This window comes from Giraffa tippelskirchi, chromosome 6, assembly GCF_054371585.1.
Source record: "Giraffa tippelskirchi isolate mGirTip1 chromosome 6, T2T-mGirTip1v1.2.pri, whole genome shotgun sequence".
NCBI classification, from domain to species: domain Eukaryota; kingdom Metazoa; phylum Chordata; class Mammalia; order Artiodactyla; family Giraffidae; genus Giraffa; species Giraffa tippelskirchi.
Window position 1 is genome coordinate 87,656,431 of NC_137280.1, and position 283,858 is coordinate 87,940,288.

The 283,858-nt window shown below is 40.6% G+C and overlaps 5 protein-coding genes, 1 long non-coding RNA gene, 1 other non-coding gene and 4 pseudogenes across 31 annotated transcripts; 8 read left to right on the forward strand and 3 right to left on the reverse strand.

Annotated features, from left to right (window-relative positions):
• Positions 1–4,331: 4,331 nt before the first annotated feature.
• On the reverse strand, positions 4,332–32,673 carry LOC145510836 (olfactory receptor 7A40-like; annotated as a pseudogene). Its single transcript, XR_014057279.1, has 4 exons — positions 32,629–32,673; positions 20,904–21,013; positions 7,681–9,700; positions 4,332–4,483 (listed from the first exon to the last, which is right to left on the reverse strand). The product of XR_014057279.1 is annotated as an olfactory receptor 7A40-like (transcript).
• A 769-nt stretch (positions 32,674–33,442) lies between these two features.
• On the forward strand, positions 33,443–60,018 carry LOC145510837 (adhesion G protein-coupled receptor E2-like). The gene is given in 14 exon segments (XM_081503024.1): positions 33,443–33,596; positions 36,015–36,061; positions 36,156–36,233; positions 36,648–36,825; positions 41,756–41,863; positions 42,051–42,271; positions 42,457–42,636; positions 44,148–44,345; positions 44,618–44,853; positions 53,358–53,424; positions 53,787–53,893; positions 54,866–55,034; positions 55,120–55,230; positions 60,013–60,018. Coding segments are annotated over 14 exon segments (1,860 nt in total).
• A 6,629-nt stretch (positions 60,019–66,647) lies between these two features.
• On the forward strand, positions 66,648–67,840 carry LOC145508627 (trafficking protein particle complex subunit 2-like). Its single transcript, XM_081495618.1, has 2 exons — positions 66,648–66,841; positions 67,594–67,840. The coding sequence occupies exons 1-2, from the start codon at positions 66,672–66,674 to the stop codon at positions 67,838–67,840; spliced, it is 417 nt and encodes a 138-aa protein (XP_081351744.1). The 5' UTR covers positions 66,648–66,671.
• Positions 67,841–85,835: 17,995 nt separating this feature from the next.
• LOC145510354 (adhesion G protein-coupled receptor E3-like) lies at positions 85,836–142,949 on the forward strand. The gene is made up of 8 exons (XM_081501271.1): positions 85,836–85,981; positions 92,931–93,064; positions 129,993–130,160; positions 133,940–134,086; positions 134,639–134,685; positions 136,902–137,099; positions 137,294–137,424; positions 142,797–142,949. Exons 5-8 carry the CDS (start codon positions 134,656–134,658, stop codon positions 142,897–142,899), a joined length of 462 nt encoding a protein of 153 aa, XP_081357397.1. The 5' UTR covers positions 85,836–85,981; positions 92,931–93,064; positions 129,993–130,160; positions 133,940–134,086; positions 134,639–134,655; the 3' UTR covers positions 142,900–142,949.
• LOC145511858 (U1 spliceosomal RNA) lies at positions 142,794–142,957 on the reverse strand. Its single transcript, XR_014058230.1, has one exon. It is a non-coding gene; the product is annotated as a U1 spliceosomal RNA (small nuclear RNA).
• Positions 142,958–154,605: 11,648 nt separating this feature from the next.
• Positions 154,606–155,466, forward strand: LOC145511526 (protein SET-like; annotated as a pseudogene).
• Positions 155,467–156,607: 1,141 nt separating this feature from the next.
• Positions 156,608–211,787, forward strand: LOC145510353 (adhesion G protein-coupled receptor E2-like). Of its 4 annotated transcripts, none has more exons than XM_081501268.1 (19): positions 156,892–156,953; positions 160,132–160,185; positions 160,505–160,624; positions 161,166–161,321; positions 165,544–165,690; positions 166,173–166,319; positions 166,406–166,452; positions 166,567–166,644; positions 167,062–167,239; positions 180,265–180,372; positions 180,556–180,776; positions 180,967–181,146; positions 182,759–182,956; positions 183,230–183,465; positions 197,427–197,493; positions 197,767–197,858; positions 198,734–198,902; positions 198,983–199,093; positions 210,277–211,787. In XM_081501268.1, exons 2-19 carry the CDS (start codon positions 160,158–160,160, stop codon positions 210,295–210,297), a joined length of 2,304 nt encoding a protein of 767 aa, XP_081357394.1. In that variant the 5' UTR covers positions 156,892–156,953; positions 160,132–160,157; the 3' UTR covers positions 210,298–211,787. The 4 variants fall into 4 exon arrangements, with proteins under 4 accessions (XP_081357396.1, XP_081357394.1, XP_081357393.1 ...); XM_081501267.1 differs by having other exon boundaries at positions 156,894–156,973; XM_081501269.1 differs by lacking the exon at positions 156,892–156,953 and adding an exon at positions 158,649–159,230.
• Positions 211,788–218,684: 6,897 nt separating this feature from the next.
• LOC145511551 (protein SET-like) lies at positions 218,685–219,550 on the forward strand (annotated as a pseudogene).
• Positions 219,551–237,633: 18,083 nt separating this feature from the next.
• ZNF333 (zinc finger protein 333) lies at positions 237,634–272,418 on the reverse strand. 21 transcript variants are annotated; one of them, XM_081501278.1, is made up of 14 exons: positions 272,351–272,418; positions 271,532–271,972; positions 267,390–267,564; positions 266,516–266,559; positions 265,335–265,458; positions 264,267–264,368; positions 254,707–254,789; positions 253,371–253,550; positions 251,869–251,956; positions 247,084–247,172; positions 246,202–246,328; positions 245,683–245,778; positions 243,355–243,434; positions 237,634–242,260 (listed from the first exon to the last, which is right to left on the reverse strand). In XM_081501278.1, the coding sequence occupies exons 4-14, from the start codon at positions 266,516–266,518 to the stop codon at positions 241,163–241,165; spliced, it is 2,070 nt and encodes a 689-aa protein (XP_081357404.1). In that variant the 5' UTR covers positions 266,519–266,559; positions 267,390–267,564; positions 271,532–271,972; positions 272,351–272,418; the 3' UTR covers positions 237,634–241,162. The 21 variants fall into 21 exon arrangements, with proteins under 21 accessions (XP_081357404.1, XP_081357407.1, XP_081357414.1 ...); XM_081501281.1 differs by having other exon boundaries at positions 267,390–267,596; XM_081501288.1 differs by lacking the exon at positions 271,532–271,972 and having other exon boundaries at positions 253,443–253,550.
• LOC145509323 (large ribosomal subunit protein uL15 pseudogene) lies at positions 247,472–250,900 on the forward strand (annotated as a pseudogene).
• Positions 272,253–274,230, forward strand: LOC145510356 (uncharacterized). The gene is made up of 2 exons (XR_014056977.1): positions 272,253–272,528; positions 272,853–274,230. It is a non-coding gene; the product is annotated as an uncharacterized LOC145510356 (long non-coding RNA).
• The last annotated feature ends 9,628 nt before the right edge of the window (positions 274,231–283,858 follow it).

The window sequence follows — 283,858 nt, forward strand, 5'->3', positions numbered from 1 at the left end:
TGGCTGACACCATTCTCCATCTTATCTGTCTTCTGAATTAGCACAGTACATACGAGAATCAACACCTCTGCATTACAAGCACATGATAGTAGAATTAATTTCTGAAATCCTTCCGGTAAGAGAATATAGCTTTAGGGGATTTTTAACTTTCTGTTTCCTTGCCCAGAACAGGGAATTAAAGCAGTTAAAGAACTGGGAATTAAAGTAGTTCAAGTCCTGAGTTCAATATTTCCTCCTCCAAGTTCTGTGCCCTTAGAATTAACCCACCAACCCTTTACACTTCTTTCACTAAAAAGCTGTAAGGCAGCAAATAGAAACTCAGTACAAGCATTTAGTTGGCAGTCGACAAGAGGTTGCATTCCAAACCTCACCCCCAACTTATTTCTATCAATTATATTTTATTTAAATAAAGCCGTTATTCTTTCTCTCTATGTTGTCTATTTCTGTACTTTGCCTGATTTCTGTTAAATGGCCAAGTTGTGTAGTTTTCTTAGACATTATGTGACCTTCAAAGCCAAAAATACTTACTCTCTCCATTCTTTACAGAAGAAGTAGGCAAATCTTTATCTAGATTACTAGACAAATAATATAAAGAGAAGTACTGAAAGAAAAAGTTGATACAATCAGATACTATTTTTGTTATCAATGGTAAAATTCTGAATGAAAAACAAGTTCAATCTCTTATTAAATCTACAGATTTTAGGAGTCATTACTAATCTGACAGTTAAAATGAAACAGCATCATCTATATAATGAATAGTTTAAATATAGGTTACTCAAAAAATAAATTCCTTAATTAAAAGGATTACTACCAAATTCCTTCATTTCTAAAATTGGGATGAACTTTAGGAAAAAGAAAACATGAAAAGGATAAAAACACATTGGAGATATCTAGATACATTATCAATTCAATTTTAAGGAATCAAATATTAGAAAATACATGAAATGATATTTCAAGATTTGTGAGTTTCAGAAATAAATAGAAACAGTCACAAAATGTCTGAATTTCTGAATCTCAATATGTATTTTTTTAATTTTGTGTTATTCATGAGCACCTCTCCAGTCCCAAGAAAAGTATCTCTGCTGGTCTTTGAAAATGATAGAAGTGACAAGACTTATCAAAACACATTTTATGTCCTTATTTCTCATACTATAGACAAAAGAGTTCAACAAAGGTTTCACCACCATATAGACAACTGAAGCTATTGTACTGACCTTTGTACTTGGGGTGATGGTAGAACACATGTATACCCAGTACTGTACCATAGAACAAAGAAAAAAGTAGAGAGTTGAGACACACAGTTGGAAAATGCCTTATAGTTGCCTCTAACTGATGAAATTCTCAGAATAGAGAAAACAAACTTGGAATAAGAGAAAAGGATACCAGTGAGTGAAATAAAACTTACATGACCAGCTGCAAAATACTGCACTAAATGATTAAAATGTTGTCAGAACAGGCATGTTGAAGTAACTGATTGATTTCACAGAAAAAGTGGGGAATTTCCATGTCAGCACAGGGCAGCTGCAACACAAGAAAGCCATTTAACAGAGTCCAGAAAACTTAGTAACCAGCATGCCAGAAGCAGGAGGCCACAGAGTTGGGGGTTCATGATGATTGTGTAATGCAGTGGGGGACAGATGGCTACAAAACAGTCATAGGCCATTACACTCAGGATAAAGCAGTCAAAAACTGCAAAGAGCATGAAAAAGTATATTTGACAGAGGCAGCCTTCATAGGTGTTAGCTTTGCTCTTTATCTGGTTGTTCCATAGCACCTTTGGGATGGTGGTGGAGATGTAACAGATGCCTGAAAAGGTCAGGTTGGAGAGGAAGAAGTACACAGGCATGTGGAGGTGGGAGTCAGTGACAATGGCCCAGATAGTGCAAAGGTTCCCAACGAAGATGATCAGATATATGGGCAGTTCAGTTCAGTTCAGTCTCTCAGTCGTGTCTGACTCTTTGCGACCCCATGAACCACAGCACACCAGGCCTCCCTGTCCATCACCAACTCCCAGAGTCCACTCAAACTCATGTCTGTTGAGTCGGTGATGCCATCCAACCATATCATCCTCTGTCGTCCCCTTCTCCTCCCACCCTCAATCTTTCCTAACATCAGGGTCTTTTCAAATGAGTCAGCTCTTCGCATCAGGTGGCCAAAGTATTGGAGATTCAGCTTCAACATCAGTCCTTCCAATGAACACCCAAGGGCTGATCTCCTTTAGAATGGACTGGTTGGATCTCCTTGCAGTCCAAAGGACTCTCAAGAGTCTTCTCCAACACCACAGTTTAAAAGCATCAATTCTTCTGCACTCAGCTTTCTTTAGAGTCCAACTCTCACATCCATACATGACTACTGGAAAAACCATAGCCTTGACTAAATGGACCTTTGTTGACAAAGTAATGTCTCTGCTCTTTAATATGCTGTCTAGTTTGGTCATAACTTTCCTTCCAAGGAGTAAGCATCTTTTAATTTCATGGCTGCAATCACCATCTGCAGTGATTTTGGAGCCCAAAAAATAAAGTCAGCCACTGTTTCCACTGTTTCCCAATCTATTTGCCATGAAGTGATGGGACCAGATGCCATGATCTTAGTTTTCTGAATGTTGAGCTTTAAGCCAACTTTTTCACTCTCCTCTTTCACTTTCATCAGGAACAGAACCAAAAGGAGAAGCTGCAGCTCTGCCTCTTTAGAGAATCCAACAGGAACAGAACCAAAAAGAGAAGCTTCAGCTCTGCCTCTTTTGAGAATCAAAGCAGCATAAATTCTGAAACCTGTGTATGGTTTCCTGGTTCCATGTTGCTTATGAGATTTCTAGTGGCTCAGATGGTAAAGAATATACCTGCAATTAGGAGACCCAAGTTCAATCCCTGGGTCAGGAAGATTCCTTGGAAGAGGGAATGGCTACCCACTCCAGTATTCTTGCCTGGAGAATTTCATGGACAGAGGAGCCTGGTGGGGTACAGTCCATGGGATCACAAAGAGTTGGACATGACTGAGCAATCAACCCACATGTTCAGAGGAATGTAATTGGTCCACTTTCTCCTGGGTACAGTCAACTGTGAGTCAATATTGTACCTAATCTCATCATTTCCCCAAATTGTCTTTCTCTCAGAAATTCTTTCTTCACAAAATCAAGAATCTGTTTTGGAATGTCTCTCGATTATCAAACTTTTCTTATCTTGTTTTCCCCATTGATTCATGTAAAAATTCACAAATGAAAAATGGCCCGTTGTGCTACTCCATATTTTCCAGCACCTATGAAGATGCTGTGGCTCACCCAGATATTGTCAGGGAAACATCCATGTCCTCCCATCCAGTTAATTCCTTGAATGGTGGACATAATTGGAAGGTTCTCCTAAAAGAGTGAGGAGATGGAGACATTCATGAAGATTCTGCAAGACAATTGTGTTTTCTCATACCCTGAGTTTGATGAGACAGACTTGAATATACTAAGGAAAAGCATTATGTAACTTTTTGGGACTTCTGAAAGTGAATTCCCATAGGGCCTCATTAAATGCAATATTCTTTGGTCTTTCTTCTCTAATGAATGTGATTCTTAATTGCTAAGGCATTAAGAGAAAGCAAATGCTTGTGTCAGGTTTTCCCCTTTAGGGTGTACATGGGAGCTTGGGTCATGTCTCCTATCTCACTGGACTTCTCAGAGTAGTTTCCAAGATGCAAGATATCATTAAAAGCTGATTTATGTGGTTATGGCATGCAATTTCTTCTTCCAAGAATTGAAGGACAGAGTTTAACACTTGAGCTGATGCTCTAGGAGTCTGACCCAAACATGTAAGAACATTCCTTGATCTCACCTGATCCAGGAGAAAGTTACTGTATATATTTACCATGAAGGCCCTTTCAACTAACTGATTGTGCACACCAATAAAAAGGAAAACCGTCACCACTGAGTAGGACAATGGAGTAACAATCATTGGATGCTTGCCATGGGAAGTCTCATGGGGTCACCACAGGTAAGTCTGATAATTTCAGGAAGTGGAGAGCAAGTGAACGTTAGCAATCTACTATGCATAGAGTCATCTATGAGGCTCAAAGTTAGTTGTGTGCTGTACTATATATGTCATATGACATTCAAGTGATTATAGTACTACTTTAATATTGATAACATGAAAGTCTAAGTCAATGACAAGGGCCAAGTTTGAAGTCAAGCAAAGGTGTTCATTTGGTGGAATACTGCCAACAAACCCCCCAAATCACTATGCTGTTTTTCTACACTATGCTACACTATGAGGGAAAATATGTGATCAGTGTGAAAACATATCACAGAGGGATGGAATTCAGTTGGGGATAATAAAACAGGAGGAAAAGTCTTTCTAAGGAGGGGCTATTTAGGATTGACTAGAGAACAAAAGTGGTAATATAGGGTGATAACTAGTTGAAAGGGAAGAGGGAAGATGTACACATTGGGAAGAAGCTCTGCTGGATCCTTTTTCTGTTTCTTCTCCTATTTTCTTCAGTACAGCTAAAAAAGACAAGGTAGAAACTTGTCAGTCTGACATGCTTGATTACAAAATTCCCTTGAAGCAAAAGGGGAGAATCCAAAATGTTTGGATAAAGATAAGTGACTCTGATTAGTCTATAGTATTCAATGCCATTCCATAACCCAGTCTGAGATTCACAGGTGGCTCAGTGGTAAAGAATCTATCTGCTAAAAATAAATAAATACAATAAAAAAAATAAAAAAAGAATCTATCTTCCAATGCTGGAGACACAGGTTTGATCCGTGGGTTGGGAAGATCCCCTGGAGAAGGAAATGGCAACCCATTCTAGTGTTCTAGAATACTAGAATACTAGAATACTCTAATCCCCAATGTGACATGTCTGTATTTGGAAACAGAGCTTCTAGGAGGTGATGCAGGTGTTGGAGAAATTAAAATAGAGGTTAATTTGTTCAGGCTTCAGAGGCAGGATAGCAGGCCTCTAACCTTCCTTTTGATCTTCCTGGACTCTGACAGATTCTATGCCTACCACAAGCACAGCTAATCTCGCAGCCCTTTAGACAAGAAATAGAGTGGATCATGGAATTTTTGAGCCCCTGGAGGTCTGATCAACCACTCAGCATTTCAGTCAGTTCATTCGTTCAGTCGTGTCCGACTCTTTGCGACCCCATGGACTGCAGCACACCAGACCTCCCTGCCCATCACCAGCTCCCGGAGCTTACGCAGACTTGTGTCTATCGAGTTGGTGATGCCATCCATCTCATCCTCTGTCATTCCCTTCTCCTCCTGCCTCCAATCTTTCCCAGCATTAGGATCTTTTCAAATAAGGTGGCCAAAATATTGAAGTTTCAGCTTCAGCATCAGTCCTTCCAATGAATGTTCAGGACTGAACTTCCCTTAGGGTTGACTGGTTGGATCTCCTTGCAGTCCAAGGGACTCTCAAGAGTCTTCTCCAACACCACAGTTCAAAAGCATCAATTCTTCGGCTCTCAGCTTTCTTTATAGTCCAACTCTCACATCCATACATGACAATTGGAAAAACCACAGCTTTAACTAGACAGACATTTGTTAGCAAAATAATGTCTCTGCTTTTTAATATGCTGTCTAGGTTTGTCATATCTTTTCTTCCAAGGAGTTTAATGAAATCCTATGACTCATAAGATAAAACAACATTGCAAAGTGTTTGAATTAAAACCAGGGCTCCCTTTTGTGCACAAACCAATTATGGTATCAGTTTGCAACCCAGAATTAAAAACAGGAACCCCCAAAATTGCAATTTTAAGTCTCACTCATGGAGTGGCCACACCGCCCAGGACCCTTTCCCAACTGGGACTCCAAGTTGATTTTTTTGAGGGAATTCCCAGTGCTGTTTAATTCTAATTGTTGATTGGCCAAATTTGGTGATATATGTGCTGTTATTTCTCTCTATTGTTTCTATGTCTTTTCTTTTAATGACTGCACATTGAAGTCAAATAATCTTATTTAAAAATTGAAGTTGTTTATTTGTGTGTAATGAGTGGTTTCTTTTGTTAACAAATCCTTTGAACCTAAAAAAAAAATGTAAAACCTCTGGTAAAACAACCATGGTGTCAATAATTTAATAGGATTGGCAGCCTTATAAGAAGAGAGAGAGTTTTCTCTCTCTCTCTCCCTCTCTCTCTCTGTGTCTCTATACTCATGAAAAGGCTATTTGAAGATGCAGCAAGAAAGCAACCATATGCAAGCCAGGAAGAGGGCTCTCATCAGAATCCAACCATTTTGGCACCTCATCTCAGACTTTCATCCTCCAGAAATGTGAGAAATTAATTCTGTTGTTTAAGCTGTCCAGTCTCTTGTGTTTGTTACAGCATCCCAAGCTGACTAATGCAATGTGTAGCAACCACTTGATGAATGACTGAGCAATGTCCCTTAGACAAATTCCCAAAGTGTTCTTCAATTTCTCAGCAATGTATATTTCCATATTAGTCCCTGTCCTTGGATGAGGAGGTCATTATCGTGTAAGGCAGTAAAGTCCTGTGTGTCCTGGTTCTGGTTCTGACTCCTGGGAGAAGCTTTCTTTCTTTTCTCAGAGTTCCACTTCAGGAAGTATTGTCTCCTATGGTAGAATGTCATCTATGTAAATAATCTCTCCCCTGCCAGTTAGTGGGTCTGAAGGCACAGGTACAGAGTTGGTTTTACATAGGGTCCAAGTTTAGGCTTCCTTCAGGCTTTAAGCCAATTCTTTAAGGATGTGATTTCTTCTATCATGTGCTACTGAAATAGGTAACAAGAGGAAACAAATCTACTCTAGTGAAAATGATTTAAGCCTGGCCGCTGCTCAGAGAAGACCTTTCAGGATACCTGTTGTTTTCAATTGTCACCCTTGAAACAAAGTCTTTCAAAAATATTTTTAAAGCAATGTCTTGACAAATATGTTCATAAACAATGTACAATGTTTCCATCGCCTCTGAAAAGTCCCTCATGGTTTTGTAGTTAGTATGTCCTAAGCCCCCACTTTGGCACAGGCACCACTGATCTGATTCCAATCACCTTAACATTGATTTTGATTATTGTACACCTTCATAGAAATTGCTTCTCTTATGGGAAGTTTCTGGCATTATTCATTCAAAATAGATTTTTTGAATCCATTTATTATTTTTTTAAGGTTTTTACTTTTTTTTGCATTTTATTTTTTTAAATTAGTTTATTTATCTATTTTTTAACTTTACAATATTGTATTTGTTTGGACATACATTGACATGAATCCACCATGGGTGTACATGATTTCCCCTTCCAGAACTCCCCTCCCACCTCCCTCCCCATCTCATCCCTCTGGGTCATCCCGGTGCACCAGCCCCCAGCACCCTGTATCATGCATCGAACCTGGACTGGCGATTCGTTTCACATATGATAATTTACATGCTTCAATGCCATTCTCCCATATCCTCCCGCCCTCGCCCTCTCCCATAGAGTCCATAATACTGTTCTATTTATCTGTCTCTTTTGATGTCTCGCAGGGTTATCTTTACCCATTAACTAAATACCATATATATGTAAATTGCTGTTTGTATCTATAGTTGGTTTATTTTTGTTGCTTAGTAGAGTTCATCATTTGAATATACAATTTTTTTATAATTATGTATCAATGGCTATTTCAGTTTTTCTTCCATTTTGTCTATTATGAATAAACTTGATATAAACATTTGTGACCAAGTCTTCGTGTGGACATATTTTCATTTACCTTAAATGAAAACCTAGGAGCAGAATTGCCGAGTCCTACATGTAAATATGTGTCCTTCCCAGGCAGTGCAGCAATAAAGAATTCACCTGCCAATGCAGGAGATGCAAGAGATGTGGGTTCAATCCCGGGGTCAAGAAGATTCCCTGGACAGAAAAATGGCAATCAACTCCAGTATTCTTGCCTGGAAAATTCCATGGAGAGAGGAGCCTGGATGACTAAAGTCCATTGGGTTGCAAAGAGTTAGGCATGACTGAATGACTAAGCAGGCACACATACCCTATAAATATGTATACTTTTACAAGAAATAACCAATTTTTTTCAAAGGTTTTGTTCATTTTGTCATCTTATGTAAATATATAAAAATTATACTAGTTTTCCACACCTCTGTATTATTTATCCATATTTTTGTGTAACAAATTCTCCCACAAGACTTAGAAAATGTACACACATCAATTATCTTAGTTTCTGTGAGTCAAGAATCTGGACATGACTTAACTGGGTTCTCTGAGCCCTGGTCTATCACAAGGCTGCAATCTACCTGTCATTCATTCTAGGAAAGTAGATGCAGATTATTGTAAACTTCATCAGATGGTGACTCCAATTGTTTCTCTTATTGTGGATGTGATATAGTCACAAATTGGATTAACTGAAACCCTGGCCATTAGTATACAGACTCTGATATGTCAAATGACTTGTCAACAGAAAATCATATGGAGTACAGTTACTTCACCTGGTAGAGAAAGAATTACACAATTTCTTCAGAAATCCTGTACTATTTTAAGCACTACACTTCCTGTATTACATATTATACTTCTGAAAACTTATGCAGTAGGTTCTATTTCCCACACTAACCCTAGAGAATATATTAAGAGATCAAAATTTTAAAGAAAATACAGGAAGAAACCATTGCTTATAATATATGAAAAATGAAAGAAACTGAACTCTGTAAATAACTTAAATTTCAGATTGTCTTTCTGGTCACTGATAATATTAATCACGATTTAGATCTTTTAGAGTTTTGAGAACTGTTACTCATGAAAAATCTCTATCTTCAGACAAATACTTCCCTTATGTCGAGAATGTTTCTCTGCTGAAGAGTGTTTTAAGGGCTTGCTATATGTCTCTGTTTATAAGACTGTAGATAAAAGGGTTCGGCATGGGTGTGACCACAGTATACATCACTGAGGCTATTGCAGTTGCCCTGGAGTTTTGTGTGCTAGCAGAGCTAACAAACACCCCATGGCTTGTACCATAGAACAAGGAGACAGTTGAGAGGTGAGACACACAAGTGGAAAATGCTTTATACTTGCCTCTCGTGGATGAAATTTTCAAAATGGAGGATACAATCTTAGAGTAAGAGAAAAGGATACCAGTGAGTGAAACAATAACGAGAAGTCCACTTGCAAAATACATCATCAGGTCATTAAGTAAAGTGTCAGAACAAGCAAGCTGAACCACCTCATAAAGTTCACGCAAAAAATGGTGAATTTCCAATTTTTTGCAAATAGAGAGTCAAAAAATCATTAAGCCATGTAACAGAGAGTCAAGAACACTCACTAACCAGAATGTCAGAAGCAGGAGGTCACAAAACTTAAGGTTCATGATGATCATGTACTGCAATGGGTGACAGATGGCTACAAACTGGTCATAAGCCATCACAGTCAAGAGGATGTCTTCTAATATCCCAAAAAGCATGAAAAAATACATCTGTACGATGCAGCCTTCATAGGTGATAACTTGATTCTGAGTCTGGATGTTCCACAGCATCTTTGGGATGGTGGTAGAGGTGAAACAGATATCTGGAAAAGATAGGTTGAAGAGAAAGAAGTACATGGGTGTGTGGAGGTGGGAGTCAGTGATAATGGCCAGGATGATGAGAAGGTTCCCAATGAAGGTGACCAGGTACATGAACAGGAAGAACCAAAAGAGGAGAGGCTGCAACAATACCTCTTCTGAGAGTCCCAGTAGGATAAACTCTGAAATATGGGTTTGATTTCCTTGTTTCAGGCAGCCAGTGAAACTGCATAAATAGAAACAGGAACAGTGCAAATTTAGCTAAAAGAAGCCATCAAGAAATTAACAGAGAAGGAAGCAAGATGTTTTTCAGTAGGTGAATGGATAAGTAAACTTAGGCACATTCAAACAATGCACTATGGTGTCACTGAGTCCTCCTGCATCTGAAGCAGAGTTGACAGGGCCAGCAGATAGGGCCAGCAGATAGGGCCTATCTTCTATAGGATAACTCTATTAGTTTGCTTTCCCCTGAGAATTCTGGCTTTTAGTTCAAGTATCCTAATGGGGTAGCTGTGTCTACTGGGATCTCAACAATGAGCCAGAGATGAAGCAAGTCTTCTTCTATGTGCATGAAAAGAGAGAGAAAATACAGAGAAGGAGAGAGAAATGAAATAGACAAAAAGGGAGGAAAAGAAACAAAAGACTGTATTCCACTGAAAGAAGTGATGGGGAATCACCTTCTTTGGGTGATAGCAGTATTATACATCTATCTTATAGCTCCCTGAATGTCTCCAATAATAATAATATGAATATCCAACTAGATAAATATTTTCAGTCTTTATGACCGAAAATGATTCATAGCCTCACACAACCATTTATCCTCACATTACTATTTATCTGTTTAAATAAAGATCAATAAATAATTTTAAATACATATAGTAAAACTGATAGAAATAAAACAAAACATTTTAAAGCTTTTTTTTCAAAACCCAGTGACCTGGGAAAATGTTTTGATAAGTGAAACAGTTATTTTTTAAATATTGCTGAAATGATAGTGAATTCTAGCAAAAACTTCAGAAAGAAATTATTTCCATTCCCCATAATATTTCCAGAAAGTAGAAGCAGTTAAAATACTTCTTAACTCATTCTGTAAAGCCAGCCTTAACTAACAGAAAACTAGTTAAGCATATTACAGGAAAAGAAAACTACAGAACAATATAACTCACAAATATAGGTACAGAAGTCCTCAACAAAATATTAGCAAATCAAAACAAGTAATAGAGAGAATTTTACACCAAGACCAAGAAGAATTTATTCCAGGTATGCAGGATACGTTCAAAATTTGAAAATAAATGTAATCTATTCCTTCCTTCAGTTAACAATTCAGTTAATTTTAAATTTTGTTAATAATCTCATGTTAACTTTTAAAATACTAAAAAGGAAAAAAAGAAAATCAATGTAATCAACCATGTCAAGAAGCTAATGAAGAAAAATCATATCAGTTGATGAAGAAAGAGCAGTTGACAAAATCCAACACACGTTCATTAAAAAAAAATTCAGTAGATTGAGAATAGGAACTTCATCAGTTTGGTAGAGAACATGTGACACAAAACCAATAACTAAGATCCTACTTGATGGTGAGAAAATGTCACAAAGACCATTCACAAAATTATCTCAAAATATATCATATACTTAAAACAAAAATCTTAAGTCTACTAGAAGAAATCACTGAGGGAAATCTAGAGTGTCTTAGGTTTGACAAGGAGCTTTTAGATACAGCACAAAAATAACAATTCATGAAAAAATGGGTTGTATTTCATTAAAATAAAAAACCTTCTGCTTTACAAAGGCATTGTTAAGAGAAACAATAGACAAACCACAGTTTGAAAAGTACATGAAAAACATGTATCTAATAAAGGACTTTTATCCCCCAATACATAGAACTCTTAAATTCAACAAAGAATCAAATAACTCAATTTAAAAATGGGCTAAAGGTCTGAAGGGCTTCCCAGGTGGCACTAGTGGTAAAGAACCCTCCTGCCAACACAGGAGACAGATGAGGGTTTGATCCCTGGGTCAGGAAGATCCCCTGGAGGAGGGCATGGCAAGCCTATTCTTGCCTGCAGAATCCCTTGGACAAAGGAGCCTGACAAGCTACAGTCCACGGGGTTGCAAAGAGTCAGACACGACTGAAGTGACTTCGCACCCATGAACGCAAAGACATCTCACCAGAAAAGAAACACTGATGGCAAGAAAGCTTCTGGAAAAATGCACAGCATCATTTATCATTTAGATAATTAGAATATACAGGAATGAGATACCAATATATACCAATTAGAATGGCTCAAAACAAAACAAAACAAAACAAAAAACTTGACATACAAATTGCTGACAAGTAGTTGGAGCAATACAAACTCTCATTCATTGCTAGTAGGATTAAAAAATAGCATAGCCATTTAGGAGGACAGTTTTGTAGATTCTTCTGAAGCTAAGTATAATCCTACCATACAATCCAGCAGTAGTACTACTAGGTATGTGGGTGCCTATGTAGTTATTCAGTCATGTTCAACTCTTTGCAACCCCATGGACTATAGCCCAGCAGGTTCCTCTCTCCATGGAATTTTTCAGTCAAGAATAATGGCGTGGGTTACCATTTTCTCCTCCAAGGTATCTTCCCAACCCAGGGATCAAAACCACGTCTCCTGCAGCTCCTGCATTGGCAGGCAAATTCTTTACTACTCTGCCACCTGGGAAGCACTACTACGTTATATACCCAAGTAATCCAAAACTTATGTCCACACAAAATCTTCATTCATGAAAGCAGCTTTATTCATGGTCTCTAAAATTGAAAACCACCAACATGCCCTTCAATTAAGTAAATGCATAAACACACTGTGGTATGCCTGTACAATGTAATATTTCTGTTACAAAAAGAAATTAACAGTCCCCAAAAATACATGAAAAAATCTTAAAAGCTTGTTTTTTAATGAAAGAAGCCAGACAGAAAGTTTAAGTTTCTGTGACTCCAAGGAAGAAAGGGTTGAAAAGGTAGAAGAAAGGGATTTTCCAGAGCAGTGAAACTATTCCATAAGATACTGTAATTGTGAACATGTGACATTATGTATTTGCTAAAATGCATTAAACTTTACAGCATAAAGGGTATAAACCTCAATGTATGCAAATAAAGACATCAGTTAGAAGGTTCAGCAAATTCCAGGATGGAATGTAGACTGTGGGCAAAAATATCTGCTGCTGCTGCTGCTAAGTCGCTTCAATTGTGTCCGACTCTGTGCGACCCCATAGATGGCAGCCCACCAGGCTCCCCCTTCCCTGGGATTCTCCAGGCAAGAACACTGGAGTGGGTTGCCATTTCCTTCTCCAATGCACGAAAGTGAAAAGTGAAAGTGAAGTCGCTCAGTCATGTCTGACTCTTCGCGACCCCATGGACTGCAGCCTACCAGGCTCCTCCGTCCATGGGATTTTCCAAGCAAGAGTACTGGAGTGGGGTGCCATTGCCTTCTCCGGCAAAAATATCTAACTGTATTCAAATGAGTGGAACACCTTCACTGAAGGAAGAGGGGGAAACAGTGGTGAGCTAAGTTATATTGGAAATGAGTTCAGTTCAGTTCAGTTCAGTTTAGTTCAGTTCAGTCGCTCAGTCGTGTCCGACTCTTTGCAACCCCATGCACTGCAGCACGCCAGACTTCCCTGTCTATCACCAACTCCCGGAGCTTACTCAAACTCATGTCCATCGAGTTGGTGATGCCATCCAACTATCTCATCCTCTGTCGTCCCTTTCTCCTCCCGCCTTCAATCTTTCCCAGCATCAGGGTCTTTTCCAATGAGTCAGTTCTTCACATCAGGTGGCCAAAGTATTGGAGTTTCAGCTTCAGCCTGTCTTTCCAATGAACATTCAGGACTGATTTCCTTTAGGATGGACTGATTGGATCTTCTTGCAGTCCAAGGGACTCTCAAGAGTCTTCTCCAACACCACAGTTCAAAAGCATCAATTCTTCAGTGCTCAGCTTTCTTTAGAGTCCAACTCTCACATCCATACATGACTACTGGAAAAACAATAACTTTGACTAGTCGGACCTTTGTTGGCAAAGTAATGTCTCTGCTTTTTTATAGTAGAGATTATAAAATTAAAGGCAACAGAATTGTACATAATTACTGTGCTCAAGTTGATAAATTTGTATTCCACCATAATATAGATTAACAATTATGATGCTTCTATATGTGTATACTGGAACAGAACAATTAAATGGATGACAGATGGGGAAACCCAGAATCTCACTATTGCAGTGGTGTTTACACATAAGAAAGGGGACTGGGTTGGAGTAAGCTCTATGATAATAAATTTGAGTTAGAGACATAAATACACAGGTTATACATATATAGGTACATACACAGATTAGTATATGCCTTTCCTGGTAGTTCAGTGGTAAAGAATCTGCTTGCCAATGCAGGAGACCTGGATTTAATCCCTGGGTCAGCAAGATCCCCTGGAGGAGAGCATGGCAACCCACCCCAGTGTTCTTGCCTGAAGAATCTCATGGACAGAGAAACCTGGCAGGCTACAGTCCATGGGAGCCCGAAGAGTTGGAACAACTGAGTGACAAAACATGTATGCATGCACACAGGTTAGTATACACACAAGTTGTTATTTAGGTGCTAAGTCATATCCAAATCTTTTGTGATGCTGTGGACTGTAACCCACCAGACTCCTCTGTCCATGGGATTTCCCAGGCAAGAATACTGGAATGGGTTGCCATTTCTTCCTCTAGGTGATCTTCTCTGCCCAGGGAATCAAACCTGTGTTTCCTACATTGCAAGCAGATTCTTTACCACTGAGCCATCATGGAAGCCAAACACACATACATATATACCCTTGTTTATCAACTAGAGGTCCTAAAGACTCCAGTAGAAACAGACAACTGGAGTCCAGATTTGTTTTTGTTTATTAGTTTGTTTTGGCTGTGTTGCACATATGTGGGATCTTAGTTCTCTGCCCAGAGTTCTTAGTTCCCCAACCAGGGATCAAACTCCCCTGCACCGGAAGCTTTCAGTCTTAACCACTGAACTACCAGGAAAAGTCCTAGATCTTGATTTCTAATACAATTCACGAATAGAATGAACCACGACTTCTTGGATGAATGACTATTTTTAGGCCTGGAGCTGGAAATATGCAAGATGAGCCTGGATCATCTTATAGTGCCATAAATAAGAGAGATTAAAAAAAATTTGCTATTATGGGGATATATTATATCAAAGGGACATAAGAGCCATCTGAAAGAACTCCTAATGGCCAAAATTATCTTTTTAAAAAGATATAACTACAGAAGAAATGTATCTAAAGTGGACTTGATGAAGATGGAGAATTTCTTCGGTTCATCAAAAGACACCATTGAGAGAGTAAGAATAAGGAGATAGTTTCAATGCCAGTATTTGACAAAAAAAAAACCTCTAGAATATACAAAGAACTCTTATAAACAGAAAATAAATACAACCAAATGGAGAGTTGAGTAAAGTCTTGAGTTTCACAGAAGATATGCAAATGATCAATATGTGTATGAAGGTGTGTGAAACATCGTTAGTCATCAGAAAAGGGGAAATGGAAATCACAAAAAAAAAAAGTCCCTAAGTGCAATGTTGTTGCTTGTATTTGATTATCAAATAGGAAAAGAATATTAGTGGAGGGAAATGGTGAAATCCAAATAAAGTCTATAGTTTAGCTAATAATAACATATTTCTCATCGTTTTCATCAATGTTAATTTCTAACTGTTGACAAAAGTATCGTTCTGTAACACTTTAACACAGGAAAAGCTGGGTGAAAGACATACAGGAATTTTCTCTACCAACTTTGCAGCTTTTCTAGAAATACAAAATAATTTTGAAATAATGTTTATTTTCAGAAATGTTTTAAAATCTACTACACACTACATACTCACAAGAATAACTAAAATTTAAATGATGGAAAACAGTAAGCATAACAGAACATGTGGACAACTGGAGCTCATACATTGATGATAGAAATAAAAACCAGCAACCCTCTTTAAAAAAATTATTCAGCAGTGTCTATGAAAATTATATCTACACTCTAATCCATCAATTTCATTCTTAAAAACCCCAAAGAACTGAATGCATAAGTGCACAAAAGATGTACAAGTGTGTTCATTGCAGCTTGATTTATAGTAACAACAGTAAAAAAAAAACTGAAAACAATCCAAATGACCATGAATCAAGTGAACAAATAAACTGTAGTGCTTTCACACAATGGAATGCTACCCAAGATTAGAAAAGGACAAAGTATGTTACACACTAATATGGGTGGTTATCACAAACGTAACACTGAGTGAAAGAAACCAGACACAGAAGACACATACTGTTTGTATTCAGTTATAAAAGATTTTTTAAAAAATATTAATAGATAAAGTTAATCTATGGGCTTAGAAATTAGAATGAAGTGAAAGAGGCTCAGTCATGTGTGATTCTTTGTGACCCCATGGACTATGTAGCCTGCCAGGCTCCTCTGTCCATGGAATCCTCCAAACAAGAATACTGGAGTTGGTTGCCATTCTCTTCTCCAGGGGATCTTCCCAACTCACGGATCAAACCCAGGTCTCCCGCATTGCAGGCAGATTCTTTATCATCTGAGCCACCAGGGAAGCCGGTGGTGACTTTTGTTAAAAATAAAAAAAAAAAAGAATAAAGTACAAGTTAAGAGGAGGAATGAGAAAGGGTAGTGTCCATGTTGTTTTCCTGATAATAGCATTGACTATGTATGTTCATTATATGATAACTCATTAACACATTTAAAAATGTAGGATATATTTTTCCTGGCCCTGAAATCTTAATTATAGTACAACTTAATACTCCAGTTAATATACCTTCTTATTAATTATACTGGAGTATACTTGATTTAGTTTCTGCTATACAGCAAAGTTAATCAGTTTTATATATATATATATATATATATATATATATGTTCTTTTTTAGACTTCCTTCCAGTTTAGGTCACTGCAAAGCATTGAGTAGACTTCCTGTGCTATACAGTAGGTTCTCATTAATTATCTATTTTATACATATTGTTGTTCAGTAGCTAAGTCGTGTCCAACTTTTTGAGACCCCAGAGACTACAAGCACACCAGACTCCTCTGTTCTCCACTATCTCCCTGAGTTTGCTCAGATTCATGTCCATTGAGTTGGTGATGCTATCTAACCATCTCATCCTGCAACATCTCTTTCTCCTTTTGCCTCAATCTTTCCCAGAATCAGAGTCTTTTCCAATGAGTCAGCTCTTTGTATTGGAACTTCAGAAACAGTCCTTTCAATGAACATCCAGGGTTTATTTCCTTTAGGATTGAGTGGCTTGATCTCCCTATAGGCCATGGGATTCTCAAGAGTCTTCAACACCACAATTCAAAAGCATCAGTTCTTCCAAGCCTAGCATCCTTTATGGACTAGCCCTCACATCTGCACATAATTAATTGACCAGCTTGTACATTTGGAAGTTCTTGATTAAAGTATTGCTGAAGCCTAGCTTTAAGGATTTTGAGCATAACCTTGCTAGCATATGAAATGAGTGCACTTGTACAGTAGTTGGAACATTCTTTGGCATTGCCCTTCTTTGGGATTGAAATGAAAACTGACCTTTTCCAGTCCTATGGCCACTGCTAACTTTTCCAAGTTTGCTGACATATTGAATGAAGCATTTTAACAGCATCATATTTTAGGATTTTAAATAGCTCCACTGGAACTTCTTCACCTACACTAGATTATTTTTTGTAGTAATTCTTCCCAAGGCCCACTTGACTTTACACTCCAGGATGTCCAGTTCTAGGGGAGTGACCCATCATTATCTGGGTCATTAAGACCTTTCTTGTATAGTTCTTTTGTGCAATCTTGCCATCTCTTCTTAATACATATTACACAGAACATAATACATAGTAGTGTTTATACATCAAAAGGACAAGACTAGTGCCATTAGCAGAGATGCAGATGGACCTAGAGATTGTCACACAGAGAGAAGTAACTCATAAAGAGAAAAACAAATGTTACATTAATATAAAATCACTTATATGTGGAATCTAGAAAAGTGGCACAGATGAACTTATTTGCAAATCAGAAATAGAGTCACAGATATAGCAAATAAACTTATAGCTACTGAGTGGAGAAGGGAGTGGGATGTATTAGGAAACTGGGATTGCCATGTAGAATTCATTTTAATCAAGACATTTTTATTGGTTTATAGCATTATATGTTTTATGTATTGATATGTTTCAACTTCTGAATACACTACATTTGACAACCACTGATGGTGTACTTTCCATTCAGCACCACCCTCTTGAACTCTCTTACCTATTTTTCCCTCCCCCTACTCCTCTTTCTGTTTGGAACAATTACACTGTTGTCTTATACATGTGTTTAAAATATTATACTTTATTCTAATAAATTTCTAAAATTTAGATAAATAGACAAATTTTTTAGAAACCATGATTCATCACAATCAATACTAAAAAAAAAGATACAGAAGGTTTGCAGCACTATAATTTTCTTTAGCTTTACTGAGGTATAATTGACAAATAAAAATTGTATATAGTTAAGTGTTACAATATGATCCTTTGATATATGGATACATTATGAAATGACTATCACAATCAAGATAATTAACATAGCCATCACCTCATATAGTTGTTTTTCATTTTTTTTCTTTTGTGAGAACAATTAAAATTTCCTCTCTGATATGCTCAGCATCACTCATTACTAGAGAAATATAAATCAAAACTATAGTGAGATATCACTTCATCCCAGACAGAATGGCCATAATCAAAAATTCCAAAAACAACAAGGGCTGGAGAGGGCATGGAGAAAAGGGAATCCTCCCACAATGCAGATCAGAATGTAAATTGATACAGCCACTGTAGAAGACAGTATAGAGATTCCTTAAATAATTAGGAATAAAACCACCATATGATCCAGCAATACCACTTCTAGGCATATGCCTGAAGAAACCAAAACTGAAAAGGACATATGTACCCCCAAAGTTCATTGCAGCACTATTTACAATAGCCAGGAGTTGGAAGCAACTAGATGTCCATTGACAGATGAATAGATAAAGACTCTGTGGCACATATATACAATGGAATACTACTCAGCCATAAAAAGTAACACATTTGAGTCAGTTCTAATGAGGTGGATGAACCTAGAGCCTATTATACAGAGTGAAACAAATATCTTATATTAATGCATATGTATGGAATCTAGAAGGATGGTACTGTCAAATCTGTTCACAGAACAGCAATGGAGACACAGACATAGAGAACAGACTCATGGACAAGGGTGGGGAAGAAGAGGGAGATGGTGAGTTAAATGGAGAGAGTAGTATGGATGCATATACACTAACATATGTACAGACATAGCCAATGGGAATTTCTCTATGACTCAGGGAACTCAAACTTGGGCTGTACAAAAACCAAGAGGTATGGGAATAGGTGGGAGATGGGAGGAAGACTCAAGGAGGGGATGTATGTACACCCATGGTTAATTCATGTTGAGGTATGACAGAAATCAAACCAATATTGTAAACCAATTATCAATCAATTAAAAATAAATAAATATTTTTAAAAATTCACTCTCTGAGCAAATTTCAAGTATATAATTATAATACAGTATAATTATTATCCATTATAAACATACTGTACATCACCAGAACTTACTTACCCTGCATAACTAAAATTTCATGACCTTTAAAAACCAAGATTTCTCTATTTCCCCAACTCCCAGCTCCTGACAACCAACAGAGACTTTAACACCTCACTAACACTGATCAGAGTGATCATCCAGACAGAAGGCCATTAAAGCAACAGAAGTCCTAAATGCCACAATAGAGCAGTTGAAGACCTAATTCATATTTACAATACATTATATCCAACAAGAACCAGAGTACACAATCCTCTTTAGGAATGTACACAAATCATTCTCCAGGATAGATCACATGAGTGTATATCTGTCTGCTCAGTTGCGTCCTGCTCTTTGTGACCCTATAGACTGTAGCCTAGCAGGGTCTTCTCTCCATGGGATTTTCCAGGCAAGAATACTATAGTGGGCTGCCATTTCCTTCTCGAATAGGCTACATGTCACAAAACAAGTCTCAATAAGTTTAAGAGGATAGAAAATGTATCAAACATCTTTTCCTATTACAATGATATAAAATTAGAAGTCAAGTACAGAAAAAAATCATGAGAAAAGAGCAAACATGTGATGACTTAACAACATGCTACTAAAAAACCAATGAGTCAAGGATTAAAATCTGAGAAGAAATAAGAAAATATCTTGACACACACAAAAAAAGAAAGAAAATACACCATTCCAAAATTTTAGGGATGCAGTAAAGGCATTTCTAAGGGAGAAGTTCATAATGACACAGGTCTATATCAGGAAGCAAACTCTCAAATTATCTGACATACACAAAAAAGAATTAGAAAAAGAAGAAAAAACAAACCCTGAAGTTAGCAAAAGGAAGAAACCACAAAAGAGTCTGAATTTTCAAAACAACCTTGAAAAAGTAATTACCTTCCAAGACTTCACTATACTACAAATCTATAGTAATCAAAACAGCATAGTCCTGGCACAAAAACAGACACATAGATCAGTGGAAAAGAATAGAAACCCCAGAAATAAAGTCACACACCTAGGGCTAATTAATCTATGATAAAGTGGACAAGAATATACAATGGAGAAAAAACAGTCTCTTCAACAAGTGTTGCTGGGAAAACTAAACAGTCACATATAAAACAATGAGATTAGAACGTTTCCTCACTCCATATACAAATATAAACTCAAAACGGTGTAAAGATCTAAATGCAAGACATGAAACAATCAAGCTCCTAGAAGAGGACATAGGCCAAACAGTCTTTAACATAAATTACAGTAATATTTTCTTGTTTCAGTCCCTGGAGGCAAAAACATAACAGCAAGAATAATGAAAATTGACTATAACTACAATAAACAGGTATTTCTAGTACTAAATAATATATTCCTCAATGTCTACTATTATTCTATATACATTGCTAAGTATTCAATCAATATTTATGCAACACAAGCAAAAGCACAAAAAAACAACTCATGAAGAGATCAACAGAACCATACTTAAACTAACAGTCAGGAAATTAAAAATAACAAGGGCAACCCACTCCAGTACTCTTGACTGGAAAACCCCATGGACGGAGGAACCTGGTAGGCTGCAGTCCATGGGGTAGCTAAGAGTCTGACACGACTGAGCAACTTCACTTTCACTTTTCACTTTCGTGCATTGGAGAAGGAAATGGCAACCCACTCCAGTGTTCTTGCCTGGAGAATCCCAGGGATGGTGGAGCCTGGTGGGCTGCCGTCTATGGGGTCACACAGGGTCGGACACGACTGAAGCGACTTAGCAGCAGCAGCAGCATGAATAATATATTAAAGGCTGTAGAGCAGTAGCGCTCACCTAAGGGACAACTTGGCCTCAGGAAATGTTTGGCAACTTCCGGAGACAACTTTGGCATCACAGACAACGTTGGTATTAGTGAACAAAAGCAAGGGATTCTGTTTAGCATTCTACAATGCAGAGGACACACTCCCAGTCACAAAGAATTATACAGCCACCCCCCAAATGTCAGTAATGCTGAGCTTGAGAAACTCTGACCTTATTTTCTACAAATACTAAACACGGCTATCTTCCTTTTGCCACTGGATGCAGAAAATTTTCTACAGAATCATGAGTGGTAAAGAGAAAGTAGCTTTTAATAGGAAATTCAATGTTCTCTTTCTTTCCCTAAGATTGAGAAACCCTGTTCTCCCGGCAAAAGTGGACAGCATATATGAACACATGAGAAATTTCAAAAGACAATGAAGGCCAACATTTTAAATTTTATATTACCATACTTTTAAAAAATATCTAGTCATAGAAAAAATTGACAAATTTTACTACTCAAATGTTTCAATAATTAAAGGCACCATTTACAAAGACTGAAGACAGGTTAAAGTATTTGCAATGTTAGTAAGATACCAATACACATAATGTATTAAGAAGTGTAAAATTCAATAATAAAAAGACTAGCAAAAAGAGATATTTATAAGTAATTAACAAAAATAAAAACAAATTGCTTTAAAAATACCTAGTAATCAAAGTATTAATTGGAATTAATACAAGGAGCAAATATGGCCATGCATTAGATTAGAAAAATCTACAGATCTGAGTAACATTCAGTATCAGTTACACCAGGGTAAAATGGATATTCGTTTATGGTACTAAGGTAAGTTTATATAGACACTTCACTCAGGAATTTGGTAGTAGCTATGGACATTTAAGATGCACAGACCCTAGGGTTCAGCAATCCTACTTTTAAAATCTTAATTCAAGAAACATTCCTATGATTGCAGAATATATTTACAAAAAGGTTTTTTGCATTACAGTCACAAGATAGAAATATTGAAAGGTAGGTGAGCAAAACAATGTACACCAAGAGTGAATCCTAATGTAAAATATGGACTTTGGTTGATCATGATGCATCAATACAGGTTCATAACTTGTAACAAATATGCCACTCTGGTGAGCAATACTGGTAACAGGAGAAGCTGTACATGTCTGGAGGCAAGGGAAATATGAGAAAACCTCTGTACCTTCCTTTATTTTGCTGTGACTGAAAACTTATCTAAATAATACTGCCCCAAAAATGAGCAATTTGGTTGACACCCAAATCTCTTGCAGTTTTCCACTTGGCCTTCTCAATTGCCCCTGAAACTACAACATTAATGTGGTCATTATCACCTCTTTGTTCTGAAATCACTGGTTGGCTGGGAGAATCTTTCTGATGGTAATCCAATGCAAAAACATAAGCTTTTTGTGTATGTTTGGGCTTTAAATGTGTATATCAGTAGCCATTAATTTTATATAAATATTAGTTAATTATAAGTATCTATATACTTAAGTAAAAATATATACTTCCAAATTAAAACCAATGTTTTTTGGAGTTTTCTGAGAACTCTAAATTTTAGCATTCTACAAAAAAAAAAAAAACCGCCTCAATGCTTGACAAGGTTGGAGAGTTCTTGCAGTCTAGAGTTTGTAGAAAAGGATGCTTCATCAAATGTAAAAAATCAAAATTGTTTACAGTTGGTTATATTTTCAAATTACTTAGATTCTTAGCTTTTAACTAAAATTGTTCTCTTAATTTGTTTTAAATATTCAAGCATCCATTCATTAAAAAATGTCAAAATAAATGTAGATATATCTCTATGAATAGAAAAGGATAAAATGCATGTATCTGTAGCATAGCTTCTATAAAGACAAGAAAAGATTTTCAATGTGTATATAGTTGAGTGTAAAAAAAGCAACTTGAAATACAATGGGCATACTATTATTGAGTTAATTCTTATAAAGAGTAAAATATTCTATTTTTACAGGTGCAAAGCAAAGAGCCTAAGTTTGGGGCAGTGATTAGAGGCATGATAACTTCTGTAATGTATGAGATGTTTCAGCAAGATATATTTTACTAATGTGATTAACAGGTTATGTGTTAAAAAGCAGAGACATTACTTTGCCGACAAATGTCTGTCTAGTCAAAGCTATGGTTTTTCCAGTAGTCATGTGAGAATTGGACCAAAAAAAAAGGCTGAGTGCCAAAGAACTGATGCTTTCCAACTGTGGTGCTGGAGAAGACTCTTGAGAATCCCTTGGACAGCAAGGAGATCAAACCAGTCAATCCTAAAGGAAATCAACCTTGAATATTCATTGGAAGATCTGATGCTGAAGCTAAAGCTTCAATACTTTTGCCACCTGATGCAAAGAGCCAAATCATTGGAAAAGACCCTGATACTGGGAAAGTTTGAAGGCAAATGGAGAAGAGTGCAGCAGAGGATAAGGTGCTTAGATAGCATCACTGACTCAATGGACATGAATCTGAACAAACTCCAGGAGATAGTGAAGGACAGGGAAGCCTGGCATGAAGCAGTCCATGGGGTTGCAAAGAGTCAGACACAACTTAGCAATTGAATGACAACAGCAAGTTTTGTCTTGAGTTTATAAGATAGAATACACATCCTAGTCATAAAAAATAAGAATTCTGCTGAGGCCACTGAGATAGGGACAGTGTTCAAGAAGCAATTTGACACAATTTCTCAGTTCTAGTAAGTTATTTAAAATTACAACATAAGCACTTAGTGCCTGTGTGAAGTGAAACTGTTAGTCACTCATCGTATCCAATTCTTTGAGACCTCATGTATGTAGCCCACCAGGCTCCTCTCTCCATGGAATTCTCCAGGCAAGAATACTGGAGTGGGTAGCCATTCCCTTCTCCAAGGATCTTCCAACCCAGGAATCGAACCTATGTCTCCTTAATTGCAGGCAGATTTCTTACTGTCTGAGCCACCAAGGCAGCCCCAGTGCATGTGTACTTCACAATAAATAGAATATAAAGAATAAGAGATAACTTCTGAGTGTTTGGATAAATAATTCAAGCGTTCTCAGTGACTGCTGGTGTTTTGACAGAAAGAGCAAAGAGAAATGCAAAAAAAGAAGAAGAAGAAGAAGAATACTAAAATTTATAAGAAAGAACAGTAGACTGGGAACACAGACATCTCTGGGGTACCAGGTCTTATCTGTCTGGCTGTAGGGAGCCACAATTCTCACCTAAGTGTGGGAGTCACGACGCTCAGAGTGGAGGGGGAACCATAAGATAATGTTACCGAAAGGAGGGTGTGGGATCCAGCTGCTCACCACTCAAAAGCCAATAAACAGGCCAGGATGGTAAAGGAAAATTCGCTTTATTTCAGATGCTGGCAAGTGTGTGGGGGGAGGGTGGAAGACACCTGTCCAAAGGCCGACACCCCTCCCTCGACAAACAGCGGGTAAGGCTTTTATAGACAGATTGTCGGGGCGGGGTGCTACATGCAGTCATCTCTAACAGTCATCTCCGGATTGGTTATCAGTGATCTGATCAGCATCATCTTGAATGTTTTAGGTACCGTCTCAGATTCTTTGGGACCCGATGGACTGTAATCCACCAGGCTTCTCTGTACATGGGATTTCCCAGATAAGAATACTAGAGCAAGTTGCTAATGTCTTCTCCAGGGGATCTTCCCAGCCCAGGGATTGAACCCGCATCTCCTGCTAGGCAGGCGGATTCTTTACCAATAAGTGACCTGGGAAGCCCTGATTTAAATGTTAATCTCATTTTAAAAAAGCAAAACAAAATTCCGCAGCAGCATCTAGACTAGTGTTTGACAAAATATCTGGGTACTATGGCTGAGACAAGCCTGATAAACTATTTTTTTTCAGAAGAGTGGAAAACCAACCTATTTGAAAACTCTAATGGCATAAGTAAAACACCATTACTTAGTCTATAGGCTTTATGTGGGACAGAATGATTTGAAGGAAACCACTCCAGTATTCTTGTCTGGAAAATTCCATGGACAGAGGAGCTTAGTGGGCTGCAGCCTATAGGGAGGCAAAGAATCGGACACAACTGAGCAACTAACACTTCCAGTAGTGAATTGGTGAAAAAAAGTATCAGAAAGGTCAGCTTAATTCTGATGAATCTTTATTTTCCTCACTGTTTAGAATAATACCTGTTACCTAGTAAGTCAAGTGCTCCTTATATGTTGTCCTCATTGCTTGTAAATTGTTTCCTGGTTTTTATGAGAATGGACACATCTCTTATCTTCTGATATAATGCTGGGCACATTTGGGGAAAATTCTGTGCAGACCCATAGATCATAAAAAATTTTCGTAGGGTTCACTGGCTCACATGGATAAGATGACAGACTCTAATACGTGGTCCACATATTGCCTATAAGAGTACATTTTATCTTTTCACCCATAGTTATTTTCTTTTTTATTTATTTTTTTAAAACTTTTACTTTGTATTGGAGTGTAGCCAATTAGGGGCTTCCCAGGTAGCACAGATGGTAAATAACCCACCTACCAATGCAGGAGACATAATGAGATATGGGTTCGATCCCTGGGTCAAGAAGATCCCGTGGAGAAGTGAACAGCAACCCACTCCAGTATCTTTGTCTGGAGAATTTCGCGGACAAAGGAGCCTGACGGGCTGCAGTCCATGGGGTTGCAAACAGTAAGACACGACCGAGCGATTAACACATACACACATATCCAATTAATAATGTTGTGATAGCTTCAGGTGGACAGTGAAGGGACTCGGCCATACATGTACATGTATCCATTCTCCCCTGAACTCCCTCCCATCCAGGTTGCCACATAACATTGAGCAGAATTCCCTGTGCTGTGCAGTAGGTCCCTGTTAGTTATACATTTTAAATATAGCAGTGTGTACGTGTACATCCCCAACTCCCTAACTATCCCTTCCCTCCATTCTTTCCCCCCAGGCAACCATAAGTTCATTCTCTATGTCTATGAGACTCTTTCTGCTTTGTAAGTAAGCTAATTTGTATTATTTCTGTTTAGATTCCACATATTAGGGTTCTTTTCATAACAGAAAACTTAATCAGTAACTCATTTTCTCAGACCAAACTGGGAGATCAAGAAAAAAGGCTGTGCTCTCGATACACTATAGCAGGACCAGGAGTTCACTTGGAAGGAACCATAGAAGTCATTTGACTTCCCTGGTGGCTCAGATGGTAAAGAATCTGCTGAAATGCAAGAGACCCAGATTTGATTCCTGGATGGGGAAGATACCCTGGAGAAAGGAATGGCTACCTACTCCAGTATTCTTGCCTGGAGAATTCCATGGACAGAGGAATTAACTGGTGGGCTACAGTCCTTGGGGTCACAAAGAGTCAGACATGACTGAGCCATTAACTCTTTCAGTTTCATAGAAGTTATTCATTTTATATGTGGAGAGGCCATTTAACAAGGTGATAGTGACTCTACCTTAGTTCTTCTACCTTAGAAGTTGCCTTAGTTCTTACTCTCACATACTCTAAACTCCCTGTCTCCTGATTCCAGGGCTCCATACCCTGCTGATGTAATTGTGAGCTAGGGTTTCAACTCAGGGCTGTTTCACTTCTACTACCCTACTCATCTGTGTCATGTATGTTAAACGTGAGGAGAGATCCTGAAAGAGAAATCTTCAGAGCAGACTTCTGCCATTGTCAGAGAACAAAGAACCTAGGTACACCAATCTAAAGAGCTTTGTCCTCCACAATTTAACACTTTCACTGGAAGAGGTTGGAATTTCAAAGATGTGTTGCTGACATCAGCTGTTGGTCTATGTATTACCTGTCCTTTACCTGTAGCACCTGATTTTCCATGAGGACTGTGTCCATTGCTGACTGACTCCTCAAGGAGATCCGAGGCTTGGAGGTGAAAGGCTGAGTTCTTGATTCTGAGTACAGTACAGGAGAATATGATATGCCACTGGAAAGCTGAAGGATACAGGGCCCAGAACCACATCCCCAGGAGGCAAAGGCTATGGGGACAGGAGCTGAAACTGAGTGTGACTCTACTCTGTCATCTTTCTGTTTTTCTGCCCCAGGATTCTTGATTCTGCTGTTTTTGCCATTGGAATCCACATCATTGAACAAGAAACGTAAGTTTGTTCAGCCAGCCCCATTAGTGACATAAGCTGTGGAGCATATGCTGGGGTCTGTGTCTTCTTACCAACAAAAGAAGAAGAAAGTAGGCTTATCCTGAATGTAAGGTTCAGACACAGTTTTATGAATGTAAGAGAAGCTATTCCTCCCCACCCCAACATGCCCAGAAGTTTTTGTCTCTTCCTATTCCAAGAGAGGGCTTTCCAGGTGACTCAGTGGTAAAGAATGTACCTGCCAATGCAAGAGACACAGGTTTAATTCCTGAATCAAGAAGATCCCCTGGAGGAGGAAAATGGTGACTCACTCTGTCATTCTTGCCAGGAGAATCCCATGGAGTCTGATGGGCTAAAGTCCATGGGGTCACAAAGAGTCAGACATGACTTAGTGACTAAACAACAATAACTTCCAATGGAAGTCACCCCATCCATTCCTTCCCTTCCTCTACTACTATATCACCAGCTTGAAGCAGATTTTGTTCATTCCTTGACCTTTTGACTAAGTCTCCATCCCCACTGCTTCTTCCCTCACAGCCTGCGCTTGGTGGTGCCCTCCAAACCCTCCATGTGTCAACACTGATGCCTGCCGCTGCATTCCAGGATTCAGTTCTGCATCTGAGGACAGCTTCACCAGCCCCTTGAAGAGTTGCCATGGTACAGAGCCTCAGGGTGGTGGAAATGCTCAGACAGATTTGGGGAGAGGCTGTGGTACATCTATAGCATTCAGCCCTGAGGGCAGCACAGTAGCACTTTGTTGAGAATAAGAAAGGAGACACTTTAAGAAAGTGCTGGAGTCCTGCTCCAGCTGGTCCAGGGGTACCCAAGGGATGAACAGCGTCGGCAAAAAGAAAGAAAGAAAGACACAGAGTCTTTTGAAGGTTCAGAGATGATCCTTCCTTTATTGCTCTAAGTTTCTGCTTATACAGCACATGTTTTAGGTCAGTAACCTTTGTAATGATTCTTTTGCAATATTTTCCTATTCAGATGATTTATCTCTTGATTCTAAGATGTAAAGGTTCTTTCCTGGTCTTTTGTTACATTTCAGTTACATTTTTACCCCGAAATCTATTCTTATTTTACTAAAAACATGATCCATGATGTCATAAATCATATTGTTCTATCTACTTCAGCAAACACAGAGTCTTGCTTCAGGGAATAAGCACTACAGCGGGGTCTAAGGTCAAGAATCTCTCACAGTACAGCCATTGTCTGTGGGGGTCTGTTTACCGTCTACCCACTATCACAAGACTATTTCTGGCAAAAACAAATCTTTTACAGTCTACCCTGAAACCACCTGCAATAGGACTCACATATTTCCTTTTGTCTGTGTTCAGGTTCTGGGGGGCACAAATATCTCTAGCGTCCCAATCTTTATGAGAAAAGACAATTGGCTTAGTTTCTGTAATTTTTCTTAATACATGATCCAAGTTTTCAGTCAACAATAATAATCTCCTCATGAGGCCAGGTCACAATAGGCTTAGGGCTTGTTTTTTAAATGAACATGGCCTTATTCCCTGGCTGAGTGTTAGAGACCCATCAGCCAGGGGCCTCAGTAGGTTTAATCATTTTGGGAATATTTCTTTGGGACAGAGCATCATTTTTCTTTTCCCTAAACTCTCGTGAAATCACTACAGAAGCCCCTTTAAATCATGCCAACAAAGAAAGAAACACAGCTAGCCACAACAAAGGCATAGAAACAGGAAGGAATGAAGGTTCCAATCCTGGAGAGAAACCGCTTTGCAATTTCTTCTTGAGTGGTGCCGTGACTTTGTCATCCGGCAGTAGATCCAGAATGGCTCCCAACAAGAAAGCATGAAGGAAGTGGGCAGTTCCAGAGGGACTGCAAATTTAATTGATACCAACAATGGGAAAAAGTCCTTTCCTCCACATCATCACTAACACTTGTTCTTTCTTGTCTTTTTGATAATAGTTATTCTAACAAGTGTGAGGTGATATCTGATTCTGGTTTTGATTTCCATTTCATTGATTGGTGATGTTGAACACCTTTTCATGTACTTGTTGGTCATTTGGTAGTCTTCTTTGGAAAAATGTCTATTCAGATCATCTACCCACTTTTTACTTAATCACTTTGGTTCATTTTTTGCTGTTGAGTTGTATGAGTTCTTTAGATATTTTGGATATTAATCCATTATGTATATGATTTGTAAATTATTATCTGATGTTGTAGATTTTCTTTTCATTTTTTTGATAGATTGCTTTGCTATACAGTCTTTCCTGGTAGCTCAGTTGGTAAAGAATCTGCCTGCAATGCAAGAGACCCCAGTTCAATTCCTGGGTCAGAAAGATCCTCTGGAGAAGGGATAGGCTACCCACTCCAAAACTCTTGGGCCTCCCTTGTGACTCAGCTGGTAAAGAATCTGCCTGCAATGTGGGAGACCTGGGTTCGATCCTTGGGTGGGGAAGATCCCCTGGAGAAGGGAACAGCTACCCACTCCAGTATTCTAGCCTGGAGAATTCCATGGACTGTATAGTCCAAGGAGGGGGACACAACTGAGTGATTTCACTTCATTTTGCTGTACAGAGCTGTGTAGTTTGATGGAGTCCCACCTCTCTAGTTTGCTTTTGTTGCTTTGCTTTTGCTGTCAAATCCAAAAAAAAAAGTTATTGCCAAGACCAATGTCAAGGAGCTTATACAGTATGGTTTTTTCTATGAATTTTATGATTTTAAGGTAGCCTGATTTTTGTAATTAGCAAATTCAGGCTCAAAGAGATTAAGTGACATCCAAAGTTTTAAAACTAATAAGGTAGTAGAAACAGACCATGCCTAAAACCAAGGAGTTTTAATTCTTCAACAAAATAGAACCACAAAAGGAAATTATTCAACATAAAGTTAAGATGAAAACTTTTGTTATGGGCATTTTACTGCAATTTTTTAAAAATGAGAGAAAAGAAAATTATATGATTTTGCATCAAAAAATACTCTTCATCTACTCAAAATAGTCTGAGTTATTGGTAATAAAATAAATTATTCCTAGCCTATTTGAAACAATGAGTAAAAAAAAAAATACCTACAATATTCTAGGATACTAGACTTCTGGGTGATTTCTCCCCCCCCTTTTTTTTTAACTTTTTCTCTGTTTTCTAAGTATCCATGTATTATTTAAAATTTGGGAGAAAGTAAATTTTATCAAAGAAAAAAAAAAGATGTTGTGATTACTGCACAGCCCTTACTTGACCCTGAAAGTATCTGAAAGATTCCTTTGTGCACTTACATGTGTGTGTCTCAGGAAGATATGCAGACTCTTGAACATGGAGATGAAATCTGGCTGCTGCTGTAACTGGATTCCTGGATGCACACTTGTCAGGTTAAGGGATTTCCTATCCTCATGTCTTCCCCTTCCAGTACTCATTCTCATATGTCTCCACTCCACACCTCCCTATCCCTCAGCCTTTAATATGGGTCTCCAGCCATTGCCATCATCTGAGAGGAGGAAGTCTCAGTGCTTAGATGGGGGTCGAACAGGAATTCCTCAGCTGTGCATCCCTCCCCCTTCCATTCATATCCTTATGTTAATACTACCCACAACCTGGACCTGGGGCCTTAGAAGGGAACGTCAAGAGTCTGGATAAGAAACTCTGACCTGGGGAAGACCAGTTGTCTTCCCTGGCTGATCATGACCCTGTGAGTCCTTCCAGGCTCTAAACGTCTTTGGCCCCCTGGCTGGAAAGAGCTCATACATGTACTAGGGCCAAATATCCTATTCCTGCATTTTTACTAAGTTGTTGTTGTTCTTAGCATTGGTGTCCAGCACTTGCTCTATGGTTCCCTGACCTATTCCAGGGGGACCTGGCTCATGGGCACCTTTCCTCCTAAGTTTAGGAACAGGGAGATGTAAAATGCCAGAGAACACCTGCAGTGACTCAGCTATGAGCTGCTTCCTCTTTCCCATGTATAACAGGCTCTGATAAAATGAGATTTCTACAGAAGTGGAGAGAACAAGTCTCCCTTAGAGACCTCCTGGGGCATCTCGAGAAGTCTTAACATTGAGAGCTGGGGGAGTGCCTGATGAAGATTGTGGGATGTACTAGGGCTGCTATGACTAAAGTGGAGGTGGAGGGGATCAATGGGTAGGAGCCTGATCACCTAGCCCTAACCTCAGCTGTAAATGATGAATATCACTCTGGACAATCCTCCAGCCATGACTGCCTCCATTTCCTCAGCATCGTGGGAAGCCTTCAGTGTCACTGTCACTCACAGTCAGGAATGATTGGAGCTCACATGCATGTCCCTGATGATGCAAACAGCAACCAAGAGGATGTTCTGGAACCAAGTCATTTTTTCTGTCTACCCCAAAAGGCCTGCAGCAGGGATGCAGACCTCCTCCCAGTCCCCATATGGCACAGCAGAGTGTTTGAATCAAGGTTCATGCAGATCCAGTCAGAGAGCAGGGATGAACAGAACAGTAAGCCAGCTTTCTGGAGCAACTGGTGCTAGTTCAGCCTAACCCTACAAGAGCTAATGAGGAGCTGAGTCAGTTCAGTCCTTGTGTAAAGATCAAGATGGAGGTGAGTGCCATGTGAATTCACAATGGAATTCCTACCTTTGAGAGATGACCTTTTGTCCTGTTGTGTTCCAGACATCAACAAGTGTGGACCATCATGGAAAGTGTCCTGTGGAATATATGTAGACTGCCAGAACTTTAACAACACACAGCATCAATGCAGAGGAAACAGAACTCTTTCTCAAAAAGAATTTGAGAATGAGTGTACTAAGAAAACTTTTGGTAAGAAAGAACCCATTTCTTTCATTTCCTCACTCATTAAGTTTGGCCACTTACTCCAGGCCACAGAGGTCTGTTCTCAGCACCTACTGGTATCCCCTCTCTCTCCAAACCCCAAGGATCAGAACCCCACACAGAGTGTCATTTCTGCAATATTGGATGCCCCCTTGACACTTGGCATCTTATTTTCTCAAAATAAACAGAGGAGTGACATTCAAGACATTTCAGGTGTTGACATCCAGTGTAATGAGTCCCAGGGCACTATCTGTATTCTTCATCATTAATTGCCAAGATTAGACTTTTCTCACCTGGTTCCCATACAGGTTTGGGCAAGCTAGGGGTCCTTTCAGACACTCCTGGGATGATGGACCTGAGAACTCTGTCTAGAAATGTTGGAAGGGGGATATTCAAGGGTGGTCCCATCTTCCCCAGCCAGCCCTGCCCCTGGATAACCTTACCCAGTTCCTTGGCCACTCAGCCTTTGTCTATTTCACTATGCAAGTATCCACCATGCCCCTGACCAATAATTTCAATTAAAAAGCCTATGGGAAACTCAAATGACCTGGGACCTGGGAGGATGTTATGTCAGAATGGGTAGGTGACATGAACCACACCACATATACTCAAAGTGGCTCCCATCAGGCACAGATGGAAAGAGAGAGTGTCACTGGGCTTCATTGTCTTAGCCCAACTCTCTACATAGGAGGTCAACAAAGGCCCCACATTGACTCAGACCACTTGAGCCTTGTGCAGAAGTAGCCCACAAGTTTGCATCCTTAGTTATATGCCCAGGGCTAAGAAGACAGAAGCACCAGCCACTCCTCATCCATCACCACCTGCTTCCTTCTTCAGCCACCCAGCCCTCAAAGCTGGCCTCACTCAGATGATGAGTCTTATCATTTCATTTCAGTTTGGAAAATACCTTCCACGGGTACAGGAAATGGATCGTCACAGCACCAAGCTGCATGGCTGGAAGTAGACCCCATTGTACTCCCAGCCTGGTCCCCGGTGTCCAGGAGCCTCTGGCCTCTCTGGCATCATCTTTATACTCCTCACCCCTTCCTGAAAGCTTATTGAGGGTCCTGGCTCAGGGATGGGTCTTGGATTAGCTTCATGGAGCTAGAGTCTGAGCTAGCATGGATGAGAGAGCACTATTCTTTCTACAAACGTGTAGCACATGAGGTTCCACAGAGGTTGTGTCTATCAGTGACTGATCCCTCAAGAGGCCTGAGAAATGGAGGGGAAGCGCTAATTCCTTGATTCCAAGTAAAGTACAGGACCCTTAGGAATGTTGCTGAGAGTGATGGGCTACAGAGCCAGAGCCATCCAGTAAGAAGGCAAAGGCCATGGGGATAGTGGTTGCAATTAGAGCTCAACTCTCCCCTCTTTGTCATCTCTGTCTTTTTGCCACAGAACTCAATCTACTACTGCTGAAGACAATGAACACTGCAGTCCAGAACCTTAAAAGTGAGTCTCTGCACCCTGCTCCATTGGTGACATAAGCTGGAGAGTGTATGCCATGGTCTGGGTCCTCTCACCAATAAAATGAGGCAAGGAGGTTTATTCTGCAAAAGTATCCTCTAAGGATACTAATAGCTGTTACTCTTCCCCATTATGTGCAGAGTTTTCTGAGGCTTTTCACTTCTAGTGGCAGCCATTCAACACTTTCCTCCCCTCCTCTACTATGGGGTCTCTAGCATGCAGCTGACTTCCTCAGTTTCTTGGGTCTTCTGACCATGATCTTCATCCGCACAGCCTCTATCATGACACGTTGTGCTCGGTGGTGCCCTCCAAACTCCAAATGTGCTGATGCCAACACCTGTCGCTGCATTCCAGGATTCACGTCTTCAACTGGGGAAATCATCACCAGCCGCTCAGAGACTTGTGATGGTACAGAGGCTTGGGGGTGGCATTAACTTGTGGGTGACATATGCTTGGGGGTGGTATATAGAGATTGTGGGAGGACACAGTGGGACCTCCAGAGCCCTCAGCCATAGGAGAAGCACAGAAGTATTTTAACAAGGGTAACATAAAAATGACAGCACAGGAAAGTATGAGGGGAGTGGGTAATCTTGTTTTCATGATCAGTTGGGAGAGGGACGAGAGCCGACACAGCAGAGCTGGGCTACCTGGCGCAAAATGTAGCTCGGACACAGGCTCTTTGACATTTAGGAAGTTGTTTTTCCTCTTTGTGCATTATTTGCTTGTCTGTAAACCAGAGGTAGTCATCATACCTACCCTATATGGATGAACTTAGATTTAATATTTACCTTAGTGAAAAAAAGCTAAAGTTTCAGTTCAATTCAGTTGCTCAGTCGTTTTCAACTCTTTGCAACCCCATGAACCGCAGCACGCCAGGCCTCCCTGTCCATCACCAACTGCCGGAGTCTACCCAAACCCATGTCCATTGAGTCAGTGATGCCATCCAACCATCTCATCCTCTGTCATCCCCTTCTTCTCCTGCCCTCAATCTTTCCCAGCATCAGGGTCTTTTCAAATGAGTCAACTCTTCGCATCAGGTGGCCAAAAAGTATTGGAGTTTCAGCTTTAGCCTCAGTCCTTCCAATGAATATTCAGGACCGATTTCCTTTAGGATGGACTGGTTGGATCTCCTTGCAGTCCAAGGGACTCTCAAGAGTCTTCTCCAACACCACAGTTCAAAAGTATCAATTCTTGTGCACTCAGCTTTCTTTATAGTCCAACTCTCACATCCACACATGACCACTGGAAAAACCATAACCTTGACTAGACAGACCTTAGTGCAGAGAAAATTGTCAACACATGAGAGCTATAGTTGTCATTCATACTGTTACATTATTATTATTTTTATGGCAAAAAGAAAGGGGGGAAATAAATGAACCAACAGAAGGAAAGAAACTCCCAGGAGGAAGCTCAGGCTCTCTCATTATCTCAAGCTCACCAGGAACTCCTCCTCACTGACCATTGTGGTTTCCCACATCAATCCTCACAGCAGATCCAGGATGCTAGCACACTTAGATTTTTTTCCCCACCTTCTCCCAGTTTGCCCAACTGTCATATTTTATTCTAGGAGTTTTACTTTTTCAGGGCAGAATCTTTTTTTCAATAATCATATTTGGGCCCAAAAAGCTTAAGTTATATATCCAAAGTCACACATTTAGTAGAGTCATAGAACCAAGATCCAGATCTAAAACTTAAAGACTTTATTTTCAACAATATAAGATCATAAGGGAAATTATATTGCTTAAAAAGTTAATAAGATGGTAAATTTTATGTTTTATGGATTTTACCACAATACTAAAAAGTAGGGGAGAATTATATGGTTTTTACAAGACATAATCCTTGTCTACTGATAAAAGTTTTTGATGGACATTTATTGCTACTAAAGAAAAATATTCCTAATATGTGAAATATGATGAGAAAAAAAATTGAAGAAATTTCCAGGGATCTGTGTAATGGACATAGGAGTGATTTTCTTTCTTTCTTTCTTCTTTTTTTTCATGTTTTAAATTATCTTTGTTTTCCAAGTATCCATGTGTTACTTAATATTTTTTATAAAAGTAGATTTTATCAGATTTTTGTCATCAAAAAAGGTCTTTGACTGATGGTAAGTCTTTCTGTCACTCTAGATGTATTCCCAGAGTTTCCTTTATGCATTTGTATGTGTGTTTCATGGAGATTTGTAAACTGCTGAACATGGAGAAGAGATCTGGCTGCTAGTCTCAGCTCCTTCCCAGGAGCACACTTGTCAGGTTGAGAAATTCCCAATCCTTATATCCTCCCCTCCTCACACTCCATTTCCACTATCCTGCACTCAATTCCATCTCATCTCATCAACCTTTAAGACAGGTCTCCAGCAACTGCCACCATCTAAGAAGACAGGAGGAAGTCTCAATACCCAGGTAGAGGTTGAACTTGAATCCCTCAGTTGTGCATTCCTCCTACATCTTGTTCTGTCTTACTGCAGACCCTCCACCTGGGTTTGGGGTCTTCGAAGGGAAACTCTTAGGTCCAGAGATGAGGACTCTGATCTGGGGGGACCAGATGGCTGCCCTGACTCATCATGATGTCTTGAGTCCTCTGAAGCCATAAAGTCTTTGGTTCCCTAATTGGAATACACAGGATCAAGCATTCTGTTCCTTCTTTTTGATTCATTCTTATGTTCATGGTTCTTCTTAAACTGTTACTCTGAGTAACCAAATATTCAGGGATTAATGTCTGGGATGGTACCTGGCCTGACCTGACCCCAGATCCCACTCACAACACACACACACACACACACACACAAATGCTCTCACCCTTAATGAGCCACTGTACTGTTCCTTGCAGAGATCTCCATCCACACCTGGACCGCACCCTCAAGTATCAACAGCTCGGTGAGTGGCCCAGCAGACAACATGCAGCAGGAAATCCCTCCATTTAGCCCACCTATTTCCCCCAAGTTCTAACCTCCTCATATTCTTCCCCAAGATGCTCTCCTGGTTCTTCAACAGAGTCCAGAATCTTAGTGAAAACATGGAGTCAGTCCCTGTCCAGGACACTATCCAGGTAAGGGTAGGGCCCAGGGAGGCAGGTGGGGGCTTCCCACAGGTGTTGTGGGAAAATCTGATCTGGGAGGAGATATCTCAACATAATGGTGCACTGCTCTGAGGTCCTGCCTCTCCCAGGGGGGTGGGAAGTGTGGACACGTGTAGTCACTGTTACATTCCCACGTTCACCTTCTGAAAACCTTTAATCTTGCAGCTCCTGAATATTGGGTTTATGTCATCCTTGGCATTCATGTACAAGATTGACCTCTGAATGGCTGGATTCCAGGGGCAAAGACTACCCAAAGAATCCCACCTGGCACTGCCTTTATCACTCAAACAGTTTCCAAGCTCTGTTCTCTGTGAGCGAGTGGTTAATGTCTTCATACAACCTCTCGGTGTGTGGTCTACTGGCTCTGTGTCCGTATCTCCGCAGAACCTCATACAGGGGGTGGATGAAATGCTGGAGGTCCCCCAGGACCTGGAAACCCTGCCCAACTCAGACCAGCACCTTGTGGCCTCTAACCTGCTTGTTGGCCTGGAAACTGTCTTGAGAGGACTGAGCAAGTCCCTGAACAATGAGTCACTGAACTTCAGTTCACCTTCAGGCACAGGTAATTACCTGGAACAGCCTCCAGGCTCCTGCTCTGCTCATTCCTGGTTCATTCCTTTCCCAACCTCACTAGAGTCCAGTGACCAGGGTTGTATTTCATGCTGATCTCGTAAATAAAAACAAATTTTAAAAAATAAATAAATAATTGTGCTAAGCAAAGCAAATAAGACAGAGGAAGACAAATACCCTGGTTTTTCTGATGGTTCGGATGGTAGAGTCAGCCTGCAATGCAGGAGATCTGGGCTCGATCGCTGAGTCAGGAAGATCCCCTGGAGAAGGGAATGGCAACCCACTCCAGTACTGTTGGCTGGAGAATCCCACGGACAGAGGAGCCTCGCAGTCTACAGTCCATTGGGTTGTAGAGTCAGATATGACTGAACCACTAACACTTTCAAAAAACATTACAAACACCAAGGTCATCAACATAGAGAACAGATTGGTGATTGCCAGGGACCAGGATAGCAGTACAGGAAATGGTGCAAAGAAGTCAAAAGGTACAAGCTTCCAGTTAAAAATAAGTTATGGAAATGTACAACATGGTAACTATAGTTAATAGTACTGTACTGTGTATTTTAAATTGCTATGAAAGTACATCTTAAAAGGACTTACCACAGAAAAATTTGGAAGAGAACTCTGTATGGTGACAGATTTTAGCTAGTTTTTGTGGTTATCATTTTGCAATATATTCAAGTATGGAGTCACTCTACCTGTCAATTATACCTCAATAAGAAAAACATAAATGAATAAAACTATATATAATATACACTTTCATTGTAAATAAATTATGAGCATAAAAATAATGATAATTAAAAGTTTAAGACAAAATAGAAATGGTTGCAAAAGAGACGATTTTTAATTTGGAATAACACAATTTTCTCATATTATTTGTCATGTGGGTATGATCTGTTTCAATTGAGTATTTGTTTTGCTTAGCACAATTATTTATTTATTTTTAAAAATTTATTTTTATTTGTAGTAGTTTCAGGAGTACAGCATAGTAATTTGGTATTCTTACAGAATACACTTCATTACAAGCTCTTACAGGACAATGGCTATACTCCTTATCCCAAATAATATATCCCTGTTGCTTATCTATTTTAAACATAGAAGTTTGCACTTATTAATTCCATAATCATAACTTGCCCTTCCACCCTACCATCTCCCTTTTGGTAACTACTAGTTTCTTTTCAATATCAATGAATCTGTTTCTGTTTTGCATATCTTGGTTTATATTATTTTTATATTTCACATAGAAATGATATACAGTATTTGTCTTTCTCTATCTGGCTTATTTCACTAAGTATAATACTCTCTAGGTCCATCTACAATGTTGCAAATGGCAGAATTTCATTCATTGCTGTGGTAGATTAATATTCTATTCTACATAATCACCACATCTTTTTATCCCATTCCTCCACTGATGGACACTAAAGTTCACAATTTTAATCAAAGTGTAAAATCTAGTGGCATTTAGTACATCATTATGTTGTAATCATCACCTCTATTTGTAAAATAACTTCACCTCTCCAAAAGTAAAAACTGTAGCCACTAAGCAAACACTCCTCAATCCTCTGTTCCTCTGGTCCCTGGCAACCACTGATTTGTTTTCTGTGTCTGTGAATTTGCCATGCTGGAAATTTTGTATAAATAGAATTAAAGATGTATGGTCTGAATGTCTAGCTTCTTTCACCTAGCATAATGTTTCCAAGGTTCATCCGTGTTGTAGCATGTATCAGTATTTCATTCTTTTATGGCTGAATGATAATGTATTGTACATGGATGTACCTCCTTTTGTTTATCCATTCATCCATTGACGGACATTTGGCTGGCCGCCACATATTGACTGTTGTGAAAATGCTACTATGAATGTGGTGTTTCTTTTTTGCCCGCACCTCACAGCATATAGGAAGTAGGATCTTAATTCCTTGACCAGACATCAAAACTGTGCCTCTTGAATTGGAAGCACGGAGTCTTGGAAGCACTGTAACACCAGGGAAGTCCCTGTAATATAGGTTTTGGTTTGAATAACTGTTGAATAAAGTTCTTTGGGGCACATAATAGGGTGTAAAATTGGTGATGTGGTAGTTCTATTTTCAGCTTTTTGAGGAACCACCAAACTAGCTTTCCAAAGTGGCTATTTCTTCATTTTGCATTATCAATAGCAATGTATGAGGGTTCCAATTTCCTCATCCTCAGCAACACATGTTACTTCCATTTTGCTTTCTTTTTCTTGTAGCCATTCTAGTGTGTGTATCTCATCATGTTTCTATCTGCATTTCCCTAGTGACTAAGATGTTGAACATCTCTGCATGTCATTGTTGAATTTGTCTATATTTTATTGGAGAAACATCTACTCGAGTATTTTTCTTTCTTTTCCATTTCAATTTTTTACATTTGGTTGTTAAGCTATAAGAGATCTTCATAGATTTTAATTTAGATCCTATCAGATATGTCTTTGCAAATATATTCTCCCATTCTGTAGATTACCTTTTCACTTTTTTTGTGGTCTTTTAACTTTAATGAATAGATATTTCCATTTTGATGAAGTCCATATCTATTGGCACTTTTGTTGCTTCTGCACATTTTTTCATATCTAATAATTCATTTCCAAATACAAGGTCATGAAGAGTTACTCATGTGTTTTTGTCCTACTTGTTCTAGTTTTAACTTTTAAACTTAGGTCTTTGACCCATTTCTTTATTAAAATTTATTGTGTGAACTAAGTCACTGAATTCCTTCATTTGCTTGTGGAAAGCCAGATGTCTCAGCATCATTGTTGAAGAGATTTTTCTTCACCCATTGATGGTCTTGACACCCCTTTGTGAAAATCAACTGACCATAGATGTATGGATTTATTCCTGGATCCTCAGTTCTGTTTTACTGCTCTGTATTCATAAAGCAATTTCCCACCATTTTGAATACTGTAGGTTGGCAGTAAGTTTTTAAATCAGAAATTGTAATGCCTCCAAATTTGTTTTTCATCTTTAAGATTGCTTTGTTTACCCAGGTCACTTGCAATCCATTATGGATTTTAGGATGAGCTTTCCATTTCTGCTGAAAATTAATTTAATGATGTCAGAATTTTGGTACAGATTGCATTGAATCCATAGATCATTTTGGGGACTGTTGAGATCTTAATATGGTGGTTCTGATCCATGAACACAGGATTTCTTATGATTTATTTAGAGTTTCTAATTTATTTCAACAGTCTTTTGTAGTGTTCAATATACAAGTCTTGAGTTTCCTTGGATAAAATTTTTCCTTGTATTTTGTTGACTATTTGTGTGTCTATGTTAAAACTGACATTGGTTTATCTTATTTTGTTCTTGGTATAATGATGGTCTCATAGAACTATTTAGGTAGAGCTATTTCTCTTCTCTTCTGCAGAAAAGTTTACAAAGGGTTAGTGTTAATTCTTCCAGAATGCCTGGGAGCATTCACTGCAGAAGCCATCTGTTCTGGTCTTTTCATTTTGGAAAGTTTTGGATACTGATTCAATCTACTTATCTGTTATTGGATTGCTCTGATTTTCCATTTTCTTAAGTCAATTTTTTGTGTCTCTAGGAATTTCTCCATTTTATTTAGGTTGCATTTCATGTTGTTGAATAATTGCTCATATGTTCTCTTACAATCCTTTGTAAATTTACCTCGATTTTTTTTTTTCTTATAAATTTATTTATTTTAGTTGGGGGCTAATTACTTTACAATATTGTAATAGTTTTTGCCATACATTGACATGAATCAGCCATGGGTTTACATGTGTTCCCCTTCCTGGACCCCCCACCCACCTCCCTCCCCATCCCATCCTTCTGGATCATCCCATTGCCCCGGCCCTGAGCCCTTGTCACATGCATCGAACATGGAATGGTGTTCTGTTTCACATATGATAATATACATGTTTCAATGCTATTCTCCCAGAACGTCCCACCCTCACCTTCTCCCTCAGAGTCCATCAAATTGTTCCATGCATCTGTGTCTCTTATTCTGTCTCGCATATAGGGTTATCGTTATCATCTTTCAAATTCCATATATATGCATTAGTATACTGTATTGTTGTTTTTCTTTCTGGCTTACTTCACTCTGTATAATGGGCTCCAGTTTCATCCATCTCAGTAGAACCGATTCAAATGTATATTTAAATGATATATGCATATACCATTATTATGTGTACCAAATGATATTGCTTATAACAATAATATAATTATTTATAATATACATTATTATAAATATCATATTTTTATATCATTGATAAAATGATATATAATCATTTATATGATTGCATAATCACATAAATGATTATAAATATAAATCATATGATATATCATATGATTTAGATATTTTTACATCATATTTAGATAGCATGTAAATCAATGATAAAAATATATCATTATTTCCTGAGCTACCATGGAAGCCTATATAATATACATTATGTAATATATGAAGTATCTACATATTTATATAATATATTAAGGAGCTTCCCTGGTAGCTCAGCTGGTAAAGAATCTTCCTGCAATACAGGAGACCCCGATTTGATTCCTGCATCAGGAAGATCCCTTGGAGGAGGGATAGGCTACCAAGACTAGTATTATTGAGCTTCCCTGGTGGGTCAACAGTAAAGGTTCCAATATTAATCCAAAGTTTACAATACAGGATACCTGGGCTTGATCCCTGGGTTAGGAAGATCTCTTAGAGAAGGGCATGGTATCCCACTGCAGTATTCTGCCTGGAGAATCCTCGTGGACAGAGGAGCTTGGCAGCCTACCGTCCATGGGGTTACAAAGATTTGGACACGATTGACCAAATAAGGGCAGCACACAGCACATAATATATTAAAATGTTTATTTTTATGTATGCAAATAATGGTAGTATGTGTACCATCATAGGCACAATTACTAATCTAACTCCCTTCTATAGCCCTCACAACTCTTAGAAATTATCACTGAAGACACTGGATAAAGAAGATAAGAATGTCACCTTGATTCAGAATAACATAAAGGTGATCCTGATCTGGGATACAGTGCATGAATCTAATGACTCAGGTAATGGTTGTGGCAGGGTACAGGTCCCTAGGGATTCAAAGTGAAACGTGATACTCAAAGAAGCAATAAGCAGAAATGTATACTTTAAAGGGAACTAGGAGTAATGGTGGGGCCACAAGGAAATAGTTCATTAAAGGAGGAGTCATGTTGGATACCCCAAGATATCAACCTTGCCCTTGTCCTGCAGGTCCCAGTGTGGTGGGCCTTGTCTCCATACCTGGGATTGAAAAGTTGCTGGATAAAGTTCCCCTAACCGTGGATGCTGAGGAACAGGCAGTTCCACATGAGAAACACAAGGAATTGCTGTAGGAAACCCCCCCTATCCTGCTGTCAGATGTCATATCCATTTTTATAAGCAACAGTAACACACAGAACCTCAGTTCTCCAGTCAAATTTGTCTTCAAGCATGTGAGTCCTGGGGGGATGAAGTTGTGGGTGTGGGAGAGACCAGAGTTCTGGGCACAGCCTTTGTGTTTCGGAGATGTCCATCAAGGGTGCATCATATCCCAAGGAAAGTCCATCATAATCTAGATTTGGGTCAGCATTTCTAAGCAACAGAACCACCAGCTCAAACCTACTTCCTGTTTCTACAGTCAAGGACCCCTGAAACAAAGGGGAAGGTGCACTGTGTCTTCTGGGAGCAGAGTCAGAACGGAAGTGGCCATTGGGCAACCAGAGGCTGCAGGACGATGGACAGCAGAGACAACAGCACCACCTGCCAATGCATCCACTTCAGCAGCTTTGCCGTCCTCATGGCCTACTACGATGTGCAAGTGACACCCCTCAGAGGGACTGCATTCAATATCTTGATGTGGAACAAATTCTCACACACGTAAAACCTGAAAAAATTACTGTCTCCCAGTTATCACAGGTCAGTGATCTGGCATAGTATAGCGGGGATGTCTGCTCAGGTTCTTCCAAGGCTGAAATCATTCTGTCAGCCTAGACTGCATTCTGATCCAAGGTTTGCCGTCCTCCTCTAATCCTCTAATTTTTGGCACAATTCAATTCCTTGTGGTGGTAGGACTGAGGTCTCCTTGTCTTCATATCTGTCAGCAGGTGTCCATGTTTAGCTCTTAGGGGCTACCTGCATTTCTTCTCATGTGGACCTCTCTTGGGAACGTTAATACAGTACAAAAATTAGTTTTATGCAATAAGCCAAACATTCTCAAAAGTTAAAGTGCTTCAGAATCATCTGGAGGGCTGGTTATTTATTTTTAAACATTTCATTCCTAAACAAAATCAAACATAGAGACATGCTGCAAAAATAAATTTTATGCTACCATACTCAATTGCTTTTTATCCAGAAGCACCTAATTTGCAGGTTTTAACATCCATTTTCTTCATCCTTTGTGCACCTCCCTCTGTCTTTCTCCCTCTCTCTCTTCACCCAGACTTATACTGAAAGGAAATTGGCAGATATTTTTCCCTTGTCCTCAGGTATTTAAGATGATTTCCAAAAAGAGGCGAGCTTCCCAGGTGGCTCAGTAGTAAAAAATCCACTTGCCAGTTCAGAAGATGCAGGAGACTCAGGTTCAGTGCCTGGGTTGGGAAGATCCCCTAAAGGAGGAAATGGCAACCCAGTCCTGTATTTTTGCCTGGAAAATTCCATGGACAGAGGAGCTTGGTGGGCTACAGTCCTTGAGGTCACAAAGAGTCAGACACACCTGAGTGACTGAAAACACATGCACACCAAAAAGAGGCAGGCATTATCAATTTTAAGCTACAGCCAACATCCAAGTATAGTAGTTTTTCTCTTTCACTCAAGAATTTAGTTCTAAATCTGTAAGGATTAGTGGCCAGTCATGAAGAAATATTACAGGGATAAACTGTGTTGAATTCAGAGTTGGAAGTTGATACCCGGACATCATGACAATGGGTAGAGACTTTGCCATAGATCATTACATTATGGGAATGGAGGATGGTGCTCAAAGTGTAGCTTCTTGCCTCTGTGAACCTTTCATGGTAACTGGGAAGCTTCGTGATGCTCAAAAGTCTAGAGGAAAATAAACCCTTGTGAGGTCCAGGGCTTGGTCTTCATTAGGACTCTCTTATCCCTCAATCCTTCCAGGCACAGATTTTATCATTCAGATCCCATAAATTTCTAAATTTCTGAACCTGGAGAAAGTTATCCATAAACATAAAATATCCATAAACACATCCATAACATAATCTACTCAGCACCTCCATTCCTGATTTTTCTATGTCTAAAAATAAAAATGGTGGAAGAGTCATTACCCCGCAGCAGGAAAGCATGACTGATCTTCTCTCTGCTGGATCCCAGGAGGAGGATCCCGCACTGACTGTGATCACCTACATGGGGCTGAGCCTCTCTCTGCTGTGCCTCCTCCTGGCGGCCCTCACCTTCCTGCTGTGCAAAACCATCCAGAACACCAGCACCTCGCTCCACCTGCAGCTCTCACTCTGCCTCTTCCTGGCCCACCTGCTCTTTCTGAGAGCCATCGACAGAACTGAGGTCAAGGTATGTATACTGTCCCAGAATATCCCTGTCGCAGGGGATGCTGAGTTCATGGGGCCATACTGCATTGGAATCTTTAATATAATGGGATTCCAGGTAATGTTAGATGGGTAAGTAGCCAATTCACATGGACTGACACAACTAGAAAGCAAACACACCATTGATAATTCATTCATTTACATAAGAGTTACCCCCAGTGGCAAGTCATAGAAGCAGCCCTGGGGCCATGCTCCATCCTGACAAACCATCCTGGTGACACCTTCCTCCTCCCCCAGGAGCTATGTGCCTTCATCACAGGTGTCTTACACTATCTATACCTGGCCTCCTTCACCTGGATGCTGCTGGAGGGTCTGCAGCTCTTCCTCACTGCACGCAACCTGATGGTGGTCAACTACTCCAGTGTCAACAGGTTCATGAAGAAGCTCACGTTCCCAGTGGGCTACGGAGTCCCAGCTGTGATTGTGGCCATTTCTTTTGCATCCAGGCCTCATCTTTATGGAACACCCAAATGGTAAAAGCAAATTCCTGCCATCCTAACTTCTCATGCATGACTATGGCCATCATAGAACCAACATAGCACTTTAATTTTATCTTTCTTAATTTATTCATTTTAATTTAAGGATAATTACTTTACAATATTGTGGTGGTTTTGCCATACATCAACATGAATCAGCCACAGGTGTACATGTGTTCCCCCATCCTTAAACCCCCTGCTTCATCCCTCCCCACCCTACCCCTCTGGGTTGTACCAGAGCATTGGCTTTGTGCACCTTGCTGCTTGCATCAAACTTGCACCGGTCATCTGTTTCACATGTGGTAATATACATGTTTCAATACTGTTCTTTCAAGTCATCCCACTGTCCCCTTCTCCCACAGAGTCCAAAAGTCTGTTCTTTACCTCTGTGTCTCTTTTGCTGCCCTGCGTATAGGATCTTCATTACCATCTTTCTAAATTCCATATATAGGCATTAATATACAGTATTTGTCTTTCTCTTTCTGACTTATTTCATTCTGTATAATAGGCTCCAGTTTCATCCACCTCACTAGAATTGACTCAAATGAGTTTCTTTTTACAGCTGAGTGATATTCCACTCTGTATATGTACCACATCTTCCTTATCTATTCATCTCCTGATGGACATCTAGGTTGCTTCCATGTCCTAACAATTGTAAATAATGCTACAATGAGCATTGGGGTATATAAGTCTCTTTCAATTCTGGTTTCCTTGGTGAATATACCCAGCAGTGGGATTGCTGGGTCATATGACAGGTCTATTCCCAGTTTTTAAAGGAATCTCCACACTGTTCTCCATAATGGTTGTACCAGTTTGCACTCCCACCAACAGTGTAAAAGTGTTCGCTTTTCTCTACACACTCTCCAGCATTAATTGTTTGTAGACTTTTTGATAACAGCCATTCTGACCAGGGTGAAATGATACTTCATTGTGGTTTGATTTGCATTTCTCTAATAATAAGTGATGTTGAACATCTTTTCATGTGTTTGTTACCCATCTGTCTGTCTTCTATGGAGAAATGTCTGTTTAGTTCTTTGGCTTACTTTTTTATTGAGTTGTTCATTTTTCTGGTACTGAGCTGCATGAACTGCTTATATATTTTGGAGATTAATTCTTTGTCAGTTGTTTTATTTGCTATTATTTTATCCGATTGTGAAAGCTGTCTTTTCACCTTGTTTATAGCTTCCTTCATAGGGCACAAGCTTTTAAGTTTATTAGGTGCCATTTTTTTTATTTCTGCTTTTATTTCCATTACTCTGGGAGGTGGGTCTTAGAGGATCATGCTGTTATTTATGTCAGAGACTGTTCTTCCTATGTTTTCCTCTAAGAGTTTTATAGTTTCTGGTCTTAACACTTAGATCTTTAGTCCATTTTGAGTTTATTTTTGTATATGGTGTTAGAAAGTGTTCTAGTTTCAATTTTTAACAGGTGGTTGACCAGTTTTCCCAGCACCACTTGTTCAAGAGACTGTCTTTTCTCTATTGTACATTGTTGCCTCCTTTGTCAAAGATAAGGAGTCTATATGTGCATGGATTTATCTCTAGGCTTTCTATTGTGTTCCATTGATCCATATTTCTGTCTTTGTGCCAGTACCATACTGTCTTGATGACTGTAACTTTGTAGTATTGTCTGAAGTCAGGAAAGTTGTTTCCTCCAGTTCCATTCTTCTTTCTCAAGATTCCTTTGGCTATTTGAGGTTTTTTGTGTTTCCATGCAGATTGTGAAGTTATTTGTTCTAGTTCTATGAAAACTAGCATTGGAGTTTCATAGGGATTGCATTGAATCTATAGGTTGCTTTGGGTAGTATACTCATTTTCACTATATTGATTATTTCAACCCATGAACATGATATATTTCTCCATCTATTTGTGTCATCTTTGATTTCTTTCATTAAGTGTTTTATAGTTTTCTATATACAGGTATTTTGTTTCTTTAGGTAAATTTATTCCTAAGTTTTTTATTCTTAATGTTGCAATGATATATAGGATTGTTTCCTTAATTTCTCTTTCTGATTTTTCATTGTTAGTATATAGGAATGCAAGGGATTTCTGTGTATTAATTTTATATCCTGCAACTTTGCTATATTCATTGATTAACTCTAGTAATTTTCCAGTGGCATCTTTATGGTTTTCTATGTAGAGGATCATGTCATCTGCAAACAGTGACAGTTTTACTTCTTTTCCAATCTGGATTCCTTTTATTTCTTTTTCTTTTCTGATTGCTGTGGCTAGGACTTCCAAAACTATGTTGAATAGTAGTGGTAAGAGTGGTCACCCTTGCCTTGTTCGTGATTTAAAAGAAGTGCTTTTAATTTTTTGCCATTGACAATAATGTTTGCTGTGGGTTTGTCATATATAGTTTTTTTTTAATTTTTATTTATTTTTATTTTTTTAATTAGTTTATTTATATACTTTTTAACTTTACAATATTGTATTTGTTTTGCCACACATTGACATGAATCCACCATGGGTGTACATGTTTTCCCCTTCCAGAACCCCCCTCCCACCTCTCCCCATCCCATCCCTCCAGGTCATCCCGGTGCACCAGCCCCAAGCACCCTATATCATGCATTGAACCTGGACTGGTGATTTGTTTCACATATGATAATTTACATGCTTCAATGCCATTCTCCCATATCATCATATACAGTTTTTGTTATGTTGAGGTATATTCCTTCTATGCCTACTTTCTTGAGTTTTTATCATAAATGGGTATTGAATTTTATCAAAGGCTTTATCTGCATCTATTGAGATAATCATACCATTTTTATCTTTCAATTTGTTAAAATGGTGTATCACATTGATTGATTTGAGAATACTGAAGAATTCTTGCATCCCTGGAATAAAGCCCACTTGGTCATGATGTATGATCTTTTTAATATGTTCTTGGATTCTGCTTGCTAGAATTCTGTTGAGTATTTTTACATCTATGTTCATCAGTGATATTGGCCTGTAGTTTTCTTTTTGTGGTTTTTGTCTGGTTTTGGTATCAGGATGATGGTGGCCTCCATAAGGCTCAGACCCACGTGTGCTGTGCATTTTGTGCCCCTCCCAGGTCCAAGAAACTCAGGCGACCAGGTGCTTGGTGAGCACACTGTCCTAGGTGGGCCATGCATCTAGCTCTTGAGCCTTCCTGCAGAAAAGGTCCTTTGGTTTTCTTTGTCTCTCTGGTGTTCACATGCTTTGGGTTGTTGTGTTACATTAGCCCCCTCCGATTGTCCACAGAGCATTCAAACCCAGCCCTTACCCTAAGAACCAGCCACGCAGCCCAAACCTCTGCACCCAGCCCCCACTAGCTGCTGGTGGACTTGAGCATCTGAGCTGCTTCTCCACTAGTAATTGAGGTTCAGCACATATTCTGTGGTGATTTTTTTTTTTTTTGGTTATGTTGCCCTGTGAGATTCCTCTATCTCCCAGAGTTTGCTTAAGTTTATATCAGTTGTGTCAGTGATGCTATCTAACCACTTCATCCTCTGCCACTCCCTCCTCCTTTTGCCTTTAATCTTTCCCAGCATCAGGATATTTTCCAATGAGTCAGCTTTTCACATCAGGTAGTCAAGGTATTGGAGCTTCAGCCTCAATCCTTCCAATTAATATTCAGAGTTGATTTCCTTTAGGATTAACCAGTTTGATCTCTTTCCAATTCAAGGGACTCTCAAGAGTCTTCTCTTGCACCACAGTTTGAAAGTATCAATTCTTTGGCGCTCAGCCTTCTTTATGATCCAACTCTCATACCCATACCTGACTACTGGAAAAACCATAGCTTTAGCTATATGAACCTTTGTCAACAAAATGCTGTTTCTGCTTTTCAATATGCTGTCTAGGTTTCCCATAACTTTCCTTCCAAGGAGCAAACATCTTTTAATTTCATGGCTGCAGTCACCATCCACAGTGATTTGGGAACCCAAGAAAATCCGTCACTGAAAATCTGTTTCTGTTTCTATTTGCCACAACATGATGGGACAGGATGCCATGGTGTTAGTATTTTTTAATGTTGAGTTTCAAGCCAGCTTTTTCACCCTCTTCTTTCACTATCATCAAGAGACTCTAGTTTCTCTTCACTTTCTGTCATTAGAGTGGTGTCATCTGCATACCTGAGGTTGTTAATATTTCTCCCTGCAGTCTTGATTCCAGCTTGTGATTCATCCAGCCTGGTATCTTGCATGATGTAATCTCAGCCTTGATGTACCCCTTCCCCAATTTTGAACCATTCAGTTGTTCCATGTTCAGTTCTGTTTCTTCTTACCTACATACACGTGTCTCAGGAGACAGGCATGGTGGTCTGGTACTCCCATCTCGTTAAGAATTTTCCACAATATGTTGTCATGTACACAGTCAAAGGCTTTAGTGTAGTCAATGAAGCAGGAGTAGATGTTATTCTGGAATTCCCTTGCTTTCCCATGATCCAGCAGGCATTGACAATTTGATCTCTGGTTCCTCTGCTTCTTTGAAACCCAGCTTGTACATCTGGAAGTTCTTGGTTCACATACTGCTGAAGCCTAGCTTGAAGGATTTTGAGCATAACATTGTTAGCTTGTGAAAAGAGCACAATTGTGCAGTAGTTTGAACATTCTTTGGCATTTACCTTCTTTAGGATTGGAATGAAATATATTATGATATTTGTCTTTCTCTGTCTGACCTACTTCACTCAGTATGACAATCTCTAGATCTATCCGTGTTGTCACAAATGGCACTGTTTCACTCTTTCTATAGCTGAGTAACATTCCATTGTATATATGTACCACTTCTTTATCCATTCCTCTATTGATGGACATTTACATTGCTTCCATGTTCTGGCTATTACAAATAGTACTGCAAAGAACTTTGGGGGGCAATTATATTTTTAAGCCATGTGTTTCTCCAGATATATGCCACAGAGTGGGATTCCTAGATTATATGGTAGCTCTATTTTTGGTTTTTTAAGGAGTGTTCATATTGTTCTCCATTAGTGACTGTACCAATGTACATTCCCAGCATTAGTGTGGGAGGATTGCCTTTTCTCTACTCCCTCTCCAACATTGATTTTCTGCAGACTTTTTGATGATGGCCATTCTAGCTGATGTGAGGTGGTACCTCATTGTGGTTTTGATATCAATTTCTCTAATAATTAGCGATGTTGAGCATCTTTTCATGTGTTTTTCCACTATGTATGTATTTTTTTAAGAAGTGTCTGTTTAGGTCTTTTTCCCATTTGTTAATGGTTTATATATATGTATGTATGTATGTATATGTATATATATATATACATGTATGTATGTATATGTATATATATATGTATGTATATGTATATATATATATATAGAGAGAGAGAGAGAGCTGTGTACATGAATTCTTTGTACATTTTGGAGATTAGTCCTTTGTCAGTTGTTTCATTTGTGTCATTTGCAAATATTTTCTCCCATTATGAGGGTTGTCTTTTCATCTTGTTTATGATTTCCTTTGCTGTGCAAAAGCTTTTAAGTTTAATTAGGTCCCATTTTTTATTTTAATTTTATTTTCATTACTCTAGGAGAAGAATGGGGGAAAAAAGATCTTGCTGTAATGTATGTGAAAGAGAGTTCTGCTTATGTTTTCCTCTAAGAGTTTTATAATGTCTGGTCTTACATTTAGGTCTTTAATGCATTTTGAGTTCATTTTTGTATATGATGTTAGGGAGTGTTTCATATCATTCCTTTACATGCAGCTGTCTAGTTTTCCCAGAACCGCTTACTGAAAAGATTGTCTTTTCTCCATTGATATATTCTTTTTATTGTGTCAATATTGTTCTGCAACACTCTATATGTTTTTTGTGTATGACATATTTCTATGTTTGTATACCTGACAACTTGTTTACCACTGATAATTGGGTTTCCATCCATCACCATACAGTTGAACCACTTTGCCCGTTTCACCTCTCCCCAAGCTCATCTTTTCTCCTGTCAGTACTCTATTATCTTCATCTATGGGGGGAGAGCATTTGTTTGGTTAGGTAGTTCATTTATTTTGTTTGTTTATTGGTTTGTTATATTCTACGTGTGAATGAAATCAGACTGTATTTGTCTTTCACCATCTGGCTTGTTTCACTTAGCATAATAAACCCAGCATTCATTCATGTTGTAACAAATAGCAAGATTTCCTCATTTTTATGGCTAGGTAGTACTGCATGGCTGGTGTGTATGTGTGTGTATCACATTTTCTTTATCCTTTGATAGGCACTTAGTATGCTTCCATATCTTTGCCATTGCAAATAATGCTGCAGTGAACATAAAAGTCTGCACATCATTTTGAGTTAGTGTTTTTGTAGTCTTTATAATTACCCAGGCATGGGATAGCTAGATCACATAGTAGTTCTATTCTTAATGTTTTTGAAGTTCTCAATACTGTCTTCTATAGTGATTGCATCAGTTTACATTCCTAGCAACAGTGTATAAGAGTTCCTTTCTCTCCACATTCTCACTGACAGTGATTATTACATGCGTGTTTGACAAGAACATTCTAACAAGTGTGCTGGAATATCTCACTGTGGTTTTGGTTTACATTTCCCTAACATTCGTGATGTTGAACATTTTTCATGTGCCTGGTGATCATCTCCATGACTTCTTTAGAAAATGTCTCTTTAGTCCTGTGCCATTTTTAAATTAGGCTGTTGGTGGCAGAGATGTGATCAAATGCACACTGGTACTCACAACAAATTCCTATGCTGGACCATAAAGAAATCTGAATGCCAAAAATTGATGCTTTCAAATTGTGGTGCTGTAGAAGACTCTTGAGACTGCCTTGGATAGCAAGGAGATCAAACCAGTCAACCTTAAAGGAAACCAACCCTGAATATTCCCTGGGAGGATGATGCTGAAGCTCAAGCCCCAATACTTTGGCCACCTGATGCAAAGAGCTGACTCATTGGAAAAGACTCTGTTTCTGGGAAAGATTGAGGGCAGGAGAAGCGGGTGACAAGGACGAAATGGTTGGATAGCATCACCAACTAGATGACATGAGTTTGAGCAAACTCAGGGAGATAGTGAAGGACTCGGAAACCTGGCGTGCTGCAGTTCATGGGGCCACAAATAGACGGACATGACTTAACAGCTGAACAACTCACAACAAATTCTTATGCTGGTAAAAATTGATGTCGACCTGCATCAGATGGTTTCTGGATCACTGGCCTTTCTAGATAGTTTAGCAAAAAAGTCAGAAAACTGTCCCTATAAAATGCGAGATAGTAGATATTTTGGTTTTGTGGGTCAAACAGTCTCAGTTACAATTTTTCACCTGTGTCCTTGTAGTTCAAAAGCAGCCACAGAAAACATATAAGAAAATGAGTGTAACTCTGACCCAGTAAAACACATTTCCAAAATTAGACAGCAGCCCAGTGTGGACCACAGGCTGCAGTATGCCAACCCCTCTCTGTGTAGCTCTCTCTTTGGTTCTTCCTGGTGGATCCAACTAACATGGTCCTAACACCTCCCAAATCACACACAATTTCTATTTGGGATCAAGCACCAATTCCAACATTTCTATCAGTGTGAACTTCAGTTACTGACTCTGTATCCTTATGCCTCAGATGCCTGATCTGTAATCATTTGATTATCTATGTTATCATGAGGAATAAATTGTATAATGCACATGAGCCCTGCCATAGCAGTGCCAGTCTTGTTGTTCTCTCTCTCTCTCAATCACTCTCTCTCTCTCTCTCTGTCTTCTTGGCTGTCCCCAGTTTTTTCATCCTATCTACACCTACTCATCCTTCACCTCTCATCATAAACACAACAGAATTCTCTCAGGGAACCCTTCCCAGTATCAGAACCTCCTACAGGTCTGACTAGGTTATAGATCCACCTACATGTTCCCACAGCTCCTCATATTTGATCGAAAGCTTCATCATTTTGATTGCTTCTATTGTCTGACTATCAACAAGCCTACAGAGCTAGGAATGCCTTGAAGAAAGAGATCACTCTCTTAATCGTAACTGGATCTTCAGAGCCAAGTACTGACCCTGATACAGAAAGAGAGACTCAATATTTGTCTCATAAACCATAAATTAATTTTTATTGATTTTTTTCTTTAAAACATGTACATTTTTTTTCTGCCAGTATATGAGGGCCAAGACTTAAAAGGGCTTTCTAAAATAAATTTATATTTATTTAAAACCACTTTTTTACGTTGTGATTTACATGGAAAAAAGTTGCACATGATTAATGTGTATAACCTGACAAATTGGGAATAAGTATACACCCATGGCCTTTACTAATATCAAGGACATATATAAGCTTTAAATTATGCAAAATAGTAAGTTCAGGAAGTCTACTATACAGCATAGTGCCTATAACTAATATTGTGTTGTGTACTGAAATTTGCTAAGGGTGATCTTATGTGAAATATTCTGATCAAAAAATCCCAATAATAATTATTAATAATAATAATAAAGGAGTCAGGAAAAATTTTGAGGAATGAGAGATATGTTCATCTATCAATTCTTTATCCACAAAGGCTAATATATTCTTGATTCTCAACCACCTCTCTTAGATGTTGGCTCAGCACAGAAAAAGGATTTGTATGGACATTTCTTGGCCCTGTCTCCACCATCTTCTCTGTGAGTAATGGATGACATCAGAGGATCTTTCTTCCCTGGCTGAGGGTGAATTAAAAGCACAAGCAAAAAGAGGGCTACAGACAGGGTGACAAATTATTCCAGTTAGCTCAGGAATGAGAGGGTCCCAGGGTGCAGAAATTTCCATTTTAAAACCAGGAAGGAGCATTTCCTTAGACATGGCACTCTCAGTGTTTAAACATGTAAATCCCCATGCAAAATGAGTTACTGGGTGTTCGGTCTGGTTTTCTATGACTGTTATGAAATACAAACCCTTCCTACCTGCTGATTTAGATGTTGGATGAGCCATAAGGAAGGATTAGCAGATGTGGATGCACTTAATATCCCTTGTGATATTTCTGCAGATTAATTTAGTTTTCTTCCTGATAACATTATGGATTGTGAAAAAGAAGCTCTCTTCACTCAACAGTGATGTGTCCACTCTCCAAAGACTAGGTGAGATGGATCAGAGGTACCTATCACCAGCCTACCCCACCGCACCCCCCAATCCCTCACCATAAAAAGCATGGTCCAGGAGCAAGGACATAGAGTTCCAAGCTGCTGATGTCCCTTTACAGGGTTTCAAGGAGACTTGAGAGGAGGAGTTCAGCCACCCTTCTTGGAAGCTCAAATACTGTTTTGTTGCTGATACCCAAGTCAAAAATATTCCATTCAACTCTAACCCAAGAATGGAACTATTTTAGCTACAGAGGAAATTGATTTTGTTCTGATAAACAGGGATTACCACCATGACCCTATGAGAAAAGTCCTGAGAATATGTATATCCTTATAAATCACTTACATACCTGACACTGGCCCCAGCATGCCCTTTCATGCCCATGTCTTTATTCATGTTCATCCCGCTACCCTCATCTGCCCTGCTCTACCTGGTGAAGTCAGGTTGATTATCCACATATCGTATCTTCTAAGAAGCCAAGGATATCCTTTGCTTTCTTTTCATTTACACAGAATGAATCATCTGACAAAGCATGCTCTGGGTCAATTCATGGAGATGGAAAAGATAGGGACATCATTGGAGGGACCAGGGCAAAGGGACCTTCAATTTCACAAGTATAGTTGACCATTTGTATTTGCCTTCCCACTAGATGGTAAGGTTTGTGAAATCAGAAATCTTGCCTTTGTTATTTTTAATGCTCAGGGCCAGCACAAAGCCATGTGCACAGAACATCCACAGTAATATTAGTTGATTTAAACTGGGGATATTCATCCTATTACTGAAAGCCACATTATGAAGTTTTACTACCAACTTCAGTCTAAGGTAATACACCATTCCGGAACCAAAAAACATTTCTTTTATATAATCATTCACAGTAAAGATCAGAGTGGCCACAACTGATTCAGAGACATTCTTTGAGTTGAAAAGAGATGGACTTGATTGTGTTGGTCAGGGTGCATCGTGAACCTTTTTTCTCCTCCTACTCAGGATGTTAACATTTAAAGCCACAGCTCAGCTCTTTATCTTGGGATGTACATGGTGTCTGGGAATCCTGCATGTGGGACCAGCTCCCCACGTCATGGCCTACCTCTTCACCATCATTAACAGCCTGCAGGGTTTCTTCATCTTCCTGGTGTACTGCCTCCTCAGCCAGCAGGTACCACTGTCTGACTCCTGCTCAGGACTCTTCTCATCCTCATTTCTCTCTGTGAGCTGATGCAGAGCATGCTTTGTTTCTACAGGTGCAAGAGCAATACAAGATATGGTTCAAAGGGATAAAGAAAAAGAAAACTGAGTCTGAGGAGTACACACTCTCCAGCAGGGCTGTGTCGGAACCCTCTAAACACAGTGAGGTAAGATCATGCATTGCCCCAGAGCACTTCACTGATTGATTCATCGAGCAGCACATGCCTATCATACTGGACAATTGGGTATAAAGCAGGTGATACTCTACGATGACTCACACCAGTTTACATCTAAACTCACTCAAGGCATTCCTCTGTCATGAAAGAATGTCTTCCTCTTACTTCTGCTCATTGCGTTTCTATGCTCATCTTGACTCTCGTACATAACTATCTTCTTATTCTCCAACTGGGTTGAGCACCCACTTTGTCCATGCAGCATGGACTTTTTCATGCACAAACACTTAAGGAAGAGAATAGTCCTGTGTTAAGCTCAATAAGCAGTAACTCTGGATCTGAAACAGAGATGCACAAGCTAACCAGAGTCAAGAACCATCATTTAACTCATGTCAACCCCAGTACCCCTCTATATGCATGTGTGTGTGCCAAATTGCTTCAGTCATGTTTGACTCTTTGTGACCCTATGAACCATAGCCTACCAGGTTTCTCTGTCCATGGGATTCTCCAGGCAAGAATACTGGAGTGGGTTGCTATGCCCTTCTCCAGGGGATCTTCCCAACCCAGGTGTTGAATGCTTGTCTCCCGAATCTTTCTGCATTGGCAGATGGGTTCTTTACCACTAGCGCCACCTGGGAAGCCACCCCTGTATATAGAAAACAGTAAATACATGGTTTATGTGGTCATAACAGTAAAGTGAAATAAGGATTACATTAGATTGGAGAATGTCCTTAAAAGTACGTAATCATTCCTGGGATTTGCAACACACACAAATAATGCAAACCATCAGAGAATCACAGGGGTCATAGAGAGATCCTGGCAGTGTGAGTCTTATCAAGAATTTGTATTTTTGAGTTTAGAAAAACAGTTCTCATGTTTTCTGTTCATATATTCTTCACATCACCACTTGAAGATAAGGTATTACTATATTTCCATTCGATAGATAAAAACACTGAGACCCATGGGGTCTATATGACTTGTGCAAGGACTTCAGCCCACACTTTCTCTCAATGTTTTCACTCTCTCATAGTGTCAATTGATGCACAGAAGTTTTAATTTTATAACTAATTTATTTATTTTAATTGGAGGCCAATTACTTTACAATATTGTGGTGGTTTTTGCTGTACATTGACATGAATCAGCCACAGGTGTACGTGTATCCACCCCCTCAAACTCCCTCCCACGTCCCTACCCATCCCATCCCTCTGGGTTGTCCCAGTGCAGCAGCTTTGAGTGCCCTGTTTCATGCATCAAACTCGGACAGGTGATCTGTTTCACATATGGTAATATACATGCTTTCATGCTGTTCTCTCAAATCATCCCATCCTCGCCTTCTCCCACAGAGTCCAAAAGTCTATTCTTTACATCTGTGTCTCTTTTGCTATCTAGCATATAGGGTCATCATTACCATCTTTCTAAATTAGATATATATACATTAATATACTGTATTGGTGTTTTTCTTTCTGACTTACTCCACTTTGTATAATAGGCTCCAGTTTCATCCACCTCATTAGAACTGATTGAAATGCATTCTTTCAATAGCTGAGTAATATTCCATTGTGTATATGTACCACAGCTTTCTTATCCATTTGTCTGCTGATGGACATCTAGGTTCCTTCCATGTCCTGGCTATTATAAACAGTGCTGCGATGAACATTGGGGTACACGCGTAGCTTTGAATTCTGGTTTCCTTGCTGTGTATGCCCAGCAGTGGGATTACCGGGTTGTATGGCCGCTCTATTTCCAGTTTTTTAAAGAATCTCCACACTGTTCTCCATAGTAGCTGTACTAGTATGCATTCCCACCAACAGTGTAAGAGGGTTCCCTTTTCTCTGCAACCTCTCCAGCATTTACTGTTTGTAGACTTTTGGATAGCAGCCATTCTGACTGGCGTGAGATGGTACCTCATTGTGGTTTTGATTTGCATTTCTCTGATAATGAGTGATGTTGAGCATCTTTTCATATGTTTGTTAGCCATCTGTATGTCTTCTTTAGAGAAATGTGTTTAGTTCTTTGGCGCATTTTTTTATTGGGTTGTTTATTTTTCTGGAATTGAGCTGCATGAGCTTCTTACATATTTCTGAGATTAATTCTTTCTCCGTTGTTTTGTTTGCTATTATTTTCTCCCACTATGAAGGCTGTCTTTTCACCTTGCTTATACTTTCCTTCGTTGTGCAAAAGCTTCTTAGTTAGGTCCCGTTTATTTTTGCTTTTATTTCCATTACCCTGTGAAGTAGGTCATAGAGGATCCTGCTGTGATTAATGTCAGAGAGTGTTTTGCCTATGTTTTCCTCTAGGAGTTTTATAGTTTCTGGTCTTACACTTAGGTCTTTAATCCATTTTGAGTTTATTTTTGTGTATTGTGTTAGAAAATGTTTTAGTTTCATTCTTTTACAGGTGGTTGACCAGTTTTCCCAACACCACTTGTTAAAGAGATTGTCTTTTCTCCATTGTATATTTTTGCCTCATTAGTCAAAGATGAGGTGTCCATAGGTGTATGGACTTATCTCTAGGCTTTCTATTTGTTCCAATAATCTATATTTCAGTTTTTGAGCCAGTACCATACTGTCTTGATGACTGTACCTTCATAGTATAGTCTGAACTCAGGCAGGTTGATTCCTCCAATTCGATTCTTCTTTCTCAAGATTGTTTTGGCTATTCAAGGATTTTGTATTTCCATACAAATTGTGAAATGATTTGTTCTAGTTCTGTGAAAAATACCATTGGTATCTTGATAGGGATTGCATTGAATCTATAGATTGCTTTGTGTAGTACACTCATTTTCACTATATTGATTCTTCTGATCCATGAACATAGTATATTTCTCCATCTATTTGTGTCCTCTTTGATTTCGTTCATCAGTGTTTTATAGTTTTCTATATATAGGTCTTTTGTTTCTTTAGGTAGATTTATTCCTAAGTATTTTGTTCGTTTCATCACAATGGTGAATGGAATTGTTTCCTTAATTTCTCCTTCTGTTTTCTCATTGTCAGTGTATAGGAATGTAAGGGATTTCTGTGTATTAACTCTATGTCCTGCAACTTTTCTATATTCATTGATTAACTTTAGTAATTTTCTGGTGGAGTCTTTAGGTTTTCTATGTAAAGGAACATGTCACCTGCAAACAGTGAGAGTTTTACTTCTTCTTTTTGAATCTAGATTCCTTTTATTTCTTTTTCTACTCTGATTGCTGTGGCTAAAACTTCCAAAACTATGTTGAATAGTAGTGGTGAGAGTGGTCACCCTTGTCTTGTTTCTGACTTTAAGGGAAATCCTTTTGATTTTTTGCCATTGAGGATAATGTTTGCTGTGGGTTTATCATATATGGCTTTTATTATGTTGAGGTATGTTCCTTCTGTGCCTGCTTTCTGGAGGGTTTTTATCATAAATGGATGTTGAATTTTGTTAAAGGCTTTCTCTGCATCTATTGAGATAATTATATGGTTTTTATCCTTCAATTTGTTCATATGGTGTATCACATTGATTGATTTGTGAATATTGAAGAATCCTTGCATCCTTGGGATAAAGCCCACTTGATCATGATGTATGATCTTTTTAATATGTTGCTGGATTCTGTTTGCTAGAATTCTGTTGAGGATTTTTGCATCTATGTTCATCAGTGATATTGGCCTCTGGTTTTCTTTCTTATGGCATCTTTGTCTTGTTTTGGTATTAGGGTGATGGTGGCACAATAGAATGAGTTTGGGAGTTTACCTTTCTCTACAATTTTCTGGATGAGTTTGAGTAGGATAGGGGTTAGTTCTTCTCTAAATTTTTGGTAGAATTCACCTGTGAAGCCATCTGGTCCTGGGCTTTTATTTGTTGGAAGGTTTTTTATTACAGTTTCGATATCATGCTTGTGATAGGTCTGTTAAGATTTTCTATTTCTTTCTGGATCAGTTTTGGAAGGTTATACTTTTCTAAGAATTCATTCATTTCTTCCAAGTTCCATATTATTGGCATATAGTTGCTGATAGTAGTCTCTTATGATTGTTTGGATTTCTGTGTTGTCTGTTATGATTTCTCCATTTTCATTTCTAATTTTGTTGATTTGATTCTTTTTTTTCTTAATGAGTCTGGCTAATGGTTTCTCTATCTTATTTATCTTCTCAAAGAACCAGCTTTAAGTTTTGTGGATTTTTGCTTTAGTCACTTTTGGTTTTTGTTTTTTGGTTTTGGGGGCTTTTTTTTTTTTTCTGCCCTAGTTTTTATGATTTCTTTCCTTCTACTAACCCTGGAGTTCTTCATTTTTTCTTTTTCTAGTTGCTTTAGGTGTAAAGTTAGGTTATTTATTTGATTTTCTCTTGTTTCTTGAAGTAAGCTTGTAATGCTATGAACCTTCCCCTTAGCACTGCTTTTACTGAATCCCATACGTTTTGGGTTGTCATGTTTTCATTTTCTTTTGTTTCTGTACCTATTTTGATTTCCTTTTTGATTTCTTCTATGATTTGTTGGTTATTCAGAAACGTGTTGTTTAGCCTCCATATGTTTGTATTTTTAAGTTTTTTTTCCTGTAGTTGATATCTAATCTTACTGCATTATGATCAGAAAAGAGGCTTGGAATGATTTCAATTTTTTTGAATTTACTAAGGCTAGACCTATGGCCCAGAATGTGATAAATCCTGGAGAATGTTCCGTGTGCACTTGAGAAAAAGGTGAAATTCATTGTTTTGGGGTGAAATGTCCTATAGATATCAAGTATGTCTAACTGGTCCATTGTATCATTTAAAGTTTGTGTTTCCTTGCTAATTTTCTGCTTGGTTTATCTATCCATAGGTGTGAGTTGGCTATTAAAGTCTCCCACTATTATTGCGTTACTGTTAATTTCCCCTTTCATACTTGTTAGCATTTGCTTTATGTATTGAGGTGCTCCTATGTTGGGTGCATGTATATTTATAATTGTTATATCTTCTTCTTGAATTGATCATTTGATCATTATGTAGAGTCCTTCTTTGTCTCTTTTCATGGCCTTTATTTCAAAGTCTATTTTATCTGATATGAATATTGCTACTCCTGCTTTCTTTTGGTCTCCATTTGGGTGAAATATCTTTTTCTAACCCTTCACTTTCAGTCTGTATGTGTCCCTTGGTTTGAAGTGGGTCTCTTGTAGACAGCATATAATAGGGGTCTTGTTTTTGTATCCATCAGCTAGTCTTTGCCTTTTGGTTGGGGCATTCAACCCATTTACATTTAAAGTAATTATTGATAAGTATGATCTTCTTGCCATTTACTTTGTTGTTTTGGGTTCGAGTTTATACACCTTTTCTGTGTTTCCTGTTTAGAGAAGATCATTTAGCACTTATTGAAGAGCTAGTTTGGTGGTGCTGTATTCTCTCATCTTTTGCTTGTCATTAAAGCTTTTAATTTCTCCTTCATATTTGAATGAGATCCTGGTTGGGTATAATAATCTGGGTTGTAGGTTTTTTTCTTTCATCACTTTAAGTATGTCCTGCCATTCCCTTCTGGACTGAAGAGTTTCTATTGAAAGATCAGCTGTTATCCTTATGGGGATCCCCTTGTGTGTTATTTGTTGCTTTTCCCTTGCTGCTTTTAATATTTGCTCTTTGTGTTTAATCTTCATTAGTTTGATTAGTATGTGTCTTCGTGTGTTTTGCCTTGGGTTTATTCTGTTTGGGACTCTCTGGGTTTCTTGGATTTGGATGGGTATTTCCTTCCCCATTTTAGAGAAGTTTTCAACTGTTCTCTCCTCAAGTATTTTCTCATGCCTTTTCTTTTTGTCTTCTTCTTCTGGGACTCCTATGATTCGAATGTTGGGGTATTTTAACATCATCCCAGAGGTCTCTGAAGCTGTCCTCGTTTCTTTGAATTCTTTTTTGTTTTTCCTTCTCTGCTTCATTTATTTCCACCATTCTATCTTCCACCACACTTATGCTATCTTCTGCTTCAGTTATTCTACTGTTGGTTCCCTCCAGAGTGCTTTTGATCTCAGTTATTGCATTATTAATAATTTATTGACTCTTCTTTATTTCTTCTAGATCCTTGTTAAATATTTCTTGCATCTTCTCAATCCTTGTCTCTAATTTATTTATCTGTAACTCCATTTTGTTTTCAAGATTTTGGATCATCTTTACTATCATTATTCTGAATTCTTTTTCAGGTATACTCCCTATCTCCTCCTCTTTTGTTTGGTCTGTTGGGCATTTATCATGTTCCTTTACCTGCTGAATATTTCTCTGCCTTTTAATTTTGTTTAGATTGCTCTGTTTGGGGTGGCCTTTCTTTATGCTGGAAGTTTGTGGTTCCTCTTTACTGTGGAGCCTGCTCCCTGTGGGTGGGGTTGGATGGGTGGCTTGTCAAGGTTTCCTGGTTAGGAGAGCTTGCACCTGTGTTCTGGTGGGTGGTGCTGGATCTCTTCTCTCTGGAGTACAATGAAGTGTACGGTGGTGAGTTTTGGGGTGTCCGTGGGCTTGGTATGGCTTTGAAGAGCCTGTCTTTTAATTCTCAGGGCTGTGTTTCTGCTTTGCTGGAGAATTAGCATGGTATGTCTTGCTCTGGAACTTGTTGGCTCTTGGGTGGAGCTTGTTTTCAGTGTAGGTATGGAGGCTTTTGGATGAGCTCTTGTCTATTAATGTTCCCTGGAATCAGGAGTTCTCTGATGTTCTCAAGTTTGGGAGTTAAGCCTCTGGATTTCAGTCTTATTCTTACAGTAGCCTCAAGACTTCTCCATCCATACAGCACAAGTGATAAAACATCTAGGTTAATGGTGAAACAATTCTCCACAGTGAGGGACACCCAGAGAGTTTCACAGAGTTACATGGAGAAGAGAAGAGAGAGGGGGGAGACAGAGGTGATCAGGAGGAGAACAGGGAGAATCAAAATGGGAGAGAGCAATCTAGCCAGTAATCAATTCCGTATGTGCTCTCCACAGTCTGGAACACTCAGAGACATTCAGAGTTACATAGAGAAGATAAGAGAGATGAGGAAGAGAGAGGTGACCAGGAGGAGAAAAGGGAAGAGTCAAAAGAGGAGAGACCAATCTAGCAAGTAATCATCTCCCTGAGTGTTCTCCACAGCCCAGAACACCCAGAGAGATTCACCGAGTTAAGTAGAGAAGAGAACGGGGAGGGAGGAGATGGAGGTGACCTGGAGATAAAAGGGAGAGTCCAAAGGGGAGAGAGCAATCAAGCCAGTAATCAACACCCCTAAGTGAAAATGGATACTGAAGATTAGGTTCTTAAAGGTACAAAATTGATAACAAATACCAAAAAGCAAAGATTAAACATCTAGAGTAGAGGTTAGACTCTCAAAATTACAATATTAAAAATACAAAAAATTCACAAAAATTATAAAATATATATTTATGAAATTTGCTTTAAAAATAGGGTCTTTTTTTGCAAGTTAACAGTAGTTGTAAAAATGAAAATTAAAGGAGTAATAAAGAACCTAATTTTTTTTAAAAAAATTAAAAAGTGATGATAGCAAAAGTATATCTAGGAATTTCTCTGGAGCTGTTGTGGGCAGTATGGAGTCAGTTCAGTTTCATGTAGTTCCTTGTTTCAGCTTGTACTTGTTCTCAAGTTCTACAGGCCCCCTCCAATGCTTTGTCAATGTTAACTACAGGGTTTTAATCTGTTGCACCTGTCACTTCCAGAGTGGTTCCCTCTTCTTTGTTCATTTGGCTTCTTCTGTTTGCAAGTCTGTTTGGTGTCTAATTTCTGCCCTGATGCAAGGGGGTGAAGGTGATCACTTATTTAGGCTCACTTGTTCAGTTTTGTTGTGGGGAGGGAGGAACACTGCAAACAAATATCGCTGGCGTGTGTGGGGAGTGCTCAGAGTGTGTGGACCACACTGGGTTTGTCCCAGGTCACAGTGGCATGTGCTTTCCTGGTCTACACTGCTCAGGCTCCAGGGTGCTCTGCAGGGCACTGTCCAAAGCGGGCCCTGCATTTCTTGCACTTCCCAGGTCTAAACTGCTCAGGTTCAGGTTCTCACGTACTCCACAAGGGCACAGACTCTATTGTGCATGAGTTTTGTGTCCTTCCCAGGTCCAAGCATCTCAAGCAACAAGGTGCTTTGCAAGCGCACTGTTCCAGATGTGCAATGCATCTTAATCACCTCCCAGTCCTTGCTTGGTTTCCTGGGTGCAGCACGAGAGCACTGTCTCACGTGTGCTGTGTGTCTCTTCTGGGGAGCTGATGTCAGGCTGCAACCTTCCTGGCAGATGTCAACCATCCAGGATCCCAGGAAGACGTGGTTAGCAACTGGGAGCCTACTCACAGTTTGGTGGAGGATGCTGGTCTCTGGGGCCGAGACTGGAGCAGCCCCTTGCCTTCCAGCTCTGGCTGTCACATGCCTGCCTCTCTGCCTCCAGCAGGGTGGCCTGTACACAGCCAGGGTGGCGGATCTGAGTTTCTGGGCTACTTCTCTGCTGACAGTTGCAGTTAGGCACCTACTCTGTGGGTTTTTTGTTTTTGTTTTTCCTCCTGGTTATGTTGCCCTCTGAGATTCCAAATCTCCCCACAGACCTGCCTGTGAGAGGGTTTCCTACAGTTTGGAAGCTTCTTCTCCTTCATGACTCCCTCCCCATGATGGGTCTCTGTCCCTAACTCTTTTGTCTCTCTTTTTGTCTTTTATATTTTGTCCTACTTCCTTTTGAAGAGAATGGGCTGCATTTCTGGGTGCCTGGTGTCCTCTGCCAGTATTTAGAAGTTGTTTTGTGGAAGTTACTCAGCATTCAAATGATCTTTAGATGAATTTGTGGGGGAGAAAGTGGTCTCCCTGTATTATTCCTCTGCCATCTTGGGACCATCCCCCAGAAGTTTTAATTTTTGAAGAAATCCAATTTCTCTATTTTTTATTCACTTGTCCTTTGGGAGTATTATCTTAAAACAATGGCCTACCACAAGGTCACAAAAATTTGCAAGCATGTTTCTTCCAAGACTTCAGTACTTTTAGTAATTTCATACAGGTATTGTCTATAGTAATTGTATATAGGTATTGCTTACAGTAATATAGTTTTACATATAGTAATTGTTTCCCAGGTGGCACTAGAGGTTAACAATCTACCTGCAATGCAGGAGACCCAGGTTCAATCCCTGGGTCAGGAATATCCCCCAGAGGAGGAAATGGCAACCAACTCCAGAAATCTTGCATGGGGAATATCATGGACAGTGGAGCCTGATGACCTACAGACAATGGAATCACAAAGAACTGGACACGACTGAGCAACTAACACTTTCACTTTCATAGGTATATCAATTTGTAATTAATATTTTAATGGTGTGAGTTTTATACTTTTTTTGTGAGGTCCACATTCTTCAGCATGTAGATATGTGGTTATTCTTTCCCCCGGTGAACTGTACTGAAAACCTTGTCAAAATAAGTTACCCTAAATGTCTATACCCTAGGTTCTTTCATTCATATATCTTGATTTCAGTATTTTGTAGTAAATTTCACTTTGGAGAATTGACTCTATCAATAAGTTTTTCTCAAGATTTTTTAACTATTTGAAACCCCCTATTCCCATGTAAATTGTAAGAGGTGCTTGTCAATTTCTGAGAAAAGTTAGCCAAGATGTTGATAAGGACTGTATTAAGTCTATAGATCAATTTGGGGGAATGCTGCCATATTAACCATATTGCTTTCTGACCCATGATCATGGAAAGTTTATTTATTTCTTTGGGTCTTCTTTGACTTCTTTTGACTATTTTTTATAGTTTTTGGTGTAAAATTCTAGCACTTTCTAACAAAGTATTATTTTTCACACCTTTATTCTCAGGATAATTGAATCAGTCAGTAAACCAGATGATCTGGTATCCTGGACAATGAGGAAAATTCCGAACTGTCATCTCTGTGAGGGGAAAAAAAGAAAACACTTTTTCGTGTTTGTTACAAGTAACTCTTCATGGAACCATTGTGGAAGAAAGCATTAAGGGAAAGTCTGATATTCAGATTGCTGGAGAATTTGGGTTTTCTGTTCTATATGGGATGCTTACTTCACTCACAGCGTAATCAAGGAGCTATGACCCAATTCCCCAGTTGCCTGGGATTAAATCACCTGCTTCAACCTTTTTTTCTACAAAGTTCCTCTAATTGAAGATATATGACAAGGAAAATGAGCTTCAGAAGTCAAACTTAAAATACAGTAAGAGAAGAAATAAGGTCAAACCCTACATAGAGGGTAAACAACCAATATGGTTTCCCAAGATTTTTCTGGATTATGTCCAAAAAACATATGAGTTACACGCAACCTAGGACAGATGGTCTCCATACATACATGCTTCAACTTCTTCACTCTGCATTCTAAAGGTTGCTCACTTATTCATTAGAAAAATATATATTAGTACTCACCATATGCTCCACTAAATTAAGAGATTTTCAGTTTCTAATTATACTTACATGATAAATAAAGTGCTTTATCAGAGTAAAATCAGAACCCTGTGAATAAAATCTCTTAATTCCTATATCTTGTAAACTGAGCCGGGCAAAAACAAGTGTATATTGTTACTGCACAGTTTTGTTTTGTTTACATATATAACAAATTATTTCTTTCTCAGAATGTGACCTATGCAAGATCTAAACCATAGGATTACATCTACAGTAAATGTCCAGCAAACACCCACTAATCTCTTTGTATCACTTTAAACAAAATGGAAAATGACTGTAAGTTATCATAATATATAAAATTTAAAATATATCCATGAGTTGTTGTTGTTGTTTAGTCACTGAGTAATGTCTGACTCTTTTGAAACCATATGGAATGTAGCCCACCAGGTTCCTCTCTCCATGGGATTTCACAGGCAAGAATACTGGAGTGGATTGCCATTTCCTTCTCCAGGGGATCCTCCCATCCCAGGGGTCAAACCTGCATCCCCTGCATTGGCAGGTGGATTCTTTTCCACTGAGCCACCTGGGAAGCCCCGTCAATGAGTACATGTTGTTCTTCAATCAGTAAGCCATGTCTGACTCTGCAACCCCATGGACTGCAGCACACCAGGCTTCCCTGTCCCTCATCATCTCCCAGAGTTTGCCCAACTTCTTGTCCATTGAATCAATGATGTCATCCAACCATCTCATCCTGTCTTCTTCTTCTCCTTCTGCCTTCAGTTTTCCCCGGCATCAGGGTCTTTTCCAATGAGTCAGCTATTTCTATCAGGTGGCCAAGTATTGGAGTTTCATTTTCATTATCAGTCCTTCCAAAGAGTATTCAGGGTTGATTTCATTTAAGATTGACTGGTTTGATCACCTTGCTTTCCAAGGGACTCATAAGAGTCTTCTCCAGCACCACAGTTCAAAAGCTTCAATTCTTCAATGCTCTGACGTCTTTATTGTCCAGGCTCACATCCTTAGATGACTACTGAAAAGACCATAGCCTTGGAGTCCCTACGGAAGCTGAGGAGCACGGTTCGGTGCCGCGGCAACTGACTGGGCGTTTTGGTTGTTGGCGTCTCACTGCAGGAGCTATATTGAAGACAATGTCTGGAAGCTTCTACTTTGTCATCGTTGGTCACCATGATAATCCAGTTTTTGAAATGGAGTTTTTGCTAGCTGGAAAAGCAGAATCCAAAGACGATCACCGCCATCTGAACCAGTTCATAGCTCACGCTGCCCTCGACCTCGTAGATGAGAACATGTGGCTGTCGAACAATATTGAAAGGTTGTTGCTGAGCCACAGAAAAACGGCCGCAATTCTTGGCCTCTGGAGGAGAAGAATTCAATCCTGGGCCAGAGATGAGGCTGGATCGCTCAGAGCTTTGGTGTGATAAAGTTTTATTAAAGTATAAACTAGATAGAGAAAGCTTCTGACATGGGCATCAGAAGGGGGCAGAAAGAGTACCCCCCTGCTAGTCTTCAGCTGGATGTTATATAGTCACTAGCAGTTTGTTAATGTAAGAAAGGAATGTCTTAAACTCAGAATGGCACCAGACCCCTCATCCATAAGATGTATTTTGGAATAACCTGGGAACCGGAAATTCTGGGTCATAAAACGATTGACTTAAATTTTGCAGAAAGGCAGATCATGCAAATAGTTTTATTTACATAGATTAGGGGAACAATGTCTGAGTATAACATACTGGTTTGCCAAGTAGGTTCTGAGCCATTAGGTGGAAGACAGCGTTTGGGGTAAATGCACAGTACATTAACATAGCTTAAGACAAACATTTCCATAAGAAAAATGCATTGGTTAACTCAAAGTTTGAGAATACTTAACTTCAGGTGAAACCAGGTGTCATGGCAACACAGTATTTTAAGAGAAACCTCTTTTAAATTTGTATAGAGAAGGGAAAAAATATCGCTAGTTTGTTTCCTCCTGCCACGTAAGAGAGAGAAAATGTCTGACACTTGCAGCCTATTTCCTCCATTTGGAGACCCTGGCCTTCCTGCCTGTTACCCTCTCAATATGTACTTGAAGATGGTGGACAAATTCAATGAATGGTTTGTCTCGGCATTCGTCACTGCAGGTCATATGAAATTTATTATGCTACATGATGTCAGGCAAGAAGACGGAATCAAGAACTTCTTCACTGATGTCTATGATTTATACATAAAGTTTGCAATGAATCCATTTTACGAACCCAATTCTCTTATTCAGACTAGCGCATTTGACAGAAAATTCAGTTTCTTGGGAAGAAACACCTTTTAAGCTGAATGCAAAAAATTTCAGAAGTACACAATGTCACTACAATGGGGTATACTCAGGAATGTGTACATTGTAAGTAACGATTAAACAGCACGGTAAAGTTTTACTTGTAGTCTGTTTATCTAAACCTAATGAAATTGCTTCTATATTTAAAAATAGTAATTCAGTTTCTTACAGCTATGAACAGATTGATATTTGCTTGTGAACACTGTTATTTATAAAGAGCTTTTTATTGGTAAATCTTAAAATATCTTTATTTTAAAAAAATTGAGAATAAGCTTTTGACTTTTCCTCATTCAGATAGGTTGATCTTGATGAAGCACTCCAGAACCAAATGTCATTGTCAAGATTTGGTAGGCAGATTTAAAACTAAAAGCTTCTTCGGTAGGGAATGAAGTTGATAGCACATACATGGGCTCATCTATAGATCCAGAGATGTTATGAAAACACATAGGCAGTATACATAGCTCCGCCCAAGAAGCCGGAGCAGACGTGTTGCAGTGCCAAATGCCACAGGCCTGCCCCTATCAGAGACTGGAAACAGTGATCCTGCTGTAATTCGAGACTCCTGAGCCCAGGTTTGTATAGTGGGAAGCCAGGACCGCAGTGACAGGTTATGTTCTTGTTTCCTTTCCCTCAGACAAGAAACTAAGGATTAAGTGAACCTGATGATAGCTGTACTAGTAGAAAGTCGTAAGGCAGTTTTAGAATTGTAAACAAAGAAACGCTTCTATCACATAAGCACTTGTACTCTAGGCTTCTCAGGCTGTATACCTGTATATCCAGGCAAGCGGGAGTGGTCTCTTTTTTTACTATAACAGAGTGGGATCTTAGTTGTAAACCAGTAAATGTCCATTGAAAAGTAAGTAAATGTTCATTGAAAACCAGGTATTTTCTGTGCTGTGAGCACTTGAAGAATTTTGTTCCATTCTGAATGACCTCGATAAAGGACAGAAATGGTATGGACCTAACAGAAGCAGAAGATATTAAGAAGCGGTGGCAAGAATACACAGAAGAACTGTACAAAAAAGATCTTCGTGACCCAGATAATCACGATGGTGTGATTACTCACCTAGAGCCAGACATCCTGGAATGTGAAGTCAAGTGGGCCTTAGAAAGCATCACTACGAACAAAGCTAGTGGAGGTGATGGAATTCCAGGTGAGCTATTTCAAATCCTCAAAGATGATGCTGTGAAAGTGCTGCACTCGATATGCCAGCAAATTTGGAAAACTCAGCAGTGGCCACAGGACTGGAAAAGGTCAGTTTTCGTTCCAATCCCAAAGAAAGGCAATGCCAAAGAATGCTCAAACTACCACACAATTGCACTCATCTCACATGCTAGTAAAGTGATGCTCAAAATTCTCCAAGCCAGGTTTCAGCAATGCGTGAACCATGAACTTCCAGATGTTCAAGCTGGATTTAGAAAAGGCAGAGGAACCAGAGATCAAATTGCCAATATCTGCTGTATCATTGAAAAAGCAAGAGAGTTCCAGAAAAACATCTATTTCTGCTTTATTTACTATTCCAAAGCTTTTGACTGTGTGGATCACAATAAACTGTGGAAAATTCTGAAAGAGATGGGAATACCAGACCATCTGACCTGTCTCTTGAGAAACCTGTATGCAGGTCAGGAAGCAACAGTTAGAACTGGACACAGAACAACAGACTGTTTCCAAATAGGAAAAGGAGTACGTCAAGGCTGTATATTGTCACCCTGCTTATTTAACTTATATGCCGAGTGCATCATGAGAAACGCTGGGCTGGAAGAAACACAAGCTGGAATCAAGATTGAAGGAGAAATATCAATAACCTCAGATATGCAGATGACACCACCCTTATGGCAGAAAGTGAAGAAGAACTAAAGAGCCTCTTGATGAAAGTGAAAGAGGAGAGTGAAAAGTTGGCTTAAAGCTCAACGTTGAGAAAACTAAGATCATGGCATCTGGTCCCATCACTTCCTGGGAAATAGATGGGGAAACAGTGGAAACAGTGTCAGACTTTATTTTTGGGGGCTCCAAAATCACTGCAGCTGGTGATTGCAGCCATGAAATTAAAAGACGCTTACTCCTTGGAAGGAAGGTTATGGCCAACCTAGATAGCATATTTAAAAGCAGAGACATTACTTCGCCAACAAAAGTCCGTCTAGTCAAGGCTATGGTTTTTCCAGTGGTCAAGTATGGATGTGAGAGTTGGACGGTGAAGAAAGCTGAGCACCGAAGAATTGATGCTTTTGAACTGTGGTGTTGGAGAAGACTCTTGAGAGTCCCTTGGACTGCAAGGAGATCCAATCAATCCATCCTAAAGGAGATCAATCCTGGGTGTTCATTGGAACGACTGATGTTGAAGCTGAAACTCCAATACTTTGGCCACCTCATGCGAAGAGTTGACTCATTGGAAAAGTCCCTAATGCTGGGTGGGATTGGGGGCAGGAGGAGAAGGGGACGACAGAGGATGAGATGGTTGGATGGCATCACCGACTCGATGGACATGGGTTTGGGTAGACTCCAGGAGTTGGTGATGGACGGAGAGGCCTGGCGTGCTGCAATTCATGGGGTCGCAAAGAGTCGGACACGACTGAGCAACTGAACTGAACTGAACTGAATGCAAAAACTTATGTCCACACAAAAATCTGCATTCAAATGATCATTGCAGCTTTATTCATGGTCTCTAAAATTGAAAGCTACCAAGGTGCCCTTCAGTTAAGTAAATGTATAAACACACTCTGGTACATCTGTACAAATGAATAAAAATAAATTAGTGATTAAAAACTAGTGATAAAAATAAATTAGCAAGCCATAAAATGGCATGGATAAATCATATATGCTTGTTTCTAAACAAATGAAGTCAGATTGAAAAATTAAGGTTGTATGACTCTGAGGAAGAAACTGTTGAAAAGTTAAAAGACAAGGGGTTTTTCACAGAAGTGAAACTATTCCATAAGATACTGTAACTGTGAACATGTGACAGTATGTATTTGTCAAAATGCATTAAACTTTACTCTCGAAAGTGTAAATATCAATGTATGCAAATAAAGACATCAGTTAGAAGGTTAAGGGAATTCCAGGATGGAACGCAGACTGTGGAGAAGAAAATCTAATTGTATTTAAATAAATTAAACACCTTCCCTGAAGGAAGAAGGGGAAACAGTGGTGAACTTAGTATTACTGGAAATGAGTAGAGACTATAAAATTAAAGGCAAAGAATTGTACATAATTACTGTACTCAAGTTGATAAAGTTGTATTCCACCATAATAAGAGTTAACAATTATGATGCTCCTAAAGGTATATACTGGAATGGAACAATTAAGTAAGTGGATGACAGATGTGGAAACCCAGAATCTCACTACTGCAGTGGTTTTTGCACATAAGAAAAGTAAAGGGAGTAAGCTATATGGTAATAAGTTCAAGTAAGCTATATGGTAATAAATTCAAGTTAGAGACATAAATACACAGGTTTTATGTATGTATATGTAAACAGGTATGTGTGTGTGTGTGTGTGTGTGTGTGTATATATATATATATATATATATACAGATATATACACAGATTGGTATAGGGCTTCCCTGGTGGTTCAGAGATAAAGAATCTGCCTGCCAATGCAGGAGACCTGGGTTTAATCCCTGTGTCAGGAAGGTACCCTGGAGGAGGGCATGGTAACCCGCTCCAGTATTCTTGCCTGAAGAATCCCATGGACAAGAAACCAGGCAAGCTACAGTCCATGGGGACCCAGAGTTGGACACAACTGAATGACTAACCATACATGCATGCACACAGATTAGTATACACACATATGTTGCTGTTGTTGCTTAGTCACTAAGTCATGTCCAAATCTTTTGTGACTCCATGGACTATAGCCCACTAGGCTCCTCTGTCCATAGGATTCTCCAAGAAAGAATACTTGAGTGGGTTGCCATTTCCTTTTCCAAGGGGTCTTCTCTGCATAGGGATCAAACTTGCATTACCTACATTGCAGGCTGATTCTTTACCACTGAGCCACCAGGGAAGCCAAACACACATATATTTATCTCCTTATCAACTGAGAAGGCTAATGACTCTCGTATAAACAGACAACTGGAATCCAGATCTTGTTTTGTTTGTGTTTTGCCCATGTTGTGTAAGATGTAGTCTTAGCTCCTCAACCAATGATCAAACCTGTGCCCCCTGCATAGGAAGCTTAGAGTCTCAACCACTAAACCACCAGGGATGTCCCAGATATTGATTTCTAATACCATTCTCCAATAGAAGGAACAAGGGCTCCTTGGAGGAGTAACTATTTCTAGGCCTGGAGCTGGAAAGACAAGATGAGCCAGGAGCATCTGATGGTTCCATAAAGTAAGGGAGTAATTTAAAAAAAAAAAACAAAACTCTACCATAATGGGGATATATTATATCAAAGGGACATAAGTGCCATCTGAAAGAACTCCCAATATCCAAAGCTAGAAAATTTTGAGCAACAAGCTAAATAAAGTGGTACTGGTTTATAATTAAGCATTTAAAATAAATATCCTTAAGTTCACACTGATAAAGTAAATGATAAATAATATTAATAGAGACAAATCCCTAATGCAAAAGAAATCCAACAAATTATGTAGACACTCGACTCTCAAAGAGGTGGAATGTAAATTGTCATTCTTGAAATGGAAGGTATATGCAATAACCCTCTTACAAACAATACAATTTTAGAGGAGGAAAAAGAGTAAATTTACAGCGAAGAAACATGACAGTCAACCAGGTAATCAATGTAACAGTGAGGAGTGATTACTTATGCTGATAGTATATGTACCCTTGATATGGTATGATGAATAAAGCATTTCACTTGTGTAGTCTTCCTGTCCAAAACCATAAACCACTCCAAACATGAGAAAAACATCAGACTACTTCCAATCAAGGAATGTTTTATAAAATATCTGATCAGTACTCCTCAAAATTTAAGTTCATTAAAAACAAGGGAAATCTGAGAAACTGTCACTACCAAGAGGAATCAAGAAGAAAGAAATGTCTAAATGTAATGTGGTATCCTAGACAGAGGCTATAAATAAGGGAAACTGGGTATGGAGTTTATGAAAACTCTGTGCGCTATCTTTACAAATTTTTGTTTAAGTCTAAAGCTGTTTAACAAATAATGTTTATTTAAAAATTCAAATTTTAGTGAAATGTAAACACCTTGGAAACAGCAGGCTCTGAATTCAACTCCAGAGTCTAATACTTGCCTTGGACAAGCAATATCACTGCAGTGAGTCTCACATTCTTTACCCATAAAATTGGAACAACGACATCCAATTGTATAATGCTATTGCAAGAAAAGGGCTTCCTGGATGGCTCAGTGGGTAAAGAATCTGCCTGCCAATGCAGGAGATTCAGGAGACATGGGTTCCATCCCTTGGTCAAGAAGACCCTCTAGAGGAGGGCATGGCAACCCACTCCAGTATGCTTGCCTGGAGAATACCATGAACAGAGGAACCTAGTAGGCTACAGTTCATAGAGTTGCAAAGAGTTGGACACGACTGAAGCAACTGAGCACTGCAAAATATAAATAAAACAACTAATATAAATGCCCTTGTATGCCTACTATTAATCACTGAATTTTCAGACATACTGTTTCAATCACTCACAGATCTGTTTCCCACCTCACAATCCTACCTCCATTTTTCTATTTCCACTCATCATCTATATATGGCTTTGACAGCTTCAATACTCTGTTGCTCACATTGACCTGAGTGATCTTTTCACAGAGTGAGCTGATCATGAGCACCATCCACTATAAATCTTGCCCTGACTCCCCTAACTTCAGAATTATCAGGACTGGCTTCCCAGGTGGCTCTAGTGGTAAAGAACCCACCTACCAATGTAGGAGACATAAGAGATGTAGGTTCAATCTCTGAGTCAGGAAGATTCCCTGGAGAAGGGCATTACAACCCACTCTGGTATTCTTGCTGAGAAATCCCATGGACAGAGGAGCCTGACCAAGTGTCAGACATGACTAAAGCAACTTAGCATGCCCTGGTGGTCCAGTGGTTAAGATTCTAGGCTTCCACTGCAGGGACATGGGGTTCCATCCCTGGCCAGGGACCTAAGATCTCACATGCCATCCAGCCAAAAAGTATTTTTTTAATTATAAAAAGAATTAAGTATCAATTCAATAATGAAAATATAAGGTCTCTATTATCAGCCTGCTACTCCGCTGGCCCAGCTCATGCTTTCAGCTTTCTTCCCCAGCCCTCATTATTGGTCCAATATTAAGAACTATTTGCAATTTCCTAAAACACTTTACAGTTTAATTAATCTCCACATTTTTCCCCTGCCACCTCACACCCTTTCCCCACTGGAAGAATTCAAGTCCTACTTTAAAGTTCAGTAAAAGTATGTGCTTGCTTGTGAAACCTTCACTAATCTCCTCAGAAAAAGTCAAACACTTTCACATCCACTTCACCAGGATCGCAGCACTGGCTTAGGGTATAACTTCTCTTTTCATGTCTCTTGCCCCTGTTTAAGCTGTAAGCTCCTTGAGAGAAGAAACAATGTTTTCATTATTTCCTTCAACTCTAGAATACAGCTTGGCACCTAATATACAGTAATTACTAAATAAAAAATTGTTGAACATCTGAAAGGACAAATAGTGGAATGAGATTAGATGTATATTTCCATCAGTGAGAGAGAAAAAGAAGCAGTGAAGCCAGAGGAAATGCTCTGAGGGAGAACCAGCAACCAGAGGAGACAGATTGAAGAAAAAAGTTATTTTAGTGCATATGGAATCTCTATCCAGAATCAGGGCCAGTAACTTCACAGGGCTTTGTATCATCAAGATTTTACTTGTCTCTGTGGATTACCCCCAAGGTTACTACCAAGAAAAGGAGTCTCTTGTGCTATGCCACACTCCCAACACCTGTGAAAATTCTGTACCTCACCCAGAAATTATCAGGTAACAGCCTGAATTCAGTGATCCAGTTTCTCTCTTGGATGATGGCTGGAGTTGGTGGCTCTACACTCAGCAAGGGCAGCAAAATGGACGCACTCATAAGCTCCTGGAAGACACTGTTGAGTTTTCTCACTAGCTGATATTAGTAGAGTAGTCCTAAGGGAATGTAGCAAAAACATTTACAGTTTCTGCAGCTGTAGGGGATGAATTCTCAAGAGTTTCAATAATGAGGTGTTATTTTTTATTTTTTTTTATCTTCTACTCTCGAGAGACCTGGTTCTCTGGAGGAAATAACTATAGAATACATACTTGTGACAGTTTTGAACCTCGGTATATATCTTTGGAACTCATGTATATTTCTTATCCTATTGGACTCTTCCCTCCCAAGAGGAAGTTACTTTTCTTTAGGTGTGATCTCTAATATGCAGAGTACTCCATGATTGCCCTATCCATCTCTGAGGTGCATTTCCTTCTCCAAAGATCTAAAGAATAACGTTGGACATCTGAATGTTGTGGAAAATATCCACTGACAAAATAATGTCCATCCAAATGTCTAACCATATATCTACCAGTTAATACGTCATTAAAGAAAATTTGGTATATCCATATGATGAAATATTATCAACAGTATAAAATAAAGTGCTGATAACACGCTGTTCTTCAGCTGCTAAATTGTGTCTTACTCTGTGACCTCATGGACTGCAGCATTTCAGGCTTCCCTGTCCTTCATTATCTCCTGGAGTTTTAGTCACATTCATGTCCATTAAATTAATGATGCTATCTAACCATCTCATCCTCTAACATCCCCTTCTGTTTTTCCCTTCAATCTTTCCCAGCATCAGGGTCTTTTCCAGTGAGTCAGCTCTTCACATCAGGTGGCCAAAGTATTGGAGCTTCAGCTTCAGCATCAGTCCTTCCAATGAATATTCAGGGTTTATTTCCTTTAGCATTCACTTGTTTGATCTCCTTGCTGTCCAAGGGACCCGTAAGAGTCTTCTCCAGCATCACAGTTCAAACGCATCAATTCTTCAGTGCTCAGGCTTCTTTATTGTCCAACTCTCACATCCATACGTGACTATTGGAAAAACCATATGTGCCACAACATGGGCAAATCTCAAGTATATCACGTTAAGTGAAAAAAAGCCAGAAACGAACATAATATTGTGTGATTATACTTATATGAAATACCCCAAAGAGGCAAATCCATAGTAACAAAAAGAAAATTAGTTATTTTCAGAGGCTGGGAGAATGTGAAATGAAAAGGGAAAGCTAGTGTGTACTGAGTTTTCTTGAGGGTGATAAAAATGTTTTGGAACTAGATAGACATGAGGTTGAACATTATGAGTGTACTGTCACTGGATTGTATACTTTTAAATGCTTAATTTTATGTTTTGTGAAATAAATGGCATCACTCTGTATATATGATTCAGAAAATTGTTTTGTTTTTCACTCATAGTTTCAAGATGTATCTATATCCTTATAGTTAACTGTAGATCATAGTTTGGAACCCTAGAGTCTATGGGTCAAATTGAGCCCACTGCCGTCCCCTCCCCCCACCTTTGGTAACATTCTCTAAAAGAACATTGATGGATTATTGGAATCAGACTCTCTAGGTGGGCTTTTTGTTGTTTAAAAATTAGAACAGAACATAGAGGTCAAGTGATTTAATGATTTACATCTTGTGTAGAAAACATTATTTAATTGCCACTAAAATAAGACGTCATTTTTAGCAGAATCAGAATTATTTAAATGTATCTCCAGTGGATTGAGGTTTTCACTTTCTTTTTAATCTGACGACACTGGACTACTAGAAGCAAAGAAGTGATGAAACTTGGCTGTCTTAACTTTATCTTTAGGGAAGTATTAAAGAAAAAATTCCACCATAATGGGGATATATCAAAGAGACATAGGAGCAGTCTTAACTTTAACTTAACTTTATCTTTAAAGTTAAAAGAGTGACTCACTGATAGAATAAAGTCCAGAAATATAGTTTAGCCAAACCTTGGGGTAATAATTTCATCAGAGTTAGAATAGCAGGATCTGCAGTTAGACTGTTGTTATTGTTGTTTAGTTGCTAAGTCCTCTCTGACTCTTTGTGAGCCCATGGACTATAATCCCTTAGGCTCCTCTGTCCATGAGATTTTCCAGGCAAGAATACTGGAGTGGGTTGCCACTTCCTCCTCCAGGAGATCTTTTCCACCCATGGATCAAACCCTAGTCTCCTGCGTCTCCTGCATTGGCAGACAGATTCTTTACCACTGAGCCACCAGGGAACTGTTTTCTCTGGAAAGGCCAAATTAACAAAGAACATAACTTCCCAAATGACATATTGGTAAAGAATCCACCCACAAAGCAGGGGATGCAGGAGACCTGGGTTCGAACCCTCAGTCAGTAAGATCCCCTGGAGGAGGAAATGACAACCCCCTCTAGTTTTCTTGCCTGAAAAATCCCACGGTCAGAGGAGCTGGCTTGGCTATAGTCCATAGGGTCGCAAAGAGTCAGGCACAACTGAGCAATTAATGGATAAAGTAAAGAAGTTGATGTTGCCTCAGAAACAGAATCATATTGGTATTCTTTCTGTTGCTCTTTTTTCCTTTTTGATGTTCCAGGATCCCTCCATTTCAAAATCAAAATGCTATTATTTTTATTCCTTCTTACTGAACAGCTTTCCCTTTCAAAAAATTCACTAACAATTCATTGAAATAGAAGTCATGATACATAAAGACACATACTTGAATGCCTGTGTTGGTGTGTGTGTGTGTGCACGTGTGTGTGTGTGTGTGTGTGTGTGTGTGTGCAAATGCTTGGAAGCATTTCAGCAATATCCTGAAACTTCAGTTAATGATATTCAATTATTTTCTCTAATTCTTTGCAAAAGAGGATATATCCCAGAGATGGATATGGCAGTTCATCACGGATACTTTGCACTCTAGAAATCATATCTAAAAAGAGATGGGCTCTTCCTGGGAGAAGAAAAGAGTCTAATGAGATAGACAAAATCTATGGAAATTCATAACTGCTTCCCAAGAGTCAAAATTGGCAAAATAATTTACACACTTTTTTTTCTCTCTTAGTCTCTACAGAACCAAATTTCTCATGATTTCGGGAAGCAATAAGATATTTAATTAGGCTCTGTGGGAATTCAGCTCTTGAAGATGAACACTAAAAATGTGAACTCTTTCCCTACATTTATATGAGAATACAACACCAAACTTAGGTGATGAAAAAACACAAATATGTCTTTCAGAACCACCATGAGAGGCTCCATCTCCCTATACTTTCAGGGTCAGGGGTTCTGACTTCATCTATTATCCAAGGAAGAAACTGGATCACTGAAATGAGGACTCCTCTCTGATAATTTCTAGGTGAGCCACATCTTCACAGGTGTACGTGGATATGATATGGCCTTTTAAATGTATCAACTTTAAGGATGTCAGCAGGGATAAGAAGAAAATTTGACCCACAATCCTGAAAAACAGTTCAGTTCAATTCAGTCACTCAGACATGTCTGCTCTGAGACCCCATGGACTGCAGCCTGCCAGGCCTCCCTGTCCATCACCAATTCTCGATGTTTACTCAAACTCATGTCCATTGAGTCGGTGATGCCATCCAACCATCTCATCCTCTGTCGTCCCCTTCTCCTCCTGCCCCAAACCTTCCCAGCATCAGGGTCTTTTCAAATGAGTCAGTTCGTCACATCAGGTGGCCAAAGTATTGGAGTTTCAGCTTCAACATCAGTCCTTCCAATGAACACCCAGGACTGATCTCTTTTAGGATGGACTGGTTGGATCTCCTTGCAGTCCAAGGGACTCTCAAGAGTCTTCTCCAACACCACAATTCAAAAGCATCAATTCTTCAGCGCTCAGCTGTCTTCACAGTCCAACTCTCACATCCCTACATGACTACTGGAAAAACCTTAGCTTTGACTAGACAGATCTTTGTTGGCAAAGTAGTGTCTCTGATATGCTGTCTAGGTTGGTCATAACTTTTCTTCCAAGGAGTAAGCATCTTTTAATTTTATGGCTGCAGTCACCATCTTCAGTGATTTTGGAACCTCAAAAAAATAAAATCTGTCACTGTTTCCACTGTTTGCCCATCTATTTCCCATGAAGTGATGGGACCAGGTGCCATGATCTTAGTTTTCTGAATATTGAGCTTTAGGCCAACTTTTTCACTCTCCTCTTTCACTTTCATCAAGAGGCTCTTCTTCTTCACTTTCTGCCATAAGGGTGGTGTCATCTGCATATCTGAGGTTATTGATATTTCTTCCAGCAATCTTGATTCCAGCTTGTGCTTCATCCAGTCCAGCGTTTCTCATGATGTACTCTGCATATAAGTTAAATATGCAGGGTGACAATATACAGCCTTGACATACTCCTTTCCCAATTTGGAACCAGTCTATTGTTCCATGTCCAGTTCTAACTGTTGCTTCCTGACCTGCATACAGATTTCTCAAGTGGCAGGTCAGGTGGTCCAGTATTCCCATCTCTTTCAGAATTTTCCACAGTTTATTGTAATCCACACAGTCAAAGCCTTTGGCATAGTCAATAAATCAGAAGTAGATCTTTTTTTGGAATTCTCTTGCTTTTTCAATGATCCAACGGATGTTGGCAATTTGATCTCTGGTTCCTCTGCCTTTTCTAAAACCAGCTTGAACATCTAGAAGTTCATGGTTCATGTACTGTTGAAGGCTGACTTGGAGAATTATGAACATAACTTTACTAGCATGTGAGATGAGTGCAATTGTGTGGTAGTTTGAGAATGCTTTGGCATTGCCTTTCTTTGGGATTGGAATGAAAACTGACCTTTTCAAGTCCCATGGCCACTGCTGAGTTTTCCATATTTGCTGGCATATTGAGTACAGCACTTTCACAGCATCATCTTTTAGGATTTGAAATAGCTCAACTGAAATTCCATCACCTCCACTAGCTTTGTTTATAGTGAGGCTTCCTAAGGCCCACTTGACTGCCCTTTCCAGGATGTCTGGTTCTAGGTTAGTGATCGTACCATCGTGATTCTCTGGGTCATGAAGATCTTTTTTGTACAGTTCCTCTGTGTATTCTTGCCACCTCTTCTTAATATCTTCCGCTTCTGTTAGGTCCATACCATTTCTGTCCTTTATTGAGCCCATCTTTGCATGAAGTGTTCTCTTGGTATCTCTAATTTTCTTGAAGAGATCTCTAGTCTTTCCCATTCTATTTTTTTCCCTCTATTTCTTTGCATTGATCGCTGAGGAAGGCTTTCTTATCTCTCCTTGCTATTCTTTGGAACTCTGCATTGAAATGGAAATATATTTCCTTTTCTCCTTTGCTTTTTGCTTCTCTTCTTTTCACAGCTATTTCTAAGGCCTCCTCAAAGAGCCATTTTGCTTTTTTGCATTTTCTTTTCTTGAGGATGGTCTTAATCCCTGTCTCCTATACAATGTCACGAACCTCCGTCCATAGTTCATCAGGCACTCTGTCTATCAGATCAACTTACCTAACAACTACCTTCTGTGATTCTAAAGGAAAATAATGGTTATTCTTTCCCCTTTTTTTAATTTATTTTTTTTAATTTATTCATTTTAGTTGGGGGCTAATTACTTTACAATATTATAGTGATTTTTGCCATACATTGACATGAATCAGCCATGGGTTTACATGTGTTCCCCATCCTGAAGCCCCCTCCCACCTCCCTCCACATCCCATCCCTCTGGTCATCCCATTGCCCCAGCCCTGAGCATTTGTCTCATGCATCAAACCTGGAATAGTGTTCTGTTTCACATATGATAGTATACATGTTTCAGTGCTATTCTCTCAGAACGTCCCACCCTCACCTTCTCCCTCCGAGTCCATAAGACTGTTCTATGCATCTGTGTCTCTTATTCTATCTTGCATATAGGGTTATCATTACCATCTTTCAAATTCCATATATATGCCTTAGTATACTGTATTGGTGTTTTTCTTTCTGGCTTACTTCACTCTGTATAATGGGCTCCATTTTCATCCACCTCATTAGAACTGATTCAAATGTATTCTTTTTAATGGCTGAGTAATATTCCGTTGTGTATATGTACCACAGCTTCCTTATCCATTCGTCTGCTGATGGACATCTAGGTTGCTTCCATGTCCTGGCTATTATAAACAGTGCTGTGATGAACATTGGGGTACACGTGTCTCTTTCAGTTCTGGTTTCCTTGGTGTGTATGCCCAGCAGTGGGATTGCTGGGTCATATGGCAGTTCTATTCCCAGTTTTTTAAGGAATCTCCACACTGTTCTCCATAGTGGCTGTACTAGTTTGCATTCCCACCAACAGTGTAAGAGGGTTCCCTCTTCTCCACACCCTCTCCAGCATTTATTGCTTGTAGGCTTTTGGATAGCAGCCATTCTGACTGGCGTGAAATGGTACCTCATTGTGGTTTTGATTTGCATTTCTCTGATAATGAATGATGTTGAGCATCTTTTCATGTGTTTGTTAGCCATCTGTATGTCTTCTTTGGAGAAGTGTCTGTTTAGTTCTTTGGCCCACTTTTTGATCAGGTCGTTTATTTTTCTGGAATTGAGCTGCAGGAGTTGCTTGTATATTTTTGAGATTAATTGTTTGTCCGTTGCTTCATTTGCTATTATTTTCTCCCATTGCAAGGGCTGTCTTTTCACCTTGCTTATAGTTTCCTTTGTTGTGCAAAAGCTTTTAAGTTTAATTAGGTCCCACTTGTTTATTTTTGCTTTTATTTCCAATATTCTGGGAGGTGGGTCATAGAGGGTCCTGCTGTGATTTATGTAGGAGAGTGTTTTGCCTATGTTTTCCTCTAGGAGTTTTATAGTTTCTGGTCTTACGTTTAGACCTTTAATCCATTTTGAGTTTATTTTTGTATATGGTGTTAGAAAGTGCTCTAGTTTCATTCTTTTACAAGTGGTTTACCAGTTTTCCCAGCACCACTTGTTAAAGAGATTGTCTTTTCTCCATTGTATATTCTTGCCTTTTTTGTCAAAGATAAGATGTCCATAGGTGTGTGGATTTATCTCTGGGCTTTCTGTTTTGTTCCATCGATCTATATTTTTGTCCTTGTACCAGTACCATACTGTCTTCATGACTGTGGCTTTGTAGTAGACACTGAGATCAGGCAGGTTGATTCCTCCAGTTCCATTCTTCTTTCTCAAGATTGCTTTGGCTATTCGAGGTTTTTTGTATTTCCATACAAATTGTGAAATTATTTGTTCTAGTTCTCTGAAGAATACTGCTGGAAGCTTGATAGGGATTTCTTTTTCTGCTCTGATTGCTGAATTGAAAAATAAAAACCATATGATTATTTCAATAGATGTAGAGAAAGCCTTTGACAAAATTCAACATCCATTTATGATAAATAAAAAAAAACCCTCCAAAAAGCAGGAATAGAAGGAACATATCTCAACATAATAAAAGCTATATATGACAAACCCACAGCAAACATTATCCTAAATGGGGAAAAACTGAAAGCATTTCCCCTAAAATCAGGAACAAGACAAGGGTGCCCACTCTCACTACTGCTATTCAACATAGTTTTGGAAGTTTTGGCCACAGCAATCAGAGCAGAAAAAGAAATAAAAGGAATCCAGAATTTAGTATTTGTAGATTTTTTTATGATGGCCATTCTGACTGACATGAGGTGATATCTCATTGTAGTTTTCATTTTCCATGGAGAAATGTCTATTTAGATCTTCTCATTTTTTATTTGGTTGTTTGTTTGTTTGCATATTAAGTCACATGGACTATAAATTTTGGAGACTAATCCTTTGTTTTTCACTTCATTTGCAAATATTATCTCCCATTCTGTGGGTTGTCTTTTAATTTATTTTGTGGTTTCATTTACTGTGTAAAACCTCTTCAATTTAATTTGGTACCTTTTGTTTATTTTTTTAGTTTTCATTGCTCAGGGATACAGAAGAAGTTATTGCTCTGATTTATGTCAGAGAGTGTTCTACCTGTGTTTTCCTCTAAAAGTTTTAGAGTATATGATCTTACATTTAGGTCTTTAATCCATTTTGAGTTTATTTTTGTGTATGGTGTAAAGGAGTGTTCTAAATTTCACTTTTTATATGTGGCTGTCCAGTTTTCACAGGAACGTTTTTTGAAGATACTGTCTTTACTCCATTGTACAATCTTGCCTTCTTTGTTGTAGATTAATTGGCTACAGGCGTGTAGGTTTATTTCTGGGCTTCTATCATGTTCTGTTGATCTTTATTTCTGTTTCTCTACCAGTACCATGCTGTTTTGATGACTATAACTTTGCAGTATAGTATGAAGTCAGGGAACCTGATTTCTCCAGCTCTATTTTTCTTTCTCAAGATTGCTTTAGCTATTCATGGTCTTTTGTGTCTCCATACAAGTTAAATTTTTTTGTTCTAGTCCTGTAGAAAATGCCATTGGCAATCTGACAGGTACTGCATTGAATCTGTTGATTGCCTTGGGTAGTATAGTCATTTTGACAATATTGATTCTCCAATCAAAGAGCATGGTATACCTTTCCACCTGTTTGCATCATCTTCAATTTCTTTCACCAGTGTCTTATAGTTTTTGGAGTTCAGGTCTTTTGTTTCCTTAGGTAGGTTTATTTTGAGATGTCTTAGTCTTTTTGATGTGATGGTAAATGAGGTTGTTTTTTTAATATCTCTTTCTGATCTTTCATTGTTAATGTATAGAAATGCAACAGATTTTTGTGTATTAATTTTGTATTCTACAACTTTTCCGAATTCGTTGATGAGATCTAGTAATCTTTTGGTAGCATCTTTAGGACTTTCTATGTATAGTGCAATGTCATCTACAAACAGTGAGTTTTACTTCTTTGTCAATTTGAAATTCTTTTATTTCTTTTTCTTTTCAGATTGCCATCTCTAGGACTTCCAAATCTTTAGAGCTATGGTGAAGTTTTAGAATGTCACATGACATAACTGAGAGTGCTTGTGTCCTCTGCAGTTCTTAAAATCAATCCATAGTTCTGTGGCTTTGCATTTTTTCCAATTTATCTGTATTGACTTTAGTTCAGTATTCTTCCAGCAGTCTTTCTGCTTTGGGAGAACCAGCAGTGCTCCAAAGTGCCTACTGTGTGCAGACAGTCCGTGGTTTTGGAAAAAGATATTAAAGTGTTGATGCACCTCTAGTTGATCCTAATTTGCATTTGTTATTTCTCTTGTGTTTTGTTGTTGTTGTCTGTGTGCCATTATCTTCATTACCTCCACCATACTTTGGTCTCAGGTCAAACAACAGGGAGGGAACACAGTCCTGCTCATCAGCAGAAAATTAGATTAAAGATTTACTGAGCATGGCCCCACCTATCAGAACAAGACCCAGTTTCCCCCACAGTCAGTCTCTCCCATCAGGAAACTTCCATAAGCCTCTTATCCTTATCCATCAGAGGGCAGACACAATGAAAACCACAATCACAGAAAGCTAATCAAACTGATCACATGGACCACAGCCTTGTCTAACTCAGTGAAACTATGAGCCATGCCATGTAGCGCCACCCAAGATGGACGGGTCATGGTAAAGAGTTCTGACAAAACCTGGTCCACTGGAGAAGGGAATGGCAAACCACTTTAGTATTCTTTCCTTGAGAACTTCATGAACAGTACAAACAGTACAACCATCACCAGTGTCTAATTCCAAAACATTTTCATTACCCCAAAAAGAAACACCACACTCATTACCAATCATTCCCCATTGCTCTCTCCCACTAGATGCTGGAAATCATTAACCTGCTTTCTATTTCTATATATTATCCTTTTCTTGATTTTTCACATAAATGAATTCATATCAAATGTAATCTTATGCGATTTGTTTCTTTCACTTAATGTAATGTGCTCAAAGATCCATCCATGTTGAAGTATGAATCTGTACTCATATCTTTTCATGGTTGAAAAATATTTCATTGTATGCATATTCTGCCTTTTGTTTACACAAGTTAATGGATATATGAGTTGTTTCCACATTTTGGCTATTATAAATAATGCCTGATAAGCCTATTCCTAAAGTTCTCTATTGCATTTTTTAATTTCATTCATTATATTCTTCAGTTCCAGAATCTCTAATGTTTTTTATGAATTCTCTTTGTTAAACTTCGTTTTGTTCATGTATTGTTTTTCTGATTTCACTGACTTGTCTGTCAGCATTCTCTTGTAGTTCACTGAGCCTCCTTTAAACAATTATTTTTAATTCTTTGTCAGGCAATTTATAGATGTCCATTTCTTATCATATGACTTCCCTTAATGTGGAATCTAAAAAGAGATTATACAAAGGAACTTACTTACAAAACAGAAAGACACTCACAGACTTAGAAAATGAACTTATGGTTGCCAGGGGAAAGGGATAGTCAGGGACTTGGGGAAGGTCATGTACACACTGCTATATTTAAAATGGATAATCAAGAAGGACCTACTGAATAGTACATGGAACTCTGCTTAGTGTTATCTACCAGCCTGGATAGGAGGGGGGTTTAGGGGAGAATGGATTCATATATATGTATGGCTGAGTCCCTTCACTGTTCATATAGATGTCCATTTCTTTGGTGTCTCTCACTGGAATATTGTTATCCTTTGATGGTGTCATATTTCCTTAACTTTTTTTTTATTAAATAAATTTATTTATTTTAGTTGGGGGCTAATTACGTTACAATATTGTAGTAGTTTTTGCCATACATTGACATGAATCAGCCATGGGTTTACATGTGTTCCCCTTTCTGGACCCCCCTCCCACCTCCCTCCCCACCCCATCCCTCTGGGTCATCCCATTGCCCCAGCCCTGAGCATTTGTCTATTTCCTTAACTTTTCTTGTTTCTTATAGCCTTTTCTTGATGACCACACATGTGATGGAGCAGTCATATCTTACAAATTTTATCAACTGGCCTCAGTGAGAAAAGATCTTCACAGTATGGCTGTGAAGACGTCATCTAGGTGAGATGTGACAGTTTTAACTCCAGGATTATGTTGAGTATAAGTGGTGAAATTGAGCATATTCCTTTGTTACACATCTTAGACAACTTTCATTTGTTTGCCATCAAGTATGATATCTATAGACTTGTCATGCTTGCATGCCTGCTAAGTCGCCTCAGTTGTGTCCAACCCTTTGTGACGCTATGGACTGAAGTCCTCCAGGCTCCTCTGCCCACGGGATTCTCCAGGCAAGAATACTGGAATGGGTTGCCATGCTCTCCTCCAGGGGATCTTCTCCACCCAGGAATCGAATCCACATCTCATGTCTCCAGCACTGGCAGGTGGGTTTTATACCTCTAGTGCCACCTGGAAAGCCCATGGGCTTGTCATACACAGCCTTTATTATGTTGAGTTATATTACTTATACTCCTTTCTAATTTCTTTTTTTTTTTTTACTTTTTTTTAAGTTTACCTTCATTTTTTAATTTTACTTATTTTTAATTGAAGGATAATTGCTTTAAAATATTGCGTTGGTTTCTCCAAACATCAACATGAATCAGTCATAGATATACATATGTCCCCTCCCTCTTGAATCTCCCTACCCATCCTATTCCTCTAAGCTGTAACAGACCCCCAATTTGAGTTCCCTGAGTCATACAGCAAATTCCCATTGGGTATGCATTTTATATATGGTAACGTGTGTTTCCAGGTTGCTCTCTCCATACATGCCACCCTCTCCCTCCCCCAACACCATGTCCATAAGTTTGTTTTCTATGTCTGTGTCTCCAATGCTGTCCTGAAAATAATTTCATCGGTGCATCTTTCAAGATTCTATATATATGTGTTGGTATACGTTTGTTTTTCTCTTTCTGACTTACATCATCAGTATAATAGGTTCTAGGTTCATCCACCTCATTAGAATACACTCAAAGGCATTCCTTTCTATGGCTATTATTTCATTGAATATATGTACCACAGCTTCTTTATCCAGTCATCTGTCAATGGGGGCATCCAGGTAGCTTCCATAATCTAGCTATTGTAAATAGTGCTGCAGTGAACATTGGAACACATGTGTCTTTTTCAATTTTGTTTTCCTCAGGGTATATGCCTAGAGTGGATTGCTAGGTCATATGGTGGTTTTATTCCTAGTTTTTCAAGGAATCTCCATACTGTCTTCCATAGTGGCTCTATCAATTTACATTCCCACCGACAAAGAAAAAGTGTTCCCTTTTCACCACATGCTCTCCAGCATTTATTGTTTATAGATTTTTTTGATGATGGCCATTCTGAAGACTGTGAGGAGATACCTCACTGTAGTTTTGATTTGCATTTCTCCAATCACGGGTGACACTGAGCATCTTTTCATGTGTTTATTAGCCATCTGTATGTCTTCACTGGAAAAATGTCTGAATCCTTTTTCCCATTTTTTTGATTGGGTTGTTTGTTTTTCTGGTATTGACTTGTATGAGCTGCTTGTATATTCTGGAAATTAATCCTTTGTCAGTTGTTTCATTTGTTATTACTTTTTTCCATTCTGAAGGTTGTCTTTTCACCTTGTTTGTAGTTTCTCTTGCTGTGCAAAGCTTTTAAGTTTAATTAGGTTCCACTTCTTTATTTTTTGTTTTTATCTCTACTACACAGGGAGGTGGGACATAGAGGATCTTGCTGTGATTTATGTAATTAATTGTTCTGCCTATGTTTTCCTCTAAGAGTTTTATAGTTTCTGGTCTTACATTTAGGTGTTTAATCCATTTTGAGTTTATCTTTGTGTTTGGTGTTAGGAAGTGTTCTAATTTCATTCTTTTACGTGAAGCTATCTAGTTTTTCCAGCACCACTTATTGAAGAGGCTATCTTTGCCCCCTTGTATACTCTTGCCTCCTTTCTCAAAAATAAGGTACACATAAGTGTGTGTGTTTTCCTCTGGACTTTCCATCTTGTTCCATTGATCTATATTTCTGTTTTTCTGCCAGTACCATACTCTTTTGATGACTGTAACTTTGTAGTATACTCTGAAGTCAGGAAGGTTCATTCCTTCAGCTCCATTCTTCTTTCCCAAGATTTCTTTGACTATTCAGGGTCTTTTGTGTTTCCATATGAATTGTGAAATTTTTTGTTCTAGTTCTGTGAAAAATGCCATTGGTAATTTGATAGGGATCACAATGAATCTGTAGACTGCATTTGGTAGTATAGTCTTTTTCACAATATTGATTCTTCCAACCCAGAAAAATGGAATATTTCTCCATCTATTTATGTCATCTTTGATTAATTTCATCAGTGTCTTATAATTACCTGTATACAGCTCTTTTGTCTCCTTAGGGAGGTTTATTCCTAGATATTTTATTCTTTTTGTTGCAGTGGTGAATGGGACTGATTCCTTAATTTCTCTTTTTGATTTTTCATTGTTAGTGTATAGTAATGTAAATGATTTCTCTGTATTGATTTTGTATCCTGTGGCTTTGTGAAATTCACTGATTACCTCTAATAATTTTCTGACAGTATCTTTAGATTTTCTATGTATAGTGTCATGTCATCTGAAAATAGAGTTTTACTTCTTCCTTTTGAACCTGAATTACTTTTATTTCTTTTTGTTCTCTGATAGCCAAAGAACAGATTTACAAACGTATGTTGAATAATAGTGGCGAGAGTGGGCACCCTTGTCTTGTTCCTGATTTTAGAGATAATGCTTTCACTTTTTCACCATTGAGAATAATGTTTGCTGTGGGTTTATCACATATGGCCTTTACTATGGGTTCCAGAGAACAGCAATAGGAGATAAGAAAATCTTCCTCAGTGATCAGTGCAAAGAAATAGAGGAAAACAATAGAATGGGAAAGACTAGAGATCTCTTCAAGAAAATTAGAGATACCAAGAGAATATTTCAAGCAAAGATGGGCACAATAAAAGACAGAAACAGTATGGACCTAATGGAAGCAGGAGTTATTAAGAAGTGGCAAGAATACACAGAAGAGCTATACAAAAAAGATCTTAATGACCCATATAACCATGAAGGTGTGATCACTCGCCTAGAGCCAGACATCCTGAGTGTGAATTCAAGTGGGTATTAGAAAGCATCATTACGAACAAAGTTAGTGGAGGTCATGGAATTCCAGCTGAGTTATGTCAAATCCTAAAAGATGATGCTGTGAAAGTGCTGCACTCAATATGCCAGCAAATTTGGAAAACTCAGCAGTGGCCACAGGACTGGAAAAAGTCAGTTTTTATTCCAATCCATGTCCTGGCTTTTGTAAATAGTGCTACAATGAGCATTGTATATGTTTGTACACATGGTATATTTGTGTCTTTTTGAATTATGGTTTTTCTCAGGGTGGAATTGCTTTGTCATAAGGTAGATTTCCTCTATTTCTTTCCAGTGATCACTGAGGAAGTCTTTCTTATCTCTCCTTGCTATTCTTTGAAACTCTGCATTTAGACAGGAATATCTTTCCTTTTCACCTTTGCTTTTCACTTCTGTTCTTTTCACAGCTATTTGTAAGGCCTCCTCAGACAGCCATTTTGCTTTTTTGCATTTCTTTTCCATGAGGATGGTCTTGATCCCTGTCTCCTGTACAATGTCACAAACCTCCGTCCATAGTTCATCAGACACTCTGTCTACCAGATCTAGTCCCTTAAAGCTATTTCTCACTTCAACTGTATAATCATAAGGGATTTGATTTAGGTCACACCTGAATGGTCTAGTGGTTTTCCCGACTTTCTTCAATTTCAGTCTGAATTTGGCAATAAGCAGTTCACGATCTGAGCCACAGTCAGCTCCAAGTCTTGTTTTTGCTGACTGTATAGAGCTTCTCCATCTTTGGCTGCAAAGAATATAATCAATCTGATTTCAGTGTTGACCATCTGGTAATGTCCACGTGTAGAGTCTTCTCTTGTGTCATTGGAAGACGGTGTTTGCTATGGCCATTGCGTTCTCTTGGCAAAACTCTATTAGCTTTGGCCCTGCTTCATTCTGTATTCCAAGGCCAAATTTGCCTGTTACTCCAGGTGTTTCTTGACTTCCTACTTTCTCGCATTCCAGTCCCCTATAATGAAAAGGACATCTTTTTTGGATGTTAGTTCTAAAAGGTCTTGTAGGTCTTCATAGAACTGTTCAACTTCAGCTTCTTCAGCGTTACTGGTAGGGGCATAGGTTTGGATTACCGTGATATTGAATGGTTTGCCTTGGAAACGAACAGAGATCATTCTGTCGTTTTTGAGATTGCATCCAAGTACTGCATTACAGACTTTTTTGTTGACCATGATGGCTACTCCATTTCTTCTAAGGGATTCCTGCCCGCAGTAGTAGATACAATGGTCATCTGAGTTAAATTCACCCATTCCAGTACATCTTAGTTTGCTGATTCCTAGAATGTCAACGTTCACTCTTGCCATCTCCTGTTTGACCACTTCCAGTTTGCCTTGATTCATGGACCTAACATTCCAGGTTCCTATGCAATATTGCTCTTTACAGCATCGGACCCTGCTTCTATCACCAGTCACATCCACAGTTGGGTATTGTTTTTGCTTTGGCTCCATCCCTTCATTCTTTCTGGAATTATTTCTCCACTGATCTCCATTAGCATACTGGGCACCTACTGACCTGGGGAGTTCATCTTTCAATGTCCTATCTTTTTGCCTTTTCATACTGCTCATGGGGTTCTCAAGGCAAGAATACTGAAGTGGTTTGCCATTCCTTTCTCCAATGGACCACATTCTGTCAGACCTCTCCACCATGACCCGTCCGTCTTGGGTGGCCCCACATGGCATGGCTTAGTTTCATTGAGTTAGACAAGGCTGTGGTCCGTGTGATCAGATTGTTTTCTGTGATTATGGTTTCAGTGTGTCTGCCCTCTGATGCCCTCTCGAAACACCTACCATCTTACTTGGATTTCTCTTACCTTGGACATGGGGTATCTCTTCATGGCTGCTCCAGCAAAGCGCAGCTGCTACTCCTTACGTTGGACGAGGGCTATCTCCTCACGGCCGCCCCTCCTGACCTTGAACGTGGAATAGCTCCTCTCGGCCCTCCTGCGCCCATGCAGCCTCCACTCCTTGGACGTGGGGTTGCTCCACTCAGCCTCCTCTCCTGACCTCAGATGTGGGGAACATTTCATGCAAAGATGGGCTTGATAAAGGACAGAAATGGTATGGACCTAACAGAAGCAGAAGATATTAAGAGGTGACAAGAATACACAGAAGAACTGTACAAAAAAGATCTTCCCGACTCAGATAATCACAATGGTGTGATCACTCACCTAGAGCCAGACATCCTGGAATGTGAAGTCAAGTGGGCCTTAGAAAGCATCACTATGAACAAAGCTAGTGGAGGTGATGGAATTCCAGGTGAGCTATTTCAAATCCTAAAAGATGATGTTGTGAAAGTGCTGCAATCAATATGCCAGAAAATTTGGAAAACTCAGCAGTGGCCACAGGACTGGAAAAGGTCAGTTTTCATTCCAATCCCAAAGAAAGGCAATGCCAAAGAATGTTCAAACTACCGCACAATTGCACTCATCTCACATGCTAGTAAAGTGATGCTCAAAATTCTCCAAGCCAGGCTTCAGCAATATGTGAACCGTGAACCTCCAGATGTTCAAGCTGGTTTTAGAAAAGGCAGAGGCACAAGAGACCAAATTGCCAACATCTGCTGTATCATTGAAAAAGCAAGAGAGTTCCAGAAAAACATCTATTTCTGCTTTATTGACTATGTCAAAGTCCTTGACCGTGTGGCTCACAATAAACTGTGGGAAATTCGGAAAGAGATGGGAATACTGGACCGCCTGACCTGCCTCTTGAGAAACCTGTATGCAGGTCAGGAAGCAACAGTTAGAACTGGACACGGCCAGGTTCAGTGCATGATACAGGGTGCTCAGGGCTGGCACACCCAGATGACCTGGAGGGATAGGATGGGGAGGGAGGTGGGAACGGGGTTCTGGAAGGGGAACACATGTACACCTATGGTGGTTTCATGTCAATGTATGGCAAAACCAATAGAATATTGTAAAGTTAAAAAATAGATAAATAAAAAGAAAGGAACTAGACATGGAACAACATACTGGTTCCAAAGAGGAAAAGGAGTACGTCAAGGTTGTATATTGTCACCCTGCTTATTTAACTTATATGCAGAGTACATCATGAGAAACGCTGGGCTGGAAGAAACACAAGCTGGAATCAAGATTGCCAGGAGAAATATCAATAACCTCAGATATGCAGATGACACCACCCTGATGGCAGAAAGTGAAGAGGAACTAAAGAGCCTCTTGATGAAAGTGAAAGAGGAGAGTGAAAAAGTTGGCTTAAAGCTCAACATTCAGAAAACTAAGATCATGGCGTCTGGTCCCATCACTTCCTGGGAAATAGATGGGGAAACAGTGGAAACAGTGTCAGACTTTATTTTGGGGGGCTCCAAAATCACTGCAAATGGTGATTGCAGCCATGAAATTAAAAGATGCTGACTCCTTGGAAGGAAAGTTATGACCAACTTAGATAGCATATTAAAAAAGCAAAGACATTACTTTGCCAGCAAACGTCTGTCTAGTCAAGGCTATGGTTTTTCCAGTAGTTATGTATAGATGTGAGAGTTGGACTGTGAAGAAAGCTGAGCACAGAAGAATTGATGCTTTTGAACTGTGGTGTTGGAGAAGACTCTTGAGAGTCCCTTGGACTGCAAGGAGATCCAACCAGTCCATCCTAAAGGAAATCAGTCTTGAGTGTTCATTGAAAAGACTGATGTTAAAGCTGAAACTCCAATACTTTGGCCACCTCATGCGAAGAGATGACTCGTTGGAAAAGACCCTGATGCTGGGAAGGATTTGGGGCAGTAGGAGAAGGGGATGACAGAGCATGAGATGGCTGGATGGCATCACCGATTCAATGGACATGAGTTTGGGTAACCTCCGGGAGTTGGTGATGGACAGGGAGGCCTGGCATGCTGCAATTCATGGGGTCGCAAAGAGTCGGACACGACTGAGCGACTGAACTGAACTGAAGGTAGATTTATTGCTAGTTTTTAAAGTAATCCCCATATTGTTCTCCATGGTGACTACATGCATCTACATTCCCACCAACAGTGCCAAAGCATTCCCTTTCTCCACATCCTCTCCAGCATTTGTTGTTTGTAGCTTTTTGATGATGGGAACATTGTTTTTTAAAGCAAGTACATTGTTTTTTAAAGCAAGTGTATTTTTTGATGGCTCATCACTCAGCAATCAATAACTGATACCCAATTCTTGGGAAATATCCTGGAATCTTTCCTCAACCATTTCACATGTCTCCCTTATGTTTCTCTGTTCTAGGACTCTGCTTTCTGCTATTTTGAACAAGCTCTGGGAGATGGTAAAGGACAGGGAAACCTGGTGTGCTGCAGTCCATGAGGTCACAAAGAGTCAGACATAACAGAGAGACTGAACTGAACTGAACTGATGTTGAGGTAGGTTCCTACTACACGCATTTTTGAAGAGTTTTTATCATAATTGTGTGCTGGTTTATCAAAGACTTCTTCTGCATCTATTGAGATTATCATTTTTTAATTATTAGTTTATTTTAATTGGAGAATGATTACCTTACAATATGCTGATGGGGGATGCCATACATCAACATGAATCAGCCACAGGCATACATGTGTCATATTATTTTTATCTTTTTATTTGTTAATATGAGTGATTGTAATTGGTATAATATATTGACTGATCTGCATATATTGAAGAATCCTTGCATCCCTGGGATAAACCGGACTTGATCATGGTGTGTGATCTTTTTAATGTGGTGTTCAATTCCGTTTGCTAAAATTTTGTTGTGGATTTTTCCATCTATGTTCATCAGTGATATTGGCTTGTAATTTTCTTTTTTGTGTGTTGTCTTTTTCTGATTTTGGTATCAAAGTGATGGTGGCCTTGTAGAATGAGTTTAGAAGTGTTCTTTCCTCTGCAATTTTTAGAAGAGTTTTAGAAGTATAGGCATTAGCTTTTCCCTAAATGTTTGATAGAATTCACCTTTGAAGTCATCTGACCTTGGGTTTTTGTTTTGGGAGAGATTTTTTTTTTTAATAAATTTATTTATTTTAGTTGGGGGCTAATTACTTTACAATATTGTAATAGTTTTTGCCATACATTGACATGAATCAGCCATGGGTTTACATGTGTTCCCCTTCCTGGACCCCCCACCCACCTCCCTCCCCATCCCATCCCTCTGGGTCATCCCATTGCCCCGGCCCTGAGCCCTTGTCACATGCATCGAACATGGAATGGTGTTCTGTTTCACATATGATAATATACATGTTTCAATGCTATTCTCCCAGAACGTCCCACCCTCACCTTCTCCCTCAGAGTCCATAAAATTGTTCCATGCATCTGTGTCTCTTATTCTGTCTCGCATATAGGGTTATCGTTACCATCTTTCAAATTCCATATATATGCATTAGTATACTGTATTGTTGTTTTTCTTTCTGGCTTACTTCACTCTGTATAATGGGCTCCAGTTTCATCCATCTCAGTAGAACCGATTCAAATGTATTTTTTTTAATGGCTGAGTAATATTCCATTGTGTATATGTACCACAGCTTCCTTATCCATTCGTCTGCTGATGGACATCTAGGTTGCTTCCATGCCCTGGCTATTGTAAACAGTGCTGCGATGAACATTGGGGTACACGCGTCTCTTTCAATTCTGGTTTCCTCGGTGTATATGCCCAGCAGTGGGATTGCTGGGTCATATGGCAGTTCTATTCCCAGTTTTTTAAGGAATCTCCACACTGTTCTCCATAGTGGCTGTACTAGTTTGCATTCCCACCAACAGTGTAAGAGGGTTCCCTTTTCTCCACACCCTCTCCAGCATTTATTGCTTGTAGACTTTTGGATAGCAGCCATTCTGACTGGTGTGAAATGATACCTCATTGTGGTTTTGATTTGCATTTCTCTAATAATGAGTGATGTTGAGCATCTTTTCATGTGTTTATTAGCCATCTGTATGTCTTCTTTGGAGAAATGTCTGTTTAGTTCTTTGGCCCATTTTTTGATTGGGTCGTTTATTTTTCGGGAATTCAGCTGCAGAAGTTGCTTGTATAGTTTTGAGATTAATTGTTTGTCTGTTGCTTCATTTGCTATTATTTTCTCCCATTCTGAAGGCTGTCTTTTCACCTTGTTTATAGTTTCCTTTGTTGTGCAAAAGCTTTTAATTTCAATTAGGTCCCATTTGTTTATTTTTGCTTTTATTTCCAATATTCTGGGAGGTGGGTCATGGAGGATCCTGCTGTGATTTATGTCGGAGAGTGTTTTGCCTATGTTTTCCTCTAGGAGTTTTATTGTTTCTGGTCTTACGTTTAGATCTTTAATCCATTTTGAGTTAATTTTTGTGTATGGTGTTAGGAAGTGTTCTAGTTTCATTCTTTTACAAGTGGTTTACCAGTTTTCCCAGCACCACTTGTTAAAGAGATTGTCTTTTCTCCATTGTATATTCTTGCCTCCTTTGTCGAAGATAAGGTGTCCATATGTGCGTTGGTTTATCCCTTGCATTCCTATACTCCAATATTGAGAAAACAGAAAGAGAAATTAAGGAAACAATACCATTCACCATTGCAACAAAAAGAATAAAATACTTAGGAATATATCTACCTAAAGAAACAAAAGACTTATATATAGAAAACTATGAAACACTGATGAAAGAAATCAAAGAGGACACAAACAGATGGAGAAATATACCGTGTTCATGGATTGGAAGAATTAATATAGTGAAAATGAGTATACTACCCAAAGCAATCTATAGATTCAATGCAATCCCTATCAAGCTACCAATGGTATTTTTCACAGAACTAGAACAAATCATCTCACAATTTGTATGGAAATATAAGAAACCTCGAATAGCCAAAGCAATCTTGAGGAAGAAGAATGGAACTGGGAGAGATTTTTGATCACAGTTTTCATTCCAGTGCTTGTAATTGGGTTGTTCATAATTTCTATTTCTTCCTGGTTCGGTTGAGAGATTGAACTTTTCTAAGACTCTGTCCATTTCTTCCAGGTTGTCAATTTTATTGGTTTATCAGTTCAATTCAGTCGCTCAGTTGTGTCCGACTCTTTCTGATCCCATGGACTGCAGCACTCCAGTCTTCCCTGTCCATCACCAACTCCTGAAGCTTGTTCAAATTCATAGCCATCGAGTCAGGGATGCCATCCAAGCATCTCATCCTCTGTTGTCCCCTTCTGCTCCTGCCTTCAATCTTTCCCATCATCAGGATCTTTTCCAATGAGTCAGTTCTTTGCATCAGGTGGCCAAAGTATTGGAGTTTCAGCTTCAACATCAGTCCTCCCAATGAATATTCAGGATTGATTTCCTTTAAGATTGACTGATTTGATCTTTTTGCAGTCCAAGGGACTCTCAAGAGTCTTCTCCAACACCACAGTTCAAAAGCATCAATTCTTCGGTGCTCATCTTTCTTTCTTTTTTTTTTTTTTTCACATCCATACTTGACTCCTGGAAAAACCATAGCTTTGACTAAATGGACCTTTGTTGGCAAAGTAATGTCTGCTTTTTAAAATGTTGTCTAGTTGGGTCATAGCTTTTCTTCCAAGGAGCAAACATCTTCAAATTTATCTAATTTAATATATTGGCATATAGTTGCTCATAACAGTCTCTTATGATCCTTTATATTTCTGCATTATCTGCTGTAGTTTCTCCTTTTTCATTTCTAATTTTGTTTATTTGATGCTTCTCTTTTTTTCTTGATGTGTCTGGCTAGAGATTTGTCGATTTTATCTTCAAAAAGAAAGAGATTTTATTTTTATTAATCCTTATTATTGTTTTTTTCATTTCTTTTACATTTATTTCTGCTCTGTCTGATCTTCATGATTTCTTTCTTTCTGCTAACTTTGGGGGGGTTTTGTTCTTTTTCCAGTTGTTTTGGGTGTAAAGTTAGGTTCTCTATTCGATATTTTTCTTGTTTCTTGAGGTAGGATTGTATTGCTATAAACTTGCCTTTTAGAACTGTTTTTGCTGCATCTCATAGGTTTTGAGTTGTCATGTTTTCACTGTCATTTGTTACTAGGAATTTTTTGATTTCCTTTGGATTTCTTCTGTAACCTGTTGATTATTTTGAAAAATATTGTTTAACCTCCGTGTGTTTGTGTTTTCTAGGGTGTTTCCTGTAATTGATATCTAGTCTCATAGCACTGTGGTCAGAAAAGATTCTTGATACGATTTCAATTTTCTTAAACTTACTGAGGTTTAATTTGTGACCCAAGATGTGATTTATCCTGGGCGATATTCCATGTGCATTTGAAAAGAAAGTATATTCTTCTGTATATTCTTCTGTACTTGCATGGAATGTCCTGAAGATATCAGTGATAGCCATATGGTATAATGTGTTATTTAAGGCTTGTTTTTTTATTAATTTTCTGTTTTGATGATCTGTCCGTTGGTGTAAGTGGGGTGATAAAGTGACCTGCTATTATTGTGTTATTGTCAATTTCTCCTTTTATGCCTGTTAGTGTTCGTCTTATGTGTGAAAATGCTCCTATGTTGGGTGTATAAATATTTACAATTGTTATGTCTTCCTCTTGGATTGATCCCTTGATCATTATGTAGTATCCTTCCTTATCTCTGTTAATATTCCTTATTTTAAGGTCTATTTTGCCTGATATGAGGACTGTTACTCTGGCTTTGTTTTGATTTCCATTTGCAAGGAATAGCTTTTCTCATCCCCTCACTTTCAGTCTCTATGTGTCTCTAGGTCTGAAGTGGGTCTCTCATAGACAGCATATAAATGGGTCTTATTTGTTTTTGTATTTTGTATCCATTCAGCTAGTGTGTGTCTTTTGGTTGGAGCATTTAATCCACTTACATTTAAAGTAATTATTGATATACATGTTCCTATTGTCATTTTCTTAATTGTTTGAGGTTTGGTTTTGTAGCTCTTTTTCTTCTCTTGTGTTTCCTGTATATGTAAGCCCATTTAACATTTGCTATAAAGCTGATTTTGTGGCACTAAATTCTCTTAACTTTTGCATGTCTATAAAGCTTTTGATTTCTCCATCAATTTTGAATGAGATCCTTGCCAGGTAGAGTAATCTTGGTTGTAAGATTTTCCCTTGCTGCTTTTAATATTCTTACTTTGTTTTTAATCTTTGTTAGTTTGATTAGGCCACATAGTGTGTCACAAAACAAGCTTCAATAAGTTTAAGAGGATAAGAAGTATATAAAACATCTTTTCCTATCACAATGATATAAAATTAGAAGTCAAGTACAGAAAAAAAATAATGAGAGAGGAATAAACATGTGGAGACTAAACAACATGCTACTAAAAAAACCAATGGGTCAAGGATGAAAGAGAAGAAATAAGAAAAACCTTGAAACAAACAAAACCAAAAAAAATGAATACACAACTTTCCAAAATCTATTGGATGCAGTAAAGACATTTCTAAGAGGGAAGCTCATAATGATACAAGTCTATCTCAAGAAAAAAAATTTCAAACAACCTGACATACACATAAAAGAATTAGGAAAAGAAGAAACATCAAAGCCTGAATTTAGCAGAAGGAAGAAACCACAAAAGATTCTGAATTTTCAAAGCAATCTTGAAAAAATAATAACCTTCCAAGATTCACTATACTACAATGCTGTACAAATCAAAACAGCATAGTTCTGGCACAAAAACAGACACATAGATCAGTGGAACAGAATGGAAGCCCCAGAAATAAACTCACACACCTATGGTCAATAATCTATGATAAAGTGGGCAAGAATATACAATGGAGAAAACAGTCTCTTCAACAAGTGGTGCTGGGGAAACTAAGCAGTCACATGTAAAACAATGAGATTAGAACATTTGCTTACACCATATACAAATATAAACTCAAAATGGTTTAAACACCTACATGTGTTTTGAACCATAAACACCTACATGTTTGTAGAACCATCTTGAACCATAAAGCTTCAAGAAGAGGACATAGGCAAAACAGTTTTTGACATAAGTTGTAGTAATATTTTCTTGGATCAGTCTCCCATGGCAGCAAAATAATAAGAAAAATAAGCAAAATTGACTATAACTACAATAAACAGGTATTTCTAGTACTAAATAATATATTCTTCTATTGTGTCTACTTGTCTACAGTGTCTACTGGTCTATACACATTGTTAAGCATTCAATCAAAACTTGTGAAACACAAGCAAAAACAAGAAAAAAAAAACCCATGAAGAGATCAATAGAACCAGACTTAAAGATAAACTAACAGGAAATTTTAAAAATAACTATGAATAATATATTAAAGGCTGTAGAGCAGTAGCGCTCACCTAAGGGACAGCTTGACCTCAGGAAACGTTTGGCAACTTCTGGAGACAACTTTGGCATTACAGACAACATTGGCATTAGTGAGCAAAATAAGGGATTCTCTTTAGCATTCTACAAGGCAGAGGAGACAGTTCCAGTCACAAAGAATTATACAGCCACCCCCAAATGTCAGTAATGCTGAGCTTGAGAAACTCTGCCCTTAATTTCTATAAACACTAAACTCAGCTGTCTTCCTTTTGCCATTAGAATTATACAGCCACCCCCAAATGTCAGTAATGCTGAGCTTGAGAAACTCTGCCCTTAATTTCTATAAACACTAAACTCAGCTGTCTTCCTTTTGCCATTAGATGCAGGAAATTTTCTACAGAATCATATGAGTGGTAAAGAAAAAGTAACTTGTAATAGGAAATTCATTGTTCTCTTTGTTTCCCCAAGATTGAGAAACCCTGTTCTCCTGGCGAAAGTGTACATCATGTATGAACACATGACACATTTCAAAAGACTTTGAGAGCCAGCAGTTTAAATTTTATAATACCATCCTGATAACAAAATTCCAGTCAGAAAAAAATCAACAAATTTTACTATTCAAATAAGTTTATAATAATTAAAGACATCATTGATAAAGCATGAAGACATGTTAAAATATTTGCAATGTTAGTGAGATATTAATATGTGTAATGTATTAATAAGTGTAAAATTCAATAATAAAAAGGCTAAAAAGAGAAGAGAGATTTATAAACAATTAACCAAAAAAAAATAAAAATAAATTGCTTAAAAATACCTTCGGAGAACAGTGTGAAGATTCGTTAAAAAACTGGAAATAGAACTGCCATATGACCCAGCAATCTCACTGCTGAGCATACACACTGAGGAAATCAGAACTGAAAGAGACACGTGTACCCCAATGTTCATTGCAGCACTGTTTATAATAGCGAAGACATTGAAGCAACCTAGATGTCCATCAGCAGACGAATGGATAAGAAAGCTGTGGTACATATACACAATGGAATATTACTCAGCCATTAAAAAAATACATTTGAATCAGTTCTGATGAGGTGGATGAAACTGGAGCCTATTATACATAGTGAATTAACCCAGAAAGAAAAACATCAATACAGTATACTAATGCATATATATGGAATTTAGAAAGATAGTAATAATAACCCTGTATGAGAGACAGCAAAAGAGACACAGATGCATAGAACAGTCTTTTGGACTCTGTGAGAGAGGACGAGGGTGGGATAATTTGGGAGAATGGCACTGAAACATGTATATTATCATATGTGAAATGGATCGCCTGTCCAGGTTCAATGCATGGGACTGGGTGCTCGGGGCTGGTACACTGGAATGACCCAGAGGGGAGGGAAGTGGGAGGGAGGTTCAGGATGGGGAATACATGTACACCCCTGGTGGATTCATGTCAATGTATGGCAAAACCACTACAATATTGTAAAGTAATTAGCCTTCAATTAAAATGAATAAATTTATTTTTTAAAAAAAGAAACCTAGAAAAAAAATACCTAGTAATCAAGGAAATTGAAATTAATACAAGGAGCTAATATTGCTATGCATTCAATTCAGTTCTGTTCAGTTGTTCAGTCGTGTCCGACTCTTTGCGACCCCATGAACCACAGCACGCCAGGCGTCCCTGTCCATCACCAACTCCCAGAGTCCACCCAAACCCATGTCCATTGAGTCAGTGATGCCATCCAACCATCTCATCCTCTGTCATCCCCTTCTCCTACTGCCCTCAATCTTTTCCAGCATCAGGGTCTTTTCAAATGAGTCAGCTCTTCGCATCAGGTGGCCAAAGTATTGGAGTTTCAGCTTCAACATCAGTCCTACCAATGAACACCCAGGACTGATCTCCTTTAGGATGGACTAGTTGGATCTCCCTGCAGTCCAAGGGACTCTCAAGAGTCTTCTCCAGCACCACAATTCAAAAGCATCAATTCTTCTGTGCTCAGCTTTCTTTATAGTCCAACTCTCACATCCATACATGACCACTGGAAAAACCATAGCCTTGACTAGATGGACATTTGTCGACAAAATAATGTCTCTGCTTTTCAATATGCTGTCTAGGTTGGTCATAACTTTCCTTCCAAGGAGTAAGCATCTTTTAATTTCATGGCTGCAATCACCATCTGCAGTGATTTTGGAGCTGAAAAATCAAAGTCAGCCACTGTTTCCACTGTTTGCCCATCCATTTGCCATGAAGTGATGGGACTGGGTGCCATGATCTTAGTTTTCTGAATGTTGAGCTTTAAGCCAACACTTTCACTCTACTCCCTCACTTTCATCAAGAGGCTCTTTAGTTCTTCACTTTCTGCCATAAGGGTGGTGTCATCTGCATATCTGAGGTTATTGATATTTCTCCCAGCAATCTTGATTTCAGCTTGTGCTTCATCCAGCCCAGTGTTTCTCATGATGTACTCTGCATATAAGTTAAATAAGCAGGGTGACAATATATAGCCTTGACGTACTCCTTTTCCTGTTTGGAACCAGTCTGTTGTTCCATGTCCAGTTCTAACTGTTGCTTCCTAATGTGCATTGCAAATAATCTATGTATTTAAGTAAATATATATATACATCCAAATTAAAAACAATGTGTTTTGGAGTTTTCTGAAAACTTAAAATTTTAGTAGTCTCCAAAAAAACCAAAAATCTGACCTCAATGCTTGATAAGATTGGAGAGTTCTTTCAGTGCAGCATGTTTGCTAATAATTGAAATCCCTACAGTTTGTAGAAAAGCATGCTCTATCAAATGTAAAAAATCAAAATTTTTTACAGTTCATTGTACTTTCCAATTACTTAGATTCTTACTTTTTTAACTAAAATAATTCTCAATTTGTTTTAAATATTCAATCATCCATTCATTAAAAAATGTCAAAATACATTGGGATATATCTATGAATAAAAAAGAATAAAATGCATATATCTGCAGCATAGCTTCTATAAAGACAAGAAAAGATCTTCAATATACCTAGCTGAGTTTAAAATAAAGCAACTTGAAATACGATGTGCACAGTTCTGATGCTGAAGCTGAAGCTCCAATACTTTTGCCACCTGATGTGAAGAACTGACTCGCTGGGAAAGACCCTGACGCTGGGAAAGATTGAAGGCAAAAGGAGAAGAAAGCTGTAGAGGAGGCTTAGTTAGATAGCATCACTGACTCAATGGACATGAATCTGAGCAAACTTCAGGAGACAGTGAAGGATAGGAAATCCTGGTGTTCATGGGGTCACAAAGAGTCAGACACAAGTTAGCAATTGAACAACAGAGCAACAAATTTTGTCTTGAGCTTATAAGATTGAATACACATCCTAGTTGTAAAAGATAAAAATTCTGCTGTAGGTACTGGGATTGGGACTGTGTTCAAGAATCAGTTTGGAACAATTTCTCAGTTCTAGTAAGTTATTTAAAATTACAACATAAGCACTTAGTGCCTGTGTGAAGTGAAACTGTTAGTCACTCAGTCATGTCCAACTCTTCATGACCTCATGAATGTAGCCTGCCAGTCTTCTCTATCCAAGGGATTCTCCAGGCAAGAATACTGGGGTGGGTATGGGAACTTCCCAACCGAGGAATTGAACCTGGGTTTCCTGAATTGCAGGAAGATTCTTTACAATCTGAGCCACAGGGAAGCCCTAGTGCTTGTGTAGTTTACAATAAACAGAGTGTAAAGAACAAGAGATATCTTCTGAGTGTTTGCGTAAATAATTCAAGTATTCTCTGTGACTACTGATGTTTTGACAAAAAGATTAAAGAGAAAAGCAATATATCTATATATATGCTAAAATATATAAGGAAGAGCAGTAGACTGGGAACACAGACATCTCTGGGGTACCAGGTTTTATCTGTGTGGTTGTAGACAGCCACAATTCTCACCTAAGTGTGGAAGTCGTGATGCTATGGGTAGGAGGAACCATAAGATAATGTTGTTGAAAGGAGTGTGTAGGGCAGCCCTGGCTGTTCGCCACTCGAAAGCCAATAAACAGGCCAGATTGGTGGAAAAGAAAGTTTGCTTTATTTCAGGTACAGCAACTGGGTGAGTGGAGGGTGGCAAACATCTGTTCAAAGGCTGACTCCTCCCCACCCCACGACTAGCATGGAATGAGAGCTTTTATAGACAGATTATGGGGGTACATGCAGAAAGAGCACAGTCATCTCTAACAGTCATCTTCAATTTGGTCATCAGTGGTCTTACCTGCATCATTTTGAATGTTTTATGTACAGTTCATCTTCAGTTCCAGGGTCCACTTGTTCCCATTTCTTTGTGGTCAGTTCCTGGAATTGTGGTAGCTCATGTCCTGGATAGAGTCTGGTCATCATGTAGTTAACTTTTCCACCTGAGGTTTTAGTATCTATAAGACAGCTCACAGGATATGGCTCAGAATATTATCTACAGCACTTGAGAAAGAACTAATTGTCTTGACAATACTTAATGACTACATTATTATAATTTAGTCTCCTTTGACTGTTTTCCTTTGTTTCAGAATCTCTCACTCCTCTGATTAAACTTATTCTTTGACTGAAGTCTTCCACAGGCAAAAGGAAGGCAGAGGACATGGTGAGGGGGAGGATGGGGCAAGGATCATATGGTCCTCTCCCTTCTCCCTATGGAGAATACTCTCCTGAGCCATTCAACTTTTCCTGCCTCCCAATACTGAAGCCCTATATTCTACAGTTGATCGTGGGCCTTATTTTTTTGCATATCTGGGTAATAGCTCAAAGATTTCACAGACAGATATGGGGTCTTTGCCCTCCTCCACTCTGATATCATGTCCGTGTACATATCAAGTTTGCATCTACTTCAAATGTGTAACTCTCCTTTAAAATTAAACATTTGTTGACAAGACAGAGTTCAATTATAATGTGCTTAGTTGCTTAGTCATGTCTGACTCTTTGTGACACCATGGACTGTAGCCCACCAGGCTCCTCTGTCCATGGGATTTTTCAGGCAAGAATACTGGAGTGGGTTGCCATGCCCTCCTCCAGGGGATCTTCCCAACCCAGGGATTAAACCCAGGTCTCCTACATTGCAGGTGGATTCTCTACTATCTGAGCCACCAGGGATGTAATAAGAAAATACATACAGCTAGGAATAAAAACCAAAGGCATATATACTTAAAAGGAATATTTTTATGTGAAAAATGCTAGTCACAGAATCCTACATATAGTTTGATTCAAAAGTTTAAAAATGTATAGGTACACAAATCCATGTAGATTAATATTTAGAAAAAGTAATGTGCTATTATGAAGTGTAAATCATAAGTACCTTCATAAGTGAGAAAGAAAATGCAAGTCCATTTGTGACTGTGTTTTGGACAGATTAGCAGTGTAAGGGAATTTCGTATCTTGCTGTCATCAGCTGTGTGTAAGATAATTTTTTTGTATTTTGCTGTATCAATACATATTTAACTTCTTTGAAAGAGAATATCCATATTTGTGGTATGACAAAATTTTTATTACTATCGAAGAAAAAGACACATATATCAATAACTTACCACTTCTCAGTTTAATATGTTCACATCTAAGATGAGATATCTTCTTTGGATTATGGTGGCAATTAATAATTTTTCTTGGTGTGTTTGTATTTTCATACCAGTTACTGCTTGCAATCTCTGTTCCTGGAATCCATTAATTCTCCACAAGACATACATTCTTTGGATGTGGGATAAGGAGAAAGTATATCAAACCCAGTAACCCCTAATATTTCTAGCTGCTATCTGAAGCAGACAGTACAAAGCACTTTTCTAAACAAGCAAACCCCATGGAAACAGGCTTTCCCCCACCCTTCCAGAAAAAAAAGTGCCTACAAAACAGTGCCTCCCAGCAGTGATCCCAGATTAACCTCCTTCCACATTCTTAGAGCTTTTCCTATATGGGAAATTCATTCTGTACTGAGTACAGTTTTAGCAATGGCTCAGCCGTTTGCTGTGTGTTTCCCCTTAAATTATATCATCATATGTTTTTGCTTCCTCACTTCAAATCTCTCTCATTATCATACCCCAATCTTCTCTGGTGCCCCTCCAGATTTTCCTATCTAACTCCTTCAGGACATGATCCTCTTTGCACCATCAACCTTTCATATTCTCTCATCAAAACTCCTCAACAACAGACTGTCATTCTGGCTAATCAATTCAGACCCATAACAGTCTCTAATTTTTTATATAAATTTATTTATTTTAATTGGAGGCTAATCACTTTACAATATTGTATTGACTTTGCCATATAGTGACATGAATCCGCCATGGGTGTACATGCGTCCCCCATTCTGAACCCCCCTCCCACCCCCATTCCCATCCCATCCCTCTGGGTCATCCCAGTGCACCAGCCCCGAGCACCCTGTCCCATGCATCGAACCTGGACTGGCGATATGTTTCACATATTATAATATACATGTTTCAATGCCATTCTCGCAAACCATCCCACCTTCGCCCTCTCCCACAGAGCCCAAAAGACTGTTCTATACATCTGTGTCTCTTTTGCAGTCTCACATACAGGGTTATCGTTACCATCTTTCTGAAGTCCATATAAATGCGTTAGTATACTGTATTGGTGTTTTTCTTTCTGGCCAGTCTCTCATTTTTTGACTCTCCAGTTTGCTTCCAGGCTCCACCACTCTTCCAATTTTCATATCCACCAGGATCAGAACTATTTCTTGGGTTCTCGGCATCCCCAAGGATCAAGCCTTAGATTCCTGAGTCAAGCTTCTGGATTCCTGGACGCCCAAGGCTGCAATTTCAATTCCCCTTAGTCTCAGGTTTCTGTTTACAGGAAGTTGCAGTATGTGGTTCCCAGTGTCTTCTACTCACAAACTTCTGGTTTCCAGATCCCTGAGAATACCAGCTTCTGGCAATGAGCAGAACAGGTGTGAAATCTTAGAAAAGATCATTTTTATCTATCAGACAATAGGAAGTCTCTACTCTCAACACTTCTAAACTAGGGAGCTCATGGAGAAGATTGGTTCATTGCAGCATTGCAAGAAGAAAACACAAACTACTCAAATGAACCATTAATAAACTATAGCACAATGAAAAGTCATCTCAGTTTTAAGGAATATTGGCCCATGGACCCAAAGACTGAATTATTTCTACCTATGTTGACATGAAACAATTTTCATGTACACTATAAAGAGAGGTTAAGTTGTTGGGTGATTTTTCAGTAAAATATTTCATAATTCTAAAAGTATATATTATTAATACTTGAATATTTACAGGAAATCTTATATAACTTTCAAGATTAAAATATAGATTTTGTTTACCAGAACAAATTATTATTTTGTGATAGTAGATGATAACTGTTTAAGAAAGCCTAGATCAAGGTAGGAAACAACCATATGTCTTTTGTGTTTTAGGTATTTTTTTTCAACCAGTATTTATTCATGTTGTCAGTATCAAAAATGATTTTTTTCAATTTTGATAAGGCAAGAATATAGTTGCTGAAAAGCACCATCTAAGGCATGACATATTCCAATTCTGTTTGTGCTCTGCCAACAAAACTTCTTGAAATTCCTTATGCATACAAAACATCTGATATATTTTCTTAAATTACAATTTCAAACTCAGTAGCAATTGAGCTTTTACCATTGTTAGGAAGCAGGATTTATTGTGGTGAAACCTCATGAACCATATGTTAAATGTTCATCTCAAAATATTTTGAACACTGACAACTGAATTGTCTCAAAATCTCCATTCCACCGTAAAATGCACACAAATGTGATGAAAAAAGAGAAGTACAAGTGCTTGAAAGAAATACACAAAATAGACACTATGTGCAGAAGGCATAGTTGTCTACCAAAGAAACTACAGAGAGTTTCCTGAAAAATATAGAGAGTTCTACGTCTATACCAAGATAAACATGGAAAGTCCACTGGTTTTTCTATCAAAGGAAAATCCAATTTTAATATAGGAAAATTGTTTGAAATTTAAGAATAAAACTAGGAACAATCCTCCATTGTTGAAATGTAGTAATTTCTCAAGGAGAAAACTATAAAGTGTAATTAAAAGAAATCATAAGCTACATAGAGAGCTATACTGGTGTGTTGGGAAATCTTAGTTTTATAAAGAATCAATTACCTCCAAATTAATCTACACAACCAGTTCAATCAAAATCAAAGTCCAAAAGACATTTTATGGAACTTATTAAACTTATTAAAGTTTATAGAATAAAAATATGAAAGGGGAAATAGCACAGTTGTAAAGAATGACATTGATTAATTGTTCATAACTGATATTTCTTACCCTCTACTTTGCCAGTGATCAAATTTGAAACAAGTGTTTCTCTTTCCTACAATTCCCTGAACTAAGTTTATCCACAAGCCTGTGTAAGCACCAAAATAAAGTGGAACATGTCTTCATTTTTAACTTCTCCTGGAAAATGGCTGACCACAGTAAGATACATTTCCTGTCACAAACCAGAGATAATTTCCCCTTATTTGTCCACCAGCCCCCTAAAATTAAGTTTATTTTTGCCTACTTCCCCCTTTACCCTATAAAAGAAAAACTTTTTTTCTGTATGATTTTGAGATGCTCACAGATTTCTGAGATCAGAGCATTCTCCCTATTGCAATAGACTTCTTGATGAAAGTCTCTTCTTATCCAACCAGATTTACAATAATTTAAAAGAAAATACACAAATTTGCCTCATAACATTTATAAAAACAAAACTAATGCATTTTAAGCACGATATTGCTCTGGAAATGGGAAAAGGGATTCATGAAACAGAATAACAAATACATCATGTATAGAAATTTAATGTTTGGTAGATATGGTATTTTAAATCTATGTATGAAAGACTACATGTGAAGTCCAGAAAGTCACAATAATTTCTTCAATAAATCACATCAAGACAGCAGGTTATTTATTCAGGAAAAATTATTGACTGAACAAATTCCAGGGTTACTAAAAACCTACCAAATAAACATTGGAAGATGAAGGACAATGTTCTAGGCAAGACTAAAGCAAAATCCATATAGTAAATAATTGAAAAACTAGACCAAAATAAAAGTTTGTAATGACATAACTGCCAATTTCATCTTATTACAATTGTAACGGGGATGATATTTACCCTGTTTGCTATCAACATAAGCAGGGACATGCATCATCATCAAGTGAGCCTGGTGTTCCCAGATACTTCTGTCCATTGAGGTCAGAAAATGTGCAGTAAACAGAGTGTGAAAGTCATCTTGGACCCATTGCACAGCATTCAAGTTTTGACTGGTTCATCCTCAGTATCTGTCTTTCCTGACAACATACTTACTGATTCCCATCTCTGGGAGCAGCTGTGAGCTAGACAGGCCATTAGTAATCATATCCCAGTTTAGAAGGGTTGACTTGATTGTATCTGGTTAATAATGCCTTTGTTCAAAAATTTCACAACTCGTATGGAAACAGAAAAGACCCCGAATAGCCAAGCAGTCTTGAGAAAGAAGAATGAAGCTGGAGGAATCAATGCTCCTGACTTCAAACTATACTCCAAAGCTACAGTCATCAAGACTGTATGGTACTGGCACAAAAACAGAAATATAGACCAATGGAATAAGATGGAGAGCCAAGAGATAAACCCATGCACCTACGGGTACCTTATTTTTGACACAGGAGGAAAGAATATACAATGGGGCAAAGAGAGCCTCTTCAATAAGTGGTGCTGGGAAAACTGGACATTTGTGTGCAAAAGAATGAAATTAGAACATTTCCTAACACCAGACACAAAGATTAACTCCAAATGGATTAACCACCTAAATGTAAGACCAGAAACTATAAAACTCATAGAGGAAAACATAGGCAGAACACTCAATGACATAAATCAGAGCAAGATCTTCTACTACCCACCTCCTAGTGTAATGGAAATAAAAACAAAAATAAAAAAACTGGGACCTAATTAAACTTAAAAGCTTTTGCACAGCAAAGGAAACTACAAACAAGGTGAAAAGACAACCCTCCTAATGGGAAAAAAATAATAGCAAATGAAACAACTGACAAAGAATTAATTTCCAAAATATACAAGCAGCTCATACAAATTAATAGCAGAAAAACAAACAACCCAATCAGAAGGTGAGGAAAAGATCTAAACAGATATTTCTCCAAAGAAGACATACAGATGGTTAACAAACTCATGAAAAGATGCTCATCATCACTTATTATTGGAAAAGCAAATCAAAACTACAATGAGATACCACCTCACACCAGTCGGAATGGCCATTATCAAAAAGTCTACAAACAATAAATGCTGGAAAAGGTGTGGAGAAAAGGAAACCCTCTTGCATTGCTGGTGGGGATGTAAATTGATGTCCCCATTATGGATGATGGATGGTATGAAGATTCCTTAAAAACTAGGAATAAAACTAACATATGACTCAGCAATTTCACTACTAGGCATATACCCTGAGGAAACCAAAACTGAAAAAAGACACATGTACCCCAGTGTTCATTGAAGCACTATTTACAATAGCCAGAACATGAAAGCAACCTAGATGTCCAAAGACAGATGAATGGATAAAGAGGCTGTGGTACATATGTACTATGAAATACTACTCAACCATAAAAAAGAATGCATATGAGTCAGTTCTAATGAGATGGACGAACCTAGAGCCTATTATACAGAGTGAATTAAGTCAGAAAGAGAAATATAAATATCGTATACTGGTGTGCATACACATGGTATCTAGAAAGATGGTACTGATGAATTTATTTTCAGGGCAGCAATGGAGAAACAGGCATAGAAAACAGACCTAAGGACATGGTGGGGAGAGGAGGAGAAAGAGGTTGAGATCCATGGAGACAGTAACATAGAAAATTATAATACCATATGTAAAATAGACAACCAATGGAAATTTGCTGTATGACTCGAGGAACTCAAACAGGGACTCTGTGACAATCTAGAAAGGTGGGATGGGGAGGGAGATGGAAGGGAGGATTCAGAGGGTGGGGATATGGCTGTGCCTATGGCTGATTCTTGTTGATGTATGACAAAAAAACACAAAATTCTGTAAAGCAAATATCTTTCAATTAAAAACTAAATTGGCAAAAAACAAAAAAACAAAATTAAAAGAAAACTAATACCTTTGTTCTTCAGGCTCTTACTATGGATAGCAGACCAACTGAATTCAAAGGAAATACAACTGTGACTTATACACATATTTTCATTCAAAAAAAAATGTGCATTTGAAAGAAGTAACCTGGTGCTAATTTCTGTGTTAAAACCCCATGTAGTGTTATGGAGCTTGTTTTTCTTCATTCTTTTATCCCAATGAAAATGGGTGGTCTTGCTCTAGTCTCCAAAGATTATTCAGCATTCCCTTTACCACTGAGAATATTCTTAGGGATTTAAAATTGTTGATACTTTTGCTTCCTACACAGCTGCCTCTCAAATTAAAGTGAATATCTTCTCTCTTTTGTTTACTCTTCTCCAGGAATAAAACAGATAACAAATTTTCATGGAAAAAATATGGTAACAAAAGACACCACAATCAGAGTTTGAAGACGTGATACCATTAAAAAATTTGCATTATGTTTTTTCAAAAAAACAAAGACATATACACACACCACACACATGTATATATTCTTAACAATTTAAGTAAATACAATGAATAAAATAGAGAGTTTGCAAAAGATATGAGTAGATGATTCACAGAGTACCATGAAAATACAAAAATACATGAAAATTTCAACTACACTGGTAATCAAAGAAATACAATTTTTTCTGAGGTTAAAACAAATTGTTTATCCATTAAATTGGGGAAGTTGAAAGCATGTGATAATGTATAATTTCAAGATTCCTAAGTCTCCTAATGTTTAAATGCAAGCCTTACAGAATCTTATAAATGTAAAGTTGAAAGTTTCTCTACAAATTATCTAGACTGGTTCTTTACAGATTATATACTGTCATTCTATTGAGGGGGAAAAAAAACAAAAACCTGTGCCTCCTTCAGAGCCAGTGGCTCATAAGCTTGAAGTTTTGACCTTTTTGTATCCTCAGATATGTCAGATCAGTTTATTTCTCTCACTTTGGTTCTTGTCTCCTCATAACAAAGATTTGTAATGACAGACTAATAGTTTAAGCAGGCAGGATTTCTTGACTCTTGTCTGGTCATAGCAAGGACTTGAGACAATAGCCTAGTTACAGCTGAACTAGACAGGATTTGTTAAGGAGACAGCAGTTAGTGCATTCTCAGGGTTCCTCTCAAGGTTCTCATCTCATCAACAGACTAGTTACACCTCAAGTAGGCTAGTTATAACTCAAGTAGGCAGACTTAATTAAGGAGGCTGCAGACAGTGCACCCTCAAGGTTCTTCCTTCATTGACACAGTAGTTAAAGCTCTAGTAGGCTAGTTATAGCTCAAGCAGGCAGCAGGCAGCAGGCAGCAGATAGTACACTCTTACGATGTGAGAACAGACAGACCGCATTGGAGAGCCTTGATCACGCTTGTCTTCCACTTTTATACTTTCTGTCTTCTCCTCCTGGAGTGTGATTGGTTCAGCCTTACTCAAAATAGTGCTTGTACCCACCACCAATCAGGGAAGGGAATGCAAATAGGCATATGCTCAAGGCCAACCAAGGAATGGGATGTTCTCTGGGAGTGTTTTCCTACCACATGTTCTCACCCCTGTCCTCAGCCTCCTCTTTTACGGCTTTTACTCTTGTTTGCCATTTGAGTTAGCCTTCTAGCCGCCCTCTTGGACTCCTTTTTCTATTCTACCTAATATATAATGAATACAACTTCCTAACATTTTTAAGTTCTTCTATCTTAGTCTTCTATTAAGTTCCTTCTAAAGGAGATAAATGGTGTAGTAGTACGTACAAGTCACTTAAGCCAACTGACAACAAAAACTTTTATATTAAAAATAAAAAGCAAAAGAAGTATGTTAGCAAAAGTTTTAACTGAATATAGGAAGTTGATTCTATCCTATAGCACCTGGGTAATGTAGCACCATTAAATAGAAGTGTTGTAGAATTTATCACAATGTAGTATATATTTATATGCATATATATATTTACTTTCTCTCTATATATATAGCTGCTGCTGCTGCTAAGTTGCTTCAGTCGTGTCCGACTCTGTGTGACACCAGAGATGGCAGCCCACCAGGCTCCGCTGTCCCTGGGATTCTCCAGGCAAGATACTGGAGTGGGATGCCATTGCCTTCTCCCTATATATATATATAGACAGAGAGTAAATGTATATATTTACTCAACAACCCAAAGTTACAACTATATAATGTCTATTCTATGGAAAATAACAAATGTTCTCCTTATGGTACTTTTGAGACCCTCACTGCAGCATTAGTGTATGGGCACAAAAAAAATAGAGAACAGAAAAATATAATTTCTTCATATTGAATAATATAGATATATGCAACAGCAGCCAAAAAGAAAAATGTGGATTTACATGCAATGACATTAAATAACTCCCCAAGAACTGTCACTGACTAAAGGAACTTCGAGGACAAAGTTCATAGCATAAAAAACTTTATTTTAAAACACAGAAAAAGCTAAAATATATACAAACATTTCATATATCAGACAAAAATAAGACTTTAAAAGGGCGGGGGGTCCTAAGATGACAGAGGAATAGGATGGGGAGACCACTTTCTCCCCCACAAATTCATCAAAAGAACATCTGAACGCTGAGCAAACTCCACAAAACAACTTCTGAATGCTGGCAGAAGACATCAGACACCCAGAAAAGCAGCCCATTATCTTTGAAAAGAGGTAGGACAAAATATAAAAGATAAAAAAAAAACACAGAAGTGTTAGGGATGGAGATCCGTCCCAGGAAGGGAGTCTTAATAGAAGAGAAGTTTCTAAACACCAGGAAACCCTCTCACCAGCGGGTCTGGGGGAAGTTTTCAAATCTCAGAGGGCAACATAACTAGGAGGAAAAATAAATAAATAAAACCCACAGATTACATGCTAAAGGCAACTCCCAACAGAGAAGTACCCCAGACGCTCGCATCTGCCACCAGCAAGTGGGGGCTGAACGGAGAAGAGCAGGCGACATTGCTTAGGGAAAGGACCAGGCCTGAATGCCCTGAGGGCAATCTGAGGGAGCTAACGTGAGATAGCAACCTAAAACTGTGGGATAGCCAGAGACAGAGAGACAATTATCCCACAAAAAGCCCTAACCTAAGGCACTGCCGGCCCGCTCATAGAACAAAGGACTGAGCAATACCAGAGAAGAGCTAGCCAGCTGTGGACTGGCCCATGCCCCACTGAACGCAGGGGACAGGCGGGTGCCAGCCAGAGCCAGAAGGGAGCAAACTCGGCCCCAGAGAGGGCATCCCCTACCAAACTGCAAACAGGCTTCCAATTTCTAACCAAAGACTTCTTGAGATTCTGGCGGTTGACATCCGCTGGGAGGGTCGCAGCCAGAGATCAGCTCCCCAGAAGAGACACACGGCACACCAGAGACGGGCGCGCCCGGAAACTGAACGGCTGGGACAAGGAGGTGATAAGACACACTGCACCTGAATAGAATGCGCTCGCCAAGCACCTGGTCGCCTGAGCTGCTCAGACAGGGGAACAGCACAAAACACAGGCCCAACCGAGTCTGCGCCTTTGTGGGATACCCAGGAACCTGAACCTGAGCGGCTTAGATCTGGGAAATGCATGCAACGCAGGGCCCGCTCCCTGCAGAGCAACCTGAAGCCTCAGCAGTGTAGACTTGGAAAGCGCACACAACGTGAGTGGGGGCAAACTCATTGTGGCAGAGACACTGTGAGTACTCCCCACACACACCAGTGATATTTGTTTGCAGTGTTCCTCCCTCCCCACAGCAGGACTGAACAAGTGAACCTAAACAAGAGCCCACCTCGGCCCCCTTGTGTCAGGGCAGAAATTAGACACTGAAGAGACCTGCAAACAGAAGAAGCAAAATAAACAGAGGGAACTGCTTTGGAAGTGACAGGTGCAACAGATTAAAATATCTGTAGTTAACATCAACTACATTGGAAGGGGCCTATAGATATTGAGAAGTATAAGCTGAAACAAGAAATTATCTGAAACTGAACTGACCCCACACTGCCCGCAACAGCTCCAGAGAAATTGCTAGATACATTTTTACTATTATCTTTCTTTCAATTTTTTAATTTTTTTCTTTCTTTTTTTAAGTCCTCTATTACTCCTTTAATTTTCATTTTTATAACGCACTATTACCTTGCCAAAAAAAGACCCTATCTTTAAAGCAAACTTCATATATATTTCTTATACTTTTTGTGATTTTGTTTTTTTAATATTGTATTTTTAAGAGTCTAACCTCTACTCTAGATTTTTAATTTTTGTTTTATAGTATTTGATATCAATTTACCGCATTTAAGAATTCAATCTTCAGTACCAATTTTTACTCAGGAGCGTGATTACTGGCTTGATTACTCTCTCTCCCTTTTGAATCTCCTCTTTCTCCCAGGTCACCTCTATCTCCTCCTTTCCCTTTCTCTTCTCAACTCAATTCTGTGAATCTCTGTGGGTGTTGTGGGCTGCGGAGAACACTTAGGGAACAGAGTACCACCTAGATCTCTCTCTCTCCTCTTGATTCCCTTTTTTCTCCTCCTGCTCACCTCTATCTCCTTCCTCCCTCTTCTCTTCTCTATGTAAATCCGTGAACCTCTCTGAGGGTTCCAGACTGTGGAGAGCACATAGGGAATTGTTTACTGGCTAAATTGCTCTCTCCCCTTTTGGTTCCCCCTCTTCTCCTCCTGGTCACCTCTAGCTCCCTCCTCCCTCTTCTCTTCTCCATGTAACTCTGTGAACCTCTCTGGGTGTCCCTCACTGTGGAGAATCTTTTCACCATTAACCTAGATGTTTTATTATCAGTGCTGTATGGATGGAGAGTCTTGAGGCTACTATAAGAATAAGACTGAAAACCAGAGGCAGGAGGCTTAATCCCAAAGTCTGAGAACACCAGAGAACTCCTGACTCCAGGGAACATTAACTGATAAGAGATCATCCAAAAGTCTCCATACCTACACTGAAACCAAGCACCACCCAAGAGCAAATAAGTTCCAGAGCAAGACATACCATGCAAATTCTCCAGCAAGACAGGAACATAGCACTGAACATTAATATACAGGCTGCCCAAAGTCACACCAAACACATAGACATCTCAAAATTCACTACTGGACACTTCATTGCACTCTAGAGAGAAGAAATCCAGCTCCACTCACCAGAACACAGACACAAGATTCCCTAACCAGGAAACCTTGACAAATCAATCGTCCAACCTCACCCACAGGGAGAAACCTCCACAATAAAGAGGAACCAAAAACTGCCAGAATACAGAAAGGCCACCCCAAACACAGCAATCTAAACAAGATGAAAAGGCAGAGAAATACTCAGCAGGTTAAGGAATATGATAAATGCCGAACAAGTCAAACAAAACAGGAGGAGATAGGGAGCCTACCTGGAACAGAATTTAGAATAATAGTAATAAAAAATGCTCCGAGGAGGAGAAGGTGAGGGTGGGACGTTCTGGGAGAATAGCTTTGAAACATGTATATTATCATATGTGAAACAGAACACCATTCCATGTTCGATGCATGAGACAAGGGCTCAGGGCCGGGGCAATGGGATGACCCAGAGGGATGGGATGGGGAGGGAGGTGGGTGGGGGGTCCAGGAAGGGGAACACATGTAAACCCATGGCTGATTCATGTCAATGTATGGCAAAAACTATTACAATATTGTAAAGTAATTAGCCCCCAACTAAAATAAATAAATTTATTTAGAAAAAAAAATGCTCCAAAATCTTGAAAACAAAATGGAGTTACAGATAAATAGCCTGGAGACACGGATTGAGAAGATGCAAGAAATGTTTAACAAGGACCTAGAAGAAATAAAGAAAGAGTCAATTATTAATGAATAATGAAATAGATGAGATCAAAAACACTCTGGAGGGAACCAACAGTAGAATAACGGAGGCAGAAGATAGGATAAGTGAGGTAGAAGATAGAATGGTGAAAACAAATGAAGCAGAGAGGGAAAAAAAAGAATCAAAAGAAATGAGGACAACCTCAGGGAACTCTGGGCAATGTCAAATGCCCCAACTCGAATCATAGGAGTCCCAGAAGAAGCAGACAAAAAGAAAGGCCATGAGAAAATACTCGAGGAGATAATAGTTGAAAACTACCCTAAAATGGGGAAGGAAATAGTCACAGAAGTCCAAGAAACCCAGAGAGTCCCAAACAGGATAAACCCAAGGCAAAACACCCCAAAACACATATTAATCAAATTAACAAAGATCAAACACAAAGAAGAAATATTAAAAGCAGCAAGGGAAAAACAGCAAATAACACACAAGGGGATTCCCATAAGGATAACAGCTGATCTTTCAATAGAAACTCTTCAGGCCGGAAGGGAATGGCAGGACATACTTAAAGTAATGAAAGAGAAAAATCTACAACCCAGATTACTGTACCCAGCAGCGATCTCATTCAGATATGAAGGAGAATTCAAAAGCTTTACAGACAAGCAAAAACTGAGAGAATTTAGCGCCACCAAACCAGCTCTTCAACAAATGTTAAAGGATCTTCTCTAGAAAGGAAACACAGAAAGGGTGTATAAACTCGAACCCAAAACAACAAAGTAAATGGCAATGGGACGATACTAATCAATTATTACCTTAAATGTAAATGTCTTGAATGCCCCAACCAAAAGATGAAGACTGGCTGAATGGATACAAAAACAAGACCCCTATATATGTCTACAAGAGACCCACCTCAAAACAAGGGACACATACAGACTGCAAGTGATGGGCTGGAAAAAGCTATTTCATGCAATTGGAGGCCAAAAAAAAGCAGGGATAGCAATACTCATATCAGATAAAATAGACTTTAAAACAAAGGCTGTGAAAATATACAAAGAAGGACACAACATAATGATCAAATGATCAATTCAAGAAGAAGATATAACAATTATAAATATATATGCACCCAACATAGGAGCACCGCAATATGTGAGGTAAATGCTAACAAGTATGAAAGGGGAAATTAACAATAACACAATAATAGTGGGAGACTTTAATACCCCACTCACACCTATGGATAGATCAACCAAACAGAAAATTAACAGGGAAACACAAACTTTAAATACCACAATGGACCAGCTAAACCTAATTGATATTTATACGACATTTCACACCAAAACAATCAATTTCACCTTTTTCTCAAGTGCACACGGAACCTTCTCCAGGATAGATCACATCCTGGGCCATAAATCTAGCCTTGGTAAATTCAAACAAAATTTAAATCATTCCAAGCATCTTTTCTGACCACAATGCAGTAACATTAGATCTCAATTACAGGAAAAAAACTCTTAAAAATTACAACATATGGAGGCTAAACAACACGCTTCTGAATAACCAACAAACCATAGAAGAAATTAAAAAAGAAATCAAAATATGCATAGAAACGAATGAAAATGAAAACACAACAACCCAAAACCTATGGGACACTGTAAAAGCAGTGCTAAGTGGAAGGTTCATAGCAATAAAGGCTTACCACAAGAAACAAAAAAAAAAAGTCAAATAAATAACCTAAGTCTACAACTAAAGCAACTAGAAGAGGAAGACATGAAGAACCCAAGGGTTAGTAGAAGGAAAGAAGTCTTAAAAATTAGGGCAGAAATAAATGCAAAACAAACAAAAGAGACCATAGGAAAAATCAACAAAGTTAAAAGCTGGTTCTTTGAAAAGATAAATAAAATTGACAAACCATTAGCCAGACTCATCAAGAAACAAAGGGGAAAGAATCAAATCAACAAAATCAGAAATGAAAATGGAGAGATCACAACAGACTACACAGAAATACAAAGGATTATAAGAGACTAATATCAGCGACTATATGCCAATAAAATGGACAACTTGGAAGAAACGGGCAAATTCTTAGAAAAATATATCTTTCCAAAACTGAACCAGGAAGAAATAGAAGATCTTAACAGACCCACCACAAGCACGGAAATTGAAACTGTAATCAGAAATCTTCCAGCAAACAAAAGCACAGCGCCAGATGGCTTCACAGCTGAATTTTACCCAAAATTCAGAGAAGAGCTAACACCTATCTTACTGAAACTCTTCCAGAGAATTGCAAAAGAAGGTAAGCTTCCAAACTCATTCTGTGAGCCCACCATCATCCTAATACCAAAACCAGAAAAAGATGCCACAAAAAAAGAAAACTACAAGCCAATATCACTGATGAACACAGATGCAAAAATCCTTAATAAAATTCTTGCAAACAGCATCCAACAACATATTAAAAAGATCATACATCATGACCAAGTGGGCTTTATCCCAGGAATGCAAGGATTCTTTAATATCCACAAATCAATCAATGTAACGCACCACATAAACAAATTGAAAGAGAAAAACCATATGATTATCTCAATAGATGCAGAAAAAGCCTTTGACAAAATTCAACATCCATTTATGATAAAAATTCTCAAAAAGCAGGAATAGAAGGAGCATACCTCAACATAATAAAAGCTATGTATGACAAACCCACAGCAAACATTATCCTCAATGGTGAAAAATTGAAAGCATTTTCCCGAAAGTCAAGAACAGGGCAAGGGGGACCACTCTCACCACTACTATTCAACATAGTTTTGGAAGTTTAGGCCACAGCAATCAGAGCAGAAAAAATAAAAAATAAAAGGAATCTAGATTGGAAAAGAAGAAGTAAAACTCTCACTGTTTGCAGATGACATGATCCTCTACATAGAAAACCCTAAATGCTCTATCAGAAAATTACTAGAGCTAATCAATGAATATAGTAAAATTGCAGGATATAAAATTAACACACAGAAATCCCTTGCATTCCTATACAATAACAATGAGAAAACAGAAAGAGAAATTAAGGAAACAATATCATTCACCATTGCAACAAAAAGAATAAAATACTTAGGAATATATCTACCTAAAGAAACAAAAGACCTATATATAGAAAACTATAAAACACTGATGAAAGAAATCAAAGAGGACACAAATAGATGGAGAAAAATACCGTGTTCATGGATTGGAAGAATCAATAGAGCAAAAATGAGTATAGTACCCAAAGCAACCTATAGATTCAGTGCAATCCCTATCAAGCTACCAACGGTATTTTTCACAAAACTAGAACAAATAATTTCACAATTTGTATGGAAATAGAAAAAAAACACAAAAACTCGAATAGCAATCTTGAAAAAGAAGAATGGAACTGGAGGAATCAACCTGCCTGACTTCAGGCTCTACTACAAAGCCACAGTCATCAAGACAGTATGGTACTGGCACAAGGACAGAAATATAGATCAATAAAACAAAATAGAAAGCCCAGAGATAAATCCATGCACCTAGGGACACCTTATCTTCAACAAAGGAGGCAAGAATATACAATGGAGAAAAGACAATCTCTTTAACAAGTGGTGCTGTGAAACTGGTCAACCGCTTGTAAAAGAATGAAATTAGAACACTTTCTAACACTATACCCAAAAATAAACTCAAAAAGGATTAAAGATCTAAACGTAAGACCAGGAACTATAAAACTCCTGGAGGAAAACATAGGCAAAACACTCTCCAACATAAACCACAGGAGGATCCTCTATGACCCACCTCCCAGAATATCGGAAATAAAAGCAAAAATAAACAAGTGGGACCTAATTAAACTTAAAAGCTTTTGCACAACAAAGAAACTATAAGCAAGGTGAAAAGACAGCCTTCATTTTTTTTAATTTTTATTTATTTATTTATTTATTTTTATTAGTTTATTTTCTATTTTTTAACCTTACAATATTGTATTTGTTTTGCCATACATTGACATGAATCCACCATGAGTGTACATGTTTTCCCCGTCCAGAACCCCCCTTCCATCTCCCTCCCCATCCCATCCCTCCAGGTCATCCCGGTGCACCAGTCCTGTGCACCCTGTGTCATGCATTGAACCTGGACTGGCGGTTCGTTTCACATACGATAATTTACATGCTTCCATGCCATTCTCCCATATCATCCCGCCCTCGCCCTCTCCCATAGAGTCCATAATGCTGTTCTATTTATCTGTGTCTCTTTTGATGTCTCGCATACAGGGTTATCTTTACTGATTGACTAAATACCATATATATGTGTTAGTATACTGTATTGGTGTTTTTCTTTCTGGCTTACTTCACCCTGTATAATAGGCTCCAGTTTCATCTACCTCAGAACTGATTCGAATGTATTCTTTTTAATGGCTGAGTAATATTCCATTGTGTATATGTACCACAAATTTCTTATCCATTTGTCTGCTGATGGACAACTACGTTGCTTCCATGTCCTGGCTATTATAAACAGTGCTGTGATGAACATTGGAGTACACGTGTCTCTTTCAAGTCTGGTTTCCTCAGTGTGTATGCCCAGCAGTGGGATTGCTGGGTCATATGGCAGTTCTACTCCCAGTTTTTTGAGGAATCTCCACACTGTTCTCCATAGTGGCTGTACTAGTTTGCATTCCCACCAACAGTATAAGAGGGTTCCCTCTTCTCCACACCCTCTCCAGCATTTATTGTTTGTAGGCTTTTGGATAGCAGCCATTCTGACTGGTGTGAAATGGTACCTCATTGTGGTTTTGATTTGCATTTCTCTGATAATGAGTGATGTTGAGCACCTTTTCATGTGTTTGTTAGCCATCTGTATGTCTTCTTTGGTGACGTGTCTGTTAAGCTCTTTGGCCCACTTTTTGATTGGGTCATTTCTTTTTCTAGAATTGAGCTGCAGGAGTTGCTTGTATATTTTTGAGATTAATTGTTTGTCCGTTGCTTTATTTGCTATCATTTTTTCCCATTCCAAAGGCTGTCTTTTCACCTTGCTTATAGTTTCCTTTGTTGTGCAAAAGCTTTTAATTTTAATTAGGTCCCATTTGTTTATTTTTGCTTTTATTTCCAATATTCTGGGAGGTGGGTCATAGAGGATCCTCCTGTGGTTTATGTTGGAGAGTGTTTTGCCTATGTTTTCCTCTAGGAGTTTTATAGTTTCTGGTCTTACATTTAGATCTTTAATCCATTTTGAGTTAATTTTTGTGTATGGTGTTAGAAAGTGTTCTAGTTTCATTCTTTTGCAAGTGGTTGACCAGTTTTCCCAGTACCACTTGTTAAAGAGATTGTCTTTTCTCCATTGTATATTCTTGCCTCCTTTGTTGAAGATAAGGTGTCCCTAGGTGCATGGATTTATCTCTGGGCTTTCTATTTTGTTTTATTGATCTATATTTCTGTCCTTGTGCCAGTACCATACTGTCTTGATGACTGTGGCTTTGTAGTAGAGCCTGAAGTCAGGCAGGTTGATTCCTCCAGTTCCATTCTTCTTTCTCAAGATTGCTTTGGCTATTCGAGGTTTTTTGTATTTCCATACAAATTGTGAAATTATTTGTTCTAGTTCTCTGAAGAATACTGTTGTTAGCTTGATAGGGATTGTATTGAATCTATAGATTGCTTTGGGTAGTCTATGCATTTTCACTATATTGATTCTTCCGATCCATAAACACGGTGTATTTCTCCATCTATTTGTGTCCTCTTTGATTTCTTCCACCAGTGTTTTATAGTTTTCTATATATAGGTCTTTTGTTTCTTTAGGTAGATATATTCCTAAGTGTTTTATTCTTTTCGTTGTGATGGTGAATGGAATTGTTTCCTTAATTTCTCTTTCTGTTTTCTCATTGTTATTGTATAGGAATGCAAGGGATTTCTGTGTGTTAATTTTATATCCTGCAACTTTACTATATTCATTGATTAGCTCTAGTAATTTTCTGGTGGAGTCTTTAGGGTTTTCTATGTAGAGGATCATGTCATCTGCAAACAGTGAGAGGTTTACTTCTTCTTTTCCAATCTGGATTCCTTTTATTTCTTTTTCTGCTCTGATTGCTGTGGCCAAAACTTTCAAACCTATGTTGAATAGCAGTGGTGAGAGTGGGCACCCTTGTCTTGTTCCTGATTTTAGGGGAAATCGTTTCAGTTTTTCACCATTTAGGATAATGTTTTCCATGAGTTTGTCATACATAGCTTTTATTATGTTCAGGTATGTTCCTTCTATTCCTGCTTTTTGGAGGGTTTTTATCATAAATGGATGTTGAATTTTGTCAAAGGCTTTCTCTGCATCTATTGAAATAATCATATGGTTTTTATTTTTCAATTTGTTTATGTGGTGTATTACACTGATTGATTTGCAGATATTGAAGAACCCTTGCATCCTGGGATAAAGCCCACTTGGGCATGGTGTATGACCTTTTTAATATGTTGTTGGATTCTGTTTGCTAGGATTTTGTTAAGGATTTTTGCATCTATGTTCATCAGTGATATTGGCCTGTAGTTTTCTTTTTTTGTAGCATCTTTGTCAGGTTTAAAAGACAGGCTTCAGAATGGGAGAAAATAATAGCAAACAAGGCAACTGACAAACAATTAATCTCAAAAATATACAAGCAACTCCTGCAGCTCAATTCCAGAAAAATAAACGACCCAATCAAAAAATGGGCCAAAGAACTAAATAGACATTTCTCCAAAGAAGACATACAGATGGCTAACAAACACATGAAAAGATGCTCAACATCACTCATTATTAGAGAAATGCAAATCAAAACCACAATGAGGTACCATTTCACACCAGTCAGAATGGCTGCTATCCACAAGTCTACAAGCAATAAATGCTGGAGAGAGTGTGGAGAAAAGGGAACCCTCTTACACTGTTGGTGGGAATGCAAACTAGTACAGCCACTATGGAGAACAGTGTGGATATCCCTTTAAAAACTGGGAATAGAACTGCCATATGACCCAGCAATCCCATTGCTGGGCATACACACTGAGGAAACCAGAATTGAAAGAGACGCGTGTTCCCCAATGTTCATCGCAGCACTGCTTACAATAGCCAGGACATGGAAGCAACCTAGATGTCCATCAGCAGACGAATGGATAAGGAAGCTGTGGTACATATACACAATGGAATATTCAGTTCAGTTCAGTCACTCAGTCGTGTCCGACTCTTTGCGACCCCATGAATTGCAGCACACCAGGCCTCTCTGTCCATCACCAACTTCCGGAGTCTACCCAAACCCATGTCCATCAAGTCGGTGATGCCATCCAACCATCTCATCCTCTGTCGTCCCCTTCTCCTCCTGCCCCCAATCCTACCCAACATCAGGATCTTTTCCAATGAGTCAACCCTTCGCATGAGGTGGCCAAAGTATTGGAGTTTCAGCTTCAACATCAGACCTTCCAATGAACACCCAGGATTGATTTCTTTTAGGATGGATTGATTGGATCTCCTTGCAGTCCAAGGGACTCTCAAGAGTCTTCTCTAACACTACAGTTCAAAAGCATCAATTCTGCGACGCTCACCTTTCTTCACCATCCAACTCTCACATCCATACATGACTACTGGAAAAACCATAGCCTTGACTAGACGGACTTTTGTTGGCAAAGTAATGTCTCTGCTTTTAAATATGCTATCTAGGTTGGCCATAACCTTCCTTCCAAGGAGTAAGCGTCTTTTAATTTCATGGCTGCAATCACCATCAGCAGCGATTTTGGAGCCCCCAAAAATAAAGTCTGACACTGTTTCCACTGTTTCCCCATCTATTTCCCATGAAGTGATGGAACCAGATGCCATGATCTTAGTTTTCTGAACGTTGAGCTTTAAGCCAACTTTCTCACTCTCCTCTTTCACCTTCATCAAGAGCCTCTTTAGTTCTTCTTCACTTTCTGCCATAAGGGTGGTGTCATCTGCATATCTGAGGTTATTGATATTTCTCCCAGCAATCTTGATTCCAGCTTGTGTTTCTTCCAGCCCAGCGTTTCTCATGATGTACTCTGCATATAAGTTAAATTGTTCCATAAAATTGTTCCATGCATCAATTTTATGGACTCTGAGGGAGAAGGTGAGGGCGGGCCGTTCTGGGAGAATGGCATTGAGACATGTGTATTGTCATATGTGAAACAGAGCACCATTCCATGTTCGATGCATGTGACAAGGGCTCGGGGCCGGGGCAGTGGGATGATCCAGAGGGATGGGAGGGGGAGGGAGGTGGGTGGGGGGTTCGGGAAGGGGAACACATGTAAACCCATGGCTGATTCTTGTCAATGTATGGCAAAAACTATTACAATATTGTAAAGTAATTAGCCCCCAAGTAAAATAAATAAATTTATAAAAAAAAAAAAAAAAAAATGTAAAAAAAAAAAAAAAAAAAAAAAAAAAAAGCAGGGTGACAATATACAGCCTTGACGTACTCCTTTTCCTATTTGGAACCAGTCTGTTGTTCCATGTCCAGTTCTAACTGTTGCTTCCTGACCTGCATACAGGTTTCTCAAGAGACAGGTCAGATGGTCTGGTATTCCCATCTCTTTCAGAATTTTCCACAGTTTATTGTGATCCACACAGTCAAAGGCTTTGGCATAGTCAATAAAGCAGAAATAGATGTTTTTCTAGAACTCTCTTGCTTTTTCGATGATCCTACTCAGCCATTAAAAAGAATACATTTGAATCAGTTCTAATAAGGTGGATGAAACTGGAGTCCATTATACAGAGTGAAGTAAGCCAGAAAGAAAAACACCAATATAGTATACTAATGCATATATATGGAAATTGAAAGATGGTAACAATAACCCTGTATGCGAGACAGAATAAGAGACACAGATGCATAGAACAGTCTTATGGACTCTGAGGGAGAAGGTGAGGGTGGGACGTTCTGGGGGAATAGCATTGAAACATGTGTATTATCATATGTGAAACAGAACACCATTCCAGGTTCAATGCATGAGACAAATGTTCAGGGCTAGGGCAATGGGATGACCCAGAGGGATGGGATGGGGAGGGAGGTGGGAGAGGGGTTCAGGATGGGGAACACATGTAAACCCATGGCTGATTCATGTCAGTGTATGGCAAAAACCACTACAATATTGTAAAGTGATTAGCCCCCAACTAAAATAAATAAATTTATTAAAAAAAATAAAATCTAAAAAAAACAGATAGCTGTGGTACATATACACAATGGAATATTACTCAGCCATTAAAAAGAATACATTCAAATCAGTTCTAATGAGGTAGGTGAAACTGGAGCCTATTATACAGAGTGAAGTAAGCCATAAAGAAAAACACCAATACAGTATACTAATGCATATATATCGAATTTAGAAAGATGGTAATGATAACCCTATATGCAAGACAGAAGAAGAGACACAGATGTATAGAACAGTCTTTTGGACTCTGTGGGAGAAGGCGAGGGTGGGATGATCTGAGAGAATAGCATTGAAACATGTATATTATCATATGCGAAACAGATTGCCAGTCCAGTTTCGATGCATGAGACAGGTGCTCAGGGCTGGTGCACTGGAATGACCCAGAGGGATGGGATGCGGAGGGAGGTGGGAGAGGGGCTCAGGATGGGGAACACATGTAAACCCGTGGCTGATTCATATCTGTATGGCAAAAACCACTACAATATTGTAAAGTAATTAGTGTCCAACTAAAATAAATAAATTTAGAAAAAAGAAAAAAGAAATAAACCTTATCACCCATTCCCACACACAGACACATACACACAAAAAGAAGACTTAAAAAGGTGGAGAGAAGGAAGATAAGACAAAAAAAAAAAACAAACTTGTAAACACAGAGGACAAAGGCCAGGAAGGGGAAGTGTGTGCATTGAGTGAAAGGGATCAAGAAGTCATGCAGATATAACATGCAGTGAAGTGACAATAGTTAATGATACCGTATTGCAAATTTTCTAACAGATCTCTCTTTTTTTTAATGTTCCATTCAGAATTTATTGATTCTTCTAAATCACTCTTATCTATGGACAGTAATCACAGTGATGGGCTCTCTCTCTCTCTCTCCCTACTCCCCCACTTAAGCAAAAGGGAAATTTATTATCTTGCATACTGGGAAGTTCTGAAGCCAAACAAGCTTCACCACTGGGTGATTTAGCTAGTCAACGGTGTCATCAAGGTCTATTTTTCTGCTCTGCCTTTCTGACTGGACTGGCGCCACCTTCAGGCTGCTGGATGGAGCCTTTCCAGCATTGCATCCAGAAGTAGAAATGTCTAGAAAGGGAGGGGCTCTCAGTTATTTCTTAGGAAGGCGGAATCTTACTAGAAGCCACATGGATTTTTGTCCTCATTGCAAGAATGAGTCACCGATCCATTCTGAAACCAATTTCTGACTGGAGATAAGGCACCATAATTGTTTATGGTCAAACAGAATGTACCTTAGAAATGGTGCAGGTGATGGTGGTGGTTGCACATAACCAGAGATTTTGGACCTTAAGGACTAAGAAAATAAATGTGAGGGACATCAAAGAACACCTGCTTGTGAGTTAACTTGCCTAATTTAGTAAAAGTCTGTTTTGTTACTGGGTTACCAAAAAGTAAATCTTGAATGTCTCCATCACAAGCAAAAAGATTTGCAACTATGTTTGGTGATGGATGTTAACTGACTTATTTGGCAATACATATAAATATAAAATAATCATGTTCCACATTTGAAACTAGTATCGTGTTGTGTGTCCATTATACCACAATTTTTTAAATGTCCACTAATTAATCAATATATCATTCTGCTCACCCTGACCTATGGGCCTCATAGGGATAAAAAGACCAGCAGTGAGTATTCACGTTGGGGAGATTTTCTTATACTTGGTATCATACTTTCTTATATCAAAAAATTGAAAACCACCTTCAATGAGTATTTCAGTACAAATACATGCAATTGGGCTTCCCTTGTGCTCAGCTAGTAAAGAAACCCCCTGCAATGCGGGAGACCTGGGTTCCATCCCTGGGTTGGGAAGATCCCCTGGAGAAGGGAACAGCTACCCACTCCAGTATTCTGGCCTGGAGGAGTCCATGGACTGTATAGTCCGCAGGGTCGCAAAGAGTCGGACACGACTGAGCAACTTCCACTTTCACCATGCAAATAGTTTAAAAACAGAACTGGGGTTTCTAAGAAGCTAATCATAGGAGAGATCAGGGAGAAGAAAGAATCCAGATCAGCGTTTTCCCAAGTCAGCGCCTCCAGGGTGCAAGTTAGACTTAAAATAAGAAGGCTTTTCAATACGCACAGACCAAGATCAGATGTCGTCCGTAGCTGGGCTTGCTGGTCTATACATCACGAAAAATGGATGCATAAGGTTGCTGCCAGGTGTGCAGAATTATAACACGGGGGATAGACAAGTAAAACTGTCGAGAACTCCCTATCCAGTCTGCGAATATTATCTCTTCTTCCTTTCTTCCTTGATATTTGACTTGCTTTCCCACTATCTCTATAAGGGAATAGACGGTAGAAATTTTAAGGATATTAACACATTTATAGTAAGTTTCAAAGGAGAAAACTGGTGAAACTTAATTGGGGACTCAAAGATTCCTCATTTTACCACCAGTATTATCCAGGTTCTCCTGAGAAACAGACATCACTAGAATGTGTATAGAGAGGAAGAGAGAAAGAGATTTATTTAAGGGATTGGCTCATGGAATTGTGGAGACTGGAAAGTTGAAAATCTGCAGGGCAGAGAGGCAGGCTGGGATAAGCAGAGAGGCAGGGATGACCTGATGCTGCTTCTCAAGTCCAAATGCAATCTGGAAGAATTCCCTCTTCCTCGGTGAGATCAATCTTTTTACTCCAAGTTTTTCAACTGCTTGAAAAAAGGGTCACCTATATAATGGAGGGTAATCTGCATTACTCAAAGTCTATTGATTTAAATGTTGTGTGCGTGCATGCATGCTCAGTCCCTCAGTTGTGTCGGACTCTTTGGGACCCCATGGACTGTAGCCCTCCAGGCTTCTCTGTCCATGGGATTTCCCATGCAAGAATATTTGAGCAAGTTGCCAGTTCCTTCTTGAGGGGATCTTTCCAGCCCAGGGATTGAACCCACAATTCCTGCTTGGCAGGTGGATTCTTTACCACTCAGTGACCTGGGAAGCCCTGATTTAAATGTTAATCTCATTAAAAAAAAAAAAAAAACCTTCACAGCAACATCTAGGCTATTGTTTGACCAAACATCTGATACTATGGCTGAGACAAGCTGATAAAATATCTGGTTTTTTTTTCACAAGAGTAGGAAGCCAAACAATTTGAAAATTCTAATGGGATAAGAAAAGGCAAGATTACATAGTCTATAGGCTTTATGTGGGATGGAATGATTTGAAGGAAACCAGCCCAGTACTCTTGCCTAGAGAATTCCATGGACAGAGGAGCCTAGCAGGCTACAGTCCATGGGGAGGCAAAGAATCGGACACAACTGAGAGACTAACACTTTCAACAGTGAATTGGTGAAAAAACTGTATCAGTAAGGTCAGCTTAATTCTGATGTGTCTTTATTTTCTTCACTGTTTAGAATAATTCCTTTTACCTAGTAAGTCATATTGTCCTCCTTGGCTGTAAATTGTTTCCTGGTTTTTATAAGAATAGTCATATTTCTTAACTTCTGATTAGTGGAATATGACATTTCTTAATGCTAGATACATTTGGAGGAAATCCTGTGCAGACTCACAAATTATAAGAGATTTTCATAGAGTTCACTGGCTCATATAGATACTATGAAAGACTCTACCAAGTGGTACACATATTGCCTCTAAGAATAAGTTCTGTTTATTTGCACCCATAGTTGTTTTCTTTTTATTTATTTTTTAAACTTTTTAATTTGTATTGTAGTAAAGCCAGTTAACATTGTTGTGATAGTGTCAGGTGAACAGTGAAGGGACTCAGTCGTACATATACATATATCCATTCTCCCCTAAACTCCCTCCCATCCAGGATGCCACATAACATTGAGCAGATTTCCATGCGCTCTGCGGTAGGTCCTTGTTGGTTATGCATTTTAAATATGGCCATGCATACATGCCCATCCCCAACTCCCTAACAATCCCTCCCCTCCATCCTTCCCCCTGGAAACCATAAGTTCATCTCTATGTATATGAGACTTTCTGACTTGTAAGTTAGTTCATTTGTATCATTTTTGTTTAGATACCACATATAAGGGTTGTTTTCATAACAGAAACCTTGATCATTAACTCATTTTCTCAGACTGAACTGGGAGATCAAGGAAAAAGGCTGTGCTCTGATGCACAGGACCAGGCGCTCACTTGGAAAGAACCAGGGAGGTCATTGGACTTCTCTCGTGGCTCAGATGGTAAAGAATGTACTTGCAATGCAGGAGACCCAGGTTTGATCCCTGGGTTGGAAACATCCCCTGGAGATAGTGAGAGGGTAACAGGCAGGAAGGCCAGGGGTCTCCAAACGGAGGAAATAGGCTGCAAGTGTCAGACATTTTTTATCTCTCCCTTAAGCGGCAGGTGGAAACAAACTACAAGTGTCAGATTGTTTTCCTTCTCCATACAAAATTAAAAGGAGGTTTCTCTATGGAAATGTTTTTCTTAAGCTGTGTTAATGAAACGATGCATTTGCTTTGGAATTTGCTTTTGTTCAAAATGGTTCCACCTAAGACTAATTTTTTTCTTTTCTCAAACCTTGGGCTAATAATAGCTCAACAAACCAGTATTCATATCAATTGTTTTATGGCTGAGAGATCACACACCTGTGCCATCCTATCTCAAAAATGCATATTGTGGGAGAGGGGCCTGGTGAAACTCCTTCAGCCTTGAGGTGTCTCTCTTATCTGATTAATAGCTTTCAAACAGACATAAAACAGCTTGATAAAACTAGCAAGGGGGGGCACTCTCCATCCCCCTTCTGATGTCTATGTCAGAAGCTTTCTCTGCCCCTTTTTATAATTTAATAAATCTCTGCTATACTAAAGCTCTTGAGTGATCAAGGTTGGTCCCTGGTCCCGAAGTTAAATCTTCTTCTTTGGAGATCATGAATCTGACACCATTACCATAAGCTATCCGTAGGAATGGCTACCCCCTCCAGTATTCTTGCCTGGAGAATTCCATGGACGGAAGACTCTGGTGGGTTATAGTCCATGGGGTCGCAAAGAGTCAGACATGACTGAGTGACTAACATTTTCTTTCAGTTTCATAGAAGTCATTTGTGCTATATGTGGAGAAGCCACTTAACCAGGGGATAATGACTATACCTTAGTTATTCCACCTTAGAAGTTGCCTTGGTTCTTACTTCTCACCTGTCCTCAACTCCCTGTCTCTTGATTTCAGGACTCCACGCCCTGCTGACATAATTGTGAGTTCGAGCTCAAACTCAAGGCTGTTTCACTTCTACTATCCATGCTCATCTTGTGTCATGTATGTTAAACCTGACTAGAGATCCTGGAAGAGAAATCTTCAGAGCAGATTGCTGCCATTGCCAAAGAACAAAGAACCTAGGTACACCAATCTAAAGAACTTTCTCCTCTACAGTTTAACACTTCCATTGGGAGAGGGTGGAATTCTAAAATGTGCTGCTGATATCAGCTGTCGGTATATGTATGTTCTGTCTTTTACCTGTAGCATCTGAGGTTCCGTGAGGACTGTGTCCATTGCTGACTGACTCCTCAGGGTGTCCCAAGAGTTGCAGGTGAAAGGCTGAGTTCTCAATTCTGAGTACAGAACAGGAGGATATGGGATGCCACTGAAGAAGAAGGATGCAGGGCCTGGAGTTACCTTCCCAGAAGGCAGCGGCAGGCATCAGTGTTGACACATGGAGGGTTTGGAAGGTTTACAAATCATACATACTCAAGGGATTAGTATCCAAAATATATAAAGAACTCATACAAATCAATGGCAAAACAAACAAACCAATAAAGTGATTGAATATGGTGACAGGAGATGAAATTTTGTGTGACTCTACTATTTTTGTCCTCTTTCAATTTATCTGTCCAAGGATTCTTGATGCTGCTGTTTTTGCCATTGGAATCTACATCCTCAAACAAGAAATGTTTAAGTCTGCTCAGCCAGGCCCATTAGAGATATAAAACTGTGGAGCATTTGCTGGGATCTATGTCCTCTTACCAACAAAGGAAGGGGAAGATAGGATTATCCTGAATGTAAGGCTCAGACACGGTTTTATGAATGCAAGAGAAGCTATTCCCCCCCACCCCAACATGCTCAGAAGTTCTTGTCTCTTCCTATTCCAACGGAGGGCTTCCCAGGTGACTCGGTGATAAAAAATGTGCCTACCAATGTAGGAGACACAGGTTTAATCCCTGGATCATGAAAATCCCATGGTGAAGGAAATGGCAACCCACTCCAGCATTCTTGCCAGGAGAATCTCATGGAGTCTGGTGGGCTAAAGTCCATGGGGTCAGAAAGTGTCAGATACAACTTAGTGACTAAATGACAACAACTTCTAATGGAAATCACCCCATCCATTCCTTCCCTTCCTCTACTACTATATCACCAGCTTGAAGCAGATTTTGTTCATTCCTTGACCTTCTGACTAGGTCTCCACCCCCACTGCTTCTTCCTTCACAGCCTGTGCTTAGTGGTGCCCTCCAAACCCTCCATGTGTCAACACTGATGCCTGTCGCTGCATTCCAGGATTCAGTTCTGCATCTGAGGACAGCTTCACCAGCCCCTTGAAGAGTTGCCGTGGTACAGAGCCTCAGGGTGGTGGAAATGCTCAGACAGATTTGGGGAGAGGCTGTGGTACATCTATAGCATTCAGCTCTGAGGGCAGCACAGAAGCACTTTGTGGAGACTAAGAAAGGAGACACCTTAAGAAAGCATGAAGGAAGTGAGCAGTCCCAGAGGGGCTGCAAATTTAATTGATACCAACAATGGGGAAAAGTCCTTTCCTCCACATCATCACTAACGCTTGTTCTTTCTTGTCTTTTTGATAACAGTTGTTGTGACAAGTGTGAGGTGATATCTGATTCTGGTTTTGATTTCCTTTTCATTGATGATTGGTGATGTTGGACACCATTTCATGTACCTGTTGGTAGTCTTCTTTGGAAAAATGTCTATTCAAATCATCTGCCCATTTTTTATTCAATCACTTTGTTTGTTTGTTTGTTTTGCCATTGATTCGTATGAGTCCTTTATATATTTTGGATACTAACCCCTTGAGTATGTATGATTTGTAAATTATTCTCTGAGATTGTAGATTGTCTTTCCATTTTTTGATAGTTTTCCTTGCTGTACAGAGCTTTGTAGTTTGATGGAGTACCACCCCCCTATTTTTGCTTCTGTTGTCTTTGCAGTTGCTGTCAAATTTTTTTTTAAAGTTATTGCCAAGACTAGTGTCAACGAGCTTACACATTTTGATTTTTTTAATGAATTTTATGATTTCATGATAGTCTTGATTTGTAATTGTCAAATTCAGGCTCAAAGAGGTTGAGTGACTGGTCCAAAGTTATATAACTAATAAGGTGGTAGAAACAGACCATGCTTAAAGCCAAGGAGTTTTTATTCTTCAACAACATAGAATCAGAAAAGGAAATTATTAATCATAAATGTTAAGATGAAAACTTTTGCTATGGGCATTTTACCATAATTCTTTTTAAAATGAGGGGGAAAAATTATATGATCTTTCATCGTGAAGTACTCTTCATCTACTTAAAATAGCTTTTATAATTGGTAATAAAATAAATTATTCAAAACCCTACAATATTCTAGGATACTAGACTTCTGGGTGATTTTTTTTTTCCATTTTCTTACTTTATCTCTGTTTTCCAAGTATCTATGGATTATTCAAAATTTGGGAGAAAGTTAATTTTATAAAAGAAAAAAAAAGATATTATGATTACTGCAGAGCTCTTACACGACCTTGGAGGTACCCTAAAGATTCCTCTGTGCACTTACACAAAGTATGTGTCTGTGTCTCAGGGAGATATGCAGACTCTTGAACATGGAGAGGAAATCTGGCTGCTGCTGTAACTGGATTCCAGCTCCTTCCTGGATGCACACTTGTCAGGTTGAGGGATTTCCAGTACTCATTCCCATATGCCCCCATTCACTCATCCCTATCCCTCAGCCTTTAATATGGGTCTCCAGCCATTGCCATCATCTGAGAGGAGGAAGTCCCAGTGCTCAGATGGGGATTGAACAGGAATTCCTCAGCTGTGCATCCCTCCCCCTTCCATTCATATCTTTATGTTAATACTACTCACAACCTGGATCTGGGGCCTTAGAAGGGAATGTCAAGAGTCTGGGTAAGAAATTCTGACCTGGGGAAGACCAGTTGTCTTCCCTGGCTAATCATGACCCTGTGAATCCTTCCAGGCTCTAAAAGTCTTAAGTCTCCTGATTGGAAGGAGCTCAAACATGTACAAGGGCCAAACATTCTATTCCTGCATTTTTACTACATTATTGTTGTTCTTAGCATTGGTGTCTAACACTTGCTGTATGGTTCCCTGACCTACTCCAAGGAGACCTGGGTCATGGGCACTTTTTTTCTTATGTTGAGGAACAGGAAGAGGTAAGATGCCAGAAAACACTTGCAACTACTCAACTATGAGCAGCTTCCTGCTGCTTCCTCATTTCCCATGCATAACAGGTTCTGATAAAATGGGATTTCCCCAGGAGTGGAGACAGCAAGACTCCCCCAGAGACTTCCTCAAGCATCTTGAGAAACCTTAACATTGAGAGCTGGGGAAGTGCCTGATGAGGATTGCAGGGTATTCTAGGGATGCTATAGCTAAAGGGGAGATGGAGGAGAGCAATGTGTAAGAGCCTGACCACCTAGCTGTAACCTCAGTTGTAAATGATCAATATCACTCTGGATAATCCCCCAGCCATAACTTCCCTCCATTTCCTCAGCATCGTGGAAAGCCTTCAATGTCACTGTCACTCACACTTGTGACTGACTGGAGCTCACATGCAGATCACTGATGATGCAAACAGTACCAAGAGGATGGTCTGGAACAGAGTCATTGCCTCTGTCTACCCCAAAAGGCCTACACTGGGGATGCAGACTTCCTTCCAGCCCCCATATGGGTGTCTCAATTGAGGTACACTCAGATACAGCCAGAGAGCAGAGATGAGCAAGAATAGTAAGCCTGCTTTCTGGAGCAGCTGGTTCTAGCTCAACCCAACTCTAGGAGAGCTACTGATGAGCTGGGTCATTGCAGTCCTTGTGTCAGGATCAGGATGGAGGCCAGAGCTATGTGAATTCACAGTGGAATTCACACCTTTGTGAGGTGACCTTTCATTCTGGTGTTTTCCAGACATCAGCAAGTGTGGACCATCATGGAAAGTGTCCTGTGGAATATATAGAGACTGCCAGAACTTAAACAAGAGCTACCATCAATGCAGAGAAAACAGATCTCTTTCTCAAGAAGTGTGTGAGAATGACTGTACTAACACATATTCTGGTAAGAAGGAACCCATTCTTTCATTTCCTCATTCATGAGATTTGGCCACTTACTCCAAGCCACAGAGGTCTGTTCTCAGCATTTACTGATATTCCCTCTCTCTCCAAACCCCAAGGGTCAGAATCTCTCACAGAGTGTCATTTCTGCAATTTTGGAATGCCCTCTTGACATTTGGCATCTTATTTTCTTAAAACAAACAGAGGGGTGGTATTAAAGACATTTCAGGAGTTGACCTCCAGTGCAATGAGTCCTAAGGCACTATCTGTGTTCTTCATTATTAATTGCCAAGATGAGACCATCCTGCACTGGATTCCATACAGGTTTGGGCAAGTCAAGGGTCCTTTCAGACTCTGCTGGGATGATGGACCCAAGAACTCTGTCTAGAAATGTCAGAAGGGGGATATTCAAGGTGGTCCCACTTTCCCCAGCCAGCCCTGTCCTTTGACAGCAACCACTTCTGGCCCCCTGACCCAGTTCCTTGGCCACACAGCCTTTGTTTATTTCCCCTTGCAAGGATCTGCCATGCCCCTGACCAATCATTTCAATTCACAGGCCTGTAGGAAACTCAGATGACCTGGGAGGATGTTTTGTCAGAATGGGTAGGTTGACATGAACCACACCACACATACTCAAAGTGGCTCTCATCTGGAGCAGATGGAAAGAGAGAGTGTCACTAGGCTTCATTATCCTAGCCTGAACTGAACTGAACTTGCACATCATGACTACAGGTAGTTCAGTTCAGTTCAGTCACTCAGTCATGTCCAACTCTTTACGACCCCATGGACTACAGCACACCAGGCTTCCCTGTCCATCACCAGTTCCTGGAGTTTACTTAAACTCACATCCATTGAGCCAGTAATGCCATCAAACCAACTCACCTTCTGTCGTCCCCTTCTCCTCCTGCCTTCAATCTTTCCCAGCATCAGGGTCTTTTCAAATGAATCAGCTCTTCGCAACAGGTGGCCAAAGTATTAGAGTTTCAGCTTCAACATCAGTCCTTCCAATGAACATTTAGGACTGATTTCCCTTAGGATGGACTGGTTGGATCTCTTTGCACTCCAAGGGACTCTCAAGAGTCTTCTCCAACACCACAGTTCAAAAGCATCAATTCTTCGGTGCTCAGCTTTCTTTACAGTCCAACTCTCACATCCATACGTGACCACTGGAAAAACCATAGCCTGTACTAAACGGACCTTTGTTGGCAAAGTAATGTCTCTGCTTTTTAATATGCTGTCTAGGTTGGTCATAACTTTTCTTCCAAGGAGAAAATGTCTTTTTATTTCATGGCTGCAGTCACTATCTGCAGTGATTTTTGAGCCTCAAAAAATAAAGTCTGCCATTGTTTTCACTGTTTCACCATCTATTTGCCATGAAGTGATGGGACCAGAGGCCATGATCCTAGTTTTCTGAATGTTGAGCTTTCAGCCAACTTTTTCACTTTCCTCTTTCACTTTCATCAAGAGGCTCTTTAGTTCTTCACTTTCTGCCATAAGGGTGGTGTCATCTGCATATCTGAGGTTATTGATATTTCTCCCGGCAATCTTGATTCGAGCCTGTGCTTCTTCCAGCCCAGTGTTTTGCATGATGTACTCTGCATATAAGATAAATAAGCACGGTGACAATATACAGCCTTGACGTACTCCTTTTCCTGTTTGGAATCAGTCTGTTGTTCCATGTCCAGTTCTAACTGTTGCTTCCTGACCTGCATACAGGTTTCTCAAGAGACAGGTCAGGTGGTCTGATATTCCCATCTCTTTCAGAATTTTCCACAGTTTATTGTGATCCACACAGTCAAAGGCTTTGGCATAGTCAATAAAGCAGAAATAGATGTTTTTCTGGAATTCTCTTGCTTTTTCAATGATCCAGCAGATGTTGGCAATTTCATCTCTTGTTCCTCTGCCTTTTCTAAAACCAGCTTGACCATCTGGAAGTTGATGGTTCAAGTATTGCTGAAGCCTGGCTTGGAGAATTTTGAGCATTACTTTATTAGTGTGTGAAATATGTGCAATTATGCGGTAGTTTGAGCATTCTTTGGCATTGCCTTTCTTTGGAATTGGAATGAAAACTGACCTTTTCCAATCCTGTGGCCACTGCTGAGTTTTCCAAATTTGCTGGCATATTGAGTGCAGCACTTTCGCAGCATCATCTTTTAGGATTTGAAATAGTTCAACTGAAATTCCATCACCTCCACTAGCTTTGTTTGTAGTGATCACACCATCGTGATTATCTGGGTCCCGAAGATCTTTTTTGTACAGTTCTTTTGTGTATTCTTGCCACCTCTTCTTAATATCTTCTGCTTCTGTTAGGTCCATACCATTTCTGTCCTTTATTGAGCCTATCTTTGCATGAAATATTCCCTTGGTATCTCTAATTTTCTTGAAGAGATCTCTAGTCGTTCCCGTTCTATTGTTTTCCTCTATTTTTTGACTATAGGTAGAGACTCTGTCATAGATCATTACATGATGGGAATGGAGGATGGTACTCAATATGTAGCTTCATGCCTCCATGAACCTATCATGGTAACCAGAAAGCTTAGTCATGATCAGAAGTCTAAAGAAAAATAAACCCTTTTGAGATCCAGGGCTTGGTCTTTACTAAAGACATTCTTGTCCCTCAGTCCTTCCAGGGACAGAATTAATCTTTCAGGTTCCATAAAATTTTAACATTCTGAACCTGGAGAAAATTATCCATAAACATAACAAATCTACTCAGAACTTCCATTCCTGATTTTTCTATGTCTAAAAATAAAAACGGTGGAAGGGTCATTACCCCACAGCAGGAAAGCATGACTGATCTTCTCTCTGCTGGGTCCCAGGAGGAGGATCCCACACTGACTGTGATCACCTACGTGGGACTGAGCCTGTCTCTGCTCTGCCTCCTCCTGGCAGCCCTCACCTTCCTGCTGTGCAAAGCCATCCAGAACACCAGCACCTCGCTCCACCTGCAGCTCTCGCTCTGCCTCTTCCTGGCCCACCTGCTCTTCCTGACAGCCATTGACATAACTGAGAGCAAAGTACGTATACTGTCCCAGAATATCCCTGTCCCAGGGATGCTGAGTTCATGGGGCCATACTGCCAATGCAGTATAGTATAATATAATGGGATTCCAGGTATGGTTAGATGGGTAAGTAGCCAATTTCACATGAACTGACACAACTAGAAAGCAAAAATTCCTTTGATGATCTGATGCACCTTGCTCCTCCACCAGGTGCTGAGCACCATCATCGCAGGTGTCTTACTTCTCTACCTGGCCTCCTTCACCTGGATGCTGCTGGAAAGTCTGAAGCTCTTCCTCACTGTATGCAACCTGACGGTGGTCAACTACTCCAGTGTCAACAGGTTAATGAAGGAACTCAGGTTTCCAGTGGGCTACGGAGTCCCAGCTATGATTGTGGCCATTTCTGCCGCATCCAAGCCTCATCTTTATGAAATGAAAAAGTAGTAAAAGCAAATTCCCACTGTACTAACTTCTCCTGAATGACCATAGCCATCATACAACCAATATAGTACTTTAGTAGTTTGTTTGTTTGTTTGTTTAATTTTTATTGCAGTATAGTTGTGTTAGTTTCAGGTATACAGTAAAGTGAATAATTTATACATGTTTTAGTATATGTATGCACTCTTTTTTTAGATACTTTTCCCATGTATGCCATTACAGAGTATTGAGTAGAATTGCTTGTGCTATATAGTAGTACCTTATTAGTTATCTATTTTATGTGTAGTGCTGTGCATATGTCAATCCCAATCTCCCAATTTATCCCTCTGCCTTATAATCCCTGGTAACCATATGTTTCTCTTCTGCATCTGTAACTCTATTTCTGTTTTGTAGACAGTTTCATTTGTACTCTGTTTTTAGAACCATGTATAAGTAACTTGTTCAGTCACTAAGTCGTGTCCAACTCTGCACCCTCATGGACTGCAGCGTCCAGGCTTCTCTGTCCTCCACTACCTCCCGCAGCTTGCTCAAATTCATGTCTGTTGAGTCAGTGATACTATCTAACCATTTCATTCTCTTCCACCTCATCCTCCTTTTGCCTTCAATCTTTCCCAGCATCAGGGTATTTTCACCCAATGAGTCAGCTCTTTGCATCAAGCAGTCAAATAATTGCAACTTCAGCATCAGTCCTTCCAATGTACATTCAGGGTTGATTTCCAGGATTGACTGGTTTGATCTCCTTGCAATCCAAGGGACTCTCAGAGTCTTCTCCAGCACCACAATTTGAAAGCATCAGTTCTTCAGCGCTCAATCTTCTTTATGATCCAACTCTCACATCTATATGTGACTACTGGAAAAACCATAACTTTGACTATATGAATATTTGTCAGCAAAGTGCTGTTTCTGCTTTTTAATACACTGTCTAGTTTTGCCATATCTTTCCTTCCAAGGTGCAAGCATCTTTTAATTTCATGGCTGCAGTCACCATCCACAGTGATTTTGGAGTCCAAGAAAATCTGTCACTGAAAATCTGTTTCTCCTTCCATTTGCCACAAAGTGATGGGACAGGTATGCCATGGTCTTAGTATTTTTTAATGTTAAGTTTCAAGCCAGCTTTTTCACTCTCCCCTTTCACTCTCGTCAAGAAGCTCTTTAGTTCCTCTTTGCTTTCTGCCATTATGGTGGTGTCATCTGCATATCTGAGGTTGTTGATATTTCTCCCTGAAGTCTTGATTCCAGCTTGTGATTCATCCAGCCTGGTATTTCCCATGATAATGATGATATACTCTGCACATAAGTTAAATAAGCAGAGTGACAATATAGAGCCTTGATGTACTCCTCTCTCAATTTTGAGCCAGTCAGTTGTTCCATGTCCAGTTCTAACTGTTGTTTCTTGACCCATATACACGTTTCTCGGAAGACAGGTATGATGATCTGATGCTCCCATTTCTTTAAGAATTTTCCGCAATATGTTGTGATCCACACAAAGCCTTTAATGTAGTCAGTGAAGGAGTAGTTGATGTTATTCTGAAATTCCCTTGCTTTCTCCATGATCCACTAAATGTTGGCAATTTGAGCTCTGGTTCCTCTGCCTCTTTGAAACCCAGCTTGTACATCTGGAATTTCTTGGTTCAAGTATTGCTGAAACCTAGCCTGAAGGATTTTGAGCATAATCTTTCTAGCATGTGAAATGAGCACAATTGTATGGTAGCTTGAACATTCTTTGGCATTTCACTTCTTTGGGATTAGAATGGAATATCTTATGATATTTGTCTTTGTCTGACTTACTTCACTAATAATCTCTAGATCCATCAATGTTGCTGCAAATGGCATTATTTTTCTCTTTTCTATAGCTGAGTAATACTCCATTGTATATATGTACCACTTCTTCTTTATCCAGTCCTCTGTTGATGGACATTTAGATTGCTTCCATGTTCTGGCTATTATAAATAGTGCTGGAAAGAACACTGGGGTGCAAGTATCTTTTTAAACCATGTTTTTCTCCAGATATGTGCCACAGAGTGGGATTCCCTGGATTATATGGTAGCTCTATTTTTAGTTTTTTAAGGAACATCCATATTGTTCTCCATGGTGACTATGCCAATGTACTTTCCCAACAACAGTATGGGAGAGTTTCTTTTTCTCCATACTGTCTCCAACATTTATTGTCTGCAGACTTTTTGATGATTGCCATTCTGTCTGGCATGAGGCGATACCTTGTTGCAGTTTTGATATCCATTTCTCTAATAATTAGTGATGTTGAGCATTTTTTCATGTGTTTTTTTCACCAGGTATGCATTTTTTGAAGAAATGTCTATCTAGGTCTTCCTCCCATTTGTTATTGGGTTTTTTTTTAATTGAGCTACATGCATGAGCTATTTGTATATTTTGGAGATTAATCCTTTGTCAGTTGCTTCATTTGCAAAGATTTCCTCCCATTATGAGGGTTATCTTTTCATCTTGTTTATGGTTTCTTTTTCTGTGCAAAAGCTTTTCAGTTTAATTAGGTCTCACTTGTTTATTTTAATTTTTATTTTCATTACTCTAGGAGATGAATGGGCAAAAGATCTTAATGTAACTTATGTGAAAGAGGGTTCTGCTTATGCTTTCCTCTAAGAGTTTTATAATGTCTGGCCTTACATTTAGGTCTTTAATCCATTTTGAGTTTACATTTTTTATATGGTATTAGAGAGTGTTCTAATATCATTCCATTACATGTAGCTGTCCAGTTTTCCTAGAATTGTTTACTGAAAAGACTGTCTTTTCTCCAATGATATATTATTTTTATTGTGGTAATATTGTTTTGTAACACTATATATGTTTCATGTGTACAGCATTATATTTCTACATCTGTATACCCTACAACTTGCTTACCACTGAAAATTGGGTTTCCATCCATCACCATACAGATGAACCATTTTGGCCATTTCACCTCTCCCCAAATTCATCCTTTCTCCTATATTAGTACTCTTTGGTTTAGGTGGTTCATTTATTTTGTTTGTTTATTGGTTTGTTATATTCCACATATGAGAGAAATCACACTGTATTTTGTCTTTCTCCATCTGACTTTTTTCACTTAGCATAATAAACACAGCATCCATCCATGTGGTCACAAATGACAAGATTTCCTCATCTTTATGGCTAGGTATTACACCATGGGTGGTGTGTGTGTGTGTGTATCACATCTTCTTTATCCACTGATAGGCACTTTGTATGCTTCCATATCTTTGCCATTATTTACATAATGCTGCAATGAACATAAGGGTCCCTATATCATTTTAAATTAGTGTTCTTATACTATTTGATAAATACTCATATGTGGGATAGCTGGATCAGGTGGTATTCCTATTCTTTTTTTTTTTTTTTTGAGGATCTCCATACTGTCTTCCATAATGACTGCACCAATTTACATTCCTACCAACAGTGTATTAGAGTTCCTTTTTCTTCACATCCTCACTGACACTGATTATCTCATGCCTGTTTGATAAGAGCCATTCTAACAAGTGTGCCGGAGAAAGCAATGGCAACCCACTCCAGTTCTCTTGCCTGGAAAATCCCATGGGTGGAGGAGACTGACAGGCTGCAGTCCATGGGGTCGTGAAGAGTCGGACACGACTGTGCAACTTCACTTTCCCTTTTCACTTTCATGCATTGGAGAAGGAAATGGCAACCCACTCCAGCGTTGTTGTCTAGAGAATCCCGAGGATGGCAGAGCCTGGTGGGCTGCCTTCTATGGGGTCACACAGAGTCGGACACAACTGAAGTGACTTAGCAGCAGCAGCAGCAACAAGTGTGCCAGGATATTTCACTGTGGTTTCGCATTACATTTCCCTAACTTTAGTGATGTTGAACATCTTTTCACGTGCCTGCTGACCATCCTTTGAATTCTTTGGAAAATGTCTCTTTAGTCCTTTGCCATTTTTAAATGAGGCTGTTGGTGGCAGAGATGTGATCAAATGCACACTGGTATTCATAACAATTTCCTATGCTAGGCCATAAAGAAAGCTGAGTGCCAAAGAACTGATGCTTTCAAATTGTGGTGCTGGAGAAGACTCTTGAGATTGCCTTGGACAGAGATATCAAACCATTCAGTCTTAAAGGAAATCAACTCTGAACTTTCATTGAAAGAACTGATGCTGATGCTGGAGCTCCAATACTTCGGCCACATTATGCAAAGAGCTGACTCATTGGAAAATACCCTGATGCTGGAAAAGAATGAAGATAGGAGAAGGGGGTGACAGTGGATGAGATGGTTGGATGGCATCATTGACTCAATGGACATAAATATGAGCAAACTCAGAGAGATAGTGAAGGACAGGGAAGCCTGGTGTGTTGCAGTTCATGGGGTTACAAAGAGTCGGACACAACTTAGCAACTGATCAACAACAATTCACAATAAATTCTTATGCTGTTAAAAATTAATATCAACCTGCATCAGATGGTCCCTGGACCACTGGCTTTTAGATAGCTTAGCAAAAAGTCAGCAAACTTTCCCTATGAAGGGCAAGAGAGTAGATATTTTGGCATTGTGGGTCATATGGGCTCAGCTGCAATTTTTCACCCAGTTTGCATCTGTAGCTTCAAAGCAGCCATAGAAAAGATATAAGAAAATGAGTGTAATGCTGACCCAGTAAAACACACATTTCCAAAATCAGACAGCAGCTCAACATGGGCCATAGGGCAGATTGTCAACTCCTGCCTTAGTATCTCTCTCTTTGGTTCTTCCTGGTGGATCCAACTAACCCTCTCCATGGCCCTCATACCTCTCAAGCCATTCACAATTTCTTACTTGGGATCAAGTACTAATTCTATCATTTCTACCAGTGTGAACTTCAGTTACTGACTCTGTCTCCTTATGCCTCAGATGCCTGATCTGTAGTCATTTGAGTATCTACGTTGTCATGAGGAATAAATGACTTAATGAACATGATCCCTGCCATAGCAGTATCAGGCTTACTGTTGTTCTCTCTCTCTCTATCACTCTCTCTCTTCTTAACTGTCCCAGATTTTTTCATCCTATCTACACCTACTCATCTTTACCTCTCCGTATAGACAACTCAGTTCTCTCAGGGAACCCTTCCCAGTATGTGAACTTTCTACAGCCCTGACTAGGTTATGGATCCAGCTACATGTTCCCACAGCTCCTCATACTTTATCATAAATTTTATCATCTTGATTGTTTCTATTGTCTAATTATCAACAAGCCCACCAAGCAAGGAATTCCCCGAAGCCAGAGATAATTCTGTCTTTTTTTTTTTCTTTTTTTATTCACCAGGGGAAAGCATGCACGCAGTCCCCCACTACCACAAATTACACAGTCGAGTTTCCCGCATTTGGGGAAATCTCAGAGGTCAACGCACCCACAGTGCAATGGGTGAGCCTCGCCCTGGGAGAACCACCTTCGTGATCATGGTATCTGCTCTGCCAGGTAAGTATTAATTCTGTCTTAATAACAACTGGGTCTTCAGAGCCAAGAACTGACCTTGATACAGAAAGAGAGACTTAATATTTGTACAATAAACCATAAATTAGTTTTTCTATTTTTTTTTCTTTAAAACATGTACAATTTTTTCTGCCAGCAAAAGAAGACCAAGACTTATAAGAGTTTTTTAAGAAGAAATTTATATTTATTTAAAACCACATTTTTATGTTGTGATTTACATGTAAAAGCTGCACATAATTAATGTACGTTGCCCAACAAATTGGGATTAAGTATACACTCATGGCCCTTACCAATACTAAGAAAATTAAAAGACACTTGCTCCTTGTAAGAAAAGCCATGACAGGGAGGTGGGAGGGGGGTTCAGGATGGGGAACACATGTAAACCCATGGCTGATTCATGTCAATGTATGGCAAAAACCACTACAGTATTGTAAAGTAATTAGCCTCCAACTAAAATAAATAAATTAATTAAAAAAATAAATAAAGATACAGTAACAACAACAAAAAAAAAGCCATGACAAACCTATACAGTGTATTAAAAATCAGAGACAGCACATTGCCTACAAAGGTCTGTATAGTCAAAGCTATGGTTTTTATAGCAGTCATGTATGGATGTGAGAGCTGCACAATAAAAAAGGCTGAGCACCGAAGAATTGATGCCTTTGAACTGTGGTGCTGGGGAAGACTCTTGAGAGTCCCTTGGACAGCAAGGGGATCAAACCTGTCAATCCTAAAGGAAATCAACCCTGAATATTTACTAGAAAGACTAATGCTAAAGCTGAAGCTCCAATACCCTGCCCACCTGGTGCGAAGAGCCAACTCATTGGAAAAGACCCTGGTGCCGGAAAAGATTAAACGGCAGGAGGAGAAGGGGATGACAGAGGATGAGATGGTTGAATGGTGTCAATGATTCAATGGACATGAGTTTGAGCAAACTCTGGGAGATGGCGTAAGACAGGGAAGCCTGGCGCACTGCAGTCCATGGGGTCGCAAAGTGTCAGACAAAACTGAGAGACTGAACAACAACAAAAACCTTCAATTATGCAAAAATAATAAATTCAGGAGATCCACTATAGAGCATAGTGCCCATGGCTAATAATACTGTGTTGTATACATGGGGCTTCCCTGGTGGCTCAGATGGTAAAAAAATCTGCCTGCAGTGCAGAAGACCAGGGTTTGATCCCTGTGTTGGAAAGATCCCCTGAAGAAGGGCTAGACAACTCACTCCAGTATTCTTGCCTGGAGAATTCCATGGACAGAGGAGCCTGGTGGCCTACAGTCTATGCGGTCACAAAGAGTCAGACAAAATTTGTTAAAGATGTAATCTTATGTGAAATATTCTGACAAAAAAAAATAGCAATAATAAAGCAGGCAGGAAAAACCCTGGGGGATGAAAGATGTTCATTTATCAATTCTTTATTCACAAAGGCCAACACACTCTTGAATTTCCTTCCACCTCTCTGTTAGATGCTGGCTCAAACACAAAGGATTTGTATGGACCTTTCTTGGCCCTGTCTGCACCATCTTCTCTGTGAGTAATGGATGACATCAGAGCATCTGTCCACTCTGACTGAGGATGAATCAAAAGCACAAGTATAAAGAGGGCTATAGGCAGGGTGACCAGTTATTCCAGTTTTCTCAGGAATAAGGAGACTCCCACGATGCAGAAATTTCCATTTTAAAACCAGGAAGGAGCATTTCCTCAGACATGGCACTCTCAGTGTTTAAACATGTAAATTCCCATGCAAACTGAGTTACTGGGTGTTTGGTCTGGTTTTATAAGACTATTATGAGCTACAAAACCTTCCTACCTGCTGATTTAGGTGTTGGATGAGCCATGAGGAAGGATTAATAGATGTGAATGGCCTTGTGCTCTTTCTGCAGATTAACATAGTTTTCTTCCTGATAACATTCTGGATTGTGCAAAAGAAGTTCTCCTCACTCAACAGTGATGTATGTGTGCACTCTCCAGAACACTAGATGAAGTGTTGTAGATGGATCAGAGGTACACATCGCCTGTTCCCCCACCATTAAAAGCATGGTGCAGGAGCAAGGCCATATGGTTCCAAACTCCTGATGTCCCTTCACAGGGTTTCAAGGGGACTTGAGAGGAGAAGTTCAGCCACCCTTCTCGGCAGCTCGAATACTGTGTTGTACTGCTGACACCCAAGTTGAAAGCATTCCATTCATCTATAACCCCAGAATAAAACTATCTTAACAACAGAGAGAATTGATTTTGTTCTGATAAACAGGGATTACCACCGTGACCCTATGAGAAAGGTCTTGAGAACATTTACATCCTTATAAACTACTTAGGAAATTACATATCTGACCCAGGCCCCAGCATGCCCTTTCATGCCCACATCTTTATTCATGTTTTTCCCACTACCTTCATCCACACTGCTCTACCTAGTGAAACCTGGTTGATTGTACACATATCACATCTTCTAAGAGGCCAGGTATATCCTTTGCTTTCATTTACATAGAGTGAATCATCTGAACAAAGAATAGTCTAGGTCAATTCATGGAGAGGAAAACGACAGGGACTTCACTGAAGGGACAAGGGCAGAGGGACTTCCCATTTAACAAATATAATTGACCATTGTCAAATATAATTAACAAATATAAAATACCATTGTATTTGTCTTCCCACTAGATGGTAAGGTTTGTGAAATCAGAAATCTTGCCTTTGTTATTGTTAAATCACAGGGCCAGCCCAAAACATCTACAGTAATATCAGTTGATTGAAACGGAATATTCATACAACATATTATTGAAACTCACTTTATGAAGTGTCACTACCAACTTCAATCCAAGATAAATGCCATTCTGAACCAAAAAACAACATTTCTTTTAGAGACTCATTCACAGTGAAGATCAGAGTGGCCACAACCGAGTCAGAGACATCCAGCAGTAGAGAAGAAAAGGCCTTGATTGTGTTGCTCAGGGTGCATTGTGAGCCTCTTTTCTCCTCCTACCCAGGATGCTGACATTTAAAGCCACAGTTTAGTTCTTCATCTTGGGATGCACATGGTGGCTGGAAATCCTGCAGGTGGGACTGGTTGCCCAGGTCATGGCCTAACTCTTCACCATCATCAATAGTCTGCAGGGTGGCTTCATCTTCCTGATGCACTGCCTCCTCAGCCAGCAGGTACCACTATCTGACTCCACCCCAGGACTCTTCCCATACTCACTCCTCTCTGTGAGCTGATCCAGAGCATGCTTTGCCTCTACAGATGCAAGAGCAATACAAGATATGTTCAAAGGGATCAAGAAAACCAAAGCTGAATTTGAGGAGTACACACTCTCCAGCAGGGCCATGTTGGAACCCTCTAAACACAGTGAGATAAGATCATGCACTGTCCCCCAGGGCACTTCACTCACTGATCCCTCAAGCAGCACATGCCTATCACACTGGACAATTGGGTAAAAGCAGGCAATACCCTATTATGATTCACACTGGTTTATATCTAGGCTCACTCAGGACATTTCTCTGTCATGGAAGAAGGTCTTCCTCTACTTCTGCTCATTGTGTTTCTATGCTCATCTTAACTCTTATACATAACTATCTTCTTATTCTCCACCTGGGTTGAGCACCCATTTTCTGTAACATGCTGCATGGACTTTTTCATGCACAAAATATGTAAAGAAACAGAGAATGGTCCTATGTTAGGTTCAACTTAAACAGTAGCTCTGGATCTGAAGCAGAGATGCACAAGCTATCCAGAGGCACTCATGTCAACCACAGTACCCCTCTATGTGTGTGTGTGCCTTCCAAATCCTTTCAGTTGTGTCTGACTTTGCAACCCTATGGACCATAGCCCATCAGGCTTCTCTTTCCATGGGATTCTCCAGTCATGTATACTGGAGTGGGTTGCCATGTCCTCCTCCAGGGAATCTTCCTGACCCAGATATCAAATGCTTGTCTCTGGCATCTGCCTGCATTGGTAGGTGGGTTCTTTACCACCAACACCACCTCTATATAGAAAACAGTAAATACATGGTTTATATAGTCATAAAAGTAAGGTGACATAAGCATTACGTTAGACTGGAGAATTTCCTTCAAATTATTTAGTCATTCCTGGGATTTGCAACACACACAAATAATGCAAAACAGGATGAGAATCACAGGGTACATAGGAGAGATCCTGGCAATGTGAATCTTACCAAGTAATTTTATTTTTGTGTTTACAAAAACAGTTGTCATATCTTTTGTTTATACATTCTTCATATCACCACTTGAAGGTAAGGTAAGTATTATTATGTTTCCCTTTGATAGGTGAAAAAACTGAGACCATGCGGTCTATATAAATTGTGCAAGGACCTTAGCCCATCCTTCCTCCCAATATTGTTACTCTCTTGATGGTGTTCATTGATGCACAGAAGTTTTAATTTTTAAGAAGTCCAGTTTCTCTACTTTTTGTTCACTTCTACTTTGGCTATCTTGTCTTTAAAACACTGACCTACCACAAGACCACAAAAATTTACACTTATGTTTCTCCTCCTCCAAGACTTTAGTAGTTTTAGTAACTGCATATAGGTATATCCATTTGGAATTAACTTTTTAATGGTATGAGTTTCACAATTTTTGTGAGGTCCACCTTCGGTATATGGATATACAGTTGTCCCATCATCATTTATTGAAAAGATTATTCTTTCCCCAGGGACTTGTACTGACATCCTTGTTAAAATAAGTTACCATCAATAAGTGTTTATGCCTGCATTCTTGGCTTTTCCACTCATCTATCTTGATTCATGTTGTTTTGTAGTAAATTTGACTTTGGAGAATTGACTCTACCAATTTGTTTTTGTAAAGATTTTTCAACTATTTTGGATCCCATGAAGTCCCGTGTAAATTCAAAGATATGCTTGTCAATTTCTGAGAACTGAGATATTGATAAGGACTATATTGAATCTACAGGTCAATTTTGTGGAATGCTGCCATATTAACTGTATTATCTTCTGATCCATGAACATTGGATGTTTATCTATTGCTTTCAGTCTTCCCTGATTTCTTTTGATGATCTTTTATAGTTTTTAGTGTAAAAGTCTACTACTTTCTAACAAGGTATTATTTTTCACACATTCCTTCTCAGAAGTAGATTAACCAGTAAACCACATAATTTACTGTCTTGAATGATGAGAAAAATTCTGAACTGTCATCTTTGTGGGGAAAAAAAAGACACTTTTCCATATTTTTTACAAGCAACTCTTCATGGAACCATTGTGGAAGAAAGCATGAAGGGAATGTCTGATATTCAGATTGCTGGAGAATTTTAGTTTTCTGCTCCACATGGTATGCTCACTTCACTCCCAGCATAGTCAAGGAGTCATGACCTAATTCCCCAGTTTCCTTGGACTAATTCACCTGCTTCAATCTTTTTTCCTACAAAGTTCCTCTAATTGAAGATATATGACAAGGAAATTGAGCTTCAGAAGTCTACCTTAAAATGCAGTAAGAGAGGAAATAAGATCAAACCCTACATGGAGGGTAAACAACTAATATGGTTTCCCAAGATTTTTCTGGATTATGTCCTAAAAAAAGCTTGAGTCACAGGCAACCTAGGGCAGTTGGTCTCCATACATGCATGCTTCAACTTCACTCTCCATTTCTAAAGATTACTAACATTTTCATTAGAAAAATACATTTTACTATTTGCCATGCACTGCACTAAATTAAGAGAGATTAAGATTCTAATTTCACAGAGCTTACATGATAAATAAAATGCTTTATCAGAGTAAAATCGGAACCCTGTGATTCTTACATCTTATAAGCTGAGCTGGATAAAAAAAAAAAAAGTATATATTGTTACTGCACAGTTTTGTTTTATTTACATATATATAACAAATTCGGAGAAGGAAATGGCAACCCACTCCAGTACTCTTGCCGGGAAACTCCCATGGACGGAGTAGCCTGGTAGGCTGCAGTCCATGGGGTCGCTAAGGGTCGGACATGACTGAGCGACTTCACTTTCACTTTTCACTTTCATGCATTGGAGAAGGAAATGGCAACCCACTCCAGTGTTCTTGCCTGGAGAATCCCAGGGACGGGGGAGCCTGGTGGGCTACCGTCTATGGGGTCGCACAGAGTCGGACACGACTGAAGTGACTTAGCAGCATGTAACAAATTATTTCTTTCTCAGAATGTTACCTAAGCAAGATCTAAACCAAAAGATTTCACCTACGATAAATGTCCTACAAACACACACTGACCCCTTTGTATCACTTCAAACCAAATGGAAAATGACTGGAAATGATCATAATACACTAAATTTAAAATGCCCTTCAGTTGTTGTTTGTCACTAAGTCATGTTCAACTCTGTGGACTGCAGTCCACCAGGTTCTTCTGTCCATGGGATTTCCCAGGCAAGAATACTGCAGTGGGTTGCCATTTTCTTCTCTGGGGGATATTCCCATCCCAGAGATCAAACCCATATCTCCTGCATTGGCAGGCAGATTCTTTATCACTGAGCTACCTGGGAAGCCCCATCAATGGATATATGTTGTTCAATTGATATGTCATGTCTGACTATTTGCGACCCCACTGACTGCAGCACACCTCACCATTTCCTGGAGTCAGATATCCCTCATCATCCTGTCCCTCACCATCTTCTGGAATTTGCCCAAGTTCATATCCATTGAATTGGTGATGCCATCCAACCATCTCATCCTGTCTTCCTCTGCTCCATCTGCCGTCAATCTTTCCCAGCATCTGGGTCTTTTTCAATGAGTCAGCTCTTCACATCAGGTGACCAAAATGTCGGAGCTTCAGCTTCAGCATCAGTCCCTTCACCATCAACATTGAGGGTTGATTTCCTTTAGGACTAACTGGTTTGATCTCCTTGCTTTTCAAAGGACTCTCAAGAGTCTTCTCCAGCACTAGGGTTTGAAATCATCAATTCTTTGGCACTCTACCTTTTTTGTTGTCCAGTTCTTGCATTGGTACATGACTACTGGAAAGACCATAGCCTTGACTATACACACCTTTGATGGCAAAGTGATATCTTTGCTTTTCAACACACTATCTAGATTTGTCATAGCTTTCCTGCCAAGTAGCAGTCGTCTTCTAATTTCATGGCTGCAGTCACTATCCACAGCGATTTTAGAGCCTAAAAAGAGGAAATATGTCACTGCTTCCACCTTTTCCCCTTATATTTGCCATGAAGTGATGGGACCAGATGCCATGATCTTAGTTTTTTAATATTGAATTTTAAGCCAGCTTTTTCAGTCTCCTCCTTCACCCTCATCAAGAGACTCTTTAGTTCCTCTTTGCTTTCTGTCATTAGAGTGGGTATCATCCACATATCTGAGGTTGTTGATATTTCTCCCCCAAAACTTAATTCCAGCTTGTAACCCATCCAGCCTGGCATATAGCATGATATGCTCTGTGTATAAGTTAAGTAAACAGAGTGACAATAAGCAGCCTTATAAACTGTTGCAATCCTTTCTCAATCCTGAACCAGTCAATTGTTCCATACAGGGTTCCAACAGTTGCTCCTTGACCAGCGTTCAGGTTTCTCAGGAGACAGGTAAGATGGTTCATTATTCCCATCTCTTGAAGAGTTTTCCAGTTGTTATGATCCACACAGTCAGAGGCATAGTCAATGAAATAGAGGTAGATGTTTTTCAGGAATTTCTTTGCTTTCTCTATGATCCAGCAAATGTTGCTAATTTAATCTCTGGTCACTCTGTCTTTTCTAAACCCAACTCGAACATCTGGAAATTCTCCGTTCACGTAATGCAGAAGCCTAGCTTGAAGGATAGATATTAGCAAAATATAAGCCAATAAATATAGAAGATATGACAGAAATAGATCATGATAACTTTTCAGTATTTAGTAAATGGCCACTAAATGCATTGGGGGAAATTTTGTCGAAAGACAAGTCAGCCCCACAAAATTTCCCAAGAGATTACTGATTAATTACAAAGAACAAAGTGTGGTTTTTTTATAATGTTAGATTAGACAGCCACCAAATGAACTAATGATCAATCTCAACATTAAAAGTATCAGTGTGACATTGACTATTTCCTGATAAGACATGAATTTATAGTATCTCATTTGTGATAAATAAAGGATTGTGACAAATACATCTATCCTAAAGCTAATCCAGCCTTTACCCCAAGGTTTGGCAAACTACAACTTTCAGGAAAAATATGGAAAGCTGCCTGTCTTTGTAAATAAACTCTTCTTGGATCCTAACCACACCATTCACTGATTCATTGCCCATAGCTGCTTTCAGGTTATAATATCAAGTTGAGTGCTTGTGAAAGAGAATGCAAGACCACAAAGCCAAAAATATTTACCTTCTGGTCCATTCTAGAAAAAGCTTACAGGAATCTGTTCTTTGAGACCAGGTTTTCAGTACACATGAAATACAGGGGAAAGGCACACAAGTTAAATGATATCATGAGGAAACAATCAGGCAATTACAGAACATAGGAAACTCTTCTAACGTCAGTATCCTTGTAAAAGGCTCATAAGGCTATTCTAGATCAAAGTGACAAAAGTGCCGTGACAATCAAATTCAATGTCAATTTTAGTAGGACTCTGGTTTGTATATATGCTATAAAAATATTCTGGAGACAGTTGGGATAATTTGAGTATGCATCAGATATTTAAAGTTACTTATAAAACTATTGATTTTCTTGGGTGAAATAATAGTATTATAATTATGTAGAGCATATTCTATAAATTCTTCAATATTTGATGAAGATGTATTAAAGAATAAAGTGTTGCAATGTCTCCACTGAAAATCAAGTATTAGCAGGAAAATATACATATGTGTATATGTATTGTGAAATATTTTATAATGTGACACTATGCTAAAAACTGTGGTTTTAAGGTATAGCCTATACAAGATTTTAATGTGTCATTGTACCAAATTCTCTCTGTTTAAAATTATAAATTAGATCTATCATAAAAATAAATAAATTTATAATCAGTTATTAACTCCTTAAAACATATATACTCATGAATTTTTAGGGAGACAAAAAATGTCTTTTTTAATAGAAAACTAACTTAGTAAATAGATAACTTATAAATATATGAATTTGTATGGCTATATGCTGATGATTTAAAGTTTAAAACTTAGAAATTAAAAAAAAGAAATAAAACAAAATTATTAAAATATAGAATAAAATAGAGAATACTTACATTTCTGGCTAGAAAATAGAAAATGGAAACAGGTAACACCAAACTAATAATGAGAAATATTCATAGAAACTACAAAGTCATGCCTTTCGTTGAACCCAGAGAAAGCTGATATACAACAAAGAAGCTTAAACTCTAAGAAAAGATCATATGCAAAGATACCATCAGGAACACTGGTTCACATATACAGTGCACACACAAACACACACACAAAAATGATGTGACTGTTACAAAAATGATGAACAGGATTCATCTAAATTTTCTTAATTAAAGAAAGTTCTCTCAGCTTTTCACTGTTGCATATGATGCTAACTGTAGGTTTGTCTTACATGGCCTTTTTCACAAAACTAAAACAGAAAAAATTAAATTTGTATGAAATATCAAAAGCAATCTTGAGAAAGAAAACAGAACTAGAGGGATGAGGGTCCCTGAAATCAGACTATACTAAAAATCTACAGCTATTAAAAGCAGTATGCCACTAGCACAAAAAAAGAAATATACACCAATGGAACAAGGTAGAAAGTCCACAGATAAACTCACACACCTGTGGTTGTACACTCTATGACAAAGGAGGCAAAAATATACAATGGAGAAGAAGCAGTTTCTTCAGTAAGTGGTGCTGAGAAACTGGACAGCCACATGAAAAAAACACCATGCAGAAAAATAAACTCAAATGGTTTAAACACCTAAGTGTAAGGCCGAATAGTATAAGACTCTTAGAGGAAAACATAGGCAGAACACTCCTTGACATAAACTGTAGCAATGTCTTTTTTGATCCCTGGTGGTCCAGTGGTTAATGCTGGAGAAGTGGGTTCAATCCCTGGTCAGGGAACTATGATTTGACATGCTGAGGGCAACTGAACCCACATGCAACTACTGAGCCCACGTTGCAGTGAAATATCCCACATGATGCAATAAAGATCCCATAACCCACCACAATTTATACGATCTGACATAGCCAAATAAACGGACAAATAAACATTTTTCAAAAGAAAGACCATTTCAGAATGGGAGAAAATATTTTCCAAAGAAGCAATAAACAAGGCATTAATCTCCAAAATATTCAAACAGCTCATGCAGCTCAATACTAAAATAAAAGAAAAACAAAAATGGGCAGAAGATCTACATAGATATTTCTCCAAAGATGATATGATATGCATATGATATGATGTGCTCAGTCACTTCAGTCACGTGGGACTCTTTGCACCCCCAGGGACTGCAGCCAACCAGGCGGGCTCCTCTATCCATGGAATTCTTCAGACAAGAATACTGGAGCGAAATGCCCTCCTCCAGGGGATCTTCCCAAATCAGGGAGTGAGCCTGGGTGTGCTGCATTGCAGGTGCATTCTTTACCCACTGGGCCACCTGGGAAGCCTACCCCACATATCCCACATACAGATGGCCAAAAAGGACATGAATGTTGCTCAACATCACTAATTATTAGAGACATGCAAATCAAAACTGTGAAGAAGTATCACCTCACACCGGTCAGGATGTCCATCACCAAAAATTCTACAAACAAGTGCTGTAGGGGATGTAGAGAAAAGGGACCCCTCCTGCATGTTGGTGGGAATGTAAACTGGTACAGCCACTATGGACAACAGTATGGAGATTTGGGGGTGTCAGTGGCACTAAGGAGCAGCACAGAAGCACTTCATCAAGGGAATGGAGGCCAAGGGAAGAGTGAAGGGAATAGGACACCAGTGTTGTCATGTCCAAGAGATGGAGCATGAAGAGCTTCACCTTTAGAACTAGAGGACACCAGTGATCACAGCCTTTCCACATAGATGGGAAAAGGTCATATGAGGACACAGTGAGAACGGGGCCAAGCACAAGACCAGAGAGAACTTTCATCAGAAACCTACCCTTCCAGCACTTGATCTTGGACATCCAGCCCCAGAACTGTGAGAAAATAAATTTCAGCTTTTTGAGACACTCAGTCTATATTTTGTTGTGGCAGCTCTAGCAGAACTGATAATCATGGCCACATAGAAAATAGTGAAAGTTTAAAAATGCAAAGAAAATTATCATAATTCCATTGCACAGACTTTCAGAAAATTTGAGGGATATATTTTTCTTATCTTTAAAAATATATCAGAAATATTTTCTTTCATCATCAAATATGAATCTCAGACTATGATGAGCTTTGTTAAAGAATAAAATCCTTAGTTTTAGGCCTACCAAGGTTTAGGGATGCTGGGCTGTCATGAGGGAAATCTTTGTGGTGATGGAATATTGATGCATCTTGATTGCAGTGACAGTTGCAGGAATCTACATATGTGATAAAACAACATGGAATGACACATACACATCATACCAATGTCAGTTTCTTCATTTAAATATTGGGCTATCATTATATAAAAATGTAGTCTTTGTGGGAAAATGACTGAAGATTATATAGGACCACGTGGTACTGTTTTGCAACTTCCTCTTAATCTATATTTCAAAATAAAACTTAAAAAAGTCTGAGTTGGCTTGTTTTTCCCCAGCATGGCCCCCAAACACCAGTCTTCATTTCCACCCCAAGCAAAGAAACCAAAGAAAGCAAGGCTGACTCCTGCCTCCAGGCCAGACAAGGCATCTGCTTCTTCAAACTTGCCAGAGGAAGAAAAAAAATAGCAAGAAGCAATTGAACATATTGATGAAGTGCAAGGTGAAATAGATTTAATGAACAAGCCAGTGAGTAGATTTTGAAAGTAGAATAGAAGCATAACAAACTCCACCAACCAGTTTTTCAGAAGAGGTCAGAATGGATTGCCAAAATCCCAAAATTTGGGGTAACAACATTTGATAACCATCCACAAGTGTCTGCACTGCTTGGGGAGGAAGATGAAGACGCACTACATTTTTTGACAAGAGTCGAAGTGACAGAATTTGAAAACATTAAATCAGGTTACAGAATAGATTTTTATTTTGATGAAAACCTTACTTTGAAAACAAAATTCTCTCCAAAGAATATCATCTGAATGAGAGTGGTGCTCCATTTTCAAAGTTCACTGAAATCAAATGGAAATCTGGAAGGGATCTGATGAAACGATCAGGTCAAACACAGAATAAAGCCAGCAGGAAGAGACAGCATCAGGAACCAGAAAGCTTCTTCACCTGGTTTACTGATCATTCTGATGCAGGTGCAGATGAGTTAGGAGAGGTCATCAAAGATGATATTTGCCAAATCCATTACAGTACTACCTGGTTCCTGACATGGATGATGAGGAAGAGGAAGGAGAAGACAACGACGATGAAGAGGAAGAAGGATTGCAAGATATTGATGAAGAAGGGGATGAGGATGAAGGTGATGAAGATGATGATGAGGGAGAGGAAGGAGAGGAAGATGAAGAAGAAGATGACTAATGGAAGGAACACATGGATTCCAACCTTTTCTTGATTTTCCCCAGTCCCTGGGAGCAAGTTTCAGTCTTTTCTTTTTTTTTTTTTCCTCCTCTTGTGCTCAGTCGCCCTGTTTTTGAAGTCTCTTTTCTCCTTTATACCATGGTTCACAACTTATTTGGGGGGGAAATACCTTGAGCAGAATTCAGTGGGTAAAGAATGTCTACCCACTTCTGTTCCAAATTTATTTTTACCCCTTCCTGCCTCAACAAAAACTTTATGGAATCATACCACCATGCTCTGTGGGAAAAAAAGAAAAACCTTCTCCCTTAGCTCTGCTGGAAACTGGAGGGTGCTAGGCCCCTGTGTAGTAGTGCATAGAATTCTAGCTTTTTTCCTCCCTTCTCTGTATATTGGGCTCAGAGATTACGCTGTGCCTCTATATGAATATAGACAGTTAGCATTTACCAACATGTATCTGTCTACTTCCTCTTGTATAAAAAAAGAAAAAGTACTTTAAAAAATGAGGTTTATAGAAGGTTAGCAAAGGGTGGGTTTGAGACGTTTGGGTGGGTTAAGTGGGCATTTTGACAACATGGCTTCTCCTTTGGCATGTTTAATTATGATGTTTAATGGAAATCCTTGCAGTTTAAGATGACACTTTAAAAATAAAATTCTCTCCTAATGATGACTTGAGCCTTGCCGCTTGATGGGAGAATCAGCAGAACCTATAGGATCTTATTTGCAATTGAAATTCTCTATTGTAATTTTGCTCCTGTATATTTTTAAATTTTTCTTTTTGTTTCACTGGAAAGGAAAGATGATGCTCAGTTTTAAACATTAAAAGTGGACAAGTTGCTTGGTTACAATAAAACTAAATGTGTACACAAAAAAAATTTTTTAATCTGTTAATATACAGCAAATAAATAATTTTATATTCACTCTAAACTAAGGTCCTCATACATGCAAAAAGACCAATAAAATTAGTCTTAATGCTTGATATAGGAGGTCTTCATATATCAAAACGATATAAAAACCACTTTTGAAGAGTCTTGCAGTACAAATACCAGTAATGCTACGCAAATACTTAGAAATTTCAGTGAAGTAATCATCATGCAAAACAGGAGGAAGAAACATCCAGACCAGTGATTTCCTGTTAGGTCATGAAAAACAGCATGTGTGTGTGCTAAGTCGCTTCAGTCATGTCCGACTCTTTGTGACCCTATGGGCCGTAGCCTGCCAGGCTCCTCTGTCCACAGGATTCTCTAGGCAAAAATACTGGAGTGGGTTGCCATGCCCTCCTCCAGGGAATCTTCCCAATACAGCTATCGAAACCATGTCTCTTCAGTCTCCTGCATTGGCAGGTAGGTTCTTTACCACTAGCGCCACCTGGAAGAGCCCCATGAAAAGCAGAAGTCATACTGAAAGCTAGAAGTCCCTCCCCCATACACAGACCAAGATAAGATATCTTCTGTGGCTGAGCTTGACAGTCTCTGCACCATGAGAAACAGGTATCTAAGTCTGCTTCCAGGTAAGTAGAATTATAACGATAAAGTTAGACAACTAAAGCTGTCTGAGACTCTTTATCCAGTTTGAGAATTTTCTCTGTTCTTTGCTTTAAAAAGCTTTTGCTTTATTTCTGTTTTCCCCAACAAAGGAAAGCAGGGAAACAAATTTAAGAAGGGTATTAACTCAATTATGTTAAGTTCTCAAAGGAGAAAGTTGGTGAAACTTTTTTTTTAATTAGTTAATTAATTTATATTTTTGGTTGTGCTGGGTCTTTGCTGTTGTTCGTGGGCTTTCTTTCTCTCTTTGCTGTGCATGGGGGCTCCTCTTGGTTGCAGTGCACAGGCTTCTCATTTTTGCGGCAACTCTCTCTTTTAATAAACTTTTTATTTCATATTGGCATATAGCTGATTAAGGGCTAGGCTAGCCACTCCAGTATTCTTGGGCTTCCATTGTGGTTCAGCTGGTAAAGAATCGCAAGCAATGTGGGAGACCTGGGTTTGATCCCTGGGTTGGGAAGATTCCCGGGAGAAAGGAAAGGCTACCCACTCCACTATTCTGGCCTGGAGAATTCCATGGACTGTACAGTCCATGGAGTCCAAAGAGTTGGACACAACTGAACGACTTTCACTTTTACTTTTCATAGCCAATTGACAATGTTATGATAGTTTCAGGTGGACAGCAAAGGGACTCAGCCATACATCTATATGTACCCATTCTCCTCCAAACTCTGGTAGCTCCTATTGTTGCAGAGCATGGGCTCTAGGTGGGTGGGCTTCAGTAACTGTGGCCCATGGGGTTAAGTTGTTCTGCAGCATGTGGGACCTTCCAGACCAGGAATCGAACCCGTGTCGCCAGCATTGGCAAGCAGATTCTTGCCCATTGGACTACCAGGAAAGTCCTAAGTTGGTGAAATGCATTCCCAGGGAAACTTAACAAAGATTTCCCATTTTACCACCTGTATTAGCCCAGGTTCTCAAGAGGAACAGAACCAATAGGATGAATCTATAGGGGTGAGAAAGGATTTTATTTAAGAAACTGATTCATGATATTGTGGAAGTTGGAAAGTCCAAAAATCCCGAGGACCAGGGGCAGGCTGGAAACTCAGGATGACCTGATGTTGCATCTCACATTCGAGGGCCTCCAGAAGCAATTTAATTTTTTCTTCAAGGAGGTCAATTTTCTTTTTCCTCTTAGGCCTTCAACTGATTGGATGAGGCTTTATTCAGACTCTACTGATTTAAATGTTAACTCAGAAACAGACTCACTGACTTAGAAAATAAGCTTATGATTACAGGGGGGAAGTGGGGGATGAGAGCTAGATTGGGAATTTGGGATTCACATGTACCCACTGCTATATTTAAAATAGATAATCAACAAGCACCTACTGCATAGCACAGGGAACTCTGCTGAATATTCTGTAATATCCTAAATGGGAAAATAATTTGTAAAAGAATAGATACATGTATATGTATAACTGAATCACTTTGCTATACACCTGAAACTAACCCAACATTGTTAATCAACTGTGGTCCAATATAAGATAAAGATGAAAGAAATGATTTTTCCTGCCAAACAATGCTAGTTCATGTAAAACCTTCACAGCAATATCTAGACTAGTGTGGTACCAAATATGTGGGTACAGCGGCCCAGCCACATTGCTACATAAAATTAACCATAATATCAACTAAACCTTATTAGTCTTCAGTCATCTACAACTGAAATAAAGCTCATGCTATTATGCTATTACTACCATTGCACTCATTTGGTCAAACCAGTCAATTCCAAAGAAAATCAACTCTGAATATTCATTGAAAGGACTGATGCTGAAGCTGAAGCTCCAATATTTAGGCTAGCTGATGCAAAGAGCTGACTCACTGGAAAAATCCCTGATGCTGGGAAAAATCGAGGGCATGAGGAGAAGGGGGCAATAGAAGAGGAAATGGTTAGATAGCATCATCAACTCAATGGACATGAGTTTGAGCAAATGTTGGGAGGTAGTGGAGGACAGAGGAGCCTGATGTGCTGCAGTCTACAGAGCTACAAAGAGTTGGACATAGCAACTGAAGAACAACAACTCATTTTGCATTGGGGAAACTGCTTCAAAGGACAGGTGGCATTTCCAAAGACACGTGGCCACCAAGTGAACATTTGTATGCAGACTTGGATCTTCAAGTCCATTCTCCACCAGGATCCTCTGTGACATAACCGTGTTGAAATGGCAGTACAGCCTGGAAGAGGAATTCCTTTTTATCTTTGCCTAAGAAGAAAGATTCTGTAAGGTACACAGCTCTGAATGGTTTTTCTTAGGGTTCATCTGCTCACTTGGATGGCATGACAGACTAGGTACTGACTGTAGGGTAGACTTCATCCCTTTACACCCAAAATGGTTTCATATCACAAAGCCAACTGCTGTCAGTGATTCATTTCAGGGCTGGACTGAGATCAAGGAGAGGAGCTGTGACCTCAGTGCACTATAGAAAGGCCAGGAGCTCATCTGCAGGGAACCATAGCAGCCACGGCTGCTGAACCTAGAGAGGCCACTTATCCAGGGCAGACTGAATCTACCTGCAGATACCTTAGTTCTCATATCTACCTGTCTTCACCCTCTCCTGATTCCAGGGTTCTATGTCCTGCTGACACCATCATGAGGTAGGGCTTGGACTGTCCAACTCCAAACTTGGACTGTCTAACTGCAATATCCATGCTCTTCCTATGTGTCCTGAAACATGTAACTGCAACAGGAGAAACCATCCTGGAGAGAAATCCAGAGAGATTTCGGCCATTGCCAGAGGACAAAGAACCTGAGTATGGGCAAAGGCACCCCACTCCGAGGACTTTCTTCCTCCTTCAAACATGCCCCCTCATTTGGGAGAGGTTGGACTTTCTAAGATGTGTTCTTGTCATTAGCCCTCTGTGTATACTCTGTCCCTTTACATCTAGCACATGAGGTTCCATGAGGGCTGTTCCTATCAGTAACTGATTCCTTGGGGAGTCCCAGGAGATGCAGGGGAAAGGCAGAGTCCTCGGTTCTGTGCAAAGCACAGGAACCTTGGGGAGGCTGCTCGAAAGTGGAGGGCAGCAGGGACACCGCCATCTCCCCAGGAGACAATGGCCACATGGAAAGGGTTGAAATTGAAGCTCCATTTTCCTATATTTGTCATCTCTGTCTTTCTGCCCCAGGACTCTTGGTGCTGCTGCTGTTTCCAATGGGACCTACAGCCCAGAACAGTAAAGGTGAGTCTGGGGGAAGGTGGAGAATGCATGCCAGGGTCTGGGTTCTCTCATTGACAAGGGAGAGAAGGAGACTTATTTTTCAAGTGAGGCCCAGAAATGGTTCTCTGGGAACAAGAGAAGCTGTTTCTTCTCCCTAAATGCCCGGAGTGTTTTGAACTCTTCCCCTTTGGAAACCATCATCTCTCTCCCTTCCTCCCTCCCTTCCCCCATTCATGCTTCCTTCCCTTATTCTGCCCATGGACCCCCAGATGATAGTTGGTTTCTTTCATTCTCTGGAACTTCTGATGATGGTCTCCATCCCCACTTCTGCCCTCCACAGCCTGTGCTCTGTGGTGCCCTCCGAACTCCTCATGTGTCAATGGCACCGCCTGCCGCTGCGCTTCAGGATTCACTTCTTTCTCTGGGGAAATCTTCACGGACCCCTTGGAGAGCTGTGATGGTACAGAGACTCGGGGTGGTGGCAGGACATGCAGAGAATGTGGGGTACAGCCCAGTACCCATGGGAGACATGGGTATTCGATGGGTGCCTCAGCCTTTGTCCTCAGAACTGTCAAGCACAGAAAAAAGAAAAACAAAAAGATACAAAGGTAGAGAGATGAGACACGAATAATCCTGGCTTCCTGGAGAGGAGCTGGGTCTCCAGGAGTCTGGAGTCTGAGCCTCAGTTTGTCCTTTCAGGACTGAGGAGGGAGATGCAGAGCTTCTACCCACTCCCCACTTCAGCACTGCCCATTGTGTCCCAATCTGGGGTGCCAGTCAGAGGGCTAGGAAGATCAGAGCTGATTGCACAAGCTTCAGGGATGGCTTGTTCCAGCTGCATCCTAGACCCAGCAGTATTGACCAAGAGTCTAAATCTTTCCAAAAAGACACATGGATTACATATCAGGCCCAGTGCTGCAGAGTCAGGTAGGGGATGGGGATCTCTGTCTTGAGGGGCCACACATCTCTGGGAGGTGACTCTTTGCCCTGTTGTGTTCCAGACATCAATGAGTGTGGAACACCCCCACTAGTGAACTGTGGAATATCTGCAGACTGCCAGAACACGGAAGGGGGCTACCACTGCACATGCACCCCAGGATATAAGCCTATTTCGGGGGCAATAATCTTCAGGAATGAGAGTGAGAACACATGTCAAGGTAAGAATGATGCTGCATTTTCCACCTCTCATTCTTGAGGTTTCAGGGTTACCAAAATACTGAGTCATTTCTGAAGCATCCAGGGATAGGACCTTGGTTACAGGTGTAGCACCCAGGTCTGAGTTGGGACAGTTTACAGGTATGTGTCCCACCTGCACAGAGAGGCAGATGGTACTAGCCAGGGACCCAGGTCCTGGCTTTGCCACCTGAGAGCTGCATGTGTGACACTGGCCAGGATGCTTATTCAGAAATCATTGTTAACATGTGAGATGTGATAATATTATTGTGATTTTCTGTTTTCTTTATTAAGTACCCCTATCTTGCACAAATAAACACAAAAGCAACTTTGCCAAGCTCACTATGTGACGTTGGACAAGTTACTTCACCTCTCTCCGTGCCCCAGCTTACCTAACTATAAAAAGTGGGGGGGAATGATGCTGTTTACCTCATAGAATTGCTGCAAAGGTATATGAGGTCAAAAAGCACAAAACACTGATGGCTGTTGGGCTTTTAAATTATGGTCATCATGATCTAACACACCCTTTCCAGGATGGACATCCCTGGGGGCTGTGCCCAGGATGGGTGCTCAAGAGCAGCTGTCCTGGTGCATCCCCTCCCTCACCAGGACCAGGAGGAGCATGGCCTCCACACATCACCAGGCTTTGCCCCACTTCCAGGGGGAGCAGGCAGGTAGGGAAAGGGGTAGGGGGCAAGCAGTGGGTCAGACAGGACTCCAGAGAGGGGTACGTGAAGAGGGATAGATCTGAATACTGAGGATGGGGAAGGGAGGAGAGTGAAGGTGGGAGGTGAGAAGGATGCTGAGCTCAGGGTTCAGAGGACTCTGAAGAGGGTTCTTTGACTCACCCCACTGCAGGGAGAAGAGCCAGCAACCTTGGGCCCAGTCCCTTCCCTCCTGCCCTGCAGACGGAGGGCAGCAGAGCCTCCCTGGTGGGAGGGAAGAGGGGACCTTCATCTGTGTGAAGTCTGCTAGCCCATAGCAGCCTCGGTGGGTGGCTATTGTGCTTGAACTTGTGACCTGGTCAGAAGACAGAGCCTTCAGTAAATTAGTAAAGGTCCCTCATCTCCAGGCCTACTGTGTGTTTGGGGAATGGAGATTGAGTTGATTTTCCTCCCTCAATTTGCCTCGTTGGCCAGATACCCTTGTGCAGTGAGCAACCTGCACAACTGCATGTGGTGATCATTGATCCCACTCAGTGTGTCTGCACTAAGGGGGCTGCTTACCCATTGTTGTGAGACCCTCCAGAAACATAGATGTAGAAGACTGAAGTGGGAGGGGACCTCAACAGACCTCAAGGTGCGTGACAGGGAGAGAGCCGCCTGCTGGTTTGCATCAAAGCCTTCTGCCTGAAGACCTAGATCTGTGACAGGCTCAGCTGGATTGTCTTGCACTCCCCACCTCAGCATTCCAGCCCTCGCTGCACCCAAGTACATGTCCATCCATGTCCAGGCTGTGAGGTCTGCTACGAGAAGAAGACCTGGGCTGGGTCCCTGGGTTCCTTGTTCAATTTTTCCAGGCATCAGAGGGCTGTCGTGCATGCCTATCTAGTCTCCCAATCCTCTCTGAACCCCAAGGCTCAGAACTTCTGCAGAGGATCTCTTCTGGATGTTCAGAACATCCCGCTGTCACATGGCATCTATCTTCTTAAAATAAAAGAGGAAGTGACATTCAAGATAATCAGTGTGGTCACAGAACCGTGTGTTCCAGAACACTATCTGTCCTCTTTGCCATTGTTAGTGACTGCTAGGAGAAGACCTACCCCCACTGGGGCCTCTGAGACCCTGGGTCATGGTGGACACTGGGGCCCCATCTAGAAATGTGAGAGGAGGAAGACTCAAGGAATGCTCGCTCCACTGTCCCCAGCTATCACTGACCCTGCCAGCAAACTGCCTGGAGAAGTTGCATCCCTGCACTCTGACCTAACATCTCAACTGCTGATTTTCCATCTATTTCCCCAGCCAAGGCTCCACACTGAACCTCTCCCATAATCTCAGTTTATGGACCTGAGGTAGCTCTGATGACTGGGGCCTGGGAGGATGTTGTGTCAGGGGTGTGGCAGGGTGACATCAACCCCCAACTCACTAGAAGAATCAGGTAAATGAAGAATGAAGAGGTTTCCATCTGGTCTCAATAAGTTGTCACCAGGGACCATTTCCTCTGGTATGACCCTCTACTAAGGAGGTCAACCCAGACTGCACAATGACCCAGACCATGTGAGGACAGAAGGTGGAGGCTGAGCCCCACCCAGCAGTGTCCACATCTCTATCGGGAGGCCAAGTGTCAAGATGGCAGAAACACCTGCCACCCTTCGCCCATGAGCACCTGCTCCCCGCTCCAGCCACCCAGCCCTCGCTCATCACGAGCCTTGCTCAGCTGTGGATTCTTATCACTTCCTGCCAGTCTGGGGGATGCCTTCATGGGAATCAGATAAAGGCACTTCACAGCCCTAAAGCTGACTAGCCAGACATCAAGCCCACTGTCCAGCACAGCCTGGTGCCCACTGCTTGGGTGGCCCTGGCCTTTTTATCATCATCCTCATTTTCTGTGCAACTGCTCACAAGCCTCATCCTTGAGCTGCATGACTCAGGGGTGGGTCTTTGTCCATGTCCATGGAGCTGGAGTCTCAGGGTTAGAATGGACGGGAGAGCGCGGTCTTGCCAGGGTCAGCAGGATCCAAGGAGAACTCAGCTGGCAGCATTCGCCCTGGGGAATTCAGGACAAAGTGCATCAGTGGGGCCAAAATGGGCCCTGCTCAAGGAACACAGCTGTACTCGGTTACCAAGAAGACCCACCCAGGCCTTTGTCCAAATCTTTAGCCTGGGACATGGACAGCTGTGATGCCCCCACCCCAGCTGGGAGTTTCCCAGGGAGGCTCACGGAGTCAGAGATGGCAGACTGGGTAACTTGGGCCACTTCTGGACAACAGAACTCCCGGGTCACCATGCTCATCCCTAGGATACCTCCATATGAATGAGGAGAGGCCCCCACTCACCAAGGAAGAGAGAGCGGGCCTTTCTGGATGCTTCTATGCTGAGAAACGTGGCTGACACCCAGGCCGGAAGGTTGTCCACAGCCGCAGACATCCACAAGGCTCTCCTTCCCCTTGCAGACGTGGACGAATGTCAGCACAGACCCCAACTCTGTAAAGGCCGCAGCATCTGCATCAACACCGATGGCAGCCACACCTGCCAGTGCCCACCCGGCTTGGAGTTCAACCCAGAGGACCCGAGGCTTTGCACAGGAAGACCCTGGAAAGACAATGTGAAGCGGTCCTGGAGCTGGGGAAGGAGCTGAGGTGGTTCAGGGACCCCAAGAAGGAGGAAGACAAGACTCGGGTTCTTGTTACACCAAGGGCCTGCCGGGGCCCTGCCCAAGGATCGCCTCCCTGAATGGTCCCACCACAGACCAGGGAGACTGCAGAGACTTCTGGGATTGGGGTTTCTTTGTGGAGTTCCCCACCCCCATGAACATCCCCAGACCTCATCCCTTCCTCATCTGTCACATAGGATCAGAGGGAGTGTCACCTCTGGCTTTCAGAGGGGGAAACTCGGTCCAGGCCTAAGGAGAATGTGAATAAGAGCCTTGATGGGGGAGTCGAGCTTCCATGACCCAGTTTCTATCTTTGCCTCATTTTCCTTCTTAAAAATAGGGACACTGTCCCAGCTGGAGTCACCTTAAGGGAAGCTGCCATGACAAGCTTTGGCAGTGAAGAGGCAGCAGCACTATGAGGAGAGCTGTGTCCTCAGTGTAGGCAGCAAGGAGCTGGGAGACCTGAGCTGGACAGGACTGGTCCTCTGAGTTCTGTTCTAATAAAGGCGGGGATACAGCTCCGGATGGCAGTGGTGCCTCTTCCTCACCCACCGCATCACACACGGGTCATGATCAGTACTATAGCCTCCCTGGTTAGAAGCCCATCACAGGTGCCCCCACAGAGTCTCCTGCACCAGACATGAAGGGATTCAGCTTGGTCTGGGATTACACCTGCACCCACAAAGTGTGCCCTGTCCACCTTGCAGAGAGGATCTGAACTTATGGAACTTTTACATTAGAAAATGCTATCACACATTTGTAACCCAGCAGGCCAGGTAACTTGCAGAGAGAGGGTGTCCTCAGAGCACAGCACTAAGAAATCTGAGAAGGGGCATGAAGAATGGGTGCAGTGAGTGAAGAGGGGTAGTTCTGATCTCCTGGCTTTTTCCTCAGATGTGAATGAATGCACCTCTGGGAGAAACCCATGCCACAACTCCACCCACTGCCTCAACGTCGTGGGCAGCTTTGAGTGCCGCTGTCGCCCTGGCTGGAAGCCAATCCCTGGGTCCCCCAATGGCCCAAGCAATACAGTCTGTAAAGGTTTGGAGCTCAGATGCTACACTCTTGGAGACCCACACTCAAAACATCTAATTACATACTCTTTGGTACCCACACAAACCAAACAGAAAGATCACTGGGGGTCCCCTGCTGTGTAAGGTGTTAAGCATTTTGAAGCTAAATGTGAAAAGATCTTGGAGGGGTGGGGGGTCCTAGAGAAGGAGCTGGGGTACCAAGCGGAAGGCTCACAGGGACCCCAGGCAACAGCTAATTACCAACTGGAAAGAGGATATTTCAGTATTTTCACAAGCTGTACTTGTCTCATCTGCTGTCTGTCAGAACTCTACACACTTCCTATATATATTCACAGCGTTCACTACTCAAGGATGTGCTGTCCTTGATTCCAGGAGGTGGCATCACCTCCTGGGAGGAAGGAAGCACTAATTGGAAAGTAAGGGGGCATAGCGAGGAGAGGAACCTCATCAGACCGGGGCAGAGCCTGACTCCCTTCTTTGTGTCCCCAGATGTGGATGAGTGCAGCTCCAGGCAGCATCACTGTCACAGCTCCACTGTCTGCGTCAACACTGTGGGTTCATACACGTGCCACTGCCGCCAAGGCTGGGTGCCTAAAGACGGATTCCGGGACAAGCAAAAGACCACCGTCTGTAAAGGTACCTGTCCTGCCCTGATCTAAGACCCACCCGCAGCAAGCACAGACACTGCCACACCTAATGAACTGCTGTCCTGTCCCCTGCAGAGATCCCCTTCCTCACCTGGACTGCTCCCTCTGGAGTCAAGAGCCAGGTGAGTGGCCCCAAAGGGACCAGGCAGCAGGAAATCTCTCCGCAAAGCCAGTTCATTTCCCCCGAGCTCCCACACTCACATGAGGCTCTCTGACCACCTTGTCTTCTCCCCCAGGCACTCTCTCACTTCTTTAACAGAATCCAGGATCTAGGCAGAAACTTCAGTTCTGCCTCTGTCCCGAACAATGTTCAGGTAAGGGCAGGACCCAAGGGAGGCAGGTGGAAGCATTCCATAGAAGCCTTGGGAAACTTTGGTCTGGAAAGGGACACCCCAACAACAATGGTGTGCTCGCCGAGGCTCCGCCTCTCCCACAGGGTGGGTGGGAAGAGTGGACACGTGTAGTGACTATTGAACACCACGGCACACCTATACTAATGCCCCTTCCTTTCCCTGTTTCTGGATATTGGGTTTACATCATCCTTGACACTAATGAAAAAGCTTGACCTCTGAGTGGCTGGATTGCAGGGGCAAAAATCACCCAGGGAATCCCATCCAGTACCACCTGTATCACCCCGACAGTCTCTTTAGTCTGTTCTCTGTGACTGGGTCATACCTTCATACGGCCTATCAGATGCATGGGCTACTGGCTTTGTGTCCCCATCCCCCCAGGTCCTCGTACAGGAGGTGGGTGATCTGCTGGAGACCCCCGGGGACCTGAAAACCCTGCCCTTCTCAGAGCAGCAGTCTGTGGTCACTAACCTGCTCTTTGGCCTGGAAGATGTCCTGAGAAGTGTGAGCAAGGAACTGCCTAAAGGGTCATTGAACTTCAGTTCATCCACAGGCATAGGTAAGTCAGTACCTGAGTCTGACCCCAGGTTCCTGCCTCCTTGCTCTTCCAATCCCACTAGAGCAAAGTGACCATGCTTATATCTCCCAGTTAATCTCATAAACAAATTAAAATAAAAGGTTAAGGGCAAAATAGTTGAGAGGGATTAATAGGTGCAAACTTGTAGTTGTAAAATAAATAAGAGGATGTAAGGTACAGAATCTGGAGAAGAAAATGGCAACCTGCTCCAGTATTCTTGCATGGGGAATCCCCTGGACAGAGGAGCCTGGAGGGCTACAGTCCATGGGGTCGCAAAAGTCAGACACTACATAGTGACTAAACCACCACCAACAATGTACAGCATCGGAAATGTAGTCAATAATATATGGAAATGAATGGTAACTAGAGTTACTGTGGTGATCGTTTTATAATGTATGATAATATCAAATCATTGTTTTGTGCACAGGAAACTATTAGAATATGCTAGTTCAATTGTACTTCAGTGAAAAACAGAGACAGAAAAAGGTTAAAAAGAAATGAAAAACTAAACTTTCATTGTAAAATGAATTATCAGCAAAGGAAATAATTATACTGAAGAATTTAAGATAAAATATAAATAGCTTCAAAACAAAACCACCTGGTGGCTCAGATAGTAAAGAATCTGCCTGCAATGCAGAGTTCCATCCCTGGGTCAGTAATATCTCCTGAAGAAGGAAGTGGCAATTCACTCCCAGTATTCCTGCCTGGAGAATTTCGAGGACAAAAGAGTCTGGTGGGCTACAGTGCATAGGATAGCAAAGAGTCAGACAACTGAGTCACTAACATTTTCACTTTCTCTTCAAAAGAAAACAAGGTATTAAATTTGGAAAAGTATAAATCTAGTATTATTTGCTATTTAAGTCTGATTTGTTTTATTAAGATGAAATGCACTTAATATAAATTCACCATGTTAACCAGAGTGTACAATTTGGAGACATTTAGTAGTACATTCACAGAGTTGTACAACCTTCACCTCTATGTCTAAAACATTTTCATAATCCCAAAAGCATACTCTGCACCCACTAAACAGTCACACATTTCTCCTTTCCTTCAGCCCTGGCAATCAGTTATTGGTTTTCTGTCCCTATGGATTTCCATCCTGGATATTTCCTATAAATAGAATTATACAATATGTGAGCTGCTAGCTTCTTTCTCCTAGCATCATGTTTTCAAAGTTATTTCATGTTGCATCATGTAGATCAATCAATTTCACTCCATTTTATGGCTAAATAACAATGTGTCATGTGTGGATATACCACCTTTTATTTATCCATTCATCTTTGGATGGACATTTGGATTGTTTCTACCTTTTGACTGCTGTGAACAGAGCTACTGTGCATATTGATGTACAGGTATTGGCTTGAATATCTATTTTCATTCATTTGGGTCATAAAGCTAGGAGTGCTATTGCTGAGTTATGTGGTAGTTCTATATTCAACTTTTTGAGAAACTACCTATTTTCCCAAAATGGCTATTTTTCCATTTTCCATTGTCAACAGCAAAGTACAAGGGTTCCCATCTCTTTATTGTCAGTGACACCTGTTGCTTCCATTTTGTTTTTTTTTTTCTTTCACTATAGCCATTCTAGTAGTTGTCAGGAGAGATTACATCATGGTTTAATCTGCATTTCTCTAGTACCTAAGGATGTTTAATATTTTTTATGTCATTATCGAGCATTTTTGTATCTTTGTTGGAGATATATCTATCTATTCAAGTCCTTTGCCTTTTTTCTTAATCTCTTTTTTTTTTTGGCCATGGCATGCAGCATGCAGGATCTTAATTCCTTGACCAGGGATTGAACCCAGGCCACCACAGTGAAAACACAAGTCCTAACCACTGGATGGCCAGGAACTCGCCATCATTTGCCTGTTTCTAAATTTAGTTGTTTGGCATTTGGCTGTTGAGCTGTAAGAGTTCTTTATATGTATGTACATATATATATATATACATATATATATATATGAGTAATATATATGTAAGAGTTCTTTATATATGACTTCTTTATATATATATTATATATATATATATATTACATACATATATTCTAATTGTAGACCCTCTGAGATACGTGAATTGCAATTATGGTCTCCCACTCTGAAGATCATCTTTTCACTTTCTTCATAGTCTTTTCACTTTAATGGGCATATGCTTTAAATTTTTATAAAGTCCATTTAATTTATTGTTTCTTTTGTTGCTTGTGCACTTTTGTCATATCTAATAATCCATTTCCAAATCAAAGATCATGCAGATTTATCCTTATGTTTTCTTCTGTTCTAGTTTTAGCTTTTAAATATACATTTTGAACCATTTTGAATTCATTTCTGTGTATTGTGTGAGGTAGGGGTCCAACAGCCTTTTTTTTCTGGGTATGTAGCCAGATGTTATGGAAGAGAATATTCTTTCTCCCACTGAATGGTCTTGGCATCCATTGTTGAAAATCAATTGACCATAGACATGTGTGTTTATTCCTGGACTCTCAATTCTATTGTGTTGGTCTATATGTCTATCTTTATGCCAGTGTCATACTGTTTTGAATACTGTAGGTTAGTAGTCAGTTTCGGTATCAGGAAGATGAATACTCCAACTTTGTTTTTCATTTTCAAGATTGAGTATTTGTGTTTTTTCAATACCATACAAACTTGAGGATGAACTTTTCTATTTCTGCAAAAACTAATTAAATTCTGTTGTAACATGATTAGTATTACACTGAGTCTGCAGATCACTTTGGGGAATATTGCAATCTTCAAATATTATCTTCCCATCTATAAACACTGGATGTCTTTCCATTTATTGAGGGTTTTCAATTTCTTTAAACAATCTTTTTAGTTTTCTGTATACAAGACTCGAACCTCCTTAGATAAATTTATTCTTAATATTTTGTTAAAGATTTTTGCATTTATGTTCATAAGAGATACTAATCTATAGTTTTATTTTCTTGTGTTTTCTTTAGCTGGTTTTGTTTTCTGGGTAATGGTGGTCTCATGGAATTATTTAGGTTGTGCTTCTTCTTCTTCTAGTTTTTGTTTACAAAAATTCATATTAATTCTTCTTTAAATGGTTGGTAGAATTCTGATCTGGGCTTTTCATTTGGAGACTTTTTGATTTCTTATTCAGTCTCCTTACTAGTTATAGGTCTCTTAGATTTTCTGCTTCTTCAGTTGCTTTTGTAGTTTGTGTGTCTGTAGGAATGTCCATTTCATCTAGGTTGTTTGTGCTGGTCTCACGCTATTCATAATCACTGTTGTGGTTGGACCGGTCCTTGTGGTTCTGTTGTCTAACCAGACTTGGGTCCCCTCCTCCTCTGGAAGTACAGCCAGCCTACTGAAACCACATTGTGGTGAAGGAAAATGCAGTGATTATAGTAAGGTACCACACAAGGAGTCCAGGGCGCTAATGCTCAAGGCACCTAAATGACAGCACGCTCGAGGCCACAAAGTGAAATTACAAGGGGGAGACTGACGGGGGCCTGGAATTCTGCTTTTATTGCCATAGGAGGTTGGGGGTGGGGACCTAGGATTTGGGCTCACTCTTTTTTGGTTGATTTAAAACATGAGAGCCAGAGATTAAAGTATGGGAAGAGAAGAGAGCAAGTGGCAGTTATTGAAATCATTCTGCTTTGAAATCAATGAAGATTGCAAAAAAAAAAAAAAAAGAACCTCAGGAGGAGGAGGAGGCTTGGTCCTTACCTAGTCTCCTCCTCCCCTGACAGTTTAGTTCAGTCGCTCAGTCATGTCCAACACTTTGCGACCCCATGAATTGCAGCACACCAGGCGGCCCTGTCCGTCACCGATTCCCGGAGTCTACCCAAACCCATGTCCATTGAGTCGGTGATGCCATCCAGCCATCTCATCCTCTGTCATCCCCTTCTCCTCCTGCCCCCAATCCTTCCCAGCATTACAGTCTTTTCCAATGAGTCAACTCTTCGCATGAGGTGGCCAAAGTATTGGAGTTTCAGCTTCAACATCAGTCCTTCCAATGAACACCCAGGACTGATCTCCTTTAGGATGGGCTGGTTGGATCTCCTTGCAGCCTAAGGGACTCTCAAGAATCTTCTCCAACATCACAGTTCAAAAGCATCAATTCTTTGGTGCTCAGTTTTCTTCACCATCCAACTCTCACATCCATACATGACCACTGGAAAAACCATAGCCTTGATTAGATGGACATTTGTTGGCAAAGTAATGTCTCTGCTTTTAAATATGCTATCTAGGTTGGTCATAACTTTCCTTCCAAGGAGTAAGCATCTTTTAATTTCATGGCTGCAATCACCAGCTGCAGTGATTTTGGAGCCCAAAAAAATAAAGTCTGACACTGTTTCCACTGTTTCCCCATCTATTTCCCATGAAGTGATGGGACCAGATGCCATGATCTGAGTTTTCTCAATGTTGAGCTTTAAGCCGACTTTTTTACTCTCCTCTTCCACTTTCATCAAGAGGCTCTTTAGTTCTTCTTCTCTTTCTGCCATAAGGGTGGTGTCATCTGCATATCTGAGGCTATTGATATTTCTCCCGGCAATCTTGATTCCAGCTTGTGCTTCTTCCAGCCAGCGTTTCTCGTGATGTACTCTGCATATACGTTAAATAAGCAGGGTGACAATATACAGCCTTGACGTACTCCTTTTCCTATTTGGAACCAGTCTGTTGTTCCATGCCCAGTTCTAACTGTTTCTTTCTGACCTGCATACAGGTTTCCAAGAGGAAGGCCAGGTGGTCTGGTACTCCCATCTCTTTCAGAATTTTCCAGTTTATTGTGATCCACACAGTCAAAGGCTTTGGCATAGTCAATAAAGCAGAAATAGATGTTTTTCTGGAACTCTCTTGCTTTTTCGATGATCCAGTTGATGTTGGCAATTTGATCTCTGGTTCCTCTGTCTTTTCTAAAATCAGCTTGAACATCTGGAAGTTCATGGTTCATGTATTGCTGAAGCCTGGCTTGGAGAATTTTGAGCATTACTTTACTAGCATGTGAGATGAGTGCAATAGTGTGGTAGTTTGAGCATTCTTTGGCATTGCCTTTCTTTGGGATTGGAATGAAAACTGACCTTTTCCAGTCCTATGGCCACTGCTGAGCTTTCCAAATTTGCTGGCATATTGAGTGCAGCACTTTCACAGCATCATCTTTCAGGATTTGAACTAGCTCAACTGGAATTCCATCACCTCCACTAGCTTTGTTTGTAGTGATGCTTCCTAAGGCCCACTTGACTTCACATTCCAGGATGTCTGGCTCTAGGTGAGTGATCACACCATCGTGATTATCTGGGTCGTGAAGATCTTTTTTGTACAGTTCTTCTGTGTATTCTTGCCACCTCTTCTTAATATCTTCTGCTTCTGTTAGGTCCATACCATTTCTGTCCTTTATCAAGCCCAACTTTGCATGAAATGTTCCATTGGTATCTCCAATTTTCTTGAAGAGATCTCCAGTCTTTCCCATTCTGTTGTTTTCCTCTATTTCTTTGCATTGATCGCTGAGGAAGGCTTTCTTATCTCTCCTTGCTATTCTTTGGAACTCTGCATTCAGATGGGAATATCTTTCCTTTTCTCCTTTGATTTTCACTTCTCTTCTTTTCAAAGCTATTTGTAAGGCCTCCTCAGACAGCCATTTTGCTTTTTTGCATTTCTTTTCCATGAGGATGGTCTTAATCCCTGTCTCCTGTACAGTGTCATGAACCTCCGTCCATAGTTCATCAGGCACTCGGTCTATCAGATCTAGTCCCTTAAATCTATTTCTCACTTCCACTGTATAATCATAAGGGATTTGATTTAGGTCATAATTGAATGGTCTAGTGGTTTTCCCTACTTTCTTCAATTTCATTATGAATTTGGCAATAAGCAGTTCATGATCTGAGCCACAGTCAGCTCCCAGTCTCGTTTTTGCTGACTGTATAGAGCTTCTCCATCTTTGGCAGCAAAGAATATAATCAATCTGATTTCAGTGTTGACCATCTGGTGATGTCCATGTGTAGAGTCTTCTCTTGTGTTGTTGGAAGTGGGTGTTTGCTATGACCAGTGCGTTCTCTTGGCAAAACTCTATTAGCCTTTGCCCTGCTTCATTCTGTACTCCAAGGCCAAATTTGCCTGTTACACCAGGTGTTACCTGACTCCCTACTTTTGTGTTCCAGTCCCCTATAATGAAAAGGACTTCTTTTTTGGGTGTTAGTTCTAAAAGGTCTTGTAGGTCTTCATAGAACTGTTCAACTTCAGCTTCTTCAGCGTTACTGGTCGGGGCATAGGCTTGGATTACCGTGATATTGAATGGTTTGCCTTGGAAACGAACAGCGATCATTCTGTCATTTTTGAGATTGCATCTAAGTACTGCATTATGGACTCTTTTTTTGACCATGATGGCTACTCCATTTCTTCTAAGGGATTCCTGCCCACAGTAGTAGATATAATGGTCATCTGAATCAAATTCACCCATTCCAGTCCATCTTAATTGCTGATTCCTAGAATGTCGATGTTCACTCTTGCCATCTCCTGTTTGACCACTTCCAATTTGCCTTGATTCACGGACCTAACATTCCAGGTTCCTATGCAATATTGCTCTTTACAGCATTGGACCTTGCTTCTATCACCAGTCACGTCCACAACTGGGTATTGTTTTTGCTTTGGCTCCATCCCTTCATTCTTTCTGTAGTTATTTCTCCACTGATCTCCAGTAGCATATTGGGCACCTACTGACCTGGGGAGTTCCTCTTTCAGTATCCTATCATATTGCCTTTTCATACTGTTCATGGGGTTCTCAAGGCAAGAATACTGAAGTGGTTTGCCATTCCCTTCTCCAGTGGACCACATTCTGTCAGACCTCTCCACCTTGACCCGTCCATCTTGGGTGCCCCCACATGGCATGGCTTAGTTTCATTGAGTTAGACAAGGCTGTGGTCCATGTGATCAGATTATTTTCTGTGATTATGGTTTCAGTGTGTCTGCCCTCTGACGCCCTCTCGAAACACCTACCGTCTTACTTGGATTTCTCTTACCTTGGACATGGGGTATCTCTTCATGGCTGTTCCAGCAAAGCTCAGCCGCTGCTCCTTACCTTGGACGAGGGCTATCTCCTCGCGGCCACCCCTTCTGACCTTGAACGTGGAGTAGCTCCTCTCAGCCCTACTGCGCCCACATTGCCTCCCCCTGACAGGCAATGTGATTATTGTATTTGAAGTGGGTGCCTCTTTGAAATGAATTCTTGAACAGGAAGTTTAAGTCAGGAACTGAAGATGAAAGTGAAAGTGACTCTGTCATATCGGACTCTTTTCTACCCTTGGACTATTCAGTCCATGGAATTCTCTAGGCCAAAATACTGGAGTGGGTAGTCTTTCCCTTCTCCAGGGGATCTTCCCAACCCAGGGATTGAACCCAGGTCTCCTGTATTGCAGGCTGATTTTTTACCAGCTGAGCCACACGGGAAGCCCAAGTTAGGCGCTAGCATTATTTAAAAAAAAAAAAACTGTCAGGGATTATACTACACTTAACTAATTTGCTTATAGTTTCTAATAATCCTCTAAATGCAGAGGATTTATCAAACTCAAGTTCAGTGTTCGCTGCTCAAAAACCAATTCTCCAGAGGCAGCTGCTTGTAGAAAGGAAATGGTGCTTTAATCAGAAGATTGGCAATCTTGGGAGAAGATGTGTACTTGCATCCCCACAACCTGCTTCCAAGATTCTGTTCAGCTATGACAGTTTGGTTTTTGTTTTTTTGTTGTTGTTGTTGTTTTTTAGTTTAATTAACTTTTTGTTTTATATTGGAGTATAGCCACTTAACAGACTTCCCTGGTGGCTCAGATGGTAAAGAATATGCCTGCAATGTAGGAGACCTTTGTTTAATCCCTGGATCAGGAAGATACCCTGGAGAAGGAAATGGCAACCCACTCCAGTATTCTTGCATACAGAATCCCATGGAAAGAGGAGTGTGGCAGCCTACAGTCCATGGGACCGCAAGGAATTGGACATGACTGAGCGACTAACACACACAGATATAGCCAGTTAACAGTCTTGTAAAAGTTTTGGGTGAACAGCAAAGAAACTCAGCCATAAATACACATGTATCCATTCTCCCCGACTTCCCTCCCACCCAGGCTGCCACATAACATTGGGAAGAGTTCACTGTGCTATACAATGGGTCCTTGTTGGTTACCCATTTTAAATATAGCAGTGTGCACATATCCTTCCCAAACTCCCTGACTATCCTTTCCCCTCATCCCTCCCCTCCGGCAATCATAAATTCATTCTCTAAGGCTACGAGTCTGTATCTGATTTGTAAATAAGTTCATTTGTATCATTTCTTTTTAGGTTTCACATATAAAAGATGTCATGTTTCTCTTTCAGACTTACTTCACTCAATATGACAATCTCTAGCTCCATCCTTGGTACTGCAAATGGCATTACATCATTCTTTTTTAATGTCAGCCATGGTAGTTTTTTTATGTGGGGTCTGTAGCTGAGTTGGTAAAGAATCTGTCTGCAATGCAGGAGACCCAGGTTCAATCCCTGGGTCAGGAAGATCCCCTGGAGAAGGAAATGGCAACCTACTCTAGTATTCTTGCCTGGAAAATCCTATGGACAGAGGAGCCTAGCGTGCTACAGTCCATGGGGTCACAAGAGTCAGACACAGCTTACTGACTTAAACCAATGGTAGTTTTTAAAGGACAAAAAGGGAAAGAATCTCAGTGAATCGTCAAGGCAGGAAGTCAAGCTCTGCATCATTTTCCATTATGTGCAGGCTGGCTGACGCTTCATGATCTTTCCTCAGATGGTATTAAATATCTCATCCATGTGATCTACTTGCAGAATTGTTCAGGGCATTTCTGGGGGTAGAGAGTTAATCATACTTTAACTTAATTCTTCATTCTTACTTCTTTTAATCTGAGGAAGAAATCAAGACAGGTTCAGTTCAGTTCAGTCGCTCAGTCGTGTCTGACTCTGCCACCCCATGAACCGTAGCATGCCAGGCTTCCCTGTCCATCACCAACTCCCGGAGTCCACCCAAACCCACATCCACTGAGTCGGTGATGCCATCCAACCATCTCATCCTCTGTCGTCCCTTTCTCCTCCTGCCCTCAATCTTTCCCAGCATCAGGGTCTTTTCAAATGAGTCAGCTCTTCACATCAGGTGGCCAAAGTATTGGAGTTTCAGCTTCAACATCAGTCCTACCAATGAACACCCAGGACTGATCTCCTTTAGGATGGACTGGTTGGATCTTCTTGCAGTCCAAGGGACTGTCAAGAGTCTTCTCCAACACCACAGTTCAAAATCATCAATTCTTTGGTGCTCAGCTTTCTTTATAGTCCAACTCTCACATCCATACATGACCACTAGAAAAACCATAACCTTGACTAGACAGACCTTTGTTGACAAAGTTATGTCTCTGCTTTTCAATATGCTCTCTAGGTTGATCATAACTTTCCTTCCAAGGAGTAAGTGTCTTTTAATTTCATGGCTGCAATCACCATCTGCAGTGATTTTGGAGCCCCCCAAAATAAAGTCTGACACTGTTTCCACTGTTTCCCCATCTATTTCCCATGAAGTGATGGGGCTGGATGCCATGATCTTAGTTTTCTGATTGTTGAGCTTTACACCAACTTTTTCGCTCTCCTCTTTCACTTTCATCAAGAAGCTCTTTAGTTCTTCTTCTTCACTTCCTTCCATAAGGGTGGTGTCATCTGCATATCTGAGGTTATTGATATTTCTCCCAGCAATCTTGATTCCAGCTTGTGCTTCTTCCAGCCCAGCGTATCTCATGATGTACTCTGCATATAAGTTAAATAAGAAGGGTGACAGTATACAGCCTTGACGTACTCCTTTTCCTATTTGGAACCAGTCTGTTGTTCCATGTCCAGTTCTAACTGTTGCTTCCTGACCTGCATACAGGTTTCTCAAGAGGCAGGTCAGGTGGTCTGGTATTCCCATCTCTTTCAGAATTTTCCACAGTTTGTTGTGATCCACACAGTCAAAGACATTGGCATAGTCACTAAAGCAGAAATAGATGTTTTTATGGAACTCTCTTGCTTTTTCGATGATCCAGCGGATGTTGGCCATTTGATCTCTGGTTCCTCTGCCTTTTCTAAAACCAGCTTGAACATCTGGAAGTTCATGGTTCACGTATTGCTGAAGCCTGGCTTGGAGAATTTTGAGCATTACTTTACAAGACAGGTTAGGCAAGGAATTGTGTGTATTCACTAAAGCATAAGTCAGGAGTTAGTTCAGTGTTACGTAGTGAATCTCATTTTGTAATTTCATAAGGATTACTTTATGTAATCTCATAAAGTAAGTTTTAAAGGGAACAGAAACTGGCAGACAGGAAAGGTTTAAAGAGCTGCTTACTAATTTCTATCGTTAGACCTCATTCCATTTCTATGGGATAGATAAGAGGCAAAAGTTCATCTTCTGTAACTGTTTCATGCTGACATAGGGATATGTTTGACCAGAAAATGTCAGCGGGGGTCTGTAGCATCACTTTGCTGATAACTCTAATTGCCTGCTTACATAGATGGGCAGAGAAAGCTACAATTATTTTGAGGCCCACAAAAATGTAGACTATCATGAGCAATACTGTTAATCCCATTCTCTTGAGGTCAGTTCTTGGAGTTTTACTAGCCATAGATGGAACAGCCTATGTCATGGCTACAGTCTGGTCATCACGCAGTTAGCATATTCCCTCTGGTAGCAGTTATAGTATCTGCAAAACAACTCAGGAGTGTGCATCAGACACAGATTCTTTGACTCTATTGTTTAGTCATTAACAGCTTCAGCCTGATTATCTGTGACCTAGGGAGGCTTGGGAAAGTTCAGCTTTCCTACAAGAGGCAGGGAACATCGAAGAGTCACTGTGCTTGTAGGGGGGCGGGCAGGATTTAGAGTTCTGCTTGCTTTCATACCTATATGTACCATTATCATGCAGGGGTGTGTGTGGGAAGTTGCTTCAGACATGTCTGACTCTTTATGACTCCATGGAATGTAGCCCACGAGGCTCCTCTGTCCATGGGATTCTCCAGGCAAAAATATTGGAGTGGATTTCCATGCCTTCCTTCAAGAGATCTTCCTGACCCAGGGATCAAACACACATCACCTACATCTCCTGCACTGCACACGAATTTGTTACCACTGAGCCACCAGGGAGAAACCCCATTATAATGTATACCAAATACAATGTGTAATGTTATACTTCAGTTCAGTCACTCAGTTGTGTCCAACTCTTTGTGACCCCATGGACTGCAGCATGCCAGGCTTCCCTGTCCATCACCAACTCCCAGAACTTGCTCAAACTCATGTCCATCAAGTTGGTAATGCCATCCAACCATCTCATCCTTTGTCATCTCCTTCTCCTCCTGTCTTCAATCTTTCCCAGCATCAGGGTCTTTTCCAGTGAGGCAGTTCTTCTCATCAGGTGGCCAAAGTATTGGAGTTTCAGCTTCAGCATCAGTCCTTCCAATGAATATTCAGGCTTGATTTCCTTTAGCATTGACTGGGTTGATCTTCTTGCTGCCCAAGGGACTCAAGAGTCTTCTCCAACACCACAGTTCAAAAGCATCAATTCTTCGGCCCTCAGTTTTCTTTATAGTCCAACTCCCGCATCCATACATGACTACTGGAAAAACCATAGTTTTGACTAGAGGGACCTTTGTAGGCAAAGTAATGTCTCTGCTTTATAATATGCTGTCTAGGTTTGTCATAGCTTTTCTTCCAAGGAGCAAGCATCTTTTAATTTCATGTCTCTTATGTTATGTAATGTTATGTTATATATGTTGTTACATTATGTTATGTAATGTTATGTAATGTTATAAGTCATATAAAATAATAGCATTATTTGGTACACATAATAACATTTCACATAATGTATATCTGATATACAATATATATAATATGGTATACAGTATATATAATAAAACATAATATATAGTTATCTTATGTAAGCCTTACCAACAGTTACAGAAACATTAAGCACTCTGCCACTTATCTTTGTAGCTACTTTTAATAGTCTTCTATTTTCACTCTTGCTAAATAAGCTTGTAAAATTGAGATTGAACCACATTTAGCTGTTGTTATGCCATCATTTTAAATTACCTGAGTGAAATTACTGAGGTAGATAGTGCAATAACCGTTGTTCAGCCACTCGGTCATGTCCAACTCTTTGTGACCCTATGGACTGCAGCATGCCAGGCTACCTTGTCCTCCACTATCTCCTGGAGTCTGCCCAAACTCATGTCCAATATCAGTCACAATATAATGTCTGAAAAAATGCACAGCCTGAAAGTTGAGTATTATGCTTTATTCAGTGGACTTTCTGAGAACCTCAAGCCTTGGAGATAGAGGATGAGCCAGGATCTATAGAAGTTTCACCACAAAAACCAGATAGTTGGAACATCAAAGAATTACTATTAATTAAAGAAAAGCAGATATCTCAAGTTAGTGAATTTAACACTTTATCTATAGATGGCAAGGTGCAAGAGTTGGGGCTTATTGAAATCACTCCTTTTACATGCACCTCAACTATCCAAGGCCAGTATCCTTCTCTTTTCCATCGTGAGTCCCCTCAGGTGCACTTTTGTGTGTGGCTGTCGGGTGAGGGCTTGGCTGTGGGTGGCTGATTAGCTCGCTCTTGAGTTCCCTCAGTCTCACACTCAGGGGTGTTGGTAGTGATTGATGGCTCGATTATCCTAGCACCCTTTGTTTGCTTATATGGTAGACAACATTTTTCATCCATAATAATTAAACATATATACTATATTAAAATGTATAGTATATCTCTGTGTCATTGAAAAAGACCCTGATGCTGGGACAGATTGAAGACAAAAGGAGAAAGAAGCAGCAGAGTATGAGATGGTTAGATAGAAATCACTGACTCAATGGACATGAATTTGATCAAACTCCATGGGTTAGTGAAGAACAGGGAAGCCTGATGTGAAACAGTCCATGGGGTTGCAAAGAGTTGGATACGATTTAGCAACTGAACAGCATGGTGTCATTGCCATCAAAACAATCACAATTACTAATCTAACTCCCACAATTCATAGAACTGTCACTGGAGGTGCAAGCGCCAAGCTACGGGAATATCACCTTGATTCAGAATCGAACAAAGATGATGCTGACCTGGGATACAGTGCGTGATTCTGGTGACTCAGGTAATGGCTGAGACAGCAGGTAAGTAAGTCTTCACTGTGTGTCAAGATGCCCAAGGATATGACAAATGGAATATTGAAGCTTAAAGGGAAGTGTGGGCTATGGTGGGTCAAAAGGAAACAGTCCATCTGTAGAAGAGGTCCTTTCAGGCACTGCAAGATGTCAACCTTAGCCTTGTCCTGCAGGTCTTGCTGTGGTGGGCCTCCTGTCTACTCCAGGGATGAACAGATTTCTGGGTGAGGCCCCTCTGGTCCTGGATACTGAGGAACTGACAACTCTACATGAGACACATAGGGGTTTGCTGCTGGAAAGCTCCCACATCCTGCTGTCAGATGTCATATCTGCCTTTACTACCAACAAGGACACCAAGAACCTCAGGTCCCCAGTCACCTTTGTCTTCCAACATGTGAGTCCAGGTGGGATGGAGTGGTGGGTGTGGAACAGGCCTGAGTCCTGGGCACAGCCTTGGGCTTCAGGGGGCTCCCCCATGGGTGCATAAACTGTTTAGGAAAGCCCTTCACAAGCCAGCTTTGGGTCAGCATTTCTGAGCAACAGAACCCCGAACTCACACCTACTTCCTCTTCCTGTTGACACAGTCACTGACCCCCGGGCCAAGAGAGAAGGTGCACTGTGTTTATTGGGAGCATGGCCAGAACGGAAGTGGTCACTGGGGCACCAGAGGCTGCAGGGTGACCGGCAGCGGAAATGCCAGCAGCACCTGCCAGTGCACCCACCTCAGCATCTTTGCCGTCCTCATGGCCCAATACAGTGTGCAGGTGAGAACCCTCAGCGAGGCGACATTCAAGGGCTACTGCTGTGCAACAAAGTCCCACGCACAGCAGCTTTAGAAACATGGGTTTATTATTCTCTCACGGTTTCTTCAAGTTAGCAAACAGTCGTGGTTCAGATGAGCTTTCTGTTCAGGTTCCTACAAGTCTTATAAACCTTTCATCAGAAAATTGGGGTCATCCCCTAAATCCCTGATTTCTGGCAGATTTCAGTTCCTGGTGTTAGTAGGACTGAGGTAGGTTTTCTTTATCTCTGGCAACAGAGAACCAGGCTCAGTTCCCATGGTTGCCTGCATTCCTTCTCATCTGTTGCCGTTGTTCAGTTGCTAAGTCATGTCCCACACCTTGTGACCCCATATACTATATATAGCATGACAGGCTCCCCTGTCCTTCAGTATCTCCCAGATTTTGCTCAGATTCATACCCATTGAGGCAGTGATGCCACCCAACCATCTCATCCTCTGCTGTCCCTTTCTCCTTTTGCCTTCATTCTTTCCCAGCATCAGGGTCTTCTCCAATGAGTGGACTCTGTGCTTCAGGGGCCAAAGTATTGGAGCTTCAGCATCAGTCCTTCCAATGAATATTCAGGGTTGATTTCCTTTAGGACTGACTGGTTTGATCTCTTTGCTCTCCAAGGGACTCTCAGAGGTCTTCTACAGCACCACAATTCAAAAGCATCAATTCTTCAGCGCTCAACCTTCTTCCTGGTCCTAATTCTCCTCTGGGACCTCTCATAGTACACCAGTGAATCTGTCTGGAGATCAGCAGGAGAAACTCCCTCATGTCAGAACTCTCTCAAACTCTGAATTGCTTTCTCCAAGAAGAGCCTACCTCTTCTGAGGGCTCTTCTGGTTACAACAGGTCCCACCAGGATAAACTCTCTAAGTCAGTTGATGCAGGACTTGAATTTCACCTGCAACAATCTCTTCACAGCAGCACCTGGACTGGCTTTTGACTGAACATCTGGCAGAAGATAGGGATGAGGGTGTGGTTGCCAAATTAAAATTCTGTGTACCCCAGGGGTCTTCACAACAGGGTGCTCAAGGGCTGCAGAAAATATGAATTTTATGCTATCACCATTGCCAAAATATAGTAGATTTCCTCCATCAAGGGTTCAGTTCCAATCTATAATCATTAGTTCCCTTCCAAGAATGGATATTTCAGGGATGGGTGAGTGGCGTCCAAGGCAGGTGATTAATACCTGGACAGAGAGTCTCAGGTACAGACTCTGTCACACACCACCACGTGGTGGGGATGGAGGGTGGTGCTCAGCATGAAGTTTTATGCCTCTGTGTACCTAGTGTGGTAACTAGGAGGCTTAGTCATGCTCAGAAGTCTACAGGAAAATAAACCCTTGTGAGTTGCAGGGTTTGTTCTTGACTAAAGATTTTCCCGTCCCTCTGTCCTTCCAGGGACTGAATTAATCTTTCAGAGTCCATAAAATTCTAACATTCAGAACCTGGAGAAAGCTATCCACAAATATACCAACTCTATCTGGGTATTCTATTCCTGATTTTTCTATGTCTAAAAATAAAAATGGTGGAAGGGTCATTACCCAGAGCAGGAAAGCATGACTGATCTTCTCTCTGCTGGGTCCCAGGAGGAGGATCTCGCACTGACTGTGATCACCTACATGGGACTGAGCCTCTCTCTGCTCTGCCTCCTCCTGGCGGCCCTCACCTTCCTGCTGTGCAAAGCCATCCAGAACACCAGCACCTCACTCAACCTGCAGCTCTCGCTCTGCCTGTTCCTGGCCCACCTGCTCTTCCTGACAGCCATCGACAGAACTGAGAGCAAGGTTCATATACTTTTCCAAAATACTCCTGCCCTAGGGGATTCTGAGTTCATGGAGCCACACTGCTTGGGACACTTTAATAAAATGACTTGGGTTCCAGGTAAGGTTAATTTGGTAAGTAACCAATTTCACATTGACTGCCACAACTAGAAGACAAACAATCTGTTGACAACTCCTTCATATACATCAAAGTTCTCCCTAGCAGGAAATTATAGAAGTCCCGGGCTGTGCTCCACCCTGACAGTTCCTCCTGGTGCTACCTTCCTCCTCCCCCAGGTGCTGTGCGCCATCATCGCAGGTGCCTTACACTATCTCTACCTGGCCTCCTTCACCTGGATGCTGCTGGTGGGCCTGCACCTCTTCCTCTCTGCACGCAATCTGACGGTGGTCAACTACTCCAGTGTCAACAGGTACATGAAGAAGGCCATGTTCCCTGTTGGCTACGGAGTCCCGGCTGTGATTGTGGCCATTTCTGCAGCATCCAGGCCTCATCTTTATGGGACACCCACCAGGTAAAATAAATTCCACCTGTTCTTATATCTCCAGTACAATCATGTGTTGTAGAACAAATGTAGTATTTGATTATGACAGATCATAATATATAGACACTAAGTAATAATACCTAGGTCATCTTTGGTGGAGGATGATAATAATTAAGGAGAATGCTTTCAACCTCTGTTCGTGAAATAACAAAGAGGAAATCAAAGGAAGCGCTTAGGGCATCATTTAGAAAAATATGACCTACTTTATTATCCTAATTCTATAGGATGTTTCAATTTTTCATTTGTAATAGTAGAGCTGATATAAATAATTAAAATAATAGACTATATCATAACTTAGTATTTACAAGGTGCTTACTTTGTGCCAACGCATTTTTCTAACCATTTTAATGTATGCTAATTCACTTAATCCTCATACCAATACTATGAAGAAGACACTGTAATTCACCCCACTTTACAGATAAGTAACTGAGGCACAAATACTTTAAGTAAATGTGGAAACATGCATAGTTTAATTCAGTTTAGTAGGTAGCCAAGCTTAATCCAAATTCAGAGAGTCAAGCTTCTTAGCTTACACTTTTATTTTCAGCTTTTAATACTAGACTTAATGTTTTTGCGTTTTTACTGACATATACTACATATACTGTTGGGCTTCCCTTGTGGCTCAGCTGGTAAAGAATCCACCTGAGATCTGAAACACCTGGGTTTGATCCCTGGGTTAGGAAGAAACCCTGGAGAAGGGAAAAGCTACCCACTACGTATTCTGGCCAGGAGAATTCCACGAATTGAATAGTCCAGGGGGTCACAAACAGTCAGATATGACTGAGCAACTTTCACTCACTCACTGCAAAATTCACCCTTTAAAAGTGTACAAATCAGTGGCTTTTAGAATAGTCACAGTGTAGTGCAGCTATCATCACAGTCTAATTTTACAACATTTTCAACTCCCCAAAGAAACCTCATACACAATAATATTCACTTCTCATTCCTTCTACCTACTCCTCTGCCCCAACTGCTGACAAATGCTTATCTACTTTCCGTCTCTACTGGATATTTCACATAAATGCAATCATGCATGTGGTCTTTTGTGACTGTATGCTTTTACTTAGCCTAAAGTTTTCAAGGTTCATTCATAACGTAGGATGTATCATAACCTCACTCTTTGTTGTTGTTTTTGTTGCTATCATCTTGCAAATAATATTCCATTATATGGATATGCCACATTTTGTTTTTCCATCCATCAGCTGATAGATATTTAGATTATTTACCAGGGGATCTCAAAGAGTCAGACACGACTGAGCAACTGAACTGAACTGAACTGAAAGCTATTATGAATGAGATCACTATAAACATACATGTACAAGTTTCTTTCTTCCTGGTTGTATATCTACTCTACAAGTAGAATCCTGGGGTCAAACAGAAGATCTGGTTAGCCTTCTGACAAACCACCACCTGTTTTCCAAAGCTTCTGGACCATTTTACATCCCCACTAGCAATATATGAGGGTTTCAGTTTCTCCATGTCATTATCAATAGTTATATTCTATGTTTAAAAATTTAGATAATGGAGTCAAATTTCATTGTGGTTTCAATTTGCTATTTCTCCAGTGACTATTGATGTTGAGCATCTGTTCATCTACTTATTGACCATTTGCATATTTTCTTTAGAGAAACACATATTCAAATATTTTACCTTTTTTTTGAAACTTTTGATTTTATTACTATTGGCATTGAAAATAGCAGGTGATGCCTTTTCAGAAAAAATGGCATTGTATTATCATTAAGTCGTGGCATGAAGCCATCTCTCAAGGAAGAAATGTCTATAGGGTCAAGATGATACTACAAAGCAGAACAAAGCAGGATGTTATTGCAGCCAACAGGCAAAAAGTTAGTAACTTCTAGAATCCACTCCTTGGGCTCCTTAGAACTATGTACATATTTCTACACATATTTGAAGAAGATATCCACATATCCATCATCAATAGCAATACACTCTTTGTTTCTACCTTATGGGATGCAGTCAGCCATCTTGAGAGAAAATGATGTGCACTCTTCTCAGAATAAAAAGTCACATCCTCCCAAAGGGTATTATATTCATTACTGGCCTATATCAAGTATTTCATAATTTCTTTGGTTTATTTTTAAACTGAAGTAAAGTTGATTTACAATGTTGTGTTAATTTCTTCTGTACCACAGACTGATTCAGTTATATATGAACATATGCATATATATTCTTTTTAATGTTCTTTTCAATTATGCATTTTTTAAAATTGGAGGATAATTGCTTTACAATGTTGTGTTGGTTTATGCTGTACAACAATGTGAATCAGCCATAATTACATACATATATCCCACCCCCCCTTGACTCTCCCTCCCTTCCCCCATCCCACCTCTCCAGGTCATCACAGAGCACCAGGCTGGGCTCCCTGTGTTATACAACAACTTCTTATCAGCTATTTGTTGTACACATGGTGGTGTATATATGTCAATGTTATTTTCTCAGTTCATCCTACCTTGTTCTTTCTTTACTGTATCCATAATTCCATTCTCCATGTCTGCATCTCCATTCCTTCCCTGCAAATAACTCCATCAGTACTATTTTTCTAGATTCCATATAACTGCATTACTATATGATATTTGTTTTTTCTTTTTGCCTTACTTCACTCTGGGTAACAGTCTCTAGGTTCATTTACCTCACTACAACTAATTCAAATTCATTCTTTTTTACAGCTGAGTAAGATTCCATTGTATATATGTACCACAACTTCTTTATCTATTCATCTGTCGGTGGACATCTAGGTTGCTTCCATGTCCTGGCTATTGTAAATAGCACTGAAGTGAACACTGGGGTATATGTGTGTTTTTAAATTATGGTTTTCTCAGGGTAATTGCACAGTAGTGAGATTGCTGGGTCATATGTTTCTTTTAATCCTAGATTTTTAAGGAATCTCCATACTGTTCTCCATAGTGTCTGTATCAATTTACATTCCCACCAACAGTGCAAGACGGTTCCCTTTTCCCCATACCCTCTCCAGCATTTATTGTTTGTAGATTTTTTGATGATGGCTATTCTGACCAGTGTGAGTTGATACCTCATTGTAGTTTTGATTTGCGTTTCTCTAATAATGAGTGATGTTGAGCATCTTTTCATGTGTTTATCAGCCATTTGCTTTATTGGAATAGAGTTCTCTGTGCTATGCAACAGGACTTTGTTGTTTACCCATTCCACATGTAATCGCTTACATCTGCTAACCTGGACCTCCCACTGCATCCCTCTCCCAGCCCCCTCCCCCTTGGTAACCACAAGTCTGCCCATTACATCCACGAGTCTGCATCTGTTTCATAGATAGGTTCATTTGTGTCATATTTTAGATTCCATAGATAAGTGATATCATATGGTATTTATCTTTCTCTGTCTGACTGACTTCTCTTAGTGTGATAATTGCTAGTTGCAGCCATGTTGCTGCAAATGGCACAGTTTCATTATATTTGTGGCAGAGTAGTATTCCATTGTGTATATGTACCACATCATCTTTATCTGTGCCTATCAGAGACATTTCCCCTTGACTGTTTTTTTTTTCCTCTGTATGTAGCATACTTTCCTGTTTCTTTGTATGTTGCTTAGAAGTAGTGAAAGTCTCAGTCGTGTCCATTTCTTTGCAACCCCATGGACTATAGAGTCCATGGAATTCTCCAGGCCAGAATACTGGGGTGGGTAGTGGTTCATTTCTCCAGAGGATCTCCCCAGGTATCGAGCCCAGATCTCCTGCATTGCAGATTCTTTACCAGCTGAACCACCAGGGATATTATAATTATTGTTTAAAACTAGATGTTTTAGATAATACATTGTAACACTCCAGTTATCAGCTTCCTCTGCCTTCCAAAGTTTGCTGTTTTCAGTTTGCTGCTGTTTGTTTAATAGTAAATGACATTCCTAGACTAATTCTGTGTATTGATAATTCCCTGCAGTGTGTGGCCTTTTAGTTCTAGTTTAGGTTCTTTTTTTTTTTTTTAGTTCTAGTTGCCTAGGAGCTCATATCTGGCTCAGTATAATCTAGTGGCCACCCAATGTTTGATCATAAGATTTCCTTAAATGCCTTGCCTATATGTTTTGCACACTTCCACAAAGGCATCTGAGTGAGAAAGCCACACCCTCAGAGTTAAGGAAGATTACTTAACAGTCTGGGCTTTCACTTCCTGACTGCACAACCCTCAAGATAGCCAGAGATGAGAGACTGTTGTCTTCTTTCTCAGGTCTTCACTGAGAATGGGTATATCCTTGTGCATCCATGGATTTCTGAGAATATTTCAGAGCTTTTTAAAATTCTCCATGTCCCTGATTTTCTCCAGTACTTCCTTCTAAATTCACCATCAAGTTGACTCCACCTGAGAGCGTATCTTTGGGAAACTGGAGATGTGACAGTAATTTGTATTATTTTGGTAATGTTCTAAAGATGGGCTTTTGTTATGTCCCTCACTAAGATGAGCTGTCACCCAAATCAAAAAAACCACCAAATTTGGAGACTAAAGAGTTCCCAGGGAGCCAAAATTGAAAACAAAATACATGTACCCCAATGTTCATTGCAGCACTATTTACAATAGCTAGAACATGGAAGCAATCTAGATGTCCATTGACAGGTGTATGGATAAAGAATCTGTGGTACATATACACAATGGAATATTACTCAGTCATGATAAGGAATGTATTTGAGTCAGTGCTAGTGAGGTGGATGAACCTAGAACCTAGTATACAGAGTGAAGTAAGTCAGAAAGAGAAAATGAAAATCATATATTAACACATATACATGGAATCTAGAAAGGTGGTACTGATGAACCTATTTGCAGGGCACCAATGTCTTCCCAGAATCCTTCTACCAATGAAGAAGACATAGATTCTATCCCTGAGTCAGGAATATCTCCCAGAGAAGGAAACTGCAACCCCCTCCAGTATTCTTGCCTTCTAAATCCCATGGACAGAGGAGCCTGGCAGGCTACAGTCCAGGGGATCACAGTCCTGCATGACTGAGTGACTAAACAGCAGTGGAGACACAGATATAGAGAACAGACTTATGGATGGTGTTGGGGGAAAGGAAGCCGAGGGTGGAATGTATGGAGAGTGTAACATGGAAACATATACATTACCATATGTAAAATAGATACTCAGTGGGAATTTGCTGTGTGACTCAGGGATCTCAAATCGGGGCTCTGTAACAACCTAGAGGGGTGGGATGGGGTGGGAGAGAGGTTCAAGAGGGAAGGGTCATAGGTATACCTATGGCTGTGTCCACTACCAATAGGCACTTACCAAGAGCATCGCTAACAACTGAACAACAAAGGCGTTTGCCATCTACCTCTATGGAGATTGAAACCCATGCTGCTATAGCTATTGACCTTCAACAATCCTGAAGGAGTTTAGGGTAGAGTGAGGCACTCTGTGCTCCAGGGAATCTGGCGGGACAGGTCTTTAGATAGTTGGATGTTTTTAGGAACAGATCTTATGATCTCAATCCTTGCATCTCCTCATTTAGTCCTTCTCATCTAGAGAAGCACTAAATCCCTTCCTGGTGACATCCTCATGACTAACAAAAACCTTTTGTAAAATGAGTGCTTCATGGCATTGAACTCCCCCTTCACCAAAACCTTATATATTGACTTTCCCCCATTGCCACGTTGGAGCAGTCTCTCAGAGCTATCTGAGGTGCTGCCCCTGCCCCGGGCTGCAGTCCTCATTTTGCCCCAAATAAAACTAAACTCACAACTCTCAAGTTATACATCTTTTTTTTTTAGTCGACAGCTGATTCATGTTGATATATGACAAAAACTAACATAATATTGTAAAGCAATTATCCTTCAATTAAAAATAAATTTAGTTATAAAAAAAGTTCCCAGGGAGCTAAAGGGTCAGAAAACATATTGACTGTGCTCTGGGTATAATGATGATGCTTTTAATGAAGCTCCAAAAACAGTCACACATCTTTACTGCCTGCAATGCTATTGGCTTTTGACTGCTGTACCACTTAGTGGGGGAGAGATGAAATGGAAATAGTTCAAAGAGAAACATAGCTTTTTTTGCCCCAGTCTTATTGAGGTTCCACAGTTTCTCTTGGATCAACCATTTTAAGTTTGTTTTGTGGCCTTGGATAACTGCCAGAGTTTTGAAATGGTTGGTTTTAGTTGTTTTGCTTGTATTCTGGTTGTTTTAGGAGGAGTTCAAGTTTACCAAGGTCGTCAGTCTCCTGTTCAGGAACTCATTCTCGCAGAACATGCTTGCTTAACCATACCATGCTGCTAAAGTTGATGTTTATCTGTACCAACTGAGCTTGCTCCAGGAATCCTTGAACACTTCAGTTTTTTCATGCTTAATGCAATGAAGTGTACTTCATTCTACTCAGCAGCTACTATATTTTCCTGAAATGTCCCACCATGTTCTCTGTTGTTCTAGAATGTCTCACTCTCTATTTTACCTTAATGTAAGACCAAGAGTGATTTCTATTACTGTCTACCTGTAAAACTTTGAGCAATAGGCTTAAGTTCTCTATGCTTCAGTTTCTAATCAGTTACTCGATAAGAGAACTTCTGCTTTTCACTGTTGTTAAAATTAAATTGAATAACTCAACAAGAAAAGACAAATAACTCAATTTAACAATGGACACAGCCTTTGGGAGGTGGGAAAGGAGAAAGTCCTAGTCCTTGTAAGAACCTCCCCTGCCAAGTCAAGACTCTCCACCCACATTCGCCACACAAACTATCCCAGGATGGGTTCACTCTCCAGGCTCATAGTGGGAACAGCCTCTCACTCCAGACTTGACAGTGCTGGAACCTGAGACAAACTAACACATCAGTCTCTGTGGACATGCTCATTTTTAAAAATTTATTTATTTTAAATGAAACAAAGATTAATATTTTTAATGATAAAAGGTACAATTCACAAAGACAGTAGACATCATAAACCATTAGACACCTTATCAACAAAGAAACAAAGGCACATAAAGCAAAAATCAGAAGAAATATAAGCAAAAGAAAAAATATATAATCATAGTGAGACATATTAACATTTCTCTGAGAATATTTTATCAATTGCAGAAAAAATAATATAAGAGCATCTTGAGTGATGTCTTAATAATTTAAATAAAATAGATTCATATTTAATTAATTTATATTAATCATATGCTACACACATATATTTAAAAGTTTGAATCTTATACGTTGTTCTTAGATGTCCATAGGACATTTAGAAAAACTGGCAAAAAGATAAACATTACTAAATTTCAAAAAGTAGAATTCTTTTTTGTGTGTGTGATTCAGTTATACATGTACACATATAATATTTTTGAAATTATTTTCCATTATAGGTCATTATACAAGATATTGACTACAGTTCCCTGTGCTATACAGGTAACCTTTGTTACTTGTTGCATATCCATTTTTTTAAATTAGAAATCTAGCATTCTATTCATACTAAGTCAAGCAAGCGGAATCAAAATGTCACAAATTTTTTAGCTAGGCAAAAATTAATGTTTTCAAAAATATATATTACACATATTATTTATGTATATGTATACAAAAGCTTTTGTACTACACTTGATAAAGGCTTGAGAAAGAATGTCAAAAAAAAAGAAGAGATGAAGAAATTGGAAAACATAAACTAAATGATGGGAGCCGTGAATATGAAACAGAAAAAGTGAAACAAACTACATAAAAGTAAAAGATCCTGATATAGTCCAGTTGTTTTTAAATATGGCTGCTCATTAGAAACATATCTGGAGCTCTGGCAAAATAAAGAAATGCAATACCTGGGCATTTGTATTTCCCAAATATTCCAAGATAATTCTGATATACATATGGACTTTAAAAGGTGATTACAGACTTTTCTAATAAATGCTAGTTTTGGTGATATAGAATTCTGTAATTTTTCTGTTGACCAATCATGATAAAATAATATTAAGTGAGTAATAGTTCAGTTCAGTTCAGTTGCTCAGTCATGACTGGCTCTGCGACCCCATGAACTGTACAATGGCAGGCTTCCTGTCCATCATCAACTCCCGGAGCTTGCTCAAATTCATGTCCATTGAGTCAGTGATGCCATTCAACTGTCTCATCCTCTGTCTTCCCCTTCTCTTCCCGCCTTCAATCTTTTCCAGCATCAGGGTCTTTTCCAATGAGTCAGTTCTTCACATCAGGTGGCCAAAGCATTGGAGTTCCAGCTTCAGCATCAGTCCTTCCAATGAATATTCAGGACTGATTTCCTTTAGGATGGACTGGTTGGATCTCCTTGCTGTCCAAGTGACTCTCAAGAGTCTTCTCCAACACCACAGTACAAAAGTATCAGTTCTTTGGCGCTCAGCTTTCTTTATGGTCCAAATCTCACATCTATACATGATTACTGGAAAAAAGTATAGCTTTAACTAGAGGGAAATTTTTGGAATAGTAATGTGTCTGCTTTTTAATATGCTGTCTAGGTTGGTCATGGCTTTTCTTCCAAGGAGCAAGTGTCTTTTAATTTCATGGGTGCAGTCACATTCTGCAGTGATTTTGAAACCCTAGAAAATAAAGTCTGTCACTGTATCCATTGTTTTCCCACCTATTTGCGGTGAAGTCTGGGGCCAGATACCATGACCTTAGTTTTTGAATGTTGAGTTTTAAGTCAGCTTTTCTCTCTCCTCTTTCAGTTTCATCAAGAGGCTCTTTAGTTCCCCTTTGCTTTCTGCCGTAAGGGTGGTGTCCCACCTGCATATCTGAGATTATTGATAATTTTCCCTGCAGTCTTGAATCCAGCTTGTGCTTCATCCAATCTGTCATGTCATTAGATCTACTCTGCATATAAGTTAAATAAGCAAGGTGACAATATACAGCCTTGAAATACTTCTTTCCCAATTTGGAACCAGTCAGTTGTACCATGTCTGGTTCTAACTGTTGCTTCTTGACCTGCATACAGATTTCTCAGGAAGCAGGTAAGGTGGTCTGATATTCCCCTCTCGTTAAGAATTTTCCACAGTTTGTGTTGATTCACACAGTGAAAGGCTTTAGCATAGTTAATGAAACAGAAGTAGATGTTTCTCTGGAATTCTCTTGCTTTTTCTATGATCCAACAGGTGTCAGCAATTTAATAGTTACAGAATCACAGAAGTAATAGATGCTCATCAGTTTTCACAATCAATAGCCAGACAAAAAATAAAAGATGATTACAATTGCAAACCATAATGGGAACATGATTAATCTAACAATATAAAATAATTACATACAATTTGGGGGGTCAAGCAGAGTGATGTGGTTAGTGGAAGTATATACCTAGACATGTTTTCATCTACTCAGCCAGTCTATGTCTTTTGGTTGGTGCACTTAATCCATTTACACTTAAGATAATTATCAATATGTATGATCCTATTACCATTTTCATAATTGTTTTGGGTGCATTTTCTCTAGGTAGGGTTTTTCCTTCTCTGTTTCCTGCCTAGAGAAGTTCCTTTACCATTTGTTGTATAGCTGGTTTGGTGGTGCTGAATTCTCTTAACTTTGGTTGTCTGGAAAGCATTTGACTTCATCATATCTGAAGGAGAGTCTTGCTGGGTAGAGTATTCTTGGTTATAGGTTCTTCTCTTTCATCACTCTAAATACATCATGCCATTTCCTTCTGGCTTGTAGAGTTTCTGTTGAGAAATCAGCTGATAGTCTGATGGGAGTCCCCTCGTATGTTATTTGCTGTTTTTCCCTTGTTGCTTTTCACATTTTATCTCTGTTTTTAATTTTTGCCAGTTTGATTACCATATGTCTCAGTGTATTCCTCCTTGGGTTTATCCTGCCTGGAACTCAATGTGCTTCCTGGACTTGGTTGACTATTTTCTTTCCCATGTTAGGGAAGTTTTCAGCTATTATCTCTTCAAATATTTTCTCAGGTCGTTTATCTCTCTCTTCTCCTTCTGGGGCCTCTATAATGTGAATGTTCATATGTTTAATGTCCCAGAGGTCTCTTAGGCTGCCTGCATTTCTTTTCATTCTTCCCTCTATATTCTGTTCTGTGGCAGTGATTTCTACTGTTCTGTCCTCCAGGTCATTTATCCGTGCTTCTGCCTCAGTTATTCTGTTATGGATTCCTTCTAGGGTATTATTCATCTCTGCTTCTTTGTTCTTTAGTTCTTGTACGTCTTTGGTAAGCATTTCTTGTATCTTCTCAATCTTTGCCTCCATTCTTTTCCCGAGATTCTGTATCATATTCACTATCATTATTCTGAACATTTTTTGTGGAATGTTGCCTACATTCACATCATTTAGCTGTTTTTCTAAGATTTTATTCTGTCCCTTCATCTGGGATGTAACTTTCTGCTTTTTCATGCTGATTAACTTTCTGTAGTGTGGTTTTGTTTTCGTCGCTGTTGGATTGTGGTTCTTCTTGTTTCTTCTGTCTGTCCTCTGATGGAGGAGCCTTGTGTAAGCTTCCTAGTGGGAGGGACTGGTGGTGGGAAAACCTGTATCATGCTCTGGTGGGCAGGGCCTTACTCAATAAAGCTTTAATCCAATTATCTGCTGATGGATGGGGTTGCACTTCCTCTCTGGTAGTTTTTTGGCTGAGGTGACCCAACTCTCAGGTCTATGGGCTCTATGGTCAGGTTAACCTCCAAGAGGGTTTACACCAAAGGAGACATTCCCAGACAGCTGCTGCCAGTCCCTCTGTCCCTGTGATGAGCCCCTGCTGACCTACACCTCCACAGGTAGCTGTTGGAGGGTATAGCTGACCTATACCCTCCAACACTAGCAGATAGTTTTCATTCAGGTTCCTGTGGAGTCACTGCTCTTTTCCTTTGAGTCTTGGTGCATGCAAGGTTTTGTTTGTGCCCCTCCAAGAGTACAGTCTCTGTTTCCCCCAGTTCTGTGGAAGTCTTGTAGTCAAATCCCACTAGCCTTCCCAGTCAGATTCCCTGAGGATTCCCAGTTCCTTTGTTGGGCCCCTAGGCTAGAAGCCTGATGTGGAGTTCCAAACCTTCACAACGGTAGGAGAACTTCTTTTGTATTATTGTTCTCTAGTTTGTGGGTTACCCACCCAGTGGGTATGGGATTTGATTTTATCGGGATTGTGCCCCTCCTACCATCTCCTGCAGTTTCTTCTTTGTCTTTGGGCGTGGAGTATCTTTCTTTGGTAGGTTCCAGCATCCTCTTGTCTGTGGTTGTTCAACAGCTAGTTGTGATTTTGGTGCTTTTGCAGGAGGAGATGAGCAGAATCCTTCTACTCCTCCATTTTGAACCAGAAGCCCTGGACATGCTCCCTTTCACTTGTAGGTCTCTTCTTGGTTGTGACTCAGAAAGACCAAGTCCAGTTTGGGTTTGACTCCAGGTCTGTCTCTTCAATTTTTCTGCCTGTTTGCTAGTTATGACCCTCTCCTCAATCTGGTTAAGTATTTATGTCAAGTACTGTTCTTCTGAAAACAGAATTTCTATCTCTAATATCAAGTTCAACAGTGATTCCTTGCCTGCTTGCTTAGTCACTAAGATGTTTCCAACTCTTTGCAACCCATGGACTGCAGCCTGCCAGGCTCCTCTGTCCATGGATTTCCCAGGCAAGCATACTGAAATGGGTTGCCATACCCATGGAATCTTCCTGACCCTGGGTCAAACCTGAGTCACTTGCATCTCCTGCATTGGAAAGCAGATTCTTTACCACTCGCCACCATTCCCCAAAAAAGGACACTAATTTTGAATAAAGATTTCTCCAAAGATGAGTAAATGACAATAAGTGCATGAAAAGATGTTCAACATCATTAGTCATTAGGAAAATACAAATCAAAACCCACAAAAGGACATGTCACTTCATACTTATTCACTTAAATGATTAAAGGAAATAAAGACTGACAATAAAAAAGTGAAAAGTTATGGAAAAATTAGAACCCTCATACATTGCAGATTGAAATGAAATTAGTGCAACCATTTGTAGAAAACAGTTTCTCAAAAGTTTTGACATGTAGGTACCACATGACCCAGCAATTCCACTCTTAGGTATATATCCCAAACATATGAAAAGACATATCCACACAAAAAATAACATCAATGTTCATTGCAGCATTATTCAGAATACCCAAAACCTGAGAATGATGTAAACGTCCATCAATTGATATAGGTATACCAATATGTAGCATAGCCACATAATAGAATATTATTCAGCTATGAAGAAAGACTCAAAAATGAGTTTTCACCATAAAACCATGTTGCAACATGAATGAACCTTGAAAACATTCAGTGAAAGAATCTAGTCACAGAAGACCACATACTGTATGATTCCATTTATGGAATCATAAATGGAATATCCATAAATGAAATACTCCATAAATGGAGTATCCTGAAAAGGCAGATCTATAGTGACAGAAAGTTGATTAATGGTACCCTGGGGCTAGGATCAGGGTTGAGATGCGTGGAAATGGGAATGAGGATTGACTGCTAATGTGAGTGCAGTTTCTTTTTGAGGAGTTGAAAGTGTTCTGAAGTTAGACTGTGGTGATGGTTGCACAACTCTGTGACTATCCTAAAGATCACTGAACTGTACAGTTTTAATGGGTAAATTTCATTGGATGTGAAATCATATCTCAATAAAACCATAATTTTTTTTTAAAAAGCAGTGGATGAGTTTTACAGCAGATAAAAAATTAAATTGAATAATGCAAGAAAGGCTCTTAAAACTATGTTAGCTTCACAGGACTCTCAAAAACTAACACATTTACAGACTTCTCTGTTTCAACCCTGTTTATCTCAGGAACATCTATTCATTGGTCTTGTTTCCACTAAAACATGATTTCTTTGGGAATCCTCCTTAACCATTCTATTTCCTTAGACCCAAAACTGAGCATTACATTCAAAGATACATTGTCATAACCTCCCTTTTTTATCATTAAATTGTGTATCTCCTGCCAATATGGGATTTAAGAACATGTATAGTCTCTTCACCACTGTATTGTCAGAGCCAATCACAGAACCTGTCAAAAAAGAGACACTCAATACTTCTTGAGTAATGAGTGAATTTAAATAATTATTACAGATCCCCAAGGACAAATGCATTTTTTTAATTTTTTAAGGGAGTCACTTTTTAAATATCTGTTTTTAATTGGAGAATAATTGCCTTGCAGTGTCCTGTTTGTTTCTGCCATACAACAATGTGAATCATCCATAAATATGCATATATTTCCCCCTCTTGATACTCCCTCCCACCTACCCCCATCCTTAGGTTGTCACAGGGCATTGGGTTGAGCTTCCTGTGTTATGCAACAACTTCCCACTAACTATTTTACACATGGTAATGTATATGCTTCAATGCTGCTCTCTCAATTCACACCACATTCTCCCCTCGCTGTGTCCACAAGTCTGTTCTCTATGTCTGTGTCTCTATTCCTGATCTACAAATAAATTCACCAGTACCATTTTTCTAGATTTCATATATATGCACTAATATGCAATGCAAATTCATTTTAAAATTAATTTTCATTGGAATATAGTTGATTTACAATGTTGTGTTAGTTTTTGCTGTACAGCAAAGTGAATCAATTGTCCATATACATATATTCAGTCCCTTTTCAGATTCTTTTCACATATAGGTCATTACAAAGTATTGAGTACAGTACCCTGAGCTCTATAGTAGGCCCTTATTAATTATCTGTTTTAAATATAGTAATGCGTATATGTCAATCCCAGTCACTCAATTTATCCCCCCCTTTCCCCCTTGGTAACTATAAGCTTGTTTTCTACATCTGCAACTTTATTTCTGTTTTGTAAATAGGCTCATTTATATACTTTTTTTTAGATACTGCATATAAGCAATATCATATGATATTTGTCTTTCTCTATCTGATTTACTTCACTCAGTGTGACAATCTCTAGGTCCATCCATGTCACTGCAGATGGCATTATTTTGTTCTTTCTGACTGAGTAGTATTCCATTGTAAATATGTACCTCATTTTCTTGATCACAAACGCATTTTTTATTCTCTCCTTTCTTAGCTGCTGGCTCCACTCAGAAAAGGGATTTAAATGGGGTTTCCTTGGACCAGTCTGTGCCATCTTCTCTGTGAGTGATGACATCAAAGCATCGTTAATATTCAGCTAAGCGTCATTTAAAGAGGAGAACTAAGAGTGGGGGGCATGGATTGGTGACAGAGGTGACAAGAACAGGAATGTTCCTGGGTTATCATGGGTTTGGTTGCATTTTCTAAGACCATTCTTAAAACTTAACACACTAATACAGTTAAAAATAGAAACTACTTAAGTGCGGAAATGATGTTGGACAGGCTGGACAATGGACTCAAATTTTATCTAATAAATCTTTTCTGGTTTCCTGAAGGCCAATTTAGCTTTCTGTCTGATGACCCTTTGGATTTTGAAAAGAAAACTCTGTTCCCTCAACAGTGAGGTGTCCACCCTCCAGAACACGAGGTAAGATGGAGAAGAGACTGACAACCCTGAAGATGTGTGGTCCCAAGGGTGAAGGCATGTGTCTGAACAGTTCCTTGGTGTCCATTCTCAGGTTTTCTAAGGAAACCCAGAGTAAAATGGATGGAGGTGTCCTAAGGCAGCAAGTTCAGACCCAGTGGTGTTCTCTGTCCATCTCTAATTCCAGTTTGTGACCTTGTGACTCCCTCAGCAACATTCTCTGGACTTTGTCAGCAGTCCTATGACAAATGTGCAGAGAACAATTATGTTCCCATGAAGCACTTAGAGGAATCTGTGACCACTTCCACAGTCTAGTACACTTTCACACTCCACATTTCAAGCTCATTCTCACCTCTGTCCCACTCCTCTTCCTGGTAAAAATCCCAATGAACATTAAATCTTCTAGAAGGTTTAGGCAGTCCTTTGTTCCAGGAAATCTTGTGCTTATCTGATGCTCTTTCCTTTGCATTTCTACCATTATCTTTTCCAAATTATGCATCTTACTGTTTTGTTGTTTTAGTCATTTGAGTAGATCATGAGCTTTATGAAAATAGTAATTTCACCTTTGTGACATTTAATGCTCAGGACCCAACACAGAGCATGATGCATGGTACTTCCTCAGGAACGTTGCTTGAATGAAATTATCTCCACAGAGCATCATAAAGCTTTTACATCTTATGAAGTGTCGCTTCCCTTTCCATCCATATCAAAATGTCATTCTAGACCCAGTGGCATTTCTATTGTGGAGCATCATTGACAGCAAAGAATCACAACCCAGTCTGAGAAGTCATTACCAACAGGGAAAGGAAGGAGCATCCATGGGTGAAGATGAGAATGGCTCTGGTTGTATCAGGAACTTACTTTCTTCTCCTACCCAGGATGCTGACATTTAAAGCCACAGCTCAGCTCTTCATCTTGGGATGCACGTGGTGTCTGGGAATCCTGCAGGTGGGACCGGCTGCCCACATCATGTCCTATCTCTTCACCATCATCAACAGCCTGCAGGGTGTCTTCATCTTCCTGGTGTACTGCCTCCTCAGCCAGCAGGTACTGCTGTCTGACTCCCTCTCAGGACTCATCCCATCCTCACTCCTCTCAGGTGAGCTGACTCAGAGCATGCTTTGCAGGTCCGTGAGCAATACAGGAAGTGCTTGAAAAGGATCAAAAAAAGCAAAGCCGAGTCTGAGATGTACGTGCTCTCCAGCAGGACCATGTCTGATGACTGCAAACACAGTGAGGTAAGATCACGCACTGCCCCCAGAGCACTTCACTAACCAGTTTATTGATCAGCACATGCCTAGCACACTGGACAGCTGCGTATGAGCTATTGATGTCTTAGGATGGCTTACTCTTTGTTTACTATTTGACTCATTCTCAAGTGGCATTGGTGGTAAAGAATCCGCCTGTCAATGCAGGAGATGCCAGATACCTGGATTCGAACCTTGGATCAGGAAGATCCCCTAGGTAGAAAATGGCAATGAACTCCAGTATTCTTGCCTGGAAAATTCCATGGACAAAGGAGCCTGGCAGGTATAGTCCATTGGGTTGCACACAATCGGACACCACTGAGCATACGCACATGCGCGCGCGCGCACACACACACACACACAAACCATTAGCAGTGGTCTCAGTTTGTTTACAAAATGCATTTCACTCATATTCCTTAGGGAACTGTGTCCATCTTGACTCATATCAGTATTCTTATTGAACACTTACTATGTGCCATGCATGGTTAACTAAATAAGCAACTATCAATGATCTGAAATGGTGAGGCACATTCTATTCAGAGTCACATTATCCTCATTTTGCTGTACACCTGTCTCTACGTAACACTCAGTAGCACCCCTCAAAAATGCAGAAAACGGGGACAGATTATGTACTTATCTGTGTGCTAAAGAGAAAGGTGTTAGCTGGAATTTTAGACTTTCTTAACAAGACTGTCTGATATTTTGGGCACTCTCTGTGCTGTGCTGTGCTCAGTCACTTCAGTCGTGCCTGACTCCATGCTTTCCCATGGACTGCAGCATGCCAGGATCCTCTGTCCATTGGATTCTCCAGCAAGAATACTGGAGTGGGTTGCCATGCACTCCTCCAGGGGATCTTCCCGACCCAGGGATCGAATGCAGGTCTCCTGCATTGCAGGCAGATTATTTACCCCTGAGACACTAGGGAAGCCCCTTGGCACCCTCTACCCACAACAAAACCAAAAAAGATAAGCAGTAGTAACACAGGATAATTCAAGACAGTGATTACCAAGAAACAAACTTACTGGTTTAGACTTACAAACTTATTTTCCTTATATTTTCTGACCTCTTCCATCTTCTATTTAATGCCTTCAATCTTCCATCTTACTGAAAGGAAACTAGTATATGCCTGGAAGCCCTTCTGCATTTCTCACATTACCTGTCCCCCCAACCTCCATAAGCACTGATTCCAACATTGAATCTTCTATCACTTTGCCCTTTCTCAACAAATGTTCTCAGCTCTTATTTCACAAAGAAAATCAACATCGTCATGATGCTACTTTGTGAACTCTATGCCATACCAAATATCAGCATGCATCCTCTTGTATCATTGAGACAATTTTCCTTCTCCTCTCTGAAGACAATGATTCCACCTATGCTTTGAATCCCATTATCAATGCTTATCAATTTTCCTTACATTCTTGTTCACACATATTCTCTCATTCTCTCTTCCCCTTACCCTTCTTCCCTCACTCTCCCCTCCAATTTTCAACAATATTTTCCCCATAACCATGGGTACATGTTTGGTTCTCTTCTGTCTTACAAACATGTACTACTTGGCCATCTTCTTGCTACCAGCCAAGAGCTGACAGTTCTCTCTGTCTTTATTTCCCTGACTTAAACTCATGCCTTCAGCCGATGCAAATTATAGTTTCTTTCCCCTATATTTCACCAAAACAAATATCTCTTAGATTTACAATGATCTCCATCTCCCAGAAAATCTTTCAGAATTTCTGACCATTCCCCACTGTTTTCTCATAAAACACTCCATCCTTATCCTCACTAGATTCTACTTATACATTCCTCTTTGTCTTCCATTCTCTCTTGCCATTCTCTCTTTGTCTCCTTTGAAGTTCCATACAAAGGATTAGTTCCATGCAAAGGATTAGTTCCAGAATAACTTTAATTCCTGTTTTATTCTTTTCTTCTAGACATTTATTTATTTCTCCTAACATTTATTCCTTAGATTCAGTCACAATAGCTGTAAATGATGGCCATTAGTTTCTTTATCTCTGACTTCTCCTCTGAAATCTGAAGGAGTATGGAGTATTTGACATTTTTCGGATCTCAAAGTCATCATCAACTCAGCTTTCCAATTTAAGACTTGCAATCTTTATCCTAATCCAGTTCTTTCTCATGGTGTCCTTCTCCATCTTCATGATGCCACATTCATCCTGTGGCACAAGTTTGGATCCTGAAAGTTACTCTCAACAGTTATCTTATTACCGTCACAACCTATACCACCTGTGATCTTTTTGTTCTTATCTTTTCAATATGTCCACAATCTTTCCTGTTATCTCAACTTCCATCACCTCCTCCTTAGCCAGGATTCCAGCTTGCCTACACACCTGCTATGCTCATCTAGCTGACTATTCTTTCCATTCTTTTCACCTCCCAATATATCCATTACCCAGAAATCAGAAAGATCTTTTCAAAACGCAAATAAAATCATTGCACTCTTTGGTAAACCCATTTCATATAGGGTCAAAACCAAGAGCCATGCATCAGTGAGAATTTGTTTGATTCATCTCCTGCTTTCCTCTCCAGCTTCATATACCATTATTCACCATTATTTCAGCCACATTAAATTTCTTTCAATTTTGAAAATTCAATGTGCCTCTTTGGGACAAAGGCTTTGCACATATTCCTTCTCTTTAAAACACTTTTTTATTCTTTGGCTCAAAACTATGTATGCCTTCAGACATATCTTTCTATGTTGATTCCTCCATGAAGACTATGCCTGCTCAGATTCTTCCATGTTTCTCTCTGATAGCCCCTAGAGAGTTTTGTCAGAGTCATTTTGCTCTTGGTTTTCTCTATTTGATTAATATTTGTTTCCTTCTAGATTTAGCTTCTGCAGGCACCATTTTGCTTTTCCTGTCTGTTATATCTTCAACAATTCACACAGTGCCAGACATGTAGAACTACTCAATACATAATTGCTACATGGTTGGTTAAATTAATGAGTGAATAATCTGCATCTGCAAGAAGGGGCAGAAACTGTCTTATTCATCAATCTCTCTCTCCAGTGTTTAACATTTTACAAATGATCAACAATTATTTACTAAACAAAGATGAATGAATGAATGAACTCCCTGATCATTAAGGGGGTGAAGTATCAGAAAAAATTATTGATTATTTTATGGTGCCTTGCTGCGGTCCTTTAATGGACCGGAACCTGGTGGTCCGGAATCGACAATTAGAAAGTGAAAGAGAGAAAGAGGCTGATATTCCCTGGTTTATGCAGAGAATCAATAAAGCTCTTGACACAGGGCTTGCACTGCTCATGAAGGCACAGGGCGCCCTCTCGAAGAGGTCTTGAAAGCCCAGGCGAGAAAGTGAGCTCAGCAGATTTCTATGCTCCAGAGAATTAGCCTGAAGGAGAGAGAGAGAGAAAGACACGAGGACCCAAGCCTCTGGTGGAGGAAGGGTGCTTTAATGATCTCTCTGTGAGTATATATATGCTGTTGTACAAGAAATTTCTTTCGACAATGATAAAGATCAGAAAACCAAACGTACAGCAACCGTTACCAAGGGAACAAGGGATTAATAATAGTCACAAGGTCAGGAGACAATCCATATCTCAAGAAAGAGGATCGAGACTAACCAGTTTTGTCGTAAGGAGAATGTTTACTGAAGGAGATTCAAGCCTTTCTCATCCCATGACCTCAGTCCTGGGAGCAGCGTGCCGTTCCACTGATAAGGAACGGAGGATTTATGAGAAACAGCACGTAGGAATCCTCCCGTTAAACATTCCCCGACAGTGCCTCTTTCCTTTGGAAATATCAAGATAATTCTCTGCCCTACCATATTTTTTTTTTTATTATTAACCATCCTGTCTACCATTAACACCCACGTATTTCCTTATGATACCAGAGCATTGTGTAGATCTTAGTTCCCAGGCTGAAACAAATCTGGAATGAAATATTAGCTCAACCAAATGTTTGCTGGGTGAGCTTGATCAAACTGCTTTTCAAGCTGCAGAACATTTTAAACCCTCAGTTGCCTCATTTGTCTCCTCCCTCCAAATTAAGACCATTTTCTTAGATTAACTCAATCAGGACTAACTACACACTTCCCTCTGCAGACTCTAACTGGGTCAAATCTTGGTGGGAAGGATTGAACTTCCTCCACACACTAAATTCTGATTTAGCCAAGGATGCAGAGTGTAACCTATCAGGAGTTAATGTGGCTTCCCTCATACAACTGATGCTGTCCACATAGGGAGGACCCCACAGATATGAGAGATTCGATGCTTTGCTCTACCACAGCCCTGTCCCACTCATGGATTACACTCATTCAGAGAGAACAGAACAAATAACCCATGCGTGTCTGCTTAAGGGAATGCTAATGGTGTGTGACCCTCCATGTTCTTGAGTCAACTCAGCCTCAGCAAGGGCATAACCCTGTCCCTGGGAGACCCAGAACAGGATCTGAGCTTCCCTCATTTCAGAATCCAAGAAAACTTGCACTTCCATAGTGTAGTTTCCTATCGTTGCTGTAACAGGTTACCACACACTTGCTGCTAAAAACAAATTTATCTTACAGATCTAGAAGTCAAAAGTTCAAAATGGATCTTATGGGACTAAAATCAAAATGTCTGTATCCCTTCTGGAGACTTTAGGGAAATACGTATTTCTTCACCTTTTTTTAACTTCTTGGGGCTGCCTGCATTCCATGGTTAGTGGCCTCGTGTTTCACTCAATCTTCAAAGTCTGTTTAGTGTAGCTTTTCACATCAATCAGCTCACCTCTATCCTCCTTCTTCTCCCCCTTTTTCTTCTCCTCCTCCTTCATCTCTCTCTTTCTCTCTTCCTACCTCTGTCATTATATCTTTCCCCGCCTCTTTCTCTCTTACTTCCCTCTCTCCTTTATGAAGACCCAGATCATTAAATTGGCTCATCAGGGTAATCCAGGATGAATTTCCCATCTCAATATCATAAAAATTTATTTTTTCATGTAAGCTAATATATTTGCAGCTTCCAGAGTTAAGATGTTGACATCTTTGTGGGATCATTATTCTGCTAGCACATCTACTGTACATGGGTTTCATTTATAGTTCAGTTCAGTTGCTCAGTTGTGTCCTACTCTTTGCGACCCCATGGACTGCAGCACGCCAGGCTTCTCTGTCCATCACCAACTCCCAGAGTTTACTCAAACTCATCTCCATTGAGTTGGTGATTCCATCTAACCATCTCATCCTCTGTCTTCCACTTCTCCTCCTCAATTTTTCCAAGCATCAGAGTCTTTTCAAATGAATCAGCTCTTTGCTTCAGGTGGCTAAATTATTGGAGTTTCAGCTTCAATATCAGTCCCTCCAATGAACACTCAGGACCGATCTCCTTTAGTTTGGACTGGTTGGATCTCCTTGCTGTCCAAGGGACTCTCAAGAGTCTTCTCCAACACCACAATTCAAAAGCATCAGTTCTTCTGTGCTCAGTTTTCTTTATAGTCCAACTCTCACATCCATACATGACTACTGGAAAAACCATAGCTTTGACTAGACGGACCTTTGCTGGCAAAGTAATGTCTCTGCTTTTTAATATGCTGTCTAGGTTGGTCATAACTTTCCTTCCAAGGAGTAAGCATCTTTTAATTTTATGATTTATAGTAGAAACACTGAAATCTTTGTATGAATAAATATTTGCCACTGTCCCCTACTTCCTGCAGAGATGATATACATGGTGAAGAAACGAAATATACTTTCTCTATAGAGAAACACAGTAATGGCTCAGATAGCTATTGAAGGATTCTAAACTTCAAGTAATCTGGTCAGCTATTTCTACTCTCTATGGGCAAAGGACCAAACAAATCCTTGGCTTAATGTAATTACATCTTCTACTGTCTCCTAAAATTTGGTGTCTCTTATGCTTAAAAGTTAGGCATGTCTTTCTTTCAACCTGGAATCTCTTCTATGGCTTCCTGTCATCTTGTTCAAGAAAAACAAAATAATTTATCTGTGTTCCATTGTGTATAATTTCCTGGAGTACAATATTTGAAACCTTCTTGAGTAGAGATAATCATGTGATGTTGCCCATCCCAAACACCGGAATTTTCCCTGAGCTTTCTATAAACCTAGGAATAAATAACTCATATTGGGGGTAGTAAGGACTGTCCAAAAGGACTTCAGTGTTTTTTCCTTTACATCCCAGGTGATTAACAACAGATAACATTTCTAGACTTTTATCAATTTTCAATCTGCCTTATTTTATGACTCCATGAAGAAAACATTTCCCAAACTCTGAGCAGAGGAATCAAGACATACATTTAGAAACAGATAGATATTTTTTTGTTGGACATTTAACTGTTATTATATTCTATAACTTCAGGGTTAGGAAACATAGGGAGATGGGACTTCTGAGAAAGACCAGGCTCAACCAAATTTCATCTAGTCTGTAGGCATTTTGATCTTATCCTGACAAGTCCATCTGACAAGGAGTTTTTTTGACTAAAGGCTTCTTAAATTTCTTTTCTTTTTTTCAAAGGAAATATTTGTCTTTCTATGGTTTCATGTATCATTTCTAAAATATCTTTCCAAGTTACTTAAAAAGATCTTTGATCTTTCAGAGCTAGGACAAATAATTTCACAATTTGTATTGAAGCATAAAAAAAACCTCAAGTAGCCAAAATAATCTTGAGAAAGAAGATCAACCTTCCTGAGGAATCAACCATCCTGACTTTAGACTATGCTACAAAGCTAGTCATCAAGACAGTACAATACTGGCACAAAGACAGAAATATAGATCAATGGAACAAAATAGAAAGCCCAGAGATAAATCCATTCACCTATGGACACCTTATCTTTGACAAAGGAGGCAAAAATATATAATGGAGAAAAGACAATCTCTTTAACAAGTGGTGCTGGGAAAACTGGCCGACCACCTGTAAAAGAATGAAACTAGAGCACTTTCTAACACCGTACACAAAGCTAAACTCAAAATGGATTAAACATCTAAACATAAGACCAGAAACTATAAAACTCTTAGAGGAAAACATAGGCAGAACGGTCTCTAACATAAATCACAGCATGATCCTGAAAGGTTGTTGCTGAACCACAGAAAGACGGCCAGGATTCTTGGCCTCTGGAGGAGAAGAATTCAATCCGGGGCCAGAGACGATGCTGGATCGCTCAGAGATTTTGTGTGATAAGGTTTTATTAAAGTATAAAGGAGATAGAGAAAGCTTCTGACATAGGCACCAGAAGGGGGCAGAAAGAGTACCCCCCTGCTAGTCTTCAGCTGGATGTTATATAGTCACTAGCAGTTTGTTAATGAAAGAAAGGTATGTCTTAAACTCAGAATGGCACCAGGCCCCTCATCTATAAGATGTATTTTGGAATAATCTGGGCACCGGACATCCCGGGTCATAAAACGATTGACTTGAATTTTGCAGAAAGGCAGATCATGCAAATAGTTTCATTTACATAGATTAGGGGAACAATGTCTGAGTATAACATACTGGTTTGTCAAGTAGGTTCTGAGCCATTAGGCGGAACAGACTTGAAGACAGAGTTTGGGGTAAATGCACAGTACATTAACATAGCTTAAGACAAATATTTCCATAAAAAAAAAATGCATTGGTTAACTCAAAGTTTGAGAATAGTTAACTTCAGGTGAAACCAGGTGTCATGGCAACACAGTATTTTAAGAGAAACCTCTTTTAAATTTGTATAGAGAAGGGAAAAAATATCGCTAGTTTGTTTCCTCCTGCTGCTTAAGAGAGAGAGAAAATGTCTGACACTTGCAGCCTATTTCCTCCGTTTGGAGACCCCTGGCCTTCCTGCCTGTTGCCCTCTCAATCCTCTATGACCCACCTCCCAGAGTAAAGGAAATAAAAACAAAAATATACAAATTGGACCTAATTAAACTTAAAAGCTTTCGCACAACGAAGGAAACTATAAGCAAGGTGAAAAGACAGACTTCAGAATGGGAGAAAATAATAGCAAACGAAGCAACTGACAAAGAATTAATCTCAAAAATATACAAGCAACTCCTGCAGCTCAATTCCAGAAAAATAAACAACCCAATCAAAAAATGGGCCAAAGAACTAAACAGACATTTCTCCAAAGAAGACCTATAGGTGGCTAATAAACACATGAAAAGATGCTCAACACCACTCATTATCAGAAAATGCTAATCAAAACCCCAATGAGATACCATCTCACACATTTCCGCATAGCTGCCATCAAAAAGTCTACAAACAATAAATGCTGGAGAGGGTGTGGAGAAAAGGGAACCCTCTTACACTGTTGGTGGGAATGCAAACTAGTACAGCCACTATGGAGAACAGTGTGGAGATTCCTTAAAAACCTGGAAATAGAACTGCCATATGACCCAGCAATTCCGCTGCTGGGCATACACACCGAGGAAACCAGAATTGAAAGAGACACATGTACCCCAGTGTTCATTGCTGCACTGTCTACACTAGCTAGGACATGGAAGCAAACTAGATGTCCATCTGTAGATGAATGGATAAGCAAGTTGTGGTACATATACAGAATGGAATATTACTCGGCTATAAAAAAAAAAAAAAAGAATGCATTTGAGTCAGTTCTAATGAGGTGGATGAAGCTGGAGCCTATTACACAGAGTAAAGTAAGTCAGAAAGAGAAACAGCAATACAGTATATTAATGCATATATATAGAATGTAGAAAGATGGTAAGATGACCCTATATGCAAGACAGCAAAAGAGAGGCAGATGTAAAGAACAGACTTTTGGACTATGTGGGAGAAGGTGAAGGTGGGACGATTTGAAAGAATAGCACTGAAACGTGTATATTACCATGTAAAATAGATGACCAGTGCAAGTTTGATCCATGAAACAGGGCACTCAAATCCGGTGCACTGGGACAACCCTGGAGGGATAGGAAAGGGAGGGAGATGGGAAGGGAGATCAGGATGGGGGGACCCATGTACACCCATGGCTGATTCATGTTGATGTATGGCAAAAGCCACCCCAATACTGTAAAGTAATTAGCCTCCAATTAAAATAAATTAATTAATTTTAAAAAGATCTTTGGAGGGATTCCCTGGCAGTCCAGTGGTTAAGACTTGGCACTTTCACTGCTCTGCGCCCAGGTTCAGTCCCTGCTCAGGAAACTAAGATCTCTCAAGCTGCACGGAGTGGCAGAAAAAAATCATTTGAACTGTATCTTCTTATCCCATGGAAAACCTGAAGTGTTATTCTTTGAGCTATTAAGTGAGGACAAAAGATACTTAGTTGTGTGTGTTTCAAGAAATTCATTGTGTCATCAGTGTGAAAGAAGTCATGGTGGTGGACTTATTGGTTACTCAATTCCTGCGAATCTGGAATTTTACTGTGTCCGACAGGGCATTCAAAAAACTTTAAACACCTATGATAAATCATAATGGAAAAGAATATAAAAAGAATGTATATATGTGCATAACTGAGTCACTTTTCTGTATCTAATTATTAGAGAAAACTTGCCGCACTCAGAGCAGCCTCTTGTAGCCACTAACCAAGAAACAAAATTAAAGTTTGAAAGGAATTGCAGGTTATGTTGGGGCTACAAAGAAAGAGTCCGTCTAAAAGAAGGGTCATGTTGGGCACTCCAAGATGTCAACCTTGTCCTGTCCTGCGGGTCCTATTGTGGTAGGGCTTATCTCCACACCTGGGATGGGAAAGTTGCTGGATAAAGTCTCTCTTTCTTATTTGTTCCTTCTTTTTTCACAAATATGATAGATTATTCTCTTGAGTCTACAAAGAGATTCTCCATTATTTTTTGACGATGTGGCCTTCTGTTGGATAAATTACATATCAAGGCTCTTATAGTGAGTGTTTTTGTTAGATCATTTGCTAATACAAATAATGTTGCAACTGTTTACACTTACTTCATTGATCTCATTTTCGATTATGCAGTTAGGTTGGATAATGCGTCAAATTCACAACTGCATGTTTGTAGATACTTCCATATTTCAACATCTTGAGGTCACTCCATCGACCCTGCCACCAGTAGTATGTATGTGTGTGTGCTCAGTTTTGTTGAACTCTGTTGCGACTCCATGTACTATAGCATGCAAGCTCCTCTATTCATGGGATTTTCCAGGCAAGAATACTGGAGTGGGTTGCCATTTCCTCTTCCAAGATCTTGCCAACCTAGGGGTCAAACTCACATCTCTTGCATTTCTTGCATTGGCAGGCATATTTTTTATCCTGAGCCACATGTTTCCCTACAGCCTCACCACAAGGTTCTTATCAAGTGTTGTACTTTTACCCATCTGAGAGGTAAATAGCATATCTAGGGAAAGATTTGTATCTTTGTATCCTTTTTATTATTAGTGGAAGGGAACATCTTTCTTTATGAGTCAGTAATATTTCAATCTCTGGAAACAATTTGTTCACATCCTTGGTATATTTTTCTATTAGCTTGTAGTACTTTTCTTATGGATTGGGGGACACTCTTTAGATACTCTATTGGTGAAACTAAAGACTCTCAAGCTTTACGGTGCATCAAAAATCATCTGAAGGGCTTGTTATTTATTTGACATTTTACTGATAAATGTCATACCTGACCCAGAACCCAGCATACCAATTCATGCCCATATCTTTATTCATGCACTTCCCGCTACCCTCATCCACACTACTGTACCTGGTGAAATCAGGTTCATTATCCACTTATCACATTTTCTAAGAGGCCAGGGAGGTCCATTGCTTTCTTTTCATTAACACAGAGAGAATCATCTGGACAGAGAATGCTCTAGGTCATTTCATGGAGAGGAAAAAGATAGGGACATCATTGGAGGGACCATGGCAGAGGGACCTCCCATTTCACAAATATAATTGACGATTTGTATATATCTTCCCACTAGATGGTAAGGTTTGTGAAATCAGAAATCTTGCCTGTGTTATTTTTAATGCACAGGGTCAGCACAAAGCCATGTGCACAAACCATCCACAGTAATATCAGTTGATTGAAACTGGGGATATTTATTCAACATCATAAGGTTACTGAGATGTTGATAAGGATTGCATTGAATCTATAGGTCAACTTGGTGGAATGCTACCATATTAACAATATTGTCTTCCGATCCATGACTGTGGGATGCTTATCCATTTCTTTGGGTCTTCTTTGACTTCTTTTGACAATCTTCTTTAGTTTTCAGTGTAAAAGTTTTGTACTTTCTAACGAAGTGTCATTTTTACATATTCTTTTTCAGGAGACTCAAATTAACGGCTAAATCAGATGATCTTGTATCCTGGTCGGCAAGGAAAATTCTGAACTGTCATCTTTGGGCAAAACTTTTAAAATATGTTTTCATGTTTGTTACAGGAACTCTTCACTGAACCATTGTGTAAGGAAGTATGATGGGAATTCTTGATATTTAGATTGCTGGGAGAATTTTGCTTTTCTACTCCATATGGTATGCTCACCTCACTCTCAGCATAGTCAAAGGGCTCTGATGCAATTCCTTAGTTGCCTTAGATTAAATCACCTGCTTCAACCTTTTTCTACAAAGTTCCTCAAGTTTGTTGGTATATGAAGATATTTGAAGGTATATGATAAGGAAAATGAGCTTCAGAAAACTGTCTTAAAATACCATAAGGCAGGAAAGTAAGGTTCAAATACCTACATGAAGGGTAAATAATTGCTATGATGTCCCAAATTTTTCCTGAATTATGTCCTAAGAACAGTTGAGTTACAAGCAACCAGGACAGTTGGTTTCAATACATACATGCTTCAACTTCTTCACCCTCCATCTAAAGATTACTAACTTATGCATTAGAAAAATATATTTTAGTACTCACCATGTGTGTGGGTGTTTGTAAGTCACTCAGTAGTGTCCGACTCTTTGTGAGCCCATAACCCATAGTCCACCAGGCTCTTCTGGCCATGGAATTCTCCAGGCAAGAATACTGGAGTGGATAGCTATGCCTTTCTTCAGGGGATCTTCCTGACCCATGGATTGAAGTCAGGTCTCCTGCATTGCAGGCAGATTCTTTACCATCTGAGCCACCATGGAAGCTCGGTACACACCATGTACTGCACTAAATTAAGAGATCTAGTTTCTAATTTCACAGAGCTTACATATTAAAGAAAAGGCTTTATTAAGAGTAAAATCAGAATGCTGTAAATAAATAAAATCTCTACATCCTTACAATTGTAAGACGTGCTGGGTTAGAAAGAGTATATTGCTATTGCACATTTTTAAAGTTTTACTTACATGTATAACAAACTGTTTCAGTCTCAGCACGTGATCTTGGCAAGATCCAAGTCCAAGGGACATAGAAATGTCCCATGGACATCCACTGACCAGATTTCGATCAATTTAAACAAATGGAAAATGACTTTAAATGATCATAACATGTTAAATTTAAAATATCCATGAGTGCTTAATGATACATAACATATTTGAAAATAAGTGTAGAAGATATGACAGAAGTAGATAATGACAATTTTTCAGTATCCAGTAAATCACCACTAAAAGCACTGAGGAAAATATTGTTGAAAGACTGGCCAATCTCACAATGCTAAAGAATTCTCTTAAGTGATTATTGATTTCTTATAAGGACCAAAGTATGTTTTTATAATGTTAGATCAGATAGCCACCAAATGAACTTAATGATCAATCTTAACATCGATAATATCAGTCTGATGTTATATATTTCCTGATAAGACATGAACTGAAACCATCCCATTTGTACTAAATAAAGGTTTGTGTCCATATCATAAGTGTGTGCGTGTGTGTGCTACCGCTTCAGTCGTGGCCAACTCTTTGCGATCCTATGGATTGCAGCCCACCAGGCTCCTCTGTCCGTGGCATTCTCCAGGCAAGAATACAAGAGTGCATTGCCTCTAGTATTGATCTCTTCCAGGGGATCTTTCTGATTGAGAGGTCAAACCCTCATCTGCCTGTGTCTCCTGCATTGCAGGCAGATTCTTTACCCACTAAGCCATCAGGGAAGCACAATCAATTTAACCTAAATCTAATCTAACCTTTCCCCACTCCAGTACTCTTGCCTGGAAAATCCCATGGACGGAGGAGCCTGGTAGGCTACAGTCCATGGGGTCCCTAAGAGTCGGACACGACTGAGCAACTTCACTTTCACTTTTCCCATTCATGCACTGGAGAAGGAAATGGCAGCCCACTCCAGTATTCTTGCCTGGAGAATCCCAGGGATGGCAGAGCCTGGTAGGCTGCCGTCTATGGGGTCGCACAGAGTCGGACACGACTGAAGCGACTTAGCAGCAGCAGCAGCAATCTAACCTTTAGACCAAGGCTTAGCAAAGTATAACCTGCAGGCAAATCCAGGAAGCTGCCTTTCTTTGCACATAAACTCTTACTGGTTCATAACCACACTGTTCACTGGTTTATTGTCCATAGTTGCTTTCAGGCTACAATGTGAAGTTGAGTGCTTGTGAAACAGTCTTCAAGACCACAAAGCCAAAAATTTTTACCATCTGACCCTTTCTAAAAAAACCTTTCTGGGACCTGTTCTTTGAGACCAGACTTTCAGTACACATGAAACACAGAGGAAAGGCACACAAGTTAAATAACCATGATGAAGCAGTCAGGCAAATACAGAACACAGGAAATTTTTCTAATGTCAGTATCATTGTAAAAGGTGCATAAGGCTATCTAGATAAAAGTGACAAAAGTGACATGGCAAACAAATTCACTTTCAACTTTAGTAGTGAGAGGGTAACAGGCAAGAAGGCCAGGGGTCTCCAACCAGAGGGAATAGATTGCAAGGGTCAGACATTTCTTATCTCTTTCTTAAGTGGCAGGAGAAAACAAACAAGCATTAGATTTTTTCCCCCTTAACCTAGATAGCATATTTAAAAGCAGAGACATTACTTTGCCAACGCAAGTCCGTCTAGTCAAGGCTATGGTTTTTCCAGTGGTCATGTATGGATGTGAGAGTTGGACGGTGAAGAAAGCTGAGCGCCAAAGAATTGATGCTTTTGAACTGTGGTGTTGGAGAAGACTCTTGAGAGTCCCTTGGGCTGCAAGGAGATCCAATCAATCCATCCTAAAAGAGATCAATCCTGGGTGTTCATTGGAAGTTCTGATGTTGAAGCTGAAACTCCAATACTTTGGCCACCTCATGCGAAGAGTTGACTCATTGGAAAAGACCCTAATGCTGGGTAGGATGGGGGCGGGAGGAGAATGGGACGACAGAGGATGAGATGGTTGGATGGCATCACCGACTCGATGGACAGGGGTTTGGGTAGACTCCGGGAGTTGGTGATGGACAGAGAGGCCTGGCATGCTGCGATTCATGGGGTCGCAAAGAGTCGGACACGACTGAGCGACTGAACTGAACTGAACTGAACTATGCAAATTTAAAAAGAGTTTTTTCTGAAAATTCTGTGTTGCCATGATGACACCTGGCTCCACCTGAACTTAACTTTTCTCACACCTTGAGCTAACCAATGCATTTTTCTTATGGAAATGTTTGTCTTAAGCTATGTTAATGAACTATGTATTTACCCCAGACTATTTCTTCAAGTCGGTCCGCTTAAGACTCAGAACCAATGAGGGCTCAACAAACCTGTATGTTTTACTCATACATTGTCCCATTGTCCCCCTAATCTATATTAATGAATCTATATATTTACTTGAAAAACTGCCTTTCTTCAAGATTCATGTCAATCATTTTATGGCCCAGGATGACTCACCTGGTGCTAATGTTATCTCAAAATGCGTGTTGTGGTTGAAGGGCCTGGTGCCACTCTGAGTTTTGAGACATCTCCTTTCTCTAATTAACAGCTTACTGATAGGTATGCAGCATGCTGCTAAAGGCTAGTAGGGGGCACTCTTTCTGCCCCCTTCTAATGTCTATGTCAGAAGCTTTCTCTATCTCTTTTATACTTTAATAAAACTTTATTACACAAAAGCTCTGAGTGATCAAGCCTCGTCACTGGCCCCGGATTGAATTCCTCTCCTCCAGAGGCCAAGAATCTGTCTTTCACGGCTCAGCAACAGGCTTTCAGTAGCACTCTGATTTGGATATATGCTATAAAAATATTTTGGAAACAATTGGGATAAATTGAATATGCATGAGATATTTAAAGTTATTATGAAATTATTATCTTGCATATAATAGTATTATAATTATGTAGAGCATATTCTATAAATTCTTCAATATTTTATGAAGATACATTAAAGAAAAAAGTGTTACAGTATGTTCCCTGAAAATCATGTATTAGCAGGAAAATATATGTATGTGTAAATACATGTGAAAGATTTTTAATATGGCACTATGTGAATAACTGGGGATTCAAGGTAGAGTATATATAAGATTTTAGTGTGTCATTATACAAAATTCTCTCTGTTTAAACTTATAAATAAAATCTATCATAAAAATAAATGCATAATTAATTATAAATTCCTAAAATATATATACTAATGAATTTTTAGGTTTACAAAGCTAACTTTGTAAATAGATATCTTATAAATATATGGATTTTTATAGCTATATGGTGATGATATAAAATCTAAAAATTAAAAATAACAGTATTATAATACAGAAGGAATAGAGGGTATTTCCACTTCTGCTTAGGAAATAGAAAATGGCAACCAGTAACAGCAAACTCAGGAAATATCCAGAAAAACTACAAAGTCATTCATTTCTTGGACTCAGAGAGAGCTGATATACAACAAAGTAACCTGAACTCTAAGAAAAGACAGTATCGTCCACAGAGACTCCATCAGGAAGGAACACTGATACACATATGCAAAGCACAAAAAACAATGATCTAGCTGTCACAGATGATTATGAGGAATTCACTTAAATTTTTAATCAGAGAAAATGCTTTCATGTAAATTATCATATATGAAACGAATTGCCAGTCCAGGTTCGACGCATGATACAGGGTGCTCGGGGCTGGTGCACCGGGATGACCCGGAGGGATGGGATGGAGAGGGAGGTGGGAGGGGTGTTCTGGAAGGGGAACACATGTACAACCATGGTGGATTCATGTCAATGTATGGCAAAACAAATGCAATATTGTAAAGTTGAAAAATAGATAAATAAACTAATTTAAAATAACAAAAAGAAAAAAGAAAATGCTTTCAGCTTTTCACTGTTCACTATGATGTTAATTGTGGGTATTTCTTATATGGCCTTTTCCACAAAACTAGAACAAAAAAATTTTAATGTGTATGGAATTGCAAAAACAACCTTGAGAAAGAAAAACAGAGCTAAAGGAATCAAGCTCTCTAATTTCAGACTACACTACAAACTATAATTATCAAAACTGCATGGTACTGACACAAAAAACAGAAATACAGATCAATGGAATAGGATAGAAATCCCAGAGATAAATTCATTCACCTATGGTTACCTAATCTATGAAAAAGGAAGCAAAAATGTACAATGGAGAAAAGACAGTGTCTTCAATAAGTGGTGCTAGAAGAACTGGACAGCTACATATTAAAGACTGACATTAGAACACTGTTAAACACTATACAAAAAAAAGAAAATCAAAATGGATTAAAGACCTAAATGTAAGACTGGATACTATAAAACTCTTAGAGGAAAACAAAGGTACAATGTCCTTTGACAGAAATCACAGCAGTATCTTTTGGGGTTCATCTCCTAGAGCAATGGAAACAAAAATAAAAACAAACAAATGAGACCTAATTAAAATCAAAAGTTTTTGCACAGCAAAGGAAACTACAAATGAAACAAAAACACAATCTACAAAGTGGTAGAAGATATTTGCAAGTGATGCAACAAACAAGGAGTTAATTTGCAAAATAACAAACAGCTCATAGAACTCAATGTAAAAAAAGGGAAAACCCAACTGTGTGGACACAGTTGGAGAAAGAGAGGGTGGGACAAATTGGGAGAGTAGCATTGAAACATAAACTTTGCATGCGTGTATACTAAGTCGCTTCAGTTATGTTTGACTCTGTGTGACCCTATGGACTGTAGACACCCCCCCCCCAAACTCCTCTGTCCATGGGGATTCTCCAGGCAAGAATACTGGAGTGGGTTATGATGCCCTCCTCCAGGAGACCTTCCCAACCCAGGAATCGAAACCACTCTTGTGGTTGTGTCTCTTGTGTCTCTTGTGTTGGCAGGCAGGTTCTTTACCACTAGTGCTACCTGGGAAGCCCCAAAATGTATACTTTACCACATGTAAAATGGATAGCCAGTGGGAACTTGCTGTATGATGCAGGGAGCTCAAACCCAGTGCTCTGTGACAACCTAGAGATGTTGCATGGGGTGTAAAGTGGGAGAAAGGTTCAAGATGGAGGAGCTGTGTGTATACCTATGGCTGATTCATGTTGATGTACGGCAGAAACTAACACAATATTGTAAAGCAATTATCCTCCAATTAAAAAATAAAATTAAAAAGGGACTAGTAGAAGAAACTATACACCAATAAAATGGACTACCTAGAAGAAATTAACAAATTCTTAGAAAGGAATAACCTTCTAAGACTGAACCAGGAAGAAATAGAAAACATGAATATACTAATCACAAGTATTGAACTTTAAACTATTATTAAAAATCTTCCATCGAACAAAAGTCCAGGACCAGATGGCTTCACAGGAAAATTCTATCAAACATTTGGAGAAGAGTTAAAACCTATCCTTCTCAAACCTATCTTATCCCAAAATTTCAGAGAAGGAACACCCATAAGCTCATACTATGAGGCCACCATTATCCTGATAACAAATCTAGACCAAGATATCATCAGGCCAATATCCCTAAAGGCTCAAATATCCTCAACAAAATACTAGCAAACAAAAATCCAACAGCACATTGAAAGGATCATAAACCATGATCAAGTGTGATCTATCCCAGGGATACAAGGATTCTTCAGTAAACACAAATCAATCAATGTGATACACCATATTAACAAATTGAAGAATAAAAACCATATGATCATCCTCATGGATGCAAAAAAAGCTTTTGACAAAATTCAACACCCGTTTATGATAAAAATTCTCCAGAAAGTGGGCATAAAGGGAAAGTATCTCAATATAATAAAGGCCATATAAGATAAACCCACAGCAAATATTATTCTCAATGGTGAAAAACTGAAAGTATTTTCTCTGGGATCAGGAACAAGACAAGGATGTCCAATCTCACCACTATTATTCAACATAGTTTTGAAAGTCCTAGACATGTCAATCAGAGCAGAAAAAGAAACAAAATGATTGAAATTGGAAAAAGAAGCTAAACTGTCACTGTTTGCAGATGACATGATACTAGAAAATCCTAAACATGCTATGAGAAAACTGTTAATACTAGATCTAAACAATGAATTTGGTAAAAATGCAGGATATGAAATTAATAGGAAGAAATCTCTTGCTTTTCTATACACAAAAATCAAAATATTAGAAAGAAAAATTAAAGAAACAGTTTCATGTTCCAGTAACAACCCAATAAGAAAATGCACTGAAGAACTATATAGACGTTACTTCAAAGAGGACATACAAATGGACAAAAAGTACACGAAAAGGTGCTCAACATCACTAAATATTAGGGACATACAAATCAAAACTCTCATGAGTTATCACCCCATACTGTTCACAATTGCCATCATCAAATAATCTACAAACAACAAATGCTGGAGAGGGTGTGGAGAAAAGGGAACATTCCTACACTGTTGATGGGAAAATAACTGGTACAGCCACTATGGAGAACAATATGCAAATTGTGGGGTGTCTGTAGGATTAGGGAGCAGAAGCACTTCCATAAGGGGACAGAGGCCAAGGGAAGAGTGAAGGGAATAGGGCACTGGTGTTCTCATGTCCAAGAGATGTACAATAAGAGCTCAACTTTTAGAACTAGAGGATGCCAGTGATCACTGTCTTTCCACATAGAGAGGAAAGAGTCATATGAGGAGGCAGTGAGATGAGGGCCAGGAACAAGACGAGAGAGCGCTTTCATCAGAAACCAACCCTGCCAGCACTTGATCTTGGATATCCAGGCCCCAAAACTATAAGAAAATGAATTTCTGCTGTTTGGGACACTCAGTCTATATTTTGTTGTGGCAGCTCTAGCAGAACTGATAATCATGGCCACATAGAACAGTAAAGTTAAAAAATGCAAACAAAGAAAATTATCATAATTCCATTACACAGACTACCAGGAGATTTGAGGGATATGTTTTTCTCATCTTTAAAAAAAATATCAGGAATATTTTCTTTCATCATCAGATGTGAATCTCAGACTATGTTGAGCCTTGTTGAAGAATAAAATCCTTAGTTTTAGACCTGCCAAGGTTTAGGGATGCTGGGATGGCATGAGGGAAATCTTTGTGGTGATGGAATATTGATGTATCTTGATTGCAGTGACAGTTGCAGGAATGTACATATGTGATAAAATGACATGGAATTACACATACACATCGTACCAATGTCAGTTTCTTCATTTAAATATTGGACTATCAGGACTATCATTATATAAAAATGTAATCTTTGTGGGAAAATGACTGAAGATTACACAGGACCGCTTGGTAGTGTTTTACAACTTCCTCTTAATTTATATTTCAAAATAAAACTAAATATTTCAAAATAAAACTAAAAAAAAATCTGAGTTCTCTGAGCTCTCTGTACCTCTCTCCTCCCCTGTGAGGATTTTTGGCTTTTTTTTTCCCAGCATGGCCCCCAAACACCAGGCTTCACTTCCACCCCAAGGGAAGAAACCAAGAAAGCGAGGCCAACTCCTGCCTCCAGGCCAGATGAGGCATCTGTTTCTTCAAACATGCCGAAGGAAGAAAACGAACAGCAAGGAGCAATTGAACATATTGATGACGTGCAAAATGAAATAGACAGACTTAATGAACAAGCCAATGAGGAGATTTTGGAAAGTAGAACAGAGATATAACAAACTCTACCAACCATTTTTAAGGAAGAGGTCAGAATTGATGGCAAAAATCCCAAAATTTGGGGTAACAGCATTTGATAACCATCCACAAGTGTCTGCACTGCTTGGGGAGGAGGATGAAGAGGAACTACATTATTTGACAAGAGTCGAAGTGACAGAATTTGAAAACATTAAATCAGGTTACAGAATAGATTTTTATTTCGATGAAAACCCTTACTTTGAAAACAAAATTCTCTCCAAAGAATTTCATCTGAATGAGAGTGGTGATCCATCTTCAAAGTCCACTGAAATCAAATGGAAATCTGGAAGGGATCTGATGAAACGATCAGGTCAAACACAGTATAAAGGCAGCAGGAAGAAACAGTATCAGGAACCAGAAAGCTTCTTCACCTGGTTTACTGGTCATTCTGATGCAGGTGCAGATGAGTTAGGAGAGGTCATCAAAGATGATATTTGCCAAATCCATTACAGTACTACTTGGTTCCTGACATGGATGATGAGGAAGGGGAAGGAGAAGATGACAACGATGAAGAGGAAGAAGGATTGGAAGATATTGATGAAGAAGGGGATGAGGATGAAGGTGATGAAGATGATGATGAGGGAGTGGAAAGAGAGGAAGATGAAGAAGAAGATGACTAATGGAAGGAACACATGGATTCCAACCTTTTTTTTATTTTCTCCAGTCCCTGGGAGCAAGCTGCAGTCTTTTTTTTTTCTCCTCTATGTTCAGTCACCCTGTTTTTGAGGCCTCTTTTCTCCTTTATACCATGGTCCACAACTTATTTGGTGGGGGGAGGGGGAATACCTTGAGCAGAATTCAGTGCGAAAAGAATCTCTACCCATTTCTGTTCCAAATTCATGTTTATCCCTTCCTGCCTCAACAAAAACTCTATGGAATAAACACTACCATGCTCTGTGGGAAAAAAAGAAAAACCTTCTGCTCCCTTAGCTCTGCTGGAAACTGGAGTGTGCTAGGCCCCATGTAGTACTGCATAGAATTCTAGCTTTATTCCTCCCTTCTCTGTATATTGGGCTCAGAGATTACACTGTGCCTCTATATGAATATAGACAGTTGGCATTCACCAACATGTATCTGTCTACTTTCTCTTGTTTAAAAAAAGAAAAAAAAGCTTTTAAAATGGGATATAAAAGGTCAGAAAAGGGTGGGTTTGAGATGTTTGGGTGGGTTAAGTGGGCATTTTGACAACATGGCTTCTTCTTTGGCATGTTTAATTGTGATATTTAATGGAAATCCTTGCAGTTTAAGATGACACTTTTAAAATAAAATTCTCTCCTAATGATGACTTGAGCCCTGCCACTTGATGGGAGAATTAGCAGAACCTATAGGATCTTATTTGCAATTGAAATTCTCTATTGTAATTTTGCTCCTGTGTATTTTTAAATTTTTCCTTTTGTTTCACTGGAAAGGAAAGATGATGCTCAGTTTTAAACGTTAAAAGTGGACAAGTTGCTTTGTTACAATAAAATGAAATGTGTACACACAAAAAATTTTTAATCTGTTAATATATAGCAAATAAATAATTCTATTCGCTCTGAACCAAGGTCCTCATACATGCAAAAAGACCAATAAAATTAGTCTTCATATTTGATATAGGAGGTCTTCATATATCAAAAAGATATAAAAACCACTTTTGAAGAGACTTGTGGTACAAATACCAGTAATGCTATGCAAATGCTTAGAAATTTCAGAGACGTAAACATCAGGCAAAACAGGAGGAAGAAACATCCAGACCAGTGATTTCCTGTTAGGTCATGAAAAGCAGCATGCGTATGTGCTAAGTCGCTTCAGTCATGTCCGACTCTTTGTGACCGCATGAACCACCGCATGCCAGGCCTCCCTGTCCATCACCAACTCCCAGAGTTCACCCAAACCCATGTCCATTGAGTCGGTGATGCCATCCAGCCATCTCATCCTCTGTCGTCCCCTTCTCCTCCTGCCCTCAATCTTTCTCAGCATCAGGGTCTTTTCAAATGAGTCAGCTCTTCGCATCAGGTGGCCAAAGTATTGGAGTTTCAGCTTCAACATCAGTCCTTTCAAGGAACACCCAGGACTGATCTCCTTTAGGATGGACTGGTTGGATCTTCTTGCAGTCCAAGGGACTATCAAGAGTCTTCTCCAACACCACAGTTCAAAAGCATCATTTCTTTGGCGCTCAGCTTTCTTTATAGTCCAACTCTCACATCTATACATGACCACTAGAAAAACCATAGCCTTGACTAGACGATGGACCTCTGTTGACAAAGTAATGTCTCTGCTTTTCAATATGCTGTCTAGGTTGGTCATAACCTTCCTTCCAAGGAGTAAGCGTCTTTTAATTTCATGGCTGCAATCACCATCTGCAGTGATTTTGGAGCCCAGAAAAATCAAGTCAGCCACTGTTTCCACTGTTTCCCCATCTATTTGTCATGAAGTGATGGGACCAGATGTCATGATCTTAGTTTTCTGAATGTTGAGCTTTAAGCCAACTTTCTCACTCTCCTCTTTCACTTTCATCAAGAGGCTCTTTAGTTCTTCACTTTCTGCCATAAGGGTGGTGTCATCTGCATATCTGAGGTTATTGATATTTCTCCCAGCAATCTTGATTCCAGCCTGTGCTTCCTCCAGCCCAGCGTTTCTCATGATGTACTCTGCATATAAGTTAAATAAGCAGAGTGACAATATACAGCCTTGACGTACTCCTTTTCCTATTTGGAACCAGTCTGTTGTTCTATGTTCAGTTCTAACTGTTGTTTCCTGACCTGCATACAGGTTTCTCAAGAGGCAGGTCAGGTGGTCTGGTATTCCCATCTCTTTCAGAATTTTCCACAGTTTATTGTGATCCACACAGTCAAAGGCTTTGGCATAGTCACTAAAGCAGAAATAGATGTTTTTCTGAAACTTTCTTGCTTTTCTGATGATTCATCAGATGTTGGCAATTTGATCTCTGACTCCTCTGCCTTTTCTAAAACCAGCTTAAACATCTGGAAATTCACAGTTCACATATTGCTGAAGCCTGGCTTGGAGAATTTTAAGCATTACTTTACTAGTGTGTGAGATGAGTGTAATTGTGCATTAGTTTGAGCATTCTTTGGCATTGCCTTTCTTTGGGATTGGAAGGAAAACAGAACTTAAGAAGGGCATTAACTCAATTATGTTAAGTTCTCAAAGGAGAAATTAATGAAATTTTTAATTAGTTAATTAATTTATATTTTTGATTGTGCTGTGTCTTTGCTGTTGTATGTGGGCTTTCTCTGTTTGCCTTGCTTGGGGGCTCCTCTTAGTTGCAGTGCACGGGCTTCTCACTTTTGTGGCAACTCTCTCTTTTAAAAAACTTTTTATTTTATATTGGCATATAGCTGATTAACAATGTTATGACAATTTCAAGCAAAGGGACTCAGCCATACATCTATATGTACCCATTCTCCTCCAAACTCCGGTGGCTCCTGTTGTTGCAGAGCATGGCCTCTAGGTGGGTGGGCTTCAGTAGCTGTGGCCCATGGGGTTAAGTTGTTCTGCAGCATGTGGGACCTTCTAGACTAGGAATCGAACCCGTGGCCCTTGCATTGGCAAGCAGATTCTTGCCCATTGGACTACCAGGAAAGTCCCAAGTTGGTGAAATGCATTCCTAGGGAAATTTAACAAAGATTTCCCATTTTACCACCTGTATTAGCCCAGGTTCTCAAGAGGAACAGAACCAATAGGATGAATCTATAGGGGTGAGAAAGGATTTTATTTAAGAAACTGATTCATGAGATTGTGGCTTGGAAAGGCCAAAAATCCCGAGGACCAGCAGCAGGCTGGAAACCCAGGATGACCTGATGTTGCATCTCACGTTTCAGGGCCTCCAGAAGCAATTGTTTTTCCTTCAAGGAGGTCAATTTTTTTTTTCCTTTTAGGCCTTCAACTGATTGGATGAGGCTCACCCAGATTATGGAGGGTAATGTGCTTTATTCAGAGTCTACTAATTTAAATGTTAACTCAGAAACAGACTCACTGACTTAGAAAATGAACTTATGATTACTGGGCTTTTCGTTTGGGGAAGTTTTGATTTCTCACTCAGTCTTCTTATTAGTTATAGGCTTGTTCAGATTTTCTGCTTCTTCTTCAGTTACTCTTGTAGTTTGTGTGTCCATAGGAATGTCTATTTCATCCAAGCTGTTTTTTGTGCTGGTCTCAGCCTATTCATAATCACTGTTGTGGTTGGACTTGTCCTTGGGTTCTGTTATCTAATCAAACTTGGATCACCTCCTCCTCTTGGAGTAAAGCCAACCTACTGAAACCGGATTGTGGTGAAGGAAAATACAGTGTTTATTGTAAAGTACCATACAAGGAGTCCAGGGCATTTAATACTCAAAGCACCTAAACTCCCCAGTGGGCTCAGGGACCATTTTAAAAGCCAAAGTGAGGGAAGAGCATCTCAAGTTATGTGACCAACTCATGCACAATTCTCTGATTGGTTGATGGTGAAATAACAGGGCAATTGTCCTATCAATCCTCAAACTCGTGCAGGCCTGGGGGCTATGTCCTCATGGTCATCAAGAGGTTAGCTTCTTCCATTTGGTGGAGGTTTTAGCATCTGTAAAACTGAAACAGAAAACCAAGATCTTGTTCGTGGAGCCGAAAATTGAATTCCACAAACTCACAGTCACGCAAAGTTTATGTTGAAGTATTGGGGGAGTTTGTAATTTCCTCGGGTCTGTCTCACCACAGCAAAGATTTGAAATGGTGGACCAGTGTTACACCTTGATTACAGCTCTGAGTTTTATTCTCAAGCAACGGAAAGTACACCCTCAAGGCGTGAGGGCAGGCCGACCCCAAAGGAAAGGCTTCAATCAGGCTTGGTTTCCTCTTTTTATACATTTTGTCCCCTCCCCCCGAGCCTGCCCTGTGCAAACTGGACTGGCCAAGAAGGGGGCATGTTTGTTTCACCTGAAATTTTCACTCCAGTCCACAGATTTTCTTTTGTTCCATTTTCGCTGGCTTTTCTCTATCTTTGTCTTTTAGCTACCACCATTTTGGACTCCTTTTTCCTATTCTAACTACCTAATATTCCCCCCTCAAGAGATGGGAGGCCCAATCCTTTGAGAATAGTGGCATCGTGGTCTCGCTGATTACTTCCTGCTGAGCTGGGATGGCGAGGTGCATTGGGCCTCCCCCTCTTGCTAGTCTCAAGTCTCAGAGTCCTTATAGTGGTGTCCATCTAAGGGTGAGCGACATTTTCTGTGGTCAGGTGTAGTTTTATATATCTTTGTTGAATTGGCACTGCATGTTGTAGCTTGTTGACCTGGGCAGAGACAAAATGGGTTAGACAATTGATAATACATGGAGCAATCATAAGCAGCATCAATATGGTGATAACAGGGATTAGTTGGGGCACTAGCCAACTCCAAATCCCCCCTCACCAAGAGAATTATCCCCCAAAGAGGGGTTGTAGCCACCCCAAGAACTCTCCAGCTCATTCTTTGAGATCTCGTAGGATCCGAATGTTTTTCTTGAGGCTTGTGAGACTTTCTTCAACTTAGCTGGAGGTATTTACCCAGAAACAACACATCTCATCCAAGATAGCTCAAGTCCCTCCTTGTTCAGGGATCAGGAGGTCTATCTCCTGTGTATTTTGGAGTACAACCTCTGCCAGGCTGTGTTGGCTCTTTAGAGTTATCCTGAGAAATCTATCCTCAGAAACTTAATTTGGGGGGTGTTCATTAGAATGGCACTCATTGGTAGTCCTGAATAGGTTTCTGAGATCTCCCAGGGGCTCACAAGTGTATTGAGTGTCCTCTTCTGTTTTCTTCCATGGCTTGACTCGTGAGTAGTGAATCCAGGAGTTGTGTCTTGGTTCCTTGACTGCTGTACGGGTAGAAAGTATTACAGGATAGGGACCCTTCCATGTGGGCTGGACTTGAGCCTTTGGGGACCCATCATTCCAGACTTTAGTTAGGACTTGAGTCTCTGGAGCATATGGTGGTGGCTCTTTAGAATCTTTTGGGTCCTGGTTGACACCCTACAAGTGTATATCTTGTTGGAATTACCCAATGGCCATTGTATAAAATTGGAGGGTCTGAGCCTCTGGATCTAGGAACAAGTCATTGACATAAACAAAAGGTCTCCTATATAGCATCTCATAAGGACTAAGTCCAATCTGTTCCTTAGGGGCAATACCAGTGTGGAGGAGAGCTATTGGTAAAGCCTCCTTCCATCCCATGGATGTCTCCTGGGTTATCTTTTTTTTATCACTTTAAGAATCTGTTGGCTCTTTCTACTTTTCCTGAAGACCGAGGCCTCCAGGCACAATGAAGATGAAAAGTAATGCCTAGTGCTTTACTTAGACATTTTCTTAAAGACCCCTTGGGTGACCTTAGAAGAAAATTATGTCCCATTGTCACTTTGTAATGACCCAGGCAGATCAAATCTTGGGATGATTTCATGGAACAGTTTTTTTACCACCTCCTCAGCCTTCTCAGTCCGGGTGGGAAAGCCTTCAATCCATCCTGTGAATGTATCCATCATGGCTAACAGGTATTTATATCCTTGAGAAACTAGCGTCTGGGTGAAGTCCATCTGCCAGTCCTCTCCTGGGAAGGCCCCACATCGTTGGACGGGCTGGGCCAGCTGGGGTCTTCGAGCTCCTTGGGGGTTGTTTAATTGGCAAATGGGACAAGAGGAGACCACTTGTCTTATAGTCGTTTGGAGGCCTGTTCCTCTGAAGGACCTTTCTAGTAATCTTTGGAGAGCCTTCTCCCCTAAATGAGTGGTAGGTAGCATGTAAGGAGTTAACCAACTTCCATTGGAGGTTCCCAGGCAGAAAAAGGAGTCCCTCCTTTTGGAACCACCCCATATGATCTTCTTGAAAGCCCTCACTGTTAGCTTTAAGAGTCTCACCTTCAGTATATGAAGGAGTTTCTGGCAAATTAGTCTGTGGAACTAAGGTGGCAACCCCTATTAGGTCATTGTTCTGTAATGCTTCTCTCTTAGCTGCCTGATCAGGTGCTTGGTTCCCTCGTGCCACTTCCGTGCTCCCTTTTTGGTGTCCTTTACAGTGGGAGACTGAAACCTCAGCGGGCAAATCGACTGCCTCCAAGAGTCTAAGAATTTGATCACCAGGTTTGATTGGGGACCCTCAGGTGGTCAAGTGGCGCCTTTCTTTCCATGCAGCATGTGCATGTAGCACCAGAAAGGCATACTTGGAGTCAGTGTAAATGGCTACTCTTTTTCTTTTTCCCAGCTCTAAAGCTCAAGTCAGGGCTATGAGTTCAGCCAATTGGGCTGAAGTACCTGGTGGCAAAGGTTTAGCCTCTGTGGTCTCAAAACTGGAGACTACTGCATACCTGCCTCTTCTTTTTTCCACCTAAGACAAAGCTGCTTCCATCAGTGTACCAGATTTCCTCAGGATTGGTCAGAGGATCTTCTGGCAATCCCTCTTGGGGCTTTGTCCAATGGTCCAAAGTTTCTAGGCAAGAATGAAATGAGAGAGAGAGCCCTCGGGGGTAGACAGGAGGGTAGCTGGGTTAAGAACCTCAGAAGGGGATATAGTGAGGCCTGGATTTTCCACCAGCACTACTTGATATCTGAGGATCCTTTGATCAGACATCCATAAATGGCCTCTCCCATTCAGGAGTTGTTTTACTTGGTGGCTGGTAAAAATAGTTACTTTGACCCCAAGAGAGAGTTTTAAAGCATCTTCTATCAGGACTGCAATAGCTGCAAGATTTCGAAGGCAGGGAGAGATCTCTTTCCAATAAGGGAGCAGGACACTCAGGGACCACCAGAAACTGGTGGGAAAATATTTGTCCACTCCAGCAACAAAGAAGTGCTTGGGTGAACCTTTTAGTAGTTGCTTTTCCTGTAGCACCCAAAATGGTACACGTTTGGGAGGAGAAGCCTCCAGAGTAGGAGATCAGGACAGAGTAGGTAGCCCCTGTGTCAACCAAGAAATTCTCGGGCCTACCTGCCACATCCAGTTGCACCCTTGGCTCCAGCCCCATGATGGTTATCTGTGACAGGCGGGCTGGCTGGAGCTGGCCGCTTCAGTCCTGTTGAACCATCGTGAGAGAAGACTTGGTGCTTGACCTTAAGGCTCTTGGGTCCTGAGGGCAGAGTGCTGCCCAATGTCCCAATTGATGACATTTGTAGCAAACCATTTTAGGAGACTTCCCACTGTTTGGCCACTCTTTGGCCCAATGTCCTGCCTGTCTACAGATTAGGCACTTGCCTCATGCCTTGACCTTCAAGGACTCGGGGTTTGCCATAAGGTTTCCCTGGAGGGTGGCCAGCATCTGGGCACACCTTGTCTCTTTCATTTTCTCCCTTTCTTGGGCCTTGGCCTCCCTCTCCTGTTCTGTTTTAAAAGGTATTGGTGACTATCTGGACCATCTCATCTAAAGAGCCATCAGGGTCCTGCTGCTGTAGCTGTTGTAACTTTATCCTGATGTCTAATGCACATTGGGACAGGAATGTGTCCTTTAAAATCACCTGTCTCTCGTAAGAGTCTAAGTCCAGATTAGTAAACTTTTAGAGGACCTCTTTTAGCCTTTCTCATTGGACTCCTGAGTTATTGCTGAGACAGGGCACAGTCCCATAACTAATTGGCTTCTTTTTATTTCCATGGGTGGACTTCCTTAGGGGTGAGTCTTTCTGAAGTTTATTCTGCCCAGTACTGTTGCAACCTGAGAGCCAGACATCCTCGGGTCAGAGTGCAGATCCCCAGGCAGGTTGAGGCATGACAACCTCCTGAAGATCAAATTCCCAGGCAGGTCGAGGCCCAGTACGATATGCTGGTGAGAACCCTCAGAGGGATGACATTCAAAGGCTGCTGCTCTGTAGCAAGTTCCCAAAGTAGTCAGCTTTAAAAACATAAATTTATTATTATCTCACAGTTTCTTCATGTTAACAAATAGTCGTGCTGCAGATGAGCTTTCTGTTTGGGGTCCTACAAGGGTCCTTTCATCAGAGGATTGGGGTCCTTCCCTAACTCCCTGATTTCTGGAAGATTTCAGTTCCTCGTAGCAGTAGGACTGAGATCTTGTTTTCTTTCTCTCTGACAGCCGAGAACCAGGCTCAGTTCCAAGGCTGCCTGTATTCCTTCTTATCTGTTGTTGCCATTGTTCAGTTGCTAAGTCAGGTCCAACTCCTTGTGACCCCATGTACTACAGTATGACAGGCTCCCCTGTCCTCCACTATCTCCCAAAGTTTGCTCATATTCATGTCCATTGAAGTGGTGATACCATCCAACCATCTTATCCTCTGTTGCCCCCTTCTCCTTTTGCCTTCATTCTTTCCCAGCATCAAGGTCTTCTCCAATGAGTGGATTCTGCACATCAGGGACCAAAGTATTGGAGCTTCAGCTTCAGTCCTTCCAATGAATATTCAGGGTTGACTTCCTTTTGAATAAACTAGTTTGAACTCCTTGCTGTTCGAGGCACTCTCAGGAGTCTTCTCCAGCACCACAATTCAATCCAGCATCAATTCTTTGGCCATCAGCCGTCTTTCTTGTCTCCTCTGTGCCCTCTCACAGTGCAAAACTGAATCTATCCAGAGATCAGCAGGAGAAATTCCCTCCTGTCAAAGCTCTCTCAAACTCTGAATCTTTTTCTCCAAGTAGAGTCCAACTCTTCTGAGGGTTCATCTGGTTAGAGCAGGTCCGACCAGGATAAACTCTCTAAGTCAGTTGATGGAGGACTTGAATTCTACCTGCAAGAATCTTTTCACAGAAACACCTGGGTTGGCTTTTGATTGAACACCTGGCAGAATATGGGGATAAGGGTGAGGCTGCCAAATTAGAATTATTTTTACCCCAAGGGTCTTCAGGATAGGGTGCTCAGGGGCTGCTGTTGATGTGCTCAGTCATGACCAACTCTGCAACCCCGTGAACTGTAGCCTGCTGGGTTCCGCTGTCCATGGAATTTTCCAGGCAAGAATACTGAATTCAGTTGCCATTTCCTTCTCCAAGCTCAGGGGCTGCAGAAAATATGAATTTTATGCTACCACAATTGTCAAAATACAGTAGTTTTCCACCATCAAGTATCCAGTTCTAATCTGTAAGAACTAGTTCCCATCTAAGAATGGACATTGCAGAGATGGGTGAGTGGAGTACAAGGTGGGCGGTTAATACCTGGACATTGAGTCTCAGATACAGACTCTGTCACACACCATCACATGATGGGGATGGAGGGTGATGCTCAGCATGAAGTTTCATGCCTCTGTGTACCTAGTGTGGTAACTGGGAGGCTTAGTCATGCTCAGAAGTCTACAGGAAAATAAACCCTTGTGAGTTCCAGAGTTTGTTCTTGACTAAAGATTCTCCAGTCCCCCTGTCCTTCTACAGACTGAATTAATCATTCAGATTCCATAAAATTCTAACATTCAGAACCTGGAGAAAGCTATCCATAAGTATACCAACTCTATCTGGGTCTTCTATTCCTCATTTTTCTATGTCTAAAAATAAAAATGGTGAAAGGGTCATTACCCAGAGCAGGAAAGCATGACTGTGGTCTCCTCTCTGCTGGGTCCCAGGAGGAGGATCCCGCACTGACTGCGATCACCTACGTGGGGCTGAGCCTCTCTCTGCTCTGCCTCCTCCTGGCGGCCCTCACCTTCCTGCTGTGCAAAGCCATCCAGAACACCAGCACCTCGCTCCACCTGCAGCTCTCGCTCTGCCTCTTCCTGGCCCACCTGCTCTTCCTGACAGCCATCGACAGAACTGAGAGTAAGGTACGTATACTGTCCCAGAATATCCCTGTCCCAGGGATGCTGAGTTCATGGGGCCATATTGCTTTGGACACTTTAATAAAATGATTTGGGTTCCAGGCAAGGTTAGATTGGTAAATAACCAATTTCACATTGACTGCCACAACTAGAAGACAAACACTCTGTTGACAACCCCTTCATATACATCAAAGTTCTCCCTAATGGCAAGTTAGGAGAAGGCAATGGCACCCCAATCTAGTACTCTTGCCTGGAAAATCCCATGGACAGAGGAGCCTGGTAGGCTACAGTCCATGGGGTCCCTAAGAGTAGGACACGACTGAGCGACTTCACTTTCACTTTTCCCTTTCATGAACTGGAGAAGGAAATGGCAACCCACTCCAATATTCTCGCCTGGAGAATCCCAGGGACGGTGGAGCCTGGTGGGCTGCCGTCTATGGGGTCGCACAGAGTTGGACACGACTGAAGCGACTTAGCAGCAGCAGTAGCAGTGGCAAGTTATAGAAGTACCAGGGCCATGCTCCACCCTGACCAACCCTCCTGCTAACATTTGACAAGCCACCTTCCTCCCCTCCCAGGTACTGTGTGCCATCATCGCAGGTGCCTTACACTATCTCTACCTGGCCTCCTTCACCTGGATACTGCTGATGGGCCTGCACCTCTTCCTCTCTGCCCTCAACCTGACAGTGCTCAGCTGTTCCAGTGTCAACAAGTTCATGAAGAAGGTCATGTTCCCTGTGGGCTACAGAGTCCTGATTGTGATTGTGGTCATTTCTGCAGCATCCAGGCATCATCTTTATGGGACTCACACCAGGTAAAATAAATTCTCACTTTTTATCTCTCCAGCACAATCATGTGTGGAGATTTATTCACAATCATAGAACAAATGTAGCATTTAATTATGGCAGATCATAATATATAGACACTAAGTAATAATCCCTAGGTCATCTTTCTGGTGGAGGATGATAATAATTAAGCAGAATGCCTTCAACCTCTGTTCATGAAATAACAAAGAAGAAATCAAAGGAAGTGCTTAAGGCATCATTTGGAAAACTATAACCTACTTCTTTATCCTATCAGATGTTTCAATTTTTCATTTGTAACAGTAGAGCTGATATAAACAATCAAAACAATAAACTGTATCATAATTAGGCATTTACAAGGTGCTTACTTTGTGCCAAAGCATTTTTCTAACCATTTTAATGTATGTTAATTCAATTAATCCTGATACCAGTATTATGAAGTAGATACTGTCATTCACCCCACTTTACAGATAAGAAAACTAAGGCACAAATAGCTTAAGTAAATGCCCAAAGGTGCACAGTTTAATTCAGTTTAGTAGGTAGCTAAGCTTAATTCAAATTCAGAGAGTCAAGCTCCTTAGATTGCACTCTTAATTCAGCTTTTAATACTAGGTTTAATGTTTTTACATTTTTACTGAAGTATAGAACTGGACATGGAACAACAGACTGGTTCCAAATAGGAAAAGGAGTACGTCAAGGCTGTATATTGTCACCCTGCTTATTTAACTTATATGCAGAGTACATCATGAGAAACGTTGGGCTGGAAGAAACACAAGCTGGAATCAAGATTGCCGGGAAAAATATCAATAACCTCAGATATGCGGATGACACCACCCTTATGGCAGAAAGTGAAGAAGAACTAAAGAGGCTCTTGATGAAGGTGAAAGAGGAGAGTGAAAAAGTTGGCTTAAAGCTCAACGTTCAGAACACTAAGATCATGGCATCTGGTTCCATCACTTCATGGGAAATAGATGGGGAAACAGTGGAAACAGTGTCAGACTTTAGTTTTTTGAGCTCCAGAATCACTGCTGATGGTGACTGCAGCCATGAAATTAAAAGACGCTTACTCCTTGGAAGGAAGGTTATGGCCAACCTAGATAGCATATTTAAAAGCAGAGACATTACTTTGCCAACAAAAGTCTGTCTAGTCAAGGCTATGGTTTTTCCAGTGGTCATGTATGGATGTGAGAGTTGGACGGTGAAGAAAGCTGAGCGCCGAAGAATTGATGCTTTTGAACTGTGGTATTGGAGAAGACTCTTGAGAGTCCCTTGGACTGCAAGGAGATCCAATCAATCCATCCTAAAAGAGATCAATCCTGGGTGTTCATTGGAAGGTCTGATGTTGAAGCTGAAACTCCAATACTTTGGCCACCTCATACGAAGGGTTGACTCATTGGAAAAGACCCTAATGCTGGGTAGGATTGGGGGCGGGAGGAGAATGGGACGACAGAGGATGAGATGGTTGGATGGCATCACCGACTCGATGGACATGGGTTTGGGTAGACTCCGGGAGTTGGTGATGGACAGAGAGGCCTGGCGTGCTGCAATTCATGGGGTCGCAAAGAGTCGGACATATACATATACAACAAAATTCACCCTTTTAAAGTATATAGATCAGTGGTTTTTAGAATAGTCACATAGTGCTGCTATCACCACAGGCTAATTTTAGAACATTTTCAACTCCCCCAAAGAAACTTCATACACAATAACATTCACTCCTCATTTTTGTTATCCACTCCTCTGTCCCAACCCCTGACAACTGCTTACCTACTTTCTGTCCCTATTGGATATTTTACATGAATGCAATCATGCATGTGGTCTTTTGTGACTGGATGGTTTTACTTAGCCCAATGTTTTCAAGGTTCATTCACGTTGTAGCATGTATCATGACCTCACTCTTTGTTGTTGTTTTTGTTCCTATTGTTTTGCAAATAATATTCTATTATGTGTTTCTCCATTGACACAGAGTCTTCCTAGTTGACCTAGAGGGATAGAATGGGGACAGAAAAGGGAGGGAGGTTCAAGAGGGAGGGGACATATGTATACCTATGGCTGATTCATGTTGATGTTTGACAGAAAACAACAAAATTCTGTAAAGCAATTATCCTTCAATTAAAAAATAAATAAATATAAAAACATGTATTTCATTATGTGGATATGCACATTTTGTTTTTCCATCCATCAGTTGATAGACATTTAGGTTATTTACCTTTTTGTAAAGCTATTACAAATGATGCCACTATGAACATATATGTGCATGTTCGTTTTTCCTGGTTATACATCTATTTTACAAGTAGAATTTCTGGGGTCAAAATGGGAAATCTGTTTAGTATTCTGACAAACCACCACCTGTTTTCCAAAGCTTCTGAACCATTTTACATCCCCACTAGCAACATACAATGGTTTCAATTTCTCCACATCATTATCAATTCTTATGCTCTACATTTTAAAATTTGGCTATCCTAATGAGGGGGAAGTGAAATTTCATTGTGGTTTCGATTTGTGATTTCACCAGTGACTAATAATGTTGAGCATCTTTTCACAGGCTTATTAACCATTTGCATATTTTTTTTGGAGAAACACATATTCAAACCTTTTGCCTTTTTTTTTTTTTTACTTTTGATGTTATTAGTATTGGCATTGAAAATACTATGTAATGTCTTTTCAGAAAAAAAAATGGAGTTGGATTAAAATAAGCAAAGCCTAACATAAAGCCGTTTGTCAAAGAAGATATGTCTATAGGGTCAAGATAAAGTACTACAACAGTCAGAACCGGACATGAAACAATGGATTGGTTCCAAATTGGGAAAGGAGTGTGTCAAGGCTGTATATTGTCACCCTGCTTATTTAACTTACATTCAGAGTACATCATGTAATTAGCCTCTAATTAAATAAATATTTTTTAAAAAAAAAGAAATAAAAATTGGAAAAAAAAAAAAAAAAAAGAACCTGAACTTAAACTAGGTCTGTGATCTCAGTTGGAAGACCATGGGTTTTAGCTGAGTTTGAATCCCAGCCACATGGGTTAGAGTTCCAAACAGCGTTTTGGCTGGGTTTGAGTCCCAACACATGGTTTCAAGTCCCAATCTGAGGTAAATTGTTTCACTCTCACCATTGATTGTTTTTTCCTGTTCTTAAACATTCCCAAGTAGTTTGAAATGGACTATATGTGTGATTATAATCCTATGGATTCTTTATCAGCTGAGCTAGCAGGGAGGCCCAACCTTCCTGGAAGAAATGGTAAACAGCCACTCCTTAGGGTGCGCAGGCTCTCAAGCTCAGCTGTGGAGAAGTTTCTACTTCTGATTTTAAGTGATAAAAATACTTCTTAATCAAATAAATCACATGAGAATTTATATGTATGTGTTCTGTAGATGAACTGACAGGAAATATCTAGCATCCATGCTTTCTTCCTCATGGTTTAGTATGAGGCCCACAGTTCTGCTTTTTATTCCTGGTATTAGCAGTAAAAGTACAGCCTGCGTGCTTGGTGGTGGTTCAAGTTTCCTACTAAGGGAGCAAAGGATGCAACTGCCCCCAGCTCACCTGCAAAAGAAAGTTTTGTGAACATCTCACTAAAGGATTCCCTCAACTCTAAAACTGGCATCAATCTACTGGTCATTCAATGCGGAGACGGGTCTGATATCACAAAACTAGTGACTGGCAGAGCCAAGAATCAGATTCCGTGCTTGTTTAATGGTGAAGCTCGTGCTCTTTCTACTAACTTGCTCTCTTGTCTAACTAACATAACTAGAGTGGATGCAAAGAAAAACAGAAAATGAAAAAGGAAATGGCTGGGACAGAGAACCTAGCCTGGTGCCTGGCAATGCACAGGAATGGTCATCACATGTGAGCTTTATGGCATCATTTGTAAATGAAGCCTGAGGGATGGATAGGCAGTAGGCAGTGCGGGCTGAGGGATAACAGGATGGAGCATCTCAGGGGTGGATTGTTTTCCAGATACATAACTGGGATCATGGAACTACGATTCTTCAGGGCTAGGCTAGGAAATGTGAACTTCTTTCTGAGAGCAGTAGAGATGCATGAAAGAATCTTAGGGGAACGATGTTTGAAAGTCCAGAATCTATGGGAAACAGTGGGGAGGTCAGTAAGTTGGAGTCAGCACAAGCACCAAACTGCTCTAGGATGAGGTACAAGAGTCTAGTTGGCATTCACCCTAAATTAGGAAACTCCCTGGGCAAGTCTATTCCTACACAGAAATCAAACAGGCACCAAAATGCCAAAAAAGGGGGGGCTTCTTTGTTAAGCTACCAACATTGGGGTGGCCACGAGAGCATCATTTGCATCTCTCCAGTTACTAGGTACAGTTGTCAAGCAGCAAGTTGATGTAGGAGAAACACAGTCTCTACTTGCCCCCTTCCAAGGAGTCATGGCATTGCACATACATCCTCCATTTAGGAGCATTTGTCTATGTGAATTCATGTAGACTTAATGAGTACGTTGAAAGTTTGTTTTCTAGCAGGCACAGTGCTAGGCTTAAAGGAAGTGACACTGAACAGGCTCCATGTGATCTCTAATCTCAGGGACCTTACAGAAAAGAGGAAGATAAAGTTCAGTAAACAATTCACAATTCCCAAAAGCAGTGTGATTTAGGAAGTAAAGAACCCCGTTTCTGGCTTCCATTGTGGATATAGATACACTTTGCTGCCACCACAGCAACAAGAAAAGCCTGAATAATTGACAGAAACATAAATTTCTTGGAGGGAAGGTATAGTTAGGGAGTTTGGGATGGACACGTACACATTGCTATATTTTAAATGGATAGGACTTCCCTGGTGGTCCATGGGTTAAGAAACTGTCTGTCAATGTAAGGGACATGGGTTCAATCCCTGGTCCAGGAAGAGTTCACATGTCTTGGGGCAACTAAAACCATGAGCCACAACTACTGAGCCTGCGCTCTCTAAAGCTAGGCTCTGCAATAAGAGAAGCCACCACAGTGAGAAGTCTGTGCCCCTGCTCATTGCAATTAGAGAAAGCCCACATCCAGCAACAAAGAACTGCCTCAGCCAAAAATACATAAAAATGTTATTAGAATAAATAAAAAATAAAATAGATAACCAAGGACCTACTGTATAGCACAGGGAACTCTGCTCAATGTTATGTGACAGCCTAGATGGGAGGGGAGTTAGAGGGAGAATGGATACGTGTATATGTATGGCTGAGTCCATTCTCTGTTCACCTGAAACTATCACAACATTGTGCATTGGCTATACCCCAATATAAAATAAAAAGGTTAAATAAAATATAAAAAGAAACAAACACACACACAAAAAATTTAAAAACCCACATAACTTTCTTGAACCCAGAAGGTATAACCAACTAACCTGAAATCTAGGGGGAGAGATATAGACAGAGATATGGATATGAGCACTGGCTCACCCATAGCACAGGATGAAGACAAGACAGTAAGATGCCTGCTAAAATTTGTAACCAAGTGCTAAATGCCAGACGTGTGTATGATAGAGAATCTGGAAGCCTCACACACAAGGCAAGTTCTAACCCACTCAAGATTCTTCTTGCACCACCAGGCACTCCTAAGGAAGATTATGGAAAGGGCCAGAGATGGGGAGAAAGTCTCCCTCCTCAGCCAGATCCATATCACTAAGTACATGTTCTATCTTCTAAGTTACTATGGACAACATTATTACCAGTGGTTTCCCTACCACATAACCACAAAGCCTTTTCCTAACCTCTAGGGGCAGTTTTCTCACCGTATTTCCAGCCATTAAGTTTCCTCACCCTTCTCATCTGCTTTCTTGCTGCAAAGTTCTAAAGTCAATGCCACACTCCAAGTTTTTGTTCCAGCCACATCCTATTCCTGATACAAATGTCTTTGTCAGTTATGTATTGCTACCTAACCAGCTTATATCCTCACAATTCTTTGAGTCAGCATTTGAGCTGAACTCAGCTGGGCAGTTCTGATACCCAGGGTCATTCATGACTTAAGTCACCCGATGGCTTGTCTGTAGTCAGATGGTCTAAGGCCTCACTCACCTGAGGATTGCTGCTGACCATCAGCAAATCCTCTCTCTCTCTGTGGTGTCTAATCCTAGAGGAGGCTTCATCATGCTGTCCTCAAGAGTCTGATCTTGAGCTAAAAGATGGCAAAGGCTAATGTGTTTTTCTTCTTTTTTTAATCACTCATTTTTGGCTGCACTGGGTCTTCATTGCTCACTCTCGTTGCAGGAAGCAGGGGCTCCTCTCCAGTGCAGAGCAAAGGCTTCTCACTGCTGTGGGTTCTATTTGTTGCACAGCACAGGCTCTAGGGTGGGCAGTTTTCAGTTACCTGCAGCTCCCGGGCTCTAGAGCACAGACTCAATAGGTGTGGCTCACAGAGTTAGTTGCCCCATGGCCTGTGGGATCTTCCTGAACCAGGGATCAAACCAGCGTTCCCTACACTGGCAGGTGGATTCTTAATCATTGGACCACCAAGGAAGTCCCCCAATGTGTTTTTCTAGCTTCTATTTCTATCATGTTTGATCATGTTTCACTAGCCAAAGAAAGTCATGTGATCAGGTTCATCCTCAAAGGGTAGAGAAATAAACTCCACCTCTTGATAAGAGGAGCATCAAAGTCATATTGAAGAAAGTTGTACATAAAAGAATGGATGGGATTACCGTTCAGCAATCTACATCACTGTTCACACACACAAAATAAAGCAAGATAAAACATAAGAAATCACTTACCCACTAATACAGCTATAAATAAATTGACAGCAGCATGTGCTGTCAAGGATATGAAGCAAATGAAACTTTAATCTACTGATGTGGTGGTTGGTGGTTTATCGCTGAGTCATATCCAACACTTTCTCAACACCACGGACTGTAGCCCACCAGGCATGTCCAACACTTTCTCACCACGGGCTATAGCCCACCAGACTCCTCTGTCTATGGGATTTCCCAGGCAAGAATACTGGAGTGGGTTGCCATTTCCTTCGCCAGGGGATCTTCCCAGACCAGCAATTTAACTGGCATCTCCTGCATTACAGGTGGTCTGCTCCATTACCACTTTACCACTGAGTCACCAGGGATTCCCAACTGATGATGAAAGTATGAACTGTTTCAACCACTCTGGAAAACTGTTTAGCAATATCTACTGAAGCTAAAAATACACCTACGCAATGACCCAGAAATTCCACGTCTAGGTTTTATACCCAAGAGAAGTAAGATATGTTCACAGTAAGATATACACAAGAATACTCATAGCAGCTTTATTCATAACAGCATTGGGAAGGAACCCAGATGTCCATAAACAGAATGAAATTTTTTAACTGTAGTGTATTCAGACAATGGAATATTACACAGCAATTTTAAAAGAGATCTACTGATAATGTGACAAAGATAAAGTTCATAGGCACTATATTAAGTGAAAACATCAGACACAAGAAGGCGTACTGTGTGGTTCTATTTTTCTGAACAGGAAAAACAAATCTATGGTGATAGAAGTCAGAATACTGGTTAACTCTGGAGATGGGGCTTATTGACCTGGTCGGGCCCAAGAGAACCTTCTGGGAAAATAAGAGTATTTTCTTTTTGATGTAGATGATATTAAAGCGAAAGGGTCACTCAGTCGTGTCCGACTCTTTGTGACCCTATGGACTGTAGCCCACCAGGCTCTCTGTCCATGGACTTCTCCAGGCAAGAATACTGTAGTGGGTAGCCATTCCCTTCTCTAGAGTGCTATAGCTATATATATATAATTCATTGAGGTGAACACTGAGACTTACGGACTTTTACATAAGTTATGTCTCAATTAAAGAACTTTAGGGGAATTCCCTGGCAGTGCAGTGGTTAGGACTCTGCACTTTCACTGCCAAGGGTGTGGGTTCAATCCTTGGTCAGAGAACTGAGATCCCACAAAGGCTTGCAGTGTGGCAAAAAAAAAAAAACTTTAAAACACAAAAACAGAACTGTGTGAGTACAGGGAAAAACAGAGACCAGCTCCTTGCGGTGAAGTTCTGTAGAGAGAGCCAGACTGTCACTTACCACCTGCAGAACCTCAGTTAACTCAACTTATCAGGCCTCAGTTTCCTCATCTGTGAATTGGCGATAATAACAGTACCTTCCTCAAAGTGTCATTGTAAGGACTAAATAACTTAAAAGATACAAAGTTTAGGGTAGTAACTATAATACTATCTAGCAATAATAAGCACTAAATAATCATTTGCTATTATGATGATGAATGGCTGAATATTCACTGCTAGGGAGAAAGATGGCCACTATAAGAATAAAAGGAACAATTAACTGAAAGCTTACAAGATGTCAAAAATCTTTTAATTCCATTGCTTCAAAATATATGAAATTTAAAACTAACAGAATTACAAGACTCATTCAGTAATTCCTAAGTATGGTGGGAGAGTTGAATGTAACTTTCTCAGTAAATGATAGACTGGAAACTGCTAAGGACTGAATGTTGGTGGCTCCCTGGAGTTGACATGCTGAAGCCTAACTCCCAACGGGATGGTGTTAGGAGGTGAGGCCCTTGGGTGGTGATTAGGTCGCAAGGATGGAGCCCTCATGAATGGGATCAGTGCCCTTACAAAAGAGACCCCAGGGAGCTCTCTTGCTCCCCTTCTGCCATGTGAGACATGGCAGGAAGATGGCCACTTATGAACCAGGAAGTGGGGCCTCCCCAGACATCAAATATGCCAGCTGTAATCTTGGACTTCCTACCTCTAGAACTGTGAGAAATAAACTTCTGTTGTTTGTAAGCCACCCAGTATTTTTGTAATAGCAGCCTGAGCTAAGTCAGAAACCAGTATTTTAAAATGTATAAAAGACTTTTATACACAAAGAGCATGCTCCATCTAGTGGACATTTGTAGGATACAATACATTGATTTCCACCATCCAAGAAGCATTTATAAAAATGAACCATATATTAAGTGCATCAGTTAGAGACTGCATTCAGCCACAATAAACCCATCCCTGCCCTCCCTCAGACTCCCCTCCCCCCAAAAAGACAATGTCATGTACCAGTAAGAAGTGCATCTTTTTCATGTAAACAAGATGTCCAGAAACAAACAACCCAGGGCTGGTACACCCACAAGGATACCAACCGGGGAACCAGGATGGTTGTAGCTCTGGCCACAGTCTATTATTTTTCAACCTATTATTTTTATATGTTTAATTTGGCAGCACCATACAGCTGTGGGATCTTAGTTCCCTGACCAGGGATCAAACCCTCAGCCCTGTATTGGAAGCTCAAAGTCCTAACCACTGGACCACGAGGGAAGTCCCCCACACTCTAGACTGTGGCTTTCCCCCTTGTGGTCACAGGATGCCTCCTCTAGCACCGGACATGGTGCCCGCTTGTACAAAAGGCAAGAAGGAAAGAAAGTGAAAGTGTTAGTCGCTCAGTCGTGTCTGAAGATTCTTTGTGATCCCATGGACTGTAGTCCACCAGACTCCTCTGTTCATGGAATCCTCCAGGCAAGAATACTGGAGTAGGTAGCCATTCCCTTCTCCAGGGGATCTTCCCGACCCAAGGATTGAAGTTGGGTGTCCCGCATTGTGGGCAGATTTTTCACTGTCCGAGCCACCAGGGAAGAAGGAGAGGGATCTGGCTAAATGAAACCATTCCTTTGTGACATCTTCCCCAAGATTCACACTCAATGATGTCTCTTGCTGGCCAGGACTGGAGAATAGGGCCTCCCCTGCCAGCAAGAAGGACAGGGAGGTGGAAGTATTTTAATCATGCACATTCCTTGATGGTGTAGTGATGTGAATGAGGCCCCTACCACCACCATCACCGAAAGACATGTCCACCCAGAAACTCTGGTTGTGAACTCAGTTGGAAAAGGGTCTTTGTGGATGTCATTAGATTAAAGACCTTGAGATGAGGCCATCCTGGATATCTGGGTAGACCCTAAATCCAATGATGTGTCCTTATAAGAGACACTTAGAAGACACAGGAGAGGACACAGACGCACAGAGGAGAAGGCCATGTGAAGATGGAGGCAGCAATGGGGGCGATGCTGCCATAAGCCAAGGCACACCTCGGGCCACCAAAAGTGGGAAGCGGCAAAGAAGTCTCCTCTCCTAGAGACTTTAGAGGGGACGTGGCCCTGCAGACACCTTGATTTCAACTTCTGCCCTCCAGAAGTGGGAGAGAATAAAATTCTCTTGTTTTAAGCCACAATATATATATATATACATTGCATAGTCCCAATCTCAACAAAAAAACCTAGGTGCTTTTGCAAGTAAGAAAGGGCAGTTTTGGCAGGCAACTACCAAGACATGCCATTTTCCAGGCAAGAGTACTGGAGTGGGTTGCTATTTCCTTCTCCAGGGGATCTTCCCAACCCAGGGATCGAACCCAAGTCTCCCACATTGCAGGCAGATGCTTTACCGCCTGAGCCATCAGGGAAGCCCTAGACCTAAAAGCAAATCTCCACAAATACTTAACATTCAACGACATAAAAATCACACACTCTGCTTGTGCTGTGTGTGTGTGTGTGTGTGTGTGTGCACGCGCTCAGTCGTATCTGAGTCTTTGTGACCCCAGGGACTGCAGCCCACCAGGATCCATGGGATTTCCCAGGCAAGAATACTGGAGTGGGATGCCATTTCCTTCTCCAGGGGATCTTCCCAACCCAGGGATTGAACCCTCCTCTCCTGCACTGGTAGGCGATTCTCCACCACTGAGCCACCATAAAGGATGTCGCTAAAGGAGTACTATGAGAGATGATCACGGCCCCAGATGTTTACTCTGTAGAAACAGGAAGTTAATCAGCAAGGGGCCCTTCTATGGGAAGAGACACAGATAAAGGCAGGTCGCCAGTCCTGACGTTTTCTCCCCTGGCGTGAATCCTCTTGTGCACGCTGAGTGAAGAGCTGTGTCGGAAGGCTTTGTCACACTGCGTGCATTCGTAGGGTCTCCCCGTGGTGTGGGTTCTCACGTGGACGATGAGGTGCGAGGACTGGCCGAAGGCTCGCCCGCACTGTGGGCAGACGTAGGGCTTCTTGCCAGTGTGGGTCCTCGCGTGCTTCCTGAGGGATGAGGGCTCCCCGAAGGCCCGCCCGCACTCCGGGCACGGGTAAGGCTTCTCTCCGGTGTGGATCCGCATGTGACTCTTGAGGGTGGAGAGCCGACTCAGGACCTGCCCGCAGGTGGCGCACTCGTACAGCTTCTCACCCGTGTGGATCCTCTTGTGCACGTTCAGGTTGGTGCTCGTGCGGAAGGGCTTTCCGCAGTGGTTGCACTGGTAGGGCTTCTCTCTGGTGTGCGTCCGCACGTGCGTCTTCAGCGACGAATGCTCCCGGAAGGTCTTCCCGCAGTGGCCGCATTCGAAGGGCTTCTCTCCGGTGTGGGTCCTCATGTGGCTCCTCAGGGACGATGGCTGGGTGAAGGCCTTCCCACAGTCCTTGCACGAGTAGGGCTTCTCGCCCATGTGGTTCCTCTGGTGCAGGATCAGGTTGAAGTTCCTCGTGAAGGTCTTCCCGCACTGGCTGCACTCGAAGGGCTTCTCGCCGCCGTGGGTCTTCAGGTGGCGCCGCAGGTTGGAGAAGTACTTGAAGGCCTGCCGGCACTCCTGACACTCGAAGCACTTCTCCGCGGTGTGCGTCTTCTCGTGCCGGATGAGCTCCGAGCTGTACCTGAAGGATCTTGCACATTTGTCGCACGTGTAGGTTTTGTCCCCGCTGGGGACTTTCTCAGGCACCATGAGGCGGGTGGTCCGGAGGAAGGATTTTCGGCTCTCTCGGCCTTCAAAGGGGTTTCCTTCAGTAGGAAATTGCGGGTACTGAAAAAGCGATTTGATGCTGTCAAAGGGCTTCCCAAGCTCATCATATTTATAGAGGTTTTCTCCAACCTGAGGTGGCTCCTGTCAATTGAGGAAAATGGAAAGACCAGAGGCTTTATTGCAGTCACAGGTATTCTCCCACAAGCAAACTGTGTGTAGGAGAGAGGTGGTCCTATAGTTCAAACTTTTACTGTCCTAGTGTATCTCTGCCATTTCTACCCTGAATTCCTTCAAGAGGGTACTCTGCCACAAAGAGCTATCATTTTCATTACCTTCATGGGACTTCTTAGAAGTAGATTTGTTTTTTAATTGTTAAAGGCTAAATTAAGTCTTGAATGTTCTACATCTGTGTCAGATTTACAAAAATGGTAAACTTTGCACTGTTTACAACAGCCAAGACTTGGAAGCAACCTAAACGTCCATCGACAGAGAAACGGATAAAGAAGATAAAGTAATCGAATACTACTCAGGCATTAAAAAGAATGAAATAATGCTGTTTGCAGCAACATGGATGGACCTAGAGATTGTCACATGGAGTGAAGTAAGTCAGAGAAGGAGAACTATCGTATGACATCCCTTATACATGGAATCTAAAAAGAAATGATATAAATGACCTCACTTGCAAAACAGAAACAGACTCACAGACTTAACAATACAAACTTATGGTTCCTGGCTGGGGGTGGGGGTGGGGGGGGTGGACAGGAAGGGACAGTTTGGGATGGACATGTACACACTGCTGTATCTAAAATGGATAACCAACAAGGACCTACTGTATAGCACAGGAAACTTTGCTCAATGTTATGTGGTAGCCTAGACGGGAGGGGAGTTTGGGGGAGAATGGAGACATGTATATGTATGGCTGAATCCCTTCACTGTTCACCTGAAACTGAACATTCACCTGAAACACAACATTATTAATCGGCTATACCCCAATACAAAATAAAAAGGTTTTAAAAACAGTTAGCTTTGGGGACTCTGTGAAGATACATCTTGATCTACATTTAGAGTTTTTTTCCCCAATTCATGACATTCACAGACTCTCTCCCAACAAACTGCTTTCTCCTAGCTGAGTACCACTTGCCTTGAATCTCTCTGAGCTTCTTGAGTTTCTAGCCTATAGCAATCCCAGGGTTTTCCTACTGTAGAGGACAAAGAATAATCCCTTTATGCCTTACCCTTTTCATGCCAATGGATGGAATCGCCGCCAAAATATCTTGATTAGGAATTGAGTCTTGTTGGTGTTGAAGGTGAGAACCTGGAATGAATTAGGGGGAGGAAATATTAAGTGCACAGGGAAGGAAACTCTGGGATCAAAAGGACCAGTAAGCTAGATACATGCAGATTTTTTTTAATATTGATCCTAAATATGTGAAGAAACTGATTAAGAGGAACTTATCAGGACTTCCCTGGTCCAGTGGTTAAGACACCACACTTCCAATGCAGGGGGTCCAGGTTCGATCTCTGGTTGGGGAATTAAGATCTCACATGCCACTTGATGTAGCCAAAAAATGAAATTAAAAAAAGAGGGGGGGAACATATTAAGGAACAAAAAAAAAATTTTTAAGGTGTTTGGCTATGTGAAGAGTTAAGTAATCACAGGAACAAGGAATGGAAATAGTAGATAATTTTCTAAGAAAAGATTCCAAGACAGTATGGTACTGGCACAAAGATAGAAATATAGATCAATGGAACAAAATAGAAAGCCCAGAGATAAACCCACGCACATATGGACACCTTATCTTTGACAAAGGAGGTAAGAATATACAATGGAGAAAAGACAATCTCTTTAACAAGTGGTGCTGGGAAAACTGGTCAACCACTTGTAAAAGAATGAAACTAGAACACTTCCTAACACCGTACACAAAAATAAACTCAAAATGGATTAAAGATCTAAACGTAAGACCAGAAACTATAAAACTCCTAGAGGAAAACATAGGCAAAACACTCTCCGACATAAATCACAGCAGGATCCTCCATGACCCACCTCCCAGAATATTGGAAATAAAAGCAAAAATAAACAAATGGGACCTAATTAAAATTAAAAGCTTTTGCACAACAAAGGAAACTATAAGCAAGGTGAAAAGACAGCCTTCAGAATGGGAGAAAATAATAGCAAATGAAGCAACAGACAAACAATTAATCTCAAAAATATACAAGCAACTTCTGCAGCTGAATTCCAGAAAAATAAACGACCCAATCAAAAAATGGGCTAAAGAACTAAATAGACATTTCTCCAAAGAAGACATACAGATGGCTAACAAACACATGAAAAGATGCTCAACATCACTCATTATTAGAGAAATGCAAATCAAAACCACAATGAGGTATCATTTCACACCAGTCAGAATGGCTGCTATCCAAAAGTCTACAAGCAATAAATGCTGGAGAGGGTGTGGAGAAAAGGGAACCCTCTTACACTGTTGGTGGGAATGCAAACTAGTACAGCCACTATGGAGAACAGTGTGGAGATTCCTTAAAAAACTGGGAATAGAACTGCCATATGACCCAGCAATCCCACTGCTGGGCATATACACCGAGGAAACCAGAATTGAAAGAGACATGTGTACCCCAATGTTCATCGCAGCACTGTTTACAATAGCCAGGACATGGAAGCAACCTAGATGTCCATCAGCAGACGAATGGATAAGGAAGCTGTGGTACATATACACAATGGAATATTACTCAGCCATTAAAAAAAACATTTGAATCGGTTCTACTGAGATGGATGAAACTGGAGCCCATTATACAGAGTGAAGTAAGCCAGAAAGAAAAACAACAATACAGTATACTAATGCATATATATGGAATTTGAAAGATGGTAACGATAACCCTATATGCGAGACAGAATAAGAGACACAGATGCATAGAACAATTTTATAGACTCTGAGGGAGAAGGTGAGGGTGGGACGTTCTGGGAGAATAGCATTGAAACATGTATATTATCATATGTGAAACAGAACACCATTCCATGTTCAATGCATGAGACAAGGGCTCAGGGCCGGGGCAATGGGATGACCCAGAGGGATGGGATGGGGAGGGAGGTGGGTGGGGGGTCCAGGAAGGGGAACACATGTAAACCCATGGCTGATTCATGTCAATGTATGGCAAAAACTATTACAATATTGTAAAGTAATTAGCCCCCAACTAAAATAAATAAATTTATAAAAAAAAAGAAAAGAAAAGAAAAGAAAAGATTCCATGAAGACTGGGCCTGATGTTGAGAGAAAGTATTAGTTAAAAACAGAGTAGGGAGGAACTGGATGAAATATACACATGAAAGTGCTAAATGTAAAAAGGAGGTAGGATAATTTACTCTATGCTCCATGAAGCCAGAGTAAAGTATTAGAGGTAAAAAGGCAAGGGAAAGAGGAAAGAAAGTGAAATTTACTGAGGAAGCTCAACCCAACAGCATTCCCCATCAAGGATATTGCAAGTGTTTCTGAATCTAACACACACATCTTAGCGACCAGAGCTGGTGCTCCCCTCACCTGCCTGGTGCTCACCTAAGTGGGCTCCTGGGAAGATCCCTCTCTCGGTGACACACAGCTCCTCTCTTTGCTCCAAATGGGAAGACGTCCTGGTTTTGCAGAGTTGATCACCTGCTCATGGGAAAAGATGCAGGGTGGTCATGGGAAAAGAGCAGACTGTGCCTGCCATGCAACAGGGGCTGATACTCTGAAGTCTCCGGGGTCACTGGAGATGGGAACAGCAAAAAGGGCACGCCTACATTCTGACGTAGGCTTCCTTCACAAAGGAACTAAAGTACACGCTCCCTCATCGCGTCCCGAAGAACAGTAGGACTCTAGTCCCCACAACCCAGGGCCTGGCTCAAGAAGGCACTTAAGAAGCCCAGGAAGAGCAGACAGGCCTTCATTTAAATGAGGAAGCCACAAGACTATAATAAGCACCATGAGGGCAGGACCTGTCTGTCTCTCCATCTCTAGATTCCCCAAACCGGCACAGTTCTGGGAACCCACAGTGGCTGCATGAATATGTGCATGAAGCAGCAAGGCCAGCCTTACCCACAGAGGCCAGGTTCCTGTAGTTCTCCAGCATCACGTCTCTGTATAGGCTTTTCTGGGCAGAGTCTAGAAACAGCCACTCTTCTGGTGTGAACAGCACGGCCACATCCGCGAAGGTGACTGGCTCCTAAAATGCACATCCAGGGGCTCAGCCAGAGGCCAGCCCCACCAGGACTCGAGAGGACAGTGAGGGGCTTGCAGGCCTGGGGAAGGGAGACTCCCGTGCACAGGATGTTCAGGTATGGTTCTGAGGTCCCTCAGCTCAGGCCTCAGAACTGCAACTTTTCTCCATCTATTCTTCCCTCCAAAAATGAGAGCGTCCCGAAGTGTGGCAGCCGAGAACCTCGACTTCATGACAGGACTTAGCTACTAACAACTAGCCAGGACTTCCCTGGTGGCATAGTGGATAAGAATCTGCCTGCCAATGTAGGGGACACAGGTTCGATTCCTGGTCCGGGAAGATCCCACATGCCACGGGGTGACTAAGCCCATGTGCCACAACTACTGAGCTCAAGTGCCACAACTACTGAAGCCCATGCGCCCAGAGCCCATGCGCCACAAGAAGAGAAGCCACTACAATGAGAAGCCCGTGCAATGCAACGAAGAGTGGCCCTTGCTTGCTGCAACGAGAGAAAGCCTGAGCACAGCTCCAAAGACCCAGTGCAGCCAAAAATACATAAATGATTTAAAATAAAGCAACAACTAGCCTGGAAATCCTTGCCCCTAACCCCAGGGTCCAGCAGGTGAGGTCGCTGCTCACCCACCACTAGAGGCCCAGTGCCTAGAAGCCTAGAGATCAGCCCTATGGGGCTGAGAAGCTCCCAGACACGGGGAGGGGACAAGGAGGCAAAGCAAGAAGAAGAGCAAGGACTTCTTGCTTACCTGTGGACAGGTGGTCAGTCCCCCAGGAGTCATGGCTTCTTCTTCTGTGCTCCCTTTCTGGAGCCAGGCAGGGCCCTGAGCGGACAGAGCTGCAGGAGAATAGAAGAGCCCTGAGGGTCTCAGCGGCAGGGCTGAGGCTGCCCACCTTGACTGTGAGTGACCACAGGTGCACACACTCCCTTGGACACACACACACACACGTACTGTACACTGAGACGTGCATGCACATATGCTTGCACACACCCACAGCTACTTGGGCACGTGGGCACACTCACCCACACCAGTATACACACATGCATATACAGACGTACCACACATACACACGCACACAAACACACACACAGGAATAGACAGAAACACACACAGCTCTTTCATCTCAGCCGCCAATATGCCATCCAGACTAAGGAAGACCCGAAAACCTAGGGGCCGCATGAGCCATGGCCGCACCATGGGAAACACCCAGGATACATCATCACAGGATCAACTTGGACGAATATCACCCAGGAGACTTTGGGCAAGTCGGTACAAGGCATTACCACTTAAAGAGGAACCAGAGCCTCTGTCCAGCTGTCAACCTTGATAAACTGTTAACCTTGGTCAGTGAGAAGATCCAGATAAGTGCTGTTGAGAACAAGACTGAAGTTGTTCCTATCACTGATGTGGTGTGATCAGAAAGACCTGGGGAACAAAAAGCTCCCAAGCAGCCTGTCATCATGACGGCCAAATTCTACAGCAGAAGAGCTGAGAAGACGACTAAGGGTGTGGGAGGGGCTTGCAGAGAAGGAAATGGCAACCCACTTCAGTATTTTTGCCTGGGAAATCCCATGGACAGAGGAGCCTGGCGGGCTACAGTCCATGAAGTCAAAAAGTTGGACATGACTTAGCAATTGAACACCACCACACCAGCTTGAAGCCACATGGTGGGAAATTCATTGAATGTTATCAAGTGCTTCTGCATGGAACTCTGTTCAATGTTATGTGGCAGCCAGGATGGGAGGGGAGTTTGGGGGAGAACAAATACATGTATACGTATAGCTGAGTCCTATATATATGACTCAGCTTCACTGTTCACCTGAAACTATCACAACATCATTAACTGGCTATTCCCCAATAAAAACTAAAAAGTTTTTATTTTTAATGTTAAGAAGAGCTTTTAAAAAAAGAAAAGTAACACACACACATTTCCTCCATTCCAAATCTCTGGAGCCACAGTCTTGATTCACCAACAGACTCTGAGGTTTCTACAACACCCCTTTCTCCCCCTTAACTTAGCCCTGGGTCAGCTGTTTCTCACTGACTGCAGGGCCCCTTCCTCTGCCCCGACTCTGCAGGGTTGGTACTGCCAGGACTTACCACAAGCTGAGCACAGAGAAACCACCACTTCCCTGGGAGCCTGCCTGAGAAGGAAGCGTCCTTCCTTTCCTGTCTTCAAATTGGTAACATTCCTCCCTTACACCAGGCTCCTCACTCTGGCCTGTTACAGAGGAGAACTGATGCCCACCATCCCATCTCCCCATATCCCCACTTCCCCTCAGTGGGACCTTTCCCTCAGTCATTAAATCTGAACCACGTCCAATCCCTGATCCCATGGTATTAGTTTCCCAGGGCAGCTATTTAAAACAAAAAACAAAAAAAAAAAACCACAACTGGGTAGCTTAAAACAACAGAATTGTATTCTCTCTGAGTTCTGGCAGCCGGAAGTCCAGGATCAAGCCGTTGGCGGGGCCACATTCCGAGACTCCGGTTGAGTCATTCCTTGCCTTTTCCTGGCTTATGGTTGTTGTTGTTATTCAGTCCTTAAGTTGTATCTGACTCTGCAACCCCATGAACTGCAGCACACCAAGTTCCCCTGTCCTTCACTACCTCCCGGAGTTTGCTCAGATTCATGTCCATTGAGTCGGAGATGCCATCTAACCATCTCATTCTCTGTCGCCCCCTTCTCCTGCCTTTGATCTTTCCCAGCATCAGGGTCTTTTCCAGTGAGTCAGCTCTTCGCATCAGGTGGCCAAAGTACTGGAGCATCAGCTTCAGCGTCAGTCCCTCCAATGAATATTCAGGACTGATTTCCTTTAGGGTTGACTGGTTTGATCTCCGTGCAGTCGAAGGGACTCTCAACAGTCTCCTCCAGCACCACAATTCAAAAGCATCAATTCTTTGGCACTCAGCCTTCTTTATGGTCCAATTCTCACATCCATACATGACTACTGGAAAAACTTTGGCTTCTGGTGGTGAAGGTCAACCCTGGGCTTGTAACTGCGTCCCTCAAATCGCTGCCTCTGTTTTCATGTGACCTTCTCCCCCACGTGTCCCTGTCTTTACAAGGCATCTGCCCTTTCTTAAAATGGCACCATTCATATGGGATTAAGGTCCACTGTCATGACCTCATCTTAACCTGATGTCATCTGCGAAGACCCTATTTCCAAACAAGGTCACGTTCACAGGTACCAAGGGTTAGAACTTCAGTACAGTCTGGTGGGGGGGGGTGCCCACAATACAGCTATAATACTCCACCTTTCCCTCTGGCTACTGTTTTATCTCTTTGTTCCCCATCATGGGCAATCTCTATACTCATTCCTTCACCTCGTATTCAGTTCCAAAACACTACCATTCAATGACCAGCACCTCACCAGGGTCCCCTGTGACCTCCATCTACAGGGAGGATCTAGTAGAAATGTTCAGTCATCCAATCCCTCTATCTTAAAGCCCACCCCACCCCGCCCTGGGCTTCGGAGGGCTTCCCTGGTGGCTCAGTTGGAAAAGATTCTGCCTGCAACACAGGAGACCTGGGTCAGGAAGATCCCCCTGCAGAAGAGAAGGGCAACCCACTCCAGTATTCTTGCCTGGAAAATCCCATGGACAGAGGAGCCTGGCGGGCTACAGTCCATGGGGTCACAAAGAGTCGGACATGAATGAGCAACTAAACACTTCCACTTTGCTGGGCTTTGGCACCCAACCCCAGCCTCCTCCACTCCTGTGCAAGTTCCAGCCCCGTCACTTGCTCCCTAGTCCCCCTCCCATAAGTGCCCCCAATTGTCTGGTAAATTAATCTATACATGACCCACCAAACTATCTCAACTTGACCTCCTGAATACATTTTACCTAGTTCCATGCTTCCCTACTGTGCAGACAAAAGTTATCATGGCCCTCCTGACTGCTCTCCTTAGCAAGGCCAGCTGGCAAGGCTGGCCCTTAGGTGGCTTCTGGGAACTTGGATTTCTTTTTGCTTTTCAAGCCTTCTATTTTAACTCTTTTTTTTTTTTTTTTTTTTTGGCCACACTGCACAGCATGTGGGACCTTAGTTCCCCAACCAGGGATTGAACCCATGCCCCCTGCATTGGAAGCATGGGGTCTTAACCACTGGACCACCAGGGAAGTCCCAGAACTTGGATTTCAAGACAATTCCCCCGACCCTAACTGATAAAAGGGGCTCACTCTGCTTAAACTGTCTGGACAAACAATGCGGTCCATGTTGGATGCCTGCTTTCTTTCCAGAAGCCTGGAGTTTAGGTATGTGCTGGGCAGATGGTGCCTACATGACCAGCCCCCAGGGAAAACCCTGGGCTCTAAGTCTATAATGAACCTCCCTGTAAATTTCACTGTACACGTGTTGTCACAGCTTGCTGCTGAAGGAATTAAGCATGTCCTGTGTGACTCCACCGGGAGAGGACTCCGAAAGCTTGTGCCCGGGTTCCTCCAGGCGTCACCCCAAAAGCCTTTTCCCTTTGCTGATTTTGGTTTGCATTCCTTCACTGGAATAAATCAGAGCCATGAGTACAACTGTAAGCTGAGTTTTGGGTGTGGCCTTAGGGACCCCTGACACGCCCACTCCATACTCACTCCCCAGACTGTGAGCTCCCTGGGGGAGGGCGTCAGGGGTTTGTCTGCAATTGTTTCCCGGTGCCCTTCTCACCACGGGATGACAGTCTAGAGCACTTTCAGGGTACTTTAAGAGCAAACAGTACTCTAAGTACTCCATGAGTACTTTATAGCACAGATGGCCAAAAAGCACATGAAAAGATGCTCAACATTGCTAGTCATTAGAGACATGCAAATCAAAACCACCGTGAAGTATCACCTCACACCTGTCAGAATGGCCATCATCAAAAAATCTACAAACAATAAATGCTGGAGAGGATGTGGAGAAAAGGGAACCCTCCTTCACTGTTGGTGGGAATGTAAACTGATACAGTCACTATGGAGAACAGTACGGAGGCTCCTTAAGAAACTAAAAGTAGAGCTATCATATGACCCAGCAATCCCTCTCCTGGACATATACCTGGAGAAAATCGTAATTCAAAAAGATGCATGCACTCCAGTGTTCACTGCAGCACTATTTACAATAGCCAGGACACCGAGCCAACCTAAATGTCCACTGAGAGAGAAACGCATAAAGAAGACAAGGTACATATATACAATGGTATTGTATGTGGTGCATTTTCAGTTGTGTCCAACTTTTGCGACTCCATAGGCTGTAGCATGCCAGGCTCCTCTGTCCATGGGATCCTCTAGGCAAGAATACTGGAGTGGGTTTTCATGCCCTCCTCCAGGGGATCTTCCCAATCCAAGGATCAAACCCACATCTCTTTTGTCTCCCGCACTGGCAGGCAGGTTCTTTACCACAAGTGCCACGTGGGGAGCCCAAAAATAATGAGATGACTTTATATATTCTCTCCCTAAGACAACGACAGCAGTCAGAAGAAAGGAAGGTGGATCCAAGTTTACAGACACAACAGAACACAACACAGCAGGGCCCTCTGGCTGTAATTCCACCAGGCGCTCACTCACCAGCACCCCCAGCCCTCCACAGTCTGGGGAGGCCCAGCGCAGGCTCCAGCGTGGCCACCCTCTGCATCTGCACAGCCACCTTCAGCCCCTGGACAGAGTGACAGGAACAGATTATAGAGTTACAGCGTGGATGGGATCCCCTCACACCTGTTCACCCAGACTGAACTGGTGTGACTGGTATGAACTGGTTGGGAAACATGCTAAGAGGAGGGACAAGGCTCATTCACCATGTCCAGGTTTACAACTCCTCAACACAAAGCTAATCGGTGTCATGGAACTTCAAGTCCAAGATGGGATGGAGAGAGGGGGCCCAGGTAGGGAAGGCCTCATCTAAGCAGCCTCTGGGAGGGGGAGATCCTGGGGCACAGAGGAGCAGTGGATGGCCAGTAGACTGAGGAGTGAGGGAGGAGGCATGGGTGGAACCCTGCAAATGAGGGGGTGTTAGTAAACTATTCCCAAGGGGAAAATCCCTGCTGTGAGAGAAAGGACGGGAACCCTCCTACACCAACGGCCACTCCCTCAGGAAAGGTGTTTGAACCAACTTGTATTTTTTTATTTTTAATTTTTATTTACGTTTGGCTGTACTGGGTCTTTGTTGCTGTGCCTGGGCTTTCTCTAGTCGTGGTGGGCAGGGGCTACTCTCTAGTTGCGGTTAAGGGATTCTCACTACAGTGGCTTCTCTTTTTGCAGCAAACAGGCTCAATAGTTGCGGCTCTTAGGCTCTAGAGCACGGCCTCAATAGTTGTGCTGCATGGTCTTAGTTGCCCCGTGGCACATGGAATCTTCCCGGACCAGGGATCGAACCTGTGTGCCCTGCATTGGCAGGTGGATTCTTAAACCACTGGACCACCAGGAAAGCCCCTGACTTGCTTTCTATAGGATATCTCTGGCCTCCATGTCCAGCAGGAGGCTGGGTCCAGGAGAACTAACAGTGGCTCTGGGCAATGTGGTAGTCCCAGGGCCAGGAGGAGTAGTCAGAGGCAGGTTTATACTTTGGAGGAAAAGATGGCAGGACTTGGTGGAGGATGGGAAGCAAATGTGGCTGGTCCCTCAGGGCAGGTGATGGGTGGGAGACAGGGGAGAATAGGCCCCTTCTCCTCAGGGAAGCACCTTAAAGTGTCCTTCTCTGTAACTCTCTCCACCTCAGAACCAAAACATAAGGCCCCGAGCCAAGAGCATGGTTACCAGCCTGGACACTCTCCACACAGCCCTTGGGTCACAGGACCTGCTCATTCCTGTAGGTTTCCTGCCCATGGAAAGGGTGGAAGGATTGAAGAAGAAAATCTGGACCCAGAGAGGCAAGACCTGGACCCTGGGTGCCACCTCCTCCCCTAGGACTGCCCTGGGCCTGACATCACGCTGGGGATATTTACACTCAATGCAGAAACACCAAGGCCTGTTCAGTAGCTCTCACCAGGAGCTAAGCCTGGGCCTCCAGCATGTTCCCAATTTCCAATCTAGTTGGCCTTCCATTCCTCCCTCCCTCCTGCCTCCCCACTTACAGACATATTCTGAACCTTGGGTGTTCTCGGCAGGGGCTTGGGCCCTCCTGGCAGACCACCTCCCAGGCTTACTGCATATTCAGAAGACTGCTGGAGAGCTGACCAGTCCTCTGGAGCCGGAGGCATCACCTCCTCTTCCATCTCAGACTTGATCTCTATCTTTAGGTCCAGCTCTGGCCCCTGGAAAAAGGAGTGGAGGGTGCTAAGCAGGAAGAGGTGGTATGGAGGCCATCCTCACCCTAAGAGACCCAAAGTTTGGGGGTAGTGCCATCAGAATTTGGGGTCCGTGGGACTTCCCTGGTGGTCCAGTGGCTAAGACTCTGCACTCCCAATGCAGCAGGCCTGGGTTCTATCCCTGGTCAGGGAACTAGATCCCACTTGTCACAACTAAAGCGTTAATTGCTCAGTCATGTCTGACTCTTTGCGACCCCATGGACTGTAGTCCGCCAGGCTCCTCTACCCATGATTCTCTAGGCAAGAATACTGGAGTGGGTTGCCATTCTCTTCTCCAGGGGGATCTTCCCGACCCAGGGATTGAACTTGGGTCTCCCACATTGCAAGCAGATTCTTTACTGTCTGAGCCACCAGGGAAGCCCATGTCGCAACTAAGACCCAGCCAAATTAATTAATTAAGAAAAGAATTTGGGCAACGAGGGTCTGGCAGTTTCAGACCTGGCAACTCCCCCTACTTCACTGTGGGCACCAGCCACCGACAGTCTCTGAGGACTGACTGCACCAGAGACTTGGACGCACACACCTGACCTTTTTCTGGTTCTGGGGGGCCCATGGCTGGAGGGCAGACCACCAACCCTCAGAGGCACTGCAAGATATTTTACTAGAAAGCTTTTTGCTTTGTTCCAGGCAGCACTGCACAGCTTGTGAGATCTTATTTCGCCAAGCAGGGATTAAACTTGAGACCCTGGCAGTGAAACTACAGAGTCCTAACCATCAGACTTTCAGGGGAGTCCCTAAAAAGGTTTTTACAGAAAAGCTGGGAGCACTTAGTTCTGAATATGAACACTGTTCTGTGTTTTCCTAGGTTCTGTATCTGCCTGTCTGGCATCTGTCAATCACAGGGCCACAGTTAGTTATCCACATCTCCCGTGACCCACAGTCCACACTCTGAACCGCTTCCTTTATGGAGTTCTCACACACCAAGCCAATACACCCCCCACCCTAAATTCACCCAAGATGGGAGCTCCCTCCAGATACTTCATGTCCTGGAGGAAACACCTTGGCTCAAGTGTCTGCCTGGCCCTGGTGTGTGCATCCAACTCAGCTACCCCTCACCTTCTCCTATGAAAGGGAATGAAGAATCATCCCCCATGAATCTTACCATTTGCAAATCATAGGATGAGTTTTCCTCTGAAATATCCTGCAGAGGAGTAGGCTCTCTGGGTGTAAATTGAGATTCCCAGTCTAAAATGAATGGGAAAAAAAAAAATTACCTTATTTCAGAAAAAAGTCACGGTATGAAACTGACACACACATTTTTAATACTGACCCTCAACTTGGGACAATACTGAAAGGTAGAAGGTATCAATGAGCATGCTTGTATTGTGCCTTGTGCTCAGTCATGTCCAACTCTTTGTGACCCCATGGACTACAGCCTGCCAGGCTTCTCTGTCCATGGGATTCTTCAGGCAAGAATACTGGAGTGGGTTGCCATTTCCTCCTCCAGGGGATCTTCCCGATCCTGGGGAGAGTCTCTTGTGTCTCCTGCATTGGCAGGCGGATTCTTTACTGCTGCAGTGAGCAAAGGGAGGTTCTAAAGAGTAGGACTGTGTGTAGAGTTGGGCAGTGATGGGATGAGGTGGAAACCAGAGGCTTTTCCTGGTAAAAGAATTCATAGAGACTTTTTTTTAATATTTATTTATTTTTGGCTGTGCTGGGTCTTCACTGTGGCACATGGGATCTTCACTGCGGCCCATGGGATCTTCACTGCGGCATGTGGGATCTTTCACTGCAGTGCGTGCGCCTATCTCTAGTTGTGGTCCACAGGCACATGGGCTCTGTAGTTGCAGCTCAAGGGCTCTCTAGTTGTGGCGCTGGGGCTTAGTTGCCCCTCAGTATGTGAGGTCTCAGTTCCCTGACCATGTATGGAGTCCACATCCCATGCACTGGAAGGTGGATTCTTAATCACTGGACTACCAGGGAAGTCCCCTCCATGGAGATTTAGACTGATATTGCCAGAAAGTGTGTTATCAGAGAAACAAGAAACAATCAAACAAGAAATATATATATAGAAATGTTCAATATAAAGATGAACTTGGTTATGCTGCTGCTGCTGCTAAGTCGCTTCAGTCGTGTCTGACTCTGTGCGACCCCACAGACGGTAGCCCACCAGGCTCCACTGTCCATGGGATTCTCCAGGCAAGAATACTGGAGTGGGGTGCCATTGCCTTCTCCGGAACTTGGTTATACCCCAATACAAAATAAAAAGTTTGAAGAAGAAAAAAATTAAAAAAAAAAATACAAACTTGCTACTTCCCTGGTGGTCAAGTGGTTAAGGCTCCACATTCCCAATGCAAGGGACCTGGGTTTGATCCCAGGTCAGAGAACTAAGATACCACACACCACTGCAAGTAAAGATGCTTTGTGCTGCAACTAAGACCTGCCACAACCAAATAAATAAATGTTTTCAAATTAAAAAAAAAAAAAAACTAAACAAAAAGTGTGTGTATGATATGGAGAAATCAAAACCCTCACCCACCACTAGGGGAAAGGTAAACTAGTGTCCTTAATCTCAAAAGAGGGCAACAGAGGATCGGATGGTTGGATGGCATCACCAAAACAAGACATGGACTTGGGCAAACTCCGGGAGATGGTAAAGGACAAGGAAGCCAGTTGGGCAAACTCAACCAGTTGGCAAACCCAAATCCAGGGATATCATGAATGACAGGGAAGCCTGGCATGCTACAGTCTACGGGGTCACAAAGAGTCGGACATGACTTGGCGACTGAACAAGAACGACAACAAATCTCAAAAGCAGTTTGACTGAAATTGAAGCGTGATCAAAAATCTCCCAAAAAACAAAAGCCCAGGACCAGATGGCTTCACAGAAGAATTCTATCAAACATTTAGAGAAGAGCTAATGCCTGTCCTTCTAAAACTCCTTCAAAAAACTGCAGAGGAAGGAACATTTCCTAACTCATTCTACAAGGTCACCATCACCCTGATACCAAAACCAGACAAAGAAGAAGATACAACAATTATAAATATATATGCACCCAACATAGGAGCACCACAATATGTAAGGCAAATGCTAACAAGTATGAAAGAGGAAATTAACAGTAACACAATAATAATGGGAGACTTTAATACCCCACTCACACCTATGGACAGATCAACTAAACAGAAAATTAAAAAGGAAACACAAACTTTAAATGATACAATGGATCAGTTATAACTAACTGGTATCTATAGGACATTTCACCCCAAAACAATGAATTTCACCTTTTTCTCAAGTGCACACGGAACCTTCTCCAGGATAGATCACATCCTGGGCCATAAATCTAGTCATGCTAAATTCAAAAAAAATGAAATCATTCCAAGCATCTTTTCTGATCACAATGCAGTAAGATTAGATGTCAACTACAGGAAAAAAACTATTAAAAATTCCAACATATGGAGGCTGAACAACATGCTTCTGAATAACCAACAAATCACAGAAGAAATCAAAAAAGAAATCAAAATACGCATAGAAATGAATGAAAATGACAACACAACAACCCAAAACCTATGGGACACTGTAAAAGCAGTGCTACGGGGGAAGGTTCATAGCACTACAGGCTTACCTCAAGAAACAAGAAAAAAGTCAAATGAATAACCTAACTCTACACCTAAAGCAACTAGAAAAGGAAGAAATGAAGAACCCCAGGGTTAGTAGAAGGAAAGAAATCATAAAAATTAGGGCAGAAATAAATGCAAAACAAACAAAAGAGACCACAGCAAAAATCAACAAAGCTAAAAGCTGATTCTTTGAGAAGATAAATAAAATAGACAAACCATTAGCCAGACTCATCAAGAAAAAAAGGGAGAAGAATCAAATCAACAAAATTAGAAATGAAAATGCAGAGATCACAACAGATAACACAGAAATACAAAGGATCATAAGAGACTACTATCAACAGCTATATGCCAATATAATAGACAACTTAGAAGAAATGGACAAATTCCTAGAAAAGTATAACTTTCCAAAACTGAACCAGGAAGAAATAGAAAACCTTAACAGACCCATCACAAGCATGGAAATCAAAACTGTAATCAGAAATCTTCCAGCAAACAAAAGCCCAGCACCAGACGGCTTCACAGCTGAATTCTACCAAAAATTTAGAGAAGAGCTAACACCTATCCTACTCAAACTCTTCCAGAAAATTGCAGAGGAAGGTAAACTTCCAAACTCATTCTATGAGGCCACCATCACCCTAACCAGACAAGGATGCCACAAAAAAAGAAAACTACAGGCCAATATCACTGATGAACATAGATCTAAAAATCCTTAACAAAATCCTAGCAAACAGAATCCAATAATATATTAAAAAGATCATACATCATGACCAAGTGGGTTTTATCCCAGGGATGCAAGGATTCTTTAATATCCACAAGTCAATCAATGTAATACACTACATTAACAAATTGAAAAATAAAAACCATATGATTATCTCAATAGATGCAGAGAAAGCCTTTGACAAAATTCAACATCCATTTATGATAAAAATCCTCCAGAAAGCAGGAATAGAAGGAACATACCTCAGCATAATAAAAGCTATATATGACAAACCCACAGCAAACATTATCCTCAATGGTGAAAAATTGAAACCATTTCCCCTAAAGCCAGGAACAAGACAAGGGTGCCCACTTTCACCACTACTATTCAACATAGTTTTGGAAGTTTTGGCCACAGCAATCAGAGCAGAAAGAGAAATAAAAGCATTCAGATTGGAAAAGAAGAAGTAAAACTCTCACTGTTTGCAGATGACATGATTACACAGAAAACCCGAAAGACTGCACCAGAAAATTATTAGAGCTGATCAATGAATATAGTAAAGTTGCAGGATATGAAATTAACAAACAGAAATCCCTTGCATCCCTATACACTAACAATGAGAAAACAGAAAGAGAAATTAAGGAAACAATTCCATTCACCATTACAATGAAAAGAATAAAATACTTAGGAATAAATCTACCTAAAGAAACAAAAGACCTATATATAGAAAACTATAAAACACTGATGAAAGAAATCAAAGATGACACAAATAAATGGAGAAATATACCATGTTCATGGATCAGAAGAATCAATATAGTGAAAATGAGTAGACTACCCAAAGCAATCCATAGATTCAATGCAATCCCTATCAAGCTACCAACGGTGTTTTTCACATAACCAGAACAAATAATTTCACAATTTGTATGGAAATACAAAAAACCACGAATAGCCAAAGTAAGCTTGAGAAAGAGGAACAGAACTAGAGGAATCAACCTGCCTGACTTCAGGCTATACTACAAAGCCACAGTCATCAAGACGGTATGGTACTGGCACAAAGACAGAAATATAGATCAGTGGAACAAAACAGAAAGCCCAGAGATAAATCCAAGCACCTATGGACACCTTATCTTTGACAAAGAAGGCAAGAATATACAATGGAGAAAAGACAATCTCTTTAACAAGCGGTGCTGGGAAAACTGGTCAACCACTTATAAAAGAATGAAACTAGAACACTTTCTAACACCATACACAAAAATAAACTCAAAATGGATTAAAGATCTAAACGTAAGACCAGAAACTGTAAACCTCCTAGAGGAACACATAGGCAAAACACTCTCTGACATAAACCACAGCAGGATCCTCTATGACCCACCTCCCAGGGTAATGGAAATAAAAGCAAAAATAAACAAATGGGACCTAATTAAACTTCAAAGCTTTTGCACAACGAAGGAAACTATAAGCAAGGTGAAAAGACAGCCTTCAGAATGGGAGAAAATAATAGCAAATGAAGCAACTGTAAAAGAATTAATCTCAAAAATATATACAAGCAGCTCCTGCAGCTCAATTCCAGAAAAATAAACAACCCAATCAAAAAATGGGCCAAAGAACTAAACAGACATTTCTCCAAAGAAGACATACAGATGGCTAACAGACACATGAAAAGATGCTCAATATCACTCATTATCAGAGAAATGCAAATCAAAACCACAATGAGGTACCATCTCACACCAGTCAGAATGGCTGCTATCCAAAGTCTACAAACAGTAAATGCTGGAGAGGGTGGGGAGAAAAGGGAACCCTCTTACACTGTTGGTGGGAATGCAAACTAGTACAGCCACTATGGAGAACAGTGTGGAGATTCAGTTCCTTAAAAAACTGGAAATTGAACTGCCATATGACCCAGCAATCCCACTGCTGGGCATACACACTGAGGAAACCAGAATTGAAAGAGACACATATACCCCAATGTTCATTGCAGCACTGTTTACAATAGCCAGGACATGGATGCAACCTAGATGTCCATCGGCAGATGAATGGATAAGAAAGCTGTGGTACATATAGACACTGGAATATTACTCAGCCATTAAAAAGAATACATTTGAATCAGTTCTAATGAGGTGGATGAAGCTGGAGCCTATTATACGGAGTGAAGGAAGTCAAAAAGAAAAACACCAATACAGTATACTAATGCATATATATGGAATTTAGAAAGATGGTAACCATGACCCTATATGCAAGACAGCAGAAGAGACACGGATGTATAGAACAGTCTTTTGGATTCTGTGGGAGAAGGCGAGGGTGGGACGATTTGAGAGAATAGCACTGAAACATGTATATTATCATATGTGAAACAGACTTCCAGTCCAGGTTCGATGCATGAGACAGGGTGCTCAGGGCTGGTGCACTGAGATGACCCAGAGGGATGGGATGGGGAGGGAGGTGGGAGGGGAGTTCAGGATGCGGAACACATGTACAGCCATGGTTGATTCATGTCAATGTATGGCAAAAGCCACTACAATATTGTAAAGTAATTAGCCTCCTATTAAAATAAAAATTTTTTAAAAAACAGACCAAGACAACACAAAAAAAGAAAACTACAGGCCAATGTCACTGATGAACACAGACGCAAAACTCCTCACCAAAATTTTAGCAAGTGGAATTCAGCAACACACCAAAAAGCTCATATACCATGATCAAGTTGGGTTTATTCCAGGAATGCAAGGATTCTTCAGTATACACATATCAATCAATGTGATTTACCATATTAACAAATTGAAAGATAAAACCATATGATCATCTCAATAGATGCAGAAAAAGCCTTCGATAAAATTCAACACCAATTTATGATTAAAACTCTTCAAAAAGTGGGCATAGAAGGAACCTACCTCAACATAGTAAATACCATTTATGATAAGCCTACAGCAAACATTATTCTCAATGGTGAAAAACTGAAAGCATTCCCCCTAAGATCAGGAACAAAACAAGGGTGTCCATTTTTACCACTGTAATTCAATATAGTTCTGGAAGTCCTAGCTATAGCAAGCAGAGAAGAAAAAGAAATAAGAGGAATCAAGATCAGAAAAGAAGAAGTAAAGCTCTCCCTGTTTGCAGATGACATGATATTGTACATAGAAAACCCTAAAGATAGTATCAGAAAATTACTAGAGCTAATCAGTGAATTTAGCAAAGTTGGAGGATACAAGATCAATGCACAGAAATCACTTGCATTTCTATATACTAACAATGAAAAATCAGAAAGAGAAATTAAGGAATCAACTCCATTCACCACTGTAACAAAAAGAATTAAATATCTAGGAATAAACTTACCTAAGGAAACAAAAGAACTGTACACAGAAAACTATAAGACACTAATGAATGAAATCAAGGATGACATAAACAGATGGAGAGATATTCCATGTTCCTGGGTAGGAAGAATCAATATTGTGAAAATGACTATATTACCAAATGCAATCTACAGATTCAATGCGATCCCTATCAAACTACCAATGGCTTTTTTCACAGAACTAGAACAAAAAATTTCACAATTCATATGGAAACAAAAAAGACCCCAAATAGCCAAAGCAGTCTTGAGAAAGAAGAATGGAGCTGGAGAAATCAACCTTCCTCACTTCAGATTATACTACAAAGCTACGGTCATCAAGAAAGTATGGTATTGACACAAAAGCAGAAATATCGACCAATGGAACAAGATAGAAAGCGCAAAAATAAACCCACGCACCTATGGGTACCTTATTTTTGACAAAGGAGGCAAGACTATACAATGGGGCAAAGATAGCCTCTTCAATAAATGGTGCTGGGAAAACTGGACAGCTACATGTAAAAGAATGAAATTAGAACACCTCCTAACACCATACACAAAGATAAACTCAAAATGGATTAAAGACCTAAGTAAGACCAGAAATTATAAAACTCTTAGAGGAAAACAGGCAGAACACTCTCTGACATAAAGCAAGATCCTCTATGACCCACCTACAAGAGTAACAGAAATAAAAACAAGAGTAAACAAGTGGGACCTGATTAAACTTAAAAGCTTTTGCACAGCAAAGGAAACTATAAGCAAGGTGAAAAGACAACGCTCAGAATGGGGAAAATAATAGCAAATGGAAGAACTGATAAAGGATTAATTTCCAAAATATATAAGCAGCTCATACAACTCAATGCCAGAAAAACAAACAATCCAATCAAAAAGTGGGAAAAAGACCTAACCAGACATTTCTCCAAAGAAGACATACAGATGGCTAACAAACACATGAAAAGATGCTCAACATTGCTAATTATTACAAAAATGCAAATCGAAACCACAATGAGATGTCACCTCACACCAGTCAGAATGGCCATCATCAAAAAGTCTACAAACAATAAATGCTGGAGAGGGTGTGGAGAAAAGGGAACGCTCTTGCACTGTTGGTAGGAATGTAAATCGATACAGCCACTGTGGAAGATGCTGTGGAGATCCCTTAAAAACTAGGAATAAAACCACCATATCCCACCAGCAATTCCACTCCTAGGCACGTACCCTGAGGAAACCAAAATCGAAAAAGACACATGTATCCTACTGTTCACTGCAGCACTGTTTACAATAGCTAGAACATGGAAGCAACCTAGATGCCCATCGACAGATGAATGGATAAACAAGTTGTGGTACATATACACAATGGACTATTACTCAGCCATAAAAAGGAACTCACTTGAGTCAGTTCTGATGAGGTGGATGAACCTAGAACCTATTATACAGAGTGAAGTGAGTCAGAAAGAGAAAGATAAATATCATATTCTAACACAAATATACGGAATCTAGAAAAATGGCACTGAAGAATTTATTTACAGGGCAGCAGTGGAGAAACAGACAGAGAACAGACTTATGGACATGGGGAGAGAGTAAGATATATGGAAAGAGTAACATGGAAACTTACATTACCATATGTAAAATAGATAGCCAACAGGAATTTGCTGTATGGCTCAGGAAACTCAAACAGGGGCTCTGTATCAACCTAGAGGGGTGGGATGGGGAGGGAAATGGGAGGGAGGTTCAAAAGGGAGGGGATATATATATACCTATTGCTGATTCATGTTGAGGTTTGACAGAAAACAACAACATCCTGTAAAGCAATTATCCTTCAATAAAAAATTAAAAAGGAAAAAAAAAATTTTTTAAAAGCAATCTGGCAGTTCTTCAGAAAGTTTAACAAAATGACCCAGCAATTCCACACCTAAGTGGAATTCTCACACTCAAGAGAAACGAAAACACACCCACAAAATTTCTTGCACACAAACGTTCAGAGTAGCACTACTCACAGTCACCAAAAGTAAAAACAAACACCCACCACCTGATGAATGGATCAACAGAATGTGGTCCTTCCACGAGGAGGACTGCCATTCGGCCTTAAAAAGCAATGAAGCATTTAATGCTGTGACATAAGGAGCCTCAAAAACACGATGCTGAGTGAAAGAAGACAGATATGGATGTATGATTCCATCTGTATGAAATGTCCAGGACAGGCAATCCACAGAGACAGAAGGTGGATTAGCGGTTGTTGGGGGCTGCGGGGGGAGGGATGGGAAGGGACCGCTAATCAGTACAGGGTTTATTTTTGAGGTTATGGAAGTATTCCAGAGCTGGATAGTGGTGATGGTTGCACAACTTTGTGAAGACATTAAAAACCTGTGAACCATACACTTTAAAAGGGTGAAGTTTACAGTGTGTGAATATCTCAATTTTAAAAAAAAAGACAAGCTGATTTGCAGGGCAGGAACAGAGACACAGACATAGAGAACAGACTTGTGGACACAGAGGGGGAAGGAGAAGGTGGGATGAATTGAGAGAGTAACACGGAAACATATACATTACCATATGCAAAACAGACAGCTAGTGGGAAGTTGCTGTATAACACAGGGAGCTCAACCAGTGCTCTGTGACAACCTAGAGAGGTGGGATAGGGCTGGGGGGGTGAGAGGGAGGTTCAAGAGAGCGTGGATGTATGTCTACTTGTGGCTGATTTGCATTGTGGAATAACAGAAGCCAACACAACACTGTAAATCAATCATCCTCCGATTTTTTTTAAAAAAGTATACACTTAAAAAAAGGACCTTAAAAAAAAGAAATTGAAACAGATCCTTTTTTAACTTTTTTAATTTATTTTTAATTGGAGGAGAACTGCTTTACAATGTTGTGCTGGTTTCTGCATGAATACATCAACATGAATCTGAAACCAACAATTAGAGGAGAGTTAGAAAGTGAAAAAGAGAAGAGCTAAAGGAACTCGCCCCAGTCTTATTTCCCCTCAGAATAAAGAATCTTCCAAATACTCTCAAACTGACGCTTCCCAGCAGCACCCACCCCTCAGCCCCAGTCTGGGTGGGTGACACCCTGTGCCCCTGGCACTTACCCACACCCGGGGCACGGAGAACACCGTGCCCTGCTGCTTCCAGCTCTTCTCTTGGCTCCACCTGGGAGACGAGGCTGGCTTTGCATGGTGGAGTCCCTGTTGCTGGAGAAGCACATATGGGCCGAGGGAGGGAGGGCTTGCAGAGGAAAATAAATGCTTCCCCAGCCTGCCCACTCTCCACCTGGGCCTTAGCTCCTGAAGCCAAGCAAGTAGGCGGGGACCGAAGTGATCACGTTCAATTTTTTTTTTTAATGAATTCAGTGAGGTTCCTTTACAAGGGCCCAAACCACAAACACTCTCCTCTCTGCCCTTCCGAACTGAGGTTCTCTAAGTTCCAAGGCCAAACTCAATGAGACCTATGCAGGTTCTAACCATAGAGAAAGTACTAGTCGCTCAGTCGTGTCCAACTCTTTGCGACCCCCATGAACTGTAGCCCGCTAGGCTCCTCTGTGGTTCCTCTGTCCATGGAATTCTCCAGACAAGAATACTTGAGTGGGTAGCCATTCCCTCTCCAAAGGATCTTCCTGACCCAGTGACTGACCTGAGTCTCCCACAACGCAGGCAGATTCTTTACCATCTGAGCCACCAGGGAAGCCCTGACTATAGAGAGAATGAAGTCCACTCAGTGCATGGAGCTGTTATCCTATGAAAGCCCATGAATGACAAACCTTATGAAACTCACACTGCATCATGTGGCCATGTGGCAGGCACTTAAAGAGCATGTGGTAGGCTTCCCCGCCTACCAACGCAGGAGACGTGGTGGGTTCAATCTCCGGTCCAGGAAGATTGTTCATGCTGTGGGGCCACTAACCCCATGCACCACAACTATTGAGCCGGTGCTCTAGAGCCAGGGAGCCTCAACTACTGAAGCCTGCACATCCCAGAGCTTGTACTCCACAATAAGAGAAGTCGCTGCAGTGAGAAACCCGCGTACCACAACCAGAGAGTAGGTCCCCCTCGCCCCAAGTAGAGAAAGACCCAGCACAGCCATAAATAAATAAATAAGTAAATTTTTTTTTTAAAAAGAGCATCTGCATACAGGAAGAACCAGAGTAGTAAAAGCCTTACCCGTGGGCGCCGGGGTCCTGCAGTTGTCCTGCAGCACGTGTCTGCACAGGTTCCTCCCGGCCTCGTCCAGCAACGTCCACTCCTGGATGAGCTCCATCGCCACATCCTCTAAGGTGACTGATTCCTAAGGCAGCGCATGTATTGCGGCTCAGCAAGGACCACCCCCACCCTTCTGCAGAATAAGGGTTTATCCCTTGGGGAAGGCAGACACAGTGCGAGAGTATGCAGTGTTCTCTGCAAAGCTGAGCTCAGCAAACCTGGCCTGCCTCCTGTTTGTCTAAATAAAGTTTTATTGGCACACAGCCACACCCATCTGTTCATCTCTGTGGTTGTCATTGTGGTACTAGGGCAGAACTGAAGAGTTTCTGGGACAGAGCTCATATGGCGTACCCAACCAAAAATAATCACTTTCTTTTAACATTTGGACAAATCTGAAAGTATAAGTGTTGGCTCTCTGCTGCTCCACTATCCAGTGATGACAGAGCCTGTTCTTCTCAGCTTTACTGAGTTTTTCCTGAACTCCTTATTCAAGGCATCAGAAGTTTGAGCTTGCTCTTTTCATTTTCATGAAGTCCCTAGGATGGGTCATTGTTTTATGTCTGTTAAAACTGGACTTCCATTGCATCTGAGAAACGTGATGGCCTTTTAATCTTGGAATTCTCTAGAACAGCACTGACTGGTAAAGCTCTCTGTCATGAATGGAACGTTCTATGTCTGCACTTTCCAAAAAGAGGCAGCCACCAGCACGCGTGGCTCCTGAGCACTTGAGAAATGTGGTTTGGTATCTGAGAAGCTGAGGTTTAAATTTTGTTGGATTTTAATTAACCTTAATTTTTAGAGCCACGTGTGTTTTCAGTAGGTCTCACAAGCGATGGCAGGGATGGCCGTGGAGGAGTTCTGTGGTAGCCGGCTCAGTCTGAGCCCCCTCACTGCCATTAGACTCCAGAATTAGGTACCAAACCCCAGGGTCACACTTTGGGAACCCTCCATCCAAGCCAGTTCCCTCCGTAACTGCAGGTCATGCACTGAAAGAGGCTAAAAAGTCCTGGGACGGGGCTAAAGATGCTCCATACTTCCCTCCCCTTTCCTCCTCAGTGGGGGGACAGGGAGAGAGCAGAAAGGGACCCAAGTACAAGATTATCCCACCCCCACAACCATCCAGACTCAATCTTCCCCCTCACCATGATACCAGCGCCAGGGTCTAAAGTTTCAGTGTGTGTCCTTCCTGCAATAAGAAAGATGGAGGTAAAAGGAGAAATGAGAATGCAAGCAGAACACCAAGCAGGGGTTTGGCCAGGGGAATTAATTCCATTTCTGTGGACCATAAGCAGGGCAGCCAAGCCAAACAGCCTTCCTCGGAAATTTATTTCAATACGCAACATATTGGGCCCCTCATCATCTTTCACACCACAGGCCCTGACCATTTCTGATGACTCCTCTCACATAATAAAAGGACTACTTCTCCTCTTTGTTGTTGTCCAACTTTTTGCAACACCATGGACTGTAGCCCACCAGGCTCCTCTTGTCCATGGGAGTTCCCAGGCAAGAATACTGGAGTGGGTTACTGTTTCCTTCTCCAGCGGATCTTCCTGGACCAGGGATCAAACTTGAGTCTCCTGCATCAGCAGGCGGATTCTTTACCACTGAGCCACCTAGGAAGCACCCTTAAAACACTTCAAGGGACTTCCCTGGCAGTCTGGTAATTAAGACTTCGCCTTTCAATGCAGGGGGTTCGAGTTCTATCCTGGGTCAGGCAGCTAAGATCCCACATGCCTCACGGCCAAGGAACCAAAACAAAACAGAAACATCATTAAATGAAAATTTAATTATAAAAATAGTCCACATCAACAACAACAACAAAAATTTTTTTAAAAAACAAAAAAACCTCTAACACTTTCTACTTTTTCTCCACTACACTTATCAAGTTGGGATTTTTATATGTATTTGTTTAGGTGAGTTTGCTTCTCTCCAACCATGACGTAAACCCTCCAAGTACAGAACTGTGTCCCTAAAATTAAAAGATGCTTGTTCCTTGAAAGAAAAGCTGTTACAAACCTAGACAGTGACCTAAGAAGCAGAGACATCACTTTGCTGACAAAGGCCCATGCAGTCAAAGCTTCGGTTTTTCCAGTAGTAACGTACGGATGTGAGAGCTGGACCATAAAGAAGGCTGAGCGCCGAAGAATTGATGCTTTCAAGCTGTGGTGTTGGAGAAGACTCTTGAGAGTCCCTTGGACAGCAAAGAAATCAAACCAGTCAATCCTAAAAGAAATCAACTCTGAATAATCATTGGAAGGGCTGATGCTGAAGCTGATGCTCTAATACTTTGGCCACCTGATGTGAAGAGCTGACTCACTGGAAAAGACCCTGATCCTGGGAAAGATTGAGGGCAGGAGGAGGAGGAGGCAACAGAGAATGAGATGATTGGATGGCATCATTGACTCAATGGACATGAGTTTGAACAAACTCCAGGATATGGTGTAGGACAGGGAAGCCTGGGGTACTGCAGTCCATGGGGTCACAGAGTCAGTCACGACTTAGCGACTGAATAACCACCACCACTTTCTTCAGGACTCCAAATCCTGCCACCAGCATGGCACTTGATGCGTACTTTATGTATTAGAGGTTGGCCAACTTTTTCTACAGATGGCTAGATAGTAAATAGCTTAGGATTTGTGGGCGATAGGACTTCCCTGGTGGTCCAGTGGCTAAGACTCTGCACTCCCAATGAAGGGGGCCCAGGCTTGATCCCTGGTCACGGAACTATATCCCACATGCTGCAACTAAGAGCTTACAGGGTGGGCTTCCCTGGTGGCTCATGGTAAAGAATACACCTGCCAATGCAGGAGACAGGTTCGATCTCTGATCAGGGAAGATCCCACTTGGCTCAGAGCAACTAAGCCTTTTCACCACAACTACTGAGCCTATGCTCTAGAGCCCGGGAACCGCAACTACTAAGCCCACGTGCTACAACTCTGAAGCTCACATGCCTAGAGCCTGTGCTCCACAACAAGAGAAGCCACCACAATGAGAAGCCCGTGCACCACAACTAGAGAGCAGCCTCTACTTGCCACAACTAGAGAAAAGTCTGCGCTGCAACGAAGACTCAGCGCAGTCAAAAATAATAAATAAATAATGAAATTAGGAATTAAGAAAAAAAAGTTTGTGAGCCACATGTATGGCAACTATTTAATTGTGATTGTAGCACAGAAACAGCCATAGGGAGCATGTAAATACATGTGTTCCAATCAATGAAAGAGTGAGTTACTCAGTCGTGTCCAACTCTTTGTGACCCCACGGACTGTAGCTTGCCAGGCTCCTCTATCCATGGAATATGGCAAGAATATTGTGTTTTATCATGTTCAAATAAAACTTTATTAATAGAAACTAGCCCTGGGGCAGTTTTGGCCCACAGACCACAGTTTGCCAACCCCTACTCTATAGCATGGGCTTCCCTGGTGGTTCAGACAGTAAAGAATCTGCCTGCAATGCGGGAGACCCAGGTTCGAACCCTGAGTTGGCAAGATCCCCTGGAGAAGGGAATGGCAACCCACTCCAGTATTCTTGCCTGGAGAATTCCATGGACAGAGGAGCCTGGCGGGCCCCAGTCCATGGGGTCACAAAGAGTCAGACACGACTGAGTGACTAACTTATACACTTACTCTATATCATGTGGTAGAGAGAATACATCAAACACCAAATTCTCTAATTCTACCCCCTACACATCTTAAACATTCAAGCTTTCCCAATTTCACCATCATCACCAAACCCCAACTTTTTCAGCTCCAAAATCATCTGAGTTCTGAACTTACCCAAGCTTCTATACGTGTGGACTCTGCTTTCATTCTTATCCATCCTAAACTCCATGCTGAATCCAGAAGCTAGTGTTTTGTTTAAGTCATCAACAAAATCATATTACTCCCTACTTAAAACTCAGATTCAATGGCTTCCAAATGGCCTTAGAACAAGGTCCAAAGCTAACCATGATCATCCAGGCCCTCCCTCCTCTCCACCCAACTCTTTCACTCCACACTTGGCTTTCTGTTTTAACTTTCTCCATCTTTTCTCAGCTACTAGAACACACCAGGCTTTGTACTGCTTGAGAGATTATGCCTCTACAGTTCTTTCAAATCTCTTCCCTACTCCATTCCACAGCCTGACTCTGTCTAGCTACATACAATGCATCTTTCAGGTGCAAACGTTTGTCCCTTTTAAGATACTTTTCCTGACTTTCTTAAGTTCTCCTGATCTGTGTTTTCTATTGGTTTGGCCAAAAAGTTCAGATGGATTTTTGTGTAACATCTTACGGATGTGTCAACTACAATTGGCACTTGTCAAGGGCATCAGCCATCTGCCTCTCCTGGGACTGTATCCTATGATGCTGCTGCTGCTGCTACTGACCTCTGACATGCCCTGAAGGGAGTTCAGGGTGGAGAATAGAATGAGGCAATCTGCCTCAGGAAAACTGGTGGAACAGGTCTTCAGATAGATATTTGCAGGAACTGGTTTTATGAACCCAATCTCTTCATCTCCTCATATCTAGAAAAGCACTAACTCCCTTCATGGTGACATCAGCTCCTCATGACTAGCAGAAAACCTTCTGTAAAGTAAGTACCTGGTTGCACTGAACTCCCCCTTCACCAAAATCTTATATATTGACCTTCCTCCCCTACCTCTTGGGAGCAGTTTCTCAGAACTATCTGAGGTGCTGTCTCCTGGGCTGCAAATTTTGCCCCAAATAAACAATGCACAACTCTCAAGTTGTGCAATTTTTCACATTGTGCAATATTTTTAAGTCGTCACATAGATCACCCTTATTGTTAATTTAAAATCTGTCTTCCCAGCTAGACTAAAACCTCCACAGGGGCAAGTGCTAAATCTATTTTGGCCACATTGTTTCCCCTGTTCAGGGCCAGTTCATTAAACGTCGCCCCCCTACAATGAAAATGTGCCCAAAAAAAATCAATACTCAAGAATAAATCAGTATAGCTAGATTAAAAAGGCACGTGCCTGCATACACATACACACACACACAAACACACCACCACCACCACCACAAAAGTCAATTTAAAATGCCTACTCATATAAAAATCACACCAGATTTCAGTTATCTTTAAGAAACACTGATTCTTTCTAAAAAGACAGTGGGACATGAATTCTCTGAAAAGAAATACCTCACTCATTAAATCAAAATCTGACATTTAATTTTCCTCCAGAATTAATTTCTTCCTCACTTCTTATTAGAACTGAGTCTTAAATGCAAATCAAAACCACAATGAGGCACCATCTCACACAGGTCAGAACAGCTGCCGTCTACAAACAATAAATGCTGGAGAGGGTATGGGGGAAAGGGAACCCTCTTCCACTGTTGGTGGGAATGCAAACTAGTACAGCCAGTATGGAGATCAGTGTGGAGATTCTTTAAAAAACTGAAAATAGAACTGCCAGACAACCCAGCAATCCCACTGCTGGGCATACACACCAAAAAAAACACAATTGAAAGAGACACGTGTAACCCAATGTTCATCGCAGCACTGTTTACAACAGCCAGGACATGGAAGCAACCTAGATGTCCATCAGCAGACAAATGGATAAGAAAATTGTGGTACATATACACAATGGAATATCAGCCATTAAAAAGAATGCATTTGAGTCAGTTCTAATGAGGTGGATGAAACTGGAGCCTATTATACAGAGCGAAGTAAGTCAGAAAGAAAAACACCAATACAGTAATACTAACGCATATATATGGAATTTAGAAAGATGGTAACAACAACCCTATGTGCAAGACAGCAAAAGAGACACAGATATAAAGAACAGACTTTTGTACTCTGTGGGAGAAGACGAGGGTGGGATGATTTAAGAGAATGACATCGAAATGTGTATATTACCATATGTGAAATAGACGACCAGTCCAAGTTCAATGCATGAAACAGGGCACGCAAAACTGGTGCACTGGGATGACCCAGAGGGATGGGATGGGGAGGGAGGTGGGAGGGGGGGTTTGGGACGGGGAACACATGTACACCTGTGGCTGATTCATGTCAATGTATGGCAAAAACCACCACAATATTGCAAAGATTAGCCTCCAATGAAAATAAATTAATTAAAAAAAAAGAAGTGAGTCTTAACCCTACTATTTTAAAAAGACATTCAATTTAGTGCCAACTCAATTTCAGTTCCCAGTACTAACAAACCTTATGTTCTTTTTCCTGGAGTCGCAAGTTTTGAAGCCTTCTGGTGATTTACAGGCTGGAGCCAACTTGAAAAGAACTAAATAACCTTACTTTTCTTTGATGTTAGTAAGACTTGTGACATAAGTGAAAAATAGCTTTTATTAAGACTCGCTTCCCTTGCAGTAAGTAAAACTGATGCAAAGTAAAAGTCACAAATTTAAAGAGCTTTTGAAGGAAAGAAAGGAAAGAAGGAAGAAGGAGAAAGAAAAGCAAAGGGAAAGGAAAACTAACAGGTCCTAAGCTAGGGAACTGCAAATTGTCAGTCTCAAAAAACAAAAAAATCATCTAATTCATCCTTCGATAGAAAGTACATTCCATTTTTCAAATCCACATGCCAAGTCACTCAAACGAATTTGCACACGTTGACTCAGCCCTAAATTTCCTTGGGCAGAGCTGGATAATCTGAAACACAATATGCAACAAAACGTGATTTATTAATAAAAAATTACCCTGCATAAAAGAGATACGGTAGGCCTACAAACCCGGAAGGACAAGTGAATGCTGGGGCCAGCTGGTGCACCACTCCTTCGCTGTGGGACCTAGACTATACTTCGTGATTTCCCGCGCAATAAGTGGATGACAGTCCTGTCTGCCCAAACAAGGAGCACCTGAGCGCGACGGACTGGACAGGGGGAGCTCGGCTGCACAGCCAAGCTGTGCGGTAGCCGCCCCAGCCCCGGGCAGATCGCGGGGAGGAAGTCCCTTGGCCAGAACGTCCTTTCTAGGCCCTCAGACCCCTCCCCGCTCCCGCCGAGCATTCCCCGAGGGGATGAGCCGCACCTGCAGACTGGCTGGAGACACTCCCACCGCAAGGCGCCGTGCGGTCCAGCACAGCCACCTTCGTCCGCGGCCGCGGTGCACTTCCGCTTCCGGTGTCAGCCCCCCCCGCCCCCCAGCAGCGGAAGTGGCCAAGGCACTGGCTCTCGGGGCCAGAGGAGCTGCGGACTGTGCTGGAGAGGTTAACTCCTCTTTATATGACCTTGGAGGAGAAATTCTAGTTTCTTTCCCCCAGCTGGGGGAAGGTTAAGCTCTGGGGTGGGGTCTGACCGGACCTAGAGGGTGGAGTTAGAGGCGGGGCGTATGCCACATGGTCCGGGCTGGTTGTTATTGTTTGTTCAGTAGCTAAGTCGTGTCCAACTCTGTGACCCCGTGGACTGCAGCACGCCAGACTTCCCTGTCCTTCACTATTTTCCAGAGTTTTCACAAATCCATGTCCATTGAGTCGGTGATGCTATCTAACCATTTCATCCTCTGCCGGCCCTCCTTCTTCTTTTGCCCTCAGTCTTTTCCAGCATCGGGGTCTTTTTCCAATGAGTTGGCTCTTCGCATCCGGTGGCCCAAAGTATTGGAGCTTCAGCGACAGTCCTTCCAGTGACTATTCAGGGATGAGTTTAAGCCCGTGGAGTGGGGATTGGGGCGGGACCTAGGCTTGGTGGGTGAGGCGGCGCTTCGCTGGCACTTTGGGGTGCTCAGTGTTTGACTTTCCTCTCCCCCTTCTTGCCGCCCCACCCCGCCCCCCGCCTGCCCCGCCCTGCCTTTCTCCATGGTTTTTGGTTTTGTTTGGGGGTTTGGGGGTTTTTTGTTGTTGTTTTCTTTTTGGTTTTTTTAGGAGAGATTAGAGTTCTTTAGAGCGGGAGAGGATGTAAGAAGGGAGAGCCGACCTTTTTCGCTGGATAGTAGCCAGTTGTTTGGGGTTGGGATTTTTTATGTTTTGATGCTTTATACACAGGAATGATTTATTTTACAAACTAGTCAGTTGCAACATTAGCCTGTAAAATCAGAAACATTTCTTAATATATCTCAAAGGCAAAGTGAAGTTTATAATGACAAGCTTTCACATTAACCAGTATGACAAATCATAAAAACTTAACACCATATTCAAAATAAAATATACAGAACAGGCATTTTGAAGTCAGCTATTGTGTGTAACTCATAGTTAACGTTATGTGTACACGTCTCATTATTTCATCCAAGGTTATCAACCAATGAAGCAAATATTTCTTTGATGCAGAAGCACAAACACATATTTGTTTTTTAGTTGAGCAAGTTTTACTGAGTCTCATCACTAGAATTTGGTATCTAAATGAAACATATATTTGCCTTTTTTTTTTCTCCACATTACAAAAGAAAAACAGACTAAGTGAAAAAAACTTGTGAAGAAAAACTGTGCATTATAATCTATGCATTATAATGTCCAAATTATGCTTTATAATCACTCAATACCTGTTTTGAATTGTATAATTTCTTCCGAAGCAGTATTGGCTTACTAGCAAGAATCATTTATTGTTTTTCTTAACTTCAATTCTTTTAGTTTTTTTTAACCTTTTTATTGATCTGTAACATACATACAGAAAATTGCTTTGCAGTGTCCATACAGAAACACATAGGAATATACAGAAATCGACATAACTCAAAGAATTTTCACAAAGTGAACACACTCAGAAAGTTCCCTCATGTCTGTTTCATTTACTGTCTTCCTCCTCAAAGGAGAATCACTATCCTGATTTCTACTATCATAGGTTGGTTTTGTATATTTTAATATTTTATATAAATAAGCTCAGACTGTATGAATTCTTTTTTCCTTGATTTCTTTGGCTCAGCATCATGTTTGTAATCTTTGTTCATGTTATTGCACGTTGAATAAATAATTCCATACAGTGCAATGTGGTGAAGTCATTAAAGTTTAAGTGGTATATAGTTTACAATATTTACTCAAAATATGTCAGTGTTATGAGTTAACTACACAACAACATCTTTATTTTAATCCCCTGGTGTTTATCTATTCCCAAATTTAATCTGCACCATCTGATTTTATTGCCTAGAATTATTTGCATGAAAAAAATGTATTTTTTAACAAATAAAAGAAAATCAAATTTTGTTAGCGCCATAAGCATATTTCTTTCCCCTAAAGAGTAAATGATTTGGCAAGATTAACCTCACTTGAAATGTGATAAAATTGAGAGTGAATAAAATCAATCACCTTGACATAAAATCACTGAGCACAGAGAAGGTATTTCTTAAACATTTGTTGGATGGATGAGAAGATGATGGGTGAATGGATGGGTGGATGGGTAAATGATGCATGGACAGATAGGTGGGTGTGTTATGGATGGGTGGATGATGCATGGATGGATGGATGGATGGATGGATGGATGGATGGATGATGGGTGGATAGGTGGAGGGATAAATTAATGTGATGACCAAGTTCCTAAACCCCATTTTAATGCACTTGTGACAAAAATTAGCTTATTAATGAGTATTCTTAGACCTGAATTTTCAAGGGCAATAAGAATATATTAGTAGATTTTAGATGTTGTGAAAGTGAAAGTTGGTCAGTCGTGTCTGACTCTTTACGACCCCAAGGACTGTAGCCCACCAGGCTCGTTTGTCCTTGGGATTCTCCTGGCTAGAATACTGGAGTTGGTAGCCATTTCCTTCTCCAGGGGATCTTCCCAACCCAGGGATTGAACCCAGGTCTCCCACATTGCAGGAGAATTCTTTACTGTCTGAGCCACCAGGAAAGCCCAAAGGAACTAGTTAATATATCTGTAGGATTTTCTTCAGTTCCTTATACCCCAAGATTTAGACCTTCCATACCTCAATCCTGCTTCATAAACCCAGCTGCTTTGAATTTCTCATTCCTTAGTTTCCCCAGAAGATGGCAGTACAGTGTAAAGACTAAGTGGGCTTCTCTGGTGGCTCAGACAGTAAAGAATCTTAAGTATTCATATCCAAATAGGATTCAACCATCATTATTATCAATAAAATAATATTAATAACAAGGGAGGGGTTTCCCAGGTAGCTCAGTGGTAAATAAGCTGTCTGCCAATGCAAGAGACGCGGGTTCAACCTCTAGGTTGGGAAGATCCCTTAGAGGAGGAAATGGCAACCCACTCCAGTATTCTTGCCTGGAAAATCTCATGGACAGAGGAGCCTGGCAGACTGTAGTCCATGGTGGTGGCAAAGAGTCTGATATGACTTAGCGACTGAGCACATACACAGATAACAAGGGATCTTATTTGCACTCTGCCATAATCCAAGTACAGTATTTCTTTTTTCCAGGCATAAATGTATATTAAAATTTTTACAGTAAATAAACTGACTTCCTTTTTTGGAAGGCAGTTAAATTCTATTTTGGGGCTTCCCTGATAGATCAGTTGGTAAAGAATCTGCCTGCAATGCAGGAGACTCCAGTTCAATTCCTGGGTCAGAAAGATCCACTGGAGCAGGGATAGGCTACTCACTCCAGTATTGTTGGTCTTCCCTTGTGGCTCAGCTGGTAAAGAATCTGCCTGTAAAGCGAGAGACTTGGGTTCCTTTTCATATATGCAAAAGTGATATGTTATAAAACCTTATTTCCAAATAAATCTATAATAACTTCTTCAATAAGAATAAAATGAAAACTATAAAGAATGAGAAAGGCATCGTGTCATAGTTTAAATATTATGTTTGGTGGTACGTAAAATAATGGTGGCTTCCCTGGTGGTTCAGATGGTAAAGTATACACCTGCAATGCTAGAAACCTGGGTTCCATCCCTCGGTCAGGAAGATCCCCTGGAGAAGGGAATGGCAACCCACTCCAGTATTCTTGCCTGGAGAATTCTATGAACAGAGGAGCCTGGTGGGCTACAGTCCCATGGGGTCACAAAGAGTCTGACATGACTTAGTGACCGGATGACAAAATAATGGTGCCCCTGAAAGTTGATAATGCTTTGGGTTTGCTTACATATAGAATGCATAAAGAGGGAAAATGTTAACTACCTTAGAGTAGGGAAGAGGGCAGAGTACAGCTCTGGGGGATCTACTTTGGGAGTCAAGGAAGGATGTATTTAAAAAAATGCGCACATGGAAGATGTGGCCAAGGGCAGTACAGTGGAGGAAAAAGGGCAATTCCAGGTGGAGGTGACCACCCAGAGGCTGGACTACGAACGTGTGTGCAGGGGTGCCTAAGCAAAGCTGCTCAGGAAAGGGGGGCAGCCTGAGGGAGAAGAGTGGGAAATGAGGTTGGAGAGGTGAACTGGGGCCAGATTGAGTGGGACTTATATGCCTATGATGCACATTTAGCCTGCAAAGTATCTGTGGGGCTGTGAGGCGGGGTTATGATGAGCTCAGATTCATGTTTCTGAAAGCTCTCTCAGCTGCAGGACAAAGAACGGGATGAAAGAACCACCATTCTGAAGACCGTTAAAGTTATTCCAGATCAGAGATGTCTGAGGGACAGAAAAGTGGAATAATTTTCCCGAAGTCACATAGCTAGTAACTGGCCAAGACAAGATTTGAAACTAGAGCCACTACGCTGCAACAACATTGGCCTGACCATTAGGTGGCACTGTCTGTCCTTCTTGATCAACTCTTGCCTCCAACCCTCACTCCACCTCCAGAGGACCACTAGGGAGAAAGAACAAGAAGGCCCACCTCATGGCTGCTGGGCCAGTGGGATGTTGAGAATCCATCGGTCTTACTGTGCAAGATCCATGGCCTTGTTGACCCCAAGTGAAAAAGTGAAAGTGTTAGTCACTCAGTTGTGTCCGACTCTTTATCACTCCGGGGACTGCCACCAGCCAGGCTCCTCCATCCATGGGATTCTTCAGGCAAGAATATTGGAGTCAGTAGCCATTCCCTTCTCCAGGGGGTCTTCCTGACCCAGGGATCGAACCCAGGTCTCCTGCATTGCAGGCAGATTCTTTATTATCTGAGCCACCAGGGGAGTCAACGCCAAGAGCTGGCTAATTCCACCATGCTCCAACCACTCAAGGAAGTCGCTCTTCATCTTCTCTCATTCACACACTAGTCTCCAACTCTCTCTAGAGTTCATGTTGACTGTACTTGGTGTCTCCACTTCTTCACCTTCCATTTTTTCCTCAATCTACTCCATTCTGGGCCTCCATCATCACCATACCACCTCCACCACCATGAACTCTGCCACCAACCTCCACTATTTTCAGTATCTTCATCGTCACAACCACCACCTTTATTGAAATGAAGCAGGATCCCATGGTCCTTGCCCCCCTCAACATGTCCTCTCCCTGCTTTTTGCCTGTGATAAACTTTAGTCAAAGAATAAGTTTAACTAGAGAAGTGAGAAATGTGGAAACAAAGGGAAACAGTCAACAGAGACTAAATAATAATAATGTAGTCATTAAGTATAGTCAGTGACCTTTAGTTCTTTCTCAAGAGCTGTAGATAATATTCTGAGCTATATCCTGTGAGCTGTCTTATAGATACTGAAACACCGGGTGGAGGAGTTAACTACATGATGACCAGACTGTACCCAGGTCTTGAGCTGCCACAATTCTGACAACTGACTGCAAAGAAATGGGAACAAGTGTCCCCTGGAACTGAAGATAACTGTACCTAAAACAACCAAGATGATGCTGGCCAGACCAACTGATGACCAATTTAAAGATAACTGTTGGAGATGACTATGCTGTTTCTGCATGGAGCCCACCCCACCCCCACCCCCACCCCCCGCCGCTATAATGCTCTCACTCCCTGCTTCTCGGCACCGGTGGGACAAGCTTTTGGACAGATGTCGGCCATCCTCCCCCCAGCCCCAGTGGCCAGCATCTGAAATAAAGCAAACTTGCCTTGCCACCAACCTGGCCTGTTTACTGGCTTTTGAGCAGTGAGCAGCTGGACCTACACACTCCTTTCAGTAATATTATCACCACCAGCACCACCAATACAATTGTCCCCACTACCACCATTACCTCCACCACCACCTGTACTATCTCTCTCCACCAACATCCTCATCACCGCTATCATCCTCACCACCGGAGCTGCTCTTCCCAAGAATAGAACAGCCTCCTTACTGCTCTGTCCTATGAATGATTTCAGTCAATTCACTTTGGTCTCTTTCCTCAGTCCTGCGTGAAACTGTGCTCTACTCATCTCTCCCCATCTATCTGGCCATTCTTGCCCTGTTTTCTCTATTAGCAGCTCCTCCATTCCCTGATATTTTTGGGGAGGGGGGCTGTGGCTGAGCTGGATCTTCGTTACCGCTTGCAGACCTTTCTCTAGTTGCAGAGAACAGTGGCTATTCTTCATTTGAGCACCCAGGGTTCTCACTGCAGTGGCTTTTCTTGTTATGCAGCACAGGCTCCAGAGCACAAGGGCTTCAGTACTTCAAACACGTTGCCTTAGTTGCTCCACAGCATGTGGGATCCTCCCTGACCAGAGATTGAACCTGAGTCCCCTGCTTTGGCAGGCAGATTCTTAACCACTGAACCACCTGACAAGTCCCTTCACTCCTTGATTTTTAAAATGTTTACTCAAGACTCTATTCTCAGTCCACAGTCGCTCTCTAAATGATTTAATCCATTATCATAGCTATAATTGGGCTTCCCTGGTGGCTCAGACAGTAAAGAATCTGCCTGCAATGTGGAAGACCTGTATTCAATCCCTGGGTTGGGAAGGTCCCCTGGAGGAGAGCCTGGCAAACTACTCCAGTATTCTTGCCTGGAGAATCCATGGATGGAGGAGCCTGGAAGGCTACAGTCCACGAGGTGGAAAGAGTCCAACACAACTGAGCGACTAACACTTTCACTTTCATGGTTGTAATTACCATCTATTGGCCAGGAGTGGAAGGGGGAAACCCTCCATTCTGTGATCTAGATTACATATACAATGTATATTGAAATCACAACACCTCAAAATAAACTTATCCAAAACTCAATTCTACCTCTCCCCCCAAATCTGCTTTTCCTCAAACGTATCCTTTCTCTATAGTTCTACATAGAAAATATTGTGCTAATTTTGTTCACTGCTATATCCCTAGAAAGTAGCACAGATCCTATCGTTCAGCATATTCATCTTAGGCATTTCCTTGGTGGTCCAGTGGCTAAGACTCCACTCTCCCCCTGCAGGGAGCCAGGGTTCAATGCCTTGTCAGGGAACTATATTCTCCATGCCCCAGCTAAAGATCCAAGACCTGGCTCAGACAAACAAATATAAAATAAGAATAAAAATATTCATCTTAATAAACATTTGCTGAGAGAGGGAATGATTCCCAAATTCTTCATCGGTCTAGACAGCCCCAAAAGACCAAATAATTCATCACCTTCTACTATACTTTGAGACTCCAGTCAGATCTGATGAGTGCCGTCTTCTGAGGGAGAAGGGGAATCCCCAGATTTGAAAAATGAAAAAAAAAGACTCTTCCACCAGATTTCTCTCTGGCACAATTTCACTTCTGCCTAAGAAACTTCCTTCTTTAATTCTTTTCGTGGATTTCTGTGATCAATTAATTGTCTTAGTTTTTCTTTATAAGGATACATCTTTGTTTAACCTTCATTCCTCAATGATGTTTTCACCAGATATAAAATTCTGAGTTGACAGTCTCTTCTTTCATCATTTAAAAATACTGTTCTACTCCGTTCAGTGTTATGTAGCAGCCTGGATGGGTTGGGGAAAATGGATACACATATATGTATTGCTGAGTCCATTTGCTGTCCACATGAAAGTATCACAACATTGTTAATCAGCTATACTCCAATATAAGTTTTTTAAATAATTAAAAAATAAAAAATGACTCTTCCAAATCAGTATTATGAAAATGACTATACTACCCAATCTACAGATTCAATGCAATTTCCATAAAATTACCAAAGACATTTTTCACAGAACTAGAACAAAAAATTTTACAATTTGTATTGAAACCCAAAAGATGCCAAATAGCTAAAGAAATCTTGAGAAAGAAGAATGTAGCTGGAAGAATCAACCTTCCTGACATAAGACTATACTGCAAAGCTATAGTAATCAAGACAGTACAGTACTGGCACAAAAACAGAAATATAGATCAATGCAACAAGATAGAAAGCACAGAGATAAACCCACACACCTTTGGGCACCTTATCTTTGACAAAGGAGAAAAGAATATACAATGGAGAAGAGACAGCCTCTTCAATAAGTGGTGCTGGGAAATATGGACAGCTACATGTAAAAGAATGAAATTAGAACACTTCTTAACATCATGTGTAAAGATAAGTTCAAAATGGATTAAAGACCTAAATATAAGACCAGAAACTATAAAACTCTTAGAGGAAAACATTGGTAGAACATTCTTGGACATAAATCACAGTAAGATCCTCTTTGACCTACTTCCTGGGTCCTTTGTTTTAATGGAAGTAAAAACAAAAATAGACAAATGGGACCTAATTAAGCTTAAAAGCTTTCACCCTGCAAAAGCAAACTATAACAAGATGAAAAGACAACCCTCAGAATGGAAGAAGATAACTGCAAATTAAGTAACTGACAAAGGATTATTCATCTCCAAAATATACAAGCAGTACATGCAGCTCAATATCAGAAAAACAAACAACCCAATCAGAAAATGGGCAGAACACCTAAGCAGACATTTCTCCAAAGAAAACACACAGATGGCTAATAAATATAAGAAAAGATGCTAAACATCAGTCATTGTTAGAGAAATGCAAATTAAAACTACAATGAAGTAACATGACATATCAGTCAGATAGCCACCATCAAAAAATCTGCAAATGGAACCGACGATGACTAGCAGTGTGTCTAGGCCTCCTGGGGCCAGGTTGACCACATCAAAGAAAGCACCACAAGAACCACCAGAAATCTACAGTGATACAGTGTTCCCATCCCTGCAGTCCACTGCCAAGCATGTAGAAAGCAGGAAATACTGAGACTTCGTGAGTGTTAACTACCTCAGATTTGCTGCACTCATTGTGGATTTCATCTGGATCACAACTTCTGGATAAAAAGATTGCAGATATTAAGTGTTGATGTGAAACTCAAAATCAGCTCTACTGGATTCCTATCAGAAAGCTTGCAGAAAGTCAACCTTCTGGGTTCTGATTTGCTATAAAAGATGAAGATTTAAGTGGTCTTAATTAAGCTGTCCTGTGCCCCATCCATAAGGAATTCTCTGTAGTAGGTTGTGACTGGATTAGACTTCCTGGAACATTCCACTCTCAAGAGAACTGATGTGTTTGGATAATCTGTGGAGGGTTTCAATTTATAATTTAAACTTGGAGTTGTATCCTGAGATAACCACAAATTGAATTCAACCAAACTTGGGTCACCAAGTGGCGAAAGGGGTAGGAGGGAATAATCTTATTTCTTTTAGTAATTTTTTATTTGGGTAGTGCTTTTTCTGTGTTCCATATTAAAGTTTTTTTTTGTTTTGGGGTGGGTTTTTTTTTGGCTATCACTTGGAATAGTTCTTTGACAGAGCATATCGCTTGGCTAAATAACCTGAAGTATGCATTGGAATTACAAAATGTCTCATGAATTTGCAGATCCCTAGAGAGGAACCAAATGGCTTTAACGTAAAGGGCAGTAAATGAAGGGGCCTCTAGTTCAGGTGCTGCTAAAGCCTCCCCTAATCAGGTCTAAACTGCATAGTAAACTGATGGAAAGAGTTTGTATAGCTTCTGCTCAGGCCAAAGGAGTCACTGACCTGTGTTCAAATTCAAAGCAGTGAGAGCAGAACTTCAACTTAAAACACACTTAAGTTTCACAGATCTTGAATGATCTTTGACAAGAATTCCAGATGCCTTTATACTCAAACATTTAAGGCGCTAGGTACTCTATAGATGCAGTGGTTGTCCCAGCCTAGCTTTGTTATCAACCTTCTGGGGTGTCTTTACACAGTTCATTTGGAGAGTCAGGGGTGAAAGACAGGTGATGTAGCACTTCTGTCTTTAATAGTTACAGCTTCAACTATCCAGTAATTTTCAGTCCTGAAAAGGGACACCAGGACGCCACCCAGGATTACCGAAAAGTCTTTCCACCTGGTAATTTCCTAGTTTTGTATAGTCTGGTAATTTCCTAGTTTTGAATCTCCAGTTCAGTAGAAATATTTCAAAGCGGCATGTGACCACTTGATGCAGAGTCTGGGTTTCTCTATAATAAAATCCCTTTGCCAAATGTAGGAGCTGCCAACTGGTTACTGGCAAGCATGAAGCAGATGGGTGAGTAAAACTATCCTGATGTGGGAATATTTCCCTCTAGGAGTTGAGTCTTGATAAAAGTGTCAATGCAGGAATCCCACACCTGGGAGGCTTACGGAATCACCTGATGGGACCTTCAAACTGTATCTGGGCAGCAGTGTTGGGGTTACTTGAGGTGGCGGGCAGGGTGTCTACATTCTGATGTGCTTGGGCAAGTAGAGCGTGTCAAGCCAAGGAGAGGTCGGATGACTGAGAAACAAAGGATTCTTGGTTAATCTAAAGACTTCATTTGGGAACCAGAAATCTTTTTTAACAAGTAATCTCTTGGATCTTGAGCCACAGATTTCCCCTGAAAAGTGCATTTTTTTTCCCAGCAAAATTTTGTTAGGGATGATTTTATCAAGGAACTGAGATGAATATGTTATTTAATGGCATAAAAATCTGAAGACCTGCAGGGGACTTAAAAATTCCAACCCTTGTTATAACTTTTTAAAAGACTGTAGAATTATCAAAATGCATAAGAATCAAGTTTCAATATGCTGTATGATGGGTGGATGAGGCTGTCCATTGTACCATTTCTTTGAATTCTTAGGCATGGTTTGGCAGTGCAAATACTCTCTGTCATTAACATATTCAATAAAAAGTAAATATATGGAAAAATCTGCAAACAATAAGTGCTGGAGAGGATGTAGAAAAAAAGAGAAACCTCTTGCACTATTGGTGGGATTGTATATTGAAACAGCCACTATGAAGAACAATATGGAGATTCCTTAAAAATCTAGGAATAAAAACGCCACATGACCCAGCAATCCCACTATTGGGTATATACCCTGAGTTAACCATAATTCAAAAAGACACATGTACCCTAATGTTCATCGCGGCACTACTTACAATAGCCGGGACATGGAGGCAACCTAGTTGTCCATCAACAGATGAATGGACAAAGAATTTGTGATACATATATACAATGAAATATTACTCAACCATTAAAAGGAACAAATCTGAGTCAGTTGAACTGAAGTAGATGAACCTAGAGCCTATTATACAGAATGAAGTAAGTCAGAAATAGAACAACAAATATTAATGCATATACATATATATATATATATATATGAAATCTAGAAAAATGGTACTGATGAACCTATTTACAGGGCAGGAATAAAGATACAGAGAGAGAACAGAGTTGTGGACCCAAGGAGGAAGAAGAGGGTGGGACAAACTGAGAGAGTAGCATGCAAACATATGTACTACCATATGTAAAATAGATAGCCAGTGGGAAGTTACTATATAACACACGGAGCTCAACCTGGTGCTTTGTGATGACCTAGAGGGGTGGGAGCGGGGGTGGGAGGGAAGTTCAAGAGGC

Coding starts and splice junctions, on each gene's coding strand:
- LOC145508627 (XM_081495618.1), top strand. CDS start 66,672: ATGTCTGGAAGCTTCTACTTTGTCATCGTTGGTCACCATGATAATCCA. Junction 66,842..67,593: donor GAGAACATGTGGCTGTCGAA/CAATATTGAAAG, acceptor CTGTTACCCTCT/CAATATGTACTTGAAGATGG.
- LOC145510354 (XM_081501271.1), top strand. CDS start 134,656: ATGACCTGGGAGGATGTTTTGTCAGAATGG. Junction 134,686..136,901: donor AGGATGTTTTGTCAGAATGG/GTAGGTTGACAT, acceptor GCTGGGTCCCAG/GAGGAGGATCCCACACTGAC. Junction 137,425..142,796: donor AACTACTCCAGTGTCAACAG/GTTAATGAAGGA, acceptor TTTATTCACCAG/GGGAAAGCATGCACGCAGTC.
- LOC145510353 (XM_081501267.1), top strand. CDS start 156,943: ATGAGAAACAGGTATCTAAGTCTGCTTCCAG. Junction 156,974..160,131: donor GTATCTAAGTCTGCTTCCAG/GTAAGTAGAATT, acceptor TTTCTGCCCCAG/GACTCTTGGTGCTGCTGCTG. Junction 197,494..197,766: donor CAGTCTGTGCCATCTTCTCT/GTGAGTGATGAC, acceptor GGTTTCCTGAAG/GCCAATTTAGCTTTCTGTCT.
- ZNF333 (XM_081501272.1), bottom strand. CDS start 266,758: ATGGTCAGGGCCTGTGGTGTGAAAGATGATGAGGGGCCCAATATGTTG. Junction 265,459..266,515: donor ACCCTGGCGCTGGTATCATG/GTGAGGGGGAAG, acceptor GCGCTGCCTTAG/GAATCAGTCACCTTAGAGGA. Junction 264,369..265,334: donor CAGGACCCCGGCGCCCACGG/GTAAGGCTTTTA, acceptor GTGCTTCTCCAG/CAACAGGGACTCCACCATGC.